This window comes from Columba livia, chromosome 7, assembly GCF_036013475.1.
Source record: "Columba livia isolate bColLiv1 breed racing homer chromosome 7, bColLiv1.pat.W.v2, whole genome shotgun sequence".
Taxonomy (NCBI): domain Eukaryota; kingdom Metazoa; phylum Chordata; class Aves; order Columbiformes; family Columbidae; genus Columba; species Columba livia.
In genome coordinates, this window is record NC_088608.1 from 2,232,249 (window position 1) to 2,478,291 (window position 246,043).

At 43.1% G+C, this 246,043-nt stretch overlaps 4 protein-coding genes across 18 annotated transcripts; 1 reads left to right on the forward strand and 3 right to left on the reverse strand.

Moving 5' to 3' along the window:
• Window positions 1-23,023: 23,023 nt before the first annotated feature.
• On the forward strand, window positions 23,024-37,821 carry MMADHC (metabolism of cobalamin associated D). Of its 3 annotated transcripts, none has more exons than XM_065070221.1 (8): window positions 23,024-23,503; window positions 23,764-23,814; window positions 26,986-27,130; window positions 27,400-27,617; window positions 30,044-30,149; window positions 31,242-31,372; window positions 33,963-34,049; window positions 35,347-37,821. In XM_065070221.1, the coding sequence occupies exons 1-8, from the start codon at window positions 23,039-23,041 to the stop codon at window positions 35,539-35,541; spliced, it is 1,398 nt and encodes a 465-aa protein (XP_064926293.1). In that variant the 5' UTR covers window positions 23,024-23,038; the 3' UTR covers window positions 35,542-37,821. The 3 variants fall into 3 exon arrangements, with proteins under 3 accessions (XP_064926293.1, XP_064926294.1, XP_064926295.1); XM_065070223.1 differs by having other exon boundaries at window positions 23,494-23,693; XM_065070222.1 differs by lacking the exon at window positions 23,764-23,814.
• A 9,803-nt stretch (window positions 37,822-47,624) lies between these two features.
• Window positions 47,625-94,228, reverse strand: LYPD6 (LY6/PLAUR domain containing 6). Of its 8 annotated transcripts, none has more exons than XM_065070236.1 (6): window positions 88,561-94,228; window positions 82,111-82,343; window positions 56,601-56,761; window positions 54,572-54,670; window positions 51,191-51,321; window positions 47,625-50,502 (listed from the first exon to the last, which is right to left on the reverse strand). In XM_065070236.1, exons 3-6 carry the CDS (start codon window positions 56,716-56,718, stop codon window positions 50,332-50,334), a joined length of 519 nt encoding a protein of 172 aa, XP_064926308.1. In that variant the 5' UTR covers window positions 56,719-56,761; window positions 82,111-82,343; window positions 88,561-94,228; the 3' UTR covers window positions 47,625-50,331. The 8 variants fall into 8 exon arrangements, with proteins under 8 accessions (XP_064926308.1, XP_064926305.1, XP_064926307.1 ...); XM_065070233.1 differs by having other exon boundaries at window positions 82,123-82,343; window positions 88,561-94,166; XM_065070235.1 differs by lacking the exon at window positions 88,561-94,228 and adding an exon at window positions 82,736-86,005 and having other exon boundaries at window positions 82,123-82,343.
• Window positions 94,229-114,949: 20,721 nt separating this feature from the next.
• LYPD6B (LY6/PLAUR domain containing 6B) lies at window positions 114,950-162,044 on the reverse strand. Of its 6 annotated transcripts, none has more exons than XM_065070231.1 (7): window positions 161,910-161,989; window positions 123,281-123,339; window positions 122,801-122,870; window positions 121,913-122,066; window positions 120,709-120,807; window positions 119,606-119,736; window positions 114,950-117,626 (listed from the first exon to the last, which is right to left on the reverse strand). In XM_065070231.1, the coding sequence occupies exons 4-7, from the start codon at window positions 122,025-122,027 to the stop codon at window positions 117,462-117,464; spliced, it is 510 nt and encodes a 169-aa protein (XP_064926303.1). In that variant the 5' UTR covers window positions 122,028-122,066; window positions 122,801-122,870; window positions 123,281-123,339; window positions 161,910-161,989; the 3' UTR covers window positions 114,950-117,461. The 6 variants fall into 6 exon arrangements, with proteins under 6 accessions (XP_064926303.1, XP_064926301.1, XP_021153466.1 ...); XM_065070229.1 differs by having other exon boundaries at window positions 122,713-122,870; window positions 161,910-161,983; XM_021297791.2 differs by lacking the exon at window positions 161,910-161,989 and adding an exon at window positions 161,668-161,893.
• Window positions 162,045-164,148: 2,104 nt separating this feature from the next.
• Window positions 164,149-240,368, reverse strand: KIF5C (kinesin family member 5C). Its single transcript, XM_065070220.1, has 26 exons — window positions 240,125-240,368; window positions 216,887-216,977; window positions 211,247-211,320; window positions 206,952-207,056; window positions 204,153-204,201; window positions 203,283-203,338; window positions 202,293-202,380; window positions 200,636-200,760; window positions 198,816-198,920; window positions 198,324-198,472; window positions 195,581-195,729; window positions 191,157-191,332; window positions 189,424-189,492; window positions 185,653-185,859; window positions 184,554-184,700; window positions 182,117-182,305; window positions 180,190-180,307; window positions 179,287-179,363; window positions 178,088-178,197; window positions 177,140-177,241; window positions 176,462-176,522; window positions 175,205-175,276; window positions 174,390-174,494; window positions 171,627-171,843; window positions 170,960-171,073; window positions 164,149-167,759 (listed from the first exon to the last, which is right to left on the reverse strand). The coding sequence occupies exons 1-25, from the start codon at window positions 240,248-240,250 to the stop codon at window positions 170,967-170,969; spliced, it is 2,874 nt and encodes a 957-aa protein (XP_064926292.1). The 5' UTR covers window positions 240,251-240,368; the 3' UTR covers window positions 164,149-167,759; window positions 170,960-170,966.
• Between the last annotated feature and the right edge of the window lie 5,675 nt (window positions 240,369-246,043).

The following is a 246,043-nucleotide window of genomic DNA, read 5'->3' on the forward strand; positions in this document are numbered from 1 at the left end:
TTTTTCTGCCCCAAAAAACGTCTTGGTAAGTTACAGAAGGCTTTGCAAATGACATTGGTGGATCTGGTTTTACATTTTCTCTGAGGAGAAAGTGTTTGACCATCAAATCACAGACAGCTCCACTCGGGAAGATGCAGAGACCATGGTTCAAAGCTGCATTAAAGTACCCTGCCTCACCACAGAGCGGCTTCCTACACCTGCGAGGCAATGAAATGGGAAAAGAAATGTCACGTGTGAGGAAAAATAAACATAACAAAGATCAAAATTCAGCCTTATATTTTTTGCAGTGGAAATGGTTGTGGCAATGCTACCAAAGCTGGTGTATGGATTGGCTTCAAAATGGAAACGAGATGCCCCTCTGCACCAGGGCAGGTCCCAGCCTGGTGTTGTCCCCTCCACACACACCAGCCTTCACATCACCATGATCTGTCTCCATTCCTGAACTGCTTGCAGAGATGTTCACTTTGCATACATTAAAAAAATAATTATTGTTATTATTATTATTTTCCCTGCTGGAAACACCAGCTGCCTTCACCTATACTGCGTCCGGCAATAAATGTTTTCAAACAGTGGAAGCTGCAATACAACAAACATCATACGTACAGCAATGCTTCATAGCAAAGAATTACTCATTAGGACTTTGGGGAAATTTGGTTTCATTAATTTGAAATGTGGGACAAAAAGATCTGAAAGCAATCTGCTGCAGGGATGGGCTGTTTGCAGGACAGAGTAGCAGCATTTAGAGCAATAAGAGCAAGGCTGCCTTGCTTACAAACACACCAAAGGTGGGGTGGATTTGCATAGAGCTGTGATTTTGCTGTCACACTTACATTAGGAAAAGACTAACAACATCCAAGGGCACCATTCCGCAGCTCAGGACTTCAGCTGAACTGCTGAAACAGGAGCAGGAGGAGCAATTTCAACTCCTGCTAGAATTATTATTATCTGCAATTGGCTGCGTTCAGTGCGGAGCTTTTAAACCCAATTTCCTATTGTGGCGAGGTCGCTGGCTGGGCTGTTTGAGATGCACGGCTGTATCGATCCGCCTGTACCAACCCCCTCCCTCTGCTCCACCGGACAAAAGGGCTCGTTTCACACCCAGCTGGGTTCACTTTGGGGAGAACGCTCTAAACGGGCTCTCTGGGGTTGGTTACGCACCACTCAAATGGTATTTCTAGGAAAATAAAATAATTTACAATACGTTTACTGATCAAACATGGGAAATAGCTATAATCTATCTTGTGCTTTTATTTTAAAAGGAAGGGTTGGGAAACCCTATTGGAAAATCCCGCAGCAGTGTTTAACAGAGGATAACCCCCACCCTCGCCCTGGAGGTCAGATGGGAGAGTGATGGATCAGGTTCTTTGTCCATGTGAGCCGTGCTGGGCAAGAGGCTTTGGAAATGTCCTTAGGGACACAGTTTAGTGCCAGGTGTTGGGTTAACGGTTGGACTTGGCGATCTTCGGAGTCTCTTCCAACCAAAATGATTCTATGAAATGATAAAATAAGAAAAGTGATTGAATTTGCTTTCCTAGTAAAGAAACTAGCCCAGAACTTGCCAGCCTGCACCTGGGAGGAGCGTGGCTAGCAAGGTTGGGGTGGAGTGAGCCCATCTCCCCCAGCGTTATCGCCTCTTAATTTAGCTGGGTACAACATGCATTGCTGGAAATTTTAGCAATTTTTTGTTTTTTCATTTTTTTGCTTCAGACACAAAGCCCCTGTGTTAATTAAGCAAGGCTGCAAATGATAACGCGGGACCATTGCAGTGTCCATCCGTCGCAGCAGCCCAGGTGGCCCCCACGCACCCCAGCGTCCAAGGTTGACCCACAGCGTTCCGTCAAATGAAATGAAAATTCTTCCTGCAAATGTCAACAGAAAAATCAAAGCAGGGAAGACATTATTGGCACTGGCGCAAATGAGAGATTATCTCGGTTCTGCGGCAATAATCTACAGAGAAAGGCAAAAAATTCAAAGCAAGCTGATAGTTTATGTTGCTGTAGGAGAACCGATGCTGAATAAATTCATCTCTGACAGTGACACACGGTGTGACCTCCAGACTATCTGAGTGCTTACAACAACACAAGGACACTGATGAATTTGAAGCAGACATCACTTTGACATATGAGAAAATCCAACGGATTCTGATTACGGTATCCCGTGAAGCCATAATTAAGGCCTTTATAGCAACAAAGAAAATTGGATTACATTATTTCAGTGCTAAACAGCCAGAAGATTGCAGGAAAGCCAAGAGTATAGAGTGTAATGAGCCATAGACATCCCAGAGAGAAAACAAAGACATGGGCAATTGCAGGACATTTTTAAGCAGTCTTGCATTTTTCAAAATGATATAGGCCAAACCCATGAGTGGCAGCAGAGGAAATCATACCTTTATTTTCTACTGGTCTATTCATACCCCATTTTTCATAAGAAATGTGCATCACGTAAATCAGAGGGACTCTAAATGCAATCCACACATGTTGCGGTTACCTTCAATGCCTTCACAAAGGAAGTTTTCCACCACTGCTTTATTTAAATGAATAAATCATCAGTACCACAATGCAGGTGAGAAGTGCTGAAAATCCCCAATACCACAACCATGTGAACTCTCCATCCTTTCTAGCACCAAACCAACTCTACAAGAACCAGAATCAGCTGAATTAAAATAGCAAGTGAAAAGCAGGCATGGAACAGCTCCATCAAACTTTGTATTAGTTTTAAACCCTTTCCACTGCATTAGTAATAAATAGAGTTCGTATGATGGGCAGGAACATTTGAGAACATGCCCATGTCTCCTCTTCACTGCCTTCCTCCATCAAATATAGCGGCATCTGCTCCCTCCTCTCTGTCATTTCAAAGAAGGCTGTTCATGGTCAACAGTTCTCATTTTTGGTTTGCAGTGGTCCAAAAAAGCAGTGATTTGGCTCTTGCCAAAATGTCCTTGTCTATGTATGTCCTTGCTCTGAATGCAAATCCAAAACTCAGAGCAAAGCTCAGCCCAAACCGCTGATTTTCCTTAGTTCTTTGCCAAGGCCTTGTCAAACTTCACCAACATTTTGTCAAAAATGCCTCCCAACCCTTGTCAAAATGTTGGCTGATTTTAACACCAGACGTGAAGTACGAAACAATCCCAAAGTAGGCAAAATGCATCAACCTGTACCCAGAGACTCTTTTTTTCACAACAAACCAATAGAATAATAGTTATGTTTTCCACAATACAGTGCCACCACAATTCCAATTTCGCTCTAGAAAAAACACATCTTATTTTTCCACCATGGTCCCATGGCCTTATTGTGTGACCCCCATGCTCTGCATCCAGCTGTGCGTCCAGCTGTGCCTGTTGAGGAACATGGATATTGGAGGCATCGCAACGTGTCCTCACCACAGTTCAGCTACAAATCTCAGACATCTAAAGTAAATAAAACTCTGTGTTCTCAAGCCAGAGAATAAAAAATCATCTTACTCTTCAGTCATATGGTAGATTTATTGTGCACTTCATAAAACATGAATATCATTTGTTTTAATAAAAGGAAACCCACCGGGGATTTGGCTTCATCTCAGCTCTCATTTCATCGTTTGCAGGTCACGTTTTGCTACGTTTCTCAGCTAATGGTACATCAGTCACATCCCATCAGATCACAAACAAAGGTGTCGGTGTTCTGCAATATTGTTTTTTCTAGAATTCTCCATCCTCTCATGCTCTTTCATAAAAAATATGAATATGTCAAAGACATTCCAGCTTTATATTGATTTGTGAGAGATCATAAACATTTCATCTTTTTCACTTCTCTTCCCTGAGCAAAAAAAAACTGTGAAAAATTTCATTCCTCCTTTGTTTTTCACAACAGAATTAGCAAATATCCAGGTGACAATCCAGATCAGAAATAATGTCTGAAAACCTTATAAAAACCACATGAATTTTATTAGATTATTTCCGTGGATAGCCCCATCACCGGTCAGATTTCAAGACAGACTTTATGTTGCTGTCTTCTTCTTTTGTTTGCTTTTCTAAATGGGACTCGGACAAAGAGAGAGGATGGATTGATGTGGGGCATTGGAAGAAGTGTGCAAAACCTCCCTGAGACCTTCGAGATACCATCTCGGTGCTCCCAGGGGACCCCCCAGCATCTTGCAGCCCCTCCCAGGTGCTGCATCTCTACTAATTAAAATCTGTTCTTCCCACTTGTTTCATTCTATGGAGCATAAATTCAGAGATTAATTAAAAATCAGCAGAAGAACAGTGTTTGGTGAGGAATTAAATGGAGAATTGTGGCTGAATTTAGCAAATTCAGAAATGGCAGAATGTTTCCTCCTGATGCTTCATTTTAAAACAGCAAAATTGGTTCACTTGAAAAAAAGAGGTTAAACAGCAAGATTAACTAATCCCAAAAGCAAAAATATGCCCCTCCTCAATTTCATCTAGGATATAATGATATGGTTTGGGTTGACCGTAAAGAAAAATAACAAATATTTTATTGCACTTGAATCTGCCTTCTCTCAGTTTGGCTGTTATTATTTTCTTTAAATCCATCATCCATCCGACTTTATTTCACCTTCAGTATGAGCAAACTCGAGTTACCTGGAAATCTAATTTCTTTAAACATTCACAAACCACTAGTTTTTATGGTAGAGCAAAATTTTGGGAGGTATAAACTCTCCCAAAACCACCAAAGACAGAAAAACAAAGCAGAGCCAGAAGTGCTAATTTGGAAGTCAAATAGCTTTGAGAAAATTGCATATGACATCAAATCAGAAGTAATGTCAAGATATCAAATGTATACCTCAAGCTATATGGGAGTCAATTGCTGAAAAATGCCAGAGCGGAAGTTGCTGGATACATACATGGTACATGTTAAAATATGTTGAACTAAATGGCCTGGTGTGTTGATGAGCTATAGTGATCCATTCTTTAATATCTATAAAATGAAGTAATAGATATTTTTGTCTTTTCCCCTTCCAGTATGCGGCCCATTTTGGTTACAGGTTAATGCATTCGTTAGTGGTCACCATCATTAAGCACATCCCTCCATGGCAGCCCCTTCCCCACACAACACATGGTGCAAGGGGACCAGAAGACCTGACAAAAGAATCACGACTTCCTCCTACCGCTCCACGTTTTGATTTTCCATCCCCATTTTCAGACCCCGTCCCATTTACTCTCCACCCCATACCCTGACCCTGACCTGGCACACACACAGCGCCCACCTCCCGAATTGCCACATGAAGGTTTCCCAAGGAGAAGGAAGGCAATTTCCATCACTTTATGATTCATTTAATCACCTTGTGTGATGAGGATGATTATATTTGATTCACACAAAAGTGACTCAGATTACACACAAAATTATTAACGGATAAAAAGAGAACACATTCTCTGTTATTATTATTATTAGTATTTTATTAATTCTTGACTGATATTTTGCTTTCAGGAAGAACTGCAACAAGCTAAATCTTAATGATAGTCGTCATGGGCAGAAAAATTGACACTGTCCCACTCCCTTACACATGGAATCAAAACAATGGTCTCAAAACACTCGAACAACAGGGATAGGAATGATTCAAAGCAGAGATTTCCATGAAAGTTTCTATACAAGGGTGTTGAGGGGATTGCAGGAGGAGGATTCTCAGAAAATTAGCTTGAAATAGCAGCTGAGCTGTGTAATGTGTGTTGAGGTCGCTGGTACTTGTTAGAGATCTTATGGCCCCTTCACACCCTTTCATGTGTTGCCAGAGTAGGATGGATGTCTGCATCTAGGGATAGGCTGGACATGAGGAAGGTATTTTTTACACTGAGGGTGGTGAGAGCCTGGCCCAGGTTGGCCAGAGAGGTGGTAGATGAACCATCCCTGGAGACATCCCAGGCCAGGCTGGACGGGGCTCTGAGCACCCTGAGCTGGTGAAGATGTCCCTGCTCATGGCAGGGGGGGCACTGGGGGAGCTGGGAAGGTCCCTTCAACACAAACCATTCTATGTTTCTATGATTCTACCAATTTGGGCCACAAAAGGGTTTGGATTTGATGTAAAGTGGATGCTAGTGATAAGAAAAACAGGATGGAGTTACCCTGCTATATCCCCACCAAACATCTACCCTAAAAGCATACATTTATGCTTCATTTCCAAATCCTACAATACAGCACACAGCAATTTCTGGCTCGTGCTGTAGCAAGAGATGCAGGGCAGCAATTGCCCTCCTTTAATCTGTCAAATAAGAGTCGCTACACAAGAGTATTCTGAGAAATATGGGCAGATGAGAGGCTTTAGGCAGCTACATGGGCTTAATTTGATGCACTGTTGTGCAATCATGGCGCTGGCATAAAAAGACATCTGTATCACTCAGGTGTACCTCACCAGGAAACAAATTACATCAGTTGCTCTTCCCTGCCAGCGCACACATTTTGCCCGGGCATCACTTTCCTCACTTACAGAGCGGAGCCACCTGCCTGCTGGCTAAAGAGGGAAAATGAGAAAATAAAGCCTGAGCAGGCATCGCCTGGTGTGACAGCGGCGTGTTGTCCCCTCGTCCCAGCGAGCAGACGCAGCGACTCGCTGTCAGACCTGCGTAACCGCGCTGTGGTGGCGTCACTAAAACCCGTTCTTTGCTAAAAATGCAAAATCTGAAAGCCACTTTAAACACTATTATAAATATAGCATTGGCATGCCTACTGAAAAACACAACTAATTCCAGTTTCCAAAGCCTCTAGGCGGGACACCAGGCCGGAGGGCTGTGAAATTCTCCCCAGCGCACACCTACGAAGCGAAGGCAACAAGGCAGGCTGTCCACAGGACTTAAGGCTCGGAACAAATTGAAAACCGCTAATGGAATATTGTGCAGTTTGTTCATATTAGGAGCAGTCAAAAATCATACATAATGTAACAATGTACGTGCAACAGCAGGCTCACGCGAGATAATTTAAGCATGAGGAAATGGTCTTTGAAGTGGTCCCTGATGAGATTTTGCTTGTTCCTAAGAGAATCCAGATGTATTCCAGAACAGCATTTTAAAACCACTTTCTAAAATTACGCACACCACCCCCCAAGTCATTATGGTGCATTATGGTGACACTCTGCAGTCGGGATTTTATGGGGGAAATGACTTCTGAGTTGTGTTTTTCTGTTAAATGCTCCCCCTCCAGCACCTACACCCCCATTTTGATGACTGCAGGCATTTCATTACCTGACATACACATTCTCCGGGCTTTGCGTTTTGCAGAAGAAACACCGTAGGCCAAATTCTCCCTGGGAAGCTCATTAAAGGCTATTAATCTTGACTGCATAGGGGTTATGGTACACTAACTGTGAGTAGATAGTTGGCCTGAACAGCCATGTTTTCACCCCAAAATGTTAACTCGTGGTTTTTACAGCTGCAAAGCAAAGCAAACCAAGGGGAACCAGGCACCCTTCCTCTCTCATCTGCTCCATGAGAAGGGAAATTAAGTGTATTATTAAAAGAGCTCCCCGATTTTGTGCTTTGATGGAGATCTCCCTGCAAAGCCACAGAGCAGACAACCCAGGACATTTGCAAGCCAGGGATATATCACTTTAAGATTTGTTCTTTACATTGTTTTGTCCCAAAAGTGATAGAAGCAAAGCCTTGCATGCATTAGCTGGCTTGGACTGTGGAAATCGAGGATGTTTCAGCTAAAACAGAGATACCCAAACAGCCACAGAGCCCAAATCACTTTGGTCCAGGCTATTGAGTTCCTTATTGGTATTTTAAGGAAACCAAGACCTCTTTTTCTTTTATTTTCTTTCCTTTCCTTTCTTTTTTTTAATGTGACCTTCAGAAGGAAATTCATGGGCAACCCCAACAATAAGCACCTTCCCCCATCTGCGGTAAGTGCTGGGGAAAGCTATCAGGCAAAGAAAATTGATTCCCTTTCAGAGACAGAAACAGACCCAGAGAGGGATTTTATTTCCCTGTAAGGTTATTATATTCAATGTTAACATTATTTAAAGAGCTTTGAATGGAGCTGTACTCCACAACATCTCATTATGGTGTAAAATCTCCTTAATGATTACGCTCTGCCAATACCCACTGCTTTATGGGGTGCTTTCATTACCATTAGAGATGCTCTCCATCTGGGAGTGACATATATCCATCACAGCAGCCTTGTGAGGATGGTGAAGAAAAGGCAAACATCACTGTGCAATAACTGTTAACATTTCTGCCTGCAAAATCCCCAAAGTTGTAACGATTTGCTTCAAACACATGGGATTTTGCATTTTTCTGCAGTGCTTTTTAGCACTGGAAGCCTTCAGAGGGTTTTATATATTAAACATAGGTTCTGTGCTTAATCTATTTCTACTGGCTGTTTCCTTTCCATACAGAACCTGTCAGGAGTATAAAATAATCTGAAACGTGGTTATTTATTTCCACACTGCATTACTAAGCGTATGAACAGCACTTATCACCCAGCAACACACCTGCAGTGCCGGCACCTTTGCATTTGTGGAATTAAACACATTTATACAAGTCAATAAGTAACACGGACTCACACAGCTTTTCTCAGGCTTAGCCAGGAAAGCTGTTCCAATATTTATCTTTTTCCCCTGAAAAAGTTTTCCAATAAAATGAGATAACTTTGCATTTTATAAGAATATGATCTGGAAATACTTGCATTTTCAGTGAAAGCTCCAAATCCTCTGACCAAATGATGCAAATAACCAAAATGTAAGAGACTGGGAAAAGATGCTTGGACAAAATGCCATATTCTTTATTAAATGCGGCGTTTGACCTAAAGCACCCACAGCAACACGTGTCCTCGGGGGAAGGTGTGAAGGGGTATTTACTTCTACATTTGCACTTAGTAAAACTGTTACAGGAAAAATTATCTCCCACTTCTGGAGCCAAGAATAGGAGGTGCTAGTAGGTTGAAGAGGCTTTTTGTTCACTCAAAGAACGATGTTAAATACATTTTTATAGCAAAAGACATAAGCTTGATCGATTAATCTCATGAAGGAAAAGATTAACAGGTGACTCGGCCATAATATCTAATGTGTCTCACAGAGGGCATTCTGCAGGCAACGTTGCCACAAGTTACCATAGCTGGATGGCAAAATTTAGTCTGGTATGACTGAAATTAGACAGACTCATTTCCAACCTTGAGTGCACTTAATAAAGGGAGCAATTTACCCAGGATTGTGGTGCGTCTCGTGCAGCATGAATCAGACATTAGGTCTGGGTCAGCCATCCCAAGGGCTTCTACCATGGCCTTCTTCCCTCCCCAGCCCTTCTGAAAGCACAGAAGTCCTGGCTTTCTAAGCTTTTTCCTATTAATCGAATCCTATTTAATGCAATTTACAATGACCAGGGGAAACATTTCTGCACAGGCGTTGGTACTTAGTGGAAATACGGTTTTGTGTTGCATCGCAACTCCCTTGCAAAGATGTTTTACAGCTCTCAGAAGGAATAAACCCAGCACAGCACGACCCTGCAGCAGCTTTGGCAGGTTGCACCCCCCCGCAGACACACAGCAGTGGGGGACCCCCTATCCCAGACCCCAAAACTCGTCGCTTTCCCCCCACCCCAGGCTTTGTGTTCCCTCCAGCGGGGATGGGAAGAAACAGCTCCAGCTCTGTGTTTCTCCAGTTCTCCACATTCTGCAGTTCTCCAGATGCATTGCTACAGACAAATAGAGATCTTTTTAAAGTCTTTTTCCACCCCCCAGTCTGCTATTAGTGTGATTAATGGAAGGAGAGAAAAACTGGGTAAGGAGAAGGGAGCAGCGTCCTGCTCCTCTCAGCCGTGGCGGCCACCAGCCACCCCTCCTGCCCAGAGATGGATGAAGTTGCTGCACACCGGGAAGAGGAACCAACAGGCAGAGCTGAAACCCCATCCCAAACCCATGCTTAGTATTTCTAGCTGGGTTAGAGCACCAGGAGGCTAAATCACACACGGGGTTTGAATTAATTGTGAGTTTTCCCCAATCTGTCCTCTTCATGAGCAGCAGTATCTCCGTCTGGAAGCATCCCAGCTACTCACCCAGCCAGCTCTGCAGACAGAAAGCAATTCGCCAGTCAACATATGCATTAACCTGAAAATCCCCCCAGGTAAAACTCGGTGAGGCTCAATGAGCTGCAGATACCTTAACGGAATCCCCAAACCCTCCAACGACTGGATTTTAATAACTTTAATAACCCAAATACTGTGAGCTAAAGTTAAGATTAGACTTGTAGTTTTTATTGTACTTATTTGGGTGCGGGAATGTTTTGAATAGCTTGTGAGCGGCTTTGGTTGTTTTTCTTGCGAGCATGTTGGCCCTGGGCTTGCAGCTTGATGCTCAACTCAATTGCTTCAGTTTAACAACTTTGCCTTCTCCTGACTGCTTTAGTTTTCAAAACAGTCCTAAATTGCAAACTGGAAGGAAGAGAAACATGGGGGGTTTTATGGGCGTTTAAAGTTCACAAGGAGGGAGGTCCTGTCTGATGAACAGGAGTAGAAAACCATTTGCAATGTCTCCTTCTCCTTCTCCATCTCCCTGCAGGAGGGAGGAGGAGTTCAGACACCTGGCACTTAGCGAGACCCCCGCAGAATTTAGGACCTTCAAAGCTCCCCCAGTGCCCTCCCTGCCATGAGCAGGGACATCTTCACCAGCTCAGGTTGCTCAGAGCCCTGTCCAGCCTGGCCTGGGATGTCTCCAGGGATGGGGCATCTACAACCTCACCTGACCTATGAATGTTACCAGCTTCAAAGGAATCATATCACACATAGGCAAAGCAAAAGCAAATAATCTCTTCTCTAAGATGAACGTGTTGAGTCACAAGTTAATTAATGGCAAATTACATGAGCAAACTTCAAAATGAGCCTCCAGCTCTCTGAGTCAGACGCCCACAGGCTGGAGGAGGGAAGGAAGAGGGGGAGAACGGCGTGCAAAAGGATGCCCCGAGGAGCAGGACCAGGAGTAAGCGGCCATCCACTCGTCATGTAATTCCCAAGAAAGAGTTATATAGAGCATGATGAGAGATGTCAATGCTTAAAAAAAAGAAGTAAGATGCCAGAACTCTGCAAGCAACAATTTGCCAGAAAAAGCAAAACAGCTGAGAAGGAGTAATCCGATCCACATTTTTTTCCCATTTTCTTCATTAATTTTAAATACCAAACCTTACAGGAAGGCAAGCCCTAAAAAAAAAAAGGAAAAGAAAAACAAAAGAGAGAGAAGAAAAAAAAGAGAAATATTAACTCTTTCTTTTCTGTATGAATAAAAAAGCATCACTTTTCCTAGTGATGTCTCCCTGTCCTTCATCTGCTCCTTGCTATCCTCTCCTTTCCCTGTCTCCTCTGTATACATAGCCAAAGGCTCATTACAGTTTGATTAGAAACATCCTAAATTATTGCGCTTTATTCCAATCTGCATTTCTGAAAGGTGATGGGATATAGATGGTCCCGAAGGAATCGCCACCTCTCACAGCAAGACTGGTATGAAACGAGGGTGTCATCCTTCAGTGGAAACACCTTGCAATAAACACAAGGACACTTGGGCCACAGTGGAACTCGTCACCCTGCTGTGGCACCAAGTGACAGCCGCCAGCAGTATTAGAAATGCCCCAAAAGCACCAAATCCACCGGGTGCACCAAGTCCTGCAGCCCTCACCCTGCAGACAGGAGCTCCAGGTCCCCCTCCAGCTAAGCAGACATGCAATGGCCAGTCTTACAAGTGCATCACCAAAGGAAAAATAAATCCTGAAAGTCTTAGTGCCAAGAAGCTGCTTCACTGGCAACTTGTAGAGGCATTTCTCTTTTCAGCTTTGACCCAAACACGCCTCCTTACCCTGTATATTTTGTGCAGGAGCATCATCATGAGACAAATGCCTCCGGATGGTAGAAAGCAGCTGGCTTTCCTCTCCCCAACAAGCACCAGGCAGCCCCTATGTCCCCAAGATATTTCCATAAAAATTCTCTTTGACTTGAGAGACCATTTAATAATATTTCCATACAGTTACAGTGCCCAGAGCCTATCTAGGTTTCTGTTTGAGCCAAAACCCAAACCAGAGGTGCTCCAGGCCAGGTTGGTCAAGGAAACCAGAGTCCTCACTCTTCCATGTCCCTCCTTCCCAGCTGGTGGCAATGCTCTGGCCAGAGCCATGGTCACAGAAGTCACTTTTTTTGCTTAAAATTCAGAAATCATTTCCCAAATACTAACTAAAGCTTTTTGAGGCTCTGTTTCCATGTCTCTCGATTTGAAAGTGAAGCAGGGGGTGAGCAACAAGGACCCGGTCCTGGTCTCACCGAAACACCCAGTCCTGGGCACTCCAGCTTCCATCTGAAGTTTCACTTTTCCCCACCAATGAAACCATGATGAGAAAAAGGCAGGAAACAACCATTCCCCTTCAGTATCTGTTTCCATAGAAACACTGAAATTAAGAGAGAGAGAGAAGACTTTTGACATCACCCAGCCCATACGGCTGCCAGCACAGTCACGGAGTTTCGAGCCCCGCTCACACCTGAGCTGACAAAACACACCTTTGTCTGGATTTTACAGGCTTATTGACAACACTGACTTGAGAGTTATCCCGGAGCTACACGTTGCTGTGAATTAATCAGGGAGCAAAGGCTTCATGTGACCATCTCCCAAGGGTTCTCCATGGGCTGCGAGGACGTGGTGATGGGCACGAGACACCCTGACGCTCAGCTCTTGCCTCAGGAGCTCACGTATATATTTAGCTGACAAGACGCATAAAAATCACTCGCTGAGCAAGACAAACATGCGAGTTATTTGGACAGGGTTAGCAGGTTTGCAGTATCCAGATGGAACACACAAGTCCTCCCAGAATGTGAATATCTTCTCTTTTTTTGAGCAAATTAATACAGGCCACGAGCCAGACTGTGTCAAGAGGAACGCTCACATAAGGGGAAGAAATTGCACTGTGGCCCTTTGTCCTGATAAACCATCATCGTATTTCCTGTTGCTGCTGGTTTTAGAGTTGGAGAAAAAAGACAAAGCAGGTTCCAGCCTGCTGTCTCACGCCAACGTCCAGGGATCCCCGTGGTTCTGACAAGATATGCACTCCATCAATGGCTAGGAAGGCGGAATTTCATCTTCTCCTTTGCCTCTTATGCAAAAGCTTGGAAATGAAAACATCTGTGCCAAGAAATCCCTGAAGCATTAATGAAAAAGGGATGCTACTTCTTGTTACTTTCTAGATTTGATATATAACAGGAACGCCGAAAAAATGTGCAAAGGAATGTTCTTCCCCCCTCCACTGAAAGACAACAAGCTTTTCCTTGGTAGTTTGCAACACTGTTCCATAAAAACACAATAAAAATCACAGTGAGAAACACTAGAAGAGATTGACGGAGTAAAACAGGAACAAAGTACAAAACCAAAAGCATCAAGAGTAAGCTCTTAAGTCTTCTTCCTAATCTTCCCAATGATCTTCTCCGCTGCTCTCTTTTATTACCTCTCAGAAGGGCTTTAGCTTTAATACATATTGGAATTACTGGGGAAAAAGAAACATTTTAGACATTTAGGCATCCTAATTCTTTCAAGAGAGGTTTCTTAACCTTTAATCCTTCCTCAACCCGCGGGCCATGCAATCTGCAAGGCAAAAGGTCAGCAATGTGGACAAAGAAGTAAGTCTGAATCTAATCCACTTTCCTTCTACCCAAGCTATCTGCGGTCCATGCGCAAACACACATCACTGGCTTTTATTACTGCTAAGGGCTGATGTGCTCAGTTTAAATACTGGTAAGTATTTAAACATCCATGCACGGTGAAGGAGAAGAGCATGTGGGCTACCTGGGAGGGAAAGGTGCACATCAGCTCTCCCCAAGATCTCATGGTTGGCCAACCAGGTCCTCAGCTGATGTGAATTGGTTCTACTCCCTCTACCTGTACCGTGGGGACTTTTTGGGGGTGACGGGTCTATCTATCATAGAATCATGGAATCACTTGGGTTGGAAAAGACCCTCAAGATCGAGTCCAACCATTAACCCAACTCTGGCACCAAAGTATGTCCCTAGGAACCTCATCTCCGTGCCATTTAAGCCCCTCCAGGGATGGTGACTCCAGCACTGCCCTGGGCAGCCTGTTCCAATGCCCCACAGCCCTTTGGGGAAGAAATTGTTCCTAAATCCAACCTCAACCTCCCCTGGGCAACTTGAGGCAGTTTCCTCTGCTCCTGGCGCTTGTTCCTGGGGAGCAGAGCCCGACCTCCCCTGGCTCCAAGCTCCTTTCAGGCAGTTCAGAGATCAGAAGGTCTCCCCTCAGCTCCTGTTCTCCAGCTGAACCCCCCAGGTCCCTCAGCTGCTCCCATCACACTTGTGCTCCAACCCCTCACCAGCTCCGTTGTGCTGACATCCCCACCCCAGACCTGTTGGCCAAGTTCATTAGGGGCAACAACTGTCACAAACATAAGGATGGTCATGGGGTCTTTGCTGTGACGTCTGCCATGGCTCCCTGTCACTGCTGTGCACCAAAACATTTCATCTGTGTTTTGGGATGGTTCCTGGCATGCGTTTTCTAAAGTAAACATCAGCAGCAAAATCAGCTCCAGAGCCCTAAAGGCTCGATAGAAATGCTTAGTGCTGCCACAATAAATATTCACAAGGCGCTCCAGGGAGAGATGTTTTCATTTCCTCAGCCCTCTCACTGATGGGGTGATCACCCTGCCCTGCATGACCTACGGACACTTTCCCTACATCATCAGGAAGACCAGAGGGACAGGCAAGCTCGAATCGAGACTGCCAGGCAATAATGTGCTACAAAAGAGATGTGTGTACATCACTGCCACCCTTCCTCGGTGAACTTTCAAACTACATTCGCTTTATCAACTCCAGAATGTCATCCCCTTGTGCCCACACTTAGAAGAAATTTCATTTTCTCCACAAGACGCTTCACCCCCAAAAAAGCTTTCAAGGGAATGGCACAGATGCGTGAAATAGGTGCAGGCACTGCTGTGCACAGGGACAGAGCAGAAACTTGCCAAAAAGCTCCTTCCTGGTTAAAAAAAACATGAAGTGAAGACAACAGAAGATGCTTTAAAAGAGATTCAGCCCTTCTGCAGGTTTTCCACACCAAACTGATTTACTCAATTAATATCTGGCCCCAAAGCATCCTTCCCTCAAACTGATTCACTCTAAAACTTGTTTATTTAAGGCAGAAAGAATGGGCGGAGGTTGGCAAGTGGGAGCACGAGTCTCCCTCCTTTCTCTCAATCTATACATTGCTCTATAGGTTGATCAGAACAGGCTGCGAGCAGCTGAGCTGGGTTTGCTCCCAGGGGATGCTGCAGATGAGTTTCAGCATGATGAAATGATGATCTTACCATGACCTAACAGGAGTTCTTTGTCCGTCTATGGAGAAGCCTTTAATGAGTTCATAGCTCATACGGTTTATCACCATAGTTGGTGATGAACAACTTTGGAACCTTTGTAGTGAGATGAATTAAGATAGGAGTTCAAATATTCAAGTGCACAGAGATATGCATGATGATGCCTTTTGTCAGACACCCCAGTTGTTGATTTATACTCGCTGTCAAAAGGAAGCTAAAGATAGCATTCGGAAGACAGCATAAAATGTTGAGTCTGTTGTATGAAGCTTAAATAAAACTATAAGTTCAAGAAAATTGTATGTGTGTTGCCGTGTTTCTTGGTCTCACTTAGTTATTCTACTGGTTTGGAACAAATATTAATTCAGCTCCAGCTAAACAATATTTCTGCCAAAGGTGTGGTGATCAAAGTTGTGCATCGACAGTGGCTTTAGCACCTTTTGGGAAGTAATTGGAAATGCAACTAGAGATTCAGTGGCGCTGCAGCAGTATGGATCAGGAATGGTCCCTTCCAAAGTGGCACTGCAGCTTTTCCCCACTAGCCCCATTTCTTCTGACCAGTGTTTATACAAGAGGAAAACAGGATCAACTGATCATTTACACCAGTGGTTCTTATTTTTTTTCAGTAATTTAAAGATACTGACAAATAAAAAGACAAAATTATCTTTATTAAGCAAGGTTTCGGCTGTTCTTGCAGGTTTAAATTTGAAATGCAGCACATGAGGCCACGTCATTCTATGGTTTTATTGTATGAGCAAGGCATTTCAGCCAACTTTAGTCTGCCTTTGATCATCTTACATGTCTCATCTGTTCATACTGCAACTTTTGAAGGGGATGTCTGATGTTTTCTTCTGAAGTTCATGTAAGAAAGTGACGGGCCCTTATTTTACGTTACCTTTAGAAAGGAGGAGGTTGACACATGCAAAATGTAGTTTCCAGTCATTTGTTTTAGTCATTTCAACACAAGCAAAGGAATCTGTCAGTGACAAGTTAGTAGATTGTTTGTTATTCCTTACGCTGGTAAAAGAGATTGTTAAATGCACCAGGAACATGTTCTGGAAATTGTACTATTTCTTATTCTTTCTAAAGCATAAATAGATGCTGCACCATGGAATTAGGCCAAAAATGCATTAGCAAAATAGCCAAGTAGGAACAAGAGTTTGGTGACAGAAATATGTAATGGGACCTAACCAGATTTGTCAGCGGGAGCATTTTCCTCTCAACAATAAAGATGCTCTCCAAGATAATATGTTTAGCCCTAGATATATTACAAGACAAAATGCAATAACTCGAATGGTTATTAGTTCATCGTGTTGTCTCTACCTGAGGCTGCTCTATAATAATAATTCTACCCCCAAAGTACCAGGCCGATGCTGGGGAGCCTGGACAGAGAGAATTTACATCTGGATTCTGCTTCACTCAGTGACTCATGATAAGAAATATTTTGGGAATTACTAATATGCAACATATGTTAACGTCTACTTTTTATTCCAGCTTTCACTAAAGGCATCGGAAGGTCTTCTATTGACTTTAATGGGCTCTGAATGTGGGTAACAAAAATCCTGATGAGACTTCGCAAGAAGGTTTTCTGGACTGATCCCTGAAATTCTGGGCATTACGCACCTCCCTGTCCCCAGAACCAAGCTGTGGATTTTCTCCTAAGGCACAGAACAAAAGAGGGAAGGATTTTAAGCATCCCTGCTATCCACGGCAGCAGAATGCTTCCAGTGACTGATTTCCTCAAGCTTCCAGCCAGGAAGGTTGGTTGAGCTCTGTAAATTTTTATAGAAAGGGCCTCCAACCGTCCTGATGTACATGTCAAAAGAGATACTTTATCACAACATCCATCACCCATCCCATCTCCTCAGAGTGGGAAGTTTCGCGATATCTGGTGTTACATGCCGCCAGATGCTGGGCTCTTTCATTCGCTGCCAGGCAGGAACAGACTCTCATAACTCATCGGCAACACACGACGCCATAAACCTTTTTGCGAGACATACTTGGTAACCACGAGGGTTAAAAAGTATGACCCCATACATTTAAAAAACAATAAATGAGGAATCTAGTGGTGTAAGTAGCCCATTAGGCATGGCACCATGTTGAAGCATGAATTTTGACTCCTCAGATTTCCTAAAATAACACTTTCCAGATGGAAAAAATATTTACCAAAATAGAAATGCCCCATAAAAACACTGAATTTGATACAGTTCTGATGAGAACCTGTCTCCTTACCTGCCACTTACCACATCTGGCACACAGACCCAGAGCCAGGCGCCTGGAAGACCACATTTCGGAGCAGATGTGTGATTGAGGACCAGCATGGCCGAGAGCTTGGGACTCAACGAGCTTCCAGCCTGTTGAGCCTGCTGTGTTTCCCACCAGGAGATGGAGGGACAGAGCTCTGTATCTTCCTCCTCCTCCTTGCAGTTCTCTCCATCCAAAGCCTGGGACCTTGGTCAAGCAGAACAGCAACACTCTGGTGCAGTCCTGATGCAAAATGGTCCCTTTTCAATTCCAACGTGGAACAAATTCAGGTCACGCTAAGGTTAGTCCAGGCTACTTCTGGCTTGGAACCTTGGCAACAGTGTCAGCACTGAACGTTTGATACCTAAATGAAGAAGTGCTGGTGGAAGTGATACCTGGAGAGATGGGAATCCCCCATCTCCCCCAGGTGAGTGGGGAGGGCTGAAGGCAGGAGCAGCTCATGCTGCCACCCCGGGAAAAATATGCCTGTTTAATCCCTACCAAGCAAATTATAAAGCTTTAAAGATCAGCCTCCCCCTCTTCAACTGAACATTCAAAGCTACAAGAAGAATTGAGATGAACTAATGTCTGCCTTACAGCATCAGATCCATTTGGGCAACCACACATCAGGGCTTCTATTAGAAGGATTTGTCCCTTTGGTAAAAATGTAAACTGGTAGTTTACAGATACAGAGGAAGTTCTGCTGGTAAAGGGTTTCCAGGAAAGCTCCCCAAGCTCGGGCAGAGCCAGGCCCAGGCAGTTATCGGGGAAACGCTGGTTTCCTCCGGCTATTTATTTGGATGTACATTCAAACGGGCAGTGGAGCTGGATGAGACACAGAACAACACCCTGAGATAAAGGAGGAAATCCCTTTTAGGTTCACAGAAATAGATCTGGGGGGGAATGTCATTCCAAAAAGAAAACAAAGTATGCAAAGACTTATCGTGTGCATTTGCTCCACTTACTAAAAAGCCTCTTTTCCCAGTGGTAGTGAACAAATCTATCAGCCTAGTATCTGGAAATGCCAGAAGAAAGAGATTGTTCGTATAAACACATACATTTCCAGGGGAAGTTTACTCTTCCTATAGCCAGAGGATGTTTACTTTTCTAGCGAAAGAGTATGTTATAAACCTTTCTTCCCTTCTACTTCATCACCGTTTCTCTGGCACTTAGGAGCAGACATTCCTCATTTCAAACACGAGGTTTAGCAGGTCAAGCAAAGGGGGAGCCGCAGTTGTGTATGCAAGAAAAAATAAATATGGGGAATTAAATGACTAAACAAAGAGCCTGAGCTAGAGCTTAGGGATGAGACATTCCCCAAGTGGGGCAGTGACACAAGCGGGCAATGTGATGGCTGCGGTCTGTCAGCTCCGAGAGCACGAACCCAGGGCTCAGCTTCACAGGTCAGACCTGTGATGCTCCTAATGTCACAGGGGCCACAGACTGAGACCCTCCTCCCTCCCTCCCTCTGCCATGGCCCAGGAAGCACTTTGGAACCGCAGGGAATGTGACCGGCATGTGGCGAGAGCCTTTTGGTGTGCTCCGTTTGCTGATTCGCTGCAAGCAGGCTTTAGAGATCAAAAATCAATGCCAACGATCTTAACTTCGGCTTAACAAAGTCCTAATGAAGTTTAATGGATGCCATTAGGTAAATCGCAAGCGCCAGCGCTATCCTTCATTGCGCTGAAATGGAGATACTTTAAAACGCATTTTAAAGTTCCTCATGTAAGTACAGTAAGAATAAAGTGTATCTCATTATTTTTATGACCACTTAACAAGCTTCTGCAGTTTTCAGATAAGCACCTACAAACAAGAAACCACCTCTCCCCTCATCGGATACAATTCCACTGCCTTCAGTTGAATCACGCCTGATCAACTGCAGGGTGAACTGGGCCATCTAAGCAGCAAAGACCCACATTCAGGATGAAAACGCAGCTTTGGGAAACCAGGCAAAAGCTGCAGCCCTAATGTGTATGGAAATAATTCCAAGATCCTCTATTTGGACAGGCTTAAAAATATATTTTACCTTCCGGCTACTGAATAAAGAGGAAGACAAAGAGGTTTTGATTAAGGTCTTGTTCCTGCCAAAAGTGAAGAGGACAGGAGAACTCCCTCAAGGCTTGGCTTTGTAAAGCCCAGTATGTGCTTCAGGAACAGCACGTGGTTCTGTGCATAAAGGCAAGCTGAACAGGACAGGAATCCAGGTCCATCCCTCGTAACTCAAATAGACAGGTTAAAACAGAGCTGAGCAGATACTGAGGACACCACGTCTACCTGTATCCGTGCAGGTGCTGGCTGGCAAACACTAAACTGTCCAGGAGTGTTTGCTGTTGGTGTGAGAACAACCCTCTGGGGGGTGAAAAAGCATCTCAGCAACACAGCTGGAAAAGCCAGTCGTGCACTTTGGGTTTCACCGTGAAAATTGCTGCAGGTTCCTGGATAAAAACTGAGTTTCTTCTATCTTTGTAGAATGAAGAAGCGTCCAGTTAACTGAACCTACATGTATTTTCCAGAAGAGACTTTAAAATGAGGAATTAGGTATCATCTTGTGTGCATTCCTTCCTCTTCCCCCCAAACTGAGAAAAGTAATCTCTGAGGGAAGAATTTAATCAAAGCCAGCTGCTAATTACTTTCCTGACACCAGGGGAAAAGAATGTTAGCATCAGAAAGATCTGGCAGATTTTCATGATTAATATTTGATAAATCTGTAATTGGATCGTTTGATTTTGCAGTCTCCTTTGAATAGAGGTAGAAACTTTATTGAAATTAATCTTTATGAATTCAGGCCACAAACTTCAGGGGATGATAACTCATTGATTGATTTGAGTATCTTGAAGTGCTAAACCCAGGGAGAAAATAAATCGGGATTGCCTAAGGACAAGTCAATAGAGACTGAATGTAATCCAGAGTGCTTTCCTATTAGAAGAAATAAATTACATTCTGTAAAGAGTGAAAGTTGGATTTCTCCAGCCTTTCTTTTTGCCAAAGTTCAGAAATTCAACATGAATATTTAATTTTAAAGCAAATTAGAATTAAGTGTGTTAACATTGAATTAATAAAATAGCTGAGTAGTATGCAATAGTGAGCAAATTGTAACATCACAGTTATCTAATGTATCATATTGTTTAGATTTAGATATAAAAATTTCCTCTTGATCCTAATAAAATCTAGCAGAAATTCTATTATATGCAATAAGAACATTGTAGGGCTGAGTATTATTACTATGAACAACAGAAATGATTTCTTGCACTGATTTTTGGCTATTGAGTTGTGTATTGAAACCTTTAAAACTGGTTTAAAGCAATGAGCCTGGTTTGCAATGGAAGTTCACTGAAGTTCACCATGTTCACTGAGGGATCTGAGCATACAGTCTTTTATTTTGAAGGCAAGAGATTAAAGTTCTGATTCCTTAACCAGCTGCTTTGAACAGACAGCAAAGAAAAGGTAAAAAAAATAAGAAAGAAGAATCTTAATCCTAATATTCCAACGTGGCTTGTGTGCGTTTCTCCCCTTATTGCAGAAGCAAAGAGCAATACAGCTCTTTTATATCAGCTTTAAAGGAGATTTGGAGTTGGGTACCTCTCCCCTGATATTTTTAATTCAGCATTTAAATAGTTGCATTAGTATGCACAGCACTTTCCACATATGCAAGTAGGGAGGTTTCTGCCTCAAAGAGCTCGTGATCTAAATTAAATCACAATATTGAAAAATATCTACCTGAAAACAGCGAGTCTTAAGGTAGCCATGAAGATTTCTCCCCGTTTCCAGTGATGCCAAGATTTAGGAGAAGGCAAGAAACAAAGAGTGACCATGAAGACAAAGATGACGAGGCTGTTCCAGACTCAGAAAACAGGTAAATAGCTTTGTTAGAAAAGCTGAAAAGCGTATGGGAAGCCATGGATTTGGTAGATATGGCATGAGGCGAAAGTGTTTGAAGTAGATGGGGAAAAAGGCAAACTCAAGGATGAAAAGTAAAGAGTATAAGATGAGCCTTCCTACAAACACACTTGAGGACGGAGCGGGAGAAATGTGTCATGTTCTGGGTGACACTAAAAAAAAAAGAGGAAAGGATGGCAATTTGAACCCGGGTTATGGAGCTGCAAAGATGTAAAATATTCTGGAGATATAAAGGGGAAAGCAGCACAATTCTGCAAACAAAGGGAGAGCATGTGGGGGGCTCTACATGTGTGGCTTGGGAATCAGGTCTGAGCCTCACTGACGTTGTGTATATATTCAATGTACATTTTGAGAGCAGTGACTGATCTATTCAGCAAAACCCATAGGGCTCAACACCAAACCTGAGGTATCCTTTTATATTCTGTTTTTCTTGGAGGAACAAGGACCCGTCCACAAGCACCGCCTGGAGCTTTCGGCGCACATCTGCCTTTGCATTCATAACTCCTGCAGTTAATTAACTTCATGTAGCAGCACGTACAGAAATTAACAGATATTTAAGAGCTCTGCCCATGGGATTGCCTCATGGCTTATAATGGAAAAGTTTATTTTAATGAAAAGCCGTATTTGTCAGCAAACCTCACCCCAGATCCCAATGAGTCGGCGCAAGGAGTAAGGTGGAAAAACGAAGCTTTTTCACAACAAAGTAGTAAAAATATAAAAGCCTTTGATTCGTTGAAGAAAGGTTTTATTCGTATTTTGTAAAACAGTAATTTGAGGAAATTACGTATCACCCTTGGCGGATGAGAAGTGGCGTTGATGCTCCCACTGCATTGTCCTCAACACCACCCGCCGCCTTCTTTTATTTATTGTCGACTTTATTGTATCTCCCGGCCGCGGGTGCAGTGGGGCGGGGGGGGGGGGTAGCGGCCGCCCGGTTCACGCTACGTGACTGACTCCTGGTGCACCCCGCCGGTACTGCACCGCCGCTGGCGGCCCGGCCGGTGCCCGCGGTGACACCACGACCCGAGGAGCCCCCGCCGCGACCAGACAAGGAGAAACGCCGACTGCAGAGAAACAAACAAACACCGACTGCAGAGAAACAAACACCGACTGCGGAAAAACAAACACCGACTGCGGAGAAGCAGCGGCAGCCGCGGCGGGGCCGCCACACGCCCTCGGCCCCGAGTAATCGAGCGCCGAACGACTCGCCCCGCCTGTCTCCGTCTGGCTCCTAGTACAGAATCCCAGAATGTCAGGGGTTGGAAGGGACCTGGAAAGCTCATCCAGTGCAATCCCCCCATGGAGCAGGAACACCCAGATGAGGTTACACAGGAAGGTGTCCAGGGGGTTGGAATGTCTGCACAGAAGGAGACTCCACAACCTCCCTGGGCAGCCTGGGCCAGGCTCTGCCACCCTCACCGGGAACAAGTTTCTTCTCATATTTAAGTGGAACCTCCTGTGTTCCAGTTTGCACCCATTGCCCCTTGTCCTATCACTGGTTGTCACCGAGAAGAGCCTGGCTCCATCCTCCTGACACTCCCCCTTTCCATCTTGATCCCCATGAATGAGTCCCCCCTCAGTCTCCTCTTGTCCAGCTCCAGAGCCCCAGCTCCCTCAGTCTTTCCTCACACGGGAGATGCTCCACTCCCTTCAGCATCTTGGTGGCTGCGCTGGACTCTCTGCAGCAGTTCCCTGTCCTGCTGGAACTGAGGGGCCACAACTGGACATAGTGCTGGCTCATGGTCACCCTGCTGTCCCCAGGACCCCCAGGTCCCTTTCCCCTACACTGCTCTCTAATAGATCATTCCCCAATTTACACTGGAACCTGGGGTTGTTCCTGCCCAGATTCAAGACTCTGCTCTTGCCTTTGTTATATTTCATTAAATTTTTCCCCGCCCAGCTCTCCAGTCTGTCCAGGTCTCTGGATGGCAGCACAGCTTCCAGTGTCACCACTCCTCCCAGTTCGGTGTCACCAGCAAACTTGCCGACCGTGCACACGCTAATCGACGTGTCGGTGGATCGGCTCGCTGAGCCTGGGGATGGGCGGGCTGTGCGGCCGTGCGCGGGTGAGCTGGGGGCCGCGGCCATTTTGCAGGAAGAGGTGAGCGGGCGGCGGTGGTTTTGTTGCTCCCGGTCGTTCCCTCGGGGGCGGTTCCGTTGTCCTCCTCGCTCCCCTCCCGTCACCGGCCGCGCCTGGAACGAGCGGGCAGCGCCGCGGTGCCCTGTGCGAGCGTTGCCGGGGAAACGGGGGGCGGCCGTGAGGGGCGATCGGCCCTGCCGGGCCGGGTGAGGTGAGGCGAGGTGAGGGGCGGGCGCGTCCGGCCGGTGCCTCGGAGGCCAGTGCGTTCGCTTCTCTTGCAGGGGCAGCCGGGCCTCTCGGCGGGACGGAGCCCACCGCCTGCCATGGCCAATGTGAGTAACGCACATCCCGGTGCGGGGGGCGCTGCGAACCCGGGAGGAGCCAAAGCGGCGCCATCCAGGGAGGAAACTTTGTAACCTCCTCTGGGTGTTCCTGCTCCGGCGGGGGATTGGGCGGGATGAGCTTGCGAGGGCCCTTCCAGCCCCAGGATATTCTGTGAAAACTTGTCTGTGTCATGCGGGATGCTTGCCGTTTATTACCGTTTTAAAGCTGCCTTTAAATCAGCGTGCTCATGGGGGGTCATTGATAAAAACCTCAGTTGTATTGAAGAGAAGCTGCCAAATTAATGTATACTATGATTAAGTTACAAAAGACATACCCATCCTTAACCAGTTGACATGACCAGTGCTTTCTGACCACCTGCAAAACGAGGGGATATTTTTCAAGTTTTAGATCGTTCTGAACAGAGTTTTTATCTTAATCGTAGTACCGTTTAATGACTTTTTTTGGAGTAACCTTGTTGCATACGTATTTAGTGGTGAACACATACATAAACTTGTATTGAATCAAGAATACAGCACTTAAGGAAAAGCCTTTTATGTCAGTTTCTTGAAAGTATTTCTTTCCTTCACCTGGAAAATAAAGCTTTATGAAAGCACACATGCCATGGCAGGTGAGATTTATATTTTCCAGTTTAATTTTTTTTGAAGTTACACATCTAACTGTTCATTTGGGTATATGGTTATATTTCTGTTACGCGTGTGTAAACGTGTCATTGATAAAAACCTCAGTTGTTTTGAAGAGAAGTTGCTAAATCAGTGTAGACTGTGATTAAGTTACGAAAGACGTACCCATCGTTAACCAATTGACATGACCAATGCTTTCTGACCACCTGCAAAATGAGGGGATATTTTTCAAGTTTTAGGTCCTTCTGCACAAGAGGGAGACAGAAGATTAAGTAACATTGTTTAGAAGCAGAGTGCTTAGCTTATATCTAACTGATAATTAATAGGTATATTGTAAGTAAGAAAGTAAGCAGTTATAACTAACATCAGTTATTTCCTAGTATAGCTGTATGTCAAAATTTTCAAAAATTGTAGTGCGTATGTAGTAATTATGTGAATATAAGCAACACAAGAGCGTCCAGTCTTTGGAGCACTTAGGGAGGATGATCCCCAGTGTTCCCCAACACTGATAAAATAAAGAATGCCGCTTAACAGTATCATTGACTCTGCTGTTAAGTTTATTTCTCAGTTTCAGTGTCAAGTTATAATTTTATTAGAAGTCAGTAGACTTGTCATTTATCTGAGTTTTAGAAGCCAATTTCTGTGGTCATTATGGGAATAATCGAATTGAGAATTAATCATCAAATAGTTTGAGTTGGAAGGAACCTTCAAACAGGATCTGGGATTTCTTTTTTTTGTTGTTATTTTATTTTAATGTCATGAGTTAAGGTGAAACACTCAGGTTCACCAGGGTACTCTCAGACTGAACAATAAAACACCCTTTATTGATTTAGCCTTGCTGTGGAGACATGAATAATTTATTGATTTCAGTGTGTTGGGGTTTTTTTTCGCTTACGTAATGCTAAGTATGTAAATATTTGTGTAAGTGAGCTCAGCCAACATATCTGTAATTAATGCTGACATCTCCATGTTAAGTGATCCTGATTATAAGGCAAAATGTTCTTTTCTTGTAAACAACTACAGCTGACGTGTAATTACATCTGGTTTATCTGTGCTGTAATCATTATGCAAAAATCAATTTCAGTAGTGCTTTTACAGAATAGAGGGAAAAACATTCAGTTGGAATCAGCAAATTTTTGTTGTTGTTACAGGAACCTTTTAAATCTAGCAGAGTTTTAGAACTAGACAGCTTAAGGCCTTGATTTACTTGATTTAAGTCAGAAAATCAAATGTGCCTTTATGCATTTGAGTTTTCATGAGGTCGGTAGAACTTATTAGACATTGTACATTTATGCAAAGGTGGTGTGTGAGAAACTGATGCTTACTGGCTTAGGTCCTTATACTGTGAAGAGATTTTTTATCTTAATCATACAAATAGTACCATTTAATCACTTTTTTTAAGTAACCTTGTTGCATACGTATTTAGTGGTGAACACGTACATAAACTTGTATAGAATCAAGAATACAGCACTTAAGGAAAATCCTTTTGTCAGTTTTTTGAAAGTATTTCTTTCCCTCACCTGGAAAATAAAGCTTTATGAAAGCACACATGCCATTGCAGGTGAGATTTATATTTTCCAGTTTAATTTTTAAAGTTACGCTTCTAACTGTACATTTTGGGTGTATGATTGGTTATATTTCTGTTATGCATGTGTAAATGCATCATCAAAGTTGTCAATCTGTTTCTAAAGTATGAAAAATAGATCAGATATTTTGGTTTAATCATATCACCTGGATATTTCGTTTTTAAAAACAAAACAAACATACCAAGAAAAACCCAGTAACAGTTGTTCACATTACTACATAGGATAATATCATTTGGCCTCGGAGTTAATCTTCACGGTGAGAAGCTACCAGCTCTTTGGAGCTCTGTTGTTGAGACCGTTTGTGTGCTGAGGGAAATAGCATTGCATCATTTTCTGGTTACTGTGTGACTGAATCAGTTTCTGATAAAATCATCTTCAGGAACTGAAAATTCTGTTGACAGTACAACTCTGTGGCGTGAAGCAGATTTTCTGCTGTATTGCAAGACCACAGAAGTCCTAAAGGTTTTATGGCATATTGGCATTTTGATCACCTTCCTGGTATGTTGTAATACTTATTTGTAAATATATGAATGTACTGAGTTTGCAAATTGCCTCGACTAACTTAAGTTTTACATGTGTTAAATGTTTATGGATTTTGAGAGCGAAAGAAAGAAGCTGAAGTTACTGTACCTGCCTGGTTTGATGTGCTCGTCTCCTGCTATAGTTCAGAGCTGTTGGTAGGTGTAGTTTGCTGGCAAAGAAGTGTGTGTAAGCAGATGTGTATGCTTGCTTCTAGATGAAAGATGCAAGATGTATCTACAATGATGTTATCTTGGGTCTCCCTCCAGTCTTTTAAGAAGTAGGAATATAAGGATTTTACAGAAACACAGTTAATCATAATTAAGATTGTAATTTAATTATTGAGTGAGGATTTCTCTTGTGATCCACAAAGCTGTACTGAAACTAGTATTTTTGCTAGCAGTATGTAATACTTTGTTTTCTGTCTTCTCAGGTGCTCTGTAACAGAGCAAGATTGGTCACCTACCTACCAGGTTTTTATTCTTTAGTCAAGAGAGTTGTAAATCCCAAGGCTTTTTCTACAGCAGGTTCCTCTGGCTCAGACGAGTCTCATGTTGCTGCTACACCTCCTGATTTATGTAAGAAAAAGCAAATTTGTTTTCTTTGAATTCGTGTGCTGTCAGAACTTTGGACCCCATATAAATTTGGGAATTCTGAAGTCTGCTCCTTATGTTCGGGCCCTGACTTTAACTTGTGCATTGTGGTTACTTTGGTTATAGATGATTTTAATCAAATACAGATATTTATATGGGAGAGGGTTTTTTTGACCTGTTGTTTCGTTTGTTTGTTGTTTTGTTTTTCTTTCTGTTTAGATATGATGTCTAAAGCAAGGCCTTGACTTTTGCAGGTCCAAGAACTGTATGGCCAGATGAAGTAATGGGTCCATTTGGTCCTCAGGACCAGAGATTCCAGTTGCCTGGTAATATTGGTTTTGACTGTCACCTCAATGGCACTGCTGCTCAGAAGAACAGCCAAGTGTCAGAAAGTCTGCCTGATCTATTAGCAGAGCCTTCAGCAAGTGAAAGGCATGAATTTGTCATGGCACAATACATAAATGAATTTCAGGTAAGAACAGGTTTTTTCTACTGATATTTCTTGTCTAAGAGAAATGTAATTAATCTTTCTTACTCCTGAAAAAGGTGTCATTGATTTTTTTCTAGGTGATTTTGAAAAATGAAATTTGGCTGGGATGAGGGAGAGATTATATAGAACCAAGCTGAAGTTTTATTGTTTTAGGAGAAAGACATACAGTCAAAAAAACACACCCTGAAATATTTCTAAGTGGTGCTTAGTGAAATGGCATTTTAGTAGTGACTTAATTATGTGGATACAGGAAAAAAAAAAATCTTTCAAAACTTGCTGTTTCCTAAGTCTCAGCACCTTTTTATCCAATAGAATTGGTAGTTTCTTCAGTATTTCATTTAATGCATCTGGACTTACATAGTTTGGATGGTGTTTAGATCTGCCTGCTTAGCTCTGGCAACCAGTGGATCCAGACAGGAGAGGCAGATCAATGTACCTCAACCTCATGTCTCACAATGATACTGTATTTTGGCGATGGCAGAGCTTGCAGTGAGTCAGATGCGTTATTAACAACAAACAGCTTGATAATTGCTAGAGTGATTGCAACAAAATGTTCGGTGCTGCTGACTCAGCCTTCCAGTCTTTCTGAGTTTGTGACATGGTCACAGTTTGGAAGTCAACTAGCAAATCTCCATTGTAAAAATGCTGTATAGTGTTTTTTTTTTTTTAAATGTGGCATTGTATTCCAAAATGCTCAGAAAACATAAGCTTCTGGTGAGCTCCCCAGATTCGGTTTTCAACTTCCATGAATCACACTTTCTGTTAAAAGCCTGACAGAAAATTCTAGTCTAGTTCATTTAGTGCAAACTGGGTGCATGTCTGCTCAGTACAGCTGTTGCTGTCCCAAATGGAAGGGAGAAACTGGAAAGAGCAGAGGCACTCCTCTCACCTCAGAGTACATGAGATTGGTGTGTTAGCTTTATCTGAGTGGAGTAAACGAGCCTAGCAGCCTACCAGTATCAGAAAGTGGTATTGATCTTTGGAAAATGGTCACAGTGTCTTGATGACAGCATCATCATTTTGGCACTGGTAAGTGTATGTACCATGTAAGTGGTGTTTAGCTGGATAGAATGGGAGTAGTACACAAGAAATCACAATGAGCTACCGTCCTAGTGAGAGGAGCATCCTATAGTTGTACAACAGCATGGTTTGTCAGGCTTAAAGTACCAACTGATCTCTCCCAGTGACTTTGCAATCATGATGGAAGGTACATGTGGAAACATACATGTTGAAACTGCAGTTAATGTCAGTTGTTTGTCTGTTGTGTTTTATTATTTTGCTGGGGGATTTTTTTGCTATTCTTGAATGTTAATTTCTAGAGCAAAAACACTAGCCACGCTGTGTTTTCAGTGTAATAGTTTAGGGAAACTTTCAGATAAAACAGATGTTAGGACTTAATTACAGTGTTGAGTTGTATATTTCAGTCTTGGAGAAACTTACTGAAATTCCTTGTAAATTATGGCATAGTTAGGGTTAGAAAAACTGTATTAAGACATTCTACACCTACCCTGTTTCCCTGAAAACAAGACCTACCCCAAAAATAAGCCTTAGCATGATTTTGTCAGGATTTTTGAGATGCTTTAAATATAAGCCCTATTCCAAAAATAAGCCCAGGTTACGGTTAATTTTAAAAGTCAATTTGAATAGTGTCCAGGCAGCTATACATGTAAAAATGTAAGCATGTTTTGGAGCAAATATTGTGTAAGACCCTGTCTTACTTTCGGAGAAACATGGTACTACACAACAGTTGCTATCCCAGAGTTGTTACCACCTCTTGAGGGCATTTTAAGCTTAAATCTTAGATACCTAACTTAGAAGTTCTCCGTTTGTAACATACCCACCAGAATCTGTTTTGTTGGGGTTTTTTTGTGTTTTGTTTGTTTTGGTGGTGGTGTTGCTGTTTTTTAAACTATAGAACTAAAACAACAGTAACCATATAAAAGGTATTGTTTGAAAACTGTTCTGCTTTTCAAGCTGTGACAGCTAAAGCTGAAAATACTGATAGTTCAGAGATCTAGAACTGTTGTGTTACTTCTGTTTTAAAGTTTTATTCTGGCTCAGGTAATGTGTGTATGTCTGAAATCTATTAATTGCTATTGTATTGAATACCTAAGGCCATTGCTTCAGAATGATATTTTTCAAAAATTTCTGTATTGTTTAAGGCTTTGAGATAATATGGTTACTATAAAACATAAAGCTTAAAATTTCCACGTCATTTTAAGTAATAGGTTAAACCTACATACGTTCCACTTTGAAAACTGAGTTTTAAGTCTCATTACATATTGTCTTTCTGGGAAACCGCTTGGGTCTGTCAGTTGTCATGTAGTCTCAAAAACATATTCTGCTGTACAAAGTTATTAATGTTGTATATTAATTAATGGTAAAGTTACGATTTTCATCTTTCTCAGGGTGCTGATGTTCCACAGAAACAGCAAATAAATAATGCTGAAACTTACTTTGAAAATGCAAAGGTAGAATGTTCAGTACAAGCTTGTCCTGAGCTGTTACGGAAAGGTATGTTTTCACTTTCTTTGACAGCTAAGAAATTAAAACTTTCTAAAATGTAAAAATATGTAAGTAAATGCTCTGATGTAATCAGTGCCACAGAATGTGTCCTAGAGAAGGATAATCCAGACTTAATATTTTACAAGAGAAAAAATACACACTGTAAAATAAAAACTGAAACTTTGTTGCTGTTACTATTTTGTATAAGATTCAATGCCATTTACAATCAGATCAGCTGGGATGGGAAGTAACTTTCAGCTGCTTCTTTAGTACCAGATAGATTCTGGAGCTAATTCAGTTTCGAAAAACCATCTAATGACAAAATCAAATCTTTTGGCACTGCTCTTTAGGAATATAGCAAATTGAAACTAAGCAACTACTGAAAGCATTGCTTCTGTATCTTTAATTTTTTCAAGAAGAAAATGATTGAAATGAAGTTGGAATAGCATTTTCTAATTTTAAGGGTGATATACTGAAAGAGGGACGATGTTGAAATCTTGGTCTAGATGCTGAAGAGAGCAGACTTTTCAGAGAGTAAGAAAGAATGAACCTTTCAACTTCGGGTTTCGAAAAGTGCTTTTTCCTCCCACACTGAAAACAAGTCTCCGTGAAGCCTCATTATGATTTTGATGCTTCACGTTTGTTCCTGTTTGTAATAACAGATGATGTAAAGAGAGAATTGTGATGGGTTTGGGTCTTTTCTGCCCTAGGAAAACTGTCAGAACTCATGCCAGTAGTATGCTGCTAATACTGAGCCTGCTGTCATGTCCTGGGAAGTACATATGAGCCTTTTCTACTGAAAGATTTCATGTAATGTGGTTTAGCCAGAAAATAAGGGTCTTCACACCTCATATGTGTGGAGATCTGTGGTGGTGTTCATTTCAAAATACTAGAATATCAGTATACTTGGGTTTATATCTTTGTGAAGAGCGACACTTGCTTGCACATTTTGAAACCAGCATGCCCTTTGTGAAATACACACATACATCTTGGATTTAAATGAAATGAAGATTCTAAAGTAGAGTCAATACTTTGTCTAAAACTGAAAAATTGTAAGTAAAATGCGAGAGCAAACCATAACATGCCCTTTTTTGGTTTTAGACTTCGAGTCAATGTTTCCAGAAGTCAGTGCCAACCGTTTGACGGTATTAACTGTCACCCAGAAGACTAAAAATGATATGACTGTGTGGAGTCAAGAAGTGGAGGATGAGAGAGAAATGCTGTTAGAAAATGTAAGTAGCTGACAGTAGCATCAGTTCATTTTTGTTTGTAGATGAAACTTCTGTGAACTATGTGTGTAGTTCACAGTATCACAGTATGTTTGGGGTTGGAAGGGACCTCAAAAGATCATCTAGTCCAATCTTCCTGCTGGAGCAGGAGTATTTCGGTTCATTTCTAGCTCTGGTAGTAATACACTGTATTTTTAGAGCACTTTTGAGCTAATACTATTTTCTCTTACTGATAAAATGGAGATAACTTTTTTCAGATTTGTATTTTATTACATTAAATGTTTCCTATAACTATTAAATTATTTACAGTGAGGCAAGTCAAAAATATGCAAAAATATTAGAAAATGCTACAGTAAATTAATAAAGGCACTTGATTGTTGCCCTGTTGCAGTGAAAGGGCAGCAGCTGTTTTCTCACCTTATTTCAGCTTTAGTACAGTGCATTTTGTAGGATTTCACTGCTCTCTCTGTTTTTCTGTGATATAATCGAGATTCCAGTATGGAGTCTGTCTGAGTGCATTTTTACTTGTAAAAAAGTAGTTGCTCTGGTTGTTTTTTTTTTCTCCATTCTGATAATGGGCACAGTTAATGCTTTTATCAGTTACATTTATTACATCTTTACCATCCTCATTAAGTTTGTCTTCCTGTTCTGTTGCCACTAGAGGTCTCTCTGAAAATCACTTTATTTCACATTCTTCATAGTTTTTTGGCTATACTCCAGCAGGTGTCACTGTTCACCATTGCTGGTGTTCTTAGCACCTCGAAACGTTTCCGTGTATTATTTGTTATAATTTTAAAACTAGTAAAAATAATCCTGTGGGATTTTCATCTGTATAGTGAGGGTTATAATTATGTTTGAAAATAGTCTGGTAATTGTCCTTTTCAGTCCTGTAAATTGCACATGTGGCCTATATAAAGTGTAAGGGTTACCACAAAAAAAAGGAAGAAGCAGTCTGAAGGATCAACATAAAATTACACACAAATTAAAATTCCCTTCATTTTAGTGTGTTCTTCTCTTTGAATTATTTATGGTCTGTTGGTCTTTGGCGTTGTAATCTGGTCTAATTACATGTTAATTGGCATTTTCTCCCTTGTGCACCTCCCTGTCAAGTCTAATATAGTCACTGTAGGGGTGTTAGGATGTTGGATGTAACCTCCTGGCTTAAAGGTTACTAACAGCAAATTCACAAGGAAATGGTTTGTTTGTTTGCTTCATAAGTGGTTTGAAGTAACCTTAAAAGTACTAATTTAATGTGAGAGGCTTGTGCTGAAGTAATGAGGATTATTTGCAGCCAAATCTACATGTTTACAGTAGTAAATCTCGAGTGTTTATTTAACTCGTTCTGACTGATGCTGAGGGGTTGTTACAACGCTGGATCAAAAGATGAACTGTGTCAGAAATATAATGCCTACAAAGCTGTTCTCAGATGGCTTACTGATATTTGTGACTTAATTTACCCTTGAAACATAGTTAATCATCAGAACCGTCCAACCTCCAAATACAGAACATGTTACTGGAAAGGAGAAACTTCTCTTATTTTGGACCATTAAGGGACTGAAGCTGAGTAACTATAATAATATTTCTATAAATTTGAAAACTTGAGCTGCCGAGGGCACTAATCAGAGAGAACAACCCAGATTTTATAACTGCAAGTAAATAAAGTACTACATTTATTCTGAGGTTAGAAATGTTTCTTTTTTATGAGATTAGGGATTTTCTTTGACGTTTTGAGGAAGCTATGTGAATTCTGTTTGCATTTTACTCCCGCTCAGCGTATTCGGCCGTGTAGATTTTTGCACTTGGGTATGTTTTTTCTGAGTGTGTGGATGGTTTTAGAAGCATCATTTATCTTGGCTTTTGTGGGCCTGGGTTTTTTCCTTGCTCACCTTGGCAGGTTTCTTCCATTTTCTGTGGGCGCTTGCTGGCCCTCACGAAATGGGTTGAAATTTGCTGGTCTAGGTGATTAAAAGCACACAAATGAGGTCTCCTGTTGCTGATTTATGTGGGGAAAAAAATATGCTGTGTAATCCATAGGTAAAAAGTTTGCTACAGAAATATAAGCAGATTCTTTAACTTTTATGGTTCATTAAGAACTACATGATACTGTCCTGCCGGCTAAGACCTTACAGCAAAACTATATTTTTCATATATTTATAAAAACATATTTAATGCTGCATTTAGTGTAAATTTTGTAGAGTTCAGGTGAGATCTGTAAACTCGTGGAAATAACACAAAAATACCTGAAGTAATGGTTGACTTCTTAAAGAGGATCACAGCTATGATTGTGATCTGCATGAATAATCAAAGCAATTATATTATTTCTTGTGCAGGCTGTTAATCCATTACTGACTGGCACAAGGAACACTTAAAATCTCATATGATTGGAGTAGCCTGATGTATGACATTAATTTTAATCCTTTTGGTATTATTAACATTTTTATTGAAGGTATGCTGAATTTCTCATTGATTAATAGGGACCAAAAGAAATCTGTGCTTGTTCATTTTCAGAACATTTTGTATGTGTTCTGATGTGTATATATATATGTAATAAAAATCTCATTCAATATCCTTCTTTCCCTTTGTTTTCTTTAAGTTCATCAATGGTGCCAAGGAGATTTGCTATGCGATTTGTTCTGAAGGCTATTGGGCCGACTTCATCGATCCATCCTCAGGACTGGCAGTAAGTCATGTGCTGTGTCTGAACCAGCAGTGGGATTTGTATTCATGTGGGTTAAATCCAGCATTTCATATGGCCCAAAAGCTGTCACTATAGGGTAATTCTTTTCATAAATTAACATAGGATAATGACTCTGAACTAGTTCTCGGACTGTGTCAGCTGTCATGGCTGTTGGCATTTTGGAGAACATTGTTCAACCCTGAAGTTGAGTTTTTGATAACTGTAAAAGTTTTCTGTGTGAAAGCTCTTGGTCACTGCACAAAATAGGCTGGTTAATGCCCCCCCCAAGGTAGTTTGATAAGTCCTGACACCATTTGTGTGGGTGGAGGGTTTTAAACAATCTCTTCACTATAGTTAATGATTGTTACACAGAAAAAATGAATAGCTTGTTCCTGTTGAACAGCGTTGGCATTCATTGTCAGATTACACCAGTTCTCTGGAGGAGCTGACAGTTTCTTACCAAGACATCTGTGAAACATCAAGAGTCTTTAAACTTACAAGAGAGAATTGAGAAAGCTTCTATCCAAGCATGAGCACACATGTGCTTTTGTCTGAGAACTAACTTTAAACTACGTCATAGTTGAACATAGTCATCACAAAGCTCAGTTTTTATTTAAAAATGCTGTGTAAGGTAGTGATTTATTGTGTCAACAGAGGCAAATAGATTTAAGGGGGGATGTTTATAAGGTGAACAGGCAGTTTAAGCTGTGTATAGTGCTTAAAAGCTTCCCAGGAATTCCATGCATTTAAGAAATAGTTATGGATTGAAAGTAGGGTTCTGTCTTTGGCCTCCAATTCAGCAGTAACGTCCTTACCCATAACCTGTTCATCAGGCGTAGGGGTTTGGTCAGAAACTTTCTCCAGAGAGATAAAGTGACTGAAATACCCATTTCCAATTTATACACATTTTTGCTCTTCAGAGCATCTTTCTTTATAGGGGCTTATTGAAAAGGTCCATGTCTTTTGCTGTTTCACAGTGTGGTTTTATCCTTAATTCCTGTAGAAATAGCAGAACCTTTCCAAAGCATTTGAGGGTGGTTTTTTATGTATGATTGATTAGACATTCAAACACACTGTCAGTGACAAAGGGGAATCTTTAAATATGGGGTACCAACATAAGCAGACGTGCTCTGTTTAGTTTCCTGTGTAGATTTCATGAATAAAACTGTGCATAAAATTTCTTCCAACAGATATAACTGGTACTTCTGGGCTTAGGTTTTGTTTTTAAAAGGGGTAGTTCTGACACTTTAAATGTTCTTGGACATATTCACTAGACAAATTCTCTTTTGTTTCCACCTAGTTTTTTGGACCTTACACAAACAACACTCTGTTTGAAACAGATGAACGCTACCGCCACTTGGGATTTTCCATTGATGATCTTGGCTGCTGCAAAGTTATTCGTCATAACATCTGGGGTACTCATGTGGTTGTAGGAAGTATTTTCACTAATGCTGAACCTGACAGCCCTATCATGAGGAAGCTAAGTGGAAACTAGCAGTCATCAGGGTTTCGCAAGTTCTTACGGCCTTTGCAATTCTTTTACTTGATGATTGTCTCTAAGCATTGTCAGGAAATGGTCCACTTTAAGGTAATCTAAGGTAATAAAGTAGCTATTATTTATTTTAGTCTTTGTGAATGTGTTCACCACATGTGACTTTGAATATTGACAGCGTTCAAACAGGTACCTTTATGTGCCATATGAATTTTAAGCTGTGAGTTTCATCTTGAATGAGTTTAAACATACATGTACACAGCTATCTGCATATCCTTTTTTAATATGGCCTTACAAGCCACGCTTTTTAACCATTTTATCTTTCTGTGTCTAACATATCTGTGCTCTTAGTATTAAAAATGCAGATGCCACTGAAGTTTCTCAGAATTTTGCCACTTGCTGGAATAAGTAGGTGGCAAAAAAAGGGGAATAAGTAGCAAAATTGTTCTCCCAGAATATAGAACTTAATAAAAACTGCAGAAGTTAATGCTGGACTAATCATTAATTTGCTGTCCTAAAGTGAGAATAATGAGATGAGCTCTCAGCCGTCTCTAACTACAAGTAGGGAAGTGTTCACTTGACTCTTACATCCAGAGACTCATTAAATAAGTAAGTCTTAAATTACTCTAGAATCAGTCATCTCTTAAGGTTTTTTGTCTTCATGTCACTTGAGGTTTTATTTTCTCAGTGTTAGCTAAATATATTTAATTAGTTTATATATGTAAATGTAATTTAAAGTGGATTTTGTAACTTTCTTAGATCATTAAATACATTGTGGAAAAAAAATAATAGGGCAATGCTTGGATATCATCATTGTTTTTCTGTACTTGGATGCAATTTAGACTTGTCTCTGTGGAATTTTGAAATGCCTACGCAAAGAGCAATTATGATCAATTATTGCAATTATGATCAATTATAAAAATATTTCAACAGGGAGGTTTCAGTAAACTAGTCGGTCTCGTCAGGTATCGTAAAAACAATCAGGTCAATTGAAGTTACTGGAGGAAGAATAGTGGAGCAAATTCAAGGCACCTGGAAATACCAAAGCCTCACTACAGAGACTAAGTAATAAACTTGATTTTAATCTAATCGCAGTCAGTTATTGGAGCCATTTGTTGATGCACCACTGCAGTAGCTGTGCCAGTTCATGCAACAACAGGAATCGTTCAGTCTTGACTCTTGTCTAAATGCAGTGCAGCTTTTGTCTGGGTCATGGCTGCACAGGATGTTGTTCTGCCAGCTTTAGCTTCCTGTCACACAGCTGGGGATTTTAATCCTTGCCCCTTTTTCCACTGTTAACTATTATGGGTTTAAAACTTGTTCTAGGTTTTGTAGATGACTTCTGTTCCTTACTCAGGGTCTAAGCCAGTTCTCACCAAAGTCTTTTTATTGATTTTAAGAGGCTTAGAACTTTACTAAGTGCCTCAAATCTGTTCTTGTTAACAATTGCTGCATGCCCATAACTTTGCTGGATCACGGAGGTGGAAGTGAGGAAGACTTTCCAGAGAAGTGAGTGCTGTCTGTGCTAAACTCACCCTAAGCCAGCAATTTGGATGTTATCTTGCTCACCTACCATCACCCTCATCCCTGTGAGCTCCAGCCTGCGCACATTCCGGGGCTGAAGTTGAAGTTAAGTGTGTGGCTGCTGATTTGTTCATCGTTCTGTCGTGGAATTCGTGCTGTATTTCCAGAGCCCAAGTTCGTGACCTCCACTCTACTGTCCAAGAAAGCTGTATTACTTCAAAGTCTTTTTCTTTCTCATCAAGAGGATTAAAAAAACTTGAGAAGCTGCAGTGTGTCTCATCTCTTTGCAAAATACAATTATTTTGCAGAACACAAATTAGCTCATTTCATAAAAGAGGGTTAGTGTCTCACTGGACAGTAGGTTACACTTATGGAGAACTTTGGGGAAATAAATTCTATGAAATGGTTTGCATGTATTTTAACTGTCTTGAAGACTCCTCATGCTGTCTTTTCTTCATGTGACTTTGCTGTACTTGACCTTATGGTGTTTTGGAAAGACTGGGAGCTGTCAGGCAGCTATTCAAATTAAGCTGAAGATGCAAATTTTTGAGTTCGTGTTCTTTGAGATTTTGTCCTGTAAAGGACTCTTGCAGTGGCTTTTCAAATGACTTCAACCTGAGGCAAAAATCTCACCAAAAATAGTGGAGCTTTGCATTGACTTCACTAATACTAATGTTTCATGCCACAGTTTGGGGGGATGTATGATTTCCTGATGGTTTTTTCTAAATAAAATGTTGTCATACAGACTGATTCTCAAAAGATGCTAGAACTGTTTCGGTTCTAATTTCCTCACATCTATATGGACTGTTAATTAACTTACTGCTATGGAATAGAAGTTTTTGAAGGCAGTGTAACTGTACTGATAATGAAAAGCAAAACAACTTTCAGTGCTACAAAATTAATTCCTTTCTAGGGTAAAGAAACAAACACTTGAGAAGAGCCATTTCTATTTAGTAAGATCACACCTGCTTCCTTAGCAAACATCACTGCTCTGTGGGAAGTACTATTTTCTTAATTAATGAGAGGCTATTCATTTCTAGATGTTATTAATTAATTACAAAATATACCAGAATTTATTTTTTCCAATAAATTCCATAGAAATGTATTTAAAGTGGTGATGCTGGGCACCGCAAGAGCAATGCTCTTTGTGTAGTTAGATTTGTAGATTTGTAAGCATGTTAGTTTACATGCAGAATATGCTTAAAATGATGCAAGTCTAGATGTTATTCATAGCAGTCAAAAGGCCAAAGAAATGTTAGAGGTGAAATATCTGTCATTTACATACCCTAAGGTATGAGGAACTGAAGCTAAATGTCTTTTCACATAATTCCTGTCAATTCTCTTTCCACCCAAAGCCTCCTGGAGTTGAGATTCAGTGATCGCTTGTATTTGGACTCTGATAGAAATGTCAAAGTAGCAAGTACCAAAAAAGTTCTGGTTTTCAATGCCTCGAATGTTCATGTTTAAGCTGTGCTGGAGTAAGAGCTGTTCTAAGAGTTGTGCAGTTGCCTAAATAGCACCAGCTGACTGGTGGGTAGGACAGGACGGTGTTTGTTAACAGAGAGAGGATTGTGTATGCAGAAGTCCATTCCCAGTCCTCTACTCAAGCACTTTGGTTCAGTTCAATGGATTTATGGATTTATTCATGACACATCCTTGTGTAACAGTGCAGGTTTTAGAACTGGGCTTTATATTCAGCTGTGCTTAACTTGTGGCAAAGCAAATACAGTGGTCTTTCTCTGATTCATTAACACTGTGCAGTCTGTCATGCGGAGGGAGCGAGTACAAATACTGTTAGTGATGTACAGCTGAAATGTAATAGCAAAGTAATTGTATGACTTGCCTCATGCCCGGTCCTTTTAAAGCCTCTTTTTATTCAGAGTTGCTTATTTTTACTCAACATCCTCAAAGCTGTCATTTAAACTAATGCTCATTGTGTGTATACTTATAGAGAAGAGGAGAAATAAGCCAGATAATTGAGCAGCTCTTGTTTATAAGAGCATAAACAGTGAAGAACTCTGTTCTCCTTCCACTAGCAGCCACCTGCCTGGGAAAAAACGGATAATCCAGAGGGTCGCAGGGATCTCTTGGGGGAGAGAGCCCCTTTGCTTCGACTGCCGTCTTGGCTGTGGGCTCGTTGCCCTTTCTTGCTAATTGTGGTGTCATTCAACAAGAGATGCTCCGGTTCATAAACCCACAGGAAAGCAGGGCTGTAACTTCAGACAACTCCAGGCGACTGATCCAGAAAGGTGGGGCTGCAGGACATAGACTATTTTGTTACGGTAACGTGCATAAAACTTTGTGAGCTCGTCTTACTCCAAAAGCTTCTGCCTGATCAAGCTAAACAAATGGCAGGAATTGCATATACAGTGAAAAAGCACATAACTTTAGAATGACTTGGTGTACAGAACATCTGTTGATGCTGTTGCTCAAATAATTTGAAATAAGTATGAAGTAGCAGTACAGTTTTTATACTCGGAGTGATTTGTGTGATCCAAGGCTTCAGATAAGGAGGTTACTGTTATGTTACGAGATACACAGCACATATATTTCTGAAATAATCTACTTTAGATAACTTATGAAACCACAGTGTTGCTTCTTAGAAGTTGCCCATGTGACCATGTATATTAAATTAATTCCTTCCCTTGCTATTGAGTCAATGTTTAGTGCACACTGATAAGAATTCTTACGTTTGATAGCGACTGAATGACAGCGATGCCCAGTTGGCATCGCAGCAAGGATGTGGAAGGAGAATCAGCTGTATCCATGTGAATTAACTGGTGAGGGCTGAAATACCTCAATCCAAATTGAAACGTTCCATGTATGGTATGCACATGGAAGTTGTGGTCGGGAAGATGCTCTGGTTTGCGCTTCCCTTTAAAACAGCAGAATTCTACACTCATTTATTACGACCCACTAGGAAATCTGTAGAGATAACACAAAGTTTAAACAAGTATCCTGTACACACTGAGCTTTGATTAGTCGTTAAATCAGGCTAACACTAGGACTGTGATGCAAAATAATGTAGCGGTGAATTATTTCCTAATGAGGAGAGGGCAGAACATATTAGAGCTGCTGCTCTGGGACTGGCTTGCATGTGCTGTTGTGGGGAAAAACTCTTACTAGTATATATTAATACTCATGAGGTGGTAATATTGGTTTGCTTTTTAGTATCAATGCTTCATTCTGTGTCATTGTTCTAATTAGATGCATTTTTTTGTTGTTTTTTAGCTTGCAAAAGCATCGCTTTGGAAGGTACTTGCTTGTCGCTAGGCATGCTGTGACGGGGAACGTGATAGATGGTCCAAGAAAGTATTACTTACGCAATAACTGTGTCAGGAACAAGCACTGAGGTTGGTCAGAATTCCCAGCAGACTACATTAATTATTAATAAGATATTAACACAGAGTAAAATTCCTGCACTTTAAGTTATTACCTTTCCTTTTCGAGCATAACTTCATGACTTTAGGGTGGTGAAGTACTGAATTTTGACCCTGCTATTATTGTCCAAAGAGCTTCCATCAGCCATCAAGACCTCAGCTGCACCTGAGCGCTAATTCCTGCCACTGATACAACCTGGCCTTTTTTCTTCTTTAAGCTTTTAAGGGCAGTTGGCCAGCTGCTTTAAATTAATTCATCGAAGCCAGCAGACCTGCTCTAATTTCCACCAAATAAAGGTACAGCTCATTGTACTTTAATGCATCAGGGAGGGCTAAACATTGCCATGTGTTTGTGCTTTCTCCTTGCTGCTCCAAGCAGGTCACTTGGACCCTTTTGTGCCCTTAATTTGTCGTGCAGGCTGGCACTTGCAAAGGGAAACTTCTCCCTCAGTCTGGAAGTTCTCCAGGAGCTACATGCCCACATGCACACGCGCACCCGTGGCTCGCGGCAGCTGCCTGGTGACAATAACGGCTTCTATCAGCTGCAAGAATAAGTTATGTGTTGGCTTTTTGCTCTGTTATAACTCTCTTTGTTTCCAGGGGAGTAACGGCATCTGACAGCCGCCTTTGTCAGGAGCAGATCTTTGCCAGGGCTTGATGATATTTACCACTTAGGTTTATTTTAGAGATGCGAAGTCTATTTTTGCCCTGTGAGGGTTTTCTTTGCCTTGTTAATACGCAACGGTTAAGCTTAAGGTGTGTAAACCAACACGTGCCTTAAAGCAGGTGACTGAGACTGAACCACTTGCTCATGATCACATTCTATATATTACACTTCAACACAGACACTCTTAAAATAGCAAATTCTAGCAGCAGCACAGCAAACAAGCTCTATTTTTTAGTTAAATAGAAAGGGCTGGTTACAGGGAGGTGGGTTTTCAGCAGGTGGGTAATTGGGGCTCAATGATCTGCAGCTGGCTCCCCCAGCCTTGGTCTGCTCCACTCATCCTCCTGCAGCACAGCCCTGCAGTGGGGTCTTTTGTGCTGAGCTGTGGAACTAATCCTGCTTTTTTTTGGAGAATTTTCACCTTGATGTGGGTAAGTTGTGTCTGTGAGATGCTCTCAGACTCTCAAACTTCTGGTTCTGAATGCTGTGAAAATAATGTAAATTGCTGTATGAGTACTTGGGTCATGAGGCCGTGAAGACCCTGTAAGTGTCCTGCACTTATAGGAAGGAGATTAGACATCTGCTGCGTTCTTTGCTGAGGCGCTGATGTGGTGATGGGAGAAAGAGCCTCAAGATGTTTAATAAAGTCAAGTTTTTCTAAAATACTTGGTGATTTTGCAGTAACTGGGTTTCCTGAGGGCTGACTGTGCTGCAGAGACCGCATGGTTCCTGCTCTCCCCAGAGCTGCAGCTGATAAACTGTAGCGGTGTCCTTGCTCAGGAAAACCTCAAGTTGATCTAAGTAATTCACTAATTAGAGTAGAACTTAAAAGTTGGAGCGGAGCTGATGAGCTCAAGATAAACACAGTTATTATTTTCAGGACTGCTTGGTGTGCTGGCAGGACTTAGATATAGTTCTGTTCGTTTTTTGTTCAGTGGTCTTTGTTCCTTCTAAGCTGGAGTGTTGGGTGATAAATGTGTTTTAAATCCCGAAGTGCCTGAAGTTTCACGGATATTGAAAAATCGAGTTTGGTGATAAATAATGAGAAGACCCCGAGGTGCAGGAGTGAGGCAGATTTGTTTGGAGGCTTGGAAAAGGAAATGAGCGTGTGAGGGGAGAGGGCAGGATCGTTGCTGCCTTGGTGCTTTGGGAGAGAGAGATCAGAGAAGTTTGGGATTTAGAGACAAAACATAGACAATAACATTAGTAATTCTTACAGACAGGAATCAGAGTAGGAATCAAAGGAAACGCAGGTATTTAACTCCATCCTGTTATTATGAAAGTTGTTCAGAGCAACACGTGACTTTCAGCTTGGGAATTTCCTCCTGGTTGTGCTGCAGTTTGGGTGATAGGACCCCCCCGTTCCTGCCCCTTCTCCCGCTGCTCCTCTGATCCCCACCATGCGGTTCCTAAAACAGCTGAGCCGAGTCCTGCGTGTGCAGGCGAGACTGCTCCAGCATCCCGCCCCTTCCCGAGGGGACTTGTCCTGCTTCGTGACCCAAATTCCACAGAAATGGGAACCAACGCGGCATGTGGTTTGAGCTTCGCAGCCCCCCAAGGCCGCTGCTCTTGCAGGTAATCTCATTGAAGATGGGAGAGCCATCCACCTCCTGTTGCTTTTGCCACTTTTCTTTTTACTTTATATAAAAGCTCTGTAATCACTACCTATACAGTTAGCTGTCCTATTTGGAAAAGTATTTATGAGGCACTTAAGTGCAGGGATCCTGGGCTTTATGGGCCATAGCCTTTCCATAGACTGTCCATGTTCAGCAGTAGTCTGTGATGAAGCCCTTTTTCTTCATATACATGTATGGCCCTTGTTTTTTTGAGGAGATATATAGATAGATGCATGTCATATGCTATATATTAGTATAAATGTATGAGGTACTTACAGACAGATGGATAGTAGCGTGCCTGCCTGACTCCTACACGAGTTGTGGTTTTGTGTGTGTGCACAGTGCCGGAGACTGAAAATCTGCCTTTGAACATAGGAATCTTTTATAAAGCAGGATTTTCACAACTAAAGCTAATAGATCAGGATTGCTGGTATGCCACATGGGTAACTATAAGGCATTTCCTCTCTCTGCCAGCCTTTTGTTATCATTCAGGTTTTCTGCTGGGTCTGATGCTGAAGTCTCGCTGGCTATTTGCTGTTGGAAGGGGCCTTGGGAGGCTGTTGGGTCCAAAAGGTTCAGAAAACTTGTATCTCCATGAAAACGTAACTGAAAAAAAGCATCTGTTATTTCCAGATTTCTAGTGTAATGACTGATGTTTTCTGTTACACACTAACACCCGCAGTGCGGATAAGAAATAGCTGGGGTTTTCTCTTGACAAGCGAAGAAATGGGATGAAGTTCAATAAGGCCAAATGCCGGGTGCTGCACTTTGGTCACAACAACCCCCTGCAGCGCTCCAGGCTGGGCGCAGAGTGGCTGGAGAGCAGTCAGACAGAAAGGGACCTGGGGGACTAATGGACAGGAAGCTCAACATGAGCCAATGGTGTGCCCAGGTGGCCAAGAAGGCCAACGGTATCCTGTCCTGTATCAAAAACAGCGTGGTCAGCAGGACAAGGGCAGTGATCCTTCCCCTGTACTCTGCATTGGGGAGGCCACACCTGGAGTATTGTGTTCAGTTCTGGGCCCCTCAGTTCAGGAAAGACATTGAAGTGCTGGAGCGGGTCCAGAGAAGAGCAACACGACTGGTGAAGGGACTTGAACATAAGACCTATGGAGAGAGGCTGAGGGAGCTGGGGTTGTTTAGTCTGGAGAAGAGGAGGCTTAGAGGTGAGCTCAGCACTCTCTAGAACTACCTGAAGGGCAGTTCTAGCCAGGTGGGGATTGGTCTCTTCTCCCAGGCATCAGCAATAGGACAAGGGGGCATGGGCTTAAACTCTACCAGGGGAAATTTAGGCTGGATATTAGAAAGAAATTCTTTACAGAGAGAGTGATCAGGCATTGGAATGGCTGCCCAGGGAGGTGCTGGACTCACCATCCCTGGAGGCTTTTAAACTGAGATTGGACATGGCACTTAGTGCCATGATCTAGTAAACGGACTAGAGTTGGACCAAGGGTTGGACTCGATGATCTCTGAGGTCTCTTCCAACCCAGTCGATTCTGTGATTCTGTGATTCTGTGAAACCGTGGTCTTGTGGAGTGAAGCCAAAGGCTGGTGGAGCTCTGAGCCCAGCACCAAACCTTCAAATCCACATTAAAAATGGCACTAAGTAATAGTTGCAAACTGACTGTGGCTTTTATTTTCTGCAGTGCCTTTAAACTAGCAGCTCTTCACCTTGGCAATGGGAATTCTTGCTCTCATTTTATTCCGTGAGGCTCAGGCTGCTATTTCAGGAGCTGCACAAACACAAAGGTCTCGTCGGTGCAGAGTCTGACAGGGAAACCTAACAGGATTATGAGACTGAAATTTCATGCAGCTGGGTGTTATGCTTCACTGAGAAAATAATCTTTACTGCTAAAACCGGTGTCTGGCGGGTTGGAAGAGCTTTAAGGAAGGAAAATGGATTCTGAGGGCTGGACTTTGGGGATGGTTTTGTGCCTAGAAGAGGCGCAGTGATATCCCAGAGTGACTAAGTGACGGCTGGGAGATTAACTCATCAGGATATATTTCTCTTGGAGAAAACTCAAAAATTCGGTTGGTGGAATGCTTTTGGGTGATAACCCATTATTTTTGGTAGTGAAAAAGCCATGTATATGTATTATATCCTACTTTGTGCTTAGCTTGCTAAGACATGAGCGTGAACAGCAGGAAATACCCACCCCAGGTGGGCAGCTCTGTGGCCAGAACAACCACCTTTGCGTCTTTCTGTTCCCTGTGACGCCTGCCACGGGCTTTAGGTGCAGCTCTTTTATTTACTAAGAGATGACGGTACAGGCTGCATGGCACATACCCTCACAGCAGGATTGCTTACATTTTTACAGGAAAAACCTGAACAAGTTACCCCCTTAAAATAATTACTTAAACTATTGTCCTCGCAGCAGCGGGCAGGGGGCAGGACGTGGCTGGCAGCCCCGTGCCGCCCTCCCAAATTGAGTAGGAGGTTGGGGTTTGTCTTTTCTAACACACGTGGACTGACAAGTTGCTGTTTGGCCTGTATTCAGCATATCTGGATAGGAACATCCATAGCATAACTAAAACCCATTTAAACCCATTGGGGGATTGGACTAGATGATCTTTTGAGGTCCCTTCCAATCCCAAACATACTGTGATACTGTAAATTTTACAACGTTGAGTAGTGAAATGTTCGTAGATGTCAGCAAAGCCGGCTTGCTCAGGTTGTGTTTCAGAATGAAAACCTGTGGCAGAGTTTTATTTTTGGCAGCTTGGTATCACTGACTCTGTTTTTCCATTTGTATTTATTGTGGGTAGAATCTGTCACGTTGAGGATATCCAGCCTGCTGGTTTTAGCCTAAGACTTGTAGGGTTGAGCTCCGTGTGATGAAATGTGTAAAGGTTACATGTCTAAAACCTGACAAAAACCTTAAAAAAGGAATAGGGAAGCTTAAGCCCCATAAATACATATAAGTTAGTTGAACTAGATATATTTGAAATGCTTTCAAATGTAAAATATCAGTGCTAAAGGAATGACATTATTAGATCAACCCGGGAGTTGAGTGGCTGTTTGAGTCTCAGTGGACTTTGGGATTAATGTCAAGGGAAGTTGGTACGAGAATTGGTCAAATAATGCTCTAATGAGTTTGGCACTGTAAAGTGTGTATTAGTAATAGGCGACAAAAATTGGAAGCCTATTTTGACATGCAGCAGAAGAGTAATGTTGTGGGATGTGCAAGAACTTTGATTCCAAGGGTTAGTTCCCATCTTGTTTGTTTAATTCTGAATTGATGCTTCTTTGGGCATTGTCATTTCTAAGGTTTGCACCTCCAGATCATAAGCATTAACTCCTGCTTGCCATTAATTCCATAATGTCCATATTTCAAGTACATTTTCCCTTTTTTTCCACTAACCACATGTAGGTCTGGTGACGCCGTTTACCAGAATCAACTTGTTGGCAGTTTCTCGGTGGAGGGAGCGAGTCGTGTATTCCTCGACTGGGAATATATGGAAACCTCCAGCCCTTAGCGAGACACTTGGGGTGTAACTTGTGCTGGTTGCTTGAGCCCCTTTAAGTGGGTTAAAATGCTTTCAAAAGCTTTGCCTTGCCAGTCCAAAATGGGGTTTTTGGGGGGGATTATGCTGGATTTTGGTGGGCAATGGAGAAGCAGTTCCTGCATCTCAAAACCAAAATTAAATAATAATAATAATGATAAAACTAGTGCTTATGGCTCCGGCAAGCAGGAGGTTCAGCATCGCTTTGGGTGCTGCAGGGCAGAGGTACCAGGCGGGTTGTGCACGAACTGGTTGTTTAAGGGGAGGAAAAGAGCGACACAATCAACTCGCCTTGTCTTTACTGACAATTAATTCAACTGCTTTGCAGCAAATGGAAGTGAAGCGTTTGTAACCAACATCTGCCTTGTGCTCGCTGCGCTGCAGGGCAGAAATCCAGGGACTGGAGCCACGAGCACGAGTGCTGCAACCGTGTGGGTTATCCTGGCCCTGGGCAGGGAGCGCTGCTCCCAAAGGCACCTCTTGAAATGGGATAACAAACCCTTTTAAGGCATATTTTCAAACAAAAGCTGCACCAAATGCTGAACCTCCAGAGAGATACTTATTTTAATACTAAGTGGAAAGTCGGGTGCTGTAAGTGCTGTAGTTAACTGTGCTACTGTAAAATGCATTTATTCAATCTAGAGCTGTGGGAATTGGCCCAGTCACTACTGTTTTCCTTAAATACACCTTTGCAAATGTTGATTTATTATTTTTTGGCCTTTTCTGTCTCTTCACCTGCATCCAGCAGAGCTCGGCTCAGCCTCTGCCCCGCCGGAACAGCCTTTATCAGCAAAACCCAGCCGATTCCCTTCTGTACACATAGGCAGATAATTGTCAGAATATCCCATAATACAGCTGTAGAATTGTATAGCTTTAACTTTGAGTTATACCTTCTTCACGGTGCCCATCAATAACTTAGGCCTAAACCTTGCATTAGGCACATGAAGTTGTTTACGTCCAACTAAGTGTTGGTTGCGGGAGTGGAAATGATAATAGAAATCACTGCATTAAAACCTCCAGAACGTGCTGGGATTAAATTAGCACTGCAGCGTAATGATGGAGCAGGGAAAGCTTTCCCGGAGCAGGAGAGGGACAGGAACATCCAGGGCTCAGTAACTAAACAAGAGTCTCTTCAGACTTATTCATTTCTTATTTAATATGCACTTAAATAGCCAATATACATATAAAAAAGCAACAAATAACCATGGGAGTTCAAGAGGAAGAAACTATGGGAAAGATTCAGCGGGAGTTAAACCAAAATGGTCTTAAATACAGATATTTATATTTTTAAAGAGTTTTTTTGCTAGTAGGACCCCAGGGAAAGGAGAAGGGGCGCAGGGAGCAGACGGTGGCCCAGCACAGGGGACGCTGTTATCACACACCTCACACATCGTGTGAATATTTAAAACATTTATTTATACAAATGTACAGCATTTACAGGAGTTAAAAAATTAGACGTTTTAAAGCAATATCACATATATAGAGCCTAAAAAAATAAATACGGTGCAGCTCAGCATTTATGTGCTTTAAACCCCCCCACCATGTGCTTGCAGTCACCTTTATTTGCTCTTTTAAGCCCAATGTCCATCACCCTTGTACCACAGCTGGAGGCAGCAGCTCAGCTGGATGGTGCTCAGGTCCTTTTTGGAGAGCACAACTGGGACACATTGGTGAGACAGCACAAGAACTGGGACCTTCTCCAGCGGTAGCGTCGCTGTGGTCAGAGCAACAGAACTGCAAAATGTATGGGAAATGGAGGGAGACGACATACAGAGATGCCAGAAGGTGTTGGTGCAAACTTGGCTGTAACTGGTGACCGAGGCAACCGGGAGGTAACATCTGCTTCTTGCTGCTGGTCGGTTTTCTTATTGCTTGACTCCTAAATGCATGTGGATAACAAGTCCCGGAATTAAAACAGAAATCCTTAGAACCTCCGGCTGAGCTGCCACCACCAGCCTGTGAGCCCTGAGATGGTGAGGAGGCCCCTTGAGGTTCTACTGCTGGCCACATGCAAGATGGCCCAAGGCTTGAGCCCACCTTGGCTGAAGAGATTAGCAAGATGTTCCTAAGTAATCTCGGTTCTGCATCCCGCTGGCTTTCCAACACATCTTGGCCAACGTTCAACCCCTGCCCCAGGAGAGCAGCTGAATGCCTGCGTGAGGTCCTTCCAGACTTAAACTCTTCCATTTTGCATAATTAATAATACTTAAATTGCTGTTGGAGGAGTCACATCCTCCTCCACCTCATTCTCCCCAACCCATAAGTACCTTGCATGCTCGAGTGAGCTTGCGCAGGAGGGGACGGGCTTTAGAAAGGCTGCAGGGTTGGGCTTTTTTTTTTAGGGTCTGCTAGAGCTAGGTTTAACTTGCATAAAATAAGAGATTGCAACTACCCTCTTAATACTAGTGCTCAGTGAGCAGGTCAGAGGAGAACCGAATGACATCAAAATGCAAGATTTATCAGCCTTTCCTCAAAAGTGTTAGTTTTAGATAAAAAGAGGAAAGGCACAGTGTTTGAGGTTCCATTTCCATAATGAGAAAACATCCCTTAGCAAAGCACACGGAGGTTCCTTCCCCAGGGAAGGCACCGGAAAGCAGGTTCTCCTTCAACACCAATTGAACTCCCCGGAGCACGAGCAGAGCTCACTCCAAAGGCCACAAAACTCCAGGAGCTGCAGTTTTCCACCTGTAACCTGTATCTGACCCGGATGCTGCCGGGACCTTCCCGGAGCCCTTTCAAAGCATTTACGTTCCAGCACTGGCTTCCTTCATTCGCCTTTCCCCCTGTAACTCACCAAAACAAGCATAGTGTAGCTCGATACTGCACAGGTTACCTTGGAGTATGATGAGCCAAAATCAGCTTGTAAAGGAACAATTTATAACGTTAATTTGTTGTTTGGGGTGGTTTTTTTTGCTTAAGTTTGGTTTAACTTCAAGTCCATAGCCACCCTGCTTTTATTACAGACCTTGCAAAACAAAGCTGATTCTTTTTCAATAATGATGCAAAACAGTTTTTATATGTATATATATATATATATATATGATAATTTATATATTACAGGCTTACCCACTTGCAAAACAACCATTTTGCCTGGCAATATCAGTATTAAGAATCTTCTAAACACTTTGGATCCGACTCATTATACAAAAATAAATATTGCATATGTGATTTCCAAGTGAAACAAGAAACACAGGTCACTGAACCAGCTGTAGCTTGGAGCAGTCCATACACCACAGAGTGCATTAAATACAATAAAATAAGCTATTCAGGATCAGGGGTTTTTCTCAGGCTGGAATGGGTGCCCAAAATGTGAAAACATGTAAAGCCCCAAAACAAAGAACCTCTTGGCTCAACCGGCACCAGCATCTCAACCTTCACACACCCCCCTCCTCCCAGGAGAGGGTCAGGACCCCACACACACACTTTCCTTTCTAATCATGCTTCAGGAGCGGAGTTTTTAGAGCGTTTCTGGTTTGATTTATAACCCAAGGTGATTTTCTGCCCATCCTGGAGGAAGCACCTGTGCGAGGCGCTCACCTGGTCCAAACTGCCCCTGCTCCCTTGTGCTCATCCCTTCCAGCTTCTGCTGCCTCGCCACAAGCTCTTGCCCTCCCCGAGACTTCTTATTTACTCTGCATTCTAAAAACAGGTTAACGAGACACCAGAGTTAGTGCTGTGACAATGACAACGTGGTCAGTTGAAGACGTCCCTGCTCATGGCTGGATGAACTTTGAAGGTCCATCCAACCCAAACCAGTTCTATGGTTGTGTAACAAGAAAAGTTTCAAATGTGTAAGTGATAATAATAGCAGCTGGCAGGGATACGGTACTTTTAAATATCATTTCTTCATGAGGAAAAGATGGGCATTAAGAAAAGTGTCTGTATCAGTCTCAGCCAGGGATTCTGGGAACATTTGGCATGAGTTTCTTCAGAAAACAGTAGCGAAACGTGACGGTTTTACCCCCTTCAAGTACATCTACATCCCAGGCTCACCACTCCATCGGTAATAAAAACATGGAGGAACACGACTCCTTCAAAGCCAGCTCGGCAGGGAGAGGCTGAAGGTTCACGCAGATGTTCTCAGCAGCTCAGCTGTCCAGTGTCACCAGCGCTGGGCCACCAGCCCCAGCCACAGACACGCCATGGCCAGCAGGACGGGCTGCGAGAGCCGCCGCGTCTTGTTGAGCGGGGACAGGGTGGTGAACACGGCGTCTGTCGCGTTCCTGGGCAGGGGCAAGTTGCAGATGGTTCCTTCGCAGCAGGACGTGCAGACCTGGGCAACAAGAAACAAGTTATAACTTCTTACTTGAAAAACACCAACACCAATGCAGAAAGACACATGGAAAATAATAAGACACTTGCAAAGGAGCACAGTGTCCAGTCTGATTATTTTCCCCTTGTTTTTCCACCCCCAACACCCTCCTCTTTTATTTATTGATGTACTCGGAGAGCGATTTCACCTGCACAGGAACAACACTTCGGCGGCTACAAGGACGACACATCCATTTTGAAGCTCTTATTTTCTACCCCAAATAAGCAAACTGCTGAAAACCAGTGGTGGTTGGTTCACATAGAGCTCACAAACCAGAGCTCAAATAAATAAATACTTACTTATTCAAATAGGGTTTTGTTGCAGGTACTCGTTTCAGTAGGAGAACCACGAGCATCCGTCGCAGAGCAGAGAGGACATGGAGCAAACACAAGGCAGCTCTGCAGGCCACGCTCCTCAAACCCCTGAGCTACTGCCATTTAGTTAAATGCTATTTAGATTATTCTTTTATTCTGGGAGAGGTTATTCCTTTGTTTCTGTAGCAAATGGAAACGAGCTGGAGCTCCTTAAGAAGAGAAACTTCATCTTTGACGATGCTGATTTACCCACTGAACCAGTCAGACTAATGGGCAAAGGCCAGAAGGATTCTGCCAAGTTTTCGTATTAAAAAAAGGCAATTTTTATCCTATACCTTGTATTCTTCATGCTTTACATAGGTGCATCCCGTAGCCAGACAGTCCTCTAAGGGCACACAGCGCTTGGTGACCGACACGCTCTCCCCAGTGACTTTCATCATGTGTTGGCTGAAGCAGTATCTGGTACCTCGAAAGACAGAAAAAATGTCTTTACCTGGCAAATTTTGTCATAATCTACTAATAGGAAGTAATAAAAAAGATATCTTAATTTTTTTAATCTTGGGATTTAAAAAAAAAAGATTATTTTGATGTATTTCTTGCAATACATAAATGTCAGTAAATACAGGCACCCACACCCCAAGCTCTGGCACGGAACTGAGGTTTCAAAGCACCCTGGAACGTGCACATTTGTTCCCAATACTCACAGATAAATAAACACACATACGTTGGATAATCAAGTTACAGAGAGAGCTTCATATAAACAAACACAAAACGGTGTGCACCATCAGCTCCACAAGAATGGGCTTTAAAAAGGAAAACTTGCAGTACCTGTCTGTGCCTCAAGCTAAGCTTTGTTTGCATAGGTTTCGTTTGTTAACGTGCTTCATGGACAACCATTAAATGCCTAAAAAAAACTATAAAACGATGCCAAAACACCCAGCAGAACAGTGAGGAGGATGGATGTATTTCTCGGTTTCCCAGTCTTTGGGAAAAGCACCATAAAATGGGAAAAGCACCATGAACCAGACCGTGTCCCCAGGATTCCCATCGCATCTCCTGCACGCTGAGGGCTCCCCCATCCTCCTCCTCCTCCTTCTTCTTAAGCTACTCCTTGTCCCCGTGTGAAACACACAGCAAACCCAGAGCAGAAGGGCTGACGAACGCTGTGCTTGTCCCCAGGCATAAAGGAATGCGGCTTTATTTCACGTTTCAGTCGAAGGTGCTGCTCCCCTTCCGAGCACTGCGAGATGAACACGCTGCATTCTCAACACAGGAAACACACCACTATATATTTCCTCTCTAAATTATACCTCGCTTCTTATGAATCAACCTTATTATTAATCAAATTATTGCTTCCATGGGGGGGAAAGAGGAGCATAATTAATTTAAAGTGGACATTCCTGCTCAGCCCTCGTCTCCGATGGGGAGAGCCCTGTGTACTTCCCATGTTTTCGGCGTTCAGCGACAGCTGGGCGAGATTGCCACAATAAGCAATAAAATTCAGTCATCTGAATTAATATTCAAATAAGATTCAAATAAGCCATTGCAGCACGAAAGTTGATGCTAAAGGACGGTGGTGCCCAAGCAGGCAGGACACTGCGCGGCCACGGGGTAAGGATGGGGCTCCATTATATTGTATTAATAACAAAATATAACAGATTTCCATAATTTTGCCGCTCTAGAGTGTCTTTAAAGGCACTTAAGAGCCCAGCCGACCATAGTGTAACATTCAGTTACACTCTCCATTACAAAAGGCTTTGAAAATGAGGTGGTTGCTCTATGGGATTATTTGGGGGACTTTCAGGGCTACTGATTTACGCTGACCCCGGTGTGACAAGTGACACCATCGCCTTTTCTTTTGCATTTTTTCTCTCCCTTATAATGAATTTCATTATACACAAAACGTGGTTTCCTTTAAGTCCTACATCACGGTTAATGAAAATATTTTGTTTTGCTTTTAATAGCATTGCCTCTAAAAAATATAGCGAATAGGAGGATGGAGTCTTCTTGTTTTCTCGCACCATTAAGCCAAGCAAACCAAGCAGCTTTTGGATCACTGCGGGGAAGGCAACGCCGCCACTGCGCCCTCTGACCGCCAGAGACAAGGGAGTGACCCGAGCGGATAACCCCGCTCCCGGAGCGTCCCCGCGGTCTCGCCGCAAACCAGAGGCTGCATTTCTGCGCCTGCCAAAAATCGCATTGGAAAATTAAAGCAGCAAAGAAAATAGCCGGCTCAATAAAAGCTTTCTGATCTGTCAGGCAGGAGCGCTGGGGACCGTCACCAGCAGCGCTGCTCTGGTTGAACACACCCGATGAGTTACAGACCCACCAAAGCCTGGTTTTCCCCTCCACTAAACCACCAGTAAGTACTAACTTCACCTTCCAGATTAGCGTATCTTTTTGGGTCAAGTAACTCCAGCTCCTAAAGGCAGATCTCAGTCTCACAGCAATCTGCAGGTAACGCTGGCCTTACTCATTTAAACGCCAGTGACTGCTGGCCAAGCAGGGAGTGTCCGCGGCCATTGGTCTCATCTGATGCCAGCCAGCCTGACCTCATCTATTGCTATTGATGTTGTGCTGATTCGAGCTCAAATCAAAAACATTCTCAGACAGATAACACACTCTGACACAGCTGCAAACACAGCTGGCTCGTCCCTGCAGTGCAGGTTCTGCTCTCTTTTCCAAAATAAATATTTTCGGCAGGCACTTGTGCTGTCCCGCAGCAGATCACAGACATCCCGGACAGATGCTGAACAGCAAAGCCAAGCCTACAGAGAGCACCAGGGGAGCACTGAGCCCCATCACATCCTTCTACCCATCGCATCCCTCTGCCCATCAGTATTCTCCTGCCCATCACATCCTCCTGCCCATCGCATCCTTCCTTCTGCCCATCGCATCCTTCCCTCTGCCCATCGCATCCTTCCCTCTGCCCATCGCATCCTTCCCTCTGCCCATCGCATCCTTCCCTCTGCCCATCGCATCCTTCCCTCTGCCCATCGCATCCTTCCTCCTGCCCATCGCATCCTTCCCCCTGCCCATCGCATCCTCCTGCCCATCGCATCCTTCCCTCTGCCCATCAGCATCAGCTTCCTCCTACCTACAACTGGTTCCCACCCTGGTGAGGACACAACCCGCGTCCAGGGCCTCCTCAGGGGCTGTGGACAATCTTAGTGTTTGTGTCTCAAAAAGAGAAGCGGTAAGGCTTGATCTGAGGATCTCACCGATGCCTGTGTCTGATATTTTGGTGCCTGTATCGCAAAGCCCTTTCTAGGCTGTTCCCAGCTTCAGAGTCCAGTGATTTATGAGCCCAAAATACCAAAAATACCTTGAGGCCAGCTGAAAAGAGGCAATCTTGGCTGCCCTGAAGCGTGGGCTTGTGCCATGTGCAACAGAAGTGAATAAAGCAACAACTGGTCCTGTACTCACCAGTAAGAGAAACACAACCCTTAAATAAACGTCAGCCTGATTTAATTTCCAGCTGAGCTCGAGGAGATAAAAAGTCCCAAACTTCATCCAGCACAGACAGAAAAGCTTAAAGGATTACTCATATCGCTTACACATCTCCATGATGAGGGGGCTTACAATCGGGAGCAGCGATCGCCAGCATCCGAGTACATGTAAGGAATAATGGGGGCTCAGTGCTGTCCCCACGGTGGGGGCAGCGAGCGGTTGTCATCAGGTAGATTTAAATTAAACGCCAGCGCACAGCTGGTTACCTCGGGGACAATAGACGTCGGGAGCCCACCGGTTGCATTCGTAATTATCTGCCGCCTTTTCGCAGGTGAAACATTTAAATCCGTGAGGATACGGTGTGGCTGAAAGGAAGAGATGATATTCAGTTAAAAGGAGCCAATTAATCCGGCTCTGCTGTGCTTTTCAGAGGCACACAGCAGCATTTGTTCTCTTCAGACGTATCTTTCTACAGGTGTACCTGTCAACTTCGTCAAGTTGGTCCCGATTTGTAAACATCCCGTCAGCAATAGCAATGCGGGAAAGGCACATACGGGTACAATAAGGACTCAGTTCAGCTGTGTTTACCGGGAAAAAGTGCCCGCTGTGGACTTCAAAGGCAGTTAATGGGAACAGGGAATACTTATTGTCATGGTATCAGCACTCACATCCAATACTGCTACTCTATCAGTGCTGATAACAAAATATCAGACGGATTAAAATACTTCTGGAAACGAGCTGCTGCCGTTTTGGATGGCAGGCTGAGGTCCCCAAAGGAATGAAAAATCAACTTGCTGAACCCTCCAGTTTTTAACAGCAGACCCTGTCCTGATTTATCTCAGCAGACGAAGAGCGTTAACTCCTTAAGTGGTCTCCTGGCAGGGCTTCTGTAGCACATTCAATACGTCTTCAAGATGTTGCCACCAAAAGGTCATGGTTATGGCCATGGGGTGAAGCTGGACCTCCACAGCCTCACAGGCCATGTCTCACCTCCTCTTCACCTCCTCCCCTTGCCCATTGGCTCTGGGCCGGCCCCGTTTGGGTAGGATTGGTGAAGCAGGAGGCGTTTGCTGTTTTCTCCCCAGGCTCCTCTGGTAAGGGCCAGCAAGTCCCCTGGGAACATCTCTGGTGGGGCTGGTGGTGCCCTCAAGGAGCAGCCTGGGCTGGGACAACACAACATCACTAATAAATTCACCCCTCTTCACCCTGCACCTCTGGCAGGTTGTGGTTGCAGCATGAAACCGGAATTTCATCTTGCTTTTTAAAGAATATACATCTTTCAGGCAAATTTGGAAAGGTGGTGAGTTTCCTCTGGGAACAGGTGGCAGGTACAGCTCCCCAAGCGCTCCCTGCTTGTAGAGTTAAATAAGCTTCTATCTGATGAAGTGAACAGACTGGTGAAGGGAGAGCCCATGGAAGATGTGAAGATACATAACTTTGCCATAGCACGGCTCCAGGGAGCTACTGAAATAAGTCGGGAGCAGGTAGTGCCACAGCGGCACACGGTCACGTTTGGCCCTGGCTCACAGCCATCGATGTGCTCGGGCAAACCGCGTGGCCACGGGTCCTGGTCTTATGGCCAGAGAGATCACTGAGGAACAGAAAGCAGCGACCAAAAAGCTCCTGACATGCTCAGCAACTGCCCGTAATCCTCTCTGTCCTTTAACCCCTTTGGGAAGGGGCAGTTTGGTTTTACATCAACTGGTTTTATGAGTACTGGGGATATTTATGTAATTTTTGCTCAGCACTCAGCGCAACCCTGATGTTTCTGCTGCCTTAACACATAGAATCATAGAGTGGTTTGGGTTGAAGGGACCTTCCCAGCTCCCCCAGTGCCCCCCCTGCCATGAGCAGGGACATCTTCACCAGCTCAGGTTGCTCAGAGCCCCGTCCAGCCTGGCCTGGGATGTCTCCAGGGATGGTTCATCCACCACCTCTCTGGCCAACCTGGGCCGGGCTCTCACCAACCCCAGGGCCAACAATTTCTTCCTTATGTCCAGTCTCAATCTCCCTCCTTTAGTTTAAAACCATCACCCTTGTCCTATCACAACAGGCCCTGCTCAAAAGTCTGTCCCCATGTTTCTTACGGGCCCTGTTTAAGCACAGAAAGGCCTCACTTAGGTCTCCCCAGAGCTACTTTTCTCCAGGCTGAACACCCCAACTCTCAGCCTGTCCCACGGCAGAGCTGTTCCATCCCTCTGATCATCTTGGTGGCTCCCCCGGCCCCTCTCCAGCTCGTCCTTAACCCCGCGCCACGGCCACCCCTGGCTGTGCAGCCCATCGAAGACGTCTTACTGGAAGGGTGGAGGTAGACGATGTCCTTCACGGTGAAGTCCCGGGGCCGGGCGGCTGGCAGGCAGCAGGCCAGCAGGCCGAGCAGCAGCGTCCGTGCCAGCGCGGGCTGCGAGGCCATCGCCGGGCGAGGACGTACTCATGCGGCGGCCCAAAACATTCACCTGGGCAACGGGAGAGAACACAGAGTCGTTCGGCTTGGAAAAGATCATCGAGCCCAACCATTAACCCAGCACTGCCGAGTCCACCACTAAATCACAGAATCACAGAATCGACTGGGTTGGAAGAGACCTCAGAGATCATCGAGTCCAACCCTTGGTCCAACTCCAGTCCGTTTACTAGATCATGGCACTAAGTGCCATGTCCAATCTCAGTTTAAAAACCTCTAGGGACGGCGAGTCCACTACCTCCCTGGGCAGGCCATTCCAATGCCTGAAATAATGTCCCTAAGCACCATCTATACGCATCTCGCAGTGCAAGACTGCTCTGATGCAGTGGAAAGACCAGTATCAGACCCAAGGGATCTGTTCGTGTCAGAGGCTTTATTCCTTCCCCATCCTTGAGCTCCTCATCTCTTCAACAGCGATGTTATTCCACGTACCACCCACAGGTCCATCATTTTAGCCACTCTTGAAATGAGCAATAACGGAACACTCATACCTGCCTCCTGCTTAACACACTGCATGTTAGAAAGTGCTCTGAAAGCAAGTGTTGTCTAGCATCCTTTCATTAAGCTGTTAATTAGCGAATTTTACTGACATAAATCACTCTTGACTGTGCACTGTTGATGCAGTTTTACAGCATAAGAACAACACTTCATCTGGTTTAAGGTCAGAGAACTAACATCCATCCATCCATCCATCCATCCAATATATTCCCTTCAAATCACAACAAGTCACCTCAACTTGCTCTCAACAGCTCTTGCAGAAGAGCCCAGGGAGTGCATATGCTGCAGATTCCTAGGCATGTAGAATTGCTGGTATTAGCTATATTTTAGCTTTTTTGTTTTGTCTTTTCAAAAACCTCAGTAGGACATCAGTGAAGTCATCAAGACCGCTCTGTGACAGGATTTAACTACTTTGTTAAGAGAAAACTGCAAAACTGAAGAGTTAGACTGGTAAGGACGTAGCTGGAGACCCATTGGGATGCCCAGGGGAGCAGCGCTGGGTCTCCCACACTCCAAACAGGCTGACACCCTTCAAAAACACGTCTTTTCAGCAAACCAGAAGCTCCACGTTACTTTCCACGTGTCTCAGGAAAGTCGAGGAGCACTGGCTGCTGCAGGTCCTCTCTTCCTTCAGCTGGTGGCTGTTAAAAACACAAAGCAATTATTGCATTTTCCTCATTTGCGCTCAAAGGGTCTTATTCCCTGTGTGATGCTGTTGACAAACGATGCAGTGTATTTTTCCCGCGTCCCTAAATGAGGGGAACTAATTTAAACACCCACTGCGGTACCGCTCGTGGAGCCGTCCCCAAACCAGCATCCTTCAGGAGCATCCCAGTCCCTGTGCCCAGGCTGTGCGGAGCCCCCAGGAACAGACAGCACCAATGCATCCTTAAATACACACCTCCTATTATTACAATTCCTTAAAAATGATGAAAACTTGGCCTCCAAAACCAAGCAGGACAGGAAACCCTCAAGAGGACGCGGCTACCGAGCCAGACGGGAGCCGCCGGTTTCCCTGGTCACTGGCACCCACCCAGCACACTCAGCACTGGGGCTTTTTCCACCCAGATTGACCAAGAGATCTGCAATACCCAAGCTGCTATTTCCTAAGCAGCTAGGAAAGAGTGGTAGCTGTTATTTAATAAATCTTTTTATAAAACAAATGTTATATTTTTTTCAGGAAAGATGTTCCAGGGGTGGGGATGTAACATTCCACCTCTCCATCCAAATATTTGTCCTGCAGCAGAGGCCCTCACAGGACTAGCAGTGTGGTGGTTGGGGGGACTGTCATCATCCTTGGCTCTTATCTGAAAACCGCCCTCATATTAAAACACCATGAAATCCATTAAAATAGTGAGGGAAACAGATAACACGTAGCGCAGTGCATTAAGCTTTGTTGTTTTAACCTTACGAAGGGGGGAAAGCCAATTCCCATGGGGTTTACTCCACAGATGCGCATCAGCCAGAGGAAAATGAAATCCTGATTAGAAGCAGAAAGGAAATAAAACAAACCTCTCCCAGTCACGTGAAAGATGAAAGAACAGGGAGCAGCGGGGTCTGGAGGAAGAGCCGATCTCTGCGACTGAGGGGTACGCACGTGGATTCAGGAGTATTTCACAGTTTTGAGTTCCACGTGGCTGAATAAACACGGACCTGGAGCTGAGCTGGACAAATACTGACACCGTCCTGATGGTCCTGGAGCTATCAGCTGCATGAGGTAGATGTGCTCCAGTACGGAGGATTTGCTTTCAGGACACGTGTCTGTGCAGAACACAAGTCACACGGGATGCTCAGCACAAGGACACAGGATGTTTCCAAAGAGGTGGTGGATGAACCATCCCTGGAGACATCCCAGGCCAGGCTGGACGGGGCTCTGAGCAACCTGAGCTGGTGAAGATGTCCCTGCTCGTGGCAGGGGGGGACCTTTGAAGGTCTCTTCAACCCAAACTCTTCCAAGACTCTACAAACCCAATCTCAACCTCTTCAACTCAACCTCCCTCACTCAATGTCAACCTCTTCAACCTCCTTCACCCAACTTCAACCCCACCTCAACCCCCTCAACCTGAGCTGGTGAAGATGTCCCTGCTCATGGCAGGGGTGGCACTGGGGGAGCTGGGAAGGTCCTTCCAACCCAAACCTTTCTACAATACAGCAACTGCATGTCACATGTGGAAATTGCTTAATAATCATCCTGTTAAGATAATGAAGGTTTGGATGAGAAAGGGGTTTCTGGATTATTTTTTGTCCCAGCCAAAACAAGACAGATTTTACGAGCCCCGTTATTCATTTACACGGTCTCAGCAGCAATTCTGTGTTACAGTATGAAATAATTAGGGCCCCCATCCCAAAGAGAGGAGCTTCTCATAGCTCGAGGTGAAATCTCAGCAGCAAGCTATCGTTAATGTATGTTATCAGCACAAGGGACAAATAGCAATATTTCAAGTTAAAATATAGCAAGATTAAAACAATTGCAAGAATCATAGAATCATTTAGGTTGGAAAAGACCCTTATGATTTTCAAGTCCAACTGTAAACCTGACATTGCCAAGTCCACCACTAAGCCATGTCCCTAAGAGCCCTAAGAATCCCTCCCAACTGCAATAAGAAATTAATTTGTTGCGTTTTCTCATCACAATCACAAAAAAGAGCCAGTATTTACAGCACTGATCAAAGTCGTCTGGTTGAGGACACAGATTTTCCATACACGCTCCCTTTTATGGGACCAGCTGCTTATTCAGCCCGTCTCCCAATGTCTGTGTGTAGCTGTTGGTATTCGCCTGGTCATCAGATTCAGAAGACAAGTGGTTGTTAGTCCTGCCTGCAAGGGTGGCAGAAATCCACCAGCTGCACGCTAAAAATACCCGCATCTCCTAATTCAGTAGCTTAATTGCCAGCACCACTTCTAATGAGTTGCAAGAACCACAAATGAACGTATAGAATTCACTTCCCCACCTCTGTTTTATAGGTTTGAAACAGGTTTAATTATAGGTAAGGGATTAAAACGTAAAAAGCCCTTTGTGTTATAAACCAGCCCTGAGCGGGCCAGCCCAGCCGCGGTTTTGAACTACGGCAGTTCCTGAAGTTTTATTGAACCAAACCAACCAAACACTCACCACTGCTCTTCAGACCCAGCATCTTCTACCTGCCCATTTCATACATGCATAGATACAATTAAAATAGACACTTCCGTGTAGGCAGAAGTACTTATTTGATATTTGACAAGTATTTTTAGTATGTATGCATATTTCTGTCTTCCACAGGGGACAAAATACATGGGCAAATATACCACGTCCTATTATCTGATTGAGGAAATACTCGATGTAATGCTCGTATTTCACAAACAGTGGAATATCAAAAACTATTCTGAAAAAAATAACACACATTCAATAATTCCTGTTCAGCACACCCATTCTCTCTGTTTTTACACCCCCACAAAAATAACATGTAATCGGTTTTTGTTTTCAAAATTATATATATACAGATGCAACCATCTTAAAACCTCAGGTGTTTAACAAAAAAATTGCTTCCAGTTCACTTTTTTCCCCCCAAATCACCCCAAATGATGTTTTTCTGCAAAGACAGCTACTCTTCATGAAGTCTACAAGCCCTAAGAAGCTTCATCAAGGGCACAAAGACTTTTTCTTTTGCCTACGAGCCCCTTTTAGTTCATGGCTCTGAATCCGATCCCGGCTTGCAGTCAGGGGAAATAGTCACACGGTATTTAGATCATACGGTCTGTTTAGGAAAGGTCCCGGGCGCTGACACAGAAATCCTAGTTAACTCAATCTTTCCAGCTTCAGCAGCACCTTTCAGACGGACCGACGTCGCCGGCCCCGCTCTGCAGCGGGATTTCTCCTTCCTGCCCTTTGCCCTGACACGGCGCGTTGGGAATTAAGCAGTAAAGTCCCTATTGCCCATTTGTCACCTCTCATTAGGGTGGCAACATGTCGTCCTCGCTGTCACCAGCGCTGGGGACAATGGAAGGTCCCCATCCTCCAAGGAGGGATCGGAGCCCTCAAGTAGAGGTGCTGCTAGACGTCAGAGCTCCGGTTCTGGGGGAGACACGTTGTCAGTTATTTGTGAGGACATATTCGTCCCTCTTGTCCCTCTCACAAGCACAGGAGAAATCTGCTAACTGGCCTTGAACCACCACCACCACCACCGCCATCATCCCTGGAGGGGTTTAAGAGATGCATAGAAGAGGTTCTTAGGACCTGGTTTAGTGACAGCGTTGGGTTAACGGTTGGGCTCAGTGATCTTGAGGGTCTTTTCCAACCAAAACCGTTCTATGACTCCACGACTGAAGGACAGGAGCTGGACTACTGCCAGCTGCCAGGTCACGGTAAACACTGCAGAATTCCAGGAGAAGAAAAAAGTCAGATGCCAAGTCTTCCCATACAAACTTTTAACCAAAGCCAGGCATGAAGGAATTCCTGGTTTGTGGGCATCTCCGTGGTTCTTCTCTTCCTGCAAGTATGGCTCACGCTGCGGTGGTCAGGGTCCCCCCACCTCCCTCCCACAGGAGATGAATCATTTGGTTGGAAGAGTCCTCAAGATCATGGAGTCCAACCATAACCCACCCCTGGCACTGCCCCGTGTCCTGAGAACCTCATTTCCGTCTGTCCAACCCTCCAGGGATGGTGACTCCAGCACTGCCCTGGGCAGCCTGTTCCAATGCCCCACAGCCCTTTGGGGAAGAAATTGTTCCCCACATCCAACCTCAACCTCCCCTGGTGCAAGCTGAGGCCATCAAGCATCGCCCTGCTGTTCCTGGGCATCTGATGAAGATGGAGGGTGCCCAATTTCATGTGAGGTTGATGCTTCTGCTGACATCTCAGCTCCATCTCCCTCCTCCATCTCCTCCTTGCTGTCTGGGACACATCTCCATGTTTTACAGCTTAATACCTCATTTCATCTTGAAGATATTTTCTCTTATCTCTTCACTTAAGAGAGCCTCCACCTCAGAGCGCCCTAAAGCAACGCTTCTTTCAGGCAGATAAAATAGTAAAAGCAAATAAAAGCTCCCTCTCAGCGGGCAGTAGACACATCAGCCCTAAAGTACCAAGCCCAGCATGCCCAACCAGCAACAGGAGCTGCAGAAACCACAGCACAACTGATTTACTCCAAGTTACACTGTGCAAGGTCAGCTGGACCATCCTTTGACCACGTTATGATGATTTTCCATCAGTGACAAACCAAGCCCAAGGAGCGACAACCAGTGTGACAGCGCTGGAAGATCTGTTCCTGGATGCAAAGTCTACCCAGCAGTGATTCCTCATGCACATCACCAGTGGGACTACCAACAATTACAAGAATTAACTCACTGCTCTTTGCGTTTCCTCCCGCTTTTCTTCCAGTCCACACAAAGCTACGGGTTGGAGTTTCCACAGCTGAATCTACAATAAATGTATCTTTTGCATCTCTCTATAGCTTCAAAACGAAACCCCAGTCTCTTTCTGTGTAATGTCATCGTTGCCCAAAGACAAATCCAAATTGCAGTGGAAGGTTTTCCACCCACCAGCTCTGCAGGATCCTGGACAGCAATCCCAGAGACCATTTGCAACTTTCCCAGCTCTAATTGCAATTTTCCCCCTCTGCCTCCATCCTGCTGAATTTTTATCTCTTTCCCCCCTCCACCCCATTCTGTTTATTTCCTGCCTTTTAGTTCCTACCACACACGTCAAAAAGGCTTTGAATAAAAATTGGAATTCATTTGAATTGCCTTCAAATCCAGCTTGCCAGTTAGAGAGTTTTCTTTGCGGTTTGGCCCTGGGAATGGTTAAATGCACATTGCCCTCCTGGTAACACGGGATGCAGAAAGGCACACGCAGCTTCTAACTAAGGAACCTGTAGGAGCTCTTGCGAAGGGGTTCGACACCTCTCCTCGGTTACAGTAAGCAAGAGTAATTAAACAACCAAAACACAATTAGTGCACAAATTACTCCCAGAAATGTGGACGATCTAATCGCCTTGCTGCTAATTGCCAAGCCTGTAGTTCATCGAGCTAAAAGGCTGGGGAAGGGAAGGGAAGGGGGATACAATATGTTCCCTCTCACACCATCTTCCCCCGGATGCAATTCCATCCTTAACAAGATGCGATTTTAAGATTATTTTAGAAGTCCCACATGGCTTCTGTTTTCAACTTGTATTATTGATATTTTCAGCCCAATTAATGAAAGCTGTGCAAACCCCCCATCTTTTAATGAGTTGGAATAAAATATCGCTTCTATTCACGCGTCCCCAGAGGACAGTCTGGCTGCAGATAAACGCAGAAGAGAGATGAAGCAGATATATTGCATTGAGCATTTCAGATATTTACTACTTGGCATAAATGACAGAAAAAAAGCTTAAAAATCAGGCAGGCCTTGATGCTCATATGAGAAAATACAATTTATGCAAATTGTCTGAGAAAGAGAGATATTCAAAGTTAGACATAATTCATTCCCATTTCTCTCCACCATATATAATGCAACGAGATGGACGCGGATGCTCTAATAAGTCTTTTCAAGCCCTAACCCCCAGGTTTTCGCCTGGAATAGATAGAGACAGCAACTCAATGGGATGCCCAGGATTAGGATTGGGCTCAGTTTGGGAAGTTTTGGAGCCGGTGCTCACCCCTCCCATGTCCCACAGCACACGGGCTGACCCCAATGTGTGGGGAGCCCCCAGACAGTCGGGCTCCGCGCTGATCGAGGATAAGAAAATCACGTGTGAGCACAGAAATCCTGGGATTTTCCTGCTAATAAGCAAAAAAAACCCATTTGTCAAGTTCTAGTGGCAGCGGCTCAGCGATTGGGATCATCCTGGACCATCTTTCCTAATCACATTTAACCCAATGAGCAAGAGCATCCCAGTTAAAACATGGGAAGCGCTGATGATGCTCAGTGCATCTGCTGGGAAAAAGGGAAAAATATCACAAAATTACCAAATAAAAATGTAGCCAAAGGGTAAGAGATGCCAAAGAGACAAGTGAAATCAAACAGAACAGGAGAATGTAACCCATGCTTACAAAGAGGCAGATGGCAAATGATCTGACTTGCAACCAAAATGTGAAACTCTTTTCTAGTCTATGTACCAGGCTAGGAGATATATGTACACAGCAGTTTTAAAAGAATTAGGTGATCCCACTGTGCTTTTAAGGTTACATTTTTATTAAGTCCAGAAAATTGCGACAGTCTAGAGATCAGGAAGATCATCAGCACAAACTCAATATTTCTAATGGATCAAAGGAATGAGCGCTCAGCCTAAGGTCAGTCCTGGGTAAACTCACACAACGGCCTAATTGTGCTACGGCAACAAACATTCACGTTGTAAAAAATTGCACGAGAGGGTTGGTAGGATTTTGTGGAAAAAGGTCTCCAAACAAACCCATCGGTTTTGAATGGGCAGGATTGGGTCTCTGGCTGTGAAAGGAGACTGTTACACACAATAATTGGGGAGAGAGCAAAGCCGAGAGCCAAAGCACCGAACCCTTCTGATCACAAAAATGAGTTCTACCCAATTAACCAAGCATGCTTGGGCCAAATTAAAAAAAACAACAACTTAGTGACATCTCAAAACCTAATTGGTGAAAAGAGCATCTTCAAATGAAAATAGTTATTTTTGTCCCACTTTCCTGCAAGGCTCCGTTCAGCGCTTTTGTACCAAAAGTGTTGACAACAAGAAACTTCTTGCATTAAACGCCGACGAAGACGTTAAAGAGCGAGCTGAGACGCTTGCTTGTCATGCAGCAAACTGTGCTTTAATAAAACCATACATCAATCTGCACCATTGTGTCCTCGCCGAGCTGGTGCCTTCCAGAGCGGTTTGTGACAGTTCCTGCTCGGACATCACCCCGCACATTTGACATGCTAGATTAGGCACCGGCTCGCAGACCGCTCGGCATCCACCCAACGCCAGCGCCGGGGAAGCGCAGAGATCAGCCCTGAGAACACGATACTGCGGAAACGAGATTTTTGTTACTATGAACTAATTCAAAACTCGAGCTTTTCCCCCACCGAAGAGAGTTTTGTCACCAAAAAATCAATGTAAACCAGATTGGGCCGCTACTTTTCCCCACAACGGGCGAGATATTAATGAACTCCCTTGCTTTGCCTATTCACGCTGTAGTGCCACATTTTTTGCTCCCCAAAACAATTTAAAACATTTATGTCGCAGTTAATGAACACCAAAGTGTTATTGTTCCACACAGACGGGGCTGGGGAGGGCTCTGCTCCCCTGGCAGTTCACCCAGAGTTCATGCCATGTTTTATTTCCCGACCCGCATCTGAATCCCCGTTGGCACCAGGAATCACAAATACAGGCGAGCCACAACGGGAGGGGACACGCACGACGACAACGCGCCTGTTTTTACTCATTTCCAAAGAGTATCTATCCCAAACCGCGCTGGAGAAGATGCTGCAGCGGTGTCGGCAGCCGACCCTCGGGGAGATAATTGGGATTTGGGCCGCTATTCCCAGTTCCACGCTTTGGGCACCTACGTAAAGTTTAACGAACAATGACCCGAGCCTCGCACGACGATCCGTTCGATAAGTATCTCGTTCTCCTTTTTCTCTTGCTAGGAAAAAGTAGCTCATGTTTGTGTGTGTCCGCTTCTGGTCGAGTCAGAGGTGGCACCCGAAACCAGGTTTGTGCATCCAAATAAACACGACCTTTCTCCCGCGCGGTTTTATTTGTGCTGCCGCACTTTGCTCCACAAGGACTAGTACAGGCTTGGTAGGAAACCTCCTCTTGCAGAAATGTCCATAATGAATTTTGCTTTTTTAATGTAACTAATCTGATTTCATATTTTACACCATGCGATACTGAAATTCAAATACTTTTCTTGTCAGGCTTCACTCGAAGTTATTCCATTGCCATCCCCCTGATTCTAATTCATATTTTATTTGGTATAAACATTAGAAAATCTACATATCATTAAAGTCACATAAAAGAAATCCAAATTAGAAGTGACCAATTAGCGTTCTTTCCACTGTCCATGGAGTAAACAAGCACTACCATCATTAATTCATTCAGATTTTCAATAGCTCTTCCAGAAGAACAAAACCCAGCACAACCCAAACCAAACAACCCCTCCTCTGCTTCACAAGACTTCAAAGTGCTATTTTAATTCAACGGCCAATTAATTATTTGGCCCTTGCCATCACAGGAAAAAAAAGCCATTTAATTACTTTATTTTTCTAACTCGTTGATGAAAAAACAAAAGCCAATTAAAAGAAAATTATCATCTCCACTCTGATAGGTCTAAAACACCATCCTCATCTTAGCCACCACCCCCGTGACCATTTCAAGCTTCCAGCACCGATCTGATGGGTTCCAGGGGATGGTTCTGAGATGGAGACCTGGGTGTGCTCCCCGGTACTTATCCGCACGTACGTGGCCTGCAAGCCAATCACCAATACAAACCTGCCAATTAATCACCAATACAAACCTGCCAATCACCAATACAAACCTGCCTTCCTACAGAAACTCCTTTACCCTTTGCTTTTACAGAAGCTTCTCTGCTGTATTTACCCCCTCGTGTTAACACCATTACAATTTACGGATGGACAAAACGCTCTCGCTGCGACCGGACTCAACCAGATCAGTGCAACCTGCTGAGCCGCGGTATACACTGAATTCATGCTGATTTTAATTCATCTTTCTGAAGCTAAAGTGATCCGAACCACTTTGTTGTTCAGAGTTCAGTTTGGAGGCGACTGCCTATAAAGTGAATTAACTTTGGGCAGAAAACTCCCGAGATATTAATTCCCCGTTGTACCAGTTTCCTCAAGCATTTAATTTTCCATTTGGTTTTCGTGCCAGCTCTGCATCCTCCCTACATCTCACTTGTAGCTAATTACTGTCAATCATTCCTCCATTTAACTGTGTACAAATCGCATAAGCAAGGATATGGGCATAGCACAATATTCCCATCAAAAGTACTGTTATATGACACAGTTAAACAGGAGAACATTCCCATGATCTTTAATTATCTGCAAACATGTCATGAAGCTAATGCATATATTTCTATTTGTTCTTTTTTGATGATGGTAAACCAAGATACTGCATAGAGGCCAACACTTGCACCAGAATCACTGCAAGCACCAAACCAGGCTCTCATCCTCCTGGATTGCTCACAAAAACAGACCGATTCATTTGCTAGTAATGTCAGAAAATTATTGTTGTTGTTGTTGTTTTTGCCGTTGCTTTGTTTTTGCCTTTTTAAATGTTGTTTTGGGGATGTTTATTATTTTTCTCTTACAATTGTTACTTCAACCTGCCAGAAATAACCACCTGGAGCTCATCCGTTACTGACCGTTGATTTGTGGTTATCTTCAAATAGCAGTGGTGCACCAAAAAAGTCAATCTCCCTGAAACGATGATGTCTGGCTGGCTGATCTCTTCTGAAAATAACAACATTATATTTATATGTTTGTTTGGGCATAAATAATGCATTTGTGGATAAAGGTGGCTAAAAAAGGGCTAAAAGGAAGAGGGGCGGGGTGGGCTCAATCCTGAGAGTCTTGGGACCACCACCCAGTGCCCATCATAACAGGTAAACCTGGTTCTGGTAATAAAAACAGAACAAAGAAAATCAGGAGAGTGCAAACTAAAGCCGGAGCCAGGACCTTGGAGTGGGTGTTGCCTAAGATCAGCAGAGAAAAGGACCAGGAGTGAAGAGATCAGGTTGACCATGATGGAGAGAAAACCATATTAATTGAACAATTTTACCCATATTTCTTCACATTTCACCCAAAGAGAAAATGCGGAAAATGCAGAAGGCCCTGGGCCTGCCGTCCTGCCTCGGTGGCCCCGCTGGCAGAGGTGCACACCTGTGCAAACAGGTATGGGGCTCGCTTGACTCGCTTCGCCGGGGTGAAGTGGAGCGTGCACCTTCAGAGGTCATTTTGCAGCTGGTCACACTGGGTCGGTATGTACTGCTTTAATATCATCGGTTCACTGGGTGGCAAGTATTCCCCATGATATTAAATAATGTGTTTGATAGGGGTAAGCGGGAGCGGAGGCAAAGCTCCGACTCCATCTTCAATCTGCTCCATCAAACCTCCTGGAGATGAAGCGTTTATCTCCTCATCTGCTCTGCCTTTTGCCCCATCCAAACGCTTCATCATCTTGGCATTAGAAAGTCCACTTTCCCAAGGTACAGAGTGTTTACGGAGAACCATCAGTAATCCAAGTGTCTGCCAGCTAAGAGATGTTATCTTCAACATAGCTGAAGAATACCTCAAAAATCATGCTCCAACTCATCTGCCTTAAACGCTCACCTACAGAACATGCTAAAAGCAGCCGTAGTTTTCCAAACGTGCCCCCCTGATTGAACCAGTTGCTTCATTTTCGCACATGAATCATCTGGCATTCCACAGGCCACAATAGACGGCTTTCATTATGTCACCACTGACATTTTTGCTGCTGGAAGGCCGTGATTTACTGGTTTTCATTAGACCCGGTCTCCACTCTCAGTCCTACCTCCCGCTTGTTGAGGAATACAGGTCTGATCAGCGGAACATTGATCTGACTGGAAAATACGCTGTTCTTCATCTACTAATTTCTCTAAAATTGACCTTTTCTGACAATTATTATAGTTCAAGTGCTGACAGTGAGCATACGCCGCTATAATAATGAGCCCAGAGGACATCTCTTCCTCCAGCCTTGGAGGAAAATCAGCTTCTAGCAAAGACACCCTGCGATCACAGCCACACCACCGCTATATATTTACCACAACAAATACAAAGGAATACTTAAGATGAAATAAAACCATTTTCTTTAAAACATTTGAACAGAAACTTTGTACAGTTTTGCTTTCCAACTGGAGCACGAGGCCGATATCAGCATCAGGTAGTGGGGCTAATGTTACCTTTTTGGGGGCTGTTTTTTCCCACAAAGGCATTATTTGTCACAACTGGTATTTTCAAGTCATCTAAAAGGCTCCCAACGTCCAGAAAACACGACCTCACATTTTCAACTCCAAAATTTCATCATTATACATGTTTCCCATTGTGCAATTCTGTAACGTTCAAGCAATTTTCCCAAAAGCCGCCTTTCTATTAGAAGCCAAACGAACCCTTTCGTTGTCTACAAGTTATATTGAGATAAATTATAAAGATAAACGTTCATGAGCACTGAAAACTGAAGTGTTGATGGAGTGAGAAAAGCTCAGCTCGTGCAAAACGGGTAATCCAGGTCTTGTGCTTCCCATTCTTTGGACCTACCATGGACTCATCTGATCCTCCACCACAAATCGGATCAACCAAGGACACAAGGGAACATGTCTGATCACAGGAATTCCAAATTGCTTTCTACAGCACTATTTTAGTTAATTTCTCTCTTATATATAATTGAGACCTCATGAAAAATTAAATCAGGCCCAGGTACTTCTAGAGAACAATGGCTTTTCCAAGAATATTATATATAAAGCACAGATTACTTGACAACATCTATGATCATTCCCACCACACTCACCAACAAAGACACATTCTGGCACTGAAAGATTTATTTTCCACAATGTCACATTACATCCCAAGTCACTGTCTGGAAAACCATCTACATACTTAAATCCATTTTGAGTTCTAACTAAGGAAGACCGGCATTTCTGTTCTCTTTTTAAGTAAAACATTAACTAACTGAAAATATCTCCAACTTCCAGTGCAAGAAACACATAAAAACCCCCACAAAACACAAACCCACAGCAGACCGGAGAACCATGTCCAGAGAACATTCCCCTTCAGTATCTTGCATCTTTTCATATAATTTTTCAAGAGTCATCCCACTCCCCTTTCCTATTTGTTTCCTATGAAAAGCAGTTCATTATCTGTGATTCCTTCACTGGTAGATCCCATTTCCAATCATTACTCTCCAGAAATAACTGATTTGGGTGAAGAGGTCTGTGCCAAAAAAATAAAATGAATAAAAACGAATGCTTATCTAGAGATGTCTCTCTCATATATTTCTATATTTTCAATTAATAGGCAGTACCTGTGCAGCAAATAAACCCCCTTTAAGTAAAGTGTATCATTCAAGGTATGATAGGATGAGAAGCAATGACCTCAAGCTGCACTGGAGGGGTTTAGGTTGCATATTGGGAATTTTTTTTCCCAGAAAGGGTTTTTGGGCATTGGAACAGGCTGCCCAGGGCAGTGCTGGAGTCACCATCCCTGGAGGGCTGGACAGACGGACATGAGGTTCTCAGGGACATGGGGTAGTGGTGGACTTGGCAATGCTGGGTTAATGGTTGGATTCTATGACCAGCTACAGGCCTTTTCCAACCAAAATGATGCCATGATTCTATACACACACACACATATACTGTTATGTCAACAGAGGGCTTTGCCCGTGGATTTTGCGCTCCCTAATACAGGGGGAATGCACCTACCCCAGACAACGAGGGCCAAGGGGGTGGCCACCGGTAGTGTACACACAGCTCCTGCTCCTGCCCAGCATGTGGGTTCACCGGTAGTGGTACACAAGACAAAACCCACGGGGTTATCTCAGCAATGACACCCTCCACGCTTCTCTCAGTGGAAGTCTGCAGAGCTTGTCTCTGTATTTCAGTGTACAGCCTCGCTAACTCACAGAATGGTTGTGGTTGGAAGGGACCTCTGGAGATCATCTAGTCCAACCCATCTGCTAAAGCAGGTTTGCCAGAGCAGATTGCTCCAAAAACACGAGGAAACCATAAAATCCCAGGAGAAGACATTTCACCTGTTCTGTTTGCCTCTGGCTCTCTGGTGCTGGGTACAATGACATTTGGCTCAGCAGAAGACCTTCCACTGACCTCAAATTCCAGCTCCATAGGCCTGCTGTGGCAAGACGAGCATCCTCCTGCAAAGCCTGAGCGGCGGCACCCACCCGGCCCTGGCACCTCCTACACCCACATAACCTCCTAATTGCACCCGCAATTGCGAAAACACGATAAGAATAAGTTTCCCCACACCCAGCTCACCCAAGCCCTGGAGCCAGAGCAGCGGCGTCAGGTCTGGCACCCAGAAATCACCCCCCTGTCACCCACCACCAGCCGGGTCCCTTGTTCTGCAGCGTACAAAACCCCCATGCAATACAATAAACGCTTTTTAAATAAAAGTATACCTTTCTGCAGAGAAGGGAACAGGTAACCGAAGAAATGTAGGGCTGCTGAGATGCGGCAGGATAAGGCGGGCAGTAACCAAGCCTCCCAAACCGGGGGAACTGTATCTCTCTGAACTCCTTATAAAGTTATACAGCAGCGTGAGAAGCAGCAGGAATTAATTAGGAAACAGGTTTCCACGTCTGATCGGGTGTCTGCTCTTTCTGCTACAGCTTTGTTTACAAGAGAGACGGGCACCGGAGCTGGCTCCTTCGGAACAAGCTGACACCTAGCGCTCTGTGTGCTGCTGGGGGGCAGGAGAAAAGGAAACAGGAAAAAAAAGCCCAAAAAAAGGACAAAAGAAGAATAAAAAATAAACTAAAACAAATCTCACCCCTCCACAGCGACGTTTTCCTTCCAGGTTTACCCACTATAAAAACCTACAACTTTGCGCGCTAGAGCAGTGAAAATTATTCACTTGAGAAAACAAAATAATCAGTGGTTCAAGTCTTTGCTTTATATTCCTTCAGCTAAAGTAAAATCAAATCAACTTTACTCCAACAACAAAGTAGCTACAACTCTTGCAAGCTAAATGTCCATCTGTTCTTATCTTCTAGCACAGGTTGATTATTTTTCTAGCCCAAGTGGAAACGCGTGGGATCTCATGATTACAACTGTGCCGTAAATCAGCCAACGCAGAGATCAGATGAGTTTTCAGCCCCCAGCAGCAGGGACGGGGCAGGGACCGTCCCCAGAGCACAAACCCCTGCACTTCACCCCTTCTTGCTTATACTCCGGTATCCAGATGCCTATAACAGCTCAGAAAACTCTCTCTTTCTTCTTTAAGCAGAAGAAATACAAAAAAAAAGTGTCATCCAACCGTCCCTTGTTATGAGAGAATTGCACGGCTAGTTCTATTTTTGATTTATGACGGGAGGGTTTGGTTTCTGCGAAGCTCCGAGCCACGCTGCTGTGCCAGAGATATGATGTCATGTAGCTAAATTTCTGATTCCCCGCCGGTTTGAGCAGAAACATTAAATGGAGCCAAAACGAGCTTCCTGTGCTAAACTGGAAACAAAAGAGCACTTTTACAACACTGCCCCCAGGGTTAATAGAAATATATGTGTCCAACTCAAGGCATCTTATCACACTATCAGCTTCTATATGCATAGAACAAAACTCAGCGTGGGTTCTTACATACTGGAGCTATATTTGAGTCCATGCAGACAGACAGACAGACTTCAGGATGGGGCAGGCAGCAAAACAGCAGCTCGGATCTGCCCTCACGGGCCGTTCCTGCCCAGCTGGCTCCTGAACCAAACGTGGACAACATGTCATGGGGTACAAGATGTAACCCAAGACCCCAACTGAAGTTAGGAGAATCATAGGATCATTTTGGTTGGAAGAGGCCCTCAAGATCATCAAATCCAACCATTAAGAGTCACTATTTGAATTATTATAAAAAAAAATCATTTGGATCTTAATTTAACACCACTGCCAATGAGTCCTGACAGCTGCACATCACCAAGTGTTTCAACTGCAATTAAGAGTATAATTATGGGTCAGATTTGAAGAGAAGCTGCTTAGTAGATGTTACGACCCACACCAAGGCCAATGGCTGCTCAGGTTTAACAGCATTTTACCTGCATGAACCCTAAGGATGTCCCATGTTTGGTGAGTTTGACAAGATGGACCTGAACCCTAGGAGATGGGGCAACTAAGGACTGATATAAATACACTTAGAGGTACAAGGAGACTCACTGCCCCAATGGAGACCACGGTTACAGCCTCACTGCCAAATAATGAATTTTAATGGAACTTATTCTGAGACACGGTGCCCTGAGTGACACCCATCTGCAGGTATATTGGATTTGAAAAGAACAAGCGGATATTAAAGCCTTACTTGAAACTCCTGAGGACGAATGGCGCTCAGACAGATCCAGCTAAGACCGCTAACCGGTGGTCTGGCCCTGCCAGATGCCGTTGGCGGCTTCTGAAAACACATGCAATCATTTCAAGACAAATCACCTTGAAAATAATCCTCCCTCAAGAAAGCTTATGACAGCCAACAAACGTAAACTGCTGTCAGACATCTGTGGAAAGAAGAGGATTGTAAAGATCTTGGAAAAGACAGCGACCGGAGTGAAGAACAAAGGCTGGCACCAACAAACGCAGCTATCAAGTATTCTGTATCAAAATGGACAAAAATCGAATGGTTTTCAGTGTGAAAGATGCTGTGTGCAAACTGGCAGGCAGGTGTGGGACGAGCCTCAGAAACGTGAACCTCTGCTGCCAGATCCACCAGAACGTCACTGCACGACAAAGGCCAGAGTGAATCTGGACATCCAGAACACACCATTTTTCCATCATCTGAAGCCATCTGAGAGCTTATGAAATGCAAGAGCCTGTTCTGCTTACAAAGAAAGCTTCATTTTACAGAAAACTGCTATATTGTTTTTTAAATTCTACAGATAACGTGTGCTGAAGACATCAGCAGAACTTGCCCTGTTCAGTACCAGCAGCAGCTCAGCTCCTCTCCTGGACTCACAGTCAACAGTTAATCAGTAAGACACGCTGGTGTCCACAGAAGCTCTGTGTAGCTTTCCACAGCCCTATACAATAGATATACCAAGATATTTGTACAAAAACAACTTTCTATTAATGGTGGCAACACAGGAGTGCAGCTGCAAGGCTTAAAACTTCTTCCCACGACTCATCCTGTGAACAGATACCAGATACAAACCACTAAATACGCAAAGGTCTTGAATCAGACTTGGAGTCGGAATGATCGCAGCAATGAGTGTCTCGATAACAAAGCAATAATTATAATGTTGATCCTAATTTTTGGACCTTCAATATAATTTTCATTCACCGGCACAGCGGACAGAGCCCTTCACATTTATTTTGACTGCCAAGCCAGGCAAACAGCCTCACAGCATTAGAATTAGAAGAGGAAAACAAAGTGACAGACATACAGCGCTACACACCTTGCACGGCAACAGTTTGGTGCGTGGACCAAAGCACCAAAACCTGCACTAATCACCTTGAGCTCATTAATTTACAAAGCTTTGGCCCTACTCTAGTGGCTGGCAGATGATCAAGCTCTTAGTTGATGTGATTCAAACTAATCCACTAAAAGGCATTTAAGATCCAGCTAGGAAATAATTATTTTCATATTATGAGAAGTGCTAAAAAGTTTTAATGACATCAGAACTCCTGAGGTGAGAGAAACGACACCCAGCTCCATACATGAGGATTTTGCACCTCAAAACCCACCACTAGTCAATGCTGTCACCACGTCACTCAATGGCCACCCCGCCATTGCTGAGCCCTGTCACTGGAGACGGGCAAAATAAATCAACCTGTGGCAATCCATGCTACCGCATCTCTCCCTTTTTCATCCTTCTTCCTTTGACCATGTCACGATGTGCCTTTCCGCTCCCGTCTCCATCCAAAGCAACGCTCAGACCCATCGGTGGCATTTGGCCAGGCTGGACACGGACGTAGAGGCTGAGGAATCAGTGAACACAGGCTGGAAGCATCCTCCAAGTGCCGCGGTTAAGGAAATACTGCGGCTTACATTAGTACCTCATTAAACACACACACACAAATAACACACACAAAAAAATGCCCCAAACCCGGTCAAGAAAGAGAGAAAAATTCTAGGAGCCCCAAGACCCCTAAAGTCCCCTAAACACAACAGAGTAAGGAAGAGAGAAAAGTTTTAAGTGCCGAAATAATAGAAAAATATTAAATTAGAAACGACCGTAAGAAACCAAGCCTCACCAGACATGGAGCTCACGGTCTGCAAGGGGCAATGCGTGTTGGTGCTTGCTTTGCTGTCAAACTGGGTCTTAATCAAAGGGTTTTATTCTGTTGGTTGCAGAGAGCAAGAAGTTTGTTGTCTGAACACTAAACTAGATAACACCAAATGTTCTTCCCTGAGAAAACAGCGTATGTAAAATTCCACCTTTGTTAAGTGAGTAAAAGCCCATTGGTTTAAGGACGCTCTTCACTGCCTGAACTGAAATTTGCTGAATAAAGCAGTACCGCAGGAAAACACTCATAAGGACAAAAACTAGTGACAAAGTATTTTCCTTTTTGCCACTGAAATATCAGATCTAGAACCAAGGCGTGCTGACGCAGAAGCTGTTTAAAGCCTCTTTTATCTGGCAAAAAAATAAGAAAATCATTATAAGAATTTTAAACAACAATTTTAAACCAGAAGAAACTGTATTATATGATAAAGTACTGTATATTTTGGCATAAGCAAGCTGAACTCTTGTTGAATAAAATTTAGTAGCAATTAAACTTTCATACTTACACAGCAGCTTGCCTGATACTGGTAAAACAGCTTGATTTTTTTTGCAATCCTTGAAGACTAGCAAATATAAATATCTATATACACACACATACATATACGTGCATGCACACACATCATTGAGCAGAGAGAGGAGGTAAAACAAGGAAGACAAGGACATTTAGTCATTTCCTGGGCTGGGAGGAATCAATACATTTTTCACTCCCAAACGACTTGCAGTTGAGTCCCGTGGATGCTCCGAGGCCCCGCAATTATCATCCGCCAAACGAGCTTGTTCAGAAGCGACACAGACCTACCCGAAGTCCCGGCCGCTCTGCTGGCGCTCGGGGTTCAAGTTCAACGCCACCGTTGGCTCCACACAGACAGACGGACCCCGAGCCCTCGCTCGATGGGAGATGTTGACCACGCTCACCAGCTCCTTTTATCCCGCTGGGGGCTGGAAGCTCTTTAAGAGAATGAACCCATCTCAAGAGATATTAACTCTTAAGATCCGCAGACCGGCATCTGCTTCCTCGGCAGTTTAACCCCAGTGTTTGTCTGAACGGAGCACTCTAAAACCAGCTGGGGTTTCTACAAAGTCCGGCCCTGTGCTGGTTTGGCTTTGGACTCTTGTTATATTAACACAAGGATTCCAGGCAAACAAACTCTTTTGGTTAAATGTTTAAGGCCTGAAAAGTCTGCAAATGCTTTTGATATATCTTCCCCTTCAGCATCCACAAAAACAAACAGTTCAATAGATGTAGTAGAAATAAAATATGTAACAATAACTTAAAACTCCATTAAATGAATAATAGAATAGTTTGTGTTGGAATGAACCTTCAAAGGTCATCTAGTCCAACCCCCCTGCAATGAGCAGGGACATCTCTAACTATATTAAATAGAATAGAATAATAGATGAATATATTAATATTTAAATGCACACAATACCACAATGACAGCATTAGCCAAATTGGTCACGAAAACCCACTATTGCTCATGTCAAAACCACCTTTATCTGAAGGTTTGCCCCATTTATGAAAATTCGGACCGTCTATTTTATTATGCCACAAACCTTATGTGGCAACGCTCAAGGAAATGTCATTTGAGATGGGTATTTATACAATATCTACGAGTCTAAATCAACTGCACGTGCACATGAGAACCACCAAACCCATGATCCTGCCCAAACACGCTTTACCAATCAACTCAACCCGAGCGAGCATCGCTGTGATCTAGGGGAGCCTTGCCAAAAACAACCACGAGCACCACGTGTTTCATCCCTGACAACATCCACGAGGCAGAATTAAACACATCACGAGACAGAATTAAATGTATCACGAGACAGAATTAAACGTCTCACAACATATCAGTGGCCACCCCATCGGATATTGTTTCTGCTCACTGCGTCCAAATAAAGCGCACGCACTCGCCCAAGAAGCAAGTGCCGGGTCAAAAGGCTCAAGTTTAGTTAGGATATTGAAATTCAAGTTGAAATTAAACTGCTGCTTCTTGGCATTTTTGGTTGGTTGAAGCCAACGAGACCGTATGACTTTAGCAACAGATGCGCAGAGAGATATCTTAAGATGCTGAGGTTTTATCAAGGGCTTCCATTATTCTGGAGACAAGAGCTATTGTTTCCACTCACAGCAGCGCTATTTTGGGAAGCTGGTTATACACGCAATTACCCAAATTAGTTTTTATTCAATTATTCAGAAATAACATCTGAAAAGTAACCCAAGTGAAGCCACTCACGTCAATATGAAACAGCAAACACGTGGAAATCTGCAGAAGAACGCTTGGGGCTGACAAAGAGAAATCCAATGGTTTAAGCGAAGAATATTTTGGTTTGACTGTCTGTTTGTCACGTTTACTTCAAAATATCCATCCTACAGCTGATTAAACTCCTGAAACTCCTCAGGCACCCAGACAAAAACCCACTGATTTCCATGGCACTAATGTGAATATTGTGGCAATAAAGGCCAACAACCTGGAATCACCCCCACTGCACCTCAGTACCAGGGCTGGGAAACAGCGCGGACTTGCACTGCAAAGTGATTTAACCTGAAAATCTCTGCAGGAATAAAGCAACGATAGCAGTGAAAGCGAATGGGGACTGGAGGCAGCGACTTCCAACTATTTTGGACCGGAAAATAATAAAAAAAATAATAATAATAAATCAAACACTAAGACAGTGGCAGTTCGTATAAGTTCCCGTAAAAAGCTACAATTTTGAGGAGTTTTTTAAATTGCCCTTGGGCACTTCACAGACACATCTAACAAGCTCAACATTAGGCAAGGTCATGAGTATGCAGCCTTCAGCACTGCTGAATATAAAATATTGGGGAAATACCACTTGCCTGACTTCCAGTTTTGCAGAATCATTTTATTCACTGTACTATAAACAGATTTCTGAATCCCAATAATTTGGTCTGTTAATTTTTGGCATGGCATATCCCTTAGTATGGAAACAACCCTGTCAATGCAAACCCCCGTAATTCTGTAAGTTGCCTGATGCTGAAATATTTACATCAACATTTTGCTGGCCAAATACCTTCAGTATACAAAGCAATCACCCAACAGTGAGTCAGTTAACTACCTACAAGTCATAATTAGTCTGTACAGCTAATGAGATGAAAGCGGATACACACAAAAGCAGTAGGTTGACTGATATAAAGTACTTACAGGCAGAATTCGATGACAGAAATTTATGTAATTCTATTAAAGGAAAGGCAGATGTATAGGAAAAGAAGGAAAGATCAGATAAAACCCCCAGAATTTAAATAGAATGCTAAAGGAATTTTATATGATATGAACACAAAAAAAGGACAACAATAAAACTTTAACTTATATTTGACTCTATTCCTCCCATCTCTTGCTATCATATTATATAGTTTATATAGAATATTTAGCAGTTTCTATAGCATATTTAGCAGTTTATACAGCATATTTAGCTGTTGATATAAAGGACAAAGCAGCAAGGGGAGCCCCTGCAACAGCTTACTCAGAAATACCCACCGGTGGAGGAGCACGCGGGGTATTCTATGTCCTCATCTTACGTACATCCCAATATTTCACTTCAAGGGTTCCATGAAGAACTTCCCGGGTGTCAGGGCAAATTGAAGCCCTGGCACAGCTCCTGCCGAATGCACCCGCAGCGTCCCTTCCGAGAGCCTCGCTGCTGCCAGCCCCATCAATGGCAATACTGTGGGTTCAGACCAAATCACGCCCCGCCGCACCGAGGAAGGGTCCGGAGCGGGGAGCACGTAGGCGCAGAGCTGTGCGGCGCACAAACTGCAGCATCGTTTGTAGAGCCCTTGCCTCTATTTTAACGCATACCGAGCGACAAACCGCTATTTTATTCGGTAGAAAAATGTCACAAAATGTTTAAGAAGCTAACAGCGCTATATGGTCCGTGACGAAGCAGCCCTGCAGAAATACACACGCGTTTACCGTGAAACCCTCGCCATTTCCACAGCAGCTTTATACAAACTGTATTACAGACAATAAATGACCGCGTATGCGCAACAGGCTAAATACCAGCGCTTATGGAAAATGATTATTGCTGCGAACATATGGCAACTGAGGGATAAGAACGATGGTTCTCTGTGAGTAGGTCACAGCAAAGAACACAGTAAATTCACTGGGGAAAAATGGGCACCTGAGGTCTGGTACAGCTCCAGTAGTACCTGGCCAAAAGGGAAACTATGGAGAATGATTCACTTTATAAGACAAAGAAGGGTTTCCAACAGGCAAGCAGTCTCGTGATTCAGACTAACCCGTCCTCCCAAAAAATCATGGAAGCCAAAATATTTGTTTTTAAAAGACGAAATAAACACAAATATATTTACGTTTGTGTCCTTCCTCACCAGTGATATCACTAGAGGGTATTGTCTAACATAGAAATCTGTTCAGAAAGCCAAAGAAATACCAAGAACCAGACCTTCCTGCCCACTTTGTGCTGCTCTCAAGCAGTAAATATCTTCTTGCCAACAGATCCCCATCAGCAATCGAAATACGCCATGTTTTACACACTCACCATGTCACACACCCCAGGATTTAAACAAGACTTTGGTTTCAAGGCAAATAACTTCATTTGAACGAAATATGTCTCGCTGAGCTTTCTCAATCCAAACCATCGGCCGCACCGGTAGATGCTTCAATCTCTTTGAGTTGGGCCGTTGTATCACTTGACCCCTGTGAGTTGTTCTGCCTGTTCCATCACATCAATTTGACAGATATTCAGTGTGAAGTGGGGGCCCAGAAAAGGAGGGGGGTTATAGCTTACTGTGCTCAGCTTCATACACAGCTAAATAATATCTTGAAGTAATTATTTTAGCACTCCTTTAAACCGCTGTACTTGTCTATCAATCCAGTTTCTAATGGTAGTGGGAAGCCTGGATAAATCAAGGGATTCAGACTCAGGTTTCCATTGGAAAGCCCCAGTCCTACTCATGAGAAACAACTGAAAAAAAACCAAATTATTCTATTTCTAAACTACGTCGTAACTTATACTTTACCTTTTACACCAGAGAGTCAGAGGAAATCAGTCTCAAGATCAGACACGTGAATGCCAGATAATTAAACAAGCGGATCACTGACGCATAAATAAAGTTTTAGATTTACGGTGAACAATTCTTCTACTGTAATAGCACCAGGATGACTTCTCAAATGTTTTTTTATGTCAGCACTGCCCTAAAAAATCCAATGGAAAGTCGAAGGGTCAGATTCCCTCCCTGGGCCCTACAAGAGGCAGCAGGGTTAGACCTGAGGACAAGCCTAAGAAAAAGCCTGTCCTTGGCGTTCGCCTAACTAACCAGCTGAGCACCGAGAATCACTTTATCCGAGCAGTACTAATGAGCTAAATCACTATTATTATTATTGCAGTGATCGCCCACGCGTAAGCGCCTCACCAATGATTTATTTTTACCTTGTTCCACAGCAAACGCGGATCTAGCGAAGAAACCTTGTCCTGACACCTCCTCTTTGCCAACACATGGATCCCGCAAGTTCATCGCTCACTAAAGCAGAAATACCTAAATCTTCCTTCCAGTTGTCCTTACGGATGGCACCGCTACGTTTCCATGCCAGAAAATCCAGTATCCTCAGGTCTGAAATGCGGAGCCGGGGCAGGAGCTCCCGACAGCGCGGCCCCGAGCTCTGATGCAGCGAGATAGTCCTATCTCTGTGCAAAACAGGCTCTCCATAGCAATGAAAGCAAAGAAAAACCATTTAAAAAGCAACAAAGATCATGCTAAAGGTATGTTAATGGCCACACTGGGGATCTCCACCCACTTCATACTGAGATCTGTATTATTTACCATTAGTTTCCACAGAACAAGCTCTCTGAGGCAGCTTTAATTTATTTTTTTAACATATATTTTGCCTATTGAAGTTCACAATCCGTGATAACCATCAGCTTTCTGCTCTGGCGTAGCCTTACAGTACATCTCACACAGATAAAACAGACAAACCACAGCCCTTGTGTGCAGCCTGGACTCCTGATGCTCCACAAATCAACACATACCCACCTAAGACTGTAGCGGATTAAACACAACAGATACTCCTGCAAGGAGTCTCACAATTTGGGCAGCTTTTTATGCATATCAACATCCATTATCCAAAATACAAGATAAATCATATGGATGTATAAGGGACCTACACAGCTTCCCTATTGTATTGCCAAGTGATACAATTTGGTGTTTTCCATCACACTAGCCGTAGCATACACTATAATTAAGAAACTTAATATTTCCTACAAAGAAAGCATATTTTAGCAAAGATGGCTAGAATTGCAACCACGATTTTGTTTAAGAATTAATTTAATATTTTACATAGTGAAATTTGTTTAAGTACCAAGGAAAAGTGGGAAGCTCTTTTACAGCAGCGCTGCTGTTCTCTTTTGCAGACATAATTATTTCATTTGCTTGCACTTGCAAAACAATTTGTCAAGAACTAAATTCTCCTAAGTGGACTCTCTCAAAAAAAATATATTAAAATTAGACTTATGATCTCCTTCCAAACCCAAATAACCCCAGTGGGGAGCGGGGCAGGACCAGCCCCTGAACCGCCCCTGCCCGCTCCATCACCTTCACAGCAAAAAGTGGCCACACAAACAGCTCCCCCCATCCTAAGAAATAACAACCCCCCCAAAAAAAGAAGAAAAACATTGTAAAAAGGGTCTGCGGTAGAGGGGGAACCATGGGGGGCTGGGGGGCGTGGTGCTGTCACCCCAAAAACGGGACCCCCTCCTTGCAAGTACAAGGTCCGGTTCTGCTCCCTTGATGGAGCCGCTAAACAATATATTGAGCTTAAATAATCCACCTGATGGCTGAATAAACTGAAAACATCCAGATTTAGCTTCTAATTTGCACAACACGCTGATTGTTTTTCAAAGCACATGTGACACAAGTGACTTTTAAACTAAAAAGATCACTTTAAAATAAAACAAGTGTAAAAGATAGAAAGAAAAGATTGTATATAGTACATACAGAGATGTGTACCTTTGCAGCAAGTGTTTTCCGTCCCGTCGCTCAGGGGGTTTCCATGGCGGGCTCAGCAGAGCCGGTGTCCCCGGGGCGGCGCAGCCCGTCGCTGTCCCCGTCGCTGTCACCGCGGCCCCGCTGCCATCGCCCGCCGGCCGCGGGCTGGGGACGTCCCTGCCGGGGCCAGCGGCAGCCACGCCGCCGGGTCATGGACCGACCCTGCCCGCTGCGCCGCTCCTCTGCCGGGAAAAAGCAAGGTTAGGATCACCACCACGCACAGGTTGCGCCGAGCTCTGGCTCTTCTTTTGGGCTCCGTTAAAAATTAGATGCTGGGTTATTTCAAACATATATATACATATCAAAAATTACGTTGTTGCTCTTAATTTCTTACACAAGTCGCATCTGTTTCAGGAAAAAAACCAAACAAATGGATGATAAAGTGTAAATTCAAAAGCACGGGGAACGAGCAGCCAGAAGGGGGGAGGAATCGCCTCCTCCGCAGCGCAGAGCCAAGCGCTGTTCGCATGTGAGATGCAAAGGCTGCGGGGTTACCTTGTTCCCAGCGGCTTTTCCGCTCCGAGGGGCCGATGCGGCCGCTCACGAGGGTCAGCGGCGAGCGAGCTCTGCCTACCTGCTCCGGCTGGGAGTGTCTCCCCGGCGATGAATCACCGTGCGTTATCCCAGCGTAATGTTACAGAACGCTTTACTCAAGCAAAACTCCGTGTATGAGGCTGCGGGTTTTCATCTCGTGCCAATTTCAAGTGGGGTTTGTTATCATTGAAAGAATGTAATTACGTGTATCTCCCTATATTCAAGTCTGTTTCCCAACAGACTGCACATAAATACCTACATGTACTAAGGGAAGCATGACATCACATTTTAGCTCAGTTGAGTGGCTTCTAGATAACGAGCAATACCCCATCCCAGAGAATGCGAAGATTAGATAAAATATTGAATAAAAGCCGTGACTTTCAGCCGTTTGTTTGCACATGCTAGCTTAAGGTTTAACATCACAGTTTAATTCATTTCAGCACATTAATTAGTCATGCAGAAAGTATTCAAAACCAGGCTAAGCAGCAGTTCATCAGAAAAGCATTACTATGAAATGAGCATTGGCTGCCAGTTGAAAGCTGCTAATAAAAGCCAGGAATGCTCCTGCTGATGGGAGAAGCTACACAACCTGTCCCCCCGCTCCCCAAAACCAAATCAGGGCAGGGGCACCACCGGTCTTTCCTGCTCCACGCTCTTCCCTCTTGCAACGTTCATGGGAATATCATCCACAAAACATAAGCGCTCTCAAGCAGTTCTCCGACACAGCCAACCAGATTTTTGTCCCCTGGGTTTTGAGCACTGTGACACACACGCTCCTACCTATAATTTCATTTTTGAAGAGTTGCTCTGTTGATACAACCATTGTTCGCTCACTGGAAAGGCTGCAAAGTCAGACCTAATTCTTGAATTAATTGCTTATTATTTCCCTACGTGACATCCTGGAGAGGTCTATGTTTTCCTCTCGGAGTTAATACAGTATAAATATTCATTTCAAAGATTCTTTAGAGTTTTACAGGAAAAATATTGCATTACGGAGCACTGACTCAAGGTCAAAAAAATTGAGGGTAGACCTTAGACCTCTGTATATCCCATACATCAGATAAAGGCAGAAGGAGGACTTGAAGAAAGCACCGGGAAAGAGAGAAAAGGTTTAGCAGAACAGGTGATAAACACAGAGGTCTGGGAAAGCCTTTGAGGGACCAGGGACCAAAGGTGCCCCTGGCTGATGAGCTGCTCGCGGAGGGGATTTGAAGGCAGGGCTGGGTGTAAGCCCTTGGTCAGGGCTGGGTGTGGAGGCAGAGAGCTTGTGCTGAGCACGCAGAGCTGGGATGGAGAGGACAGGAGCCAGAAAGGCCACCGGAGGAGGAAGATTTGGCAACCCCAGTTAAATCCGGGGCATCACTTGGAGCAAGGAAGGGCACCTGGCTGGGTTTAATCACTGACAGCATCCTGGGGTGGCTGGAAATCCAGCTGCAGCACAGCAATGCTCCTCCAGAGATGGCAGCCAGCCTCACCCCCCAAAATGAGAGAGAAATCACCTTTTCAGGAGAGCAAACAAGGTTAAATGCATGGAACAGGCACCGAGTGTTGCTAACAGAGGGTGGACACCCTGGGACTGAGGTCCTGACTCAGCTCAAAGATCATCCTTCAGACCAAAAAGCTCTAGCCTGATACATAGGATTTAATAACACATTGATAAATATTTGCACGTTTATTCCCCCAAATACCATTATAACAGGGACAGACTCATCTGGCTGGAGCTTCCAGGGGTTGTGGATCATCCCAATGAATCAATCACGATGATACAGACCAAAAGTTCACTGAAGACAAAAGGAGCAGCAAGGCCATGAGATGGCATTGCAAAGATGAAAACTGTAAAAGGACAGGCAAGAAATCCTGCAACAGTACTGGGATTATTAGGGCTGAAAGTCTCATAAAGGTCACAAAAGCCTTGTGTTTCTGTAGGGAGACCGTGAGGTCAAAACGTCTAATTGAGAAGGGCTTTTAGGAATCAATTTATTCCAACTCACTCCCATCAGTATCTGTAGAAGTGATACCTACCTGACTATGTGCACATATAAAATAGAGTTATTTCAAATGGCCTGGAAACGTTGTACATAAAACCATTGTTAAAATAACTCATAACATGATGTAAGTCATGAAATAAACACTAAAGCATTTTAAGACTCCCACACGGACTGAAGGATTAAAGAAATAATTGATGTTAACCATGCGAAAGCCAGGTAATTTATTGTGAAAGACACTTATTTTTTCTCCTCGGGAGGATTCCTCCCTGTGGCCAAGCATCATATGCTCCCCCTGCTGAGGGTTTGAGCACTGACGTGGGATATTTAAGTCAGGCTTAGGAGCAGCGATTAACCACAACAGTCCAGGTAAGTGCTCTGGTATCTCACACAAAGTTAAGTCATGTAATCCTGAAGGATCAGGAGCCACCTATTAATAGTTATTATTAATTAATTAATGTTAATTCTTTCATGTAATCTTTTGACATCATACACAAAACCATTCAGCACCATGAGTTCTGCTGATAGCAAATCCCGGTTTTGTCTTTTGGGTTGACTCAATGACATTTGTTCCTTTTGGGGCTTTTAAGTGCTGTGACTCTGCCCTTGTGCACTGTGTAAAAATAGATTTGAATTTTCACATGTCTTCAGACACTTCTTAATTGGCCAGGCATGAAACACGTCGCTATTTAACAGTATCTTCAGCGCAGCCCCTGGTTTCTGTGCCAGCTTTCAATGGGTTTCATTCACCCGCTTGCTTGTGCTGGTTTATGAATGTTCGCTTCAGAGCTGGGGAGCATGAAGAACCGTTTCATCGCTCATCCAAGCAGCCGTGTGCATTGCGGCCCTTAGCACGGCTCCATCAGATCCCTCAAATGCCCCATAAACTCCAGGGAAACAGCTAAACTGGGACCACTGTAATTTCATTCTCTGTATCCATCATGACCCACTCCAGTTTAGGCACAAGGCTGAGCTTTGCATCTGTATCTCAGAACAGTAACTCCCCTGTTATTAGCACTATTTCTAGTTCTCCTCCACTAACATCAGACAGAACACGTCTGCCTAAATTAAACTTTGCTATATCCTTTTTTTAAGTCTTCTGCCAGTTTTAATCACCTCTATATCTTCACCAAAGCCCTGCCAAGAGCACCCAGGCATTTTGTGTTTCTGAAACAATATAGCGACTATTGCAGTAGCAGATAGTCCCCAGAAGGCACACTGCCTATTTTCTACCACCTCCTAGATTTAGACCAAGATTTTGGAAGATAAAGCCTGAATAAATCATTAACCTTTGGTGGAGTTAAGGCTGGAAATCCATGATCGGGCTGTACAAAAGCCAGGGTATGACTGAGATGCTCACACACTTCATACCCCTGAGCAGCTTTAACAGACCACCAAGGGGAACGAAGAGGAAGGAAGGAAGGAAGAGGAGGGAAGGAAGGAAGGAAGAGGGGGGGAAGGAAGGAAGGAAGAGGGGGGGAAGGGGGGGAGGAGGGAAGGGGGGGAGGAGGGAAGGGGGAAGGGAGGAAGGAAGAGGAGGGGGAAGGGAGGAAGGAAGAGGAGGGGGAGAGGGAAGGAAGGAAGGAAGGGGGGGAGGGAGGAAGGAAGGAAGGGGGGGAGGGAGGAAGGAAGGAAGGGGGGGAGGGAGGAAGGAAGGAAGGGGGGGAGGGAGGAAGGAAGGAAGGGGGGGAGGGAGGAAGGAAGGAAGGGGGGGAGGGAGGAAGGAAGGAAGGGGGGGAGGGAGGAAGGAAGGAAGGGGGGGAGGGAGGAAGGAAGGGGGGGAGGGAGGAAGGAAGGGGGGGAGGGAGGAAGGAAGGGGGGGAGGGAGGAAGGAAGGGGGGGAGGGAGGAAGGAAGGGGGGGAGGGAGGAAGGAAGGGGGGGAGGGAGGAAGGAAGGGGGGGAGGGAGGAAGGAAGGGGGGGAGGGAGGAAGGAAGGGGGGGAGGGAGGAAGGAAGGGGGGGAGGGAGGAAGGAAGGGGGGGAGGGAGGAAGGAAGGGGGGGAGGGAGGAAGGAAGGGGGGGAGGAAGGAAGGAAGGGGGGGAGGAAGGAAGGAAGGGGGGGAGGAAGGAAGGAAGGGGGAGAGGAAGGAAGGAAGGGGGGGAGGAAGGAAGGAAGGGGGGGAGGAAGGGGGGGAGGAGGGAAGGAAGGGGGGGAGGAGGGAAGGAAGGAAGGAAGAGGAGGGGGGGAGGGAAGGAAGGAAGGAAGAGGAGGGGGGAAGGAAAGAAGGAAGGGGGGGGGAGGAGGGAAGGAAGGAAGGAAGGGGGGAAGGAAGGGAAGGGGGGAAGGAAGGGAAGGGGGGAAGGAAGGGAAGGGGGGAAGGAAGGGAAGGGGGGAAGGAAGGGAAGGGGGGAAGGAAGGGAAGGGGGGAAGGAAGGGAAGGGGGGAAGGAAGGGAAGGGGGGAAGGAAGGGAAGGGGGGAAGGAAGGGAAGGGGGGAAGGAAAGAACAAAAAAATAAATTAAAAAATAAAGGGATAGCAAAATGCTCCCATGCTTCCAGGTATCCTGCGTCTGGATATCTTACAATAATCATTTTGCTTGTTGATGGGAACTGAATCTCCACATCTTCAGCGAATCGTAGAAGGTTTGGACACAAAGAGGTATTTTTCCCAGCTATCTCCCATTTCCTACAACCCCAGGGAACTGGGGTGTTTGCGTGCTGACCCCAGAAAGCTCCGCTCTCACAAACCAGCATCCTCTGCAAGAAAATGTTCACAATCAGTGCCAAGGATTTTAGACTTTCCATCAAAGGAATACACCTGAGAGCAGCGCATTTTGGAACTTCAACTTCCATTGCTACCAAAATTCTGCTAAACTGTCTTATTGGGTAGAAGATTCGAGGGCAATAGCTTGGAGATATATTCCAAGTTATTGGGTTTTTATAGCCATATTGCAAATGTAAGGTTTGGGTTCCTGCATGCCCAAGCGGTGCTCAGTTTCACATGGAATTAGTGACGTAATTAACAACATTTAATAATGCCCAACAGGTATTCAGAGCCAGAGTAGGATGAGCAGGCTAAATGGGCGGCTTTCTATGATATCAGCAAGGCTGAATTTTCCAGTCCTACAAAGGAAATTAAAGCAAATATCTACGGTGTCACTGGTCTCGAGCATTTGGAAATTACTTTCCCAGTAGTAAAACTGGGAATACACCATTAAATCCCAGCATTTTATAACATGCAGAACAGGACATACTGGGCATTCTTGTATCTTTCCTTTGACTTCAGGTTTCCTCATTTAAATATCACTTGAAGACAGAGAAAAGTCTGATAGCTGTTCTAATTGCAGCCCATCTAACCCCCTCCCCACACCAAAGCAGTATCAAAAAAAAGGGATTCCAGACCAGTTCAGCATCCTTTCGTTCTCAAATATTATAAGAAAGACTGAGATAAAGTTTGCAGAAAGATGGTGGGCAGGTCAAGAAAAGTTGGAGGGGAAAAAGGAGGAGAACTTCCAAGTGCAAGGGGGTAACATAATGTGGAGAAATCAGTGCACGGGGAAGGGAAACAGGAGATTTGGGATCAGTTTTAGATGATCCACAGAAAAATCCCTGTGTCCTCAAGGACCTGCCATCCTCTGCCTGCCAAGAAACCACAATCTCGTAAGGTTTTAGTCCATGGACAACATGAGTTGGGTTTAAAGTACATAAATAAATAGAATAAAAAGTATAAATAAAGGTGGCCAAGTCACCAAGGAACATAAAGCAGAAGCCAAGCAGCAGCCACCAAAATACTTGCACGCAGCTACGTCATGTTGTATATCCTAACAGGAGGTATTGAAGGTGTGTGGCGTGTTTTAACAACATGCTCTGCAATTTATAAACTGCGGTTTCCGCATGCCCGTCCTGCCCACCAAGAGCAACACTTCGGTAGATAACTCACGGGGTGTTCTTCCTTCGCTGCCAGGCTTTGGCAGGAGACACCTCTGCGTCAGGAAGGGAATTCCAGGGGTGGGTTATCAACTGGATAAACTAGAGTTGGGAGTCTCTCCACCAGATGAAGGATGCTCCATACAAACTGCACTTCAGGATCAGCCGCAGCCATAAAAACGAAGCAATCATTAAATAAAGCATTAAAAAATAGAAATTAAAAATAAACACAAACACATTTAAAAATAATTTTTTTAAAAGTAAGAGTTACTGGAGGGTTAATTTTTTTTTCCATACGCCTTTTGTTTTTAGTAAAGAGCAGAGAGAAAAGCGACAGGCGTGAAGGAGACCCTGCTTGCCTATTATTAACTGCTAGTAGCGCCATTAGTTTATTTACTAGAGTGAAAACTAATAAGGAGACTAATGAGAGGTTTGGGTTGAGGCATCGCAGCGTTTCATTACAGTCGGGTGGAAAATTGGAAGTGAACCCGATAGCTCTGCGCTCCGTTAACTCTTTCCTTTGGATCTGCGCGAAAATGGAAACACACACACACCTGTTTCAGCCCTATTTGCCAGGAGAGCTCCTAATTATTATGTTTTGAAAATAAATTTAATCCCCCTAGTAGATTTCTTGCTGTTTTTCCTCTTTATGCCTTTAAAATTTACGCCTTTAAAATTACACCTTTAAAGTTTGTTTACCATCAACATAATAATAGTTAATATGCCTGTCGTGGCTTTGATCAGGGTCCACCAAAGCTTGGCAGGAAATATAATCATTTAGCATCCCAATCCTCCTGGGGTAGGCAGCGGGATACGGCAGCGGGATACGGCAGCATCACTTTTCCTCCTTCCACGGAGCAGGGAAATATTAATTCCTTCAGCAACCTGCTCGGAAAAGACAAACGCTCCATGCAACTCCAGAGATGGGGAGAAGATAGAAAGCAAAATGTGGTGTCTGCTGGGGCTGGGTAAGGAAATGAAATTCATTTGCTTGATGAGTATCTTAGAAACTCCAATGTAATGAATACAGCAATAGCATCGCACAAAAAGAAAGTATTAAAATATTCTGGAAACTTTTCACAGATACAGAAGAAACAGGTAAGATTCCCTAGAGTTGAGGGTGATGTAAATTAGAAGATCCTTTGACTGCGTGATGTGTTCACTCCTGGTAGGGTTTGCTAAATATAAAAAGCACAACTCTATGTCTTGGGACTGCATATCAACCTGAATTTTTGCTAAAAGCGCAGTCCCTGTCCCCCCAACCCATGTGTTTCTGTATTTCAAAACATCTGAGCTTGCCAGAGATGGACCCTTTGGTTTCTTAGGAGGTAAAAAGATCACCTGGAGAAGATCCCCAATAATTTCTGATGCCTGTAGCTGGCTATTTGTAACAGCTGGATCCTCACGTACAATGGAAACACCCATATATAAGTTCTCAACTCTCCAGTGTAAATAGGTAGAGAGCACAACCAAGACTTTTTTTTTTAATGGATTTAAAAGAAAATACCAAAAGTGACTAAACTGACAAGTTTTCTGTTCTTCCCTCAGGGAAAAGGTCTTTCAGCAGGTGCGGATGAGCAGAAGGCGGCACAAGAAGGTGGTGCAAACGTGACACAGATGAAATAGGAAAAAAATCACAGTTGAATAGGAATAGGTGTCCTTCCCATGGAAACGGTGTCAGGAGGCATAAATGAGCTGGGCAAAAGCAAGCAGCTCTGAAACTGCAAAATAACACACAAGCTGAACACTGGCCTCTTCCTTTGACTGTTTGTCTGCGTTACTAAAGAATATAATATCAGTAAATTAACTGATCAAGATCATTAAATTAATATCATTAAATATAATAAAAATATCATTACTTTAAAAATTAAATAAAATATCAATACTTAAATTTAAATATCAATACTTAAATATCATTAAATTGACTGATCCCATGTCAGAAAGCTGTTGAAGGAGTTTGTGTTTGCTTCACCTCTTCCTCTCAGACTCCAAAAGACAATAATGTGCATTTTTTTCCCCTAAAGGATTTTGCAACGTTCTGGGAATGGGAGAAATCCCCTCGAACCTGCCCCCTTTGCCCCTTTTAGCTTGGAGACGGTTCCAGCTTCATTAGCACCATTTGATCTGCACTGAGCCCCAAAGCAAAGAGCCCTTGTCAGGTTTGAAGCTGAACACCCAACTTCATTAATCACCTGGTCCGACAACCACTGAAGCCCAATTAATGCAAATCTCCCACCAACTTCACTTTTGTTGGATTAGGTTGTAAAAAAAAAAAATAATAATTACAAACTTATCTATTTTTTCCCATAGCAAAATTCCATCAACGGATTCATACGGTTTTTTTTAATCATCAAGAACATCTTGGGTTTTGCCTCTTGCTTTTAGCTCAAACTTAACTGGATATCTAATGTCAGCAACCTCGTTGCTGTTGCCCTTTTTTAACAGGTGAAGTTGCTTTTCAGCCAGACATTTTCTTTGGGTTTATACATTAAGGAGATAAAATATGAAGTAGTGGAATGACAAGCAGATTGAAAACAAATCAGCTGTAATTTTCCAGACTATTATACTGGCAATTTGGCAGAACCGTGATGTCTTGTTGCCATGTTTAATGTAAAGAATAAGAAAAAATAAGAAAATAAAGAAAAGAAGGGGAAAAAGCCATTGGGAAATACTTTGCATGTCTTTATACTGAAGATGTTAATGGTCCAAAATAACATCTGTGTTCTTCCTACATTCTTGGGGGAAAAAAAAATCCCTTGGTGATTATGTGAACTTGCTTTGAAAACCCACAGCAGATTTATTATTTCCTTTGGAAAATCTGTACTTTGTTCTTCCTGCAATATCAATCCCATCAACTGCTGCATGCCAAAAGAAGCTGCTTTGAGAAAAAGCCAAGAAGATGGAGACAATGTGGTATATTCTAAGCACAGACTATTTCTGGGCTATGGGAGAAAATCCTTTTGTAATTTTTGAAGTCTGCATTTGGTGCAAATTAATGAGAAAGTTTGAGAGCCTGAAAGGTCCCATTATGATATGTCACTCTGAGATTGCATCTTTGTTTTCCTAATTTTCTTTCAAGCTGCTCCCAAGCTGGCTAAAAAGAATCTTTATGTGAGAGAATGAGATAAACTTCTAGAATTTCAATACAAAGATGGCCAGTCCAGATTGGATCCTGTTATTTTGCTGTTGTGGTGAGCTGGAGCGAATGAGCAACGAGTCACCATGAACAGAGACTGTCCATAGAGCCACATGTACTTTTCTCCCACTCCCCTAGCACCTTTTTGGGTTGAATAGAGCGTTCCTGGTTATTTACAACGTTGTGCACATCGATACGAATTTAATCCTCTCTTCTGTTTGGGAATCTCCCATATTTTCCAAATGATGTGCTGGCTAATGCTGAGCAGCAGCTCTAACCGTGTGGGTTACCTGCAGGAGCTGCCGCGCAGAACCAGCCGCCTCCTTCCGAAATGGAAAAAAAACGAAGCGAGATGACATAGTTTGAAAAATTACTTCGTCGCTAGTAACAGATTATTTCTTCTCATCAATCTTCTCGCGTGATTAAGTCAAATCCTTTGAAGGGAAGCCATTTCCTGAGAGGGCAAAGAAAAACCCATCACGTGAAAATCAGGTTGGTCCAAAAGAATTGGGGTGCGTGGTGGGAAGTGATGGCTGCAGATACTGAGCAGCTCTAAGACCTCTGTGTTCAGTGTCTATTTACAAATATTAATATATATAACTTTAGGTATTTCTGAAGTAGTTCATCCATAGGCCCCACTCCTGCAGCCCTCACCGTCTCGGTGACATGACAGCGGTTTGCAGGGGACTGTGATTTTATGTGTTTCACCCCAGCACTGCAGTTCGCTGGCTGCTGCGATGCTGTTCAAGCAGGCAAAAAATCAGAGTAGCTAAGCTGGCGACCGGCAGGTTGACAACAGACCAGAAGGAAGGATGTACGTTCCCTCGTGACACAGGCGACCTACACATAGAATCATAGAATTGTTTCAGTTGGAAGACCTAACCTAACCTAACCTAACTCCAGCACTAAACCATGTTCCTAAGAACCTCATCTGAATGCCTTTTCAACTCCTCCAGGGATGGTGACTCCAGCACTGCCCTGGGCAGCCTGTTCCAGTGCCCAACAGCCCTTTCTGTAAGAATTTTTTCCTAATATCCAATCTAAACCTCCCCTGGTGCAACTTGAGGCCGTTTCCTCTCATCCCATCACTTGCTACTTCTGAGAAGATACCAACCCCCTCCATGCTCCAACCTCCTTTCAGGTAACTGCGGACAGTGATAAGGCATGATGGTTTTGTGACCATACCCAGCCCTACGGTAGTCCTAGATTTTGGCTTGACATGATGCTTTCATGACATGAAAAAACACCAGAAAAACCCAAAACCACGTACACAAAACCAAAACACACACCACCACAAAAAGCAGGAGTTAGGGACCCTATAACCTCCTTCACTAGCAAACCTCATCCCCAGTCATCGCAAACACTTCCATGGTAAACATCAGTTTCACAAAGGGATAGACTTCCATGTTAAACTCGGCTTATTCCAGAGTGTCACTGACCTGGTCCCCACCAAGGGTGTCCATGGTTGCATCAGATTCTGTGCTGTTACCTCAGGTTGCTCCCAGCAGCGAGGAAGGTCAGTAACCGGCTCTTCAAGCCAGGCCTGCTCCTTTTCTTCCAGCACATGTGCAGAGCCAGTCACCAAGAAAAAAACTTATGTGATTACTTTTTGTGCTTGTTCTAATGAAGCAAGGCGGCACGTCATGGCGGAGACGTGGTTTGGTGCTAGATTTAGGTTATAGTTGGACGTGATGATCTTAAGGGTCTCTTCCAACCAAAATGATGCCATGATTCTTTGCCTGTGTATGACTCCAGTAGGTCCCATTTGTCCTCGGGCCAACTTGTCCTTTCAACAGAGCAGCTCAGTCCTGCTTCCAACCCACAGGGTTGCTCTGTGCTCTTCCCCTTCCTTCAGTCCCCAAACCACTTCCACAGCTGAAGAACGTATCCCCAGAGAGGGAATGAATGCTGGAAGTGATGAGTCAAGGTTGGGGAGGAGCTGAGTTACCTACAATGAACCTCGGACATCTTGTTCATCCCCTTCTCTTTGCTCAGCCCCCAGGGATCCACAAGCAACATCCCCCTACACATGATTTAATTTCAACAACAAGTTCAATTCTGACCAGACCTGACGAGAGCTGTTCTCTGCAAGCTCTTATCGCTTCTGGAGATAACATTAAACTAGTCTGGAGGCAAAAGTTCAGATATTAATTTATGTGTAGAAGTAAAAATGGTCAAGCTCAACCTATTGAAAGCCTAAGTCTGAAAACATTTCTTAGAATCACAGACTAGTTTGGGCTGGAAGGGACCTTCAATGGCCATTGAGTCCAACCCCTGCCATGCGCAGGGACATCTTCACCCAGATTTCTCAACCCTCACTGCAAAACTCACGTCCTAATGAAACGCTTGGATTTAGCAACTCTCACACAGAATGAAGGACCCAGTGTCAGTAACTTCAACACGCTCTGGTCTTCAGCACACACGTGAGTGCAGGGAAGAGAGCTGCCAGAGGTCTGCAGTGGCTTGTTTTTGCAGTTCAATAGGAGGAAAAAACACAATCAATACATTCACTTCTAGATATATGCACAAGAAACACAAAACCATCCAAAAATACTACCAGATGCCACCTGTCAGCTATTAAATTACTCTGCTTTTTTTGTACTAAATTAAAAATGGCAATTTCTAGTGAAGCTTTATGTTGTGGGATTAAAACTGTGCCTAGGAATCTTATCTGATGGGTGAACAGGCAATACTTTGAAGGATTTATAACGAACCTGAAAAATAAACACAATGTCTCCTATCTGTTTACTTCTCCGTAAGCAGTTGATGTTAACGGCCATGGAGCCAAGCAGTCTGCACCTCGCAGAAACTGTAAAATTGCATCAGAGTAAAGATAAATGCCCCCACCTGCGAGAGCTGGGGATCCACAGCAAGCAGGAAAGAATGTAAGATGAGATCTTCAACAAACGCCACGATGATAGTAGCTGGGCAACACGCAAACGCTCCCCAAACCGCAAAACTTGGGAAACGCAACCGAAATCCAACCCTTTCCCATCGCTGTGCAAAGTGTTTGCAAACAGGCGGCTACGTCCTGCTTCCCAAATACTTTTGATTCATTGGGATACATGGATTCTTTCAAAACATTTAATGTGCTTTTGTGTTTCGTCCTGGAGTACTGAAAATTCAGACTTCTTTTTCCTTCAAGCCTTGGTTATGAACATCAAATGTTGAATATGACATATTGCTCCAGTGGAAGAGAAATCTGTGGGAGTTAAACCATTTTTGCACTTTTTTCCTGGTTCTATTGCATATTCTTCAAGCTCATTAGCTGCCACTTAACGATTCTGTTCTTAAAATACCATAATGACAACCAATCATCTCCAGCCTATTTTCATCACAGAAATTTTCATCATCAAGATTACCTGGTTTCACAGAAAGCATAACTGCTACAAAACTTGCTGTTCAAGAATAATTAATGGTCTGACAAACAGCAGCAGCCACGGCTCAGCGCTGGGAAAGCCAAGAGCATTAATCAGGAATGTATCCGAACGAGGACGGGAATGCCTCAGACACGGCCACAAAGCTCTCTGGCTCTTCTGCCGTGGCCCAGCCTCAAAATGGGAATTAAATTCAGTTGGGCCACTCACACGCTTAAATTTACATGCGTGCTTAAAATAGTTTGAGGCTGGGATGCAGTCCAGCTGGCACCCGGGGCAGACTCATTAGAGGGTTATCAGGAGCCACAGCTTCAGTGGAATGAAGGTTCTTATTGTGGTCTTGGAGCTTGTACAAGAAACGGAGACTTGGTTGTGCATCTTGGAAGGTCAGAAGGTGCTGAGGATCTAGAGCTACAATGAACAGGGCTGGTGAGCATCACACACAGTTAACACTTCCACATCAGGAGCTTAACTACAAATAAAGTCCATTATTGCTATCAAAAGATAGATAAGAACTAAGCTGGAGATAAAATACTAGAAATGCTGCAAAGAGAATCGACACACTATGGTGGTGGCAGCTCATACGAGAGGAGCACTAGGATCTGCAAGAACTTCCACAGCACCATCTCTAGCAACAACATAGGTAACGAGGTAAGAAAAATACACCAACATTATGAAACATAAGAGGGTTAACTCCACACTCTCCTGGTTCTCCCAAACATGAGGCTCTGCAGAACCCCACCAGCCTGCCCAGAGCACACATGGGCCCCCCCAGAAGATGTCCTTACCTCTCTTTGGATGAGCCAGATACCATTGCTAAACCAACCATTGTGCTTTCTTCAAGGAAACCTGCTGAAGCACAGTTGTTCTCCAGAAAGACGTGTGTTGCTGCAGAGCAAAGGACTTCACAAAGGAGAAGCAGGCACAGCCTGAACAGCACTCCCCGGTGCCTTCAGCCTCACACACACTCTTCCTCCCATCTGCCCCCATCTCCTACAGCTTTCTCACCTCTGCCCACCCCGTTCTGCTCCCCATGGTCTCTTGTCCTGAAGGCGCCCACATCCTCCACGTCATCGCTTTAGGACAGGAGCAGAAGACAGAGGAAGGCTTAGCCAGCAGGAAAAGTGTCAAGAAGAGAACAAGAAAGAACAAAGCTCTGAACCCCACGACCTACAGAAGGAGGTCGGAGTGGGAACTATTCAACATACAGACGTTTTCTGACAGAATGAAAGGGCGAGTTCATTAAAAGTCGCCAATGGATGACCTGTTCAGCCTGTTCACCGCAGAAGTGCGGGTGGCACAGCATAGGAAAAGCTTTCCCAGCCCTCAGGAAAGGTCTCCCAGGCCAGGTTAGACAAGACCACTGAGTAGCACAAGGAGTAGAGTTGCCTTTGTATTAATACCTGTCTGGCTGAGACCTCTTGAGGTCCCCGACATCACTGGCACCAACCAGCAAGGTGACTGCAGCTGTGACCTGCCTTGTGGACACCAGAACACCGCTGACCATCGTCTGCAAGCAGCACATCTCTGAACACCAACAGGGACGTCTGCTCCCTGTCCTGATGCTCGGACAACGCTAAACTTCATAGTGATCATTTGTCCCAGCTCCTTTCCAGAGGTGCAGGACATTTGTGGTGTTCAAAAGCTCTAACTTGTTTTTCCAATTCATTAATGAACACTTCATCTTGTTAATCTGAAAAGCTAGAAAAGGATAACTGTCGTTAAGATTAATAGCAGAAACCAGGAGGCGAGCGGAATGTAAAACAAAATTCCCTCAAGTCAAGAGCATATTTTGCTAATGCAACATGATTAATGACAAGGAGGATATTATACTAATGGAGCAATTTATTAAAGCACACTTTTGAGATTTCACAATTAATCCCATTCTCCTGGACTACAAATTAAAGGACATTTTTCCAGACTTCAACAAGAGCAAAGTATAAATCCCACAAGACAGGGACAGGCTGTCCCGTAACCAAATACATCACTAATGTCACCTCAACTTCAGGCTCACAGGCCAACTGCACATTTGTATATGCAAATCAAAACCCCTTATATCAGTCTGCTGCTGTCTAAACTGGTACCTCCTGATTTATAGCTGAAGATTTTGATGAGTGCTGAAAAGACTGAGTTCCAAAAACCTGCTGACAAAGATTATTGCCAAAGAACTGTCAAAGACGTATTTTCTTTCCTGAGTATTATAAATTAGGCTACAACCAAGACACATTTCTGTAAAGCTAGATCCTGTGCAAACCTGGTCTTAATAAAACACGAACATCATCTCCCGTGGCAAGGTATTTTATGGGGAAGATGTTCAGGCCCTTCCCTTCCTCCAGCTGACTTTCTTTTCTCCAGATGTTTAAACCCCAAACCTGCACATTGTTGTCCCCAGGGAAAATTATTTCATCTCATCCCATCACCAGATTCTTTTCCCTCCCTCAGCTTGTTTTTGATCCCCGTCTTTCTGCAAAATCTCCGGTTTCCACAACGAACAGCAGTGAGCTTGCCCCACCAGCCGCTGCGCCCGGCCCTGCCATTGCACGGGGACAGCTGTCCCAGGACACACTGAGGCCGCGACGTGTTGGTCACACGGAGATAAAGTCTGAGAAGAGGGTCTGAGGCAAAACACGAGACTTCTCTTGCCCACGCGTGGATGGCTGCTTAGGGCAGTGCCAAGCACAGAACCACAGAAGGGTTTGGGTTGGAAGGGACTGTTAAATGTCCCCCAGTGCCCCCCCTGCCATGAGCAGGGACATCTTCACCAGCTCAGGTTGCTCAGAGCCCCGTCCAGCCTGGCCTGGGATGTCTCAGGGATGGTTCATCTACCACCTCTCTGGCCAACCTGGGCCAGGCTCTCATCACCCTCAGGGCCAAAAATTTCTTCCTCATGTCCAGCCTGAATCTCCCTCCTTTAGTTTGAAACCATCACCCCTTGTCCTGTCACAACAGGCCCTGTTAAAAGTCTGTCCCCACCCATCCTGGGGCACGGCTGCCCAGGAGTCATTCTGACAGGGGGACACACGGTGCTCATGGCTGCGCTGCACACATGTCCTTTGGTTTCCTCGTGGACCCTGACACCTGCTCACCTGTCCCTACATGAGCCGCCTTACACGTGCACAGCTGCAGCTCCAGCAGTGCTGCCACCTCTTCCATGGACAAAGAGTCCTTGCACAGGGGTGGCTCCAGAATATGCATTTCCAGCATCTGAAAGACACCTGCAGCCATCTTCAACCACATTCCTCTTGCTGCTGCCCTTCAGTCCCACCCTGGCACCCTCCCGTTGCTCTCCTCGGTGCCTCAGACAGCTGCAGGGACGGGTTTGATCAGATACAGAAATTCCCCAGTTCTGACCTCTCCTGCAGGCAGGTTGTCTCCTCTTGCAAATCATCCTCTATTATTTTGAGCTACCCCAAGATCTGGCAGATGCGAATGCTTCACCCTGCACTTAAACCAGAGCATCAATTTAGGATCTCAGCTCCTGTCAGGGGTGGTATTTTTCCCCTCCGTCCCAGATCACCAGATCTTTTCTCCTCCAGGCCCAACTCATAAAAAAGCTGCAGTTTCCAGTCGTGCTGGCTCACATTTGGGGAGCCTTGTGACACTCCCGTGCTCTCCAGCCGAGTTTCGACAACGCTCCTCTTGACTCAGACTCTTTGCTTCCATTCTGCCAAACTCTGCTCTTTCAAGCACAGATTTTTCTCTTCAGTTCATTTTTTCCAAAAGTTAGTTGCCTGCTATGAAGACACTGGATGTGGTTTATCCAAAGTCTTTATGGTGTAACTCTTCTCACAGTGGTTCATGATGTTCTGTATTCAATACTCTCCTGGAAACCCAAGCCTACATTGCTCATCTCAGCAGCATTTGTTTTATTATACCACTGGTGATAACTCACCATGTGCGCTTCCGCATCTCTGTAAAGAGGGTTTTCTAACATTTCTGAACACTTGCGCATCCTTCTTTTGCCTTCCCAAATCAGCAAACCTCTCTCAGGTGGCCACACTCTCAGCTCTAGTAGCCAGGGCTACCTGGGCTGAAGCCCAAAGCCCTTTTTCACAGATTTTACACGGTGGCGAATTCAGAAATCCACAGCAGTTTTCTTAAAAACGAAAGCATATTTTTGGATAGGAAGGGAAAGGAAGACACAACACGAGAGAAAACATGCCCGCTTTTTGTTCCAAACCTGACACAGCCTCTGAAATCACAGAATGGTTGGGGTTGGGAGGGACTCGTGGAGATCATCTAGTCCAACCCAAAGTTATGTCCTATGTTACTGTGTCTGTACATCAGGCAACCACTCCTAGCCAGGTAGGTATTTGGGAGGGCAGTGCTTACAAAACGCATATTCTGAGTAAGAGAAGATTAGTAAGGGAATTTTTCCTCTTTCTTACACCAGAAGTTGCAGTGTTAGCAGATTAGTTACACGGGAACGGGAGCAAAATCAAAGCCAGCAAAGCTGAACCCATCAGGTGTGTGCACACATGGGCCTGGGCAGGTACCTGCGGCACGAGGAGCATGGGAAAGCTCTTCCCTGCACGAAGAGCGGAGTCTGACGGCAATCTGAGCAAACATCAGGCAGGACCAAACCTACCAGAACACGCCGAACGCCGCTCGAGATGGCTCAGAGCCACACGGAATGGGAGATGGAGGTTTTAGCCCCGGAAAGAGAGACGCAAAGGATAAACCGCAAAACCAAACGTATTTTCCATAAGAGTTATCCTATGGTATCAGCTCTACGACGCTTCTCCAAAATCTACGTTAAGACTGTGTAAGCTGACTTGGGCCATCTCTCTGTAGTAAATGATAAAGTACTTTTTTGAGGAAATATATCTCGATTTGATGATGTTAGTGCCACTTGTGGAATTCTGGAAAACAGAGGTGGGCCACTTCATACCCATAAGAGTCAGCCTGAATTTCAAACCCACAGCATGAGGGAAGCTATATTTGGTGTATCAGCACTTGGATCAAAACCATCAGTTCTGGCTTTGACACCACAGAGAACAAGATCTCAAATGGTAGGGTGAAAAAAACCCAACCCAATTCCCCCCAAAAAACCCAAAAAGCTGTTTAGAAGCACAATGGATTAACACCAATAGGCAGCTTAGATCAGTTCAGCAGAAACAGTATTTTGGTCCAGCGTATTATTAGATGCGTAAGACACCGTTTGTGTATCTGATTTTCAGTATTCCCAGCACTTATGAAATAATTTAACAGCCAGCAGCAGCCCTTGCTTCTCTGCCTACAGATTCAAAAAGGCTATTTTTTCCAATATCTCTTCCTATATAACTGCGGAAAGGAACATCGCCCCGATTTTCTCAGACCCAGAAGGGTAGGTTGACTATTTAATCGCTCATTTTCAATCTTTGACGACCAGCATGAATAACACCATTGTTAAACACACATCAGTGCCCAGTGCTGGGTTACACTATTTTGGAAACAAGTAGCCTTCGGACTGACCCTCGTAACAAGTATATATATATATATATTTTCTTTTAAAAGGCATAATGTTATATAAAACAAACACTACAAAAAATAATCGTTAGCTTATATTCAGAATAAAAAAAATGAATTTGGACCAGCTAGCAAACAAAGTAAACCACTATCTTTCCTCCACATAAACAGAATATCCCAGCCTTCCATTTGCACTATCTCCTTGCATTTATCAGTTTAAACTAACAATAGGAATACTGAAGAAATCCAGCGAGGAAACACAGAGCTATTGAGCTGCTGCGGCCTATCGAGGATTCTATCAATCTTAATGTCTAATGCCGCATTCTTCCTCGCTTAGATTTCAACGGATACGAGAAAGAGTTGAGCAAATTTTATGTAATTGCCGTGCACTTAAGAGCTCCAGAGGAGGCTGTATTTCACATTTAGATGCTTTACAAGGCACAGACGAGAAGTGTAGTGGGCTAAGAGTCACCTTATCGAACCCTCAGAGCTTCTATATTAGTCACGCAGCGCTATTTGACCTCCACTTGTCATACCCAGAAGAGTAAAATACTTGAAAAGTTCACAGAGAGATCCTTACCAAGACACTTTACTGGATCTTTAGGCGAAACTCGCGTTTGTGTGCTATGGCCGGTGACAACCGGCTCGGAGGGAGGAGAACAAGAAGGAGCAAAGCCGCTTTTCACGTGAGACAAATTGCTCGGTCTTTATTTGCACTGAAAACGCATGTTCATGCTAGTTCTCCTATTTGAACTCAGGCAGGATTAGTCATATGAGTAAAACACTCAACCAAAATAAAATCTGTTCCTTAATGCATTTCTGGCAGCTTTCACAATAAAACCACAGGGATTTATTAGCAATAGAAATTACAATGATTTTTATCCTCTGTGGATAATATTTTTCAAGTGTGCTTAATGACTTACAGCCTATTGTCCAGTCTAAGAATTTGGCTTTGACATTTTTGGCCAGGTTTTTAAGAGGACTGGAAAATTGCTTAGGAATAGTTTTAAAAACGCTGCTAAGTAGCAACTTTAAACTCCTATTTTACTGAAAGTGAGCGGAACTTCAGCCATCACCTCCCTTCCCTTGTTTGGAAAAGAAAACTCGGTACCTCAGCATCCCAGCAGTCCAATTTCGAGCCGCAGGAGCCGCGTTGCAGGGTGACACGAGCCCGGTTGGGATGACGAGCGTGCCCAGCTCCGGATACACCTGGGAACGGATTCTCCCCTCGCTGCTTTTGGTGGTTGAAAACTCAGGTTGAGGGTGTTTACACAATTAAATTTTAAAGCCTTAAGCAGGTTTGGTGCCTTCTCATATATCCCCGTAACACCTCTGACACGCACCAATCGTGTATTTTACAGAAGAGCAAAGATAGGAAGTATTGCGTGATACAATTGCGGAAAAATAATTAGATTCACCCAAGTGTTCAAAACACTTGGTTCTGGGCTCATGGTTTGTTTGGTTGTTTTTTCCCCCAACACTTTCTGATGGGCAAACCTGTTTCAGTGCTACTTTATTAGCCGTGGCCAGAGGTCTAATTACTAATTAATCCTAGAGAGTGCGGGGGGTTTAAACAGCTGCTGCAGTGCAGTTCTGGAGGGTATTGGTGCAAGACGAGGTTATATACAACTAGTGTGAGTGCACATATAGTGTGTAATCTGGATAAAGCGACCAATAAATTAACTAATAAGGTCTCATAAAAGCCAGTGGCACAAAAATGCTACTATGACTTGCAGTTTGGAGGAACAAATGGGATATAAAGATTATTACTATGTCAACAAGACCACACACAAATGCATTCTGTAGGGGGGTGCTTCTTGGTTAAAAATTAAAGGGAAGTCGTGAGAATAAAACAAAGCGGGAAATTTTTCTGACAAAGGGATTTTCCAGCACAACGCTCAGGTACAGTTTATTTTCTGGAGAAGGTTGGGTTTTGTCAGACAGACCCTTTGGCTTCACTTTGCAACTAACAGGGAAACCTGAGCACTTCTAGCCTAAGGCCCCGCATAAATTCTTCCCTCCTTACTAGATGTTTAGATCCAGCTTTTGAACAGAGAAAAAAGAATAAAATAAAAGAAAGAATAAAGTCCATGAGTCCCATGGTCCATGTTGTCCTGTATGGCCCATGATGGTCATAGAAATAGCGCCCACAGAGCACAAGCTGACATCCTACAGAGACTTCTGTTGGGTTCCAGTTGAAGTTTAAGCAGGCAGGGCCCGCAGGTTCCATCCAGGTTCATCACAAGGAGAAATAGTAAAAGAAAATAAAAATCAATACATGTAACTGAGGTATAGAAGTGAAGAGCAACGACTTTGCCTCCCTATGGCAGCCCTGGACCCCTATATCTGAGATAAACACAGACCAACGCACAGCATGTGGGGACAGATGCATAAAAGATGAATAAAAGAGATATTCTGAATGGTATTTCGGTCAGCAGCAGTCTGGCTGTTAATGGAAGCTGCTCCTCTGAAGAAAGACTAATATTAAACACGTCTCACAAACACCCACGGCGGTTTGTGACCAAGCAAAAAGACTCTGCCCTGGGCTGTTGAAAAGGACGATGTTACGGGGAAAACGCGAGATACGTACTTGCAACAAACACAGAGCCTCCGGTCCGAGCACACAATTATTCTATAATGGTTAACAAATTATAATTATTAAATTAATAATTAAAGTGGGACTCAAATGCCTTCTGTAAGACTGAAACCCAAAAGACACATGTTCTTCATGGTCATTAATCCCACATGGGTTTTGCCCCCCAAACCCAGGCAGAGCGAAGCTGACGGGGTAGAGATTTTTCTCCCCACTTTGCAGAAAGGGAACACAAAGTCAGCTGCAATCATATAGGGAACACATAGAGGTGTTTCCCACATCCCAGCACTGTGCCTGGCCACAAGCCTTTTGCATCCTCACCAAAAACAAAGCACAAGAGTCTATAGGGACCACATAAACACTCTGTGCCTTTGTTTTCTGGGTCTCATTAATGACTAATTTAGCCACACTAAACATATCAGGATCCTTTCATCTCAATTATAATAACGCCTGAAAAAATTAGTTTAGCATATTAGCTTCTGAATCCATCGAGCACTTTAATGCATCAGGTTATTCTTTTGTCCATATCGCTAACTTCTTTCTCCCTCATCTGTTTTCAAAAGTAAAATACAAAAAGAATCCCCACTGTAATTCAGTCACTATTACTATCTCCAAAATCATCTCCCTGCGCTGGATTCATACCAGAGAGATTTACAGGACTTAATGGCAGCGAGGGCTGGAGGTCACTTAAGGAAGCTCTGAAATTACTTGCCTTAGGACAGTAAATTCCACAGCCGCGGCAGCGAAGCACCGGCGTAATGACTGTCCTGAGCGCCGACGACAGACGGGAAAAAGCTCTGTTACACGTGCGGTGCCGACGTCCTTGTGTATGGAGTGGTTTTCCTCTCGGTAACATTCCTTCTTGAATCAAGGTGTCTCAAGCAGCATCACCAACACCTGGACTCTACCTTCACCTGAGCTAAATGTCAGTGCAACCGCTGTTGCAACCGGGATGCACACGCTCAGACCTCGACACAAGCGTTATCTCTCTGCCTCAGCCAGAACGGTTTTAGGTTTCAAATCAAATTTACACCCTGCAGTTATATGATGAATTGCTCAGCTACCACAGCTTCAGTAACCACGATTGCTCTTTCATCCTCCACTATACAGAAGATTTCTGTAAATCAAGTTTCCTCACGCTACCGCTGTTCTTTGCTGTTCTTCCCTTCCCCACGTTAACCCTCAGATTGCCTTGCAATTGGTTTTTCAGGAGCGGGTGGCCGTGCCAGAGCAGCTCAGCAGCTGCCACCCCCCCACGCTTTCTGCTCGTTCTCTCCCAATTCTCGCACCCTCCCAGCCCACGTATTTCAGCAGGAATCCCCTTTTCCCCCACACTTACTGGCGATGGTGTTTCGGCCAGGCAGCAGCAAACAAAGCTGCCCAGTGAGAGACCTTGCCGGCTCTCCTGGTGATCCAGGAGATGATTTGGCTCGAGGGGACATTTGACACTTACTCTGCGATGCACCCTTGAGTCCTGACCTCAGCAAACATCACCCCCCCACAAACCCCACTGAGCGCCCCACCTTGGCCATTGTGGTACCAATAAATACAGAGAACAACAGGGGAAAATGTGTAATGTTGACTTTTTTTTTTTAAATATCAATAACACATTTCTTATATAACCATATAACCTCCTTATATTCCCAGCCTACACAAGAATGTGTGAAAATATGGTAAATGTAGCTTACTATGAGTTGAATAAGCTTATACTGAGTCTTTTTGGAAGCATCTACTGTAAAATAGTTAGCACCATAAATTACTGTGTCATCTGTAATTTGCCTTTGGCTTTTATAGGCAAAAAGACGAATGTTTTTTTTCCAACAGAACAGTATTCTCAGTAGTTTTCCTCTGCTCACAGTCACCTACGAGTTCTTAGCAACTTTCTAAGGCTACTGGTTACTTAAAAAGCTGGAGGCTAAACACACAGAATAGAGTTACATGATAAAATGAGAAAGGCACGTTTTGCTCACAAGACAACGCAATGAAGGGAAAAGAAGGAGAGACTTTCAATCTGCTGGAATTGATCGGGAGCTCCCTAGGATGAGGCCATGAGAAAGATAAAGATGATAAATACAGAAAATGCCCGATTCTTGAGCAGAGCAGACAGAGACTCTCTCGCCTACTAAAGCAAAGAAGATAACCATCTCTTTCAGAAACTTAAATTGCCAAAGAAAAGCTCCAAGATGTTATCAGAGGGTTGAAAGGGGGCCCGCGCGAGGCACACAGAAACGCAGGCCAAGCAAAGCTGCACTGCATCTCTTCTACAACGTCTGTCACCCGAGGACCAGAACCACCCTAAAATCTCAGTTAGTTATACCAGAGATTTTAATGCAGAATCCTTCATGAATTCCAGTGATTAGACCTCATTTTGCAGCTAATCCAGAGGAACATCTCGAAACCACCAGCGCCTGTCCTGCAAACACATGCTGGCTGAGAAAAGGCATTAAGTGAAGGGAGAGGTTCATTCTTTAACCTGTTCTGATCCATACATCCCTTAAAGTTTCCTAAACAGACACCACCTCTAAATCTACCAAAAACACTCTTCCCTTCCCTCCACCCCATTAAAAAAAATACCTTTCAGTGGGGCCTTTAGAGAATCCACAGATCACTCAGATTTAGTTTACAGCCATAGGCTGAGACCAACATTTCATCCAAAAATGCTGATCCAGCATTTTTCTGGAGATTTATTATATTTTCTATCTGTCCCCAAAGAGGTTTAATAGAATATTATTAGGAAAACTGATTATAAGAAGAGAGAACATTTGAATAAAAAAATAAAGCCCGTGAAATTAAATTATAAAGGTCATTGATCATGACATCTCATATGAACTCCAAAATTTTCAGGAACATTCAGAGTTTAGAAGCAGCTTTACTAAGTGGCAATCCCAGGAGCTCCCACTGGTCTTCCTAAGTTCAAACAAAAAGAACTTCAAACACAGCTGCCGGCAGATATCGGTGCAGAAATCTGATGCTCTGACTTATATTCAAGCTATGCTAGTAATAAAATCTTGAAATCCCTTCATGTTTCACATTTGCTTAAAATTAAGGGCATAAAGGATATGTTAAGACAAAGAGTAGGAGAAGACAAAGAGTAGGGGAAAGGGACCTGGGGGTCCTGGGGACAGCAGGGTGACCATGAGCCAGCACTGGGCCCTTGTGGCCAGGAAGCCAATGGTACCTGGGGTGGGTTAGAAGGGGGTGGTCAGTAGGTCAGAGAGGTTCTCCTGCCCCTCTGCTCTGCCCTGGGGAGACCACACCTGGAATATTGTGTCCAGTTGTGGCCCCTCAGTTCCAGCAGGACAGGGAACTGCTGGAGAGAGTCCAGCGCAGCCACCAAGATGCTGGAGGGAGTGGAGCATCTCCCGTGTGCGGAAAGGCTGAGGGAGCTGGGGCTCTGGAGCTGGACAAGAGGAGACTGAGGGGGGACTCATTAATGTTTACAGATATCTAAAGGGGGAGTGTCAGGAGGATGGAGCCAGGCTCTTCTCGGTGACAACCAGTGACAGGACAAGGGGCAATGGGTGCAAACTGGAACACAGGAGGTTCCACTCAAATATGAGAAGCAACTTGTTTGGGGTGAGGGTGGCAGAGCCTGGCCCAGGCTGCCCAGGGGGGTTGTGGAGTCTCCTTCTGTGCAGACATTCCAACCCGCCTGGACACCTTCCTGTGTAACCTCATCTGGGTGTTCCTGCTCCATGGGGGGATTGCACTGGATGAGCTTTCCAGGGCCCTTCCGATCCCTGACATTCTGGGATTCTGTGATTCTGTAAATATTAATCCATGGTATAAAGCTGACCAGTGTTTCAAGACGTGCATGTCTACATGTGCATGTATTTAAATCACGCCATGGAGCGGACAACAGCACAAAGTCTTGGCCAGTCCTCAACTGCCTTTACACTCATTTAAATTAAACTTCTAAAATTTAATTTAAAGGGGGAAAAAACTTCAGCTGCTGAAAACCCTGAGAATCAGAGACGTACAAATGTGATTTAAAGCCTTCACTCACCAGTGACTATTAATACTATATGTGAAGAAAAGCAGAATGACTGCACGTCAAGACCAAGTCTTCTTGCAAATGGAATACTTATTTATAGGCGCAATACCAGAAAAAGCTAGTTCTGGAAATAATTCACAGACAGAAATAAACTGCGAGTTCCATGTCACTCAACTAAACCCCCCAGCACTGCCGATGTTTGACAGCTGGGGCAGAAGCTGTATGAGATTTATATGACTCTAAATGAGAAGCTTTTCAATTCAGATTAGTCAAAACATTTTCCGAGGGAACAGGAGGAAGTTGAAGAGAGACGGAGACTTTTCTGGCTGATGGATGACAACCACTTGTAGTGCAGTGACACTGTAATTCCCCAAGCGGCTCTACGCATCTTGACTGAGTCAATTAAACACACAATTGTCGGCAAATCAAGAAAACCTATCGAAACCAAGAGACTTGTGCTGTTCGCTGTGGTTTTCCATGCCAAGTTCCACATACAGACACCCCCAAACAGTTCTATGAATGGGTTATCACCCGATTCTTTCACTCTGGTGAATCTAATTATGCTCATTCAAATTACTTTCAGTTATACTAACTCTTGAAATATGGAGTTAAGAATCACCTTAAATTAATAAACACTGGTTAATTCCACTTAGGTAACATCCAGCCATTACAATATAGTATAAAAGAGTAAGTATATAACACACCAGATATGAGTCTGGTATAGAAATGACAGTAAAACAGGCAAGTTCTAGTGATATAAGAAGACACTCTGCACATCAAAAGAGAAATAAGGTAGAAATCTAATGTTTTTAATGATTCCTATTAAAATTACCTGCACTAATGCGTTCCAACGGATTGCTTAGAGAATCATACTAATAAAAATGTTCCATGTTCTCTCATTTTGCAGAGGAACAGTCAGATTTCTCACCAAGCCTGCTGTACTGGTCTCTACATGTCTGGTAAGACCAGAGTCTAAGGGGTTGTTCTACAAGGCTTGAGAGTCCAGAAGCACCAAAGCATGAAAAACCAAGATATAAGGCTGTAACACCCACAAAGAATCTAACCTGTAATTAACACTCTGCGTCAGGAATGATTTAAAGCACAATGCCTACCTACATCAGCCACAGCAATAATAAACCTCCCGACAGAATTACAAGTGACTATTGCCCTCAAAAGGTAAGTACTCGCCCAGCTTTTCTTCCTTTCAGACTTCAGGTTGAGAATGACGAGGGATATGTTATTTAAACATGTATTATTTGAGTTTTATGACTTGAATGCACCTATTTACAGTTTCAGAGGAGGCGGTTAGAAGAAAACTAGCAATCAGCTGAATGAAAGGAAGGAAACAAAAATGAGGTTGACGTAAACCCTTTGAAACTGGCCTGCAAATGCACAAATCAGTTTAGCCATGGGATTATAATAAAATAATATATCTTTCAAAACAAGCAAACAAGCAGCTTTCCTTCAAACAATTGCTACTTGTAGCTCTAAACAATCTAGTAAAACAATCCGCAAGGATCTGAAGCACAAAGAGTAGAGAACGATACTTTGGTTTTAAGAGGTAACAGTCATTACCAACTCCTGATACCCTGATGGGATTTCCAAAATAACTTTTAATTTCAATTCAGTCTATTCTTTCTATTTACTGTAGTGCAAAGTAGCAGAAAATCTCCTGGCAGGGCGCAAGAGGTGATGTTTTCTGAAGACTGGTAAGCAATCACAAACAATGACACTATAGAAAAGCTTAATTAGTAAAATGTGGTTCCTGTGACAAGAATATATATATCTATATATATTTAAACTTAAGTGCCAATACAGACACAACACATACCCAGGGCAACTGCCCTCTTGAACCAAATGGTGACCCCCAACCCACAGGGTGTTATGTATTTGCATTGTTTTGGCAATTCAGGCAGTAAAAGTCCTAAGGCAGCAATTATGTTGTCCCTAAACCCCTACTTGACAGCTTCAAAAGGTACAAAGTGACTCACAGGCCTAGAGCTGGCTTTCCTTACGTAAAATACGGTATTAATTACGAGGAGACAGCATCACTTTCAGTTCCTACTTCAGTATCTTATCTAGAAATATATTAGAATTTTTCGTGTATCTACATTTCTTTTTTTTCAAAAAAGCTGCTTTATTCTCCCCATTGCTGGTCCCTGACAAATCCCAACACTATTTAGCAAGATGCAAGCGAACCATGAACAGGAGCAGGCTTGGCCACCATTTCTCTCATCTCTTCCAATTCAGGTCCCACATTCTCCATTAAGGCAAAATAATCTTCTTTAAAAACAAATGAACACAAACCACCCCAAAAAAACTCCAAGTGAAACAAACTTCCAAAAAAATCCCACCTGTGTTCTGTTCTGACTCAAGAACAAAGAGAAAAGAATTGCAGAAACTCCTTCTTACTGACAAACTTCCATGGGCCACTTTACACACCAATGATGTCCCAGTTTGGGGGGTTCTGCAGGGAAAAATCATTAATATAATGTTCTCCGGGAGACGTTTCTGAAACATCCGCAATACTGCCAATATGCGCTGACTAACTGCGCGTGACAACCGCCCTCCCAGGCTGAATTAAAGTATTTGCACTCGGCACAGATCTTAATCAATTACAGTAATGAAATTTCTACTTTGAAGTATTCGAGACTGAACTCTAGTGCAGTTCAGTGGAAAACACCTTCCCAGGGTCTGCAAAAGGCACATCTCCATCTTCTGTAAGTTTACTGGTATTTGTGAAAGAAAATGAATGTATAGTTGCAAGAACACTTCCATATTATCTCCTGATATGATTCCAGTTCATCAAGAGATACAACAGGCAAAGCAAGACATTACTCCAGATCTTTTTAGGTGCTTAATATATGAAACATAACATGGATTTAGTAATAGAAGAAATACATCAGATATTTAATACTGGAGGCCAAGCACTTTTAAAGTAGTTGACCTTTACAGAGCAAATAACGCTACGATTTTCATTTAAATATCTGCCCATCTTCAGATCTTTGGCCTTAAATCATCTCACTGTCATACACTGAAAATCCATTTTATGCAACTTAAGCGGTAAAACAGTTTGGAAACAGCAAAGATACCTTGAGAGGGCTCAGATCCAAGCAACAGAGGACACGCTGTCCCTTACCTGTGCCCTTCGGGACGCGCGACTCCACCACCAGCTGCTTTTACAAGGTGCTTGTGGGCAGATGATGAAAAGCAAGAGGAGAGAGTAATCACATCTTCCTGATCTTCACCATTTCTATAAAATTATTCTTATGCCCTAAAAACAAAAAATAATACTTTTAAGACATCTCACTATTATCTTCAAAAGAGGATTTTGAGTATTAATGTTTGGTCTTTTAACTCCTAACTCAACAGCTCATGAGCTTCCAATAAATGAATTTCCCCACTCCCTGGTGTAGCCTCATCTGATACGTGTGATGAACTGCAAATCAAACCCTAACAACATCTCCAGACACTAAATACTTGCATAGTCTGTTCCCTTTAGCAGAGATTTTTGCCTTTGTCACGTTTTTCAGCCGCCCAGGCTGTCTGCATGTTCGATATTGTGTCTCCCAACACGGCTCAGGCAGGCGGGGGCACCCACTGCTCCTCACAGCTGCTATTGCCATTAAATCAGTTCAAAACAAGAATAAACAACCAAACAGAAATACCTCCGTGGTGTCAAAACAATTACAGAGTCCAACCTTAAAAGAATTAAAGTGGCAACAAGGACCTGGCAATAAGAGATCCGGCTTGTTTTCAAGCAAGAATCGCAGCCCATGAGATGAACGTTACAGGCTAGAGATGGTGAGGAAGAGCTTCAAGTTCACCTTTGAGAATAACGTAATTTTTGTGATATTTGCTAGATTTTTCTGCTTTCGCTTCATTTTCTTTCCTGAAATCACACCAGTTTTTAAACTTCTAAAGACTTCCTGCACCATTAATCTTATTAACATTAAAGCCAGTAATGATTCTTGCTATTTCTTAAAACCACGTCTAGTCAGAGCCGTGCAGCATTTCAACAGTGATGACAACTAGGCTTTGATTCTTTGAAAAAAGCCTTTTTGGCTATCAATTCGCAGGCCAACTTTCAAACAAAGCCTTTCAGCTGCAAGGAACACTTAAATGAGCACTTAGATCATCTGCAGCCAATCTCATTTGAAGCCATTGGGTCTTTTAAGAAGTCCTTCCTAATGGTCACATTACCATGACTAATCTCCAGCATAAGTTTCTGCAGACCAATATATATTTGTCTTATTTAATCAAAGCAGTAATATAAATTACCTAATTGCACAGCAACACTGACATATATACACACTGGTTAAAGTCCCGGTCCTACCCATGGTAAAATTGCCACCAACTCCAATGCAAAAAGGAATTAATTCACAGTATTTAAGACCTCCCCAGTTAATGAAAAACAAGGTTTTTACAAACACATCTCATGAAACCATCCACGTCTCACATGGATACTTTGGCAGCAATTTCTTTCTTCCATAGTTAAACCAAATAGAAGGGACTGCATATCAGGCTGGAAATATTAGTCCATCAAACAAAGCAAACCCCAAAAATGTATTTTCTGATTGATTTCCCAGTGACACATGCTCCATCTGCATTCAGCAAGGGGAAAAAATATACTATACTTACTATCTATTCTGCTCCTTGAGAAAATAAAATAGCTATAGTGCTATAACCACTTAGACATGCACAAATTACTCAATATGCATCAATGTTCGCTAGACAGAAAAGCCAAGTGTTTGCAAAATATCAGAACAATATCTGACAAGTGCATTGTTGTGCAAAGTTGCAAATGAGCAGGACATCCTGCAGCTCAGGACCCCGGCGACAGAGCAGGGAACAGGGTGTCATATCTATTATTTACCTGCAGAATAAGAGACTGGAGAAAAATCAGCCATGAAAAAGCCTTCAAGTGAGCATTTTAGTTCATTCCGCTCAGCTCAAAGCGCCTCCAGTGAAACCATCCCCAGTGTGAACCCTGAGCAAATCGCTGCCTGAATCCCTCACTATAAAATGAGGATAATGCACTTCTAAGAGGCAGAATTCAGTAAAAATACTCTGAGAACCACTCTGTGATAAATAACATTAATGTACACTTCAACGTTAACCAAATAGAGAGATGGACAGGAAAAAAGAATCAGACGCAATGTAGTTTCTGGTACGAACTCAGAATCAAAGAAATAAGAATCCAGCACGTTTACAGGAGACACCGACCAGTACTTTGCTATAAAGAGAATATTTCAACTTCTGGTGTTACAGCCACCTGATAACCAAGTTAAACTGCAAATTCTATCAAATTGGTCTGAAAATAACATAGCTACAAGCTGGAGTTTATTCTTATTATTCCTTCTGTTCATAGCAGACTTTCAGATTTTCTATTTCTTTGCAGGTTGGTCACAAATTAAAACTCAACAGACTGGCATCGACTGTTTCCATCCCTCATTGGCCGTGGGTGCATTGTGGGAACCCCATTCTTCGCAAATCCTTTGAATCCCGGCCAAAACCAGCCCTGGGAAAGCCCAAGAGCAACCGGGAAGTGTAACAAGTTTGTGGGATGGAGCCATGGGCAAGAGATTCGTTTGTTTTGCTTTTTCAGAGTAGGAGGAATACACAAGGGAATCTGTGAAATTAAAACCACAACAAAACGCTACCACAGTTTATAGGACCTAAAACATACATACTTTCTTTAAACACAAGTGACATTTTGTATAAATTCAGTGAAAATAACTGCAAGCCGATTTGTCATTCACTTATTTATTGCCTCATTCAATATTTCACTTAACCCACCTCCACTCACATACGTATTTTCCACTTACTACAGTTTATTTTGCCCCAGCACTCCCATTCCGGAGCAGCAGCGTACGGCCCTGGTTACAGTGGCACAGTTCAAAGGGCAGAGATTAAAAAACCCCTGAGCAAGAAATGCTAAGACTGGGCCAAATTAACACAAATGAACTGTGCAATGTGACCTTTAAACCCCCATCTAACAAAGTTACCTTTCTTCTTGCAAAATCTACCCAAACATCAAACATCTACAGTTTTACCTCCTTAACAGCAGCTTCTTAATAAAGTCCTGACGAGGATGTTAAAAATGACTTTAATAAATCACCATAAAATTAAGCAATCTAAAATAATGAATTATGGCTACTAAATATATTACTCTATGTTCTCCAACCATCTCCCCCGAACTTACAGCCGGTTTTCTGCATCTCCATGACTTCTCAAAGGCAACAGCAGAATGGGTGATATTAAAAACTCACACACAACTCCAGACATGTGCTTTCTGCAGAGACATAATAGGGACTAATTAGTTACATGGTGCCTGCCTTGTTTCTACAAGAGCTGAAACTGCCCCCCTGGCTTTGGACGGGTCATTATTTGCCCCACCTGAGACTCGGACGCAGCTTCACGGGGGTGAAGTGTTGATCTGCTCCTTGTTTCTCTTCATTGGAAACACCTGCAAATAGCAAGACCTGGAAGAGCCACACACTTCTCACATGGTAAACAAATATTTTCTACGGAAATGGTTTTGTGCTCTGAAATACCTTGATTTTTATGTTTTTAATCTTTTGATGTTATTTGCTACAAAAAACCAGAAACTGGCCTTTTGTCTTGTTTAAATGAGTTCACAGTGCGCTGCTCATTTCCTTAATTTGGAATTTCAACCTGCACCTGGACTTGAGTTTCTCTGGGAAGGGGCCAACGTAGAAACCCCATTCTTGCTTTAAAACCTTCCTGTTTAAATGTAACGGTAAAAACTTATTCCCACTTAAATGCCTCAAAACTATACTTAAAATGACTAATTATTACAGCGAGTACATTTTCAGAAACGCAGCTGAAATCCAGTTCTCTTCATGCCGTTTCAATGCTTGTGGCCACGGCACGTCTGCACCAGGCCAAACTTCCCTCCAAGGAGCGAGGGTTGGCAGCACATAAATACTCCTGAAGCTACTGCTGTAAAAGCAGATGAAATAATAAACCATACCCAGGACATGGCAGAATTCCATTTACACTAAGATTCTGCCAGCGTTCCCTTAGCTGTAGGAGGAGTTTAACAAGCGGGCTCCTCAGGATACGTAAATATACATATATATCGTATATACCTGCGATCTTTTCTTCAACGGAACGACATTTTCCTTAACCAAAATCAATAAAGGATCTTCCTCGTAACTGGTCTTGTCGTCTTAAGAAGCGAAAGGCTTTTTATCTTTTTCATATCAACCATTTTTTACCAGCAAGTGTTTTCATATTTTTAATGAAAAGTGCGGTTTCTGGAGAAGAATTCAAACAGTGACACAGCAGTAAGAGAGCATCAGATACACCAACGCTGAAGGGAGAAGAAGCTTTTGAAAATAAATCTTCTATAGACTGTCCAGTGCAATGTAAAATAATTCATATTACACGCATATGTATTATAAAATGAGATTTATCTTTCCTCAACTGCACAAATTGATTTACTTGCCATTACTCAGGAATTTTTTCAGGTCCTAAGGGGAATACAAAGGGATCGTTCTGCCTGTGAACACACAGAAACGCCTTTGCCAAAGCTGCGTGGCTAATTTAGGCGTTAGCAAGTCGTATAGATTTCATTGACAACACCTGCGAAGCCAAAATTGAGATGCGTGAAGTACCGACATTATGAGGATTCATTTTCTCAAATCAAACAATACTGTTGTAGGTCCCTGTGAGTCCTTCAGGCAGAGAAAATACAGCTGATACTTGAATCTATTCCATAAAACAGAAACGTTCTACCACCAGTTACAGACTTCCTGCCCAGCCAACCATTACTATGCACTCTGGTGAATTTTAGCACTATTTTCTTTAATAACCAGCACACATTGCTTTTCCTACAAACTTAGCTTTTAATGTTGGCCTAAAATAAACTCTCAGCAGCAGCATACAGGTTTTTACATACATGAAAAGCAGCGAGGGGCAAAATTGATATTCACTCCTAAATTCCATATTTCCTCAGGCAAGTGCCAATTTGTGCAGCATTAACGTGGCAATAATCACTTTTGCAGATTCATTTTTCTAGAAACAACAGCACTAAGCTTTGCAATAACAAAGGTGTTGATGCATCGTGACGATTAGAACTCATCCTTAACATCCTCTGCTGGTGGGATTCTGTTACGCTAAAAACCAAACCTTTGGCGACACCAAATCCTTTCGTACACCCAGGCCGCTGTCTCTGTTGCTAATTTTAAAAAGATGACAAAACCAAGCACACCATCTTGGCACTCCAGTGGAATTCATCAATTATTTTCTTTTTAATTACTCCAAACAATTCTTTACCAAACGCACGAAGGATTTAAATTATGAGCAGATTTCTTGATTTTTCAGTGTGGCAAACAGGAAAGAAAAATCAGTTTAAACAAGAAAAGCAAACGTAGGGAGAAGTCCCCTCCCAAAAGGTCTTTTGGCCTCAGCCCCCCCCGGGCAGCTCTGAACTCTCTGGAACAGCATTTGCAGCATAAACTCACGGCAGCACTGAAATCATTGTAAATTATCTGCAGTAAACTCATGTAAGACTATAGGGCACTTGTTTAGATTGCAATAATTATTCCCAGAAAAAAGGCTGAATACCCTGCAGATCTTGTGGCAAAAATGTGATGTTTAACAATGAAAAACACTGAATGTGCTTGGTAGGATGTTGGACTCCAAGATTAGTCTATTGAGCCGTTACCTGGGGATGATCACTGAAGAAAACAAACCATTTCCTCCAAACATCCTGAGCGTGTTGGGCTGTGGGATGCACAGCGTCGCCACATCCCAGAGCCTGCAAAACCTCCACTTAGGAAGCAAGAATTATTTTGCATTGGGAAGCAAAAAGTGTTTCCATCCAGTTTTTGCAACTACACAATTGCCTGTCAACACATCACAGACTTTTTATATATTCTGAAAATACTGTGCAGGCAATTTTAGAACGTAAGCAAACCCGAAAACCTTTGAAAAATCTGTTTCTCTGCTGTAAGTCTAAATAGCAAATAATTAAGCCAACATTTAGGTTTAAAAAAAATCCCAGTTTATAGTTACTTGAATTTTTCGGAGAACAGTTACAAACCTTAAGAGTAACTTTTAATGATCTGTCCTCCCTGAAAAATATTTCAGGAGTTAATCGTCATTTTAAGCGTCTCATTTAAGACGAGAAAAAGCCTCTAGGTCAGAACGATCCGTCTTAGTGGTAATTGTATCAGGATATTCAGAAATGAATGATTTAGGAAAAAAGTGCAATTCAGTTCTTCAGACCTGCCAGGTGAACTCCTCAGCTGTGCTGCAACATCTGAGATTATCAGACAAAGTTTATGTAAATGGTCTTTTAAAAGACATGGAGTCAAATAATCAATCTACGCAAATGAAGCACATAAAACCGCCAATGTTGTAATGCAAAATAAAATCTTGACACAAGGTTTTCAAATGGGGGTGGGAAAGCTACAAAACAACAATGGCCAGGGGTCTGGGACACCCAGCATTTCTGGGAGAAACTTCTGCAAAACAAGAGGGAACGCAACAGATTTCTCTCCTTATTTATACCAATGGCCTACTTACAATGTTTATGGTAATGTAGCTGTGATTTCAAAGTCACAATATTACCACCACTTTGAACAATATCACAAAGGTTCAGCTGCAGTGAGACTCTATTGCAATAAAATAACCCCTTTGGGGTGGGGGGAAGAATTCTGATTTAGGTGCTCAAACAGTTCATCATTTTTAGACAGATATTCTACATCATTTCACACTGGTTCAAAAATCTGAGTGTGAGACAAGGTTTTACAGAAAAGAAAGATAGATAGTATTATTTTGTATTATTTCCTGTAGAAATGATAGCTCTGATTGAAACAGAAAAATATTCTCTCATATATGTTCTCTATGAAAACCGTAACTAAAGATAAGCTTAAATACACCTGTTGATCAAGTCGAGAAACTCCGTGCCATTTATGCACAATGAAAAACAGTCTAAACACAGTTTCCTTTGTTGGCACATCATCCATTGAAAGTTCCTTTTTATCTCACCTGGCAAAGTCACTTTCTACAGATGAATCTTTACTCTGTTCAAAAAACATGCCAAGCAATGTGCATTTTCGTGATAAAATAGTGAATTATAATACCTCGAGCTCAACCCACTGCCTAGTCAACCAGTGGGTTGTTGTGTTGGCTTATTTTTTTAAATACTGCAGACCATATGAAGTATCTTCACTAAAACATCCAAGGACTTCACGATGTACACTTGTCTTTCCGCTGTCCCCTTATATTTTATGTATTTAAGCGCCAGTGATTTCTCCTTGCACGTACTGAAACCATCTCCTCGCGGTGTCTTGCGGAGCCTCTCGAGCAGGTGTCAGCGGGGGACGCTGCGTCATGACAACGCGATTACCAGGACCGACACCAGCACGGCGAGGTTGACTGTCCGCCCGCTGCCGTTCGACGTTCTCCGGGCGTGCAGCACAGCAAATACCGCGTTTGTGTGGTTGGTCGGGATTTCAACGTTGCAAATCATGCCTTCGCAGCAAGACACGCATTCCTGGGGAGAAAGAAGAGATCCCTGGACATGGGGTAACTCAGCAGTGGCTTTCAGAGATATACGTGATTTTCAACGGATTGCAAAGGTTGCAGCTAAACATGTAGAGAATATATACTAACGACTTCTACTCCAAATCACACACCACAGCCTTCTTGGAGTAACTTGTCACCTCATGCTGTCACTGGGCTTGGGAACTGTGATGTGATGCGACACAGCCTCGCCAGCTGTGCTGACAAGTTCACTTACATTGTAGGAAGCAGAGAAAACTTTCCACCACTTTCCCCTTCCATTAATAACTAAAAACATGCATTTGAACGTTTCAAGTTTCAGCTTTTTAAGCTGAAAAATTCTGACTGTAAAAACTTTGTTCCAATTCACTTCTCCCCCTCAGGTGTCTGTATTCAGCGTAGCTTCGCATGCTGAACTTCTCATGTTTTCAGTTTTCCAGTGCCACTGAACCACTGACACAGCTGATTTTCAGGAGAGAATCTGAAAATACATTTTCTTACATGACAATCCTTACTAGGAAAGCCAAGATAATGCCAATTTTTATCTAAACCAAAGGCACCAAAACTCTTGTACGTTAAAACACAGCAGACGGCAGGCTGCACACTTGTTTCATGCCCAGTCCACCAAAACCTGTTGAGATCAACAGAAGCTGATTCAGATAACGTATGTTGTCTGCTTCATCTTTGGTGTCTGAAATCTTTCATGTTAAAAATAACATCACGACCCTCCTCGACTGTTAAAGGATTAGTGGATAACGCTTTACTGCAGTGAATACTTTGGTGAGACAAGGCAGAGCGTATCCTGGGCTGCATCACAAGGAGCAGGACCAGCAGTGGAGGGAGGGGATTGTCCCCTCTGCCCCGCTCTGTGAGCCCCCCTGCAGTGCTGGTCCAGCTCTGTCCTCAGCACAGGACACACGTGGACCTGCTGGAGAGGGGCCAGAGGAGCCACAGGAATGATCCGAGGCTGGAACAGCTCTGCTGGGGACAGGTGAGAGAGTTGGGGTGTTCAGCTGGAGAAGAGAAGCTCTGGGGAGACCTTATTGTGGCCTTTCTGCATGTAAAAGGGGCTGATAAGAAAGATGGGGACAGACTTTTGAGCAGGGCCTGTTGTGATAGGACAAGGGGTGATGGTTTTAAACTAAACTAGGGAGATTCAGGCTGGACATGAGGAAGAAATTGTTGGCCCTGAGGGTGGTGAGAGCCTGGAACAGGGTGCCCAGAGAGGTGGTGGATGAACCATCCCTGGAGACATCCCAGGCCAGGCTGGACGGGGCTCTGAGCAACCTGAGCTGGTGAAGATGTCCCTGCTCATGGCAGGGGGGGCACTGGGGGAGCTGGGAAGGTCCCTCCAACCCAAACTATTGCATGATTTTATGATTAAGAACAAACTTTTCCTTAGCACCCCAAGGATGAGACAAGGCAGCAATCCTCACTATTTGTCCTGGAGCAAAACCTTGGTTGTATCTTGCTCAAGCGCACGGCCTTCATGGGCAATCGCAGCCCCGCTCTGTGCACCGCGCAGCGTTACCCACGCTGTGTTGTGCAGACATGTCTGCAGTACCTGACTCGCAGGCTGGTTTGCCGGAGGGCTGACGGTGACACAGCTGTAGCACCGTGAACATCAGTGCAGGTTGCACAGAATCAGAGAATCATAGAATAATCTGGGTTGGAAGGGACCTTAAAAGTCACAGCCTACCTGAGCACCCTACTCAGAACTCCAAAACCAAGGCCCATACACACACACACGAAAGCCCCAGGTTTTTCTTTAGAAGTTATTACATCCCGCCACACAGCAGCACAAATAGGAAAGTAAGGGCAGTCATGCATCTGTTGCAGAAATGTGATTTCTATTGTTAAATACTAGAGAGTGTATCTTGGCACATCTTCCTCGGCTCAACAGGAAAAACAAGTACTGAAACGCAAACCGCCAAGGCAAGGCGCTGCTCCTGCACAAGGAGTGGTGCTTACGGTGTGGCCGCTCTCCTGGTGGTGCTGGCAGCCCACGAAGTGACATTCTTCTCCAGTGGCACATTTTTTGGTGACGGATGTGCTTTTCCCGTGGGCTGTGAAGAGGTGAACTGTCAAACAGTACCGAGTACCTGCAAAGTACATTTTAAAATGTTTATTTGCAGAAAGTCTGCGTTCTTTTACAACATTTAAAAACTTCACACGATTTAGCAAAACATTCCCATAAAAGTGACTTATTTTGGTTGTATAAAGCTATTTTTCAACTTGATCAAAATACCATTTAGTGATAAATTAATTAGTGATGAAATGTGAAGCTTAACTGATTCTTCAAACCTCCAATAAGGTTGCTATCACTTCAACTACTTAATAGCACTATAATCAACATTTATCTTCCATTCTCTGCTCTTTTTTGCAGCACATTCTTGATTTCTTTGTTTCAGATGTTTCCTCATTCCTCCAATGCATTTCTTCCCCTTTCCCACTATTACTGTGAATATCGCTGCGAAGATAAATGAGGAAACATATTTCCATTCTTATGTATCTATCTATCCATCTATCATCTATCTATCTATCTATCTATCATCTATCTATCTATCTATCTATCATTCTGTCATCCAATATGATGGCTAATCACTCAGGTCTTGCTGCTCACAGGCAAGTCTATAACTTAGCGACCATGAGAGCTGGGGATGGTATCCCAAAGGAAGGAGATAAGGCTACAAAAGAAATTCTTCACTTATTTTAAACAACATCTTTAAAATTAATTCCTAGGAAGCACAGCGTTATCTATATATACACACATAATCATTTATTATACTGTTAATATATTGCTTTCTATGTTAAGAATATATTATTATATGTTATATTAAATGTTTTCTACATACATATATATAAATAATTTTTCACTGCTGCTTTCCACACTGAAACGGCCAAAATATTCCCCTCAGCAGAAATCATATGACTCAGTATTACAAATAAGGCAAGCGAGGGCACCCCTGTGTTGGCATGTGAATCCTATTCAGTGAGATTTCCACACGATGGCTGAGTCAGGGAGCAGCAAATTCAACCGTCATGAAGAATCTCCTCAGGACAGAGGCACTTACTCTCAGGACACCACCTGTCTTCAGCCCATCTGTTACAGTTGTAATTGTCCACCGCATTATCGCAGGTAAAGCACTTGAAACTGTTTGGAAATGGAGTGGCTTTAAAAGTAGGAAAATATAGTAAGTTTGCAAATATTAAGAAAAAAAATATTCAAAATAATACTATAAGTACTTGTAGACACATATACTTACTAAATATATGACACACTTTGACACATTTTCAATGACACATCACCATTTGACAAATAAAACCTATGAAACAAGTTTTGTTGGAAGCTTTTACATTTTTAACTGGTTTTGCTGTGCCTGAACTTTAAACCACCTCCTCCTGTTTTCATTCTCTCACAGCCCAAAATGCCATTCAAGCAGTGGTGTGAAAAACAGGAAAGAAAGAACAGCTTATATATATATATATATGCACACACGATAGTACATCCGCATGTACAGATACACAAACACAATCTACATTCAAATGGCTTTTGATTCCTTTGATGAAAAAAAAAAATACATCTTCAAAACCAGCTTCAGATCTTGACAAAGGGTTCGAGGGAATTATTTCAAAATCTTATTTACATTATATAAGTATCTAAATGATTTTAAGCTGCACGGTTCCCTAGATGCACATACATTCCTATGATATCTGGTTGTCTCGACTGTTCTCATGATACATATCATGAAAATCTTCTGCCCTTAAATGAAGGGATAGAACACTTGTGATGCGAGATGAGAGGCAAAAAAATGATGCTATTAGTGACAACTGGCTTCACAGGTCTCACAAGGTTTTTAATTACCTTCAGTTTGAATTAATTGCATACAGCACACCTATTCTTTCCCTTACAAAAACGCCCACAAGATAAAAGACAAAAACATCCCTTCTGTATTATGAGAAATCCACTGCATAATGTGCTCTGTGGGGAGACGTTTCAGAGACAGAAAAGTATAATAAAAGCATTTAAAATGTGAAAACTGTTGCCCTCGTGCACTCTTTAACTCAGCAATGCGTGCAATCGTTTGCTTTCATTCAGCCAACTCATCAAATCTCAGGAATAAACTAAACTAATGCAGGTTGAAAAGGAAAAGTTTCATTTTAAACTCTTTTTCCTTCATGTTTGAAAGAGACAAAGAAGAGATTGAATGAATATGGCAATCCACCAATTATTAAGCAACAACTGAACACACAAAAAATGTATAAGCGTCTACTTACGGTCCAGTGGGGGTCTCACATTGTAAAAGTTGATGTTCTCAGCTGAAACCCAATTTCCTGAAAGCACGAAGAACGGAAGAAAAGCTCCAGCCAGCATGTGATGGAACAACAACATGCTGAGTATTGTTGGGCATGAAAAGCAGAACTCCCAGGCCTAGGAAAGAAAGGGAATACGTTATTTTGGGGGAATCATAAAGAACCGAGCGTGGAGAACAATAAATTTCCTAGGAACGACTTCAGGAACTTGACAATTCAGTCGGTAGCTCTACGCTGTGAGGATGGTTAATGCAAGTGAGCGTGAAATGATGAACAACGCAAAGCTGAGTAGTTGCTGCCTTCTGCTGGCCAAGGTCCTCTACAAAGTGCTTACATTGCCACAAATGTAAAAAAGTTCATTTTCTTTCTTTAATCTATGTGTCCTTCTAAGCAATGTCAATCTTACAGATTCCTTGTAAGCATTCCAAAAAAATCACCACCAGAACAGAGCTCCTTTGTATCCTACTGGAAACAGACAGGATTGCAACAACATTAAAGAAAGTAAAACGCAGACAAACAGCCTAGAACCCAAAACCAATTCCTTATCTGATACAGATCTACGTGTATCTAGTGACTTCAGATAAGCCACGTCATCTGAATTGTAAGTGCACTTATCAGTGGCACAGCATTAATCATCAGGAGTGTAAATTAGATTTATTTCTCTGTAAAGTGCATACAAAGGCAATGCTAAGGAAGACGCCTGGTGATGTTCCACAAATTTGGGAGAACTGCAAAGTGGAAGATTCAGTTTTAGCAGAACATACATGTTTTAGGCATGGTACGGCAGATTTATTTGGGCCCCCCTGAGTACTTTGGTAAGACTTCATCGAGAAGAAGAACTCATCAACGAACCTTTTGATCAGTTTGATATTCAGATGCACACACACAGCTATGTAGAGCAAACTGGAGTGACACTGGAGACCTAGTGCAGATATTAAAAAGCAGAATCAGATTAAGAGGCACACGGCCCATGCAAATTCCCAGCAGGAGAAAAGAGCTCGAGGGGAAGTGCCGCCGAACCAGAGACGTCGCTTGGAGCTGCCAAGTGCGGTAACTCATAAAACCCTGCACAGCAGGGACACGCGTCTGCGCAGGGGGACCTGAACCAGGCCAAGCACTCAGCCCAGAATTCGGGGGGGGTTGCTTTTATTGTTCTGGTTTTTACCCCAACTGCCACAGACGGGAATTATTGGAAATACGGCTTCGCCAACAAACCAATCAACAGAAAGTTCAACTTTACACACTGAGTTTAGCCGTCTTACTTAAGTTCTGGTTTTCAAATCACAGTTTTACGAATATATTGCAGTAGATACTGAGAAAACCACTGCATACCTCTACTTGTGGCTGTTTTCTGTGGATGGTCCGGATGTCTTCTGACTCCAGCCCAGGACCTAAAGAAGGGTTAAGACAATAAAAAATGAGGAAAACAAACTGCAACTGCTCATCGTAATTCTGTCCCAAAGGAACTAAATAGCTTAAACACTGTGTGTGTGTATTTATATTGAAAATTAAGACAGAAACCTAGAAGCGTGGTGGGTTTTATTACAGAATACCCAAAGAAACACCTGAACCACCCATGTGGCTCTGTCTTGTTGAGCGCTAGCCCACTGCAGATACATGGATTCCCTCCTCCCCGTGATACCCCAATGTCAGAAAAGACAAAAGAAAGATGAAAAGTGAAGCAAGGAGACTCCTTAGTCCTTCATGAGGATGAGATTACTCCTCTTGCAAAGGAAAAACATCATTCAGACAATGATCTAGACCGGACCAGGCCACACCAGCTGAATATATATTTTGTACTCTAGGGTCATCCAAACTTTCAACACATACTATGAGCAAAATAGAAGCACGAATCAGCAGCGGGGCAGCACCAAAGAGCAAAGACAACCTTCGGCCTGCACATTAGAGGTTATCAGCAAACAACAAAGTAAACAGGTCCCCCCAGTTCAATCCTCACCGAAATCCCCAACACCACTGCAAAATCCAAAATACATTTAAAACACAGTTACAATTAAGCACACGACATTTGCACAGTGGTGTTCCACAGCATTAATACGTAACCTGCTTGACTTGTCCCACTAACACATACGCAAGGTGCACATTTCAAAGGTACACTTAGTTTTAATGTTCTGTTTTGGTTTGGTTTTTTCATTTGTTGAGAGACAAACCTGTGCATTATGGCTGGATGATCTTCTGACACGTCACCCAAAGTCTATTTCATGACCCTTTAATATCTAATAGATCAGCAGAATGTGGCATTATCCAGGACAGGATAAAGGGAAAAGAGGAGACGGTGCTGCTACTACAATTCATGAATAATCCAACATACTATCAACTTAATTTCTCCAGTTTATGTTGGCGACAACATCTCTCCCTCAAGTTCCTTTTGTTTCACAGGCTTCATTTTAAGTTAGTGTTTTAAAACTCTGTCTTTTGCCATCTATCTAAGGCTCTTCAAATCAATTTTTGCTCACAAAATAACCTTTTATCCCCATGTCAAGAGGCAACAGAATTTCTGTTCCAGCTGAGAAATTCGATAATTCGCCAAATTGTTCTATCCCCATCGTCTGCTTAAAGGTATTTTGGATCAGGATTCAATAATCTAACCAAGAGAAGGAAGCACCATAGTGCACCAAATGCCTTCATTAATACCATAACCATTATTCTACATCAGTTGAAGAGTTAATATAATAACAAAATACGTCAGCATAATTTCTATTAAATTATACTTTCCATGAAAATCGCCAATCTGAGAAAACAATAAGAGCTAAAGATGCAGAAAGGCTAACTTAAGAGAGCTTTATTTCCCACACAGAGGAGAATGGTGGTTTAACAAACCCAAATACCCCCAAAAGCACAAAGTATGAAACACAACTATGCAGCACTGAATTAGCCGGCGCTTCAGGAACGTCCCCTTTTCTGACATACAAGACAAATCCCTCCTGTCCCTGTGCTTACAGGTTGTTCTTTCCACCCCCCGGCGCCCGAGCACAGAACAACGAGATGTTTGGTCCCACAGTTTAAAATCTTTTAAAAATACAGAAACTGCAGTCAAGGTGTGGACTCAAAACAAGAGGAACCCCAGTTCAAGCAGGCACCGATTTTCAGAGCCACACATTTCTGATCCCAACTACCTCCCTTGTAAAATAACCCTACTTATGCCCTTTGAATAGCACAGGCGAGTTACTTTTAAATTATCAACCTGGTTTTAAACAGGCAGTAAATTTCAGTGTATTTCGGGCAGCTCAACAGCATTTAATTCTTTCCGTTTCACTCTGTAGGAAGACGGGGTATTGAAACAGTTGCAAAATTTCTCTCCTTAACTTCAATTTTCCGCAGTTTCTCCCAGGTTGAGGAAAATCTGCCTTTATGGGGAGACTGGTCTGTCACTTGATCTGACGCACCTGGGCAGCAAATAAAAGGCGCAATTACACTTGTGCCAGGTTTCTACAAATTCAAGCTCCCTCCGGTTCCCCCCCAGGTTCCTGCTGCTTTCCCCAGAGAAGCTCAGGCCAAATGGAAAATTGTGGAGAATATAAATACCAACAAATTCTACTCTTCAGCTGGTGCAAGGCACAGTAAACTGACCTCCCAATTTGCTGTAGTCAAAGGTGTCCCTGTTTGCTAACCAGGCCAATAAATAATGGATGTCATTTGTGATGGCGTTAGTTACACAGCTATGCCACAAGCCCTTCTAAAATAAAATAGGAAAATATTGGAGGAAAAGAAAAAATAAGGCTTCCGTATGTTATAAAAAAATCTTTAAAATGCTTATTTTCTTCATAGTCTCTCTTCACTTGTGCTTTCGTATCTAGGAGCGCGAGTAAATATTTCATTACGCCCAATTAGGGACTCCCATTAATGAAGGAAAGAGCTGTCACAATACAGAAGATTAACTCCTATAAACAAGAGCAAACATGGAAACATGTCCCTGGGGTGGGGGGACACCCAGGAGAGATGGGCTGTTAATCTGTGATCCGCTAAGAACTTGGAACCAAAGCACATTTCAAGAAAACAAAGAAGAATACAATGGCTGAAATAATTCACATATTCCTGAAGGTTTGAAGGCTCAGATTGCAGAGTAGGAATCAGCGTGCTGGATTTCTGATTTTAATAAAATTCAAGTCTGTCTACATTGTTTTTGCTGGCAGACTCTGGAGGATTAGCAGATTGAACATCAGATACGGAATGCAAATGAAACTTCCTCCTGTCATTTAGTAAGCAATTTTCAGGTGCTATTAGATAATTGCAAATGCTTATGTAAAGCTTGTTAAACACCACTTCAGGACATAAGAGTTCGAAATACATAGGCAGAAAGGTATTTATATTAAGGGCTGAAAAAGTTCCAGCCAACACCTGACATCACCAGGTGTTCGTGACAACAACTCAGAAAGGCCCAAACTGACACTTTGACTTCTCTAAAAGGACAAAAGCGGCTCCTTGGCGTCCCCGTTTCTTAGACAAATGCTGCCCGTCTCACGTTCTCCCCTGGAGACCGTTTAATTTGATCTGTACGCCACCACTTACCCTACCTGAAAACTCAGGCAGTGAATGAATGGATGGAACGAACAAGAGAAAAACCTTCATTTTCTTTGGGAAAAAGGCAGAGCATTCTCTAAACAAGAAGAGGGGGAAAAGGAAATATTATGAAGGGCTTACAAAAAATAAATACTATTACAGATCTGCAAATGAAAACTATTCGTTATACAAGTTCTACCTTTTCTGACCTACTGAGCTGAAGTCTCGATTTTCTGGTTTTTCATTAGTACAGAATAGCACAGCAAACCAGATGTTTCCATTGCGCTGACAGACATCTGCAACTCGGAACACCGACAGAAGAGAATTTCAGAAATCAACATTATTTTTAAAGACAGCACATTTCCTTATCTTCACCCACAGTGCACTTAACCATGCCTGGAAATAAATTTGGTCTTAATTACAAGAAATTATAGAGCTCTTTATCTAAGATCTTATAAAAGTAAAACACACGGAGATCTGGTAACAACAACGTCTTTAGCTTGGGGTGTGATGCTGGCATGGGAAACCGTGATGCAAACCAATAGGGAGACATGGAGGTGTCTGAATACACAACACACACAACTGCAACAACTCTGAGAAAATTAACGTATGATTAATGTGATAAATCTGAAGTGGAGGATTTGCAAGGACAAAGCAGCTGTTTGTTTTTAAGCTGATACAAAAGAGAAGATCTGTGGAATGCAAATTGAAATTGCACAACATGATGTTGTATCTCATTCCTTTTATAGCCAAAACTGCTCAGCAGAAACTAGTCTGACATTGATCTTAAAATTCAGAATCCCTGATCATCTTTGGAAAGCAACTTGTTCTATCTAAAGATCCATTAATGAGAGATAAAGGTCCTATTCCCTTCTGCAAGTGCACAATTTCCTCAGAGAACTGCATTGTTTTGACGTTACGGACAACCAAAAGTTTTACACTTCAGCTTGTAACAGCTTCTATATATCACATAGGCAACTGTTTTACATTTCTCTCTCCCACCTGTGCAAGACTGGAAATACGAACTTCAGAGCACTCTAGAGAAAAGAGATTATAGGAATAAGCAGCGTTTCTTCTTTCCTTGAGCTCATTAGAGCACTTCTGTAAAAATGAGTCTAACCATAGGAATTTCACAGAATATCTGGTTAAATACCTCGGTGTATCAGACCAGTATTAACTCGTTAAGCCTCACTCCAAGTGGGGGGATAGAAGTTAAGCAGAACTACCTCTCTACACAAGGTATCGGGACCCCAGTTTCCATCAGCCAGAGGACCCAACCAGCTGAAAGCACAGTGCAAAATTCCCATTTTCAGTGTCCTTCTACAGTTTTAGCACCAGAACACAGCCAATATTTAAAAGACTTATACTCCTGCCAAGCTAAAGTGACTCATGTTCAACCCAGACTCCAAGGGAAAGCTACTGCTTGTCGCAAAAGAATGAAGGTCTGCAAGACCTGTTTTAGAACATGACAACGGTGGGATGACGGCACCGCTCCAGAAAATCTTCTATTTCTATATACCATCCACTAATTGCTATTAAACAGAAAATGCAGGTTTTAGCCAGTTCAGCCTCAGAAATATGCTTTGGTTTCAATGCCTGTTTTTCCAGGTGAAACCCTGTTTCTAACACACACTTTGCCCAATATACAGTTACATATGCCATAAAGTTACATATACCATTCTAGACAATAAAACATAACACATTCTAGACAACAGAAATGAGAACCTACATGATTTCCACTTGTGAAATAAATATTACATTCCCTTTCAGATTAAAATGTCAAATCAAGATTTGCACAGAAAGATTTGCTAGGAGAAAAGGGTGTTTGTACGCGGTCCTACTTCAAATATTAAATGCACCAAAATCTGTTTGAATGCAGAATGGCCCGGTGGGATTAGATAAATTAGAAGGTGTGGCGGGTTCTGCATCACAAAGAGCTTCACTAAAATCACAGACGCTACATTTTCTACACTAACACAACACTAGAGGGACTATTAATATTTTGCCTTCACTTTCCCAGTGACAAGAAAAGGGTCAGCGATGCCCTTCTGCCACCAGCTTATCCCAGTTTAACACCGATCTGCTGTGCAATTGAAGAAACCCACACACAGAGCCAACCACTGGTTTATACCGGCAGGGTCTGATGTGTGAAATTCATAGTGCTGGTACTTGTCTGATACCATCTCTGCCTCATGTTCCGATCGGCTTTTTGTCACTACGCAATCCTGGAAATAATAAACAATATTATCTCCTTGAATGCACCAGGAACGGCTGCAAACGCCACTGGGTTGGCTCCAGTAGCTCCCAGGTGTGCTGTGCTGAGTCCAGCTTAACACATTAAGTTTAAAAATCAGTTGTGAAGAACAAATTGTCTTCATATTGAACTCCTTGAGAAGCTTTTGTCCAGAAGCACCAGTAAGTCCCATTATTAAGAAACAAACATATCTGAATTAAACTCCTTATGGAAAAATGTAACTTTAAAAGCAGAAATCTTTTGCAGGTTGTATTTTCAATGGCCTACATGACGCTTACATTTATTAAAAGGACAGATTTGTATTGCAAATGTGCCGGAGGCAGGGAGTGAAATTCTGATTACAAGTCAATACAGAATCTACTACAGGAGTAACTATCCAGTTGACATAACAAATACCCCCTTGACATGGCATCACCTGCAGCTCGGTGTCATCAGCATATATAACATATATATACATCACATACAACATTACTAGCAGTGAAACATAAGTAGCTTTGAACAGAAAATTAATCAGAGTGTCACTAATTACACTTGTGAAAAATGGTTTGTGCACAGAATTCCCCCTCTCCCACATTACTCTTCCACATTGCTAAGGCACATACTTTGAGTCGCTGAAAACTGATCAAGTATTTCAGTAATTCCCATTATTCTGCCTTGCCCTACGCGAGCTGACACAACATCTCAAGATTGCAGATGTACTTCTCAGTAGATTAAAAGAATTGCACATTTCCCCCTGTTTTGTCTTTGAAATCTCAGACCACTCCACTCAGAAGCTATGGCTACTTAAATATTGCTTCCTAAATTATAGACGAAGATTTTTCTATTTGAGATACAACCACTAATGGAGAAGAGACGATGCAAATCCCACTCGCAAACTAAGGTTTGCTGTTTGCAACACTCTGGTTTTAAAACCCTTTTCCAGCTGAACTCACTATTTGCCCCCAAAGGGTGATGAGAGGCCTTTTGATGACGGCTTTTAGGAAAATGTTACTATATAATACATGACAGAATGTATCTACACATGTATTTTACAGCATTTTCTTCTTGAGGATTTACTTGGAAGATATATGCAGAGGCACGTGAGCTCTGGAAGGGAGTAAGGAGAAAAAGGCTTTATATTTCTAAGAGTACCAAGAAAATCTGTTTCAATTCTTTACACGGTTACAAACACAAAAAGGTTTAACAGTCGTCTGTTTGGTTTGAAATGCTTTGAATGAACTAGGCTGAATAAATTGCTGACCCGTCCAATGTGACCTGGTGTAAAACGGCATTTACTGCCAACCGACGCTCTAATCCAGAGCGCTGAAAACACCACAAAGCAAATCTCAGTTTTACCAGCCGGGAACTATTACCCACGCGCAGTATTTGGCAAAGCTCGTTATTTGGACACTTCAGTCAGGCTCTGTTGTCTTGTGAGAGAAAAGAGATTTGCCCTCATGGCAAAGGGAGGGACAAGACAAACAGAAAAAAATCATTTTCACAGGTTTGCAAAAGCTGTGCGGACATATATGACATATCACAGAATCGACTGGGTTGGAGAAGACCTCAGAGATCATCCAGTCCAACCCTTGGTCCAACTCCAGTCCGTTTACTAGATCATGGCACTAAGTGCCATGTCCAATCTCAGGTTAAAAACCTCCAGGGCCGGTGAGTCCAGCACCTCCCTGGGCAGCCATTCCAATGCCTGACCACTCTCTCTGCAAAGAATTGCTTTCTGATCTCCAGCCTCAATTTCCCCTGGCAGAGTTGAAGCCCATGGCCCCTTGTCCTATTGCTGACTGCCTGGGAGAAGAGACCAATCCCCACCTGGCTAGAACTGCCCTTCAGGTAGTTCTAGAGAGTGCTGAGCTCAGCTCTAAGCCTCCTCTTCTCCAGACTAAACAAGCCCAGCTCCCTCAGCCTCTCCCCATAGGGCTTGTGTTCAAGACCCTTCACCAGTCTTGTTGCTCTTCTCTGGACCCGTATCTTCAGCTACGAACGCAAATGCTCCATTGGTTTCTTCCTCTAAGGCTCCAGTCTCTGTGGTAGAAGCACATAGCTACAGACACAACCTGGTATTAAGCATTTATAATCAAATAGGCTAATATTGAATTAAAATTATCTGAAAATAATTATTTCTTTACACTTGCCCTCGTTCCCCTTCACCATAAATAACCATGCTCTACAGCTGGAATCTCATCACTATGCACGGCAGCAGAAAGACAAATCACAAAATCACACTTCCATCACCTTGCAGTTACTTGTATTTGCTAGAGGCTGAGCCTTGAATATGATAGTAGCTGAGGGAACATTCCCAGCATTCAGAAAAAAAACAACATCCATCATTTCTGGTCTTTTCATCATTTTCCGGGACAGACGTACAGCATTTCATAACATTTTTTCATAGTATTTTTAACTGAAGTGTCACTATCTTTTTTTTTTTTAAGAAAACCCAAACATTTCCAGTCCCAGCATCAATCTAGTCCCTTCACTTCTTGCAGCTTTAGCTCCCACTTACCCCTGCAGCAGTAATTGAACAGCACTGGTTATCTTACCAATCCGAACCATTCGCAATGGTCCCGTCCTCAACTCGGCTGCATATTGAATATTGGAAGGAAACGGGTAAAAGTCTATTACATGAAAAAATCCAACCCCGACACGTGTTCTCTGCCCCCCGAAGGCACAGGGTATCGCTCCTCATCTCTTCACGCGGCAAAAGATCCTGTGACCGTGGGTGTGATTTGTGGTGGTTGTTCTAAAGAAAGGAACCGAGCGCCTTGGGTTTGCCTGGAACAAATGTCTCCTTCCCGTGATACACAATTCCTATTTCTCAGCCGTTTCTTCTTTTTTGTTGTTTTTTATCTCTTTAGTGTGATGCTATCAGGGCAGTGACATTTTCTGCCTTGCTAGAGGGATACAAAAGAGTTTATTTATCATTAATGTGACAGAGCTGCTTCTATTCAGCACCATCCTGGTTCTCCTGATACTCTCCAATGACAGCAAATCTATTTACCCTTCCGATGTGTCCTTCCCACCTTCACTGCTCTGAAATCCTCTCTGAGAACAAAATCACATTTAACTTTTGGGTATTCCCACCGAGCAGAGCCTGGTTTGTATTTCTCAAAGCCTAACACTTGCTAAAGCCTCATGCCTGACTCCTTTCAGTCAATGCAATAATATAATAAAACAAAACATGGCAAGTAATTTATTGCCTGGAATAAAAGATAGTTTTCATTCAATTAGAAGAGCAATTAAAAGAGACAAAGTGCACACTCTGCATCTGCACTTACCTGCCCCAGGGACAATGACACATTCTTAAATAAACTGGCAGTGGGTACAAGATCAATAAGGATGCCCCTGGGTGGGGAGATTTATTTCCTATACATATTGCCTGCGATACGGAGGATTTAATCTGACAAATCGAAGTTGGCAAATTTTCTGTTTCCTTCATTTCCTCTTGACAAATTGAGAGTGATGATAAACAGAAAAGCACTACAAGGAGAAAACCCAAAATCCTGCTTTACTAAAACCAATAGATCACTGGCAGGTAAGATCTATCCCCTTTTACTCACATCCCCTGAGTAAAAACATCAGAGTATCATATTGTAGAACCGAATGCCCATTTCTGTGTCTGAAATGCCATCAGTTGTTCTGCAGCAGAGTCATGAACTGGTACGAGGGGACTAAACTCAAAGTCAAGAGCCAAGTGCTTTATCCTCCTTTTATTGTTGTTCTTTTAAAAGCTTCAGATGCTCCCATCATTTCCACAGAACCTGAGAATTCCTCTCCCTCTGAGCAAGCAGCAGACCAATGCCGCAACCACTTAGAGCAAACTAACTTTGAATATCAATAAAGTTTACCAGCTCGGACACAAACCAAATCCTCCGTGCAAACCAGGCGATATTTGCACGCTGCACCTCCAAACAGGTGCCCAGCTCCACAGAAAGGGTGAATAAATGGTTTATTGTAGCCGTTTCTTGTGCTTTTCATACGCAATAGGCCAGTTCCAAGAACTATCAGATGCCATTTGAGTGAAGTATCCATATAAATGAACACAGATGAAAACTTGCCTGGCTGCTCTTCCCCTCCGAACAGAAAGCAATTCACTGGGGAGAGAAGAAATCTTATTCCTTTTGTGCCGTTGAGCTCACTTGGGAACTCTCCGCAATCAAAGGCACCATGAGCTTTTTCGGGAGGTTACTCAGAAACCCTGGGTATGACCTGCGGGGGAGTTTAGGCAGACGGGTCATTATCAAATTAGTGCTGGGATACACTGGAATGAGAGACATAAGGAAAAAATAAATCATCAGTAAGAAAAAAGTACCACCAAACCCAAACACTCGTCATGGAAAACCACCAAACACTGTTACAAAAGGAAAAAAGAAAAAAACAAAGAGAAAGAAGAAAGGAGGAAAAAAAAGGAGGAAAAAAAAAAGGAGAAGGAAAAAAAGGAGGAGGAAAAGGAAAAAAGGAAGGGGGGGAAAAAGAGGGGGAAAAATGTCCCCTCTCCTTCCCCACTCTTGCCGTGATTTATTAATAACTGTTTGCTGCCACATCCCCAGCTCAGCTGTCTCTTTTCCTAAGCCGAAAAATGTAAACCTTTCCCATAGGTGTTGAAGATCTTTAATGTCCTCTGAACGTTTCTTTTGGTTCATAGTGTATATTACGAAATCAAGGGGAAAGCAACCACCAAGCAAAGCATGGGTACATATTACAAGGGGGGGCAGTAATACAAACACACACATATATATATATACACATAAACCCTACACTCCCCCCAATCAAACTTTGTATGTAAACTGAAGGAAGAATTAAATTTCCATTACTGCTAATAGTATAATAAATTTCCTATTGTTATTTCTATATTAATTTTCACAATGCAGGTCATGCAATACATGAATTGTCCATAGGTTAGCAATATACCTTTCCAGAGGTTAACTGACTTCTAGAAATAATCAGTTAATTCCTACTCACACATCAAGCAATTCCTCAAAACGCATCCTGTGAGTGTCAACGGATGAATAAAGAGTTTCAGAGGGTAACTCACAGCTTTATTACTTTTATTCTGATACTTCTAATGTGATGAACGGATTATGCTGATGTCGATGCAAACAGAAAATTAATTGTCTACTTCAAGGATTTACAGCTGTGTGTAAACAAAATAAGAACATAAATGAAACGTTTCCAAAGTCAGATCTTCAATTCCAAGTGTCAGCCTGGAGCAAAATGTTACGTCTGAGCTACAGTATTAAACCCCCCAAAGACGGGAAGGTTCAAAAAGAACAACCTTTCAGACTCTTAATTCTTACTGTACTGCAAAGCAGAGGTTAGCAAAACGTCTTCACTGTGCGGTGACAGGAGGAGGGAAAACGGGGAAAAGAAATGCAGGATGGGCTGCATCAATTAACCTGACAAGACAATTAAATAAAAATACGGACAGAAAGGCCAGGATAAGTTAATTGGAGGAGAATCTAAACAGTGAGCTGAATCACGAAATCTTAGAGCTTTAATTGAAAGCTGAAGAATTCCCCAGAACTAAATTCCCCAGCAAGCGGAAAGCTATCCCTTCCGTAATAGCAGGCAGGTATATAGGAAGCAATAAACTTTATTACAGGAAAAAAAGAAGTTCAACAGTCTTTTGAAATAAGAGAAGTGTCTCGCTACAATTCCGTGCTCTCACTTAATCTACCATGAATGGGCTCCAGTGACTGAGAAGAGGGAGAAGAAAAAGAGACGAACAACATTCCTGAACAGTTCTCAGCTGAAGCTTTAATCATCCGTATTAGCAGTATGAAGGGATGCTGCACCGCAAAACCACCTCAGTGCTTTCCACAAGTATCTTTATACATTACTAGAGAAATACTGCAATACGTAGAAAGCAGCGGGTGAGGAGGTGAAGGGAACACAGTTCAAAACAAAAAGGACGTGTGTCCATCAACCAGTATTGCCCAGCAAACAGAAATTATCATCATGTGCATCTGGTCACTACCTCTGTCCCTGATGGAAGAGAGTTTCACCTTTCAAAAGAGTTATATTGATATATGTGGCTATATGTGCTATGTAAGTATTAAAATATACAACACTACATGCGATTGGCCTGTGCTACAAGTATGAATCTGTAACTTAGCTATGTGATTTTAATAAAAACTAAATATTATGGACCATTTGACCACAGCAACTGATTGTTTAACAAAACAATCAGTTTCACAAAATAAATCAGCAGCAGAATAAGACAGAACAGAAGGGGAGAGACCTGTTTCTTCTGTCGCTGAATTCCTGCGAGCCAGAAAGAAGCAGAAGTTGCATTAAACTTCGGTGACAACTGCAGCCCCATTTCTTCAGCACCACGGTTTCCACCCCCAAAAACATCCTTCCACCAGCATACCAAGAAGATATGGTATGATGATGATGTTTTGAACGCAAAACAAGATTAGAGGTTAAATACAACAACAACAACAAATCTTTCAGACAATATTTAAATGAGGAATGAGCCTCAAATCCTCCTGTTTGCAGGGAGGGCTGTGGATCCAGCCAGATCTGCTGATGTACAAAAGGGTATGAGAAGAGGCTTCAACTCAAATGCCTAAGAGCACAATGCTAATTTGCAATGATTATCTATACGTCGCTTCCTGCACTTGCCACACCAGTGTGAATTAAACCTCTTTGAAGTTCCACCGCTTCAGGTCCAGCAGGGCATCACCCCACTCGCCTCACCCTCTAATTCCACCGCAAGAAACGCCTGTGTCTGTGCCTGACCTTTAATTTGAACCATCTGTGAGGGCCTGGAAGGGTGGATTGCAGGGCTGAAATGGGGTCGGATGATTTCAAGGATGGAGTTAGGAAAACACTAGAGACAGAACTAGAAGTTTCCATCACCGGGCAGGTCTCTGATTTCTCCTACAAGCGGCGTCTGGCCGCCGCTGTTCTCATCACGGGTACACGGAAGCAGCGATATGTTGGAATTTCTCATTGACACATCCTTCTACCACACCTTCTGCACAAGGAAAATAGCAATTCACAACATTCAAACACAAAAACACCGCAGCGATTACCCAATAGCAAGGGAAGCACCAGCTCCGCACCCAGCCTTTGGTTCTCCCTATTGACCATGGAGATAAAACCTACACGATGAAACTTATTTGAGGTCTTTTGTTCACCTACCAGATGCAGTTTAAATACTCTGTTCCACAGAGCTCAAAACACAGCCACAAATAACAAATAACAACCATAAAGGCACGGTGGAAGGATTCTTAGGTAGGAAAGAAACTCCTTAGCCAAGAAGAGAATATAAAAGATGCTCGTTTTCCCGTAATGCATACTTTCCCTTATGCAGCAATCTAAGTGAAGTGGGTTTTTTATGCCTACAAAACAATTTTTCACTGACACAGGGTGATGCTATAACAGAGGCAGAATTCCTCCAGCTCTTATCTGACCCTGTGTAAACACCATAAAGTGCCATGCAAAGATTAAATTCTCCATCTGCTGATGGTTGCTACTGTTGGCCAAAACGGGGTCAAAAGTTAACGCACCCGGCTTATGCGTGAGGTTTTATAGCTGAGGCCCTTAAGAATGAAGCCACGTTACTATCCCTTTGGAGAAAAAAATATATCACATTGTATGTAAGAGATTCAGCCAGAGACAAGAGATAAGGCATGGAAAGGAGAGATTAACCTGAACCACCAACAGCTTACTCAAACCGATGTGAGTCATCAGTAACGAGAGACAAGAAAATGAATTGTTGGACAATCTTCTCCAGAATTGATTTCAAAGACAAAAAGAGCATGAGGAATTCTCGTTAGTTTTAAAAGTTATTCATAATAAGGCTTAAGTACTCTCAAAAAAAATCAATTGACTGAGCTTTTAGTTGCACATCAAACAAGGAAAAATGATTATATTATTACAAGCCTAAGACTTGGAAGACGTGGTCCCAATTTCCCACTCCACTCTACCGCTAACCTTCTCATTTTTCCGTCATGAAAATAATAACTGCATACCTTCAACACATTTAGTCTTACGCTAATCCATGACAGACTGGGAGGTATTTGTTGACAGCCATAAATGCTGTATTCTTACAGACAGGAATCCAGTTTTACACTCAATAACCCTGAAAGGAAGCAAGTCTGTTGAAACCCCCAGTCACACCTCAAACAAACATCAGACTGTTTCAAAATCTAATATGCAATTTAGTCTAATGACTTTTATCTGCATAGAAATAGCCAGTATTTAATCAATATTGCATAAAGGAAAAAGGATTATTTTGTCCACGGTTTAGCCACAGAAAAATTAAGTACCAAAGGGGCTTCCTACAGAACAGAAGCAAAAGCGTCCAGCTGATGATCACGGGGACCCACATTTATAAACTAATATGCATTTCAATCCAGTTAGCACTGGGATTTATGGCTAGTTGGAGATTAGCACTGGTATCGAACTGAGCCAAAGCCAGTATCGTTCTCTATGTTCTCACAGCGCTGAATAAATAACTTCAAAAAATAAGCACACAATATTACATCAATATTCACACACGCACATCCCAGGAAGACAGTTCATCCCAGCAATTTTCAGCTCTATCTTGCGGGCTGGAATCCCTGTGAGTTTGGCTCTCTGCTTTACTGTGGTGACACAGAAGGGCAGGGACGCAGCAGTTCTGCTGGGGTGACCATCTCGATTAAATTCTATAACCTGCCAGCAATCTCCGGCACTGGAAGCACTCCAGGAACTCTGAGACACGCCAGAGGCTGCGCCCTCTTCAAAGCCTTCCAAGGGGAGGGTGGGAAAACAGGGGTGGAGTGAAAAAAACATAATCCTAACTTAATTATAAATAGAGCTTAAGAATCCCATCCACGTGAAAGTTCTTCTGCTTTGTACCATGAATACCTCCAGGGCTCAGAAAGCCGCCCTGAACAGAAAACACTTGGAGTGATCCTCTTGTGAGTGGCTCTTAAGTGCTGATCCACGTGAAGAGGACAAGGGAATATTCCCCAGTAAATGCTCCTTCAGCAAATTAGTGCAACAATTAGTTATTTTGCTCCAAGTTGGGCCGCAGTCTGTACCAACAGCTGGCAGCCTTGGGGAAGGAGAAGTTCGGAATGACCCATGGAGTATTTTGTGGCTGTGCTCTCCCAGTGTCCAAAAGCTTTTTTCCCCTTGACTGTCACCAAGCTGCCTGCACTTTTGGTGTCATTCTTCTCCTTATTCTTCTTGCTCTCCCTGGTGTTTTTATTTTCAGGTTCAGCTGTTTTAACCACTCCTGTAACAAATGGGTGAGAGGAAGGAGCAGCGGTGGGGGATGGAAGAGGAAGAAGACACGAGATGATGCTCCGGAGAGGATCAATCATGGCAGTCTGAGAAACTTCTTCCAACAGGAAAAATAATATGAATACTGAGAGCTCAATCAGTTCGCTACAAAAAGCTCTCTTGGGCTTCCCTGCAAATACAGGAGCCTTTTTGTTACCTATTTCCTTTGTCTCTCTTTGTGTAAGCTGCAAAGAAATACCATTTTGTAACTCCCTATGTCAACTACTTTCAAATGCATTCCTCAGGTTCCACTGACATCGCAGCAGAAAAAGAAAATACTAATAAACCCAACATGTAACAAATAGCAAGCAAAGGTCAATGCAGCACTGACCTGAACATGGAAAGAGCTAAAGGTGCTCCACAAAGCCATATTTATTAAAAAAACATATGGAACTAGTTCTTGAAACATCACCTCCTAGTTCAAAATGAAGATTTGTTATAAATTGCACTGATACACTACAGAGCCAACCACTAATTGCAATATAACTGCAAATGAACCCAAAGTGTGATATGACTGTAAATGAACCCGAAGGAAAGCCTTATTAGAATTTTCTTCTCGAATTGAGAGCAACTGCTACATGAGTGAAGACTCTAGGAAGCATTTCGACAGTTCTGAACCACAAATGTGAAGTGTGACAGTTGGAGTTCTCCATAATTCACAAATTGGATAAGGAAAGGATCACAAGCCTTGGAATCTATTCACTCGGCTTCTTCATCTTCCTTTCAACACTTGTCACTGCTACCAACTTCAACCAACACATCTGCTTAGGTGATAAGGGCTTGCAAAAATGTCTGAAATAACTCCGTGCCACCTACAAAGGCTGTAGAAGCTCTCAGGGTTTCTGAACAGTTTATTATTTGAAGAGCATTAACACGTGCAAAGAGAAAAATGGCATTAATTTTCACATAATCTCTTTAGTGTTATCTTGATAACTTCTGTAGAGACACCAAATATGACACGCAACCCCACTAAAATGTGAAAAACTGAGGGGTAGTACAATCTGAATTTCTCATAGTCCTGGTAGCATTTTAACCCATTGCTGCCCTCCTGGCTTCAGGGCACAGAAGTCAAGCCGGGAACACCTGGCCTTGCTCGTGCTGAACTGGATAGAACCCACACATGACACATTTTAAGGTCAAAATATATATATATTTTTTAAAATTCATTACGCTATCAAGATAGTACACAAGGCACAGAAATAGCATTCTCGCTTGACTGAGACAACACGGATGTAATTCCTCCAACAGCTCACCAGTTCCAACAGCAGAAGTCTCTGCTCGGCAGCTGCTGCCGAACACCAGATGTTGTGAGAGTTTCTAAACAATTTCTTTCTAGAAACATAACCTACATGCCTTCCATTCCAAAGCCACCCCAAACTTACACCTTGTCTATAGAGTACAAAAGCTGCTGTGCCTCATCAGGCTCTGCTTATTCAGGCTTGATAGGCAATACAAAAATCAGCACCTGAATGCTTATGTTCTGTAATCCCTTCGCTTACAGCACTCTGACCGCCGGCAGAGCTCTCTGCTTTAAGCGGGGTGTTTGGCTTGCAAAAGTGCTGAAGAGAAGTTTCAAAGCTTTAGTTTTCATGATAACTGTCACAGCTGCAAAGGAACTAACACTGCGCCGTGTATCTTGCACAACTGGGACATTTTCTCTCATTATGCTGCTGACAGTTGTTGTTTTTTTTCTTGTCTTCAGTATAAACATCTCTTAGATATCCTCTGCTTCTAAAAAAAAGAGCCTGCACATGTATTCACGCTCTTCTGTTTAGCCTTTTTTTTAATCCATGTGTCTTAATAAATACCAAATAGATCTTGCTTTGCATAATACAAACACAGAAGAACATAGAAAGGAAAAACAATTTCACAAGTTTATTCTCTTCTTAATGTGATTTGTCCAGTGCAGGGGGGAAAGAATAAATCTTTCTCATAGGAGATGTAAGAACCAAATTGCACACAGATTCCTAAAGATTAGCATCGCAAAGTTTTGCCTAAAAGGTGTCTGGACTGAAAATTACTTAGCGCCACCCACACTTGCAAAGCTTGTGGACATTCAGTGATTTAACATGCCCAAGGACCTCGTGCCGAGGCGGGACACGTGCCGAGGAGGGACGAGGGGCCGGCAGCCGCGCTCTGGGTGGTGACCACAGCCAGCAGAGACGCGGCACCGGTTCCCCAGACGGCGGCTTAGACGTTCATCAGCATCGCTAATTAAACCAGTTTAACCAGCAGCCAGTCCCCAGCTGCTCATCCCCAGACGGCGTGTGTGGCCACACCACGAACCAACCCGGGGAATAGCTCCAGGTTAAAACAAACCCCAAAACCATCACTTTCCAGCCCCGTCCCTTCCTCTGGCTGCGTTTTGCAGCTGTATAAATGCCTGTGCAAACACGGCGCAGGAACCGGCAGGAACAGACGCCGCGGTGCTGGTTTCTTCTCCCACAAAGCTCCCCACCAACTTCACCCCCCAAGCAGTCTGGCTTAAAATAAACTCTGTTCTTTCACTGCTGCTCGGAGCTGGTTCCTGGGTAGCTGGTTTGCATTCCTCACGTGCTTTGGTAATAGATCAATAAATACTCAACAGGTATGCCCCTATTTAGACACCAAGGTGCTATAAATACTAGACACAGATGAACGCAAATTGCCCTGTGCAAAAGCCCACAGGGTTATGGCTGCAGTTTTATGTGACTTGGCCAAAACTGTTTTGTGAGGCACAGGCTTGTGATTCTGACCCAATTATACTGTAGACATTGTTGAGTGTGGTTTGTTATTAGTCCATGTGCAAGAAAGTGCACAGGGTACTTGGCCAAGACATAAAAGCAGAAAGAAGGACGGGGCACAGCGGAGAAATGAGAATTTAATGTCAGTTAAATAATCCAGCAACTCAAAAATTTGGAAAAGCAACCAATGTGAAAAGACACAAAATCTAATCGCTCCTTTTCTTATTCTTACATTAAAAATAATATTTTAATCTTCAGTTTTGTATGTTACTCACTAAAGGGTGTGGAAGAATCATTCCTACAGTAGAGGAGAGAAGGCTGTAAGTCACCATCAAAAGGTGACTTAAAGTTGAAAGGTGACTTTAAGCACAGGTAAAGTTATGAACGGGATTGTCACAATTAGCGCAGAGAACTTCAAATATCCGAGAAGGTCAGAAGCCCGGTATATTGCAAAAAAACATTTGAAGTAAACAGCAAACCTGAAAGTGTTTCCCATGGACCAGACTGGCACAGAAATAGGGTGAGATCCCTTTTTGAGGGTGTCAGCACTTTTCCATGAGTTCGGAGTCCAAAGAAAGTGGAAGAAGTGATAGAAATAGTCCTAGGCAGAGTTTTAAACCGATACAAGTCTGATATAAGCCATCAACAACTTGTAGGACTGAGGAGGAAGGAAATGTTGAGGCATCGGCAGCAGCGAGTGACCGCGAGAGCACAGCTGGAGAGAATCAGCACAAAGGACAAAACAGGCTGTACTGAAAAATGACATTTACACGCGGCTGAACTGCACCAGAACCCCTTACATTGCACTATCCAAATGCAAAAATCAGACTTTTCACTCTGCTCCTCTCACCGCAGCAGCAGCTGTTGTTCTCTCTTGTACGTACAGCTATCGGGACACGTATATTGGAATTTTTATTATCCATGGGAGCCTGGCTCTCAATGAACCCTCCCTTGCTGCAGCACTGAACACAGCTGATGTGACCAATGAAGCTTTTTTAATCATTACAGATTATTTTTTTTTCTCTGAAAGGAACAGCAGTTCAAGTATTTTTATGGACAGAACGTTTGCTTGGCTGCGCTGTAATCTTCTGTAATCCCTTCAAACAAAAAGCACTTGTCAAGTTTTACTGCAAAATACAGCATCTTCTAGGACTTCTACAACGATGCTTCTTATAGGATCCTGTGAATTAATGAATTTAAGGATGGGGTTTAAAAACTGTTAAGAAATTGGAACTTTTCTGAGTGAGAAAATAGCAATGTTACACTTCGAAATCACGCTGAATATATCCAGCATATATCAGAGCGGGGAGGCCGGTGGAAAGAAGAGCTGCCTGGATCACTTGCAGAAATGGAGGGTTGGAGCTTTGAAAGTCCCTTCCAACCCAAACTGCTCTACGATTCTATGACAATAGTGACAAATCAACACCTGCCACACACGGATGCTCAAAACGCCCATGACTGAAAAATCCCATTTAACAAGTGTCCTCCGATATACCAGATGAAACCAGATGAATCCATTAAAAAAAAAAAAAATAAAAAATAAACAGAATAAGTTTTTCTTATTGAAAATGATTACTACAAAATGCAAGTCAATAATCGTTAGCAGTTTCATCCCGGTTCCAAAGCATCTCTAAAAAAAGGAGGCTCATTACGCAGCATCTGATAAGTTCCTGGCAGAGTTTAACGATCAACAAAGGGGCTCTGTCTGCAAGTCCACTAAGAATTAATGTCCTGCGAAACTCCTCACTGCCAAGGAGACACCGACCAACGCATTTGCAATTTTCCCAGCAAGCTAAAGAAAGCAGGGTGGCTAATTTAATGGACTAAAGCCAAGGAGAATTAGTGTATATTCAACACCTGTAGGTCGTACACTTCGGACTTAAAACACATCAAACACAAGGAGTCTCTTTTCCCAGTAACACAAATCCCATTTTATTTGAAGCACCCTTTTTAATTGGTTATTATTTTAAACAAGTGCTTCTTTTTTTTTTTTAATTTAGAAACAAGGAGAATATAATGAGAATTCAAGAACAATTGTTTCCTTCTGTGCAATGAAAGAGTCGGCATGCTTGTTTTATGCAAAGCAGAACAAGATATCTAATGCTCACTTAAACAATTGTTTAGGCTTGGAGAAAAACCCTACACATTACAATAAACAACTTCTCAATTTCTCTATGACCAGTAAAATGAATGTAAAGACAACAAACAAGCACAGGGTTTACACCAATTCCTGACACTTCGAGAGAGTAGAAACTACAGATTAAAGAATCTGGGAAGTCTAATCCTTGGGGAAAGATTGCTTTGTTTTGGTAATCTGGAACCACACGGGTTTAAACAATTCAGACCAACAGCACCTGCTTCACCGTGGCTTCAGCAAACCCCTCGATGCACTTCACACGGAACTGAGCAAGAATTGTGTACCTGAGATATCAATCTAATTTGATTTTGGTTTCTAGTACAGGGCAGTTACCCTTGGCTTCTGGGGGAAAAGCCACAATTCTGCTTCAAACACATTCCAAAGTTTTGCGCTCAGTGTAAATTAATTTAGAAAGAGATTTTCAGCACGTACCTCAGACGTCTCTTCTAATTTCACAGTCTCCATCCAGGCCCTTGCTGAGCTCCAGCGAAACCTCCCGGACTGCACTGCAAACACGTTGTCTGGTTCTAGACACCGTATCACAACGAAACAAAAGCCCACACAGAATTTAATCGGTGGGAAAGATTTGCTTGCTTCTCAAAACAAGAACTTGTTGCTTTGGCTCTTTGTTTGTTTTTTCCACAAAAGAATAAATAAAAATAAGCAGGCACATATTTAAAATACTTCAGTTGTCCCAATTCACTTGCATACCCAGAACAGAAATTAAGACATGGAATACCAAGAGGATTCACAAATAGCATCCCAACAACCATGCAAAATACTTTCAGCATTGGTCCGTAAGAGGCCTGGGAAGGTGACGGGGACCAGGCAGCAAACACAGCTACAGGAACCAAGAAAATATGTACCAGAAAACTCTATTTATAAAGAAAAAAAAGGACAGGTATGAGCCAAGTATTCTAAATATTTCTGAGCAAGTTCAGCAAAACAACAAATAAAGAATAAACCCCCAAATCCCTCCCCCGTACACAGTTTGTACGCATGCGAAATATTTTTTGCACCGCAGGTACCATGTAAACGAGGCCCGTTAAGAGGAAACGACCTCTGCCAAGTGCTGCACAGAACCTTCCAGAAGGCAGCAGGGAGGAGCTGCAGGTCCTGGGGGTGTCCCAGCTCCCGTCAGCCGCCGCGGTGCCGGGAGGTTCTGATGCTTTAGGAGACCAAAATAAATGAAGATTCCCCTTTTGGTATCATCCAGCGATGATTCTGGTAATGAATTTCTTAACTTTGTGTTATAAACAACATTTGAATTTGAGTTATTTGAACTCTACAGTTGTTTCCGTGTATATTTCCTCATTTAAAAGAAGTATAAAGTACATGACTTATATCTCAAATACTGTTCCTTCTATCACCTCTATTCCTGCTGTACTGACAACTGTAATTTTTCGCTTGACATGAAAACCTAGGCTTACAACAACCACTTGGTTTCTCACGTTTCTGTTCCATTTATCCATCCATTCCTGTCCCGTGCACTTTTCAGCAACACACACCGAGCCACAAAAATGTTGCTGGTATAGACTAGAAGAACCGAAACAAATTTTCAAGAAAGAAGCTGAAACCTTGCAAGTAGTCTATTTTCTACCTCTTCTGGAGGTATACTGGCTGTTGGGCTTCAAAGTGAAGCACACAAGAAAAAGCATTACTTTCCAATATTGGTTCTTGCTGTTAAAACATAAAAATATCCCGTTCAGTATATAATATACTACTACTAGACCTGATGACATACCTAAAAGCTACATCGTTCTCAGCCTTTTCAAGTCTCTTTCCATGTCAGAAAGCAGAAAACCAAACAAGAACTGCAAAGAAGATCAATGTCATTCAAAAAAACCCTCTCCTCTTGCCTTTTCTCTTTTTTCTTTAAACATTGCGTGCATTCTTGAGCAGACAATGATGACAGATTGAATGTCAAAACCTTTTCAAAAACTTTCTAACCTTTTAATTTCTTTTAACTCTTAAAAATAAGCATCACTACTTTCACCCTGTGCATTGTGAAAGCCAAAACCATGTAACAAAAGGTACACCTTGCCTTCATATGAAGCTAATTTAGAGACTGTTATTTCTTCCACAGGTCTAATCATATTTTATTGTAAGAAATACCTTGTTAAGATAAACATTAGGGTGTTTTATTGTGGTAATTTCTTTAAGATAGCAAATACAGTGCTGACATGATTCCAGTCAAGCGCAGGAAGCTGTAACTCTGGAATTCCCTTCCCAGCATCATTTCTGGCTGCTATTTATTTACTTTAGGGCAATCATTGCCCTATTCTCGCCTATCAAACACCTTCTTACCTCCAGGGCTGGTGCTGATGTATGTTATATAAGCAAATGCTGCTTAACAAAAACATAATTTCACCTATAGTATGAATTTCCAGGTGTGTTCTTTAGTCAACCTCCCTCAGATCCCAGCTCAGCAAAGCTCTCTGCCACAGGCTTTCCCATTGACCTTAACAGATTTGTGTATATAATGAGGTGTTTAGTTTAATCACGGCAATACAAAGATAAGCCCGATTTAGTTCACAGTGCAATTCCATCATCTACCACCCACCACTGTGGAGAAACAACACAGAACCTGAATAAACTCTGTGTTTCGGCCTCTGATGTTCATTATATTATTAACACCCTTATCACGTGAGAGATACAGATGTGGGGACCAGCAGGTTTTTGGGGTTGTCTTACTACAATATGCGTCTGCTGTCGGCCACCTAATACCTGTCCTTAAAAATCACCCCGCTGAGCAAACCCAGATGAACCTCCATAAGCCATTGAAAAAGTAATGTAATCCAAACAACAATTCGCTGCTTTTAAATAGAACCGATTTCTCAAGACTCAAGTAACAGTGGGAAACAGGATCTTGAGTTTTGAGCTGTTACAAGTCTAAGCAATTAAATCTCATACAAAAACACATTACTACATGGACTACAAGTTTCTGAAGTGAGGAAAGATTAATAACTCTGGTATTTAACATACTATTATAGCTACAGGCACAAGGAACTTCCCCTGTGTCTGGTATACTATTGGGTATTGCATTGCACAATACTTATTCACAGCCTCAGAACTGAAACAGAATATAACAATTCCAGCTTTCTAAACCACTGGTCACTGCACTGACAGGTGAGTCTGTCCCATACAGAGACATATTTGGGTGATTTATCAATACCCAGGATGTGAAAATGCATCCAAGCACAACCTGCTAATCCTAAGTTTAAGTCTTTCTTTACCAACACAGAAAAACCCTAAACCAAACTAGTCAAACCATTCCTGTGTCAGAACTGGCATTAGCCGTGAACTTCATGGCATTCATATACAGAAATCCACCATCAGAAATTATTTCTGCGACTGTACATCCCAGAGTTGAGCTGATTTTGATGAGATGGACCAATGGGGTATTTTTCTTGTAGAGCTTAAACAGCAACTTCTTCAAGCACCTAGGGCTAAATTCACAAAAGGAATCTATGTTTCACAAAAAAAAAATCATTCAAAAATCACAGCAGACACACAAATGAAAAACTCCAGTCTTCACATTCGCCCCCTCAGCTGCTACCAGGATTCTCCCGGCACCTCCAAGTTTTCCATTCTCTAATCACACGGAATTTTGCTTTCAGGCACACCCAGTTTTGGCAGGTCTGAGCAGCTTAACCACCCCGGCCTGCAGCTTAGGCTCACGCTTGTATTCACAAGCCCTTCTCCAGGGTTTCATCTGAGGGGTTTGATCCAGATGGCACTCACACCAGATTCCTTCACTCGTGGGGATGAAGATTAATGAGTGAGGTAGCTGGAGGTCGGGCTGCTTTGCCCCACTCCGTAGCTCCGTTCGACAGGAGTTAAGTCGCACACTTGTCTCAGATGCGGGAGATCTGGGTTAATTCTTGCAAGGATTCAGACCATGTTTCTCCAAGAAGCTAATCTGATCCACATCCCAGCAGTTCATCTATAGCAGGATGCTCTTGATCTCTCTTACGGAAACAGATACACCTTGGAGTGAACCTTGTCCCAAAAGGATCATTACCCAACGCCCAGAAACCAATTCACACACAGGGCCAGGGTGTAATATCTGCTTTATTTGCCGTTCCGCACAGAAAAGGGCGCTAGGCGATGGTTCACAAAGCTAGCACCCCAGAAGCAGGCTGAGATACATATTTATATATTTCAACTTTTAACCTCTCCTAATGTCTTATACATTTTTATGCCTACTCAAAGCTTATCGGTCTAAACTTTTCTCAGCTTTGTTCTAAAGATGCAGCAACCATAAAATCTTCTATGGACGCACAGTGAGTAAGGGTCTTCCCCTATAGGGGGGTGGCCTTTGACAAGGAGGTATGTTTTTGTATTAAAATGAGCATAGTTCACCTAAATTCACAATATACCACTGGTCCTTGCCAAATTTCATGGTTTGTTACTATGTGTGTCATATTCAAGCTTTATCTCCAGGTTTGTCCTTCAGGTTCCTCTCACAAGTAACCAATTCCTGTTCTGTTTGAATTGTATTCTTTGTTTCATGGTCTGCTTTGGCCTGTAAAACCCCGTTAAACTTAACAGAGACATCAGGAACAGCCCAGGTCCGTCCTGCAGACAGGACTGAGCACACACAGGACAGACCATCACCTGGAAGATCCGAGTTCCAGCCTTTGTCTCAGTTATCAGCTCTTTATCCATTGACTTTGGCATATAAAACATCTGAATTTTCAGTGAAGATAAACGCCTCTGGTAAACCAGAATAAGGCTCCTTATTTCCAAGACAGTCGTGGTTTAAAAACCTGTATTTCCCTTGCTTTTCTGCATACCTTGAGGCACCTTCCCACAGGTGGAGCGCAGGCTTTTCACAGCTGCTGTGAAATGCCTTCTATTCGTAAGGCACAGAGAACACTGACATGAGAGTTCCATTTCCTTATTTCAATACCATTTTAAGGGCTATTTTTGAAACTCATATCAGAGTTTTAATGGATTCGGCAACACGTCAAAGCTATATAATCAGGGTCTGTTGTAACAGCCTGTGGAAAACATGCAGCCCTTGCTGCTGCAGGGAAAATGCATTTCACCAAATTAATTCAGACACTTCTGAGCATTGGTGATAGTGATTAACAATTAACCCTCTTCTAAATAGACTTAGAAGTTGATTAACTACTGCATCCCTCATACAGAAAGGAAACAATTCATTTAAAGAAACCTGAATAAACACAGTTTAAGGTTCTCCCAGAAGAAAACAACCCATTTCTGGGAGCACAGTTATTGTAACAGTTCTGAAGGGATTTCCCCTTAGCTGCTTCTTCAAAGCACACGTACTATATTCACAATATAAACCAATGTGTTTTACGTGTGTGTACATTAGAGGCATTTTCCTGCAGTAGTAAAATGAGTAAACCTGAGACTTTGAAAGCAATTTTACAGCTCGTTTTATAGATTTCCCCAGCCCTTTGATGAGCTGCCATGGCAGGAGGCAATCTCAGCCTCCAACCTTCGCTGCCGCTGCTCACGTCACCCGCTCCCATTCCCAGGGCGCCTGTGGGAACCAGCCAGACGTCTCCCATCAGTCCTGATCCCAGCAGAGCCATGTCCCATAGAGCATCACAAAGACCGTCAGCACGGGCACTTCAGCGCAAAGTCCGTTATGGAGACAAAGCATGAAATGGAAAAGATGCAGAGACAGCAGCCACCAAGGAAATGGTATTCTAGAAAATCCAGGCTCGCTGACAGCTGTGTTATCCGCAATAAAGATTGGATGGCTTTATCTCATATTAATAAAGAAATAAAGTTTAAACCGGGCTCTATCCAAGTGCCAGCAGAACTACGTGTCCTCCTCCTAGCAAAGCAGCAGCTACAAGCATGTGAATTCTCCACATCTGTAAGCATCTTATTTCCAATGGGTCAGATTCCAGTGGATACCTTTAAAAATAAAGACAATTATACCCATCACACGCTACTTTTTTTCCCAGTCGGACTGGGAGCTGTTCCATAATTCCTGTATGCAAAATATTCCCTCGTCCTTCACCAATACCTACATCTGACTCCACCGCAGCACTGACATTAAAATCACTGATCAGTAACACTATTAATGATACGTACGGGGCCAGGAGGCACAGCATGGAACACATATGGTTGACTTTGGGCAAAGGATCAGCCGTGCTGAGGCTGACCAAGGAATGTAAATCTTATACACAGCCCTAATCAAAGTATGTGGCGTGGCAAAGTGCAAGAAGCAGAGATCAAAAAAACTATAACCAAGAAGACGGAGGAAAATGAAAGACATGTCCCACAATCCACACAATTGCTATTACTGTCGCTGTTTTGGGGAATAATCAAATGCTCAAGGTGCTCATAATGAAATCCTTTACTTAAATGCCCAGTTTCAAATGGAAATACAAAGGAACTACACTCCACTAAAGATTACCAAGCAAAATAGCTGCAAAGATTATTATTTTTCAGATTTGATCTGCATAACAATCGTGCAGCAGGACAACCCACTCATCTGCCTCGCTGCTCTGACCGACTGCTAGTCACGCATTTCTTAACAGATGTTATACATATATATCCTCTATATATTCTCTCCCTAGATTTCTATAAAAATTTTACACTTTAATATATAGACACATACATAAAGACACAGTGATTTCTCTGGTAAAATAACTCGTACTAAAACATGATGACCCTGGCGGCATACCCTGAGCGCTCCAGCTCAAATATCTCTTTTACCTGATAAACTTCAGTGAAAATTGAAAAAAAATTACACTAATAGCTGGGACAAAGCCCAGATTAAGGCAGTACTTGATATTAACTCTCTTTTCCTTTCCATGATAACTAAGAGACAGGAACAACAGTCAAAGAGATGCACTGTGGCTGCTTTTAGCTATGTTGACTTAAAAGTGTGTATTGTGTATACTGCCAAGTTTCAAGTTTCGTATCTCGCATATGTCCAGGCATGTGATTTAGCACATTATCAGAACAGCTTTAACCACTGAAGCCTCCTCTGTGGAAGCACTGCAGGAAAACAGGGCAGTGCGGTGTTGCAAAAGGCTTCAGCGCATTATTCAGAGAAACAGCCACTTAATAAACCAGTAACATTCCTCACGGCACAGAAAACCTCCCAAAGCCAAAGCCAGCAGAAAGAAAGAATGAAGGACAAAGAAAAGTGATTTAAATGTGAATCATATCGTGGATCCGTTAGGTGTTAGCACTCCCAGTAAGGCAGCCCACGATGTTATCGGGTGGTGGTTAACCACAGGCAGGGCTGCAAACAGGGGTTTAACTGGAGAAGAGGGCATGCTGGCAACACCGAGCAGCTTCTGTTCCCTTTACTTTGGCAACTGAGTATACAAACAGTGATTTCTTTTGCAATCGCACATTGTTCTTAAAACAGCCTACCACAGAACTACTTCACTATGGTGGTCAAACTGCACTGATGACTCACAGAGCCCCAGACAGACTCACATTTTTAATAAGTGTATACCTTCCACCCGGCTGGGTATTACCAGGGAAAAAAACCTCATATATCCACAGAGAATGAATGAAACCCTCCGTGACACATGATACAAACTGGACTTTCTCATCATCACAGAAACAATGCTGCATTCTTGGCAACATTAAAAAAGATGGAAATATGTTTTTAAAACCTCCAAACCCTAGAAATAACTAGAGGCTTAACTAATCTATGCTTTAAAAGACAAAAAGTCTTCAACTGTACATTGAACTCCACAATTAAACATACTCAGGTAGGATATTGACACAATAAAATTTTTTAAAAAGCCATTTTGAAATGCTATGTCAGTACAAGTCTTTCAGCACCATTAATTTTCTTGAGCACACATCCAGAGAAAGCCAACAATATCCTGGATTCGTACTTTGAACAAGGCTTTGTAGTCTCCTCTGGCCACCAGCCAGAGGAACCACCACGTTCTCATGGTTGTCCATGAGTCTGAATGATTACACAGGCACTGACTGCCCAGGTTCATGCTTTATATAAGATATTCCCCTGATATCAACTCAACCGGACCCAGAGCACATCCTTCCCAAGATCCCCAGGCCTTGAGGTCAACCCTAAAACCATTTTTGCTCCCTCATTTCTGAACGTTCAGAGTCAGAGCTGTCCCCAGAAATGACACAAGGCTGCCCAAAGCAAAGAAAGGAAACATTTCCTTCTCTTTCTGCACTGCCTAAAATTATCCTACGTGCATCTCTCCAGCTATCGAGATTGTACACAATGCATGCGCTCAGCCTCCAAAATTGCCGGATCTGCCTCTAATTGTACTTACTCTACCATGACAGCGGGATACAAAGACAGTTCATAAATAAATTCATGTGTCCAATGACATTTTCCGGTGTTTGGACACCTCGGGACTATTTTTTTCAACACAGAACCACCCCTAAAAAACAACTAAAAGTGGCCCTGTTACTTTTTTATGCCCTATAGCTACTATCGTTTTATTTCTGTATTGATTTTTCAAAAGATCTGGCTGCAGCAGCTGACATCTGTTTAAAAGCCTGACCCATACTGTAGCTCTTCAAGAATTTTGTATGGAATCAAGGCACCAGAAGAGTTGCTGTTTGCCTTGTGCAGTCTCTAAAAGAAGTGAAAACACAGCCTTTTTCAAGCCAAGGGTAGTTTTGTCATTCAGCTTGTCGGGAGGCAGAGTTCCACCCTACAGCTGCAGTCACTAAAGGCTTTTAAAGTCTTATTTTGCAAGGATGGGATGGGATGGAAGCCAGCGGTTTGAAAAATCTAAGCGCAGCTAGAATACAAAACCTGCCAGAGCTTCAGGTTATCAACTATTACTGTATGTCTAACAGCCCAGAAAGCACCAGTCACTTTTAAAAACTGATTTATAGCAAATGCAAGAGAAAAGCGAAACGGCCCCAAAAGCCGCTCCCTTTCTGAACGGGACGAGATGAAACGCTGTAGGTTAGTCACAGTTTCACCAAAATTGGGAAAGACGGTTACCCTCGCTTGCTTTTCTGTTCCCAGGTGAGTCACACCAGCGCCAAGCCAAGTCCAAAGTGGGTAAGATTGGAAAAGCTGGGTAGGATGGTCCAAAGCTCTTGCACAAAGTTTTGCCTGCCTTACACAATTAATAACATGGTATTTTGATTTATGAACTGCCATTAGGTACCTATAGTAACATGAGGTTTGGGGTCTGTAGTCTCTGTCTCAGTTCCATCCTCTTTGTCCTTTAACCCTGTGGTTAATTGACCCCAGACAGCAATCAAACACTGACCAGTTGAGGCTTGTTCTCTCCCGCCTCAGTGGGATGGGAGAGAGAAATGGGGAAGAAAACGTGAGAAAAACATTGTGGTTGGAGATAAAGGCAGTTCAATAAGCGGTGGACAGGGAATTGCTCACCCATCCCACCAGCAGACCAATGCCCGGCCACTCCTTGAGCTATAGCTCTCTTGGAAAGTCCACACATATTGCGGAACAAAACATTATACGGTATGGAAAATGCCTTTGATCAGCTCGGGTCCCCACGGCCTCCTGCTCACCGCGGTGTGCTTGCTGGGGGAAAAAGGGAGAACCAGAGACCCTGAGCAATTGCCAAAACATAGGGGTGTTATCAACCATGTTTTAATCCCAAATATAAAACAGAGCAACCATATGGGCTGCTATGAAGAAAATTAACTCAACCCCAGCCAATGCCAATGCCCATGAGCAAACTCCTGTAGGAGGGTCGGCAAATAAACTGTTCCTTCCAACAACTCAAAGGCAGTGCCCTGATCACCGAATCACAGCACTTCTGGAGTTGGCAGGGGCATTCTTCCAACTCCTCTGTCCGAGGAGGGCACCTACAGCTGGTTGTCCAGACAATTCATGAGTATTTCTAAGGAGGGAGAGCCCACAACCTCCCTGGGCAACGCACTCTACAAAACCAAATTCTGACGTAGAAGGACAAATTCTGGTCATCACGTATGTGACGCAGCACAGGAAAAATACAATGCATTAAAATATTTGATGTGACTTCTGTTAACACTGTGTATCTTCTGGCATAAGCAACAAAAGGTAAGAAACTGCTCTCTATCAAAAATCCACAGCAAATAACTATTCTTTTTTTAAAGTTTGCCCTACTAGGTGGTGGGCTCACTAACAAGGAAAATTAAGTCCTGCGGCAATAAAGTATGTCAGCAAAGGCCTTTTCTTCCTCTCTTGTTAATTCTTAGTGAAATATTTTTCCATACCTCTGAAATGTGGCTTTGAACTACAGCAAACAATCCTGACCCATCAGACATCCATCTATTTGTCAAATCACTAGGGCGTTGCTAAAGTCAATGTTGGTCAGGAAAGGGAATAAAATCAACTTCGGCATTCTCGCCGGGCCGTCAGAATAGCTGAAGAATCGCTCCGAGTGACCTGAGATCTGAATCCCGGCAAGTGGGTGGAATGTATAAATCTTAGATATGAAATACACGCACACAGACTTGAAATAAAAACAAACTAAAACCACAACAACAATGATCATTTCTCTTCGGTATTCACACCCCAGCCAAGATGTGCAAGTCTAATCAAAATTATTACTCATAGAAGCACAAAATCTCAGCAGCTAATAGAATGATAAATTCAAGCTGCATTAGCCCAGAATATGGAACAATATGTATCTTTTTCTTCTCAACAGACACCCCTCGGCAATCGCAAGCGTCGTGACATTGGCACCGCTGCCCTGGGACACCCTAGAGGCACAAATGTGCAGGTGACACCCAGTGAATCCCTGGTGACCCCGAGCAGGTGTCTCTTCCTGCAGCTCCTATTTGTAGCTGCAGAAGTTTCCAGCTCAGGTGTAACGGCACCACTGGGGATGGCAGCTGCCATCTGAACACAAACCAGTTGTATTTTCATTCTCTGCAAGACAAATCCATAAGTAATATCAACGGATATCTTCATTATTTTGAAAATACGATCTGCTTAGTTCCTCAGAACCCAGTACTTGCACTTTCTTATAATTGAATAAGCTGTTGTGCAAACCGTGACAGAACTAAAAGGACCACGTAAGATAACTGTAACTCATTAGCTTGGACATGAGGAAGATAGCTGGGCCAACAGAACTGAAATATCTATATTTAAACAGATATTCCATTTATTAAAATTATTGCACTCCATCACGTTTCAGGTTAAACACCCTATAATGACAAGTCCTTATCAAGAGGATGCAGTTTTGAGTACACACACTACATATCCAGAGATTCAGATAGCACAGTGGTCTCATGAAGCATTACTACCTGAAAGCCCTGATACCCAGTACTTCCAAAAACATGCTTATTCACATTATCAAGGGAGGAAAACTAGAGAACGGGTCGTGAGCCTCAAGAGCAGATGCCCTGAATTCCAGTTTGATTTAGCACAGAACTGGTGCCTGGAGGCACTTGATGTAGGCAGTGATAACCTCTGAAAGAAAAAAATAAAAGCCATGCACATTTTAGCTAAATTAGCAGGCTGGTTCAAACAAAAACTTAGTGTTGCAAGTATCTTATAGCCCCTGTATTACAGTGTGAAGTTCACACGACGCTGTCAGCCCTACACACAATTCAGTCCTGCACGCCCAATCCCCCATTTCCTACAGCCAGTGAACCAGAAATCCTGCCCCACTTGACACATCGTTCTCCTTGTCTAATTATACTGTAATTATTAACTTCATTTTGTTGCTTCACAGAAGAAGAGACATTTTCAAGTCTGTGCAGATTAGCTGTACCTCATTAATATTTTAAACACTTATTTTAAGTTTTTCCACACTAGACTTAATTTGCAGTAGTGCAAATTCTTTTTAGCCGTAGCCTCATAAATCTGGTACTCTCTCCAAGTGCCAGATTCATTACTGGGAGGGTAAGATGGGAATTTTGTTTCTGAATAGGGTTATTTTGAATCTCTGGTCATTTCAACAAAGCAGCTTGCGAAAGAACTGTCCTGAATCAACAGAGCAGGTGGGATATATTATATTATCAAGAAAGAGGTAAGCACGCCCCCCTGAACCCAGCAGTGATACCTTCTTAAAGCCTAACACTTCATTATCCTTTTCGGTTTTGATCTAATGAGTGAGAATTTGTAAATCCTGTTCTACAATTTAACAGTAACACCTGCAAAACTACAATACATACCTCAATGCATAACATTATAATTAGTTTGATCTGTGTTTTGGTGATAATGCACACATGTTAAAGCAATAAATCCCTCGGGTTTTTTTAAACCAAAATAAATTGATATGAAGAGTAATTACTGAAGCATAGAGAACCGATACAATAATTAAGAGGAACAGGACGCAGCCCAAGGGTGAAATTAGGATCCAGAATGAGCTTTGCACAGGGCGATTCCCCAGGCCTTACAAGCAGACGGTGTTTCAATAACTGATACGGCACAGGAACAGCTGCTCCAGCTTGTTCGGACAAACCGCTTTCTTCACATCTATAGAATCTGTGCTGCTGCTTTTTTATCTATACTTGAAAACAATTTCTATATCCTACATAAGCATCCTCTGATTGTACAAAACATGTGAGGCACATGAGATGCCATTACCCTGAAGCTGGACCCCACAAGTGGAATGTTAAATTGACACGTACCAAAAAGAGACCAAGAAAGGGTCCTGTCTTCAGGTGTACCACATAAAATAAAAATCACCATTTATTCTATAACCCCAGTGCACTGGTGTCTGAAAACTAGTCTGTTCTCTGAGTCTTAAAGAGGGAAAAAACACTGTAATCTTTTTTTTTTAATGTTTGACTTGTAGGCTTAGTTTTAAAGGCTGGATGCAGAACCTGCCCTTGGAGCAGGCTCAGATTATGGAGCAATCACATCACCCTGGATGACATCTAATAATGCTCCTTGGATGAAACGCCAATTAGAAGATGATTCTCCATAGTCCTGAGCCACAGAGAGCTGGAAACTACAGAAACAACTGTAATGATGAAGTCTAAGGAAGATGTTACATGACTTAAGCCTGGTACAATAGATGGAGACAATGAACTTCAAGGGAAGTGACCCCAGAGAACAGTGTTGGGTACATGGAGAGTGTTGGTTTCTGCTCCCAAGGAACAAGCGCCAGGACCAGAGGAAACGGCCTCAAGTTGCGCCAGGGGAGGTTGAGGTTGGATCTGGGGAACAATTTCAGTTACCAGCTGAAAGAAGGAGCAGCAACGCGTTAAGATCACATCTAACCACTACTCCCTATGAAAGCACCAAAACTCTTCGTATCTGGCCTCAAATTAAGTCTAAGGCAAAAACTATCTGTGACGAAGGTTTTAAGCACTGCAAGGATAACACCAAGTTAGGGATACAAGCGACGTCTGCCCATATTTCTCTCTCTTTCATAAGCTTTTAGCTCCATTTCGGCGCATTAAGCTGAGCTCTGAATTAGCGCAATTTGCCGCAACAGGTTTATTCACATCGAGACAAAGCCGGGGCGGCATTTTTCAGAAAAAGGGATTAGATGACTCTAACCGCTACCATCGGCACTTCTGCATGTTTAGACTCCGAGAAGGGTAATCACCGCACTCCAGGGCATGATCTCCAGGGGTCAGGGAGATAATCTTACGCCCATCTTTGTGCTTCTGACGTTGCCGAATTGGGCAGGCGCGTAATAGAGGATATTAGTCTGCCCTGAAGCGTTAGTTATTCGTCGCAGCTTTGCAGAGCTGGGGTGCTGAGCCAGCCTAGGACGGCAGCCTGGTCGTTCACACTCTGAAACGCAACATATTTCAGATACAAATAAGGGGATTTATTATTATTTATTATTATTATTATTATTTATTATTATTATTATTTATTATTATTATACCAAGGGTCTACAGACCTACTATTTTATGAGGGATTTTTTGTTTGTTATATTGCCACCTATATAATAGGCAGAAATGAAAATATCTTGCATTTAAACCTACAGCAAATATACAGATACAAATTAAGTATCGCCCCTACAACTGGTGTTAGTTTTCAACCGATTTAATCCAAACAGGCCTAAGGATTTCAGTCTTAGCTTCTCTATCATTTGGAAATCACGGTGTAATCTTTTTAGGCTACTGGGAAGGTAGACACATTTCTTTTTAGAGACACAACAAGGCCACTTTGACTGACACGGGAAAGGAAACAGTTCTTACAGACACACTAATTTATGAGCAAAATAAATTGCGAGCGTGAAAACAACTATATTTCAAAAATTTGATTAAGCGGTAAGTTCGATCTATTTATACATCTGATTTTTCACCTACTCACTGCAAGCATCTCCTCTCATTTTGCTGAACAGCGTGTACTCCCCAGCTCATGGTCACCTCAGAGATGATGATCTGGTTGATCTGTCATTACGGTTCAAACGAGCTGGGTCACCTTAAACACGTAATTAACAGGTCCTGGCCAACCCAGCACATTTATTCCGCAAGGGTGTAGGGAACATTTACAGCCCAGCCATTAAACCAGAGAGTCCACAGCTCTCCAGCGAGAGCACTAAGGACAGGATGGGCCCAAACAGCTGAGAACGTGTCACATGTATAATACAAACTTCAAAATAACTTGTGTGCCTGCTACAGAGGTCCCAGACCACAGCACAGTGACTTTATGTAACTCAGTTAATAAACAACACTGCTACCCTACAATGTTGTGGAGTTTTTTTAATCTCAGCGTTTCAAATAAGCCATTTTTTCTCACCATACTTTTGACAGATGGGATTTGTTATTGAATTGTTTTATGGACTGTGAGAAAAAAAAAAAAACAGAAAAGGAAATAGAGTCCAGATTTATTTTTTTTTACATGCTCTGATAATTTAGTTTAAAGCTGGACTACCCAATACAGAAAATAACCAGACATGCTTCACAGAAACTTTCAAATGGAAACCTTCACCGCAGACTTTCCCACCCCCCTTGACCTACCACCACCTTGAACAGGAGAGAACGCCACATTCCATATGTACCACAGCACATGGTGACACTGAAACGTGGGGAAGCTCAGCGTGCTTGTATTTCTTGGGGTGAAACTGGTGCCCCTAATAATGCTGTCACTGCAGTGCTGTGTGCGCTGAGAGTTCTTTGCAAACTGATCCATCTTCACAGCAATGCATGGAAATAGAAAAGTCATCATTACTCCCATTAATGAGACAAGGAATAGGCAAAAAGAAGATAAATGACTTGTCTAGAACCCTTCAGCAAGTTAGGAGATAGCTAAAGCCTAGATCTTTTAAGAAAGAGACTTATATTCTAATCCTTTCCTGCCCCATTTCTAGAGCTGGAAAGTGATATTAACAATGGGTTTTTTCAAGTTTGCTTCAAGCAGGTTTCACACAACAGTTTAGGTTTAAATATCAAAGCACAACCTACACAAACCCCACCGGGTGAACGCCAATTTACCCCAATTTGGTTCCTCGCCAAAGCCCGGAGTTCAAACCGGGTACATCACAAAGCCCCGAGCTCCGGGTGGGAAATGCCAGCCCGGCGCGGTTGGCGCGGGCAGAGCGGTGCCGTTCCAACGCCAAAACGGATCACGGCTCCTGCCGCCTGTTCCGGCTTCTCAGGGCCCTGCGTTCCGAGCGTTCAGGAAAACAACCGTTTGCACGTGTCGTTCTGAGCCTTCCCTTCAATCTGGCACAGGGAATAACCAGCCCGGTGAGCAGATGTCTGCTGCAAGCACGTGAAAAGTCTAGAAGATGAAGCCTCTTATTTGAAGATACTCACAGCAATTAATGAAGAAATAACTGCCAACAACACACGCACCGTACAATACAACTTAAAGCTTAAGAAAAGCCACAATCTGAAAGTCCTTCTGAGGTTTATTGGCGGGGCACCATTGTACGTACCCCTTCACCCCTCGTGAACTGATAGACGTGCACCTCTCATCCCTCTGAGTCACGCACACCAATAACCGAAGCATTCCTTTCTTTTGAATCTACAAAATCCAGCTACTGGATGTGAAGAAAGGAATTCTTGAGGAATTTAGACTTAAAAAGAAGGGGAATTTTCGGAAGTATCAGAATTCATGCAGCGAAAATTGTTTTAAGATGGAGGACTTTCATTCTAAGGAAACCTTGAACTGGTAAGGGAGGTGCGGGGTTTTTTTTTGGTGCAGCTTAGAGCTGATTTGGACTGAGAAATGACAGACAGCCCTGGAAAATTCTCCAAACCTTACCTACCTTGCCCTCCTTGAGAGACACTGAGTGTGTGTAAAGTGTTGCTGTACTTTTTCTCTCTCCTTTGCTGCCCAGTTCCTCACCTGCTGCCTGCACTGACTTCTGCCGGTTTGTAAACTGAATTTCCAACTCCTGACTTTGGACAGGGCTCTCCTACATCATCGACACAACTTGCATAAGCAGCATAAAAAGGAAACATTCCCTTATCTCTACTCCCACAGCTGAAGCTTGGGCAAATGGAAAACACAGCGCGAAGACATTGCGATAAACCGAACGCGTGGCATCAATCCACCCATGAGTTCACAAGGTACAGGTGTCTGTTCTAAGGAGATCCCAAGGGTGCAGGGAAAGGTGCTCGTTCTTGCAGAACAGCTGCTTTCCCCTGCAGCAGCTCGCGCTTGCCAGCCGCATGCCTCCCCCACAACAAGGGCATATCTACCCGCACCTTGGCTACGCTCTCCCGCTTCTCCTCCTGCCAGAGAAGGCATCCAGCGCCTGCTGCCAGCCAGAGGACGGGCTTCATCACAAGCGTTTCGTGGATCAACACACGGGATCCATCCTACAGGAGCTGACCGCAGGTCAGAACTGAACCCCACATTCCTGTGTAAGTTGGGGAATGACCTATTAGAGAGCAGTGCAGGGGAAAGGGACCTGGGGGTGCTGGGGACAGCAGGGTGACCATGAGCCAGCACTGGGCCCTTGTGGCCAGGAAGCCAATGGTACCTGGGGTGGGTTAGAAGGGGGTGGTCAGTAGGTCAGAGAGGTTCTCCTGCCCCTCTGCTCTGCCCTGGGGAGACCACACCTGGAATATTGTGTCCAGTTGTGGCCCCTCAGTTCCAGAAGGACAGGGAACTGCTGGAGAGAGTCCAGCGCAGCCACCAAGATGCTGAAGGGAGTGGAGCATCTCCCGTGTGAGGAAAGGATGAGGGAGCTGGGGCTCTGGAGCTGGAGGAGACTGAGGGGGGACTCATTCATGGGGATCAATATGGAAAGGGGGAGTGTCAGGAGGATGGAGCCAGGCTCTTCTGGTGACAACCAGTGATAGGACAAGGGGTAATGGGTACAAACTGGAACACAGGAGGTTCCACTTAAATATGAGAAGAAACTTGTTGGGGGTGAGGGTGGCAGAGCCTGGCCCAGGCTGCCCAGGGGGTTGTGGAGTCTCCTTCTCTGCAGACATTCCAACCCGCCTGGACACCTTCCTGTGTAACCTCATCTGGGTGTTCCTGCTCCATGGGGGATTGCACTGGATGAGCTTTCCAGGGCCCTTCAACCCCTGACACTCTGGGATTCTGTGATTTACCAGACTCCTGACAGTTCATGCCGCTAGAACCCCAGATGTCGAGCGCTGCAGACATGGCCCTGGCAAACCCAGTTTGAGGCAAAATGCCCGAAGATTATCCGCTCTGGAAGGGATGTCACTGAGAGGACACGACCGGCTGCTAAGACAACGCTGCAATTATCACGCTGGGAAATGCTAATTGACTTAGAGCAAGTAACGCATGATGAGAAGAGGGAAAGACGCTCATCAGCAGCACTGGTAACTAAGTTAATTGTGGATTGACTAGAAAAGCAAAAGTATTACCCTGCAAAGATTGATGAATCACCCAGCCGTGGCCGCTGTACCAAACAGGACAACTCCCTTCATCCATGCTATGAAACATCCATCTATTAATACAATTCCCTCTGGAATTCACCTGCAGTCTGTTCTGCTGGGACCTGGCCTGGCCGTGCTCAGCCGGGCACCGGCAACACAAGGCAGAAGCATTAAAATAAGGATGGACTCTTTCAGCTTTGAATTCTCTTTCTCCTGGTGCGTCTGGTGTCTCCTGGTGTGCGTGTTCTCAAGCGCAAGGACTTTCTCGCTGTAAACCTTCACTATTTTATCCGTTTCTTCAAAACCCATCCAAGGAGGGGCGGAACGAGGAGGTTCATAGTTACAGAGGAAGCTTGAAAACTAAACCTAGAGGTTAAAAACCAGCCCGAGAAAGAGCGATCACAGCGTTTAATATTTTATTATCTTAAACAAAAACACGTTCATGGAGGGAGGGAAACTTGAGTCACTATCTGAGCATGTGGCATTGCCAGTGCTGTATCCATGGAAGAGGTTACAGCACGCGGCTGCCTGCGCTGCTCTGATCTCTGCACCCGCGTTACCCTCTGATGGACGGGAAATCACATGAACCTGTTTCCCTGAGGTCACCCTTAGGAACCAGCCAGCTGAGTCTTGCCAACCAGCTCTATCTGTGCAAACCGCCTTCACTCGCCAGCCCTGGGACGGTTTTTATGATCCGCACAACCAGAGCGCCCATGGGCCTTGCTCAGAACCAAGCCCCGGCACCCCCTGTACCACACCAGCGCTGCCAGTTACCGTTCCAAGGACTTTACAGCCTAATTCAGCACAAGAATATACATTCAGGTGTAGGAAATACGGACGAGAAGCCCATGAGGGTTGTGAGGAGCTGCAGCGCCTCTGCAACCGGCCCAGCACCTGCCCGGGGCTGCCACAGTGTGCACCTCTTCTTTTTTACTTACTTTTTTAATTTACCCACTTGCATTTGCTTCATTACATATGTATTTTAAGGTTTTATTATTTTCTACAGCTAAGCCTAACACGTTTTTACAAAAAAAAAAAAAAGAGTGAAAGGTTTGCTGACATACCTGTGAAAAAGGAAGAGCTATATAATCAAGAGCAGTGTTGTAATAACTGCACTTTTACAACATACCTATAAAAAGTCTGTATGCTGGCTCTGAAGCACTCGGCGCTTCTCACAGCCTCTTTCCCGCAGATGTCACTGCTCGGTCTCGCCGAACCGGTACCGGCACCTGCCCGCACGTTCCAACGCCGGGCTCGGCACCGCCTGGGCCGAGCGGGACCGCCCGGCCCGCCCGCGCGCCCTTCCCGCCGCCCGCCCTGAGGGGAGGCGATGGCGGCCCGCGCTGCCCGCGCCCCTCACGGGGAACTCACCCTCCGCGCCGGCGTTCCGGGGGCGGCTGGGGCTCGGCGAGAGGCGGCGGCCGGTCCGGGACAGCGGTGGCTGCGCCCCTGGCGCGGCGGGAGGCGGGCGGGGCCGCTGGCCGGCGGAGGTGGGGCCGGGGCGGGGAGCGAGCGGCTCGGACCCCCCCGTGCCCGCCCCCGGGCGGCGCTGCCGGGCCCTGCGGGGCGGGGGCGCTTCCCCCGCGGGCTGAGGGGAGAGGCGGGGGCGCGCGGCCAGCCCGGGGCTACGGCGGGAGAGCGCCGGGCCCTGGCGACCTCTCGCCTTTTGGCCCACACGGCAGAGTTGGTGCGTTCCAGTGGGCTCGGCTGTGAGGGGGAATCCCAGAGTGTCAGGGGTTGGAAGGGCCCTGGAAAGCTCATCCAGTGCAATCCCCCCATGGAGCAGGAACACCCAGATGAGGTTACACAGGAAGGTGTCCAGGCGGGTTGGAATGTCTGCACAGAAGGAGACTCCACAACCCCCCTGGGCAGCCTGGGCCAGGCTCTGCCACCCTCACCCCAAACAAGTTTCTTCTCATATTTAAGTGGAACCTTTTGTGTTCCAGTTTGCACCCATTGCCCCTTGTCCTGTCACTGGTTGTCACCACAAGAGCCTGGCTCCATCCTCCTGAGACTCCCCCTTTCCATATTGATCCCCAGGAATGAGTCACCCCTCAGTCTCCTCTTCCCCAAGCTGAAGAGCCCTAGCTCCCTCAGCCTTTCAACTCGTTCTGTTTGCTGTGAATCAGCCTCACGGCGCTTTAGGTGTTGGGCATCGGCACTGGGGGGGCTGTAAATAACACCTGCTTTCTAGGGAATGCGGCGCTTGCGGAGGAGTGAAGGAAATCTGACAACCCGGGAGCCAGATGTGCTGCCAGCGTCACCCCGAGGAACAGACCCGATTTCAGCAGCTCCTCAAACCCCTCGACCCACAGGGATGTCGCAGGTGCCACCTTGGCCCCCAGTCACCGCAGGGACACCCTGCACCAGCCTGCCCCAAGTGCCATCAGCCGGACAAAGCGTGAGCTGATACAGTGTGACCAGCAAGTACCTCAGGCCAAAACTATTGAAAAAATACAGTCCCCATTGAGTTCAGCACGGCTACGAGTATTTAAGTTTTAGCTTAGCTAAAAGTGATCAATAGTGACTTTTTCTAGGGATGCAAACCCCTCTGCTTTGTTTTCTACTGTACTCTTGCGTAAGCCAAATCTTGGAAACACACACCATAATTTGTGTTGTTTTGATAGAGCTCATTAACTGACGCAGTCCCACACTCTGAAATGGCAGGGACACGCTTGCAAACAGTCTGCTCTGTAATTGTGTTCATCCTCCAGGCACAAGCTTTATCTAAGGGATCTTAAAGGCTGCATCTCTCTGACTCACGGAAAGCTCTGGGGTGGCACCGGCCGGCGTTTGCCTTCGTCTGCAGGACGGGCGGGGATCACTGTGACTCCATGGCTGCCCTCCCTGATATAAACCACCTACATCCGCAAGCCTTTTCATCCCCGATGGAGCCAAACCTCTTCATCCCGCACGCAGAAACTGCTCAGACAGCGCGAGGAAGAAGCGCCGCCCGTGCACCAAAAGCAGCATGAGCAAAAGTTCATTCTAATCTAGAAATAATTGACTCCGAATTTTGACAGAGTGGTCTGGGTTACAGAGCCTGGCTCTAACTGGCTTCCAGTGCTTCTGGGTTCCTAAGCGTACCTGAATAATGATGCAAAATCACATCATCCTCTTTAGAAATCCACTCAGCAGCAGAAGCAGAGCAACCCGTTTCTACAGAAATTGTGAAGCGCCAGAATTTTGCACTGCTGAGTAAAAAAGTAACAATAAATTTGAGAAATGCTCTGGGTAATAATTACTGAAAATAAGCTGTTTATCAAGCTCCCATATATGACTTAAGGGAAGTACGAGGACGCAGGAACTTTTCACCCACTATATTGTATATAAAGTGAGTGTAATATTTCTATAAAAATAGAAATGCATGCAGAGGGGAAGTGGAAGAGTCTCCCTGTCACCCTCCGGGCTACTGGGAAAGAATAGGAAGAAGGAAGATTTCCAGGGCAAGGTAGTCGAGAAGATGCAATTATTTATAAAAGAATAGTAATAATAATCTTATGCTCTTTTCTCAGCGAGTCATCCCAGCCTTCTAATTACCTTCTATACATTCAGGGGAATAGCTAAAATCCCGACTCCAGCACACTCGAGCCACACAACACGCACACCGCAAAGTTTAGCTCAGTTTTATTTTCCACTGTAACGGTTTTCGAATGATACATCATGCAGTCTGCCAGTGTATCCATCCATCTCTGGGAGAATTTCAGAACGAAGATAAAAGATTTATCTCCAGGGGATGGGGGAAGGAGGGTTCAGGTCTGTTATCGAGAGTTTAATACATTTCAGCATCGTTTGATGCAATGGCAAAAAATTTCCCCTTGTTACCAGCAAAACGTGTCCACAATTTATTTTTTTTCCTAAATTGAACACTACTGTAAAGATACATAGAGCCCAGAGAATACACATCTGCAGTACACGTTACACACTTTACAAACTAGACATGTATAATTCTACAGAATGCCTCAACCCCCGTGGTTCTCCCACAACGAAAAAGTGTTTGGATGAACGAGATGGTGAGAGCGAGAGAGGAGCGATGTTCTCCAGCGCACTTCGCAGCTCGTACAGGCACAGTGAAGACGAAAGAATCAAAGCAAGGGTAGGTTGAGATTATCCCGCCGACTTCTCTTTGGATTCTTTCCATTGCCAGTTGGGATGTACTTCATTCGTGTTTACACAAAGTCCTTCTCCTCTGATAAAGGAAATGGGGTTAGACCTTTTCCTTTTGGACCTGACCGTTCGGCTTATTCAAATGAAACTAAGTTCAGCTTCACATTCTGTACTTCCTATATTTCCAAGCCTTAGTTATGAAAATTTCAGGCAAATGTGTATCTTAGTCCATTAGGCTTTATAAAACAAAATTTAAAAGTTACTCACAAGGTTCTGTAGGAATAAATTATTGCAGTAAAGTTTTTTTGTGACTTATTTTTCTTGTTTTCAATATATTCAGGATAATCCACTCTCACCCTTGTCGAATTAAATACAAACTTAAAAATGCATCAGCCAAGATTTTCCAGGTTTAAAACTTTCCTTGCAACAAGTTGATGAAATGCAAACTCAAGGACGAACACAAGATATTTGAACATATCGTTAAGAGAAGCTCCAGTGAGCAGGAAATATTTTTAATTACTAGCAAAAATAACAGTATGCACTTTAGTTCCATCTGAAGTATGTTTTCCATTTGTGAACAGTATTTCCACCAGATTTGTCCCATGCATGACATTTTGGATGTGAAATTTAATTTGCGCTATACAAACCGCAACTTTAAAATGAGCCTAGAATAAATCTAACACAACATTCCAAGAGCAAAGAAAGTAAGACAGGGTCAAGCAGTGGAAAGAGCAAGAGACAGGTTTTGATCTCTGCAGAACAGATGTGTGGTTTTCATTTCCATATAGAAAATGTGTTAAGACTTCAAAGTGGTACAAAAGTTGAATATACAATATGCAATACAAACTTAAGCTGCCTAATTAAAATAGGCGTACAAAACAAGAAAATATATATAAGCACAGTAAGTTCAATTGACAATAATTTCCAATCCTTTTGTACTTCTTTTTGAGAATTTTAGCCTAAGGCATCTTTTCAGCATTTCAGTTCTGGAAAGTCCTTCTCTAGCCTTGATGGAAAAGTGAACTTGGAGAAACTCAGGTTATTTTAGCTACGTGGACTGACTGGCCGATCAGCACTAGCACAATTAAGAGATGTCCAAGTTAACGTATTAATCAAGCTGAAGAAAGCTGTCCAAACTGCCATGCAGAATTGATGCCGATGGCGTGAGGAACTTCGTACCTTTTTCTAAGGTAATTCAGCACCTACGATGTACTTCACGAGGGTCAAACAAAAGTTTTACTACAATACAAAATCTCTGACAGCAATTAAGTTTGGTATCTTTTCCAAGACGACTGTTTTAGAACCAAAACAAGAGGATCATTATTTCATAGTAGAAATTTCAGCTCTGGGCAGCTGTTGAGATAGCACAGAGCAGTTCTAAATTAGTCATTTTATTCAAGATTGCATACGGCAAGTTCACAGTTCATTTTTCTGGCAGTGCACGTGCACATAAAGAAAGAAAATATAAAACTTTGGAAAATACAAAATAAATTAAATACATGCAAATTTGCAACTTCATTAAATATTTTTAGCAAAATGTTCCCCAAAATAGTGCAACATTAAAAAAAAAAAAAAAAGTTAAATTAAGTCCAACTTACTTTGCAACAACCTCAATAATTTCAGTAGAAAAAAAAATATCTAAAGTCAATTCACAATCTTTCAAAACGTTCTACAATAACTAAATACTTCTATGTCTACTAACGAACACATTCAGAAAGTAATAATAATAAAAACCTCGAATTAAATAAGAGGAAACATCTGCAACACAAGACTCGAGGGCTATGCTTGACTGGCACCTTCCTAGAATCCGCGCTCCGTCAAGACGTAAGGGTTGAGTACTGTGCACGCCGGAGACGGAGGGTCCGTGAGTGCACAGCAGGTGTGAGTAGGGAGGAGGAGGAGGAGCAGCAGCTCTGCCCCAGCCAAACCCTCCGAACGGTTCCAGTGCCCCCTTGCTGAGAAGATGGAAAATTTCTGTCTGGCACAGAAGATCCAAGAAAGGCAGCGGCCGCATCCTCAGCTCCGTGACACCGTCCGTAGGACGACCTGCATATCGTAATTTATAATTGCAATACGCTCTTTGCCTCCTAACAAACGTCTTCCCAAATTTAATCTGCATCGGAGTACACAGCTCTCACCTCCTTTTAGACTCTCTCTACATCATTTTTGAAGGTAGGGTCTGGGATGTGGGGGATTGTTTTTGTCTGTTTCGTTATGGCAGGCTCTGATCTGGGAGGGGACCGTTCACTCCGGGATCTGAATTCCGGCATGACCAGATCGGGGCTTGCCAAAGCCAAGCTTTTTGCCAAGCCGAGATTTCGGCAGCATTCTGAAAGCCTTCGACATTTCATAGAGAACAACGCTCACTAACACAGGGCCAGCCATCACACTCTGGGAAAACCCACCGCCGTGGGGAAAACTACAAACAGATCAGATCTTAATTTTAAGATAGGTCACACAAAGAATTTCATGTAACTACCAAACTTCAAAACCTAGATCTATACTAACAGATTTCTCTGCATCCCGTTTGATCTTTACCAGGTACTGCAATAAAGGTTATTTTATACAGTCCAAAGATTTTATCAGGATATTACAAATAGTTCTTTGGGGAAATTTATTTCTGAAAATGTAAGCAGTAAAATTAAACCATATAGCAGCACATTTTCATCCCCTAAAAATATAAAATAATATGTATATTATACAGTAAATCAGTCATGACAGAGCACAATCACCTGCCTTTGATGGCACTTGGTCATTGAATAATTCATTCTTTGATGCCACAAGTCGGGATTTCCCGATGCAACAGAGGACTTCGAAAAAGCATCAATCTGAGTGTAGAAGCCCCAACCTAACCAGCGCCAAGGGGTCGAACGCAGTCAGTGAGAGATTCTGAGTGGCAGACTTCCTATCATTACTTAGGTGGTTATGTTAAATATATTGTACAAGTATCTTCTGTACACGTGGAGATCCTACGAAGCTCAGGAGACCTGGGACCGGTGCGTCGCGGATGGCGGCGGGAAGCGCAGGATGAACGGGGTGCGGATCGGGTTGAAGAGGGGAAAAAAAGAACCTAGTGACTTAATGACAGTCCTTAACATGCTAAGTGGAGTTGACCTGTCAAAAGAGAGCAAGAAAGGTGAAGATAATTAGCGGATATTTGAGATTAGAAAGCAGATATGCAAAGCGGCAAATCGACTGGTACCCGCGCTCTGCAGAAATGCAATGTGCAGCGTCCAAAGAGCCACCGTGACAGCGAGGAAACGAGTCACGTAAAGCACCGTTTTAACCATTCACGAAACCAGAGTCTTGGTTACTAAGTCTTGGAGAGGAATTTTGCCACATCTGTCTTGGAAGTTTCCAGCCCACACACTGGTACAGTCTTAATGAAACAATTCTCTTGACTCTTTGCTCCCTGCACCACAGCATTACGTCTCGTCTCCCCTAAATACACCTGTAACCACTATCTAAACGTCTTGTTTTTGCCCTTCTATCTCTCTGTCCTTTTGATAGGAGTTTCTCTCCACTGGTCAGCACTTGAATATGCTAAAGAGCAGATGTGTGCATACCTTGTAGAACAAATAGGGAAAGTAATTGCAATTGAGTTTGCAAACGTATAACAAAAAGGATGAGAAAATGCAGATCCAAACCAATCCTCTTGTTCTATATATCTCCTGACAGAGAGGTGCTTTCCTCATATATATACACACATACATATAGAAAAATGTTTTACAGAAATACATGAAAAATGATATAATATTATGATAACACCTTACTAAAATATACTGTATAATTTTATATAACATGTATGCATATTATACAGGAATCTTCATCACTAACTTAATAATAATTCCATCCAGAAGCAAAGTTCAAGACATGTTACCAAGTACAAGGGTGATTCAAAGTTGATCATAAAACATTTGAAATTCAGACTTTGACAGACTCTCAGGTTTGAAGATTTTCTCCCACATTTCTCATGAGCCACATGGAAAGCACCACATAAGTAACTGAATGTGCCTGCTACTTTTTTCAATTAACTAATAAAAAATCAGCCTTACAGCGAGAGATGTTTTCCTCAGTAACACATTTTCTTGTTTAGTTATTTGAAATAAAACTTGTCCGCATTCAGGTACAAGTAATACAAATAAATAAATAGCTAAATATCGATGCATCAGTATTTTTATATTTACCCTAAATTAACGGTGGGAATTGTAGTAAGCTCCTAATTGTCATCCTTATTAACACCTTAAAGAAAAACAGGATGGTTATTAATTAATGCATCTTATTGACTAGATAAACTATGATGTGGGCAGATAAAATACAGTTACTGGTGTTGCTCAAGGATGGGGAGGTGCTGGGAACACACCAGACACTTTACGATAAGGGACATAGAGACAAGAGCGCGTTTGCACAGCGTATTTCACAAATACAGGTCCCAGTGCAGGTTGTTTAGTGATTTTGGTAGGCCTCGCTGGAGCATTACTGCCACCCTTAGCACATCTTCACGTCAGCCCTGACCCCAGGATTCGCGGTTTGTCCTCCCCAGGTCCCAGCACAGGGACGGTCACTGCCCTGGGCCTGGTGGCCACACCAGTGCTGGTACCAGCCAGGGTGCTGGTGGCCTCTTGGCCACCTGGGCACACGCTGGGTCACGTTCAGCCGCTGTCACCAGCACCCCCAGGGCCTTTTCCACCGGGCAGCTTTCCAGCCGCTCTTCCCGTAGCCTTCTCTTCCATCCTGCTCTCCATCCCCACTGTCCACCAGCTCCTCTGCAACGTGTTTCAAGCACGACCTGAATCTGCTCATCCTCCACCACCCTCAAATCAAAAACTCAGCATCTAAAACATTTGAGAGGTATTCTGAGCCTTCTGATTGCTTTCTGACTTCCACAGCCCTATCTCGTTACACACCCATCCAGCTTTAAATGAATTTATTTTCTTAATAACTTTCATTAATCAACAGTTGCTCATTTGACATGTGCTATAACTAATGTGCGGCCTGTCTGAGTCTGACAATTTCATAGCAGATGGTATATGAAAGGCCCGCCCAGATTAGGCAGGTAGCAGCTTTTTTCCCACAAAAGCAGCTGTTACGATACATGTTTGAAAATATTTTACGTGCCTTCATATCACACTTTTCCCTTTGCTCTTTCACAGAGGTGGGAATGCAATGAGGACGACAGACAGAGGCTATCTTGCCTGGGAGATGGAAAAGCCAATTTCAGTTTAGAATGAACTAACGCACAGAACCACGCAGCAAAGACTTGCCCTAATTCATCCACAGCGAAAATATGTTGCTCGCAGCTACAGGGCTTATGAAAAACACAATGAACAGAAACAATCCACACACCACAATAACAGCTTGAGTGCGAGCTGATGGATGGCTTGCATGCATGCGTGACATGAAACGGTCTCAAAAAAAAAGAGAAAATAAAAAGAAAAAAAAGCCAAGAATGCCGAATGCCTAAAGGAAACCGCATGCTCTCACAAAAGAGTCATAAGACAGAATGAATTCTCAAGAAGGGAAAAAGCCAAACTTTGAGGGATAAGTTAGCAGTGCGCTGGCTGCTTTTCGCAGCCAGTCACTCCCATCCAGCTCTCAGTATGCCTGTAACATAAAGTTATCATCTAGAATAACAGCAGATGTAAAATGTCCCAGAAATAATGAGTATTTCAAGAAATAAATGGGAGGGTATATGAAGCAGTCTCATGGGAATATGCTGCTCATCTTTCCAGGATGAGGTTTTTGCTTAGGAGAAACTCTCAAGTCTTTACAATTAAAGTAAAATATAAATAAAACATTCATTTTTATCTGAAGAGAGTTGAATATGAGTGCAAAGCAAAAGGAACACAAGTAAAGTTTGCCACACAGTGACACTCCAATGGGGATAACTCTGTGCTGCTGCCACTTAGAGCTGCTCTGCCTCGTCCCAGGCTGGAATATCACAATGTGGAAACATATGTGTGTTATAGAAAGCAGAAAACTATATCGGCAGAAGCAGCCTCGGAAACTGTTTTTACTCCATGGGTTCCACACCTCTATTTGTGAATTTCAGTACTGATTTACCAGAGCATTTTAGCTTATTAAAAAGGCTTTAAGTGATAAGTTATTAAAACCAAAACTCTCATCAGCAGCTTGCAAAGCATTCTAACACAGCACCCCTCACTTAAATTACTCATTTTCACAGTTAAATTATCAGCAAACAACTCCCACTAAAACTAGAAAAAGACAACACCGTGGATCTAAAAGCAGGACTGAAAAACAAGGAAACGGGGTGATCAGCGAAAGCAGAGATGAGTAAGTTACTTCGTTCTTACTTCTCGTCTATTTGGTGTTGTGGTAGTAGCTGGAGTTGGACATGCCTCCCCCTCGGATGGCGTGGACGGCCGTTGGAGAGGACGCGGGGTAGTGGCCAGGGCGGATGGGCTTGGCTGCAGAGCAAAAGTAGCAAACCAAACAGGGTTTACCTTCCACACAAGGTTTTGTACTTTTATGCCCCATCCTAAACACCATTTGATTGCACGCACACATTCGGACTGCACCACACAGATGGACCGGGTGTCTGAATCATACAGAAAGAGTTTTGACTTTACACAGCCCAATTAAATCACAAGGAGGAGTAATGAGGAAAATAAAGAGGAAGGGACAAGGTCCAGAAAGGCAAGGAAAGAATGAAAGCAGGAGAGTGTGGGGGGGAGGAGGAAGAAAGTGAGGGACTAATTTGAAGAGACAAGTTTTCAGGTCACTAGAAGGGCACACAAGACTCATTATGCCATTTATTTACTGAGTTAAATATGCACTTTAAACTTCAGGTGGGGCAGATTCTATGAAAAAGTGAAGCCTTTGAAGATTCCTGCGCAGCAGAGAAGCAGAGCCCGTGGTTTCCCCTGAACTGCTGCTTTCAAAGCTCTATTTAAACATGAGCAAAGAGCCCAACCATTAAGTATTTGAGCAAGCACTAACCCCTCAGCTCCATGTCCTTACCGATTTGAGCGGAGTGCGCTCTCCGGGCCATGTTTTTGGCTCTTACGGCCTCCTTAATGCGATCCACCTCCTGCTGGTAGCGTTTGCGGTCCCGCATGGCGTTCTCCTTGGCCTCCTTCAGTGCGCTCTCCAGGGCCTTAACTCTCTCTGCCGTAGCTCGAAGTCGTTTTTCCAGCTTAGGAAGCTCACAACGAAGATCTGCATTATCACGTACCAACTGCAAGAAAAGCAATTTCCAAAATATCCAGTGAGAAGGTTTATTTCATTCCACAAAATGTCACAGAGCGGATCCTGAAGGGTGAGGGCTGCAGGACAAAGCCATCTCCTGCTGGGCTCTCTGCTACCATACCTGCTTTTCTAGACTTTAAGAGCAACTGCGGCAGAAACTCCACATTTCTTCAGAATGCAGACATGTCCAGCATTTTGCAAATACTTGATCACCGTGTTATTTCAAAACAGCGATGCTTAAATATATTTTACAGACAACACTCGTATCATCAAAAATTAATCACCTCCGGTGGTTATGGCATGTTTACCAACTTGTTTCCTACTCAACCTTATGGGAAAAGTGGAAGCTTCAATGCCTCAAACATTGTTAAGAATTATTCTAAGGCCTGTAGTTATCAATGTGATGATTACATGCAACTTTGAATTCATGCATTTCCTCAATTCAATAGGAACCTGAGCAAGGTCGAGCAATTATCAGAATAGCATCTAACTTTATATTCAACAAGAGCCAAGAGAGAGGATTGATTTTTTGATAAATTAAAAAACCTGATACAAACAGTTAGAAGATCCAGTAGAGTTCCTACTGAACACATTATACCACTACCAGAAGTCAACAGAAAACTGTTCCAAAGGAGTGCTTCTCCCTTTTCTGGACGGAAGGGAAGAAAGTGGTTTAACTACCGCATTAATAACCCAGTAAAGCAACAGCATGTACTAACATTCACACATTGTTTGACAATCAAAATGTTCTACACCTGCTAGTCCAGGCTCAGTGCCAGCAAAAACACACAAACAAAGCTAAAAAAATACTGTCACAGTATGTGAGTGCTGAACAAAATAGTTGTGATATGACAAAAGAGCAGGATGATATCACATTCAGGTCAAGTCCAATGTCATATTTCCCCCTAAGTTTCTTATGAGACATGGCCTGCTAGCTGGTTTTGACTAAAACAAGCTAATGAGAGCTATAAAAATCTGTATCTGAAAACCCAGCAGATGCGTGAACTGAGTGCAAAAAAGGCAAAATATGTAGTAAAAGGAAAAACACGCCTAACGTCCCAATTTCCACATTTAGAAACTGTGTCTTTAAGCCATCTGTTCCCTGGGAATTTCACAATGCTGGACTGTAGCGGTCTCTTGTCACAGTCCAGCACCGCTTGCTTTTCTGGCACGTCCACAGGAATAAAGCAAGCAAACCTCAGAGAGCTCTGTGTCTCACTGATACCGGGTTCAGAAAAACCGCACTGGAGAATATTGTCACTACTCAAAAATGAAATCCAAAGCATCTTTACTAGTTTGTGTTCCGCACCTGAACAGTGGGACACAGTTCAGAAATATTGGCACCTGACAAGAGGATGGAAGCACACTTTTTGGTGGAAATGATCCAGTTTTATCTAATGAGGTGCTGCTTAGATATATACAGGCACCGATGATATATACACACTTCTAGTAAGCAGAGAGTAAGGCTCTTTCCTTGACATATACACAAATACTTGCCTACCACATGTAGGATCATAGAATAGTTTGGGCTGGAAGGGACCTTTGAAGCCGATCTAGTGCAGCCCCTGCCCTGAGCAGGGACATCTTCACCAGCTCACAACGAAGGACTCAAGGAGTTACCTGCACCCCTCAAACTTGCTTTTCTGCAGACAGCAATTAAGTCTGCAGGACCCGAGCACATCGTGGAACATCGTTCAGCTCAGTGTGTACAAGATGGAACCACAAGCCAGGACCTCATTGCAGCCCCGGTTCTTCAGGTCTCTAAGCCCAGCTCAATTCCTAAAGCCTGACCAGCCCCAGCTCACCCAAAAGCCCATTTCCAAAAGGCATCTTGTACCAAGCAGTTCCTGAGCAAGTGATCTCGGTATCAGTCACCCAAAGCCTTCTTAAAGAAGCATTAAAAAAGCTTGGCTTTGTTCCAGAGGAGGGGGCGGAAATTAATATTAGCTTTGAGAACAATAAAACCAGATACATTTCATCTCTGGTCCAAAAGGAGCCTTAAGGTCTATCACAATGACAACGTTAGAGGCGTTTGAAGTATTGGAGTGGAACAAAAAGCCTTGGGGTGGAAAGAAAAAAAATAAATATATAGCTACATATACATTCTCAAGAAAACCTGTGATAGAATAAAGGAAGGTTTAACCCAAGAAGGAGGTTATTAAGTTTCTTTCAGCATCTAGGTCTGTATTTCTTCTTTATATTGTAACGAAGCAGTCAGACTTTCTGCACTTTTGCTCCTAAGATGAATGCTGGGCCTCAATTACTTTAAAGAAATAAACAAATGACAATTTTGGTCTCGTTTCTTCCAAGTTTCCAGTCAAAAATGTCTTGTTTATTTATTAATAACACGTTCATAAGACGTACGGGTAGTGGAAAGAGCAGCTCTTACACCCGCTCCTAATGCCAAGAATTTTAGTTGACAAGTCTAGGTACCACTTCCTCAGACAGTACATGCTACCTTCAAAAATTATCCTTTGAAACAGTAATTTTAGGGTTTTTTTTAAGGCAAGAGAAGGAAGGCAGTGGAGCCCCTACCTGTTTGTGAACCTTTGTAAGCTGTTCCAGGTTGTTCTCAAGAAAGGAAATCTTCTGCTTCTGTGCGGCGCTTCCACCTCCGTCGTCGCTGTCAAGTTCAACACTCTGCACAGAGAGTGGCAGCGCTCAGCAAAGCCGGCCACAAACTCAAGAGGAAGCTCAAGCCTTTTGTCAATTTAAGCTTCCCAAAGGCAGAAAAGTCTTCCAGAGCCCCAAAGAAAGAGAATTTATCTTACCTGTTCATTTGATATTTAAGAGCCACATTCACGGCTATGCAAAAGATAAACTATTCCTAGTGAACAGTTATGGTGGGATCTTGAACAGGAAAATCATAGATTTTCTTGGAGAAAACCCTTTTTCCTTCTTTTTTCCATTCCTGGGAGGCATTTTTACGTAATACGGGTTTTCAACCTTCTTCAACAGTTACAAATACATTAATTTCTGCCAAACTATATTTTTTCCAGGAAAAGGCTGAGTAGTCACAAGCCCATAGAAAGAAAGGGCCGCAGCATTCAGTCTCGCATAAGTTACTGCAAGTTATATTGAATAATTTCTGGTACCCATTAATACCATCTTTGAGAATTTTGTAACTGAACTGAACTGGATTGGTTCATTTTGCTTAACCACCAAGACTTGTCCTTAACAAACTGGCACCGAATTAAAATTGATAAACATCAGAACAGTTTTAATCTTCTTACTCAACTGTTATTGACAAGGAAAACATCCCGTTTTGTAGCAACATGCACTAAAAGCTTCCAGCAAATCTCACTATTGCAAAAAAGAAAAGACTTGGCTTTAAAAAGGTATAGTCTTACTTTTTTAACGCGGGTAGTGAGATCTTGCACAAACAGTTTACGGAGGTTGTGAAGAGTCTGAAGTTCTCTTGCCTGGAATCAAAACAAAAAGGCACAAACCAGTAAGAGGGAGTAGATAGTCTGGTGTAAAAATTCTCCACAGGTTTGAGTCGCTAATACGACTTTATGGTGATTTACTTATAGAGATGTGCCTGCCTGTAGGTATATGCAGCCCACGCTGTTCCTCACCAAAGAGCTTTTATGCTTATCCACGCACATCCTGCAATTTAAATGAATTGCTCAATAAGCTCCACCACAACTCCAAGCTTTTGAACTTGATTTTTTTGTCTTTATCTCTCAAAAGAAAAAGGCAAAACTGACTAGAAACTTAAAAAAATAATCCCATCTGGGTTTCTGCAAGCTGACGGTGCGGTGCTGCCTAACCCTGATCTCCAGCGGCCTTGACTCATTCAGCGTACACAGAAAATCGAGTCTACACGCAAGCTCTGTAAGTATGTGATGAGTACAGTTCATATCAGAAAGGCTGGGTACATCTCTCCTTTGCAGGGGTTTATTTTAACAAGGTCTATGGGTGAGCCATCAGGGGCCAAAGCTGAAAGGACCTGAATAGTTCAGCTTTAGATTCTTTGTAATGAACTCTAATGGATCCTGAGGCCACGCTAAGCTTATTTTTTAAAGCATCACACACAGGAGCAAACACTGATTTTGAGTTTAAAACCCTTGCAACACTAGCAAAAATCACTCTGTGATGCTCCTAAACCAGGTGTGGTTTAGACCAGCTTCTGAGATCTTTGAGCAATACTGCCTGTTTTACAGACAGCTGAAAATGAAGCTTCTAACAAAACCGTGCAGCACCAGCTTCAAGCCTGAAGGCACCCATCGCAGATCGCATTTTTAACATCACATGCATATTATCGTATTTCTTTGTAAGTTGTTACACTGGCCAAATTAGCGGCAGGTACGTGTCACCTACCTGTGGCTACGCTATTCTGTACGCTGGTTATTTCAGGTGATTTAAAGGAACAAGGACACAGTACCAATAGACTTAACAGTGATTAAGAGCTTATTCAGAGCAGGCAACAATAATGGCATTTACTATTAAATTTTAAAATTCAACTTCACTATTTGGCAAAATGGACAAATTTATCCTATTGTGATATAAACTAGTAATCTCGGGCACAGATACAAGTGTTTGATAACACGCCGGTGATTAAGACCTAGGGGGAAAAAGCTCAAAAAAGGCTAACTAAGACATACCACTGTTTCCTCCAGCCCCTTAAGATCTTCTCTTGCTTGTTCTCTTTTATCATTAAGCATTCTAGAAAGATCACAAATTAAACACAAATCAAAAACGCTGAAGTCATAGAAGAGAATCAATCGACATTCAGTTTGAGTAGAACATCTGCAGATGTGAGCGAATTGTGCGTCTCTCTGCCTCTGTAATGACACTTCTGGCTGTCCCAGATATGCAGCCTTCTCACAGGCAATGGCTGAGCCATCATCTCCAGATTTTGTGTGCACACGTGACATTTTTCTGTCTCATTTTCAGGAAAAGCTTTGACTCAGATATCTGATTTATTACCAGCCCACATCCCAAACCCCAACTTCTTTCTTGCCTGTTTTTGCTGTGCGGGAATACATGGAAGATTTAAAACTTTTTATAATATTTAATACAGTCAAAGCTCTAAAAATCTCTCTATATAAAATTTTAAAAAAATATTTTCCAGAAAGTATCAAATCCACTAATAAGGACCCTTTGATGTAAAAATACGGAGGAACTGGTAATCATTTTAGTACTGTACATTGGCTTTGCTACTGAAATGTTATTTTCAGCATGAATATTTCAACACAAGTGCTTCTCAGTTGGACGTTTCCTGTGGACACATTTAAAGCCACTATATTCAAGGACACCAGATGAGAAAACTGTTGACTTACATGAGCTTTTCCAGTTTCATTTCTCTTTCCTGGTCCTCAATTTTTAATTTATCATAATCAGCGCTCAGTTTCTCTTGTTCCAGTTGCAATTTCTGATTCATACTGGAATGAGGGAGAAAAAAATCAGTACAGCTCAGTCCTGAACCCCATAAACAAGGCTGGGCAAATCTCCATAGCCAAAACAGGGTTAGATAGAGACAGTAAAGCTGTAACTCTTTACTGAAAAATTCTGAAAGAAATTAAGTATAAAGAATCTGAAGAACAATAGATTTTATGTAAAAATACCTAAGAAATAAATAGAGTGGCTTGCGTCCTTTATCGTAAAGGACACGGACGGTTCTTGCAATCTTTCTGCCCTGCTTCCTTATGTTTCTCATTTCCCTATAATTAGTCTTTGGCCACACAATAAATACGATGAAAGAATGAACAGTACACCAGGATTGCCTGGATTTAATGAACGCTGACCAAAAGAAGAGAACGGCAGCAAAGAACTCCGTTTTTCAAGGGCTGGAGTATCTGACAGACTCACGTTGCTGTGTCAGGAAGAAATATTAAGGGTGTGAAAATGGGACACATTCGAGTCAGCCAGACTCGCAGAAAGTCTGCGGCAGGACTAGTAGCTACAAGAGGCCCTCAAAACCTTTATCTTTTACAATCCGTTCTCTTCCAACCTTCTTTTAAATACTGAACTGCAAGTGTAACATTATTCTTTCTTTTCCCTCTCTGTAACTTTATGGACTTGTTAAAGCTCCACCATAAAGAACAAGGCACTATAATCCACTCTGCAAAATAATTAGAGAGTTGGCTGTTGAATGTAAGGACATTACTTTGTGTAAGACTCTGAAGTATCTAGACACCATTAAAACTAACAAAACCGACCCCAAACCATCCCTCCAGTGTCACAGAACAGGCCAGGGACAGAGAAAGTGATGGAGCGAGTGAACATACTCTCTGATTTCATCAATTATTTTCTGCTTCTCTTCAATTTCATCCCTCAGCCTGGACAGCTGCTTCTGGTGGGCTTCCCTGTGACTCTCCATCTGCTGCTCCAGGGCCTTCTGCGGAGCGCAAACAGAGCCAGACGTGAGACACAAACCCACTTTATTCACCTGCTTATTCACCGAGAAAATACATTTACAGCTATACCCGAGACAGAAAAAAACCCGAAACAGCCTCCCCCTCTCTGAGAACTGTTTATCCACAGCCCTATTTTCTAGCTTCTGGGATTAGGTGTATCTCAACTGGTAAGAAAAACTCAATGTATCCTTTAGATTGCTAATAAAATACTTCCTTATTTTCTTCCAACCGTAAGGAATAATTGTGCAACTATTTTAATAGCTTATACTTTTTATAATGGAGGTAAAAGTTCTGAGGCTGAAAAACCTCTATCATTATCCTTGTAAAATTATATTTTTCCTTTTATGCAATTTGCAACCCCATCGGAAACACAACTCACACACTCTCTCCTAACATTTCTTCGTTGCATCGAAAGGAAGAGGAAAATATCAGAAAACGGGTTTTTATTTCATTATTATTTCTAGGACACAGTCAGAATTCTTGCGAAACAATTTGGGAAAGTGGTCTGGCCTCTATTTTATCAAATTTTAGTCCCTAAATTACATTAGCCCCAATAGTCTGATTCACTACTTAGCAAATTGACTTTCAGCAGAGTTCCACTGGCAAAAAATTGAAGTAACATAGAGGTGAATCGGTATCATTTTTCAGTTGTATATAACAAAACTGTTCTCGAGGATGGATGCAATATACTGGCTCTTATATTTCGCTTCTCCATTCGGGATCTGAGGAACCCAAATGAACACAGGCCACTGAACCTCTCTGCTCTTTGAAGTCGGCTCAGCTTACAAGCTGCTCAGAGGACAAACTCACCTCAGATATTCAAGCTCTAACTTACTTTTTGCCATCATCTGGTCAACAACCTCAATAGCAGCAAGTTCTCTAATTTCCCAAAGGTCACTCAATTACATGAGGTCGGATTTTCTAACAGAACCTGGCAATTCTGACAGAGGCCGAAAGTGTTTTCTAAAAGCACATAACGTGTGAAGGGAGACAAAATTACACCCTAATTATCAGCCTAATGAACAATGTTACTGAGAAATGCCTTCTAGAATTGCCGCACGCCACGTTACCTTCATCTCCTCCGCGTCCTGAAGCCGGGTCAGATGCTCCTTCTCCTTATCCTTGAAGCTGACTTCGTGCATTTTTTCTGTTTAAAATGGGAGACAATTGGGGATTAAGCGCACAGTTCCAGGACATGTTTTATCCAGCCATTTAAAAAAAAAGCATAACAAACCAGTTCCTGCTTTTGCAGGGGAAATGGGTTTGGAGGGGCAGACACAGCCATGGTTTGCAGTACCCAACCTGTGACCATACTGCCCAAACCTTCTTTTCCTCTATAACAACCCACATTGTTTTCAGACCACCCACCACATTGTAATTGAACACAAAACGGGAGCTCAGCAATGCTACAAGAACTGCTTTTGATATACATTTCCTACATTAAATCAGAAGGGGGGTAAAGCAGCAATTCTTAAAATGAAGTCAGCTGGATGCTTTTACTCGATCCTAAGGGAAGCAGCTTCCTTTTGAATGGGGCAGGGGGCAACTGAAATTAGATGGATATCCAAGAATTTTACAGAACAGAGATTTAGCAAGATCGATTGGTGCTGTTTTGCTAAAGGTTTATTATTATTATTATTATTATTATTATTATTATTATTATTATTCTTTCTTATGTCATTAAAACTTAAGGTTACGCGCGTCACAAAGTTTTTGATTCCTTGGAAAAATTAAGTTTCTCTGTATTCTGTGAATGGACTGGGCTGAAAGGGATAATTCTGGTTTTATCTGAAATGCAACATAAGGAAATGCAATCTGTTAAATATTCTGGATCACAATTTTATGTGTTCACCACAAAATCCTAAGCAGACAATAAAATGTTGTGTACTGTACAGGTGATACTTCAGCCAATACTGAATTTTCTCAGATACAGCTGGTAGAAGAAATGATGACCACAAGACCCAGTGTTGTACCTTGAGCACGTAACTTGGCAAGTTCTTCATTGAGAGAGTCCTGGGACTCTTCCAGCTGCCTTCTCTTCTGCTCCATATTTTGCATGTAGTCTGTAAGGGACTTGATCTTTGCTTCATGCTTTAAAGACACGGGGGACAGCAATGAGAAGCGAGTACCACAGCTTGTTACCTAAGAACTCATGTACTCCTCTACACAGAGGAGGTAAAATAGGAAGCTCTCCACATCCAGACCTGATGACTAGGATACAGCAAACGATCTGAGAAGGAGCTAACAGACCAAAAGAGGCCGTGTTTTGAAAGGTCACGCTTAGTAGCTGTGGCAGGTACACCTCCCCTCCCTCGAAAGCACCAGAAACTTGTAGATCGATGGACTACAGTCATGTACATGCCCCTTGGTGAACCGACAGTGTTCCTGGCCAACGAAACAGCTCTTCTGAGAGAAGTTTCTAGACCACTGACCATGTCTGACCACAGTTCAGATTCAACTGGCTTTGCAGTCTTGTCTCTTATATTTCCTCTTTCCACAAGGATAAGCCTCAAATCCCAAACCTCCATTCTCCTCTCTGTAAGTAGGTACAGAGGACAGCAGGGCTCGCTTGTGACAAGCTCTGAGGATTGAAGCTCTCTGTGATTCCAGAGTGACCACACTCAAAGAGGGCAAACACCAACCCCACAGAGCAGCCTGGCTGCCTTCTGCTCACTTCCTCACCGGGACAGCGTAAGGCAACGTGATGGCTGAAAGAGACTGTCCCACCACCAGCTGCCAAGACCTTTACTCACAGAACAGTTTGGGTTGAAGGGACCTCAAAGCTCCCCCAGTGCCCCCCCTGCCACGAGCAGGGACATCTTCACCAGCTCAGGTTGCTCAGAGCCCCGTCCAGCCTGGCCTGGGATGTCTCCAGGGATGGTTCATCTACCACCTCTCTGGTCAACCTGGGCCAAGTCCTCACCACCCTCAGTGTCAAAAATTTCTTCCTCATGTCTAAAGCTCTATTTCCAGCTCAGCGTCGCTGCTGAAGCGTGCATACAGCTGCTTTGTGAGGCAAGCCTTCATCTGCTTTACTAGTCTAAGTTCCCAAGGAAAGGGAGCAGCACAGGCTGGCAGGATGACTTCCTTCAGTGCCCGTGCCAAACCAGGATCTACTTTAAGACAAGTTGATAAATATAGTTTTTACCTGACATCTCTGGACAGCCAATACCATCAGGACTCCAGCCTCCCCTTAATATTAAGAAGCAGTCTTACAGCTACAGCTTTATTAAGCAGAACTTAATTAAGGCATTGTGCTGCAGAACAAGAAGCTATCCTTGTTCCAGGTGTTGTTACACTAACTGGTAGCAAATGAAATATAGTAAACTCTATTGTCTCCTGCCCTTCACGTGTCCACTTCAAAGCAGTTACGTCCTCTGCAGCAAGCGTCACCGCTTGTCACTGCCGCCCACTGTGAAGCCTTCCTACCATCTAGATTTCTAGCTTACATGGTAATATTTTCCATAACATATTATTTTATATATTGCTGCCTAGTTATCTTGTTAGCATATGAGCAGACCAGGTACAGGGGGCTCTCTGAATGTCTTGCTAGTGAACCACACAATCACTGCTTCTTTTCTCAGGTTGCTTTTAAAGTGACGGTACAAGATACAAATGCACGCTGAGAAAATCCAATTCAAGGAGGACTTTCAGTATTACGCCATAGAAAACATTTCGAGATTGACAGCAGGACAGGATTTTGCCACAGAATGTGCTGAAAAACATTGAGGGGGAGGAATGGGAGAAGAGAGAAAGAAAAGAAAAACAACAAAACAGACAGGAGAAATGCCCTCTGCACCCTGAATTCTAATTTCTCACTCCCAGCACACACATTTCATGAGGAAGGGGGCTGAGAAAGTCAAACCTTGCTGCAAAGGGCCAAGGAAGGAACAAACACACCTGTGAAATGAGGAGCTGGCAAGCTGCGAGCTCCCTCTCGCTGGCGTTCATCTTCCTGTTGGAGTCTATCTGGGCGCTCTCCAGCTGTTTGCTGCGGTTCACCAGAGACTTCACCTCAGATTTCATCTTGCTGATGTAAAGCCGTGCCATGGTGAACTCCTCCTCAATCACCCCGTTCACATCTGCTAACTAAACACACACAAGATTGAGATCTTTAAGGTGTGGTTCCTACAGGTAAGTCAACGCAAAGCTCTTTTCCTGCTGTGAAACTCTAGTCTAGAGCTAGAAAGCCTCTGTGAAAGCACAGCAGCACTCAAAGAATAACCACAGACCTTCAGGTCACCTTTAAACATGTTGTACCACTCTGTTTCTTCCCTGATAAGCCTCAAAAGTGAGAAATTAAGGCTTGCACACACAGTGGGCTTCGTAAGTTTAGTGGTTCAATATCTAGAGTAATCAAGCCCACCATCATGTAAAGAGCATGTTTTGGAGAAACCTTCTCATGTCGCCAGCACAGGAAACTTTCCTTCTTTCAAGCAGCTGAAAGCTGAGGAGCATTTTCAGAGTATTCCTTAAAGAAATCTCCTCTTGAAGGGTTGTGCTTCTTCAGTAAGGAGTTGTTATACAGACATGGGTCTGGCAATCTCACCTGGCAAGAGGGAAGTAACTGCTCTCATTCTAAATATTAATATCATTCTACTTACACATCATATCCTTCTCTGGTTTAATGTGCTGACTTTTACTTGCATGTCTTCTCTTAATGATTTTTTCTTCAGCTACTTAATTCATGTAACCCACTGACAAGCTGTGAAGATTCTCCTTGAGAAGCACAAGGCTGGCAACTTCATCTGCATTTTGCCTTTTTCCCAGCACCACGGGAAGAGAACACGTGCTGGAGCTTCTCCCAACAGCCTAAAAAATGCTTCCAAAATCCTCAGTCTGGTCTGAAATTAAACACACTTTGAGAAGATGCTGATTGCCAACAAATTTGAAATTATTCTTCTAAAAGCTTCTCAATCTGGCCTTATTTACACTGACAGCTGTCCTGTAAAATGCTGACATCCTGGTTACTATAAAAACTTGTATCTAACATACTCCACCTCCATTTTCAAAGATTTTGTCCTATGTCCATAGTTCCTATGACAACGGCCACCAGAGGTTGCTGTAACATCTAGCAAGGTCTGGTCTGGTCTGGCACCTGGGCTGGTGGCCTCTGCAGCAAGAGCATCTGCTGGGCTTTAGCAGAATATCAACAACGCTCTGAGTCTCGAGCTGCACTTACTTTTACATTTGACCTCTGAAAAAGTTCAGGAAAGATCGGTGCTCAAAAACTGAGAAGTGAAGGAAAAGCAAGAAAATGGAGTGCATTGCAAGTAAGAGACATACAGTTTGACAATTCATTTCTTAACCAGTTTTAGCAATTGCTCTTTTTCAGGTGGTGCTAATGGCATCTTATCTGTCCTTTTAAAATCACCAGCAAGATTTTCTGGGCCATGAAAAGCTGCCATCAGAGATGTGCCATTTAGCAACGACTATACAAAAAGCTTGTCTGAGGCTTTGCATGTTGTTCATCTACAACATGAGACGTGTGACAAAGTGAGTCGCTCCCTCCTTTACACTCAAGAGCCAGAGAAATTTCAAAGCAAAGCTGGCTAAAATTTGCACCAGCTCCAGGCACGTTCAGATACCAAGGCTTCTGCTGCTTCAGCCACCTTCACCCCCCTTCTCACCTTCTTACCTCAGAGGAAAATGATCCTCTGCAATTTTTCACCTAGAAAGGCCATTGGTCAATACACAAAAGTTAAGCTGGTCCTACCATCATGTAAATGTTTATGTGGTATCTAGCACAAATTTACCAATGCTGGGAATCAGTACATTTAAAGCATCTTATGTTCAGAAACACACATGGAAGTGTGGGCTCTGAAGACACCAGTCACCGTCGCAAGGCAATACACACCAGAATGCACAAAACACAACTTCCATGCCGATTTTTTCATGCGGGGGCCCCAGGCAGCCATCAGTACAGACCTGTGGCTTTGAGAACTGTTCAGCTACAGCACAGTTTTAGGACAAACTTCAAACAAAAAAGTAGCTGCCCAGAAGCCACATCTCCCCAGTAAAGATTCTTCAGGCTCTGCGTCATGCCAGTTAATGAAGGAGGAGGGCTACATGTGTATTATTCTGGGGGAAACTCAGCCACCCCCCATTAATAAATGCATCGATACACAGATGGGCTGCATCAGTCTGGCCTCAAACACCAAGCTGGGAATAAATGTGGTAATTGTGTGCACAGACACATCTCTGACCCTGACAAAGATCTCCTTGGTATTTAAACAGCAGCGTCCTGGGAGGAGGAACCTGTATCACACACTTTACACCCCAAGTATTTTGGTACTGCAGGAGCTGGAGGGTCATGCAGTAAAAATAGCCAACTTACTGTTTTAACGTCGTTAGTGCCAATGATTCCTCCAATCTCTCCCAGGTCCTTCAGCAGCAAGTTCAAGATTTCCGTAGCCCTCTTCTTCTGGTGGTTACTGAGCTCCTGCAACTGGCCCAGCTCCCTCTGCGTTGCTGTCAGGGCACTCTGGAAAGGTTGAACAGCAAAAGTCACCCCTCTGCAGACAGGGCATCAGTTCCTCTCCAAGATCCATTACACAGTATTGTCTTGTATCTCCCTCAACATTCGTATTGGATCAACGTACTGACGCTAACAATTCCCCTTTGCCATAATCCACTTTCACAACTCACTGCTTTAGATCTACTGAATGGAAATGTAAATCCTCTAGGAATCTTATTTGCATAACACATGTCAAAGGTTAATCACAGACAAACATATATAGAAGGATATAAAACTCATTTTTTTCAAATGGATTTCATGGTAATCTGTTTTACTGAAGTGGATGATGAAGTCTTCCTTGAAAACAGACCTGTCAACAACAGCTTCCTCAGTTTGTGTAAGGAATTAAGGGTGTATTAAGCTAGTAAGCCAATCTTGATTTTTCTCAGATCAGATTTTTTACTTAGATCAGTACACGTAAGCTGAAAAAGCTGATTTTTTCCGATTCCTTCCTTGAAATCTCCTGACTGTACAAAATTGCTGCTCCACGGTGCAGAGTCCAGAAAAACACAAAATGCTGCAATTTGCACAAAGCAGATTTTCACCTCTTTCTTGGCATGATACAGTTTTTCAATAACCAAAACACAGAATGGCCAGTTCTCACATTCAGTTCAGTTGCTGCTCTGCTGTGCAAAATACAGAGGTTGCAACAGAGCCGCAATCTGCCATCAGCTCCCATAGAGCAGCTTGTGAATTCCCTTCATTTTATCGTTTAATTAAGATAGAAGAGAGAGGGTAGCATTGGCAAATAGGGATCTTTTAACAGCTTCCCTGCTATTCTAATTTTTAACCTACATAACAACATATTGTGAAAGATTCCTGAGATGGCAGTTCTTTGGGAGCCCCTATGGAAATCTTGAGCGGAAATGCAGAGTTGGGGGTGCGGAGGGAACCAGGACTATAAACCCCTTGCTCTTACACTCTTCTGTGCCAGCTCGTCAGCCAGCTGCTCGTTGGTTCTTGTTTTGTCCTCCACTTCTTGGGATTTCTGGTCATAATTGACAGCTAACTCTTCCAGGGCCTGCAGGACCTCTTTCACTTCGTCTTTCGCTGCTTCGTTCTCAATCTGAAGACGGGTCAGCTCCTCTTGAATCTTCTCATAATCTCTCCTAGTGGAGGCCAAAAGCTGGAAACCAGATATCACAGAGGCGTTAGGTCACCCAAGAACTCATTCAAAAGTAACATTGAAAAGGGCAAGAACAGACAAAGAGAGACAGAAAGAAGAAATCCTGCTCCTCTACCAGAAACAGCATCACTTTCAGCATTAAAGTATTGGAAGGGAACAAAAAAGCTCTAAACCTCAATGAAAAGAAAAATCTTAATCAAATCCTATTATGACACAAGACTGAAGCAGAGAAACTGATTTTAAACAGTATCATAGCTCAAAATAAATTTTCTGCCCTCAATCCAAAGCTGCATCTAGGACCAAAAAATACCACAAAGTAAAATGTTTAAACACGGACTCACGGCTTTGAACTGAACCAAGTGAAAGGGCTCTCTGAGGCAGCCTCAAAGATCCTGTGGCATTAGAGGGCTATTTTGATAAGAAAACCTATGATGATTATTCTTAGTTATCATCTGAAGCACGATGCTGCAGACAGATTAGCTGCTTATATTTGCCAGGCAAAACACCAACTGAAGAAGAAAATACAGATTTCACACCTACTAGTGAGTATTTCTGATTTGTAAAACTTATTAAATGTGCTCTTTGGGTGCTACTAGGAGAGATGCTGAAGTTTCGGTGACAGTGCTGGTTGTCTCCTCTTCCTTGCCCCTGCACTACTCCTTACAGGTCTTAAAGGCTCCAAGTTTCAGCTATCATGTTCTTAGCACAAAACCAGACTCAACAGCAGTCATATACTGCAGAATGACGTGAAAATAAATAAATAAAAGGTGCCACCTAACATTTATTGCCAATAAAATACTTTTGAGAAGAACAACATCAGACCATAGCATAAAAACATAAAATATAGAGCAATAACATACAAAATTTAGCGCATGAGCTACAAGAAGGCATTCATGCTCCCAGGTCATCCTAACAACAAAGACTGGACACTCATTCACAAAACTGCTGATTTCCAAGCCTTCCTACGCATGGATTAGTAAAATATTGCTGTAGTGCAGCTTTCTTGGACAGCAGAACAAAATCTGCACTACTGGTGGACTCCTGGCCTGCCCCACCACTGCCCGCGCCTCCCAGGCCATCAAGAAGTTCAGTGTGACACCCCAAGCTAAACAGAAACATTTCTCCAAAAAGGAGCACCTAAAAGGAGACACTTCAGAGAAGACACTGGGTTGTTTTGCTCCGAGCGCTAATGGGAAATGGGAAGCCAAGCCGGCAGCTTCAGGCACTGGCACATGCCCAAAGTGGCGAAGGGAGGATTCGGATGTAAGGGAAATGTTCCTCACTGGAAATGCTGCAGCCTCAGAAGTGCACTCACGTTACGGAAAAACCCACTGAATTGCCAAAGCCAGATGGCATGTAAATATTTAAACAACAAAATAGCTTAAAATAATCTTTCTACTAAACACAGATGGAACTATTATTTACATTTACTTGAGAAAATTTCTGTGTGAATATTACTGTGCCTTCGAGTAAAGGGAAGTGTTACATATCACCTAGAGCATCAACACAGCTCCCCAGAAGATTCTTGTTGATACAATGTGGAAAAATACACCATCAAGATTTCAAAGAGCTATTGATAACACGTTATACTGATCGGTTGTCAACAAAGGGAAGGAGACGGTGGCTGCAGCACTTTGTGGATCTGTTCACAGCACAAAAGATGAAGAGTGGAAGATTCACAAGCCCCCCAAATACAAACCCTAAGAAACAGCCGGTGGTGAAAATGTACCAAAAGATAGCGGTATCGGCACATATCATCTGTGGCAGGCCTGAGATTTATAATTAATCTGCTATATTAATCAAGCAGAAAAAAGCACTCTGGTTAATCAGAGGGAAGCGGAGTGAGGCAGCTGCTCTGCAGCACATCTGTATCATGGAGCTAATCACGGGCTCCAAGAATCGCTCCCACAGAGCAGGTGAAGCTCACACATGGAAGACAAAACCTTGAAAAACTAATTCAATGCCCTTAAAGAAGAAAACAAAATTGACGCACTGGCTTTCAAAGGTAAGAGGTGGACAAGTGTCTCAGACGAAGCAGCGAAACCTGCTGAGCAAGCAGTGTAATATCAGCTGCGGAGGCTTCATTAAGTCAGCAAAGTGAGACTAAAATATGTGTGAAAAGTGGGGAAAAGTGGTCTGTAAGGCCACTGGAAACTTGATTCATCTTCCAGATGTGTATTGAGCATGGAACAGAGAGGGTGGGGAATAAGCCAGCGTACAGCACGCTCCCAAATATGTAACACAAATTAAAGGAATGCACTTCACTTATAAAATAAGACACAAGAGGGAAAAACAAGCTTCAGATGAGAACGCTGATGTAGAAAAGATGGGCAAAGTGAGATGGCCTAAATAACACACATCAGAAAATAATGTTGCTGAGAATGCATAAAATTCTGTTACATTTGTATAGCCAGGGACATGGGTAGCATGTAACACAGAGTAATCAAAAGGAAGTTGCAGCAAGTGAATGAAGAGCTTCATCATGGAGTAACATAAAAATGGTGATTCCCGCAGCGAGGACAAGTCCCCAAAGGTGGCGGGTAAGCCACAAGTGACAAGTGACAGACATTTCATACAGTGTTCTCTCCCGGCTAAGGAGACGAACTTTGGAAATCCTTCCTGCAGGTTCGATTAAGGCACGGACAGAATCATTTTTCCAACTACAAGAGAGGTTTCACACCCAAAAAAGCAGCCAGCATGCTGCTGTACTCCAGCTGAAGTGGCTGGGACAGCTGGGGGAGACCAACGTTTCGAAACACTAAGAACGAGTGAACCTCCACACCAGGATTATATTGTTCATTGAGGGGTCCTCCTGCAGTTCCCCACAGTTTGAAAACCAGCATAAAACCATCTTCTAAGAAATATTATAGCAACACTCAGGGAACTTGGTAATTTGGTGTTATTGCCAGATTTTACATCTTCAAAACCTCTGTTAGACAAATGATAGATAAGGAAATGACTGTAAGTTTAGTGTTCGTATTCCCCAGCTTAAAAACCACACTCATTTTACGGACAGAAGCAATGAAATAAAGTGTTTAAATTCAGAGATCTAAGATTTTAAAGCAAATCCGTGGCAGTACCCATAGTCAATTTTCAGTCTCACAGATTTCTCACAGTACTGTCTCTAACCACCAAAATAATGAACATCAGTAATTTATTACCAGGTGTAATTTCTATACTGTCAAACTAGGAAATCTGGTAACCACCTACAGTCCATAGTCTAGATAACTGAAAGGATATGGACACATCGAAAAACACATCTGAAGCTGAAAAATACTGGCCACACTCCTTCCTTGGTACCTCCAGCATCACCTCCCAGCAGGATAGCATGCTATTATAAGGAGTTAGCAAGGCTTAATGCTCTTCTGAGGATATTATGAAATCAGAAGTTTAAACCCAGCTGTCACATAGGTTTCTCTTACCTGTTGAATTGTATCTGGTTAATATGAACATATTTAGCCAACAACTGTGACAGAACCACTAAACAAGGGTCTCACAAGCAAAATGTAAGTCTGGTTTTGATTGGTGGGTTTGTTTTTGTTTTTTGTTTGTTTGCTTTTTTACCTCCTCTTGATCCAACATTTGTTGCTTTAGTTTTTCCGCCAGCTGGCTCTGCTGGTTGATTTCATCATCCTGCAATGAAACAGGGTTGGAGATTTTTAGTTGCTTTTCGCAGTTCTCATTTGGTCACTTTAATTTCCCCTTTCTAGAGAAGAGACACGAATAATGCCATAGCAAACCTTGTGCATGTTTGAGGGGTACAAGGGGAGAGAAAAAGTACACAGAGCTATATAGTATAAGCAATGTACACATGCTGTTGGCTCTGGTATATATGCTATTTATACTCCTATACTTAGGCAGAGGAGTCCCTGATGGTAATCAAGACACTGATATGGTCAGAGTTACACCTTGTAACTTGCAGGAGGCTTTGCTGACATATGTGATGTCTTATAGATGCACAAACACATACACGCCCTCCCTCTCTCTTACTCTGTCCCCAAATTTCAGCTGAAGAGAGATCATTAGAGGCAGGTTTATTAACCAACTACAATTTACAGCCAGCGATAACTGCGTTAATGAAAGAGGAAGCTCAAACCACAACACAGAACTTGGACCCCTCAACTGCATTTGCTAATACGAAAATAGTCCCAGATACAACACAATAATGTATTCAGTTATAACTGGTGACGTTTTGGTTTTGTTTTGGAGATCAAATACCTTCTCATTTCCTGTAGCACTGCAGTGATGCACTAAATGATGCTTCCTGTGTTTTCTAAGGTAAAACAAACCTGTTGCCAGTTCCCTCAAGAAAAATTCAATGAGCTTTGCTACTTTTGATGAGGGGAAGTGAGAAATAAATGACTTGTTTTTGAGAGAGAGAGACTGCTATGGGGAAGGTATTCTCCGTCCCAGCAAAGCTGGAATTCCTTAAAGAGTTATTTCGAATGCTGTGTGCAACCGGGCTGTGCAGAGACACCTCACGCACATCAGTTATGGCTTAAATACAACTACCCACTCCCTGCCCTGTTATTCAGAAACAGTCAAACTTTCATATTAACACACAAGGAAACTGGGCTTTTTTCTCTTATTTTCCTGCTAATCACAATTGAAAGTTAAAATCACGTTTTGATTCATGATTAACGCTACCCTGAAAACTTTTGCCTTTTAAGCTGTTCTCACCCATAACGGTCAATGGTTTTCGCATGCCCTTCTTCCCCCCACTTCTTATCTCCACACAAGCCAGAGCTATTAATGGCAAGTGCTCAGTAAATATCTTGCTGATAGCTTTAAGTGCCAATGATGTATATCAAGCTGTGCAAATAAATAATTTTAAAAGGCACCTGCACTCCAAGCGGTGTTCACAGCTAGAACAACATGAGCAAAAGAGACCCACGGGATGGTCATCTATTTTCTTTAAAATTATGATACACAAGAAATATATTGAAAATATTAAGATACAGTCTCCCTCTTTTTCATTCTCTGAGGTGACGATACAGTTTGCTGAGGGAGTACAGTATTTGCAGAAATCACTGAAGAAAAGGAGCGCTGAAAAGCCTGTATGGAGCCCTTAAGATGAAAGGCAAATGTGACTCCAGCTTCATGGAGAACACCCCCAAACACTGTGTGCAGAGGGAACAAAGGCAGACAGCTGACACGATAAAACACGATCTGGTTTTATAAGGTGACAGCATTTCAAACTTTGGAACATTTTCCAGTTCATAGTGCTCAAGAAATACAGAGACACCCACCCATTTCTATTTACACCCAGTAAATGGAGTCAAACCAAACGTTCACACCTTATCATCCAGCTGTCGGTAGAGGCTGGCGATCTCGTCATCATATTTCTGCTTCTCCTCTGTCGAGATGCTGGCAACAACCGGTGTGATGTTGTCAATAATGGGGGTGTTATCACAAGGCTCCAGGTTCTTCTGGTCCTTTGCGCTGATCTGTTCATCTTCAGGCACCGCTTCTCCTGCAGACACACAGTCCGTGCTCATTACAATCCAAGAGAGCGTTGCCCAAAACCATGGACATCCCAGCACGGTCCTTCACAGCTGCTGAGAGGGACTCAGCAAAGCAAAGGGCCAGATGCAGCTGTGCAAGGCAGGGAATAGCCACACGTACAAACGACAGCAAAAGTAGGTGTGGAAAGGTGGCCAAACTCAGTAGAAAAATGAACTCCATGGTTCAAAACATGTGAAATGCAGCAAGAGTTCGACTGGCTTCCATTAAAAGCACTGAACTTCTGGTTCCCCTTTCACTCAAGCCCGCTACAGATGAGTTTAGCTCCATGGATTAACAAAAATGTAAATAAGGAGGGAAAAAAACCCATACGGCTATCAGCCTAAAGCCGTACCAAGTCATTAAATGTCTCTTCCTCTCCAAATTTCCAACTGCCTTATCAACTCTTTCTCCCTCACAATGAACTGTTGGAGCATCGGGACAACAAGCCAGGCAGCTGCATTTAAAATTATATTCACCTTCTGCTTTGTCACATCTAAAATTAAAGCGCATACACCAATTTTCAGATGTTGCCTATGCATAGCAAACAAGATGTGCTCCCTTTACATTTTCTTTCAAGATCATTTTCTCCAGGGATTATTGTCTTCGGTATCACCGTGTGTCACAATTACGAGGCTGCTGCAGTTCAGTGAAGAGGGACGGGCAAGGCGCTCATGCCAAAAATTAAATATACTGTGAGACTCTGCGAGCCACTGAAAGCTTCACCCACTGCTTGAGGTGTGCAAACGTTACATCCAACCCTTCTGCACAAACAGGTTTTTCTCCTTTTCTATGAAAAGCTACAGTATTTTAGTCTCCTAAAGCTTTACTAGCCATTCCTCTTGCCAAAACAGTGTAGGCACTATTTATCTTACTGCCAAGGAAACAAGTAAATGGGACAAATATATCAAAAAAGCAAAAAGGCAGGCTAATTCAGGCCCCAAAGGAAAACAAAACAGGGCATGAAAGAGCACGACCAAGTAACAGAGAAGATAATTTTTTCAAGCTTGAAGCATGAAAAAGAGTAATATGAAAACAAGTACCACAACCTCTATAAAAGTGCTCCACTAAAAACACCTTTTGTCCTATCCTTAATGGCTCGATTATTTATTATTATATATTATTTTAGATAATATATATATAATATTTTATATTTCTGTGGCAGAATGCAACCCCCCTCCCTCCTTCAGTATGGCACATCACCCTCTTTCTCCGCTACTTGAGGCTAACAGCTTCTTTTGTTTGGCCCGGAGCACCCTGGCTCCTGGGACATTAGCAGAAGGGAGTGCCAGGCACACTGGGCCGCACCCAGTGTGGGGGATGTTTGGAGGCTTCAGGGGCACCCACAGCCAGTGTGGGGGGTGCAGAGAAGCTTCTAGAGTGCCTACAGTCAGATCTGATCAGATAAAAACGGGATTCTCGTCGAGACTCCGCCCATTGCCCATTGCGGGTCTCTCGGAGCACGAGCAAGATGCTACCGCCAAGAGCCCCCCTCCCCGGGATGGGGACTCCGCTTGCCTCGCCGCCACGGGTGTAAGTAAAACTTCTCGCAGGATTGCGAGTATATTTATACTTTTTGTGCACATATGCACGTATAAGTTTCCGTGCTCCATGTGAGCGCGTGTAAAATTAATCCTCGCACAATCGCGAGTGTATTTTCCTCCCGTGCACATATGCACGAGTAATTTTCCGTGCACATTTGCACGCGTACTTTAAATTATTTCCTCGCACAATCGCGAGTGTATTTTCCTTCCATGCACACTTGCACGCGTAACTTTCCGTGCCCAATACAAGCATGTGTATAAATTATTTCCTCGCACAATCGCGAGTGGCCACCAAGAGCCCCTCGCACAATCGCGAGTGCACACTTTCCATACTCACTACGAGTACGTGTATCTCTTTAAAAATAATCCCGCACCGTGTTCAGGCAAGTGTGTACTCCTCTGGGACTCGGGGACGGCTCCGGCATTGTTTTGAGTGAAGCCACGTGCATGCACACTGTGGACCGCCTGTTGTATTAGTTGCTGCCTCAAAAATTTTCCTCAACTGATATCCGAACCTGTATTTAAGTCACTTTTGGAGTGCTAAAACCCTGTTTCTCACCGGTTTAATAAAAGTTGGTTTTGGACCTTGTTGTCCCTTAAATTAACCTACGGGGTGCCTCCGTGACAATTTCTAATGAGAAAAAATGTAAATTGCTTTTTCATGGTTGCATTTCCCTGGAGCAGAGTGGGAAAGTGGGCTCGGGCCAGGCGTGGGACCTCGTGTACTGGGCAAACGCTCCTCAGGCTGCAGAGAATCCATCGGGATCATCCCCAAATGGATCTGTACATTTTCATCTTGTTGTGGTATTTCACGTCGCTCAGAAGGTTTGTATGGCAAACTACCACAAATGAAAGGAGGAGGGGAGCCTGGATTTGACAGCGATGCTTGGATGAGAACATCTTCCTACCTGTAAAACACTGACCAAACTGTGCGCTTGCATACAAGGCTGCACAAATCCTGCCTCGGGGACAACTGGGAACACCCATTTTCTGCTATTATATAATTCTATTTTGTATATTATTCTCTAATTTCTAGAACAAGCTACACCAAGCACATATTTATGCATCTATCTTGCATTTCATATTCAAGATGCAATTTCTGTGACACTTGCATTTGTGAAGAGCTCCCTTTTGACAGAATACCCTTCCAAATGATGCTATTTCAGAAGGTCAGACAAGAAATCAATAGTATTTTAAATGCATTGAATATATTGCTGGGCAACGCCAATGAGAAAAGCAGGACAGACAGAGGGGATGAGGAGGTGTGTGTATATTTAGACCAAACAATAAAGACGGCATGTTATAAAGCTTGTTCGCACGGTATGTAGAAAGGATCTATATGAAGATTTCTGAAAAAAGAAATGTTTCTAGAAGGGGAAGGAAATTAAAGTCATCACATTCAGCAAACACAGAATGAAAGACGCAGAACACGAGCAGGTTGTAAATCCCCAGCGCTCCTCAGCACCACGGGCAGCCCGACCGTCTCCATAGCAATTGTGCTGTGCTGATAAGGGAAATATTCCCTGGGCTGGAGTCTCCAGAGAAAGACACGGAGCACAATCATTAGGTAACGATCTCATCAGAAAAGCAAAAAACAGCACAGGCAGCCGACAGAAAGAAGCGATTTTTTGCACCCATAAAGGTCAGTTATTATCTTTTAAGCAGTGATTTCACCCAGGATGTTCAAAACCAGACGTGACGGCGCAAACCAAATTGTGACTAATAATTAAATCACAGATTTGTTCTTGCTTTAGATACTTCACATTTGCAAGGATTCCAGACTGTTGAACTGTTAGACGCATGGACACGCAGAATGACAAGCAGTTTAGAAGAGAAAGATGATTCAAAGAAGCAGTGTTTTACTGTTGGGGGTTTGCTGGGATTTCAGGCTGTAAGGTGGAGCAGGGGTGGTTTATTTGCGATCAGAGGGCTGGTTTGTTTGTTGCTTCTTGGGGGGGTTGGTTTTCTTTGTTTGGGCTTTTCTTAACATGTCAAATAAAAATGAAAACTAAGGATGGTTTGCTAAACCTATTTGACAACAGATTAAATAAAAAAAAGAATCTTTACTTAGTATGTCTGCATAGAAATATTCTTCCTCCGCTGCCAACCAGCACTTGATCTTAAAACGCATCCTGAACAGCAATTCCCTGTGTTTCTAAACAGAAAATTGGCTGTTCTCAACACAAATTCCACTTAGAAGCAACAGAAGGAGCCAAGTGGTGATTATTCTCATCAGAGGACATTCCTAATCATTGTGCTAATGGACTAATTTTTCCAATGCTAAATTCAATTATAAAAAGAACCCCAAGATCTAGTTACGTTAAAGCATAATAGAACTGATTCTCAGGCCTGAGGAGCAAAGATCTTTAAAAAAAAATTAACATAATGTAATTCTACCTCTTCTTTAATAGTATTACCAATATTATTAAAAATTATTGATATTCCTGTATTCTCTACAGCTGCTATTCATGCCAGTTTAAAATGATACCTTCTGTGCATGGCTGCTGCTGGCTTCCCTGGTTTTTGCTTTTCCACCTTTCATTTATTATTATGAAGCGTGAGCTACAACTCTGAACGGTGAACTTAGAACTAGTATTTTTGATTTACGGCAAAATTTAAACATACATAACTTAAAAATACAAAGACCCATATCCATTCCATTTTCTGGTACGTACCGTTTCTCCACCTGTTCAGTTCCAGCTCTAGGTGCTGGATAACATTCTTCAGACTCTTGTTTTTGTCTTTCTCCTTCTCGTACTTTTTCTTCCACTCCTCCGCGGTCAGCTCCAGGTTCACAGAGACCGTGTTCTTAATTGTCTTAGCTCTGCGCAACAAAAACAGGCGTCAGATTGTTTGGTCTAAAACCAACAGTAAGGATTCAGAATTCCTTCTGTAACACAAAGGGAAACCACTAGATATTTGCAATTTATTTTCTGAAATGCAATGCCACAATTCCATTTGCTCTCAAACCCTACCTGGAAGCCTGAATTGAAATTTTCTGTATCAAAATCCAGCAGCCGCTGCCCAGTTAGGCACAGCTCTGCCTCTTCTGATTCCTCCAGAAAGGGGAGCTCCAGAAACTGGTCTTAGATTTAGGATGAGACCAAGTCCTGTCATTACTGGTCTGCTAGGTAAGCTGTCACCTCGCAGCTTCCCCTGGCCTGGGACCTGCTGTGGAACATCCCACATCCCTTAAACTCCACCGACAAAACCGTATTTCAAGCATCACAGCATGAAGGATGTCAACGGAGTAGAGATATAGAAACTTAGCCCTCTTGAAAGGCAAATGGCGCTTTCAAATATGTTTTTGAGGGTGGATGGAAGGGGAGGAGGAGAAATGTTGGTCACCAGCAGGTATCGGGGTGGCTGTTGGGCTGAGGAGGGTTCTCAGTGGGAAGGGAGCCCGATCTCGAGCCTGTTTCGCTGCAGGCAGCCTCACGAGTTATTGCCTCTCTAGGCAAAAATAGCACAAGATTTAAACCCTTCTAACAACAACCACCACCACTTTGTTATTGTGAAAGCGCTTAGCTCCAATGGAACCTAAACAATTGCCCTAGAAAATGCAAAGCAAGCAGAAAAAGATGCCCGGCACCTACTCTAATAAATCCACATTTAAAAAGAAGAAAACAAACAAATCACTATGAATTAAGAAAACTTCGGATCTTTGCCATTCGTTGCTCAGACACCGAGTCCCTCCAAATGACTCCAGTGTTACTGAATAAAATAGAGGCTAAGGAAAGGAATAACAGATAAACCTGCTAACAGTTTGGAAAATGTCAGTGCAAGAAACTATGCCTATGCATGGGCTAAAGATACAAAGGTTAACTGTCCTTTGGGGAGAGCACATCAGCTTAATTATCTCCTTTGCAGCTTCACTTACTGATTTAAATTATCCTTGAAATGTGGCCAGTCACTAAAAAGTCGGAAAGTTCATTTTGTTAGCAAGAAAACACTCCCATATCTGTGGCTCACACTCCAGTGATTTGCACTGCGTGGCAACAGGAGTTTTATTACCTTAGAAACATTTTTAAATAACCCTGTACTTTTATAATACGCAGATGCCTGATGGTTGGTTTTTACATATTGTCTCTGCCAAAAGCATGGCTCAAGTTTCCACTCATTTAACTGCACTAGCGGAAAAAAATGCCGCATCACGAAGTTTATCAAGTGTGCTACCCTAATGATGGATGACGTACTTACTAGCAACTAAATGCAAAACACTATAAAAAACACACAAGAAAAGATGAAGCTGAAAGAGAAGGAATGGACTCACTACTAAGAGGAGCACATGCGTGTGTTGATTAGTTTAAGTGGGTCTGGGAAGATGAATTTTACTCCTGATACCTATTTTAATGGTGATACAACTCTTTTTTGCTAGGAAAAATGGAGGAACCAGTAATCACCCATGACTCATATACTTTCTCTTTAATGTTATTCAGGCTCTTAATACCATCCCATCAGAAAAATGAGACACCACAAGCCAAGAGGCTGTAAAAGAAACCACTTCCCCTGGACAGCAATATTTCTGTGCAAACTGCTGACAAACACCGCTGGCCACGTACAGCACGTGTGCTGCTCTGCGGGGCCAGTGCAGCACCGTCCTCCTACCTGCATCCTGTATTTCAGCCCAGTTCTAGAGCTTTTAAGCAAACAAGCAAAACCCCTACAATAAATCCAAATCAAGCACTCCCACGAAGGATTTAGCTATTTTCCCAGTTCTTTCAGCTGCCATCCTAGTCCTCAGTAAGGGACATGTTAAAAATGTTCCTCCTCCTAGAAAAGTGTTAGTCACATCACATCACTCCGAGCTCTGCTAGCCAGGATGCGCACAGTCGGTTCAAAATTGCTTTGCCCCAAAAAGAAAGTTAAGTTTTACCAACTGCTGAAAAGAGATATGAAACCAAGAGAAATGTAAACTGAAATAACACAGACACCTGACTTCCTCTACACACACTTCCTAATGTACCCACGTATACAACTCCCCAGAGATCCTGGGGCACTGTTCTACATTACAGAGCAAAAGCAACCCCTTTTAATCTAGATTAAAAAAATAAAACATTTTTAAAAGATATTTTAGCTTTTAATCTGCTTAATCTGAACTACTACACCTCACTGCTTACATTTCTTCTCACTTCAGTCTTCTGACTTATGCACTTTATACTTTCTGAAGGAAAAATTATCAGAGCTTCTAAGTAGTTCAGCCACTGGCCAACACAAACATCTATTTTTCTGGTACCATAGGGAATAAAGGGACATTTTTTCTTAAGTTCCCCAGTACTGTGTTTCTAACAAGTGCAGCAACTATAACCTCTGTATTTTAAAATGCCTGATCATCTCGCTCCCCTCGGCACGGCTGGTTCAGAACACGTGGAAGGGCCCGAGCAAGTGTCATCCAGCCGCATGCCGAGCAGGACTCACCGCTGTCCGAACATCAGGGTCGACTTAGTTTCTGCTTCGTTGAACACCGAAGGAGAACAGCAGATCACGATGGTGGTTCTGCAGTTCCCACCAAGGGAATCCTGAAGTATTCGGGTCATTTTGCTGTCTCGGTATGGAACATGGGTTTTCTAATCAAAATACAAGGAAGAGACAAGAACAATTTTTTTTAGATGATGATATCTTAATGAGAGGGAACATGAGTCGATAATGCAGGTTTAATGGATCTGAAGCACACAACCCTGAAGAGTAATTGTTCTGATTGTGCTGAGATTGGATAACCACTCAAGTGAAATCACTGAGAATTAGACTCTTATCTTTAGCAGAATAGCAAAAGTGTCACTGGTTTGTGGTTGGAAAGCTAATATTTTCTTAATTCGGAATTGAAATGTTAGCTTATTTTTTTTATGTGCGTGGCAAAGAAACAGATAGATAACAAGCCATTCTCCAACAATACAAAACAGGATTACTTACAGTTCCTTCTGCCAAGGCAGATATCACATTGCCTAAAGCAGACAAAGACTTATTGATATTTTTAGCTTCATCAAGAACAGCCCCCTCCGCTCCAGTTTTGCTGACCTACCAAAGAGAGCAGGCAACAGTCAGGCTCAGCTATCAGCAAGCGTCTGTACAAATACAGCTCCAAAGCAGATAGTGCAACAGTTAAAGATGCTCTTGGAAGAAAAACAGAGCAAGCTTATCATCAGCATGAAGGAGAATTTTAATGTACTTTTTTGTTAGCTGAAGCCTGTAATAATTCCAATGTTCTTCCAAGTTGACCCTGACTTTGCAATGGGAAAAGCTGGTGAGTCTGTGCTGGCCTGAGGACACCTGGGGACCACTTCCAAGCCCAGACTGTCCGTGTGTCCTCGGGCTCGCTCAGTGGCACAGCAGATGCCACCAAACGAGGATCCTGGCTTTGCATTTTGCTGGCACGGATCAAGAAGATCAGATCCTGCGTGCAAGGGTAACTGGTCCACAAACTGGATGCCAAGGTGGCCCAGTCGAGAAGTTTGGTGGCCTGGGAGCAGCACTCTGTTAGACAGCAACCCAGATTAGAGGCTTTTTGCCCTCTCCTTTTTTTTCTTGGAGGTGGGGTGGGTTGGAAAGGGCACAGAAATGTAGGATAAAGCCATATATTTTTATCTACATTAAAACTATAGTACCTGTACTTTCCTCTAAAAATGTCACATGACGTAAAAGGAAACATAATTGTATCTTTTAAGAGACAATCTACCTAGGAAATCCTTATTTCAGGTTGTCTGTACAATGTGCAAACGAATATAATGAACCACAAAAGTGTAGTTTTCAGAGGCACTGACGAGGCACTTCTTTTCTAAACACCACTATGAGTTTTAAATTTAACATTCAGTATTATATGCAAGAATAGAAATGAACCTGATTAATCACTCAGGTGAATGGTTTCCACCTTGTACCGATGGGTTATCAACGAGCATTCTGAAAGCTGCCCGCTCTATCAAACAAAACCTTTTCTTTTACTTCTCATTTCAGAAAGAAATAGAAATCTACTGCCAAAGACACCGCTTCACCAGGAGTAATGATCTCGACGCGCACGGTAGTTACCAAGGATCCAGCTTGAATAAAGAATTCCATAACATTGCAAAATGATGAGATTTATGATTTATAATTAATCAACAATTTTGACCACTCCAGAAGACGTTAGACTGAGAACTGGGAAACACTGACATTTTTCCAGTGCAGTACTGTTCTAGACCATTACTCTTTCAGTAAACAGATACAAGTTCTTTTCTGGTTAGTATTTTTCTATACTGGAAAGCGTAAATAGTCATCACAATCAAGAGAGACATTCAGGGAACTTCAAATAGACTTCAGCTGTATAACTGCATTAACTGCTGTCACTTCATTGATCTAATACACTAAATAATTACAGAAAACCTAGAAATAGGATGTCTGAATATAAGCAAATTAAAACAGCTGTCTAAGTTGACAAATTACATTAAAATTGTGTTACTTTCTTCAAATACCCATAACTAAATGATAAGCTATACAAAAGTACCCTGGTTCAATCCACTTCATTATAAATGAAGATATATTGCAGATTTGGGGAGTTTTCATTTCATACCAACAGTCCTGATCTGCTCCTTTTCTCCATCCCACATTGAAGAAAATAAATAAAAGATTGCCATACTAATGTTAACCAAGGACAAGACTTCTGTAAAACCCGGCTTAGTTTTGCACTGACACACGTTCCCATGTCCAGCTTAGGGAGCCCGCCAGGATAATTCAGCAGTTTAGGAAAAAGGAAAGATCACCTTCTCGCTTCCAGCCAAGTCTACCAGGTAAAGCTTTCCACTGAGTTTCTTCTCAGTTTCCACATTCTCCTGTTTAATATTAATGAGGAAGATACTGTGGCTTCTAGAGCTGTGTTCATTCATATCTGCAGAGGAATCACAGTTGGAAGGTTTTGTTTAAATTACTTTAAAACCCTACAGGAAATTATATTTCATCAGAGCTAAAAGTATGAGAGAAATAATACGGTATGAAATAAAGGTTCCGTCCTTTTGCGCTTCTTCATGAGTACAGGCAGCTCACAGAAAAACTGCTGGGATGTAACAGACAGAGAACTACAATGAGGATGTGTGTTCGGAACCCAAGACCGAGGAATAATTCTGAGCTGAGCAAGAGAATTTCAAGAGAAGTAATAATAATTGCAATAAAAAGAAATTGGGCAGGTTTCAGTGCAATTGTGTGAGATCTCCCAACATGTTATGCTTGTAGTTTCACAAAGTAGCACAAAGAAAACATTAAGAATCTGTAAGCTACTTTCTCAACTGTCTTCTCTATTTTCTCTGTTACCGTAAACCCCACTACCACCTCTCCCCCATTCACATTCACAGCAATATCTGTATTTATATGAACTCTATTGTTCTCTTCCATCTCCAAACTCTTTTTTTTTCAATAACACCTCCAAACTTGCTCCTTGCCATTTCAGTCTAGCTAAAATTCATTCTCCGTCAACTTATGTCTGAACTTTTCTGTGTGCACCAAATGCAACAGGCAGTATCACAGCAAAAGGTGTATTTGGATATTTTTTGTTAAAGAGAATAGCAGAAACAACGGAAGAAAACATTACTCAGAATAAAAGAGAATACATTTCTATTAGTATGATGATAAAGGCAAAGGAAAGCTAAAGCGATACAGTATTACCCAGTGCCGCATAAAAAACAAAATAAAATAAAATAACATAATAAATAGCAATGCATATCCAAAGCCTCACCCCATCACCAAGACTGGAGCTGCAGGCTGAGGCTGTGCCAAGCTCACTGCTCAGATCCAAGGCTTCTTACAGTATAAATTGGGAAATGAGCCAAAAATACCTGCCCTTTTTGCCACCATACTGCTAGTAGGCTGCATGCGACACAATGTCAACAAGTTTGGCACAGGCTGAAGCAATTATTCTGTTTTTTAATTCAGGAAGAACGTTTGCTTTGCCATCGTTGGAACTCAGTCCAGGTCACTGCTTCACTGGGATGACTTGCAAGAGCTGAACAGGGAAGAGTCTGATGACTGCTCTGCAGTCTTTGCCTGCCGCTTGACCAGTGAATTTATCTGAGTTGTTGACTTGTAGCAAAAATGAAGAATGTATGTCCATCATTTCAGTTATATATAATTTCAAAATATCTATACTATGTGTAACAATAGATGTATTGACGTTTTATATAACAATACTGTAAAATACCACACATTAAATCCAGTTCTCAAAGCTGAAAGTCAATAAATGTTTCTGTGCGCAGTGAAGCGGTAGGAAAAGTACAGTTCTATTTATTTTAAAGCGCTATAATTTGTGCATCATTACATCATTCACATAAGTAACTCCAAATACTTTGAGAACACGAAGAATCAATACATCGCTAGGAAGCTACAACCACCCACACGTTATAGCCAGAAAAGCTTTGACAGAACACATACTTGTAACGGCTACGTGTCGGTTAGCTTTCCCTTCATCGATGACATCCAAAACTTCTTCAGGACTAGATACAAATCTTTCTGTACAACCCTAGAAATATGCAAGTTGAAAACAGGAAAGTTTAGGATGTGTCCTAGTAGTCCAAATGCCATCAAGAAGAATATTTAGCGCTGATGTACAAAATAATTAGAAAAACCATCTACATTCAACATGACCGTTAGCAAGGCAATGGACCAAAACCTGCCTTTGTGAGCCTTTCAGTCTCTGGGATAACCTGGGAGACAATTTTCTTTCACGAGATTAAAGACTTGATCAAATCCAAACACACAGCTGAGGAGAGTTTCTATATTTAGCACACATAGAATGATATGGCATAGATTCCTATTACTAATTTGGATTGGATTACACACTCCAATCAGTTTTTCTCTCTCAAACTACAGGACAAGATGCATAGTTCTTGTTCTCTGCCTTGATGCAATATTACTGAAGGATTATTTTATCTTTTCTTTTTTTTTCCCCAGAATGAGAATAAACAGAATATTATATGTAGACTGCTAAGGCTTACATACGTTCCTAACAAGTATATTACATCTAAGTGAGGGCCCAGGAAGTCATAAAACAAATTCCTAACCCAACAAATCTGTTCTAAGATACTGCAGGATTACAGCACCTACGCAACAAAGTATTAAAAACCAAAATTCTTCACAGTGTTCTCTTTCATATCTGACACAAATGAGAATATAAATACTTAAAATTCAACAGCGTACTAACAAAATGTAGATGTTTAAAGTCAGGAAAATCAAGTAAACATGACTCAAGCCTATTAATATTGCAGGGAACTGTCTAAATCCAGGGACCAATACTACTTGAACATTCAAGACTCTGCACAAATTGAATCATCTCAGCAAACGCACTGGGATACAAATGGAAATGTGTAAATAAATGCATATGTGAGAAAGGATGAAAAAACAAGCATCAAATTTTCCTTATACCTTAACATATGGGACTCTGTTTTTATCTTCATGTACAGCGAGGTTTGTCTTTGACACTAGAAAAAAAGATGGAGAGCATTAGGAATATTCCGCTATTATTATTATTATTCCACTAGGAATATTCACATATTCGTGAATGAATTAAACTTGTAAATGAGAACCGCAGTAATCTCCCACTCCTTATTAACTACCAGTAATTCTGTTATGTAAAACTTGCTTCTTGTTCTATCAATCTTGTGCCTGTTTCTTTAAAGTTAACCTTATGGCACAAGAGCTTTTGTTTATCGCTTGGATTAATAAAATAAACCAATTCAGATTTTGCCAAAGCAGCAAAAATTTGAAAAGAGACAGAAGAAGTCACGGGAATGGAAAGCTCAAATACATATTCCTGGGTTTGTGTTACCATTAGCACACACAATTCACACTTCCATCAACGTACAGCGTGCATACACAGCCACACAAATCGTAAAAGAGACAGATAACTCCCAAGAAACTACCAAACAGAAGCTAAGCAAGGAATCAGTTGAACCAAATGTATGCTAAATTTAACAATAAAACCTCAACAGACACTATATACATTTTTAAATTGCAGTTTTACTTTAAGAATATACATTGCCAGTGAGGCTCAGACATGCCTCGAAGTCTGTAAAATTCTCTGTACTCATTGATTTTTAATCAAGCTCCATAGCACTGCAGAGGCAGGTGCACAGATCCAATGACTTCAGCTGCAAAATTCTCCTTCACAACATCAATCATACAGCTTAAATGTAAATCACTCTCCAAGAAAGTGAGCATTTCCCCTTAGGCGTAGATTCAAAGCACCACACCAAGCCCAGCGCCACTTAGTCACATAAGGAATGCAGAACTTACCATCAAGTAGGTCCCTGATTTTGTCCAAATATATCTCAAAGTAGGAAACCTGATAAAGTAATCATAAACATAACAGATTTCAACTTTGGTGATCTAAAAATCTTTGTACCAATATGTCCATACCTGTCACAGTAAAAAGCACCAAACTAAAAATAAAAACCACCTCTCCCATACTTCGAACCACATCTTTCACATGGAAGTATTTGTATTTTGAGTGATCTACGCCTCATTGATCTTCCTCCATTTACCAGCGGTTCACCAGGGAAGTACACAAAAAAACCCTTCAGACAAATCTTATCTTCATCATTTTTTTGGACGCAAAAATATTGAACAGAATCAAATGGATTCTGCTAATACCATACCAGTACAGCTGCATCACGAGGAGGGTAAATGTTGACAACTGTAAGAGGTACATTGATGTTCACCAGCACAAAAGCAGGCAGCCAGTTCAGGGGTTTCACATACAAGTTACATAAGCTTAAGGAATATAAATTAAATTAAACTTTTAAATGAAGCAGATGTAAAAGTTCTGTCCTGAATCAAGTCTCAAAGAGCAAACGGAAAATGAGCTTTTCTGTGGCAAAGAGAGAGACAATTGTCTTAAGGGAAAACAAAAAAAGAAAGACTAAGGAGGGGGAGCATGACTGACTGACTCTGAATAAAAGGGCAAAAGGAAATGAGTTAGGGGGTGATGCTTAACCATACCCTAAATAAGTTTTATCTGTGGATTACTTAGGTAGAATACTAGATGGTGGAATTTTAGGTATCAGTAAACTCCAGCTATCTAGTAAAGTATCATTTTCTCTCATGTGAAAAATAAATGATATCTATTTTTTTATATCGATGACTTGATCTTCCTATATGACAATTGCTTTAAACACAGATATATTTTGCTTTTGTGCATTTACTTCACCTGTGCCCCATGTAAAGCATCCTCTGGACCAGCTCTACCAACAGCCTGGTTCACCCAGACGCATCTCTTGTGCTTTATTTTACCCTATGAACACCGTGCTGAGGACCAGCACACCCAGCGGACAGCAAGCTCCCCTCCCCACTCTGAACTCATCTCTGTTAAAGAGGGAGAGGGAAAAAAATTATATTCATTTTCAATGTTGGCTCAGTTATTAAAAGAGTGTGACAGTCTGGTTACATTCTTGCTCCCGCTGACAGAACACGCATTTCTCTCAGTGACAGTTCCTTGTACAATCACTCACTCATTCACTGCTACTTAGGCAGCTTTTCTGTTAAGATATTCATAACCGTTAATAGGAAACCACTGAAACTATTCAGTGCTGGCAGAGCGTGATTTATAAAGTGATGATCTTCTGCCGGGACAGGAATTTACTGTGTTTTGTGCAAGAGGGTCCACATCTGTTGGTATCCAAGTGCTCCCATGTAGAATAAGCAATAGGCACAGGAGAGCTTTCCAGATGATGAAAAGAAATCAGTGTCACTCCTATGGAAGCCACTTCTATGAAAATTCAGAGGTGTCTCTTAAGGAGTTCAATATTTTACAATTAAAATATAATGTATTTATTTATATGGTTTATTTGTACTTTGTATGTCTGTTTCTTTTGTCTGTACTTCATGAGCACACCCACAAACAGGCTCTCAGTACAAAATGACCTACTCCTTCTGAGACATGAGTGACTGGTTCAGAGGTACTCTAGGAAAAAACTAATACATATATACCCCCAGAAACGCTCCAAAGGATTCAACACAAGCAGCACTAAGAAGTTGCTCATTTCCAACTTCTAGGCACAAGCAGAACAGAGGAGGAGATCTTCATTCTCAGAGAGCATCCCCCGCTCACAGCAGAAGAAGGGACAGTGTTTTCATGCGCTACCTGTGCTCAACTCCTTAACCTTCCTGAAGCCACCTAGGTATATTTTGTGTGTTTTGGGGGAAGGATGGCACAGCAGAGTACTTATATTTCCTGTAATCCATAGGGTAATTTTACTGCTGTCCACTCGGAAGAGAGGTGTACCCTGGCCCCAGCTGTGCCAGATGGACCTGAATGCTCCCCAGGAGACCGGATGAACAGCAGGAATTCAAGGTCACGCAAATAATTTGAGATCATATGTTTGGTATCACAATAAGGACAGGGAAAACATATCAGCTGTTCAACTCAACTTAGTCTGCCAGAGGTGGTAGATGCCCCGTCCCTGGAGACATCCCAGGCCAGGCTGGACGGGGCTCTGAGCAACCTGAGCTGGTGAAGATGTCCCTGCTCATGGCAGGAGGGGCACTGCGTGATCTTTAAAGGTCCTTTCCAACCCAAACTATTCTATGATCTTAAGGAACCCATATGTAAGATTTTGAGACTAAAAATTACTCCTAAACATCCTTCCTTAAATTGCCCAGAGCCATCTTTCCTCCATTTCAAACCCATATATTATGGAGGGCCATTTATGTCACTGAGATAGGAACAACATGGCAGTATTCTCTCAGACATTATGCAGATCAGTAGTATTTACAGTCAGTCGGGCTGAGGTACAGTCTTTGGAGAAGCTGCAGTGAAATAAGCCTGTTCTTTCTTACCAAATTGCCTGTCAACAGTGGTGAGAGACAAGGCAATCAATGGACTAGCAAACGTGAGCTGAAAACACACTCAAAATAATTTCTATAGTAACTGTATTGGATTATTTCTATTAAACATCCTCAGTAGTGGTTTTTTGAGTTGTAACAGGAAGAAAGGAAAAGTTCTGCAGCACAACGTTGTAACGCAACTGCAGGTTTCCCATCCAGCACAACTTTCTTCCATCTGACCCATTACACAACATGTCATTCTGCATTTACCTTTATATGAAACTCCAGGTTTTCATCCATGGAATAGATGTGATCAAAGATGTCATGTGCAATTCTTGGAATGATTCCCATGAGCTGAGGGTCGTGCAGTTTTCCCTGTGGACACAAAAGCCAACGGTAACTTGGAAAGCCTTGCTCGGGCACAAGAGAGGAGAAAACCTTGTCCACACACACACCTTCATCCAGTGGGTCCCTCTGGCTGCTGCTCTGGGGGGATTTGCTTGATATAAATGCACAGAAAAGGTGGCAGAACAACTCGGCATGTTACCGCTCTTCACTCAACGGAGCATCTATTAGTTTTGTCAGCTCCTGCCATTTGCCAAGCATGCTGTCCTGCCACTACTTACAGTGTCACTCTCCGACCAAAGACAGAGGAATAAACACAAACCAACGTACAGATTACAGCCTGCTTCCTCCACTTAAATCAGATATTTGGAAACATGTCAGATACAAGAAGTATTAAAGCATTTTGTTTCTCTTTCACCACTATGCTAGAAAGCTAAAGGGAAATCTGGGTTGCGGGGATTCGGGGATTAGAGTAATATATTCTGATTTGAGCTTGCTGGGCCCATTGCCAGGAACTGTGCCTTACAAACACCACTGCTCTCCGTGTTAATTTGCACAACTACCTTCCCCTATTCTGTCAGGGACTGAATATTAACTAAACCCCAACAATATCCCTGGCTGCGTGGCTCCTTTTTGTTGCATTGCTCTTTTTGGAAAAGCCAGACACATACAGGAAAGCAAAACGGCACTTGAAAACTGAATAGAAATAACTCCAAAGGAAAACCTTTTCTGACTACAGCATACACCATATTGTTATTTCCAAATATTTTATGAAACCGCTTAAATATGCAATAACAAGTCAGTAGGTATAAGACTCCTTGAGAATGTAGTATCTAGAAACTCTAATACACCTTTCGAGTATATATTTGTCCAAGTATCACAGCCCCTAGCAACACAACAAAGCATCTTACGCCTACGTCAATTAGTGGTAAGAAATTATTTTGTTTTAAATACAGTGGGTAACTATAGAATTCCAAATCATGAGAAGTCACATTTGATCTGTAATTGCTAAAAGTTATTAATCACTTTTTTTTTTAAGTAAATTAGGAAGAAAACGATACTCATGTACCTGTGTTTCTCAATATTATGCATGTTTGTGAATGACTAGTGGGGCACATTGACCAGTTTTCCAAGTTTCTCAGCCTTTATTAGTACATTCAAATATAGTTTTTCTTGACATCGCTCCCTTTATGCTAAAGCTGGTGAAATGACAGTCAACTTCTAAGCATCAGCCTAGGATGAAGGAAATTTAACATGAAGAACTGACACCATCTCTCCCTCTACCTCAAAGCTTCTATTTAAAGCAGTTACGGCTCCTGCCCTTGAATTACACATCTTGGGGAATAAAAAGGTGGGGGGAATACAGAAAAATCAGTTACATTGCTGATTGCCTTCCCTATAAAGCAGCACTCAGCTGAATCTAAACCATTAATATTTTGTGTATATTACACATATAATATTAACTTCTGCAGCAGAAGCAGTTAAATGCTATACCATATCCAACATGGTAATAAGCTTCTCAGAAATTAAAAAGTCCTTGTTGTATGATAAGTGATTTTATTTCAGACTATGAGAATGAAAAAGAGGGTGATTAAATACACTAAAGCCCTGATGCAGGGGAAAGCTTGTATGCATAAACACACAATTAAACCAACACCCAACACTTTGTATTTCTTCAGTGCACATGAATGCAACCAAAGGTCTGTCTGTATGATATAGACCTGCAAGGCGCACGATTCCTAAGGCAGCAAAGGCACCTCCAGAACGAGAAATGCTGGAGCTACGCAGTGCCCTGATTTCTACAGCTTTGATGGAGCTGGGTTGTTAGTTCAGCCAAAAGACAGTTGGAATTCAAAGTTTCATTGCAGAGACTTCTGTCTGCACAAAGATGCACCAGCCTTGGGGTCACTGCACCAGGTAAATCTCTCCCCAATGATTGCTTGGGCTCTGGGTGACAACTTCTAAAAGTATTTCAATTAAAGTCTCCTAGCCTCAACAAGCCCTCTAATAATTATGCTTTCCTTTACATAGCTTTATCTAGCTCAGAAGAGAAATCAGTCTGTAAAACATGATTAAGTGTGCATGTAACTTAATCGCTGCATCCACAACTTTTTGGGCTTGGGCTTTCTCATGGTTTTAGTCAGTAGGAACCTCAATGAAGCAAGATCACATTCAGTGCTTTAGGAAGAAAAGGTTAAGAATTTAAAACACTGTAACACCAGCACATTCTGATGCATTGGAAAAAAATTATCATTTTTACTTTATTATAAATGGATTTTTTTTTTAAACCAAGAGATGACTGAGGCAAGTCCCACTATAATTTATGGAGACCATAAACTGGAAGGGAGGAGGAAGGTAAAGGCCGGGTGCTCACTGGAAAGCTGGAGTCAGAAAACCCAAAGCACCCTCCTAGATTTCAGTGTGGCCTCAGCCAGCGTTTGGGGAAATGTGCTGCTGCTGACACTGCAGTTGGTGACGCCCCCCGAGCACCAGGACAGAGAGCTCTCTGCTCATTAAAGCCTCTCATTTTAATAAGTACATTAATTTCCACTTTTAAACATAGCAGGCAGGCAGTAGCTAGTGAAGCATAGACATAATAACTACAATCCATAGGGACCTAGTATTGCAAACTCTACTATATGAAGTCTAAGCTCATCAATACAACCTTATGGGCCAAAATACATCATTTTTAAGAAGGTTTTGGTTGTATCTTGCTATACAGGTTGGCAAATGTTTTCTGTAGCACAGAAGAAAGACCTACGTCTGTCAGAAAGCCCACTCTGGCTATGTTATACTACTGTGTCCTGTTAAGCTTACCACCAGCACTATGAAGCATTTGACATTTCACAGAAAATCCTCCATAACAGCTTTACCAAGAGGATTTACTATTTCTTCAACTTCAGACTATTTTTTTCTTCCACAACATACTTCAGCAACTTTACAAGAGGATGTTAGGTTAAAAGGGAGATTAAAACTGAATATAGACTTTATTCCGCTCTAAAATGACAGGTCTTTCTTTATTAAAGAAGTAAACCAGCCATTTTTTCTACAGTCGTTTTCTTTATCGCAGCTTGTAATTCTGAATACAAATTGGCTTTAAGAGATCTTTCCCCATGCCATGTGGAAGCACCAGCTCAAGCCCTGCAGACATTTTGATTTAATTACATTCAGAACTGGTGGATTACTCAGCCATTGTGCCATCTGTGAGGGCTGAGCGAGTGATTTTCCCCATCCTCGCAAGGACAGACTTAATTAGACATGAGGCATCAGTTATTGCATCCTCCAGGAAAGGAACAACGGTAGCAATCGAACAGCAATTTCAGCAGGGCCTGCTGGCTTGGGAGAATATTGCTTCCCTTCTTTAACCTTCAGGTTAGATAGGTCACCTCTGTTAATTGTGTGGTAAAACCATCTGATGCTGTTAAACAAATGAAAGCTCCTTTTTTTCCTTTTCTTTAGCAAAATTTTGCTGTAGCCCTCCTGGTTATAAAGTTCACAGTTGAACTGAAATGCTCCAAAACATACAAACCCAGCTTATACAGCGTTGCGATGGAACAATCCTACGCGAGGATTAAATGCTTGAACGATCTTCCTTTTTTAGCAAGAGCCTAAAATAACTGTCTTCTAACTGAACAGATAAAAACACAAGAAATAAAAAACCAAACTACACTGTCATACTTCATGTAGCAGAAATATGAAGAGATCTAGGACTTTGGCCACTGGAATTTGGTATAATTTGGTATTTTTCTCCTCCAAAGCACCAGTTCTCAAATTCATCCATCTGTGCTGCAGCATGTGAGAGTGGTATTCCCAGGGGAGTGCCAATGAGAAAACCAATAACCCAGGCATGAATTTTCATAATCCTGCATGCAAGGGAACTCTGCAGACCCTAGTTACTGTTTTCATTTGTGGATTAACAAATCTCACTCAAATCCTTTAAAATATACACACACCTAAACTATTATGACAAATACAGAGAAGCTATACTTGATATTTTTGACTCACCATTTGTCAGCTTAGCTAGATGTCTATAGACATGTCTTGAAAAAAGACACATGGGAAGAAATACTACAGCTTAAAAGGCAGTAGAAGCTAAACATACCCAGATCTCTTTTTATATGTCACTCAGAGCTGAGTGCTCCAGATAGCTGGCTTGTTCAGGTAATTGGTACATTTAATTCTACAGTTGCTACCAAACTGAATTCATTTTGCCACCGTACCTCCATAGTATGCGTTTTTCCTGACGATGTCTGGCCATAAGCAAAGATTGTGCCATTGTAGCCTTCGAGAACATCTGCAAGAAGAAGGAAAACAATTAAAAATCATATTGACATCTGAAAGCAGGACTATCAGCATTTCCTAAGCCTTCTACAACGCTGAAGTTCAATTAGAAAATAGTCTGTGCAATAAAGAATGGAAAAAATATGACATAGCTACTTATCTTTAGGCAACACAAATTCATAACAAAATCTAAATCAGAGAATTACTGACATCTCTCTCACTTTCTTGGAAAAAAAACTCTGGACACTAGATACTATCCAATATGCCTGTGTAATGTGCAGATGCATTTTACACCACCACGTAACAGAGAGAAACTTACACAAACTCATACTTTTTCTACTACTATAACACGCTCAACTGTTCATGGCCTCATTGATTTCCAAACTTGTCTGCAAAGCAGGAGAGCAAAGCAAGAAGTCAGACAGTGAACAACTTGATTTATTGAAAATGTAGTTCTCTCAAGGCACAACGAATAACTGTATATTGCATTCAGACATATAAATATCCATTTTTACCCCTGAGGGCAGCAGGAAGGACACTGGCCGGGGACTCGTGGTGGGACACCCGCTGTCCCAGTGCTACCGAGCCCCGTGCTCAGAGCTGGGCTAAACATTTGTTCCGTTTCTCACCCTCTGTATCAACACTAACAGATGCTACCAGGAGACAGAGTATGTGTGTGTGTGTGTGGATTTATAGTAAATATATACACATGCCTGTATTATAATCTCCTTGTTTGTATCTCCATACCTCTGTTTGTAGATAGTCCAGACAGGAAGGATAATTAAATGAGTTACATTGAAAGAATATGAAAAGAATGAAGAAGAAACAATCATTAAAAAAAAAAATCATAGAAAAACCACAGATAGGTGATTTCAAAGAAAACAAATAGATAAAAGAGAGGAAATGGAAAGAGATCTTTTTCAAAGACAACTCCTACATAGACCTACTTTTCCCATGCAGCAATACTGAGTAGGGGTGAAATTGGAATGAAGCCATTTTATTCATTTTAAATGAAGCCATTTAAAAATCTATATTCTAATTAAACACAGAGTGTAACTGCTTAAGTTGTGGCAAACTATTTTGCAGAGTGGAGAGGACAGACTGCGGAGCACCTGCCAGAGGTTACCCAGAGCTCCAAAGGGGATTGCTGCGGAATATTTTCTAATCTTAAGATCTAGGAGGTAGACAAAATTAAAGACTATCATTACTGTCATTCTCGTGTTAACTTTTCGTATGAACTTGGCATCCTCATCCGTTTATAAAAGCAGAGACACTGCTTAACCTTGTTTTTAGGAAACAAGGTTTAAAATAAGTATTACTAAATAATCATTACAGAGACAAAAACTGGTTGTGTGATAGAGGTCCAGCCGTAGCAGCAATGCTACCCCACGTTCAGGCCTTCCACCCATTACTTCACCAACAGCCTTCAAAACAGCGCCAAATTTCACGTTATGGATATTTCGAAACATTCACTCATCAGCTCCTTTCTGGAGATGACATCTCATTGATCTTCAGTTGCACACGGAATGAACTGGAGCGGAGGGAAGGGCCACAGCAGCGGCTGGAACGCAGGAGGAAACCGCTGGGAACCTCGCTGCTCGCACCACGCTCAAGGCCCTTTCACCTGGGCTTTCAGGGGAGCGATTACATATAGATTATGGATCTATTATGTGTAGAACTCTCTATCTTGTTAGCCTGCAAGACAAGAAAATATTCGGACTTTCCTAAAATCTACCTGGAAGCTGGAAAAAGTAAGGTTCATTATCCTCTTTAGATGAAGACCAGCAAATGGGGAAGATGAGCTGAAGTGTGGGATGCACAGAACTAGAGTCCCAACGGTGTTTAGGTACCAAAAAATACAAATAATTGTCCCGGGGGTGTCGGTTCAGAAATCCTTGAGCAAACGTGCAAATCCTGCCTGTTTCTAAAGCATCCAAATACCTTTAAACTCCCAGGACAGTAAAACAATCTAAGAGTTCGCTACTACTATTTCCTTTTTTTTTTGGCAAACTTGGTTAACTTAATAAAAAATAGTTTGAATTAAGGAAAAAAAAAAAAAAAAGGCTTATTATCTCCATGTGAATGCAGGTACAATGTCAGCTCTACACTGGTACACAGCCTAAGGGGAAAATAATCTGATTAATCAAGTGTTATGTAAGAAAACTGGTCAGAATTTGCATAAATATATACGAAGATACATTGCTGCTTGAGGAAGCACAGATAAGTAATTTACCTTCCCAATTAGCAAAAAATATCTTATTCTATTAAAAAAATAGTCCTTTGCTTCACCTGCAATTAAAAAGATTGGTCACCTCAGTGGCAGGTTATTTTTGCTAGAAGGCTTTCCACCTTAAGATAGTTAATATACCATCTGTCAAGTGAATAAAGAGAGAAGACAGTCCCCAATAAAAACAGCCTGCACAAAACTTAAGAGCAAGGAAAAAAACAACAGATGAAAAGTGACTGAACAAAGATCAGTTGGGATTTTTACATAACACACAGCAAATTAAAAAAAGCCCAAGTGCTTTTCTTATTGCTGGTCCAACGCTCCCTACAATGACTTGCGGTTTGATTTACCCTCCCCACAAACGTCACCCAACTGCTGCCAGATGCCTTTTTCCTGACAAGGATGGGCAGGACAAGCAGCACCGGTCTCCAAGTGCAGCCCTTGTGTCGGAGCTACAACACAGACTGGCGCAGGTGTAGGACACGGAACGTCTTTCCAGCAGCCCGGGAGCACAGCAAAGCTCAGCAACACGTGCCCAAGAGCGACGGTGGACTTGGGACCTTACAAAACCAACAACCGACAAGTACAGGAGTCTTAACGGCAAGAAGAAAGACCAAATGGTCTTTAAAAAGTCCTTTCACCCCCATTTCTACAACCAAGTTTAGCCCAATACTTATTATTTCCATCCCTAAGCTTTCTAGTTCTGCAACTTAGCATTTGAGGCCCATATTTGGAACCAGAATAGAACATCAATGCGCTACCCAGTGAGAGCCACCCCACCACCCCAAAATCATTGAAGCCATTTTCTCCTCCTCACAGAACAGACAAATGTGCAGATGTTCACACGTGCACAAACGTGCTCACAGCTCCAGCGCTCAGCGATAGCTTGGGCCATTATACATTCTCCCTTGAATAGAATTGTAGGAAGAATGCAAAATCCAGACACAGACATCCATCTGGGTAGATTAAGAAAGCTGTTTTCTGGCAATTGAGAGCAATGAAGAACAAAGCAACAGTGGTGGCAATCACACACTATTGTTCCCTTTCAGATTTAGCGCTATTTCTTAGTTTGGTTCAAAAAATGCAAACACAAGTCCCCAGCCTGTGGCCATAGGCACCAGTGATGATTCCCCAGGCGCTTCCACCACTGGTACTTCTGCCCTTGGGAGAACCTTGAACAAACCCTATCCCAGCGCCCACTCTGATGCAAATCCCTGTAACACACGGATTGCTTCTCCTCCTCTACAAAACTCCTTGTTTCTCATGTTTCTCACGTATGGAATGCGAAATACTTTGACTTAGCCACTGTTTACTTAAACCTAATCCCCTTTCTTCTTTAGTGAAAAAAAAACTCATTTAGATCATTCTTATTGTCAACATAGTTATTACAACCATTGTTTTAGAGACTGTTAGGCCAGCTGGCATTTTCTGTAAAAACATTAATCACAATGAAACCATCAGCCATTTCACTGGAGTATAATGCAATCTGATAACAAATAGTAACCTTGAAAAGCTATCTAAAAAAGTCTCAAATATTTCAATAGTGCTCCAAGTTGTAATGCACTCGGCTCTTATTTCCATACAGTAATTTACATTGCTCGGGTCTATCAGAAACAGCCCAGTCCATTTCACATTCTTCACTTTATTAGGCTTTACACTGAAAATCAAACATAAGGAAATGTAAGCCCAGAGCTCAAGAGCATCACTCCAGTAACACCGTGCTCTCCCCATCTCGCTGTCTCGCACCCTCCTCCTCTCCTCCCTCTCCCTTTCTCTCCCTCTCCACCCTTCTCTTTCTCACTTTTTCTTTCTCTAATTGTCTCTTTTTTCCCCCATTTCTCTTTTCCTCTCTTCTACATCCTCCCCCCATGTCCAACTTGCCTGTCAAAGTATCTAGAAGGTCCAATGCAAAAGCACATTTTCATTCTATTTTCAAACAGGCCTTTGCAAAGTATTGCCCTTTATATTTGGTTAATGAAGAAGACTTGGTCACCGATTTAGGTCTTCCAAATTGCTCTCAAACGGGATTTTATTTCACCGTTTTCAGAGGAAACCAACTTCCACAGGGGATATAATACCCTCTCCAAGTCTACAAACAGCGATGTGCTGCTTCTGTCAGCACACACTGTACCATTGAAACAGCTCCTCAAACTTCCAAAAGTTGAGTGGCATGTCAGCAACCCAAACTAATGATTTTTAAGCTCTACAACTCCAGTCCCACCAGCTTTTATTACAGGCTTAGCCGTCTGAAGTCAGAATTGCCGTAATTAGGCTCCCCTCTGAGAAGAGGCAACTGAAGTCTTATGACTCATTTCCTCTCTCCAACATCAAATAATTTAGCTCCTGGTCCTCACCCCCCATCATCTAGACTACAGGCACGTTGGTTTGCTCCAGGTTGTCCTAACAAGCCAAGTAACTTCCTCCAGAACAGAGCCCAGGGTTCGCCGCAGGGCTGCTCACCCGGGGACATCTCCCCACCGGCAGACACAGAAACTCTCAGCAGATCCAGCTCCACTTCTGAAACCCTGGTGAGATCTTTGACACTGCTCCAGTAGCTTCTGTCCCTCTGAAAAACCCCAAAGCTCTCATGCCACTCCCACTGTCTCCGTACTTTGATTCAAAAACAAAAACCAAGAAGCAGATCCCGCAGGGAACAGGGACACCACACGAGGCCAGGGAACAACTAGACCAGGTACTACTGGTAGCCCCTGAGATGCTGGAGTAGCTGTAATACCAGTGTGGATGGACCGTCCGGCATCAGAACCAAGCGGGAGGTCTGAGGGTGGTTTGGGAGGTGTCAATTAAATTGGCCAACCCAAAAAGTTTGATTCTCAGGTTCAAATATTGAAATTTCAATTGTTTATGAAGGTTTTGTTTTAAACAAATAGGGCGCTATCCCCCAGGGACTTGTGCTCTCATTTCATTTTAAAAATACAGCTACAAAACCAGTGCTGTTTTCCTTTAACGGCCCATCATTCCATTCAAAGACAGAGCTACTCCACGCTCATCCGGTCCTGAACAGTTCCACACTACATTAAGAATACGCTTTTTGTCACTTATCTTATATGACAAAAAGCAAGTATTTGTGTGGAGTAATAGTCATAGACAAGGAGAAAGCAAGGAACAACTAATGCAATTCCTTCAGCTGCTTGTTTTGTTTTTTGGTTGGGTTTAGTTTCTTTACACAGACAAGCCCTTAAAGAAAAGAAATGCTTGGAGTTACTAATTACTAAGCTCCCATACAGACAACTAACAACTAAACAGTTATTATCCTGTCTTCAAATAGCTTGAGGGGATAGTGAGACATCTTTCTCCCTTCCCCCAAACAAGAATAAACAAAGACAACACCTACCTTTAACAATCTGCTTGGCACAGGCATTATAAACTTGTTCCTGCGTTGTATTAGGAGGTAACACTCTATCAAAGACATACGGCTTCCCTTGCTGCAAACAGAAGAGAAACTCTGTAAGATAAAGAACACTTAAAACAGTTTACAGACCCAATTTAACAGGCATCCTGAAATGCAGCATTTACTACAAAGGAAGCCATTCAGTGCAATGGAGACGACAATATTTTGTTGACTAAACAGATGTGACATCTCATGTGCTCCAAAACCGTCTTTTCTATAGCTGGCAAATAAACTGTGGCATATGTTTTCTGTGTGTTCCCATTTGGGTCAGCAGCTACAGTTGCAGGAGACAACAAGCTGAAATATCAGCAATTGAAAGTTGATTATTTTCTCCCTCTCTTGGGAGTTACGGGGGAATAGCCATATAAATATTTGCAAAGGATTTGCTGTTCGCTACTGGAAACTAGTGAAAGCTGTGGTGCAAGAAACGGCGCTCAAAGGAGAGAGAATGAGAGGTTTGCAGGTCCTGAGAGCTGCCTCCTGCTGAGGCCGGGGTGGCCCAGCACACAACATGTTCCTTCAGCAGAACCAGCCTGGTTTCATTTCTAAAACCGCAGGTTAGGCCCCGATCAAGCAGCCCAGTCAGGCTGCTATGTTGCCCTAAGCTTGTATTTTATTCAGAAATTGTCATTATTTTTGTCCTTAGCACCAACAAATAACAAGATGCTGTGTGGAAAGAGCTCCAAGATGATGTTTTGAATGGGACTGGGCCCATTTCCAGGTTTTGAACCACCACAGACACTGAGCTGCCCTAATTCCCAGGTGACACCACAGCTGACACTTGTTCCTATATACATACGGTGTAGCACAACCCACACATACACTTGCAGAACATGTTGATTCCTCTTTGTAGCGAGTATAATCGGTTACAAGAGAAGCACATAATAGCAATCCCAAAAATAGGTTTGTATGACACTTAAAAGGCAAATCAATTCTTAAGACAGCAGTTCAGCTCCTTACAACTCAAAAACAAGCAAGACATTTGCACTTAAAATACAATTCCTTTATTTAAAGTTACACTAAGCGGACGTGCAACATCTTTCTCATCTTCCATCAAAGCCTGTAATATTTCCCTTGGAAGACATGACACCTGCTCCGAGAACAGTGTAACGAGGGCTTCAAAGCTGACTGCGAGGTGGCTGGGTACCCGATGCAGGAGTCTCGTTCTGTTGAGTTGATGTGCCATTTCTGCCATTTGCCGCCAGCTGTTCAAATGCTGTGCTCAATTAGCCATTTTTGTCACACTTTGATTTTACTTCAAGCATATCATAAGCTTACACTTGCCTGCTCCTTAAACTCGGCTACTTAACAGCCATAGGGGAAAATAAGACAGAGAGATGGTTGCCTGCAATGTGTGTTTGTCACGTTTCCTCCCAGAATTTCAGATCTCAAGGATAAGGCAGGGATTTATAAATCATTTAGTAAAGACTTCATGGTCTTGTGCTGGCATGGGGTGAACACTGGGCCATCCAAGCACCCCACTTGGTAAGACACAAGACCGAAGAGGTGGCCCAGACCGACATCCCAACACAGCCCCAGACTGACATCCCAATGCAGCCCCAGCCCCCAGTCCTCATCGCCAGCCCCTGGGAGAGCGGTGCGATGTTGGGAGCACCCAGCTGGACCCACCTCAAGCCCTGTCTCTCCACAGCTTTCCACGACAGTGCACACTGTGTGGTTCTCAGCCAGACACTGTTCTTCATTCCCAGGATGAGAAGGGCCACCCAGCTGAACAACTTCTAAAATAGTTTTCTCTACCTATTTACCCCCATTTTGCTTATTCCAAGCACTAGACAATGAGCCCTAATGCAAGAGGCCAAAGACCACATGGACACACAACCTCAGCCATCCACTTATCCCATTTATTTGAGTTGAGGCTTATTCACTAAGCAATGCAAGAGAGTAGCAGAGAGCGATGCCAGCACATCATCCTATCACAGCAAACACAGCGCTCCAGGCACACATTGCCCCGGTGCCATCAATCCAGCTCTTCTACCCAGCTCTCAACAACTATAATATCAGAGATACCCTGAAACAATCGCATCATAATTGTGCTGCAGGCAGCTGAAAGAGGCACTGGCTGCAACTGTTATTTATCTGCCAAGCTGAAAAGCTGCAAATGTTAAAGCAGCAATTCACAAATGTGCTACCTAAGTCCAATTTCTTCCTCCCTTCTGGGTAGCTAAAACACTGAACACTCATCACAGATATGTGAAGAAAATACATGAATGTGAAGGATCACAAGGCATCTGTCACCAACTGCACAAAATGAGAGCGCTCTGTTATTCAAGCAGAATTTACAGGTTTTGGGGGAGGGTTTTTGTGCTTCAAGCCTGCCTTGGTTTGGGGATTTTTTTGTTTTGGAGGTTGTCATTAAGCTCTTCATTGTGACAGGCTTTCCTCAAAGGTAACAAAAGCCACATCCAGCCTACAAAGGCAACATGCTGGTAGATCCCAAGGTTTCACTCCAAAACACAGAGGGACGGTGAGCAAGCATGAACATCACCTTATTTTTAGCGTGTTCCCAAGCAGTACTTTGGCCCCTACTGTCAACTTCAGAAATAACAGAACTGCTTTCATTTTTTTTTCCAAATGTAACTCAGCCTGAATTAAATGCCAATATCAGGGAGATTTCAGCCTTATTAGAGCTTACTCAAGAAAGAAATAAGCAGCTAGAAAGAAAGTGTATTTTCTGAGCTGATGATAACAGTTTTATCTGTGCACCTCCTCCATACATTATTTTTCAAACTTTCTCATTATATGCAGTGTATTATCTCTCATACATAAATCACATCTTCCTTCCTATGCCATTACTTCCTACCGTCCCCCTGACAATCTGTTCCATTAACTTGTGCCACTGCTGCATAATGGCTGGGATAAGTGCTCCCACCCACCCACACAATTCCTGTTCAAGTTGTATTGACAGCAAGATAGATACTGTTCTGGCCCTTCCATAGCACAAAGAAAGATATTCCTATGTATTGCCAATTATTTCACCAGCTTAACATACAGAGTTTCCTATTGAGTTTACAGGCTTGGCATTTAAAAAAAAATAACCTGAGGATATCACAAGCATAAAAAGGACCAAACCATAAATGTACGAGTTACCTAAACCATCATTTTTAAGTAACATCACAGAGCAGTGCTATCATTAGAAGCTAAAGCAGTCTCAATTAAAGATAATCAAATATATTTCCTGTTTTTTTGAAAAATTAAATAAACCTCAACTCTCTTAAATTCCACATAGACAGGAAACGAGAAGTGCTCAGTGCTTAGAGCTGCATGCTAAGAATTAGGAGTCTTAATGCAATTTCATTATTAATTCTCTGTGATCTTCAGACGGATGTTCAGGGTCGACTCCACCAGTGTACCTGGGGGTTATGATGCTGAGCAAGACAACACCCGACTTCCAGGAAACTGAGCTCGGAGGCAGAATCCAGAGCTCAAGGCTCATCCCCAAAGTGCCTTATAAAAACCACAGGCCAGGTGAGATGGCTCAGAACAGAATCTCCAACAGCCAGCACGTAGCTCAGATATTTAATTGCTAAAGTAGAAAGGAAGAATAGAGCCTGCAAAATGCTGCGTTTCTCTGCTTTTTGGGGGGCTGTAAGGAGATGTTTGAGTCTGAGGAGGAATTATAGCCTGAAAACATCCCCTAGAATTAGAGATACCATCCAGATTTCTCCCAGGAGAGATACAAGTTTGTTCTGCTTGAGCAGACAACAGCTGGGAGCAAGTTACGTGACACCCGGCAGTTGGGAATGTGCCTAGAGCAGTTCTGACCCCAAACGTGCTGATGGCAGAGGTGAAGCTCCCTCATACTTGCCTGCAAAATATTGTGCCAGTATATCCTCAAGGCAAGGAAAGGGAGGGATGCGGGTGGTTTGGGAGGAACAAACATGGGACAAAAGGACAAAAGCACCAGCCATGTAAGCAAGCTGCTGGTCACTACACTCGTCCGGCCACATCCCACATCTGATCAGCACAGTCCTATCATCTTGCTATTAATAAATTCCTTTCTAACTCTGTCCCTGGGTGACGGAGTTAATTCTGTGTGCGCACATGTGTACGGGGGTCTGAGCACCAGCAACCAAAGTGGGACCACAGGTCACCAGGTCCATGTGGCTGTGCCAGCAGTTGTATCTTTGTGTGAGGAGGTCGCCAGGCTGCCAGATTTGGCTCTTTCTAACAGCCAATATTTCGGGCACTCAGCTGAAATGGGCAGAGGGATCATGTACACAGCGTCCCTCTCATTCATTTTAGTCCTGTGTTCCCTCAGAAGGCAAGAATGTGCTTTTCTCCACAGTCATGTCAAACAAAGGCACCCCCTTTGCCGCTGTAAAAGGGGTGCATCGCTCCTGCAATCATCAGCCGATAGCTCGGGAAACCTTCTGGTCCCTGCAAATACAAAACAGGGCCAAATCACATGGCTTCATTTATCAGATGAATTGTTTGGCAAATCATGACTTTGCTGAAACTCTGTCATTATTATTCTGGCTCTCTATTCAAGTCAAAGAGTTTTATTGATGCAGTTGGAATGAATGATCTATGAGTGGGTTTAATATACCCTACAAGATGCCACTGCCAGTACAAACAACACATGAGTATACAGGTAATAGAATCACGTGATATGTAGGAGCTTAATTAACAGGAAATTATTTCCCAGCTAGTTTTCACTACCATAAGTGCTCTTGTAGGAGAGGTTTTATAAATAAAAGATGTATAATTGCAGGTCTGGAAGGCAGAACTTTTCAAAGAGCAGAAAGCAAACTATTACCAGCAGCAGTTCAGTTTTTCAGGGGAGGCACATCCCTCACCCAGCACTGAGCTTCTCTCTCAGAAGGCGGCATAAAACACATTTCTCCCCTCTAGCCTATACGAGTTGGAATTAAAGCCTTTACTTCCTTTCAAAATATAGAGGAAACATTTACTGAGCGCTGTATCAAATGTGCTCCATTCACAAATGGGATAAATAACTGGCCCTGCAAATTTCTCTAGAAGGACGTTTTTGCCCACAAGTTATAGAGGTTCTGCAACTACAAGGTTGTTTCTAATTTGCTGATAAAGCACAAGAAAGAAACAGTATCTATCCCCTTCTCCTGAAGCCATCCATCTCTAGTGAGGATTGAAAACATGAGGATTAAAGACAGAGGGAGGAAATAAATGCATGTTAGCAAACCAGTCAAATTTGTTTCTTATGTTTTCCCTTTATTCAGTCATACCTATGAAATGCTACTACCATCCTATTCGTTTTCTCTGTTAACTTGCTCTTTGAAAACATTGATGCAGTAGCAATTCCCCCAGTGGACTGGAATTCAAAACACTTGGGATAAAAAAATATCGACATTTATCAGGATAACCTGAATACACTACATAGACAAACCAAGTTCTCCAAAAGAAATTCTTAAATCTTGGTAACACTCCTAAATCTCAGTTGGAAAATAAATTGAAACAAGCAGTCATGTATGAACAGGCACTGCAGAGCAATTTGAGTCAAACACAACGTTACCTTGGCATAGCAGGCTTAATTATTGATCTGCCTTATGAATATTTCTGTGGAGCTGATGGAATTTGGCTCAGGGCCAGAGATCCACTTTTAGCTTCCACTCTCAGCACAAAGCACCTTTAACTCCTTGCAACAAATCCTGTTTTGAGAAAGCATTATTTTAGTTTGGTATAGATCTACAATTCAGGAAACCAAGCCTTAAAAATTATTTTAAAGTTTTTCTTCCACCTAGAAACATGACCTGGAAAATACAGTCTTTGAAAAACCTCGGATGAATTTTAAATATAAAGAACTCCTAGTACAAAGACAACTATTAAATAATACTCTTTAGCAACATTATTTTATACTTCTGACACAGTGACACTCAGAGTCACAGCCCTCCATTATTATTTACTTGCACTGGTGCAAACCAGTCATCACCATCCAGAGGATGAGATGAACCCGGAGCATTCAGCCACCACAGACCCCACAAAAGCTCTCTGGAAAACGGGACCTCTTCTTACTTGAGGGCAAGCGACTCGCTCCTCCTCCTGCTCCTCTTCCAGGTGTCCCCAGCACCGCGTGGCTCAGGAACGGGATGGGGAGGCGGAAAATCGCTGGGATGCAGCCCCCTCCAGCTCCTCGCCATCCTCTGCCCAGCCAGCAACGGAACACTCGGCAGCGCTGAGCACGGCATGTGGATGCTGCGGTACCAGCAGCACTTCGTCTGAGCATCCTCTGGTACTCCTGCCACGGTGCAGCCCAGTTCCAACAGGATTAGCACCATCCTTCCAGCCCACCAGTGCCCTACGAGGCAGCTTGCAGATTTGGGCCTCGATTACTTAAGTGCTTATGCAATGGCACAAAACTGAGTATTTGAAAGTGGTGTTATCCTCCCACAGTTAATTTAATCTCTGAAAAGATGAAGCTATGTTAACAATCATGGGGAAAAGGATCTAATTTGATGCTTTGTACAGCACTAGCTTAAGCTGTGCATCACTCCCCCTTTCCCAGGTCTTTCACTCCACATTAAGAAATTTGGATAACTTTTTCACACTTGTGTTTCTTTTGCAAAATTTTTTCTTCATTTTTTTCCTCACAAAATGAATTTTTAAGTACGCATGGGATTGTGAGTTCAGCAGAACTCTCTGCTTTATCAGAGGTATAAACCCATCAGAGCAAGGAATGAGACACAGGCTACTCTAACGGTCTTTGGGGAAACAGGAGCACATCATCCCCAGCACCATCCCTCTGGCTTTCAGGTAGCTTGCCCCACTGTATTACATGTAACAGATAAGTACTCATTTCATTTAATATGCTCTAACTTATTTAATAAACCTTTTCGTGCCTATTCAAAGCTGCCTTCATAATCTACTCATTTTACTTCAGCAAAGCACAGACAAGTTAAATCAAATTAACTTTAAAATGCTGTCAGTCGCATTTCAGATAAAGTTCCTCTGGACATCAGAGGTTCTTAAGTAAACAGAAATCCTGTGAGGATATTTACTGCATAATATTCCGAGCCACAATGAGAACACAGGGTCCTCATCTGACCTGCTTTTGATAGCTTCCACTTGCAACAGACACCTTCCAAACCCTCCTAGAAAAAAAAGCACTCACCCGGCTCTGCAGGTGAGCCAGACTCAAAACTATCAACATTTCTCTGGCTTTACCAGGCTCCAGCATTTCAGCCAACCTACCCCACTGCCTTCCATCAACTGGAGAAAAGAATTTTACCATTTCTTTTGTATACAAAATCAGGCAAACTAACAGTTTGGAAGGAAAAGACAGAAAAATATTCTTCATAGAAGAAAAGAGAAAGAAAACTATCATAATTATAGGAGCCTTGCTCTGCTAACTAAAGGTATTGTGATTTTAGTAGCAGTTCAGAATTAAAAGAGAACAATGTATTAATTGTCTGTTTTGCAAAAACACAACACTTCAAAATTGGTTTTAAAGTACTGGGGGGTTGTTATTTTCTTTAAACAACAACAGAAACATTTCCTAGCCATAAAAGAATGTAACAAAACCTGTCCTCAGGCAGCTCCCTACAGCAGCAATGGAAGAGGAGCCAGCCCAGGCCACCCCATGGGTGGGCAGCCACTTGTGGAGCAGCATCTCTGCTTATTGTCGGCGTGTATAATATTAAAAAACAACAACAACAACAACTAAGTGGACATTTCAAAATATGAAGTGAAGCAGCTTTGGTGAATTAAAAGTCCCAAGTAAGATGCTGACTGTCAGCTCTACCTACAGAAGAGAAGCACAACATAGACCAGCCCTGCTTCAAGACATAACTACATCTTAATTCTGCCGTGGCAGCGTTGTGTTAATCTCCACTTTGTTAAACATATCACTTACAGATTTATGGGGCAACTGGGCGGCTCAGGAGATTAGTAATGGGATACTGAGCACTGTCAGATGTAGCTTCAAATCCACCTCGGGTCAGGAGAGGTCAAAATGAAATGGGAGGGCATCACTGGTCCGTAGAGCAGCTTTCTTTTCAGCATGCTCCACAAAAGCAAGGATTGAAGGGGATCAGAGAACAAACTACACCACTGGGCATAGAGCGTTGTGTCAGGCTGGATATATATTGGCAAAAGAAACAAGTGAGACGCTTGCACCCCACTGCCTGCATTGTCCGGTACTTGTTCTGCAGAGAAAGCATTTCACAAGCGTAAACTCTCCCATTTGCAGCTGGGCTGTATACTCATTCAGTCTCCCGGGGATTAATCCAGAGCCACTAATTTATTGTGTGTCCGAATCGTGACGGAGGAGTTCCCGGAGGGCCTCGAAGCTGCCCTGGCAATCCCAACCGCAGGGAGCCCAGACCCCAACAGGCAGCATGGCGCTGGGCCCCCTCTGCTCCCCAAACCGACCCCCATCACGCTGACCCACGCGGACCCCAATGCCATCTGCGTGGTGGCACGCCATGGTGAGAACATGGTTCTCCACTGAGGACACGCTCCACCAAGCAGGGTTGAATTGTTCTCATCCCGTTGTCACTGATAACAAAGTGTAGGACCAATGGCAACACCGGTACATGTAGATTATTCTCTGCCCTCAAGAACTGAGAGATCTCAGGTGTTCAAAAGCCCAGACTAGTTGCATCCAAGACAGGTGAGAAAGGACAATACCAGAGTCCATAATCTAATGGAGGAACTGTACTCCCAGATATCAGGAAATAACCCTCGCCCTTGACACCTGGCTGGTTGAGCATGTTCCTAAGTTACTGGGAGACCGGTAACAATTTAGACTTGGTTCCTCATTTACAAACTGAGACACTAAATGCCAATAGTTCTAGGAGCTTCAGTGTTTGCTGACCTCCTGGTTAAAAGCACGCAGTATAACAGAAATACTGTCACTAGTCTGCCCCAACCTCCTCTCACGCAATGCAATTAAAACCACACACACTGAATATACATCAGGGATTAAGGAAGGAGAATGACCGCACCGCTACTTCTGTATTTCCCTTCACCTTTTCCATCGAAAAGTGATACTCAAAAGAAGAACCGACAGGGCAGCACACACGGCAGCGTTGTATCTAGTTTTATCTACAGAGATATTTGATGCACAGCTGCCCTGGCATTACCTTCGATTTTGTAGCTTGACTGCTCGCAGCCTAGGCTCGTGTAGTATATTGGAAATATTCGGCTCTATAGCTATAGTAACAGCTCCAATTTGAGCATGGAAGAGCCCTCCCGGAAGCTCAGATGTCAGGCAGGCAGTGCAATTACCCTGTCACCGAGTAATGCAGACAAGTTGCTCCTGGCAACAAACCTCTTCAAACACAGCCCGAGAACAGAGACCCCACTCGCGAGCGCGGCCATTTTGATGAGCTCCCACCATTTCTGCCCATTCTGGTAGCGAGGACTCTCCAGCACCTGGGGCAGACCCACTGCTGCAAGACCCGCCTTTCACATGCGAAATGCACATCTAAAAGCTTATTTAATACGAATAAGGAGTGAGGTCAGATCATCTTGGAAGGAACATGCAGTAACTGCAGCACTTCATGCAGCCTTTGATTCCTGCTGCAAAAATCGCTGACCTCCTTCCACTCTGGTAACACTTCTACTGATATTTTTACCTCTTCTTCTGATTCTTATCTCCATTTGCCTAGTTGCTTCTCCCCCTACCAATTCACCCAGTTTAAGACAGGCAGGGGTGGAGGAGAGAGGAGGCAGCTCCACTTTGGGGGGACCAAACCCTCCCAGAACCAGCCAAGCACAAGTTGGTCATTTGCAGCTTCAGCTCCAGCCGGCAAGAGCACCAGCTTCTGGCATCCCCACCCTCTACCCGCACAGACAGGAACCCACTCACTCCCACCCATAACCTTACAACCAACAAGTGTCTTGGCTTGTCGCACTGATTTCCTTATATAGCTCATCTCATTATCTAGAGGGGGGAAAAAAAGCAAAACTCTCAGTTTTACTTTATATCTCCAAATCTCACAATGTGAGCACCAACCACCCAGTCTTCTTCAAGCTAAAGCATTTGGGGTCAAGTAATTATATTTTTTAAATCACATTTTAAAATAAAATTTTAAAAAATAAGGATTCTGTCTCTGGGGGGTAGGAAAACAAACAGGGAATTGTGAAACAGAAACCCCAACATTATTTGTAAAGCCCATACATTTGTGGGAACAGGGTCATGCTACTGCACTGCTTGGCTTGGTAATACTCAGCAATCGTATTCCAGCGCCAGCATTCTTATTTGTACCTCTAGTTCCTAGTAATTAGACAAGTAGTGACAAAAAAAATCATCCTTACAAAAAATTGCAACCTCTTAGAAACTGGAATTACTGCCTTCTCCATTTTTGCACCAGTTATTAGGATGAAAATAAAGTATTTAAGAATACGGTTTTTGTATTTCTGGTAAGTCAATCCATCACTGATGAATTAAGTCAGTGATCAAGTAATTCAGAGTTGTTTAAATCTCATTCTGATTTTGAGTGGAACTGGTCCCGAATGGCTCTCTGTAGTGAGAACCCATACCGAGAAATCTGGTGACAACTTGTGCTGTCCTGGACAGCTGGCACAGGGGATCTGATGGTGCTAATACACAGAATATAGCTCAAACTGCTACACAAATAACAGAAATAAAAGTGATATTATTGAGCTGGCTAAAACATACGAGGCACACATGAAAATATCCTCCAGTGAACTTTGTAAGAACAAAGAGCTGCAGAATTTCTTTTTGAAACACACTGCTTGGACCTTCTTTGGTAATTTTTGTTGGTTTTATGTGCAAATATAGATTTTTTTTTATCTCATACCTCCTTCCTGTGCCTTCCCTGCAGTTAGAAATGCACTAATATATAAGCGCATCTCTTCTTACAGCCCAGCAATGAGATCAGCAGACCAGCCCCACTTTCTGCTAAATTATCTAGAAACAAGCAGTGCTGGCTGGAATTATCTGACAGTAATTCTATTATCAGATTTAGTGATGCTGAGATATTCCTTCTGCATTTTCCAAATCTTCAAAGCAGGGCACGATCTTGCCTCACAGTGTTCAGGAGGCACAAAACATGATCACGTTAAATGTTTACACACAAGTGAAAGCACTTGTATGGTTTTGTTTCTTGACCCATTGTGGCAAGAAAAATGAAGAAAAGACCTATAAGACGACAGTCATACAAATGCAGTGTCTGTCTATTACATAAATCATGGTTCATATTCCTATTTCTCTCTAGTAGAAATGAACAAAACCTGCAACACACGGGACTGCCAAGTAGCAGAAAATAAGGAGGATAAGGAGTGTGCAAACACTCGTCACTCTTCCTTTTAAGTCACAAGCCATTCTGCCGACAGACTTCAACCTCCAGCTGCCCTGCTTACCTTTACACTCATTATCTAGTACTATTTCCAAACATACCCCACACCAGCCTCCTTAGTTCTGAAGCCACAGAGGTCTCTTGGCTTCCCCGTCCTTGATGTTTATTCAATTTACAATGCCTAGTTCTCAAGGTCTCTTAAATCCATGCCACTCCAAATGGCAGGTTTTAATAATAAGTAAGATGACAATGAAAAAAAACGCCACTCAGCCACTGCATGTGGTGAAAATACATTTATACACTTACTGACGGCTCTTCAGAAAAGCAGGACCCTGAAGACAGAAGGAACCTCTTTGCAGGACAGCATAATTGCTCTGAATTCCCATGTCTGCCAGCAAGCCTACAGCTTTCAGGCTTGTTGCATTTTAAACAGAGGGTCTCAAACGACTTTCTCAAAATGAAACCAAAGAGCGCACCAGCAGCTCCCATAGATCAAAAATCAGAAAACCCTGACATTTAAACCACCAAACCTAACAACAGATAAAAAGAAGGTTTATTTCCATTGTATAAACAGGGGACCAAGGCACTAATGAGCCTAAGGTCACTTCTAAGTCAAATCCAGGCTTGTTGAGTTCCAGTACCAAACCTGAACCCAAAGCAGGTGTTTCCCAAGCCGGGCACTGACAACCAGAGGTTTTCATCTTTCACTCTTTTTTCCCAGCTCACTGGCTCACACAGCACTTGAGGTGCTTCCATTTTGCTCCAGCTCTCAGCAGCAGAGTCCAACCTTCCTCCCGCACAGAAAGAGGGGGGGCGACGCTATCACAGCGCTTCACAGCTCGGTGATCACATATGGCACAATAAAATAAATTGTTTATGCTGGCAACAGTTTTGTTTGAAGTTTATGGCTAAGGTTACTCCATAATACTCAGAAAATCTGGGCTGCACATAAAGCAAGCAATGGACAGAATAAATCCTTTATTACTGATATAAGCAAACATTTTTCTCAAGTATAAAGAAACGTGCTTCTGTATAGCAAGATTAACTTTGCTTTAGGATTTGTTTGCATCATTGAACTATTCTGCTTTGAAGTTAAATTGTAAAAGATACCATAAAGTGAAAAATAATCAAGCCAATGTGTTTATCAAATGACAGCAGAGTTTTCCACTGCGTATTTATGGTTGACCCAGAAAATAAAAAAGCATACAGATAGATTCTAAGAGAGAAAAACCAAACAAAATGCAAGATCAAAAAGGACAGGGAAAAGAAATGTAATACAAAATGGGAGAGAAGAAGAGAATGAATATCACGTAGGTGTAGCCGTTTGAGACCAACAGGTCATTCTTCAGTAGTGGGACTTTGTGCGATTTATATGGTGACAAAAATCAGTGTTGGGCTGTTAAAAAGGAATTAACTGCTGCAGTTGGAGAAGACTGAGCTGTACGGGTGCAGAGAACTGTGTCTGCAGTGTCACTGAAACAGCTACTAAGAGCGTCAGCAGGAAACGCGAGGAGTGGCGTGGCTTCCCAGGGTCAGAGGAGTCACAGCGGTTCAGAAGGACGTGTGGCATCGATCGAGCCATCAGCACATTCTGCCAGGTACACAGCGAACAAGGCAAGCCAGACATTTGCTGGGACTGCTCCAGCTGAACGGGTCACAAGCACCTCTTGATGGGACACAACTGTGTGTTACGAGCTAGTCCAGTATACACAGACACATCCATGGGTATATACATCCTCCAGCTGCGTTCTGCGCTTCCCGCAGCAGGCGGTAGTGCCTGCAAGTACAGCCACTCAGCTACTTGTACTACTGAGCAATGTATTAAAAAGGAGCCAGATGACTTTCCTTAGTAGAGTTTTAGAACAGATTATTACTAAGTGAACAATACGAAATCTCAAAGCCCGGTGAGAAGTTGCAGCATTATCCGCATCTCCCTGTTGGCCTAAATACAGAGATTCAAGCAATGCAGGAGAACGGTACAGTGAAGAAAAGAGATTACAACCACAGAAAAATCCAACTTCTGCTAACAGCTTTGCTAAAAATACTCACTAACCCAGTTACCCCAATTCAGATAGCGCTCTCCTGCACATCCTTCACTAAGTGAGAGAATTATTTAGCAGTCATAAAGATACTTGCGTACCATAGACTCAACTTCCCTGTAGATTCCCAATGTGACTTTAAAAGTCAACCTTCACCCCCAAAATAAGAGGTCTCCTTTACCACACAGGCTGCCACAGGGACAGATAAATAGAAAATACCGTGTCATAGCAACAACATCTAAGTAAATTGAGGAATATTTTGTTCAGGAGTACAGCAAAAGTTATCGCAAGCCTTTGGGCCATTGGTCATATAAGAAAATGTGTTTTCCAGTATCACATCCTCCTCACACAACAGAAACATTAAACAACAGCTTCAAAACAACCACAGTGTTTCAAGAATCCTGGTGCTCCCTGACCCAGGAGAGATTCTCTTACACGGACCCAGAGCATCTCCCATCCATCATCATAACTAGGTAGTGAGTAAGATTTCTTTTAGCAGAGAGTGAAGCACTGAAAAAAAAATGAAGCACTTTTACCAATGACATCTAAGAGGACTATTAAATATTTAAGTTCTTACCTCTGAGTACTCATCTCTCATGGGGAAAAAATCCAGCATTCTTGGTTTCAACTAGACTCTATCTCATTATTTGAAAATATGCATTTTCTGAAGCTGTCATGGGACCAATTACTGCTTTTATAATGGGAATCTGATAACAATCACATGCATTGCCAGGACATCCCATAAAAAGTCAAGAACCAAAGTGGCCATAAATATGTAGAAACAGCTTGGCCCTTTCCAGTAGATGAATAAAATCAGGAATCCATCAGAAATACCACGCCTGTGAGTCCACACCTTTAGGGTTTCTAAGGATCCCATTTTGGATATTTTGAGGTAAAGGTTTTTTTGCTGTTGTGTTGGTTTTGTTTTGTTGGGAATTTTGTTTGTTCATTTCTTTTTCCTTCTTTTTTGTCTGTTTTGGTTTTGGTTTTGTTTTTTCAAGTATGCAATATTTTCGCACTCCCAAATCCAATAAAATTGAACAAAGGCATTTCGCAGTTCACACAGCCAGCCCCCAGACAAGCACCATTATCCCATGTGCACCTCCCAGCGGGGCTGGCAAACCAAACATCGGCAACACCACAGTCCAGTCCAAAGTGCCAAGCAGTCACTGAGCAACTCTAAATCACTTTTCTGCTCCTATATCCTTCAGCATCAGCTGCAGCACAGATCACCCTGTATTGCAGAGCCAGGCTGTTGTCTCAAATAACTTGGATCCAGTGTCCCTTCGCTTTTTCTGCCCACTGCTGCCTCACCCTGCAGCTTCTCAAGAGCAGGACTGAGAGCAGACCCTGAACCAAGCCTCATTCCCACACAGATACAGGGTTTTTCCCCTTAGTAAACATCTTTTCATATTGGGTCTTACCTCTGAGTTTTAAAAGGCTGCAGAAACACAAAGGCAAACAAAAGAGGGCAAGTAAAGAGTCTGAAAGGAGCTGGTAGGTAATTGTGTTTGGTCTTGTTGGGCTACATTAAGACACAACACGCCAAGCTCAAAGGGATCCAACAAACACAGACACAAAATATCCTGTGCACATGACTGCTGTCTATATTAAGGAAAAAACAAACAAACAAAACCAACCACAATAAATCCCCTTGTGTAGAAGAGATCTTTTGATTAAAACACTCATATCAAATTCCAAATGCACTTTCGTATTCAGCTAAACCAGCCAGAATTTAACAAGAAATGCATCAGCAATGAGACTAACAGGTAGAAACTGAATTGTGTGTGCATCTTTTCCAGATCACCCTGTTCTTCTTTGTCACTGCCCCCTTTTCAACACGTGTCCACTACTCCCCTTTTCCCTACCTGTATGGTGTTACCAATGAATGACACAGCTCAATTTATGCACAGTGAAGTCTTCAAACAAAAGAACAGACAAATACTGATGACACAAGATATTTAACTTGCATTTAACGTTGTTCTCAGTGGAAGGAAGCCCACCTTTAAGAAAACAGAGTTGTGAGATCTGCAGGTGTTGCAGCTCTGCAACTCGCTCCAATACACTGGTTACAGCGTTAGGAATGGACCTTAGTGCCTGGAAACACATCAGGCATTTCAGAACCAGGAAATTTGAAAGAAAATAAATCCTAAGGTAAGTCATTTTAATCACAACAGGAAGGATACAAAGGTAATACCAAGGGTGTAAGCAGTCTACTTAAAAACTGGCAAGAAAAATGGAATTAAATCCTCCTTGTAAGCATCTGTTTTTATGGAAGCATCCCCCCCCCCCACCTCAGTCCTCAAAAAAACTACTACAGAGAAAAACATATTAATATTAAAGACTTATAAGTGGCATCTCATCCTTCATTTTATCCTTTGTAACAGCATTTATTCTTGCAGCACAGTTTGAAACACTGAAACAATATGTGGAGATGTAAGTGCCCATCACTCCCTACCAGCTTCCTCACTGCACGCTGAGCCTGCGTTCAGGGCAGGAAGCTTCAGGAGAAATCATCTCCAGCGATGCAGAACAAAAACGTACTCCCAGACTTCCCCAAATACCCATAAATCTGCCTGTACCAGACTGAACAGCCATTTACTAAATGAATCCAAAGCCAAGTGACTAACTGCTGCATCCCAGGGGATGGAAACAAAGCATAGAACAAGCTGGAACGAGGTACGGGAGTGCAGATGCTGGAGGGTGGAAACCAAAGGCATCCTGCAGCAGCTACCAGAGGGGAAAAAGACAACAGGGAGAGTGGCATGAGACTACATTTTCCAGTTGTTTGACAATCTATCTTGTTGAAATATATCTTCTATTTTTTCAGTTTCAAAGCTTTAAGTAGGAATTCGTGGTTTTTGACAGGATAGGTATGCAGGATGAAGATACTTTTAGAGAAAGATATCTGAATGGGACTACAAAAATGCAAAAAAAGTGTTCAACGCCCTGAGGAAGCAAGAAAAGAACTTGCTTTGGTGAAAAAATAATAAGCTGTGTATTTTGAGTAAACCATCTTTCTAGCACCACCAGGAAATAGAAACAATTTTCACACCTTATTTCTCACTACATTTTTAGAAAACAGAGGAGCACATGTAACTTCATCCAAGAAGCACACATTGATCTGTGTTAAATAATTTTCCTCCAGTTCAGCACTTACAGACAAGCTTGAAAGAAAATCCTTTCCAGCACAGAAACAGCAGAGGACCCAGAAAAGAAACAAACAGAACCCCCCGAAGACACACTGTCCCTGCACAAGTGACTGTGCTTAAATCTGGCAAGAATGTGACAAGCAGCGTTTAACACGCCGAGGATTTTGCTTTGAACCTCAACTGGAAGGGATGTATCTTTGTCTCACGAGCATCATAGAAAACTGGTTTGGTGCCAGCGGAGTCCCCAGAGCCAAATCGGCTGCTGCTCCTCCTCATACCAGCGATGCAGCCCAGGGAACCCCCCAGAGCACCAGGACCCACAGGGCTCAGGCAGACACTGACCCTCTGGTCAACACCATGCTCTGCCCCTGTGCGACGTGTCAAAGCTCTGCATCTGCCACATCGCCCTGTTAACCCGCAGCATTTCCATAGGAATTCATCTCCCCATCCCAGCTTATGGAATTGGACAGATGCAAAGGCTGGTGGTGCAGAAGGAGAATGTTTGAGGTTTGGAGAAGCTCGTAGACACCGACTTACATTACAGAAAAGTAATACTGTAAATTACCTTTGCTTCAGCGCTTTATGGAAGTATCGCTGTGTCAAGAAATAAATGTACTGTATTTCTTGATAATTAGATTCAGAACTATGTGAATCTTTAGCCAACAGACTGTAAATAACAGAACAAAAACACTACTCTATTGGTGATCTCATCAGTCCCATGATCCTAACCTTCTACACAAACACCTGAAAATAAGCGTGAAGCACAGCATTATGCCTTAGGAAAACAACTCCTGTCTTTAAAAACCAAACATGGGAGCAGCTCCCTGAATGACTACCACACCAGTTCTTCAGTGCATGAAATAGTTTCTTCTGCAAGGCACAGAAAAGCCATCCTGAGCCAGCGGAATCATCTTGTATTTGTTCTTTCCCAACTGAACAGCAATGTGGTGTGATCTGCAGCCTTCCTCTCCTTCCCAAGATACTTACTGGCTTAAGCTACTGAGAGAAATCACCCAAAAAAGCAAGTGCCAGATCTGTCAGTCTTGTGCTGCTGCTGCTCTGGAAATAGTCTGACCTGAAAGCAACACAGCATAAAGCCACAGGGGAATGAGCACAGCACATCATGGTACATCTCATCCACAGAACAGGAAAATGCAGCAGGTTAGAGACATGGGCAGCTTATGCCAGGGTACAGGAAAATCTTAGGGTGTGGGAGGATTAGCAACACTTTTGAAAGAAACAACTCCCACAAAGGTATTTGTCAGCTTTCTGTGTCTTCAGCTACCTGTGATTCCATATAAATGTCATGCCTAGCTACACCAGCTACTTGTGTCTCACAACAGCCGTTCTCGAAAGCCCTCACACAAAACATGCCCAGTCTTCACTGGAATACAGGAGTTGAGCAGAGCTGGAACACACCCCAAAGATGCTGGAGACAAAGCCAGCATTAGCTCCCCAGATTAAGGGTTCTGCTAGGAAAATACCATGCTGCATATCCACTGACGTATTTTACACCGAGATGGAACTCACATCTCTCCTCACATCCTACATCAAACTGGAATGAGCTTTTTATAAAAGGTATTTATAGATACATGATGAACAACCCCCCCGTAAGCAGAATCGCTGTGCGTTTGGAGGTAGAGATGGACACTTGACTTTTCTTAGAAATACAATGTACCACACCCTATGAAAAAAAAAAAGCCATGCAGCATAGGGTGGATATTTTTTAAGCGGTAATTTATCTACTATCCCAGGGCTTCTTGTGGGTCTTTCTTAACCAGAGTGACAACTGCTTAACAGCCTACAGAGATGTCTGTACAGGAGGGAGGTAAGAACATGACCTTTTTTCCTAGTACAAACTCTGTTAGCATACATGAAATAAAAGGTAAAACATATCCAAATATTCTAGAGCTGGAAACAAGCAAGAATGTCTCCACAAGACATTCCAAACAGTACTTACAGCAGAAGGTATTAAAAAAAACCCCACAATGCTGCTAAGATTCCATCCTACCCACTGCAAAGGAACCAGCCATCAGTTTCTGTTTTCCATCATTTCACTGAATCTGACACTGCAAAACAGCAGTGACCACTGCACAGTAGCACAGTATCAGGTGACGACTTTTTGTTTGGTTTTAGGCACAAGAATTAGTTATGTGGAATGTTTCAGAGATGAAATAACAACACTTTCCCCCGTGGGAGTCAGGCAGGAGCCTGCAGGGACTCTCCCATTCACCCTGTAGCTCTCCACTGTTTTTTGAGGTGCAGTTTGCTGGGGGAGCTGGCAGAGAGTTGTGCTAAAGGCCCCAGCGCAGGCAGCGGTGCAGGCAGGGCAGGCAGCGGTGCAGGCAGCGGTGCAGGCAGGGCAGGCAGCGGTGCAGGCAGGGCAGGAAGCGGTGCAGGAAGCGGTGCAGGCAGGGCAGGCAGCGGTGCAGGCAGGGCAGGCAGCGGTGCAGGCAGCGGTGCAGGCAGGGCAGGCAGCGGTGCAGGCAGGGCAGGCAGCGGTGCAGGCAGCGGTGCAGGCAGCGGTGCAGGCAGCGAGGGGCCGAGGAAGGCTCTGCACTGCCCACCCGCCAGCCAGAACCGCAGTGCTCAGCAGCTCGTGCTAAGCCAGGCTTTACACATGTCCTCACGCTGCAGCTCCAAAAGCAGCTGACAACCGGAATGAAGAGTCTTTTATCCTCTTTCTGGTAATATTAACACGAGGATTCTGAGCTGGCTAGAAAGATTCATTTTAGATGTTCTCCTTTCTAAACAGGAGATTTTGCCAGAAAAGTATCCTCGGGGAGAGCATCCCACCAAGTCCTGAGCCTCCCTGCATCCTTCCTTTGCAGATGCTCAGGAATGAAGGCACTCGGAGGAAGGGGGAAGCAAGAAGAAACCGCAGGCCAGAAGTCTGCCTCAGTTGCTTACTACAGCAAACTGCTCCACGCTCTCCAATAAGACCAGAAGAAGCAAGCCAGCTAGAAAAATACATTTTTAGGTATGTCAGCCAACACAATCAATTCAGAAAGTCACCTTGAGGTTGCAGAGGAGCAGAAACATAAAATGAAGCTGCAGTCTGTTGAGACTGTTGGGCAGGTAACCGCAAAAGAAAGCGATGGATTTACCACCGTCAGCCTTTCCTGCCGTGGTTAAAGATGAGATACATCTAAAAGGTTTTTAGCATTTACACTTTAAGTAGAAACAAAATACAGTGGGTTTTCTCTGTTTTAACCAAAGGAAAATTTAAGGTAGACATTTTTATCTTCCATACTTCACCACATGGAATATACAAAGAGCATGAAGATGGATGGAAGAGAATATAAGACACTGGGTCAAATCCCAACTCTGAGGAGTTAAACTGGTTTGAATGGAGTTAGAACATTGCCCAGGGCCTTCCCTGACAAAGAGCTCTGAACCGCAGGGCCAGGGCATTGTACAGACACAACTTTACTCACGGCGTGAAAGATATCCTGGGGAAACTCACGCCTAAGTTGTAAAACTTCCCTCATTGCTGTTCGCTTCCAAGAAAGCTCATCAAGTTGTGATCTTTTTGTTGGAAAATCTGCTCAAGGCGCTAGAGAAGTATAATGGGAGGCGACGGTGGGAGGTTCAGAAAGGATTTTCCCCACAATTGTGTGTTGGGAAGACGTAAATTATTCAGACTTACTAGTCAGAAAGAAAATAGACATTTTCTTTAAATCATTTATATTTTCGTTTTCTCTTATGTGATGAGAGAATTCCTCTGGGGGTGCGTTGGTGGGTTTGTTTTTTAAAATTTTAACAGAACCCCTTTCTTTCCAAAATTTTATGGAACAAAAATAAAAGCTGCATTGCAGTGTTTTTCAAGTGCTATAGTAAAACACACACACAAAAAGGGTTTGGGTTCTGGTTCAGTTTTGCTTTATGTAATTTTTTCTAAGAGCTTTTGGAGAGTAAAATCTTGCTTTTCTAGAAGGAAGTCTACTCTGGTCTTTCCCTTCCACCAGAATCAGGATTCCACGCCGCCAGGCACTATTTGTTGGAGCTCAGCAGCCACGCTAAACCAGTAAATAATCACAAACCGTGCTGGTTTCTACTAACGTACTGCAGTGGCATCCACCATACATCAAATTACACCAAAGCTCGAGGAGCTCAGTACTACAAATAAAGATGACAAAACCCACGGAAATATTATCATGTTCATTTACACTTACAAAACTACAAACATCCCCATGGAACCCCAGCCAGATGGTTTCTCTTTCAAAAAAAAAGAAGCTGTATTTGAGGATGTAGTTCGCTAGTTGAGATGACTAAAAAGTGCATCTAAAAAAGATCTGTATTTTGCCATATGAAGGGAAAGGAAATGCGTCTCTAAGCTTCTCACTGGATTTTCAAGATGGCAAATGACCCCTCAAAAATGATCCTGCCAGACTGAATATATATTAAATATTTCTATTGATTTATATAAATAAATACATGCACTTTTCTTGTTTCTAACTATTTTTTAAACTTCCATGGTAGGTAATTGACAGTTACTCTTATTTTTCCTTTTCACCTTTACTAAAGGAATTCTCTCCTGTCTGCAAGGCATAAACACCTTTTTTAAAGCATCATAGTTGCTGTTTTTCCAGACAACTGATGCTTTATAGACAGATGCACATTGACTTAGGAGGGAAAAAGGGATTCTAAATTCTACTTCTCTTAAAAAGATAACATCATTAAGGGATTTCCAGTGCATGTATTTAATCTACTCTTAATATGTCTGAGGGGTTATTTACTTAAGGGGGAGGAGGGGAATTTGCTGACATTTGTTTCTAAAACATCCACATAACTGCGCTACAGTTATTCTTTGGTTCCAAATATTTGTTGACCCAAGACAGGCCTCCTTTGCTGACTGAGATTGATAACCAATTTGACCATTCTATTGTTAACAGACTGTTGTGGGTGTTACGGCTTTAACCTTCAAACAAAGAAAATTAATTTGGCTACAAAGAAAACATTTAATAAAAACAAATTACAAAAACCAAATTAGCCATATGTCCAGAATTGACTATTTTTCCCTTGCTTTCCTATAACTGTTTTGCAACTTTCATGAAAAACGTTTCTAAAAAACTTAGGTTTTAATAAGAATCTTCACAAATCATACAATTAATTGCTTGCTCTTTGCATTATCAATTAGTTTTAAGATCTCTTTACATATAGTATGGATCATATTATTGGTTTAACCACAGTAGACCAATATATAAAACAAAGCACCAAAGCCATGGCCTGCTTAGACAGTAAACCAAAAATCTAACTCAAATTCAAGCAGATTGTCTGTGTACACCCACCAAAACCAGCACCAGCAGAATTCAAACACAACCCCAAGAGAGAAATCCACTTGAGAAAGCTCCAAGAATTAAATGCAAAGGCACTTTCCTATGTAAGGCTCACAAACGCACTGTGCCATGTTAAACGCTCAGCAAAGGAGCCACATCCCGAACCACAGAGGGCCCAGGCACACAGACGCTTTGTTCATTTTAAAGGCTTCGCTATTGTGAACAGCCGTACAAAGCATTGGGAATATGCAGAGTTGGGATGTGTAGTTGCTCCAAGCGGGGAGTAACTTGATGTTTAAACTATTTAATATTTTTTTTTAATGAGCAGAAAAAGCTTCACCTTGTGTGGGTCACTGAACTAACGATGCTTATGCAGAACCCAAGTTGTTCCGCAGGGACCCACCAGCACCGGCACCTCGGTGTGTCCTGTCAGCGCTGCCCGGCTGCCACTGGGACAGGGACAAGGGACAGTGCTTCCCCCACCCGGGGCCGCACCATTTGCTGCCAAGCATTTCAGAACCAGCTCGGCTTTGTCTGGCCCTGCAAAGCTTGGTGTGGGATGCTGAAGAGGGGGATGCTGAAGAGTGATGCTGAGGAGGGGATGATGAAGAGGGGGATGCTAATGAGGGGGATTGGGGGGATGCTGGGGGGCGAGGATGCTGAGAAGGGGAATGCTGAGGGGAGGGATGCTTGGGGGAGAAAGCTGAGGGTGGGATGCTGCAGGGGGAATGCTGAAGAGAGGGCTGCTAGGGGGAGGATACTGAGGAGGAGGATGCTTGGGGGGGGGATTCTGGGGGAGGAGGATGCTCGGGGGGGTTGATGGTTGGGGGGCATGCTGAGAGGGGAATGCTGGGGGAAGGATGCCGTTGGGGGGAGGGAGGATGCTGGGGGTGGAGGATGCTGCGGGAAGATGCTGTGAGGAAGAGGATGCTGGGCGGAAAGGATGCTGCGGGGTAGGCTGCGGCTCCGGGTTCGGAGCGCTCCCGCAGCCCCAGCGAAGGGGGCCCCGCCGCAGCCCCCCGCGTACCGGGCAAACTTTCGCCGCAGGGGCGCGGCGGAGGCGCGGACGGGCCGCCCCCGCGGAGCGCCGGCGAGCATGCCCAGTCACCGGCATGACATCAGCGCCGGCAGCGGCGACCGCCCCCCGCGCCCCCACCCTCCCCGGGCCCGGCCCGCGACCCCCGGGGGGAGCCCAGAGCCCTCGCCCGCGGCGGGGGTGGGGAAGGGAGCGGGCAGCCCCGCCGGAGGGGAGCGGCGCCGCCGCGCCTCCCTCGCTCCGCCGCAGCGGGAACAATGGGCGCGGGGCCCGGCGGGGGGGGGGGGGGGGGGGGGGTCCTGTGGGCGGCAGGACCGCGGGCAGGGATGCTCGTCCCGGGCAGGGATGCTCGTCCCGGGCAGGGATGCGCGCCCTGTCACGGCACCGCGCAGACGGGGAGGGATGCGGCAGACTCACCCCGATGACCACCGTCTCCTCGCCCTTGAATTTGGGGATGAATTTGTCCCCCCGGAGGATCTCCGCCTCGTTGAGGGGCCGGAACCGGCACATCACCTTGATGCTGCACTCGGCGGGATCCGCCATCTCGGCGGGGCGGGCGGGCGCCGGCCGCAGGGAGCGAGCGCTCCGCCGGGCAGGTGCCGCAGACGCCCCAGCGGCTGCCGCCGACCGGGCGGGGCGGGGCGGGGCGGAGCGGGGCGGGGCGAGGAGCCGCTTCAGCGCCGGCAGCGGCCGCTCAGCCGGGCTCGTCCCCCGGCCGGGCGCGGCTGCGCGGGGAGCGGGGCGGGCGGCGCGGAGCTCCCGCTCCCTCAGGGCTCCGCCGCAGCGCGCGGGGGCTGCCGGGAGTCGTAGTCCGCGCGGCAAGTGGCGGGCGCGAGTGGCTCTAACGGCCCCAACGGCTCTAACGGCTCCAACCGCCCCTCAGCGCGCCGCTTGCGAAGAGGGGAAGGAGGCAGAGAGGGAGAGACGGCTCTTCCCGCCACACAGCCGCCCTCTCCTCCCAGCCGGCTCTTCACGCCGGTAATTAATAGTAGCGACACGACATCAGGGGTGGATGAAGCAAAAACGGGCCATACGGATCAAGTGTTCCGTTTGCAGCCAGCTTTTGAGGGCAGGTGGTCTCTTCCGGAGCAGGGCTTCAGGTGCTGCTCGCTTAGGGAAACTGAGGCAGGATGAAGGACACCTGCAATTTGCCTCCCCCACAAGTCAGACCCACACCCAGGCTGAAGGATATTTGTCCCTGGGATGTCACGCCAGCACTTTCCTTTATTACATTACCCTTCTTTTCTGTGAGAAAAAGCAGAAGCAACAGTAGGTCTGGGTGATGCTTTGACCCTGTTAAATCTACAAGTGTCATGCTGCAGTCAGTGAATCAGCATCTGGGAAAAACTGCCTGGAGCCTGTTCCTGCACTTCTGGGGTGCTGTCCTCATCCTCCTCCTTCCCCTTCGCTCGCTGACAATGCTGCTTCTCTACCTCCTAAAAATACCTGCAACCTCCTGCCCCAGCCCTGTGCCAAGGACAGTTCATTGTACTGAATTAAAGTGACTTGAAATAGTCTAACAAACCTCCTCCTTCTCCTCCATAATTTTCTCCCTGCAAGAAGATGAATGCAACATCTGTCGCTGTCTTCTGGAAAGCTGCAGACACTCCCTGGACTTTAGCAACTCCAAGCAACATCTGAAAACAGGTTCCTCCAGAGTACTAGTCTCACGAAATTAGCCCAAGTCCTACAACTAAGATGACAGCGGTCAGTTCTTCAGCAGTTCTACAGGGATTTTCCCTTTCTTCTGGCCACAGTGGTTGTCCCCAGTACCTGACATGGATGGGAGAAGAGCAGGCCAGTTACAAAGGCTCTCATGCCCTTCTTAAAACCAATTACATCAGGGAGAGTTCGCAATGTGCGGCATGTGATAAGGCATTATTATATAATATGATTTATTCCTGTGGATTACCAATTATCTAGCCCTTTTATTTCTCTTCTGTTTCAAGCTTTTGCCCTGAATAGCAAATCCATAAAAGTCATGACAAGTAGGGGCTTAGTCATAAAAGATAACCGTTCTGATGAACTAATCCTTATTTTTCACCATTATCTAGAGCTCATTTTGGGAGCAAGATAGGCAAACCTTATTCCTGTTAGAGTAGGTATAATCTACAATCAGTAAGAATGCAATGAAGAGACATCTTTTCACAGCAATTTTGTCACAAACAATATTACATTGTCTGTATTGTAGTCAATAGTGTATTGTCACAAAGCTGCTATTTTTACTACTTATTACCAGATTACTGAATTAAGCAGCCTAGGAGGAACATGAGTTTTCAGACAGATTCAGGAGTGATCAGAACCTCCTTGAGCTTATGAGCTTCTTCCAGGCTGTTCTGGATGCCTTAGGGAAGGTGTGATTTACAGGCTATTGGGAAACTGCTTCACAAAAAACATGAACTATCAAGATACAGAAAACATCCATACTACGCTGCTGTAATCTTAATTAATTTCTTTCATTCCTGAAGCCAAGGCTTTTTTTCAGACTATTTACAAAAGCCACCAATGTAGCTGTACTCTGCTTGGCTTTATTGAGCTACAGTATGCCAGAACGCAGGAGAATTTTCTTCCTACCAGTATCACAAAAGTAAAATAAAGTGAACCCTGATGTCATCTCATTTTCCTACAACTGTGGGACAAGTTCTCCAGCAAGGTCCTAAATCCACGGTTTAGATCACCCTGGCAGATTAGGTTTGACAGCGGGTTCAGATTGTTCCTGAAGAAATTCTCAGCTGGGACAGTTCACTAAACATCCCAGGATGTCAGAGGGCTCCAAGGGGAATAATAAATACCCACCTTGAAGACTGGGGTGAAGGGGGACAGCCATAAAAGAACGAGATTCCGTTTCTCTGTAAGTGAGCCGCCAATACAGCCAAGCTGCAGGAAAACCAAGAAGGGAGAATGTGACAGAGATTCTGAATAGCAGCAGAATGTGGATCCCGACAGTGGTGATCCCACAGAAAGAGGGGAATAGGCAGCTGGGCATTTCAGAAGTCAAAAACCAATTTCCTATCCACACAGCCAAAAATATATTGCTTCCTTTCATTGCCTCCGGGACACATGAATGAGCTTTGGGGTTGGGAAGAAGCTACAGGAGCAAAAGAACAACAAAGTTGAATTTCTGCTGTCTTTAACAAGCCAGTGCCAGGAACAGACACCAGTGCTCACTGGGGGTGCAACATACCAGCAGGGAGAGCAGCTTTAATGCAGGTTCTATTGATCCTGGTGTCTCAGCAATGGCCATCGAGATGAAATTTGATGATACGCTTCTGTCATCAGTGCTGAGATACGTCTGTGGGTAAAGGGGTGGTAAAGGATTTCTTCCAGGAGGTACCAAAAGGGTTGGGATCCCCGGGATAATAAGCAATTTTAAATGTCAAGGATAGTTAACGTCCCACAGACACCAGACAACGCTGTTAGAAATGCATCAAGGAAAATATTTACAAAGCGAGAACATAAAGTGTTTAACAGGAATAAAAATAAATAAAGCAAGCCAAATATTGAAGAATAGACAACCAAATGAGCTAAAGAGTGCTGAGATGGCAGCAAGGAGGAACTGAGGTACAGAAACAACCTGATCTGCATACCCATGCAGCACCGAAGGCAAGGAGAGGTATCTGTAATTCAGGAGAGACCGGGCTACAAGACCATTTGTCCAGCACAGGAAAAATGTAATAGCAAAACACGCAAGATGTACACAACTGACACTATCAGTCACCCAAGATGATTATCCCAGAAGCAAGATTTCCTGCGATCATACAGGTAATGGTTTCTTTCACGATGAGGGGACACAGGGGTTCCTGTCTCACACTTCCACAGAAGGGTCAGATTTGGAAATATTAGTAAAGCGCTGCCCATCAAAAGGTACTAAGCTTTGCTAGTAGGGAGTTTAAGAGCAGCCATTGTTTCTGATTTGCAAAACCCTTCAATATATGCCCACTTTAAAGTATATATATAACTCTGTTAAGTACACACATAAATCTCAGTCTTCACATAAATTATTCACATTATGCATAGTCATACATATCATGTTAACCCACCCAGAAAAAAATGGGTTGGCTAAAAATAAATAATCAATATTTACCACTCTGTATAGACAGCAAAATGCTTTAGTTGATTATTCAATACTCCAAATATTTTTCCAAGTTACCATCCCTTTATTTGGGTTACTCAATAAATAACCCAAATGAAAGGATTAAACTTTGCAAAATAAAAAAAATCATCTTGCTTAACTATAGGAAGCTATAAAGCCCTCGTCAAAATCCCAGCTGAACAAAGAACACTGAACCCACTGAAAAAAAATACACAACCCTGAAACACAAAGCCTTCTCACAGAATTTAATTTTGAGGGAGAATGTGTCCATTGTCAAAACCCCAACCTTTATGCATAAAGACCCAGAAAGAGTTAAACAGCGTTGCAGGCAGATGATGCCATCTTCTGGTGTCACTTACAGAGCTGCTGATGTAAAAGCAGGATGACTGCTCTAGTCAGATCATCATCGGGGGGATGGGGAACCGTGTTATTTTAAGCATCACTGTATCCCCAGGGCAGGGTTCAGTGCGGTGACATTAATTCCGGAAAAGCCAGTGAAGCAGTAATGGTGATGGTGGGAATGGAGCACCAGGCTGCCACCAGTTCACAGCTGGCTGCCACCAGCCTGTCCCCAGGGTGACGTGGGGGCACGGGGGGGATACAGCACAGCTTGCTGAAACGAGGCCTTGCTGCTCCGTCAGAAATCAGTCTGAGCTGCTGATGGGGCTTTGAAAGTGTAACTATTAATGTGCCTAGCCCTGGTCGGTTGATCATCTTCTGCCCCATTAACTTCTTTCTGCTGTCCTTAGGAGAGTTCCACAGCTGACAAGCACAGAACTAGTTTATTTTTGCAGACGTTCCTAAACAGATAAGATCTTGCCAGAACAAGATACCATATGTCCCATGCCTGTGGTCAGTCTTCTCCTGTCTCCTATCAGGATTCTACGGTTGTGTACTCCTGTGAGACAAAAGGATTTACGCTGACATATCTGTTCTGCTACAAATTTTCCCTTATCATTATCTGCTATGGTATAGCCCTAATTAACTGCCTCTCTCCTTCATTTGCCCCTTGCTCTCTAATTGATCTTTCTACATTATCCTCCCTATGTAATTACATCTGTATTAGAGTCAAATCAGTGTGTAATGGATTGAAGCCAGATTGGACTAAACAGATTTTCCCATTCTTGGTCACAGAAACAATTGTAACCGTGGAAAAGCAAGTAGTGTAACTGGGGTCCGGGGGAAAGGCTGGTCTGGCACACCGACGGGGCTCAAGACATCTCAAGTTTTCTGCAGAGGAGGTTTTGGGCCATCGTGGCTCTTCATGCCTGCACATCCATTAGCCCTGAGACTGGGGAGGGACACCGGACTGCACTACACAATTTTCTCAGTAGGTACAGGGACCACCACTTTTAACACTACTACACCTGGAGCAAGAATGGGAAGGTGATGTTGGTATTCAGAGAAAGGAGTGAACAAAGCCACTGCGGAGTGGAAACAGCCAAGTTCAGGAAGCAGTTCAGTTGCTTCACAGTTCACTTTTAGTTTTCAGATTTTAGTCCTATTCCAACTACATTAATTTCATTCTTTTTCCAACGAAGCAGAGTTACTGGGTGAAAATTCAAACTGACTAAAGGGGGTTAAATTCATAGCAAAATGTTACTTGCAAGGGTGCCCTTCATTAATTAAGATTACACCACTAAAAAAAAAAAAAAAAATAAAAAAATCCAGAGTGCACACAGGGAAAAAACCACCACCACCACTTCACTGCATTTAGAAATACACCAGGGGAGTCAGAAACAAGCAAAGTCACTGAGAAAACAGAGAACTTAACGTGAAACTCCCTTTTCCTCCTGCGTAACAGAACGACACTTGAGAATCAAACATTCTGACTTTAGGGCATGTCATTTTGGGTACTGTCACTGCAGCAGGACAGTACAGAACCAAACCAACGCTGGGACAAGGGAGAGCCTCACAGCCCCTGGCTTCAGACACTGCGTTGGGTTCCTGCGAGCAGGAGGTTGATATTTCTAGGTCTGCCCTTACACAGCAAAGACACAAGATGCCATCACCCTCCGTTGGTTAGCAGAAGCCATCTGAAAGTGTTCTGAAGTCACTCCTTTCAGAAGGCTCTGTAGTCATTAGCAGGACAGGGCATGCAAGTCACGTACTTGGTGAGCCAGGTGCCCAGAAGGACAGAATAATGTAAGAGTACAAACTGCAGCTTGCTTCAAACTCACATTCTCAGCCAGTGGACCTTCTTATCAAATAGAAATGAAACCAGTATTGGATTTGCTCTGAAG

What these genes read in the sequence shown, in the direction of transcription:
- KIF5C (XM_065070220.1), bottom strand. Translation starts at nt 240,250, where the DNA reads ATGGCGGATCCCGCCGAGTGCAGCATCAAGGTGATGTGCCGGTTCCGG. An exon ending in AATCAGGGACCTACTTGATG is followed by an intron (nt 203,339 to 204,152) that starts GTAAGTTCTGCA and finishes CTTTTTTTCTAG; the next exon opens with TGTCAAAGACAAACCTCGCT. An exon ending in ACCGACAGCTGGATGATAAG is followed by an intron (nt 189,493 to 191,156) that starts GTGTGAACGTTT and finishes GTTTCATTGCAG; the next exon opens with GATGATGAAATCAACCAGCA.
- LYPD6B (XM_065070229.1), bottom strand. Translation starts at nt 122,775, where the DNA reads ATGAAGTCTTACCAAAGTACTCAGGGGGGCCCAAATAAATCTGCCGTA. An exon ending in TGTGAGACCCCCACTGGACC is followed by an intron (nt 120,808 to 121,912) that starts GTAAGTAGACGC and finishes CTACTTTTAAAG; the next exon opens with CCACTCCATTTCCAAACAGT. An exon ending in ACCAGGAGAGCGGCCACACC is followed by an intron (nt 117,627 to 119,605) that starts GTAAGCACCACT and finishes CTTTCTCCCCAG; the next exon opens with GAATGCGTGTCTTGCTGCGA.
- MMADHC (XM_065070221.1), top strand. Translation starts at nt 23,039, where the DNA reads ATGCTCCACTCCCTTCAGCATCTTGGTGGCTGCGCTGGACTCTCTGCA. An exon ending in GAGAAATGCTGTTAGAAAAT is followed by an intron (nt 31,373 to 33,962) that starts GTAAGTAGCTGA and finishes GTTTTCTTTAAG; the next exon opens with TTCATCAATGGTGCCAAGGA. An exon ending in ATCCATCCTCAGGACTGGCA is followed by an intron (nt 34,050 to 35,346) that starts GTAAGTCATGTG and finishes GTTTCCACCTAG; the next exon opens with TTTTTTGGACCTTACACAAA.
- LYPD6 (XM_065070236.1), bottom strand. Translation starts at nt 56,718, where the DNA reads ATGGCCTCGCAGCCCGCGCTGGCACGGACGCTGCTGCTCGGCCTGCTG. An exon ending in CGACGTCTATTGTCCCCGAG is followed by an intron (nt 51,322 to 54,571) that starts GTAACCAGCTGT and finishes CTGTCTTTCGAG; the next exon opens with GTACCAGATACTGCTTCAGC. An exon ending in TAAAGCATGAAGAATACAAG is followed by an intron (nt 50,503 to 51,190) that starts GTATAGGATAAA and finishes CTTGTTGCCCAG; the next exon opens with GTCTGCACGTCCTGCTGCGA.